General features: G+C 44.5%; 1 protein-coding gene across 1 annotated transcript; it reads right to left on the bottom strand.

The window, feature by feature from the left end:
* Nucleotides 1-52434: 52434 nt before the first annotated feature.
* Nucleotides 52435-198782, bottom strand: LOC138261752 (elastase-1-like). The gene is made up of 8 exons (XM_069211075.1): nucleotides 198686-198782; nucleotides 140304-140407; nucleotides 139494-139603; nucleotides 99715-99843; nucleotides 93808-93944; nucleotides 70118-70263; nucleotides 55232-55381; nucleotides 52435-52613 (listed from the first exon to the last, which is right to left on the bottom strand). The coding sequence occupies exons 1-8, from the start codon at nucleotides 198717-198719 to the stop codon at nucleotides 52590-52592; spliced, it is 834 nt and encodes a 277-aa protein (XP_069067176.1). The 5' UTR covers nucleotides 198720-198782; the 3' UTR covers nucleotides 52435-52589.
* Between the last annotated feature and the right edge of the window lie 89576 nt (nucleotides 198783-288358).

Below are 288358 nucleotides of genomic sequence, written 5' to 3'. Positions count from 1 at the left end.
GCTACATTTTAAGCACTTACTTGAACGTCAGATAGCTAGAGGTCAAATGCATTTCCAAGGAGAGATAATTTCAGCTCTTAGGGCCATATGTACTAACACATTTTCCCATAGACACAGAATGGGTAAAAAGCTTTGCTACATCTGGCCCTTAGTGACATTGAAGAAAGGTGTTCATCCTTCACAGTGTTATAAAAATATAATGGCACACTAAGATCATTAACAGAAATATTGTGAAGACAATAATACCATGGGGCATTGTGAGCTAGTTGTTTATTAGGTGGTTTAGATTGGGCTCCATCGCAAGTAAGAAAGTCGCTGTCTTGTTAGGTCCAGTTATAGATTTCAGGAATTTAAACTGCAGCTCAAACCCTGGTATCTATGGCACAGAGTAGACAGGCTTAACAAGAGTGTGTCAAGCATTTAGACTTATAGCATTTAGAGTTACCAAAACAGTGATATTTTTTAAAACACACAGTAAAAATCCTACTCCAATTTATAAAAATAAAGTACCCTTTAAATAGCGAAATGACATGAAAGCAAGAACAACCCAATACTAGGAACCAGAGATATGAATTTTTAGAAGTTTTAGAAAAATGTACCACCAAAAAGCACAAAGCGCCAGCTGGAGTCAATGATCATGTTAGGCAAGAACCAGGGTGTGATTTGAGGACTACTGTGATGGAACTTTAGTCAAATATACCAAGTAGCTTGGTCCCTCTGAGCCTGGAAGTTGACAAAGTTTGAAAATGTTTCAAAGTTCTAATCCAAAATAAACTTTGTAATTTGTTTAATTAAAAAGTTGCCTACCCACAGGGCAAATCTGAAATTGTAGCCGCTACTGTGGAACTGTTGGTTGGATATCAGCTGCAGGATGGCCCCACTAAGGCTCTGGAGTTTTTTAGATTTTTTGCTTGAAAAAGATTCCAAGTGCTAGATCAGAAAGGGACTGTGTTCTTTCTTCGGATGTGCTAGAATCTTTCAGGGGGATGAACCTGAAATTCAAACCAATGCTGTGGAACTGAAGGTGATATCATTTTCACAGTAGGTCCAGTGTGCTCTGGAGCAGCAGGTTTCAAACTTTTTCAATCTTTTTTCTGTTACCCAAGCTACCACAGAGTACAATTCTGTGCCCACCAGAACCTTAATGGGGCACTCATAGACTCTCAGAGTGCCAAGTAGAGGCCACCTGAAAAGTCCATTCCAAGTTCCTTTTGCCATTGGTCAGCTGGGAATTGTAGGGAAAAATGCATTATGCAGCTTTATGTGTCCCTGTACCCACAGATGCTCAGCCAACTGGTCTTGGAGACCACTTCTTTGTCCTGGGTACAAAGGAAAGTAGTTCCAGTCTCTCAGAGCTCCTCACATGACATGACAGCAGGTCCAGCCCTCTTCTGTCCTTCAGCAGGTACAGAAATTATTCTGATGGGGAGCCTTTGGGTGTGACATTTTTGCCTGGCACTAGCTAGTAGGTGGGGAGGACACCCGAGCACTCCATTACCAATGGAGCTAAAGTTCCTGAGGGCAACCCACCTAGTTTTTCCGTAGTTTCTGTTTGCCTTACTGCAAAAAGGCCAAAAGCGCCATGTCCCAATGCATTTTCAAGATGGTGAAAGGCATCAGCCAAACATAGGCTCTGAGGGTTATGGGTATGTAGGGGAGTCCACTATGGCAATCCCCAGTGTTCTCCCACATCTAACACTAAAGTCCATTTTGAAGCAGTCTGTGTAACCACAACAAACTAGGAGACTGAGGTCCTGTAGAACAATGTCACGGTCCTTCAAAACTCTGACAGGGGATATATACAAGAATTGTTCTGGCATCCTCCCCTCTCCCTTTTAAGTGTTAGATGTGGCTCAAACAAACCTTCCAGGCAGGAATTGACACTTTGGTGTAAAAAATATGGCCACAGCCCCCGAACCCACCTATTCTGCTGAGTTGAGAGGAACCATCTCTCTCCCGTCAGACAACCCGATTGGGTTTTCATACCTCCTGTTAGGAATTTGTCACTACTTTCCCCCCTGAAACCCAGTTATCAAGGCTAATTTGCCTCCTGAAGGCTCAGGCAGGACACATGTAACTTTCTAAAATGTACTTGTCTTTAATGTTTAATAAAAATCCAACTAAATATGATTTATAGTAACTATCTAAAATAGTGGTCTCATTATTTTTCTAGATGGTCCCTTTCCCAGGAACAGTATTAGTATTTTAATCTGTCTCTGATTTGCTACATAGGCCAGCTAGGACTGCCACAATGAAGATCATTTTTACAGCTTTGTCACTGTAGAGAAATGGTAGCATTAATTTTTCCACTTTTAAATACCATTCACTCTACATGAGGGCTGCAAAGCATACATATTAGTGAATTACTAATATTTAAAAGGGAGGTTTTATCTGCCAAAAAGGGTTATTTTGGCTGGCCGCTCCGAAAATCCTACACTGCCCAGTTAGTCTACAATGGTAGGTAAGAAGCTGTTTTCCATTGTCACACTAGTGGACGGCCCAGCAAGTGCTGCAGTCCACCGCTGGCATTTAACTTTTCATGCCATTGGTGTATTTCTACGTAATACACTATGCCTTGTAGAAAAGTTCAATATGCCAATAAGGGATTAACCAATTTTTACAAGTTTTAGAGGGCAGAGCACACACTGTGGGCACTTGACAGCAGCAACCTAGGTTTCAGCATGTAAAAAGTAGTTATAAAGTTCAGCAAAAAATGGAACTGACCATACAATAAGGGGGAACCTTCCTAGAGACATAACATCATGGTACCTTGACAACTTAGATTGACGTCCAATGGGTGCTACCAAGTGTCATGTGCTGGTCCAAGTAGAGTCTCCCCAATGTACATATGGCAAATACAAATATAGAAACAATGGTGCAATTACCCAACTTACCCAACTAGAGAATCTACCTTAGCTCCAGCATGCCCAGAGGATAGTTGCAGATTGGACGGGAACAAAGCTGTGGAGAGACACTTGACGCAGGGTACAGTCCCTTAACCTAGGGTTATCTCGCAGATTAACACAGATGATCAATATTTCAGAGTGATCTCATGGAATGTTGCTGGATTGAAGTCCAAACTGAACTATCCAGAATGGGGTGAGTTCATAGAAGGTGTCATATATGTTTATTTCAAGAAACTTCGACAACTCAACCAACCTTCAGGGTGGGTTTCACAAATTTCAGTGATCAGGCTAGAACGTTGCCAGCAGGTCACCCAGCGGGATGCTTACTCATCTGAGTAAAGACAAGATTGTTTTTCAAAATTCGGAGGTTGAACATCGATTCTGCTGATATTTTGGGACTTGAAGTTGAACATCGGGGAGGGAAGTTTGCAGTGAAGCTGATGAATATTTACAATCGCTTTAATAGTTTACTAGTTTAAGTTTAGTTTATTAGTCAATTGAAATCAGAAAACATTACATAGTATACTCAAATATACCGCTAATAAAATCAAATTACAAACATGCTTTAGACAATTTAAAGCCTGACAACTTATAAAAGATCTACGCTTCTTGTCCATACTACCTCCATTGTTATGAACTGAAGCTTCTAGGCACTTATCACAGTTAAAGGGCTCAGGTATTTCCCTTTGCTGGTAAAATCGAGCTATAGGCACACTTACTGTTCCCTTGCAACTCAACCAGTTGAACCAGATTATTAACTTGCAGTGCTAATACTCATAGACGTGCTTCCAGTTAGATCAATTTAAAAACACTCTGACTTAGGCCATGTAATACATGATTATAGGAGCCATATGCCTAGCTTAAATACTGTAAGGTGTCAGCTAGCTGATCAAGTGGATGCATAAAGTGCTAGAATGCTAGTAAAATATGTAAGATGCAAGTGGTACCTCTCAATTTAGAATTTTACTAAGGGCCCCACGGCAGCAAGACGTGATAGGGGCTAGTTGATGCTCATAGCCCCTAGTAACCCGTCACATCTGTAGGCCCTTCGGGAGGTATGTTTTTTTCTAGCTGATCCTAATACAGAGAAGGAGGGCATGGGGTTGAATGAATTTTGCTTAGGGCCCCAAGACAGCGAGACAGGATAGGGGTTAGATGACGCTCATTGCCCCTAGCAACCCCTAGGAGCCCTTTGGGTGGTAAGTCTTATCTTGCTGACCCTGACACAGAGGGGGAGGACTCAGAGTTGAATAAGCCTGCTACTCCCTAGTCACTGAACCCTTTTGTAAGTCTTTCAGGTACCCACACATTTATTACTTAAGAGTCATAACGGCTGGCTTAAAAATATCCAGAAATTACACCAATCGGATATTAAGAATTAAGTTCTGAGAGTTGAACGCTTTTATTACTGCTAATCTGATGATCTAATCCCCAGTGACTTGAACTCTTTCTTTAGCAGGGTCTTTCGTGAGTGGTCTAATCGGGAACAAATGCATAAAATATGCAGCAACGATTTATTTGCCTGATAGCACAAATTGCATAACGTCCCCCCAATGATCTTTTTCATGCCATTTTGGTAAGACGTCCAATGTAAGGCTCTTTCCCAACCTTAAAAACTGAAATTTCAGTTTGGCTTTCAGAGAGTAGATGGCTTGAAGGGGACAGGAAGCCTTTTGTTCACTGTACGAGTTCAACACCAACCATCTATGTGAGTGTTTAGCAAGTACTCTTTTGTCCTCTATCCAACTTTGCAGCTTTACAGTTTTATTTACAACCCTTGATGAAGCAGAAATGAAGGTTTTACATTTATTGGCGCTTAAACGTAGTACTGAAATAATCATGTGTGACTCTAACCGAACTAATAAAGATTGTACGGGGACAAAATGTGCCCTTAGAGTAGTTTGCCAACATTTATAAGCGTGCTTTATATAACGTGATGTATTAGAATTGCACTAATCCGACATAATCATAAACGTGTGCTACGATTTGCTTGTTTGAAATGTTTTAGCTTAGCATTACTTTAGCGCAGGCTTCGGCCTAGTTGCCTGGTCTCACGGGTTTAGATGCTCGTATTTTTCCAATGTGCTATTAAACGTGTATTTTTGCTTGAAGCTGTACTTTTCCACTGAGATCGTTCACATGCTTATCTTAAAGTTTCGTGCCAGCTTTGCATATTTTCTCTTTACTCCAAGGTCGATCTGCAGGTGCGGACAATGGAGGCTCTGAAAGTGAGCTAATTGGTATAAAATGTTGCAACTTGCGTACCCATGTCCAAGGATAATGTATGCTTAAGTAAAAGCTTGAGAACTGTCGTTTTTGATTGGACAATTTGAAGCTAACCTATGAACCCTCCAATGGAAGACCCTACTGGATTTGAACTGTTGTCTATAAAAACCAGGTGCACGAGAAGAAATTAGATCATTACGGCCATTATTGGACATCCCGCCATTTTGTAGACTTCGTAGCTATTATGGCCCACTTTGCTGCGACGCCATTTTGAAAGATATTTTGATGCTTTCTCTAATCGAGAGAAAGAGACTTTAAATGATTCTTGCCCTAGAGACTTTAACTTGGATCCCTTTGCATGAAGTAGTAGTTTTACCTTGCCACCGTGAGGCAATTGCCCCGTCCACCCCTGCCCCTTTGCCCGTCCCATGCCGATCGAAACGGTACCCATGCTGATCGAGAAATGGTACCTGTGAGACGAAGACTTCCTTGTATGCTGATCGTAATTGGTAAATATGAAAGGAAATTGTACAATTGCATTGTGTTTCTTTTAGGTAACCAACTGCTGATTTTTGACAAGATCCCTAGTTAGGAGTTTTCCTAAATTAATGTTGCTAAATTGTTTTTGCATGAAGTCCCACATGCCGATGCTAATTTGAGGTTAGATGAGGATTCCTTTTGTTGCACGATGCAATTTGAGACCTTGTTATGCTGACTAAATGTATGCAATTAGTTCATTACAGATTATCGTATTAGTGATTTGCATAGCTATTATTGAATGCCTTGTGATTCAAATGCTGCATAGATTACACTTGTTTCGCCGCTATGGACAGCTATTAATGTTCATTTATGTTTATCATTTGGTGTTGAGACACATTTATATTGTGCTAGCTTTGTTAATATAGGGAAATAAATTCACTAACTTTGCAATAAACTGGTGTGGTTATTCCTGACTGAAAGGTCAGGGTTCGCCGAAATGTATTCTGGATTAATTGTTAAGTGTTATGTTGATCAGGGTATTGCTTATGTTCGTTATTGATTATTGATTTGATGCAATTGATCGATATAAGAGTACGGAGAGTTCCCACTTAGCCAAAAGATTCATCGGCCTAAAGAGCGTCCGAATACAGGTAAATTATTAGTACGGACCGCTCTATCAGTAGATGGTAGCAGAGGACGGTTTCGTCTTTTGGGACCCTGTACTCTTAAAGTACATGGTGTTGAAATAACGGTTTCGACTTTTGAGACCCCATTCGAGAAGTTGAATTAGATTTTTCTTGGATAAAACTGATTGACAGAATGATGATGGGCTAGGTCCACCGCGACTTTCCCGGGATCTCGGAGCTTGCGAATGAAGAGAATGGAGGTGTGGAATCAGCGTTGGCGGTACTAGTGATGGTTTGAGTGAAGTTAGGGTCTTGCGCTTGCACAGCTTATTGCCGCAGGGTGTGTGAAAAGGTTGCGAGGATTTTTTTTCTTTATAGAGGATAGCGGAGGTGCGACTCCGAGTGTAGAAGTAGAGAAGTCGTCGAACTTCATAGAAATAGCGGAGGTGCGACTCCGAGTGTGAGAGTAGGGAAGTCGTCGAACTTCATGTGCGTGTGGCGCTTTGTGCATAAAAAGGTCCACGTGATTGTTGTTGTTGAGACGGGCCCTGCGAGGTCAAGAGACTCCGGAGTATGTTGATCTATGTTGTGGTCTGGGCGGTTTAGTAGGTTGATCGGGCGTGGTCAACAAGTCGGTACGTGTGTTAAGGGAGTGAAAGGAACTTCGACTTCGGGCTTTGACAAGATTCTAAGTGCACTAGAATAGATCACTGACAAGTTGAGAGTAGGTCTGCGGGTCAGATTTGCTTGCGAACGTGGGGACCGAGAAAGACGGAATAGCGGCCGAGGCTAGTGAAAAGTCCCTAAGGTCCTGAAGCGACTGTGCTACCCTTCCTGTAGTAAACCGACAGATCTGTTTTATTTTTTTGGTAGCTCGCGATACATGCAAGAAGTTGTTACGAGAGGAGCTGAGTGAAGGAGGACAAGCCGCAAGGCTTTGTCAGCCGCAGTGTGTGTGAGTGTGACTTCACTAGGAGCCGCGCTGGGATAGGTTGGTTGCAGAGAAGGGTCGCACACGGATTGGACGCAGTCCGTGGGGCTCGATTGGAAGGGGAAAGGCAAGCGAAGAGTATTCCGGGATAACCTATTGATTACAAATTTTGTGAAATAAAAGACGAGAAAATGAAATTCTTTAAAGCATTAAGGAGTGCGATGAAGGGGGAGTCTTACATTAAAGCGAGCGTAGGAGAGGAGACGCCGCCCGAAGGTACACCAGCTTACATTGTAATGGAGGAAAAAGGGGTAGCTCTGTGCCTTTGGTTAAAGCAATGGCACAAGCTGACAGAGAAACATGGGAGCGTAGCGTTCCCGATTCACGGGACATTCAATATAAGGATTCTGGAGAATTTGAGATTCACGATGTACGACATGAAGGTACCTCCAAGGCCAGCACAGTTTGAGGCTCTAGCAATTTGGGAACTGATGGCTAGAAAGCAACAGCAAAATAAGTTCGAGAACAGGATAAGAAAAGTAGAAAAGACACTAGCGGACGCTAGGTGGGATAATGCACAGAAGGTGTGGAGGTCAGATATATTGCAGGGGATAAAATTGTTTCCCGCAATTACTAAGGAAGAAGAGGAGACAGGTAAGAAAGCTACCTGTAAGACAAACAGGAAGTGTTCCAAGGATAGAGAGGACGAGGAAAAGTTGAGAAGAGAAGAGGAGTTAGAGGATGAGGAGTTAATCATGCAATTGCTGAACGACCGTCCACCACCCTATGCAGAGAGTGGACAAGGTCCAAGTACCAGTTCTGCCCCTCCGGCATCGGTACAGAACGGTGAAACTCAGAGTTCAGGATCATCATCGGGATCTAAGGACCCGAGTTTACTGTTCACCCCGCAGATACCGCAAGTTAGGAGAATATATCCAGATGTGCCCATGTTGAAACCAGCAGAAAATTATCAGCCGCAGATCCCAGGGTACTACAGCAGTGACAACGGTGCAGGAGTGATTCTAGATCCAACCGCAAGGGGAGTACAGAACGGTCACAACCCAACAACGGCACAAGCTGAATCAACTCAGTTTTTGATGCCTCAAAAGCAGATGCAGGGGGGAAACGCACATGCTCAGATGACGGGGAGTCAGATGGGCATGCCGGCAATGATGACCCATGGTGTGGGAATGAACATGCCTCAGAGCATGGGGAATGGACAGAACCCAGATGCGATATCCCTACCCATTACTGTAGGTCCACCGGTACCTCTGTACAGTCAGCCTAATTTAGGTATGAGCGGTCAAGGATCAATGCTGCAGAGTGGGACCGAAAGGAGGTGCATAGAAAACACTCCAGGGATAACTCCGATAGCGGCTCAGCCAACAGGATCTGGGACACTGATGGAGTTTAGTCCCATATGTGCTCAGTCAACACTGGTGAGGTCGAGTCCCCCACTGATAATACCTCTGTCATCGAATACTGAAAAGTTGCCGCAACCATCAATGGCAGTCGATGTGAACGCTACACTGATGGGGTTGAATGCGCAACAGCTGACACAATGGTTCAACAGTCTAAATTCCACACAAAGCTCGGACAGTGGGAAGGGAGAATTGTGAATAGAATGAGGTTGAACATGGAAGCACAAGAATGGGTGGAAGGGACTATGGGTGTGAATAGGTTGGAGTCCTACTCGGAAGAAGAGCTGAGGTATCTATGTCCCAGGATTACGAAGGAAGTGAATAAGGTACATAAAAGCTTGCAGGAAGTAGCTGACAAAACCGGGGTTGATATAGACAAGACGAAACACTTGAGCAGGAGCTATAGGTTGGATTTTGGGACCACAGATTTTGAACACATGAGGTCAGCAGGCATGAAGGCGCACCTTAGAGAATTTCTACAGAGTGCACAAGTGTGGAGGTGCTTAGACAAGTGGGAAAGCAGGTGGGTAAAGAGGAAGGAAAAGAGGAGGGACAGTGCTACAGAGCTCAACGAGAAAAGACCACAGAGTAGCGAGGCAGTAACCATGTTACCAATGAGGGAGACAGCAGGGGGAAAATTAATACATGTACCATGGCACAGAAGCGACATTCAGTCTTTTACGGATGACTTTCCCAAACTGAGAGAGAAGCCGATTGAATGGTATCAACAGACTGATAGGTTTGTGAAGCTTGCAAAATGTCTTTGGGAAGACTTGAACACTCTCTTTGAGATTGTGGTTCCAGCAGATTTGTGGGAGGATTGCAAAAGAGCTGTAGGTTGGCCGACAAGTGAACCAGAGAGAGACAGGGAGACGGGTGCACCATCACCTATGGTGATGAGCTTGTACTATAAGGTAATTGAGCATTTGAAGACGAAGGTTGCCGCGAAAAATGTGGATTGGCAGAAGATCGATCGAACGGCCCAAGAGGCTAAAGAGTCGATTCATAGTTACTATGAGAGGTTGTTGAAGGCGTTTAAGAACTACAGTGGCACAGAGACAATAGAGGCGAAGGACATGCTTCATTTTGTGTTCAGATTTGTGGAAGGGCTGAGACCAGAAATAAGTCAGATGATAAAGTCGCATTTGATTTGTTGGCAGTCGAAACCGATTGATGAGGTGTTGAATTATGCGAAATACTGTAGCGACGAAATTGAAGTGAAACAGAAAAAGTTGAAAGAGAAGGTGATGATGATGCAATTTAAAGCAGCTCAGACAGGTCTGCAAGGTTTGCAAGGGATGCAAGGGTTCCAACAGCAGGTACCGCAACCGCAGCCGCAGGGAAATATGGTGTTTCAGCCACAGGCGAGAGGCAGAGGCAGAGGAGGTTTTGTGAATAATGGTCCGGATTTGAACACTGTTGTGACTGGTGTGCAGGCAATGAAGAAGGTGATGCCGTGTCACGTGTGCGGAATTGTCGGTCATTGGAAAGGCGAGTGCCCGATGGTGGTGCAGGAAGGTGCAGGTGCAGGTGCAGGTGTTGGTCAGCAAAACAATGATGTCAATGCATTTCAGACAATGAGGGGACCGAAAATGAGAGGTCCAAGCCCAAATTTTCAAACCGTAAATCAGTTGCAGGGACTACAACCTATGCAGCCGCAGCAGATGCAGATGCCTCGTATGCAGATGACGCAAATGCAGCCGATGCAACAGCAGTTACCCATGGTACCTAATCAGCAAATGCAAATACCTTTGGCACCAATGAGTCAGCAGCAAGTGATGGTTCCTCCACAGGTCTCGGGTCAGGTAATGAGTACAAATGGCACCGTACAACAGTTCCCACTACACAGTGAGAGTGGAATAAACAATGTATGGGAGAGTGAAAGTTCAGAAGAAGAAGGAGATTGTGTGCTTGCAGCATCCTTGGAGGTTGATCAAAAGGGTCCGTACGTAGAGGGAAGAGTAATGGGTCATCGTGTTTCATTCTTGGTTGACACAGGAGCCACACGTTCAACTGTTAAGAGCAGTGAAGTACCAAATTTGCCACTCTCAGGGAGGACAGTTCAAGTGGTGGGAGTAGCAAACAGGCACCTGACGAACCCAATAACAGATCCGGTACCAGTCAGCATCGGTAACTATCAAGGGGTGCATCAGTTTGTGGTATGTGACTCAAGCCCGATAGCACTATTAGGGAGAGACCTATTGTGCAAATTGGGTTGTTCGATCATGTGTTCGAACGAAGGAATAACAATCCAGACGAGCAGTGATGGGGAAGAAGAGGACAGTGTAGAGGGGGATGAGATGGAGACTGTCGATGAAGAGTATCCTCTGATTTGCCTTTTCCCGATGATAACTGAAGAAGATATTCCAGCTGAATTACGGGAAACAGTCGGAAAGGAAGTGTGGGATATGACAGGGAAAGAGGTGGGATTGATGAAAGGAGTGGAACCAGTGAAAGTGACTGTAAAGCCCAATGCAATCTTTCCCCAGACCCCACAATACCACATGGCACAAGATACCCTCATGAAAGTTGCCCAACTTATTGACGAATTTGTAAAACAGGGGGTACTGAAAGAAGTGTTAAGCAGTCCATGTAATTCACCAATAATGGGACTAATAAAGCCAAGTGGAAAGGTCCGACTTGTGCAGGACTTGAGGAAAATAAATGACATCATAGTCAAGTGTTGCCCTGTCGTACCAAATCCAGCTGTGATAATGTTTCAAGTCCCTTGCGATGCCGAATGGTTCTCAGTCATCGATTTGTCACAAGCATTCTTTTCTGTGCCTCTTCATGAGGACAGCCAATTCCTCTTTTGTTTCAAATTCTTAGACAGAGTGTACAGTTGGTGTCGAATTCCTCAAGGGTTTTCTGAGTCACCGTCAATCTTCAATCAGATTCTAAAGAAAGATTTGGAAGCATTAGAATTGCCATTTGAGTCAACCCTAGTACAGTACATTGATGACTTACTGGTTGCATCAAAGACAGAAAGTGGCTGCACAGCCGATACCATTGCTCTGTTGAACCATTTGGGAAGGAATGGACACAAGGTGTCTCCTTCCAAATTGCAATTTTGTCAGAAGAAAGTGAAATACTTGGGTCACCAAATAGAGAAAGGGTCACGGAGAATAATGAAGGAAAGAATAACAAGTGTACTTCAAATGAGTCCACCAAAGACAAGGAGGGAGGTGAGGAAGTTTTTGGGAATGGTGGGCTACTGTCGCCAGTGGATTCCCAACTTCTCAACTCTAGCAAAGCCTTTACTGAAACTGACCCAGAAGGATGCCTTGGATCAAATTGAACTGAAAGGAGATGAGATGGATGCTTTTGTTGAATTGAAAGAGTGCATGTGCAGGGCTCCAGCTTTAGGTATGCCTGATTACACGAAGCCTTTCACATTGTTTTGTCATGAACGTGATGCATGTTCTTTGTCTGTCTTGACTCAAGCCCATGGTGGCGTAAACAGACCAGTAGCGTATTTTTCAGCTACTTTGGATCCGGTCGCAGCAGCACTCCCAGGGTGTTTGCGCGCCGTAGCAGCAGTTGGTATCAGCCTCACTCAGAGTGAAGGAATAGTGATGGGACACCCAGTAACAGTCATGGTCCCTCACTCGGTTGAGATACTTTTGACTCGCTCCCGAACGCAACACATGACCGGAGCAAGACTCACAAGGTATGAAACGATAATTCTGGGCTCACCGAACGTGCAGCTGAAAAGGTGCACTACGTTGAATCGAGCAACCTTGCTTCCTGGTGAAAATGCTGAAATTGAGATCGCTGAAGACGTCGAGCATGACTGCCTTCAGGTGACTGAATTTTGCACAAAACCTCGACCTGACATTAAGGATACTAAACTTGATGAAAATGACCAAATTGTTTTTGTTGATGGTTCATGTCTAAGAGATGGGATGGGAATTTTGAAAGCAGGATATGCTGTATGTACTGTAACAGGTGTCTTGGAAGCGGGCTGGCTCCAAGGAGTCTATTCTGCACAAGTAGCAGAACTTGTAGCCCTTACAAGAGCATGTCAACTGTCTGCACTGATGAAAGTCACCATTTACACTGATAGTCAGTACGGGTTCGGAATTGTGCATGACTTTGGACAACTATGGTCACAGAGAGGTTTCCTGACTTCTTCAGGATCCCCAGTGAAAAACGGGGAGAGAATAAGGGAATTGTTACACGCCATTCAAATGCCAGCCGAAGTTGCAGTGGTAAAGTGTAGTGCTCATACGAAAATGACAGGACTATGTTTCTCTGGGAAATGCATATGCGGATCAAGTCGCAAGATTTTGTGCCTTCAACTGTATATTACTCAGGGATGAATGGAATTCGATAAGGGAGCCAGAACTCGAACAAGCTGAAGCATTTGCCTTGAAGGTGGTAGATACAATAGATGAACTAAAAGCATTGCAGAATAACGTCAGGGAGGATGAAAGAGATTCCTGGATTAAATCACAATGTATAAAGAGACCAGACGAGTTATGGGTTTCAAATGAGGGAAAATTTGTTTTGCCAAACAGTCTCTTATCACAGCTTGCGCGGTTCTATCATGGGCAAGCTCACCTAGGGAGAGATGCCATGATAAGATTGTTCAAAACTGATTGGTTTAACCCCAGATTTCGTCAAGCTGCAGAAGCAGTTTGCCATCGATGTGTCACTTGCCAGCAGATGAACCCAGGAAAGGGAACAGTTGTGAACGCGAGCCACATTGGTAGAGCAAGTGGCCCGTTTAGTCGTATGCAGATAGATTTCATTGAGATGCCTGTGCATGGAGGTTTGAAGTATGTGTTGGTGATTGTGTGCATTTTTAGTCACTGGATTGAGGCATACCCCACACGTAGAAATGACAGCCTTACAGTTGCAAAGCTATTGTTGAGGGAGTTAATACCACGTTTCGGATTCCCGATCTCTTTAGAATCAGATAGGGGAAGTCACTTCAATAACGAGGTGATAAAGTTACTTTGCGAAGCGCTGAACATTGAGCAAAAACTGCATTGTAGCTATCGCCCTGAAGCATCAGGACTGGTGGAGCAGATGAATGGTACACTGAAATCAAGAATGGCGAAAATATGTGCATCGACAAATTTGAAATGGCCTGACGCATTGCCCTTGGCGCTAATGTCAATGAGAAACACCCCTGATAGAAAGACTGGATTGTCTCCGCACGAAATTCTCATGGGCAGGGCTATGAGACTTCCTGCAGTTCCCGCAAATGCGCTTTTGAATATTACAGATGATATGGTGTTAGACTACTGCAAGGGTCTAGCTGACGTGGTTCGCTCTTTCTCTCACCAGGTGGAAGCAACCACCTTGCCACCGATCCAAGGTCCAGGACACGCACTGAAAGCAGGTGACTGGGTCATGGTAAAGAAGCACGTGAGGAAGTCGTGTCTGGAACCCCGTTGGAAAGGCCCTTTCCAAGTGATCCTGACGACAACTACCGCCGTGAAGTGTGCGGGGGTTCCCAACTGGATTCACGCCAGTCACACAAAGAAAGTGTTGTGTCCCACAGATGAGGAAGTTGAAGCGCTGAAACTGCCAGTGCCTGATAAAACAGTGCTGAGTGCTGAGACAGAACAAAACCGAACTGAAAGAGAACAGGCAGAAGCAGGAGAGAGAGGGATATTATTGGAGGGCGAAGAGTCCGACTCACTTGGGGAAGACCAAGGAGGAAGTTCAGACAGCGACGAAGAAGCTGAAGGTGACAAAGAGCCTGAAGCAGCTGAGGGTAGCAAAGAGCCTGAAGCAGCTGAAGGTGACAAGGAACCTGAAGCAGCTGAAAGTGATACAGAGCCTGACGAAAGTAACGGTGACGAAGGGCTCGAAAAAGGTGAAAAAGCAGGAGAGCCTGATCAGAGGAGGGCTTTCCCAGAAGCAGACGATACAGAAAAAGAAAAGGAGAACGTGATCGATTCCCCAGAAGAAGGGGACAAGGCAGAACAGAACGAAAAGGTTCAAGCTTCTACAGAAAAGGTCGCAGGTCCGTCAAATGGACACGGTGCAAAGAGGAGACTAAGTATATCACCAGTTAAACAAAGGACTGGAGAAGGTTTGAACGACGGAGAAAGGCCAAAAGTGAAAGAGAAAAGAAAGGAAGTGTCTGTCGTGGTACCAACCTCAAGTGAAGAAAAAGACTTGACAAAAGAGGAAAGTACCAGCGAGGCAGAATCGAAAAGAGAAGCAAAATTGAAAAGGAAAAGGATACCGAACAGAAGATATTCCGGTCCTGAATGGGCATATGCAGTCAATGACGATTGGACTGACGAGTTTGTATCTCTAAGCATCGAGAACGAAGAAGAGGAGATACCGATAGAAAAGAAAAGTTTTATGGACAGTGTTGATTGAAAGGGTGATAAATGACATTGCCTGCTACAATCTAAAGTGAAACAAACAACAAGCTGAGACATTGCTAAACCGGATGAGACATTTGCTAAACCGATAAAGACTGAGTTATTGCCGAATTGAGACAAATGCTGCTAACCGATAAGTGACTTGGCCTCTTGAAGAAGACGGTGTGAACATTGCACTCGTTCAGCTTTGTAACTGAATTGCTAAATAGTTTCTTTATAGGTGCTTCTAGCTCTCTGATTCTATACAGATCATGACGCAAAACAGTAGAAAGAAATATTGTAAATATGTGTGTATAGGCTTGATAATTGCATGTGTACTAATAATAATGGCAATAGTGCTTGCAATGCATGGAAAGGGTGAGAATGAGAGAATCGATGCTTCTACTTTTGCTCCTGTTACTGTCACCGAACTAACCGCACTGAAAAGACTAGAAATAGATGAGAGACTCTTGCATGATAAGAAGGAGCTTTCGTATAATGTTTTCTATCGCTTGCTAACAGAATATGTTGAGACTATGGATGCGAAAGATTGTTATGTGTGTACACAGATACCGACATCAGTAAAGGAAGGGGTGACTTATCACCACATGCCTCTTACATACGGGATTACATGTAGTATAGTAATGTCTAGATTTTATGGTCAAACTAACATACAGTATTTTTACTCGAATTATGATGTTACCTTTGCATATGTTCCTATAATAGCGCAGCTAAGCCAGATTGCTAAAGATTGGGATGCTAAAATAATGAGGGAATTTTTCGAGCCAATGCTACCTTTTGAAACGGCTCACGCTCATAGGGAAAATCTTACCTGCTCGCTCTCTGCAGTAGAAATAAGCTTTTTAGATCGTACAGATGATAGAAGGGCACAAATGAATGCGAAATTAGAAAGAGAGCTACATAAGAGGACTTCAGTAGATAATTATGATTTTTCTGCAATAAAAACACAAGGGAGAATAGCTTTAGATGCTTGGCATGTAGGGAAATTTTGTATATATCGAGGTGAATCTTATTATGACAACATTTTTGTAGGAGCGAGTGAGTGTAAACATACGTTTATCTTTAAGGCCAAATGGACATTCATGATGAACGGACTTGACCCTGTCATTCCAGGTGTATATTACATTTGTGGGTATAATGCCTATTATCGTCTTCCAAAGGGATGGTGGGGGAGATGTTATTTGGGTATAGTGTTCCCAAAGGTTTATCAACTGGATGACCTATCGATGATTCAAAAGACATCTGGATCCCATCGTATCCAGAAAAGAGAGACCGCAGCTGCTGTGGTAGGAGATATATTTGGAGCCATGATTCCTTCATTGGGAGTGGTGCTGAATTCCATCAAAATAAGAAAGTTGTCTACTATAGTGGATAACATGTTGACAAAGTTTTCAGGTGCTATAATCCTGATAGATGCTGAACTTGCAGCGGAAAGAGCTATGACTCTTCAAAATAGGCTTGCTTTAGACATTCTTTTAGCAAAGGATGGTGGCGTTTGCAAAATGCTTGGTGCACGACACTGTTGTACTTATATTCCCGACAATAGTGTGAAAATTAAAACTATGCTTGCTAATCTAACAAAAGAAAGTGCAGATTTGAAGGAATTGAAAGAACCAGGAGTGTGGGAGAAGGTTGGAAAAGGACTTGCTTCAGTGGGACATTGGATTGGGGGAATTTGGAATGGAATATTGCTAAAAATAATAGAGGGAATTATGATAGTTATAATTTGCGTATTTGGAATTTGGGGAATAAAAAGGGGAATAATAATGATTATGGAAAGAATTAAAAGAAGGAAGGAGGAGAAAATAATGAAAAGAATGGCAGAAGAATACAAAGCGACAACTAGGGGAATTAAAAGGAAAAGAGAACTGACAGAATTTTAATGGAATAAAATTTGTGGGCATGGTTTGGTGTGATGACAAGTAGTCATCAGAGGAGGGATTGAGGAAGCAGACATGAAGGTTTTACATTTATTGGCGCTTAAACGTAGTACTGAAATAATCATGTGTGACTCTAACCGAACTAATAAAGATTGTACGGGGACAAAATGGGCCCTTAGAGTAGTTTGCCAACATTTATAAGCGTGCTTTATATAACGTGATGTATTAGAATTGCACTAATCCGACATAATCATAAACGTGTGCTACGATTTGCTTGTTTGAAATGTTTTAGCTTAGCATTACTTTAGCGCAGGCTTCGGCCTAGTTGCCTGGTCTCACGGGTTTAGATGCTCGTATTTTTCCAATGTGCTATTAAACGTGTATTTTTGCTTGAAGCTGTACTTTTCCACTGAGATCGTTCACATGCTTATCTTAAAGTTTCGTGCCAGCTTTGCATATTTTCTCTTTACTCCAAGGTCGATCTGCAGGTGCGGACAATGGAGGCTCTGAAAGTGAGCTAATTGGTATAAAATGTTGCAACTTGCGTACCCATCTCCAAGGATAATGTATGCTTAAGTAAAAGCTTGAGAACTGTTGTTTTTGATTGGACAATTTGAAGCTAACCTATGAACCCTCCAATGGAAGACCCTACTGGATTTGAACTGTTGTCTATAAAAACCAGGTGCACGAGAAGAAATTAGATCATTACGGCCATTATTGGACATCCCGCCATTTTGTAGACTTCGTAGCTATTATGGCCCACTTTGCTGCGACGCCATTTTGAAAGATATTTTGATGCTTTCTCTAATCGAGAGAAAGAGACTTTAAATGATTCTTGCCCTAGAGACTTTAACTTTGATCCCTTTGCATGAAGTAGTAGTTTTACCTTGCCGCCGTGAGGCAATTGCCCCGTCCACCCCTGCCCCTTTGCCCGTCCCATGCCGATTGAAACGGTACCCATGCTGATCGAGAAACGGTACCTGTGAGACGAAGACTTCCTTGTATGCTGATCGTAATTGGTAAATATGAAAGGAAATTGTACAATTGCATTGTGTTTCTTTTAGGTAACCAACTGCTGATTTTTGACAAGATCCCTAGTTAGGAGTTTTCCTAAATTAATGTTGCTAAATTGTTTTTGCATGAAGTCCCACATGCCGATGCTAATTTGAGGTTAGATGAGGATTCCTTTTGTTGCACGATGCAATTTGAGACCTTGTTATGCTGACTAAATGTATGCAATTAGTTCATTACAGATTATCGTATTAGTGATTTGCATAGCTATTATTGAATGCCTTGTGATTCAAATGCTGCATAGATTACACTTGTTTCGCCGCTATGGACAGCTATTAATGTTCATTTATGTTTATCATTTGGTGTTGAGACACATTTATATTGTGCTAGCTTTGTTAATATAGGGAAATAAATTCACTAACTTTGCAATAAACTGGTGTGGTTATTCCTGACTGAAAGGTCAGGGTTCGCCGAAATGTATTCTGGATTAATTGTTAAGTGTTATGTTGATCAGGGTATTGCTTATGTTCGTTATTGATTATTGATTTGATGCAATTGATCGATATAAGAGTACGGAGAGTTCCCACTTAGCCAAAAGATTCATCGGCCTAAAGAGCGTCCGAATACAGGTAAATTATTAGTACGGACCGCTCTATCACCCTTTTAAATTCTTTGGGGGTTGTGTCCAAAGCCTATAATGTTTAATAGTGTGAATTTGGACTCTGTTACACTCTCAGCCTTGACTAATTTCCTGGAAAATATGGATAGAGGGCATTACCTCATCTTAGCTGGTGACTTTGATGTGTTGTATGAGCCGATAGATTTTATAGAAGATCTTGTTCAAGAGGAAAAGGCAGCAAGGGGCATAAATAAATTGTAGATTCCTCCTCTTAGGAGATGCTCAAAGGTTGCCCAGTATGTAATGTCTCTCACCCTAGCCTATGGTTCACATGCTTGTAGTCGGTGGACAATTTCAGATTTATATGCATCCCTAATTAAAAAAATGCAAACACCCGGTGGCAGATTTATGAAAAGTGGCGCTGCACCTTTGCTACTTGGCGCCACTTTTCTTGCACCCCTAATGCCACCATGTGTGACCCATGGCGGTAGTTAGGGAAGTCTCATCAAAGATGTTGACCCTCGTTCGACGACTTGCAGGATTAGCATAAAAAATGTTGAGGCTGATCCTGCAAACACCCTGAGGCCCATTGAAACCAATTGGGGGCCTCCTTTTAATGCCTGCTGTGAGCAGGCGTTAAAAATCCCCTAAAAAAGGACACAAAGAAATCTGTTATATTTCTTGGCACCATTTTTTATAGCCCCCCTAATGGGGGAACGCCCCCTTCGCATACATTAAGCCTGGTGCAGGCATAATGTTGCGCAAAGGGTTACAAAGTGGCGCAATGCTTGCATTGCGCCACTTTGTAAATAGGGTGTGGCATTTTTAGCTTCCTTATGCCACATTAGTGTAAAAAAATGATGCCATTGTGGTGTTGGAATAGCACTAGGCCCGCTTAGGTCCTCAGTTTTTAATGCTATTGCCCGTTGTGGAGAAATACCAGACACATGGCAGATTGTTGAAATTATCCAAATCTATAAGAAAAGGGATAAAAGGGATTCTATCACTTAGAGGCCAATCAACCTGATGGATACTGCAGGAAAAGTTTTTTATAAACTGATCTTGGCACAGATGTATATATGGATCGAGGATAACTGTTGCTTCAGGGCATATACCAGCACCTTAGATCAGGTTTTCCATTTTTTACTGATTATTTGGAAGGCTGTTGAGATTGGGAAGGGGCACCTTTCTGTTGTGTTTGTGGCTCTTAAATCTACCTTTGATTCAATTCTGCGGGGCAAATTATGGGTTGCTCTGAAGGACGCTGGGATGCCCCCAGGCCTGTTGCAATTTATAGTTCGCTGCATCAAGGTAACTATGCACAAGTTAGGTGGGGTAAAGGTATTGACCTTACAGGGAAAATGAATGTTTCTAGAGGTGTTTGCCAAGGCTGCGCTCTAGCCCCAACACTGTTTACCCTATATATGAATGGCTTAATTGATGCACTTTATGACAGTGGAGGTGACCTCCTAAATCAGCGGTCCGACTAATACCAGATACAAAAATATATATATATCACTGCAACATGCAGAAGCGGCGATTGTTAAAAAATGTAATCAATCTGTATTGCGCCCCATTCCCCTTGTACTTGCAATCTCTCGAAGCAGAGGGCTGCATGAAGCCCTATGTGGGGCCAAATTGTAGGATTTGGAACAGTCTAAGGGATTGGAGTTGGCTGAAAACAAATTTGTAAGAGCTATACTAAACTTACCACTAATCACACCATTGGTCCGGGTACGCCGTCGCAATGGATTGAGAAGTATTACCTATATTGCTGTCTTAAAAGCCTTAGGGCCTCGTTTACAAGCCCTAAGCGCCACCGCAGCATCATTCTTTTTTGACACAGTGGTGGTGCTAGCAGTGCGTTACACTTCTCCATATTTACAAAATGACGCAATGGGCCCTATGCGTCAGTTTGTAAAGTCCTGCATCACATTATACCTGCGTCAGGTATAATGTATGCAGGGTAGGAGTGCTCAATGGAAAAGTCACGCAGAAATGATGCAGTGAAATGTACAACACTTCACTGCGTCATTCTGCGATTTCAATGCGTCACAATTTTACCACCTGCTCAGAGCAGGCGTAAAATTGACGCAGGACTTTTTCCTATGGGAGACTCCTTGCATTGCTGGAGTTTAGCACCAACAGATGCGTCAGAATTTCTGACGCATCTGTGAAAACGTGCACCATGGAGCTCTGTATTGTAGATATAATGCATCCATTGTGTCATTACAGGATGTGCGGGAAGCGAAAAGAATCTGACGCATCGATGGCGATGTGTCAGATTCTTGTATATGAGGCCCTTAGTGTTCTAGGTGAGGCTATAGACAGGCAAGACACTGATTCCTGTTAAAGAAGCTGTCGCTGAGGAACAGACATTGGATAAGGTGGCATGGCATATCCTCTGGTTTAAGAAAATCAAACAATGGTTGTATAAAATATATCTGAGGGAACTGTGGGAGGAACAAAAGACCATGACTAAAGATACAGTACTTTTGTTAAAGGTGAGGTTTTGGGACAATTTCCAGGGCACTATTTTTAACTCTCTAACACTTGGCAATATAACTAAGCCGTTCTTGGATGCTAAATGTACTTTCACATTTGAGACATTTATGGATCAGATAGAACCGCCGTTTGCATGTACACTTTATTTACAATTCAGGAGGGATAGTTCTGGCATGTCGGTTGATGTCTATTTCTTGATCTGTAGAAACTATGCGAATTTTAGGATCAGATAATACGAAATGACTTGCGTTTGCTGTATCAAGGCACTAAGAACAAAATATTAGCTAATAATTAGAATTATTTACCTCACAGCGATTATGTAGCTCTGAAAAAATTTCAGTGGACGTCATCTTATTCTGTATCTCTGTTTCACACACTTTGCGTATGTTGTAAATGTAGCTCTTTTATTCTTTTAAAATGTATTTATATATGTATTTGTATGTGAGGATGCATTTTATGTAAATTATCATGCATTGACTGAATAAACTAATACTAAATCAAGGTAAGAATATTGTTTTTTCACTTTGTGAAAAAATTATTTAACATTGTTTTATGTTATATAACTGTATATAATATATGTTTTTGAGTTTTTTTGTAGTGTTAATTAGTTTTGGTGCCATAAATTATTCATTGTTAATCTTATTTATTTATAATGAGTCTTCAATACATTTGTTTTTGGTGTGTTAATATATTTATAGAATTATATTTTAGTCACTTTTTCACTTATTAGTGGGTTTTGGGGTTTTTAGGGAAATTGGGTGGGATTATTTTTCAATATATTTATTTTTAATGTTTTAAATTCGGCTTAGGTTCAGCATATTTATTTGTTTATTGACTGTGCCAATTATTTACATTTGGTTGTTTTGTAAAATTGCTAAATATATTTTTTATTATTTATGTAATTTATTATTTTTTTATAATTTTCTAGTACGTATTATGTTTGATAAATTCTAATATTTATTTGTACACTTTTTATTTGTGGTAGGTAGTTTGGCTTGTAAGGAAGAGGGGTGCAAGTGTTTCATATATGTGTATATATACTAAATTAATTATACGTTTTATTTATTATTTAATATCTGGGAATATAATTGGGTAGTTATGCAAATTAAATTTTTTTATAATGCATATTGATATATACATTTTTGTTTAAATAATTTCTAATTTACAATGTTTACATATGTTTTTAACTATGTTGCACTTTTAATTAACTTTATTTTTTGCTTTGTATAGTTACTTATATTTTTAAAAACATTTTATGTATGTTTTATTATCAGATTTTACTGTTTTGATGTAATAGTTTAAATTATATTTACATTTAAATATATTTATTTTAATTACATAAGGTACTAGGCTTGATTTGTTTTAGAGATAATTTATTACTATTTTTATTTGAATACATTTTTGCTGAAATTCTACTTCATGATGTATTATTAAGGTTTGGAAATAGTAATGCATTTTTGGAGGTGCAAACCTTTCCTACAGTTATAAGTCTGACCTCTTCAAAGTCCATCATTTTCCTTACGTTTGTTTACTTTGATGTGAAGAAAATAAATTTGAGCCCTTCAAAGCCCATCAACTTCTTTCCTGTTGTTCAGTCTGGAAAGAACATAGTAAATTTGACCCCTCCAAAGTCCACCATTTTCCTTACTTTTGATCAGCTTGAAGTGGGAATAGTAAATGTGACCCATCCAAAGTTCACCTGTTGCTTACTCGGAGTGTGCATTTTAACTCTAACCCATCCAAAGTCTCACACTTTCTCTTCTATTACTCAGACTGGAGTGGGAATAGTACATTTCTCTTCGATAACACCAATGTGAAATGACTTGATTTTAAAATGCAAAAACCTGTCTACTTTACTAGTGGATGGTGTTTTGTATCAAAACCATGCATAGTTGCATGAGAACACCCATGTACCACCCAAGGAATGCCCCTTTGATGCTAAGTAATGGAAAGGTCTACGTTACTTTATGTTCTGGTGACTTTCCAGGGCAAAGTGAATTTCAAGAAAATATTTTGTGCGAATGTGCAGCACTTTGTTTGTGACCCAAACACAATGCAAAATGTTAGTGTCCATAAGAGATTGCCCTGCAATGTCTAGATATAAAATCTGTACTTGATACAGTCCTACAGTACAGATTTCCATGTGATGGAATCTGCAAAGGGCAAGCTGTGTAATTCTGCTGAAACATGGGATGTGGAATAGCACGTCATGGTCTGCTTGTCCTTATTTGCCCTTGGTTTTATTTGTTGTTACCATTTGATGCAAAGTCAGCTGTCATTAGCTTAATAGAGCTGTATTTGTAATTGATTGTGTGGGTAATTGTTCTCTTGTCGTCCCATTATGCCCCTTTGAATACATTGAGGGCCATATTTATAAACGGCTTGCATCACATTTGCACCACACAACAGGGTGCAAGTACGATGCACCCCTTAAGTGCAATTTATCAAGCCACACAAGGCCACTTGTGTGGTTGTGTGGTTCTGAATAGTTTGATAAATCTGCAAATCATTGTGCTGCATTACTTTGCCCCAGGGAGGCTTTCCAAGGGTGGTGTGTGGGTGTTCCCATCCAATATTCCTGGATTATGATGCATTCCCAGATTTACCGTAAGTGGTAGACTGCACCAAAACTGCTATGCCTCCTCAGGTGAGACGTAATAAGGAGAAATATGTGTATTTCTCCTCCTTTTTACCTCTTGCTATTTGAGCTGCATTCTGCAGCAAACACAGAAACACAGAAAGAGTGAAATGCCTTAGGGGGTTTTGTGCAGAAAGGTGACCCTTCCCACATGAAAACAACCCTGCTTACAGCAGAGTCACCCTTGCACCATGGAGCAAGAGGTCCTGAATTGACACTAGGCGGCACATTGTGCGCCAGAGGTGGGAAACGGCAGGAATGCACAGTATTATTTAAAATACAGTGCATTCCTGCCATTTCCCTGGGATGCAGCCCTAGTGCAGCAAGTTGACTTTCACATGATGATAAATCTGCCCTTACTGGGCATTGGATCTCCGTGTCTCAAAAGCTTTTTGGTGCTGCATTATTGTCACCTTTCTCTATTAAAGTAGTTTTGCACCATAAAGCTCACTGACGCTTCGTTTGTGCTGAGAGCCAACTCTGAGGGGCATATTTATACTCCGTTTGCGCCGAATTTGCGTCTTTTTTTTTACGCAAATTCGACGCAAAACTAACTCCATATTTATACTTTGGCGTTAGACGCATCTAGCGCCAAAGTTCATGGAGTTTGCGTCATTTTTTGGCGTGGACACCTACCTTGCGTTAATGAGATGCAAGGTAGGCATTCCCGTCTAAAAAAATGACTCCCAGGCCTGTGTGCCGTATTTACACTCCCGTGCAAAAATGGCACACAGGAGTGGGCGGGTCAAAAAAAATTACGTCTACCCGCGTTAGCGTCATTTTTTAACGCCTGCTCAGGGCAGGCGTTAAGGGACCTGTGGGTTCGGAATGAGCCCACAGGTGCCCTCCCATGCCCCCAGGGACACCCCCTGCCAACCTTGCCCACCCCAGGAGGACGCCCAAGGATGGAGGTACCCACCCCAGGGACATTAAGGTAAGTTCAGGTAAGTATATATATATTTTTTTTTTAGTGGCATATTGGGGCCTGATTTGTGCCCCCCTACATGCCACTATGCCCAATGACCATGCCCAGGGGACATAAGTCCCCTGGGCATGGCCATTGGGCAAGGGGGCATGACTCCTGTCTTTGCTAAGACAGGAGTCATGTTAATGGCGTCTGGGCGCCAAAAAAAAATGGCGCAAAACGGGTTAAGGCGAAAAATTTGCCTCAGCCTGACTTGCCCCATTTTTTGGCACCCAAGCTCCATATTCCCCTAACCAGCGCTGCCTGGTGTACGTCATTTTTTTTCACGCACACCAGTAGGCGCCGGCGGCTAACACCGGCTAACGTCATTGACTAAATACGGCGCCCGCATGGCGCTTCAGAATGGCGTTAGCCGGCGCTAATGTTTTTGACGCAAAACTGCGTTAGCGCAGTTTTGCGTCAAAAAGTATAAATATAGCCCTTAGTGTTTTGTGGGGCCCTGTGCAAAAAAATTAATAAAGGTTGGCCATCATCTCAATAGAAATATAATGTATCAGTTTAGCCCAGAGTGTTAGCAAAACAGCGCATTTGAAAACAAACTTGAAACTTGAAAAGGATTCACGAGTTATCTCTGGGTCAGCCTATATTCTAAAGTCTGTCTAAAACCACACAGTGGCAGTTGGTGGTAAAAAAAAATTAGAGAGGCGCAAAAAACACACAGGAAACTACACATAAACATAATATATACAATAATATATACAACTAATATAAACATTTAAAAAATCACTTTGCTTACTCGATGTTCTGCAGCATGTCTTCGTTCTGCAATGAAGTCCACAGCCAGCTCTCTCATCCAATTGAGATTTTTTTTTCAAGAGTCTTGATTGGCTGGAGTGGGCCAGCTCCTTTCTCCAAAAGGCACTGTAGGCCTGTGCCTGCTCTCCAACCCGGCTATCCAAGACAGCCGGGTTGGAGAGGTTTGAATTGTGCACGTCAGTTTGACCGTTGTAAGGTAGCCGGCCAAACCAACATGCGCACTTCAAACTTAAGTTGCCACTCCTCACTGCTTCCAATCATAAATCATTTTATGACCATTTTATTTTTGACACTCCTCCTCTCCCCCGGAGAAACCGCCACTGCAAAAACAGCTCAAATATCTGCTGCGTCACATAACTCGTTCTAAATCACAATTTACGGGATCTTCAGTCACACAATGTGGCAACATCTAATGTAGAAAATTGCTGTACTCCTTGAAAACACTGTCAACAATTGGGATCATGTAATCTTTATGATTTATATTTTTAAGAAAACAGTGATAATTGTAAACGTCTATCCATAGAAAAAGGCATTCATCTTGCAAAGTAGCTACTATGATACACTATACAAAAACTGGAGCTTATTTAGAGTCTGATGAGGTGGGAACCCTTTTGTAAATTAAGAGTAATCCAGCCCTGCAAAACCTGTGGATCTCCCACCTCATTAGAGATGTGAAACCTGCTTTTTGACATTCGGTGAGGCTTCAGATGGCTCCAATGGTGGTCAGTCTTTGCCTTAGGTCCATTTCTCACAGTGCCATTACCATTATAGCATCAGGAAGCGCATCCTATAGGGTGGGTCTCCATTGGATAATTTTGCCTGTCAAATCATGGTGGACGTATCCAGGGAATATAAAAATGGTGCCTTTGACCAGGGTGACAACTACTAGTGTGTCAGGGACATTGTTTTTTGTTTCTGAGAAACAAAATCCCCATTTTGTGGGTTTGTTTCTGAGAAACCAACAAAGCAGGGGTTGTCTTGTGCGATGGGAACCATTTCCTTCATAAATGAACTTCTGAAGTGATAGTTATCTCAAATTACGGTGCGTGGTGTGCTGCTGTGTAGGCAGACGTAGGTCTGCTGGGCCTTGGGGCTTTGTGGGCTGCCCAGCGGGGTTTAAATGATTTGATTTCATGCAAAATACACTTTTATATTGGGAAGGCTCGCAATTGAAAACGTACCTCTTTTTATTTAAAAAAAGAGCCCATTCACTGAAATTGCCCAACCAGTGCAGCTCTAAGTCTAGCTTTGTGTAAAAGTGTTACCTTTGAGCCCATTGCTCGTTGTGCTGGAATACATCGTAGCTCACATTAAACAGGTGTACATTCTCGCCTGCATCGAAATGGCCAGCGTCGATGTCCTAAGAAATCAATGAAAGCATGCTCCCCAGCTAGGGGGGAGTGCATTTGTGGTCTTTGCTTATTTGGGGCATACTTATTAGTAGTTCATGGAATCAAGCACAGCAAGGCAAGTTACTGCACTGCGTTATGCGGACGAGAGAGAGCTGAACAGCGCCATATTTACCAAGATATTGAGCTGTTCAGCTCCTATGAACTGGCTAATTTGGGGATGCCTTACACTAATGCAGGCACCTTTGCACCATGGCGCAAATGATGTAGTGGTGCCCCAGCAACTTCTGGTTTGTCTAAGGCTGTATCCTTCTCCAGGTGGTGTGTGCATTTGTCAGTGTTTTTTTTTTTGGTCTAGGGCCTTTTTTACTGGTCATTTACCACTCTGCATGTGGAAGGCTTGAATCAGCGTTGTGCTTTTTGATTGGGCTGTATAAGTATGTCTGTGTGAGTTCATTTTTGCAAAGCTATAGTTGTTGAATGTTTCATTGGTCATTGACCTTTGTTCAAGCTGTGCATGTGTGTGGGGTTTTGCTTCACATAGTCATGTAGAATAAACTCACTTCTAATTATCTGATTTCTTTCCGCCTCTCAGGTGTGCATATGAGTGACATTACTTTTATGGTGACATTCCTACAGGATGTGCTCAACTGGATTGCACTTGAGGTTCTTTTCAGCCCATGACATGAGAGCTTTGCTGTTATTCAGATGGCCAATTCGTGATGGTGGAAGGATGGAGGGATGCTTGATGATAGTGTTTGATGGCTTCCCAGGTTCAGTTTGCACTCCTTTGATTTTCAGTAGACAATGAGCATTCAGACGTCCATTGCAAGAGACAAGTAAATTGCTGCCATTCCACTATGTTACTTGTGAGGATTTTTACTGTGATATCCTATGACTGTTGCAAAGTGGCAGCCTGGGCATTCGGTACGATGGTCGTTGTCTCATGTGCGCAAAATTCACATGTCTGTCATTTCTGAGGAATTTAGGCCCATATTTAAAAGAAAATGACAGAGCGCGACGCTGTGCCAAATTTGGCTTCGCCACGCTCCGTCATTTCCACAACGCGGGGATGTGCCATATTTAATTGAATATTGTGCAACTCTTAGTTGTCCCCTGTGCTGGTGCTAAATTAGGCTGCCTGCGTCAATGCAGGCATCCCTGCACCATCGAGCAAAGATGTCTGCGTTTAGGGGTTTGATTGTTTATTTGTGGGAAGGTGTCCCTTCCTGTACATAAACAATCTCTAATGGCGATTTGGCACTTCTGTGTGTACTGCATAATGCAGCACACACAGAAGTGCCAAAGCGTTATTTTGAAATGATTGTTTATGTGCAGGAAGGGACACCTTCCCTCACATGAACAATCATTTCTGCCATTTTGCTCTTTCTATGACGCTTAGAAAAAGCAATAAATGAGGAGGAATAAAAGTATTCCTCCTCGTTGCGCCTTGCTAATGCCACCCCTGGGGTGCCATTAGATTTTGTGCTGCCTCAGGTTTACAAAATCTCGTAAATCTAAGGCAGCGTCAAAATGCAATGGTGTTGCTGTGGTACACCCACAGCAACACCCATTGCACTCACCATCCACGTAAAAGGCTGTGTGTGAAGGGGCTGTATATAGAAGGTGGCGTTAAGCCACAAAAAGTGGCTTAACACCACCTTATAAATACGGCGCAGGGCAGAGTGCCACCGGAGCGTCACTGTAAGTGATGCTCCACTGGCAGTAGGGGCTCTTAAATATGCCCCTTATACCCTTCCCTGTAAATGAAGCGTTGCCTTTAAAGCTATGTTTGGCATAGCATCTACTTTGTTCTTGGTGACAGTCACCTTAACATTCACTGTCATCACTTCACGTGGGATGGATAACCCTGATGTAAGGTACTATGAGTGCAGTGTTTAGGCCAGTGCTTTATTTGCATTCTGCCATATTATCACATGGGAAAGCCTCAGTCTGCATTTGTAAGGGGTCTACTGTCGGCCAGCTGGTGGCACTCTTTGAATGTTACCCTTCATGAGGCAAGGAATAGAGTTTCCCAAGGGTCTTGTAAGATGTGAGCAATGCAGTTGGGAAATAAATCCTCCTTGCCTGTCCTCTAGCAAAAAGTGTCCCAGGCCTCTGCTCATGCTTAGCACCCACACGTATGATGCTCTGTAGGTTTGTGCCACTCCCCATTAGCTGAGCATCACAAAGACACAGTAAATGGTGTGAGGATGTGAAGATGGTGAATTGGAGAGAGAGCTGAGGTGTAAGACCTGCAGAAGGACCAGGTCTGGAGGGAAAAGGGCATAAATATCTTGCATAGAACATAACGAGTGATTGGGACGCTTCTGAAAACCGCTACCCCTTTCACAGACCTCAAAGATTTAATTCACACTTTCACAAATTATTGAAATATTTTTAATATTAATTATTTACAACAAAATCATTGTTGTTGCTCATTTATGATAAACAGCTAACAACCACTGACAAAGCCAGTAGTTCTGGCTGGTTCAAGGTGTATTTTAGTTGTGATGATATTTATCGGGATGCAGTAACAGAAAGCTCAGAGAGGAACCAAAATACCAGTTGAGTTGTTACATATTAAAGCCAAGCCCTAATTACATAGGCCACACCACTTTTAGAGACCACCCTTTATTCATCCACTTAAAACCGTGGTGGAAGGGTTGCTAGTATAAAGTATAAAGATTCAAAGATAACCCAATGAAGATCTCTCACAAATAGTTCGGATACTGCCAGGTTACAAAAAGAGTGGAGCATATTTAAGAAAAGTGGTGCTGCAAACAGTGCATCGCCACTTTTCTTGCATCCCTTAGCGCCCCCCTTCCTGCACCATCCGTGTGTGTCGTATTTAAAACACAGCGCAGCATGGAGCAGGGTAGGGGGCAATCGCGTCTTTTTTTATGCTATTGATATACTCTGCAGGAGTAGAACCAAAATTTTGCACCATGTTTTCGGCCCCCCTAACGGGGGAACATCTCCCCTTGCATACATTATGCCTGGTGCAGGCATAATGTGGCGCAAGGGTTTACAAAGTGGTACAATGTATTCATTGTGCCGCATTGTAAATATGGTACTGGTAAAATGCCACTTTAGCGCCGCCTTAGCGTAAAAAAATTATGCTATGGCGGCCCTAAGGTGGTGCTAGTGGCTTTTAGATATGTCCCAGTGTTTGCAAATGCAAGCGGCTGCAGTACTGGGACACAATGCGAAACCACTCGGCCTTCTTGGGCCTAAGGTTAGGGGATCAAGTCCCTTCTAAATCAATAGTGTGGGAGAGGCTCCTTACACCTGCGTCATACCCTGACTCGTGCCCTGGCTTTGAGTGAATTGAGGCCAAAGTGTAATATTTAGTAATGCTCACATTTTGCAACATTTGCTTCTCAGCAGGACTATGCTGAGACTTAACCTTTTTCCGTGTCCCTTTCCAGTCCAGTAGACAGTACCCTGTGCTGCCACTGCTGTCTCTAAAATCCTTCACCCCCGCTCCTTACAGGTTTGTGATTTATTTCAGCATATAAACATTTCTTTGCATTTGAATTGATGACATGTAATTGTCTCCTTGTCCTTTCAATGTTGCAGAAAAGCTATCCCTCTATAACCTGCCTAAAAAGTGGTAGACAGTGTGGCATCCTGAAATGGTTGTTTTTACTTCAAAACCATGTGGAAACTGACAAATTATGCCACTTGTACCTAGCCCTTGACAGGTATATCGACTGTGTGATAGATAAAGTTCTTAACATGCCCTGGTGCAGCCTCATACGTCAAGGTTAAGACATCATATAAAAGATAAAGCATCTCATACCTATACTCTGAGATCAAACAGTAGGTGGAGCCTCATGGGCTAGGTACAGCCTAATATGGCCACATGAAGGCTCATATGTCAACCGTCTGGTCTACAACCTCACATGGTCAAATACAGCATCTTTTGTTAAGTCCAGGGGGGCGTGGCTTGGCCGCCCAGGATGGCGGTCGCAAGCTAAACGGGTTCCCCGGCGAAGCCCTGTAAATCCGCTGATTGTCTGCCATCGGACAGGTAATCGGGCACTGCGGAGCTGTAGGCAGATGCGGCAAGACCCCGGGAACAGGGCCAGTGTTAACCATGGAATCAGCAGATGGCCCACAGCGATTTCCACACATTCAAGCAGAATGGCCTGGGCCTATGTGTGGGCCGAGGAACGCACTGCAGGCCGCACCGTTGGCCTGCACGAGGAGGTGGCTGCCCTTGGACCCGGGTTCCCCTTGGCCGGGGTCCGACATCGAGAGGAGAGCTGCAGCGGCCGGTGGACCAGAAGGCAGCAGTAAGCGGTCCATCTGAGGAGGGGGTGGTGGTGAGGGGCGGGTGGCCTGGGGGGACTCAAATCCTGGGCATCTCCCGGCGTTGAGAGGGGCCCCCTGGTCCCTGTGCTGCCCCTGCATCCCCCTCCCTCCGCTTTAGATTCCTGGGGTGAAGAGGGATCCCCATGGCTGAAGTGGTGAGGCCCACACTCGATTTTAGGCCTGGTCGGGGTGACATGCGTGTGCTTGGGGCCTGGAGTCGGCCCTGCCTGATCTTTTTCCCCCTGGTTGTCTGCTTTTCAGTCGACGGATGACAGAGGTGCGTGAGAGGGCCCGTGAGGCTCCTGCCTGTGGCCCACCAGGTCGGAGAGGCCCTGGCTGGCATACAACACCCCACAGAAGGCTATAATTGCTGCTGTGGGGGGCTGCTCGTGCTGCTGCACTTTACTGAGACCACAACGTGTATGCAAGTGGGCCCCCGACCTGCGGACTCAGTGGATGACTGAGGCCTGGCCTTGGTTGGTGGCCCCAGCGTTCGACTGTTCCCGCGCCCTGCGCCCTGCCGGGGACTATAGAGGACATAGCGGGGCTGCCGTCCTGGGGCCTTCTGGACGGGGCAAGTTGGCACAAGGCAGGTAGAGTGGGCCTGAAAAGGGGGCTGCGAGAAGAGGGGGACTGCTCATGCTGCTGCACCCACTGGAGACCACGACGTGCATGGAAGCACGCCCCCCGTGCCCCTGATCCTCCGAGCCACTGGACCCAACTTGGAGCTGGAAAGTACATGCAGGTGAGAATCTGTGTACAGTAACGCTCATAACTAGACAGAGCACACTGACCACAGGTCTGGTGGTGCGGGGTCGTCAGACCCACAGTCATGGTGAACTAAGAACATAGAGACATACTAATGATAACCAGACTACGGGGCTGGAGCAGCCAGTACCTTGCGGTTGAGGAGATGAACCAACTCCACTCTGGGACAGGGATCTGCTTGCAGATGTCAAGAACTGAAGCCTCAACTCTAAATAGCCACAAATTGGATGCAGTGCTGGCTGCAGTGGGGCATATAGGCACCTCTCTTTACCAGACGAGGTCCTCATTAGAGGGCAAAATTGACAAGGTGGCTAGTGATCTCACTCTACTCCACTCTGATCACCGCAAACTAGCGGACAGGACCCACCTGCTGGAGGACACCTTGAGAGATATTGTCCCTAAAGCCAGCCATTAGGACAATTTGTTGCAGCAGCTGACCGACAGGGTCATGGAGCTGGACCGCAGGGCAGAGGATGTGGAGGGACGCACCAGGAGGAATAAGATATGTGTGGTAGGCTTTTTGGAAGGAACAGAAGGAGCTGATGCTGTTGCTTATGTGGAGAAATCGATCCGAGAGCTGGTGGCTGAAGGGTCACTCACACCATTCTTCTCAGTGGAGTGCACTCACTGTGTCCCGATGAGGCCCAGGCCACCAGGTGCGGATCCGGGACCCTTTCTGTTTCGTTTACTGCATTTCGCAGACAAAGATGCCATTTTACCAGTGGTGAGATCGTTCCCAGCCCTCCAGGTCGATAGCGCTATGTAATGATGTTCCCGGAGTATACTATTGCGGTAAAGTGGCAGACGAGCTCCTTCTTATCAGTAAAACACAAATTGAGAGCCCTTGATTTGAAATCTTCCCTCCTATTCCCCGCCAGTTTCTGGTTGGTAGCCTAAGGAAAGACAAGATTTTTTTAAACCCCGGCGGCCGCTTGGGAATGGATGGAGTCGGAGGGTCTGGCCACCCAGCAGGAGGTGTCAGCACCACAGAAAGAACAGTGGAACCCAAGGCCTCGTTGCTGTAGGGGTTGCCAGCGCCAGAGGGGGGGTCTCGTGTGAGATTAGACCAGGCCCCTACCTGGAGCAGATTATACAGGAGCAGCGCCGCGCATTACAGACTGCGGTGGTCATCAGAGAACCAATAACTACCTCTGACACTGAAAAAGAACTTAATGACTCTGATGCTAATGATGACTCATTGGCTGAAAGCTTTCAGACACTGGATCTGAGGTTCTTCCTGCTGTGACACCGCAGACGGCAGACAATGTGATTTAAACTAGCCGCAATGTTACTTGTCCATTTCTCTGATATTCACTGACATAGTCATAGAGAGCTGCCTGCTAAGGCTGCGCCGTGCGCTTGAGGCTACACTGCGCCCAATGGTCCCACGGATTAATTGTCCCCTGACTGGTGCCTGCCCTCCTACCTCCCCAGGGTTGTGTGTGTATGGGGTTGTGGATGGGTTGGTGAGCTGTGGGGCGGCTGTGAAGCATTTTAAACCACGTGCCCGGCCCCTGTCCACTGATGAGCAGTACCAGGGGTGCTGCCGTAGGGCGTCTTGGATATTGAAGAAGCCACTCCTCTTCTTTTCTTTTGTCCTATTTTCTCAGTCTCCTTTCTTGAGGGTGCCTTCAATCCCCACGCTTGTAGTGGTGGAGAGGCGAGTTTGATGGTTTGGGCAGATACCTGTTATTCCTCTGCTCTGATGGTATTCTATGGTTTTGTATTGTGGTTGTTGGCTCTTTTAGGCCACATTGGTTTTTTGTGGACTGGAGTCCGGGTACCGCTTCCCACCCCCCCTTCGGTGCCTCATTGGCCTGTCCTGCAGCACTTAGCATTTTAGGGAGTGACGAATTGAATGTTGCTTCTCCAGCTTATGCCCCTTAATTCTATTAACATTCTCTCATGGAATGTGAGGGGTATACACACACTCATGCACAGATATTCCATTTACTCCTATTTTAGGTGACACATGATCCACGTAGCAATGCTGCAGGAAACTCACCTGGCGCCATCGGGGAGCTCCAGGTTACATCGGCGCTGGCGTGGACAACTATTTGCAGGTATTTTTATGTGTATGCTAGAGGGGCCTTTATTTGGATAAGATCAGGTACTCCGTTTATAGCGGAGCAAAGCGAGGTAGACACTGAGGGTAAATGCATGTTTGCGCGTGGGAGCTTAGTTGGGCGGGTGATATTGTTGGGGTCATGTCAACATCAGGACAGTGCACGCTCAACGGGCGACAAAAATGCAAAAACCCAGCCTTTATGCAAGAACATAATTCATGCATTGTGTTTATATGCTATATGTTAACCTTTTGGATTGAAGGCTTTAACCTTGAAAAACACTATTACTGATGTTTACAATACCTGTTCATTTGCAACGTATTGCTGCAGACTTACTGAGTGTGTTAGTGTGTGGTCCCTTTCTAGGACCTTCTAGAAGCTTTCTCTGCAGCATGACTGGGTGGGGTTTGTGGCCTGGGCCAGACTCTATATAAAGGAGCCAGCCCAGCTCCACATGCTCACTATTCAGAGGTCCCGGTGCAGAAGAGCAGCCATTTTCTGAGCTCCTGTTGAGGAGGCCTACCTTGACGTTCCAGGCCTTATTTTTGGTGATCCTTGAGCAGGGTGGTAAGGCGGAGGTCGGGCTGGGCCCCTTCCCCTTTCTAAAAGACTCTTGAGTTTTGGGCCTACTCGTGAAACTTTCAGAGTACGCGAATCATTGCTCTAATGTAAATCTTGGTATTCAGATCGGCAACAGCTTGCGCAATAATTTCATGGCATTTGCATATTCTTGTTCAAATCGGCAGTGTGCGTGACTCATTTCCCGCATGTAAAACTTGGTGTTCAGATCGTCAATGGCTTGGCGATCATTTCATGGCATTTGCATACTCTTGTTAGTATCGCCAGTGTGCGCGATTCATTTACCACGTGTAAAAATTGGTGTTCAGATCGGCAACGGCTTGCCCGATCATTTCATGGCATTTGCATATTCTTGTTCAAATCAGCAGTGTGCACGGTTCATTTCCCGCAGGTAAAACTTGGTGTTCAGATCGGCAACTGCTTGCGTGATCATTTCATGGCATTTGAATATTCTTGTTCGAATCTGCAGTGTGCGTGATTTATTTCCCGCAAGTAAAACTTGGTGTTCAGGTTGGCAACAGCTTGCGTGATCATTTCATGGCATTTACATATTCTTGTTAGAATCGGCAGTGTGCGCGATTCATTTCCCGCATGTAAAACTTGGTGTTCAGATCGGCAACGGCTTGCGCGATCATTTCATGGCATTTACATATTCTTGTTAGAATCGGCAGTGTGCGCGATTCATTTCCCACATGTAAAACTTGGTGTTCAGATCGGCAACAGCTTGCGCGATCATTTCATGGCATTTACATATTCTTTTTAGTAACGGCAGTGTGCGCAATTAATTTCCCGCATGTAAAACCTGGTTTTCAGATCGGCAACAGCTTGCGCAATCATTTCATGGCATTTGCATATTCTTGTTAGAATCGGCAGTGTGCGCGATTCATTTCCCGCATGTAAAACTTTGATGTGTAATGTTTGTTGAAGTGCACACATTTATCCTGGACCTTTGGATTTTCTGTGAAGATGCTAAATTCAAAATGTGATTTTCTTTGTGCATATTAAGACCCTAGTACAATTCCTATTGTTTTCCAGAGAATGTTTCAGATTGTAATTTGTCCTCATGTTAAAGATGCAATGTTTGTTCTGAAACATTATTCTAGAAGGTTCTTGTATTTCTAGACATTATGGGGGTCATTACGACCCTGGTGGTCGGAGACCGCCAGGGGTAATGTGGCGTCCGTACCGCCAACAGGCTGGTGGTACGGAGACCCGTATTACGACCACGGTGGTAGCGTCGTGATCGCACCGCCGGGGCCGGCGGTTTCCCGCCGTTTTAGCCCCGGCGGTGATAATCCGCCAGGGCAGCGCGGCAAGCAGCGCTGCCCTGGGGATTATGACCTCCCTACCGCCAGCCTGTTTCTGGCGGTTTGCACCGCCAGGAAGAGGCTGGCGGTAAGGGGAGTCCTGGTGCCCCTGGGGGCCCCTGCACTGCCCATGCCACTGGCATGGGCAGTGCAGGGGCCCCCTAACAGGGCCCCGGGCAGCTTTTCACTGTCTGCATAGCAGACAGTGAAAAGCGCGACAGGTGCTACTGCACCTGTCGCATGGCCGCAACACCGCCGGCTCCATTAGGAGCCGGCTCCTATGTTGCGGCCTCTTCCCCGCTGGTCCGGCGGGCATAAACTTGGTTTGCGCCCGCAGGCCCAGCGGGGATGTCGTAATGGGGTCTGCTGGAGTGCCGTAATGGGTAATGGGTAATGGGTAGCCGCCCGCCAAGCTTGTAATGACCCCCTATGTGACATTTTTAGGAAAGGCTCCTGTGAAACATTGTGTTAATCATTCTTGATTTTTTCCAGGTACCCAGAGGTACCTTGAGATCTAGTTAAAGTCTCTTCTTAGGTTATCCATGGTTACAGTAAGACAACGCTTAGAACCATAGTCTAGTGAAAATCAATGTGATTACATTTTGATATTGTGTTGTTTAACCTTTTGCTTCCTACAGGTCTCCTTCCCAGTTGTTCCCTACCTAATCCCCTTTTCCCCACTTGGACTCTCTTAGGCTCTGTGATATTGCTATCAGAGTTTTGGAGCTGTCTTGTGGTGGACATGTTGGGAACGTGCGCAGGCCCCAAGGATCTGGTCTCCCTGACGGGTCAATAATTACCTAACACTGGTACCTGGTACCTAACACGGGTACCTAACACTGACCAGCCCTCCTTCTTTCACAAGCTCTCTCGATTTCTCTCATGCTGGAGTGGGCTCCCCTAGTCCATGGGAGGCGATTTTAACAGTGTCCTCAACCCGGACCTTGATCGGTCCTACCTGCCATTGCCCACCGCACCCACGGTGGCTGCTGCATGCTTGTTGCAAGAATGGCTCCTACACTGGCAACTGTTAGACCCGTGGCGACATTGCAACACTGCAACCAGAGTCTATTAATTTTTATCACCCCGCACTAACTGTATGTGAGACTGGACACAATACTTTGCACGAACAACATGGCCACAATGGTGCTGCAGATTGATTACCTTGGCCGGACTCACTCAGCCCACAACCCACAATTCTAGCATCTGAGATGGGATGTCCCCCCCCTCCAGGCTATTCCCACTTGGCAGCTAAGACCAGGGATGCTGGAGGATGCGTCTTTTAAGGTATCGCTGGGAATGTCTATTGCAGAGTTTTTTTAGCACAATGAAGGCACTGCATCATCCGGGCTTCTTGAATGGGAGGCTTTCAAGGTATACATATGAGGGCACAGTCTGGACATGCAATGGAATATGCACAAGTCCACTGAGTGTGACTTAACATGAGTGGAGAGTGTTCTAATGCAACACGAGCAGTGCCCTGGGGGAGAGCAAACTCGTTGCCAAGAAAGCGGAATAGGAATCCCTGGTAGAGAGGTTGTGCTGTCTCAACTATGTGGCCCACTCAGCTAGCACCCGTGCTGCGGCAGACAGGTCGGGCAAACTACTGGCCTGGCTGATCCACCAAGAACAGGAACTCACTCCTATACTAGAGCTGCGCTCAGTGACTGGTGGTGTGCTCTACACACAAGGTGAGATACACAGTGAGCTTACGTATTATTACACAATGCTGTGCCAGCCACAAACAATGGCTTGGCCTGCTAATTACAAGGAGTTTTTCTCCTCGCTTCCTCTGCCCTGCTTCACAGAGGACCAGCATGAGCAACTGGATGAACCGTTAACTCTGGTAGAGATGCAGGACAGTATGCGTACATTGGCTACTGGCAGAACCCCAGGTCCAGACAACCTCTCATCAGAGTTTTATAAGGCATACTCCACCCTGATCATGCCGCGTTTGTTGTGGTTGTTTGACTCTGACAGTGGCAACTCTGACTGCATCGCAACAGGAGGCAAAGCTAATATCCATCCTTAAGCCTGGAAAGCACCCAGTGGAAACAGGCTCCTACAGGGCCCTGGCGATGCTTAATATGGATTATAAAATGTTGGCTAAGCTGTTGGCCACCCGGCTGGTGCCTCTGGTGCTGCAACAAATACACTCAGATCAAAATAGCTTCGTGCCACCATGCAACACCCCCCTGAACATCAGATGCCTGTTCCGAATTATTAAGTATTCTACACAGGGCATGCCGGGAGCAGGAAGCCTGGTATTAGATTTAGAAAAAGCCTTTGACTTGCTTGAATGGCCCTTTCTATTTGAGGTGCTACGCTGAACGGGCGTGTGCCCTGGATTTGTGCACCTAGTGAAAATTGTTATACACATCCACAGCTTCGGGTCAAGACGGGTGCATCTATTTTGGAACCCGTTGGGGTGGGTAGGGGGACTCGGCAGGGTTGTCCGCTGGTCGACATACTGTGTCCCTTTCTGCAGATGACCTTCTCCTGTATTTTTTAAATATCTCTGATATTCTCAAGGAATTTGCAGATATACTGCAGCGCTTTGCAATGCTATCAGGTTTGCAGGTTAACTGGATGAAGTCACGCTTATTTCCTTTTGCCCCTGACTGGCCGGACCCTGGTCTTACCCTAACGGGCATATCCATACCATGGCAACCCAGAACGTTCAGGTACTTTGGCATTAACGTATACAGAGCTGTGGAAGACTTGGCGATGGAAACCTCAAACGGGCAGTGACATCTATTTGGGCCCAGATGAGTTTCTGGCAGACATTGCCGCTCTTGGTGATGGGAAGGATAGCGTTGCTGGTCCTTCCTCGACTACTGTACTAATTTTCCACCCTACACTTGTATTTTTTTTACGGAATTTGAATCTAGAACTCAGGAATTTATCTGGAACAAAAAATGCTGTAGGGTGGCATTATCAAAACTGTTCTGAGCCATTGGATAAAGGTGGCCTGGCGGTGCATAATATCGAGCATTACTATCTGGCCTTCCAGCTGCAGTGGGTGTCCCGGTGGCTTGCCGGGCTCCATCCAGCTGACTCAGCAGCGGTGACGCCGCCCTGTTCAATGTCTGAGGTGATGTGCCTGTTCCATCCGAATACACGGTCAGGTGTTCCAGAGTTGCTTCCGGTGAGTGCAGCACATCACTGTCACCGTAGGAGTATGTGCCTCACGCACACAGTCATTCCTTATGCACCGGCTCTGGCCCTGTTGGGTACGCCACATGGAATACAATGCCCAACTCTGGCAGGGCTGGAACCCTGGACTCTATTGGGCTGCTCTCACTGGGCGATATATATGATGAGGGCAAGATCCTCCGGTGTGAGGGACTGGTGAAGGAGGCAGGCTTGTCACCCGGGCAATTCCTGATATATAACTCCCTGATTACATCGCTGCCCTGGCGTTGGGGAGATATTACTGCTAAACCACTGATGCACCTGCTAGTGCAGTATATGCACATGATGGGGCAGGGCAGGCACTTAGTACGTTGGCTCACAGACTCCTTCCGGGTGCACACAGCCCATGCTTGTGCCACGCTGAGAGCCTTCTGGGAAGAAGATTTAGCTAGGCCCTGTAACACACGGTTCCGCCTCATCCAGTTCTATATATTCCATAGAGCCTATCTCAATCCGGGAAAGATTAATCAGTTCTTTCTTCGTATGGATGCGGCCTGACCCCGTTGTGCACCAGTGGAGGCTGACTTGCTGCATATGTTATGGTCCTGTCCCTCAATATGCCCATACTGGCGGGAGGTGAAGGCACAGCTATCAGCCTGTATGGCACGCCCACAAATGCGCACGTGGGAAGCATGCATTTTGGGTCTCTTTCTCAGAGCTAAGAAACACAGAGCTTCCACAAGATTTCTAGATTTGGGCCTTCTGGCGGCCAAGCGCTCATCACCAGGAGATGGAGGTCCATGGAGCCCCCGTGCCAGAAGCTTGGAAATGGTCATTCTTGGTGTGGTAGGAGGCAGAGGGGGTGTCGATGTGGAGGGAAGACTGCTTGGGATTGTGTAATGGGATTGCGTAAATACAGTTTGGCCTCTGCGTGGGATAAGATGTTGCTGGAGCTGCGTGATTGGGGGGGTTAGGACGTGGAGGATGCACAGACAGAGGTCTTGGTGCAGGCAGACAGTTATGCGAGCTGAGTGCGGCGGATTGTTCTTGCTGCTCTGAGTGATGCACCCGGCTCGCCGACATAGGAGGGGAGGACCATCTGGTGGGGACAGCTGAAATAGAACCTGAGGCAGCGCGCTAGTGCAATCTGATTTTAAGAGCAGATGGCATTGTTGGGGTTTGGGGGAGGAGGGGTGCTGGGGGGCAGAGTCCGGACAAGGTTATGGTTTAGTTTTATGTTAATGTATGTAATGTTTACACTGAGGTTCAGCTTCATTATCCTGGGACAATTTAAAACTGTCAGCCATGAAGATGCACTGATGTATCATGCACTTCCACCTGCCGAAATAGCCCATAGGAGGGAAGCCTGCGAGAACTTACAACATCAATGTACTAGTCGTTAAACTCTGCTGGCGCAACACAATCATCAACAGCTGTAGGATTTATTGCAAGGAAGCATGGTTATGTTAAATATCTTGTCAAGGTAGTGTTGTCTCAGCTATCCATATTGCTGCATCTGTGCATAATCTGTAACTATTTCCCTTTCTTTCCACTTCTAAGGGAAAATAAAAAGATTCATGTAATCATGTGTTAAGTCCAGCATCATATGATCAGAAACTATAATCTCAGCTTCAGATGCCCAAGAATTTCCTCCATATGCCAGTTTAAGGCAGACTGACCAGCCCATGCCCTAATATTGCATACTCAATACAGCCTCCTGTGCCATGGTGTGGTAGCACCATATGCAAGATACTGAGGCCCAGATTTATATTCTGTTTGTGCTGAATTAGCGTCATTTGTTAATGCTAATTCAGCGCAAACTTAACTCCATATTTATATTTTAATGCTAGACTGTTCTAGCGCCAAAATATTGGAGTTAAAGTCATTTTTTGGATGCGTCAAACCACCTTGCCTCAATGAGATGCAAGGTGGGTGTTCCCATCCAAAAAATTACTCTAAGGCCCTGGTGCCCTATTTATCCTCCTTTGCAAAAATGGTGTATGGGTGGGAGGCGGGCCTAAATAATGGCGCTAAGCATGCTTATTTAATGCCTAGGTCTGGGCAGGTGTTAGGGGACCTGTGGACCCAGTTCCATGGTCAAGCACCATGTAAAGAGCCCACAGGTGCCCTTTCCCAAGTCCCAGGAACACCTCCACCCACCTCATCCCAGGTAAATAGGGTAAGTGTAGGTAATTTGTTTTTTCAAATTGACATTGGGGGCCCTGAAATGCTCCCCCCCCACATGGCACTGGGTGCAATGGCTGTGCCCAGGGGACACTTGTCCCCTGTGCTGGCCATTGGGGTGGTGGGCATGACTCCTGTCTTTTATAAGGCAGGAGTCATGTGGTATGGATGGTTTTGCGTCATGAAATGACACTAGGCTGGTTATAGTAATCTTTTTTGACTAACCTGCCTAACGTCATTTTTGGTGCAAAACACCATTCTCCCATTCTGCAACCCCTACCTGGCTAACGTAATTTTCCATGACGTTAGCCCACCCTTTGCGCCGGATTGTGCCATTCCATTAATATGGCGCACGGCTGGTGTCCTGGAATGGCACAAGCCGGCGCTATACTTTTAAATGCAAATCTGCGCAAACGCAGTTTTGCGTCAAAAAGTATAAACCTAGGCGTTATTCTGTATATTCCGGACTGCCTCATAAGCCAAGGTACTTCTTCCACATGCTAGGTGTAGCTTTATTTGCAGGTGTAAACTCCCCTGCCCCGTTGTTACCTCATGTGTTCTGATACACTTCTATCAAGCCTCACTTTCTCACATATCTAGATACTGCCCTCATATGCTAGGCCTGAACTCATGTACTAGGTACAACTTCGTATATGTCTGTAGAGCCTCAGATGTTGCTCCATATGCCAAACTGGAATTATTTCATTGTTAGGCACATCCTTGTATGCCACTAAACACGATCACTCACAAGGTATAACCTTTGATGCTAATATACTGCTGTCACATGCTAGGTGAAGCTTCACTTGCTAGTACAAAGTCACATGCACATCTGAAGCCTCAAATACCAAAGTATAGATTCATATTCCCAGATAGTTTGACTCTCTCATTGGAAGTCCTGCGACTAGTGCCATCATGATAACACCAGGTAGCATCAGCACATTTTGGAAAGGACACAAGGCCACACTAGGTGGTGATGTGAGTCATGGTAGTCAGAGTAAGACACTGGAATGCTGATATGGAGCGGCATAGAGGTTGCGTTTGTTGAGGAGACACATTAGGTTACATCCTCTCCATTAGGACTGGGTCTGGTCCAAAAAGGCAGAAAGTATAGTGCGTGCAAATGCTGCCTTCCTATTGTAAGATGCCTTCCATCACAATTATCACTTACAGAGCACTGTAAGAATGATCTGAATTTTCAGAACACTGCCTGGCAACTGTTCACATTGGAGGACGTTTTGATTCACCTCAGTTCACACACAGCTCCTACTAAGTTTGTCATTTTTTGTTTTTATTCACTTCCTTTTTCTTATAACGTGTTTTATTGCATGTCCACCATATTCCAGTCAAATAGCACATTTTCACACAGCCATGCAAAGGTTTAACTTTTTAAAACTGCAATTGCATGTTACACCATTCCCCCCACCAACCCCACCCCCACACTTCTCCAGCACATCTTGTACATAATACAATTGGTCGTTACATAGACAAAAGATATATCTACTACACATCAACATTCAGTATTTCAATTTCAGCTTGGTGGGACTGCACCTGGGGTAAGGGAATGCCCCTATAATCTGCCCATTTTTGCCATATCTTTGAATGCTTGCGTGGGCACCCCTGCGTCTGATATATGGGTATTTCTAAAGCCATACAGTGGTCCACGCTTCGTTTCCAAACACTCAATACAGGGGATAACCCTACTTTCCACACTCTGGCAATGACTTTCTTTGTTATAGTGAACCCCAGCAGTAATAGTGTTTGCTTATCTCTAGATCCCTCTGTTCCCTCAACCACTTGTAGAAGTACTAATTTGGGGTTGAATGGTATATGTAGTGATAATACTGTACTAAGGCATCCTATAACCCCTTCCCAGAATGATTTCAGAGTGGAACACTCCCTCACAGTGTGTATGAATGTGCTTTCCGACCCTTGACACGGAAGGCAATGTGGTGAGGCTATCACCCCCATGCGCCACAAGTGGTGCCGTGTATAGTACGACCTATAAAGATATTTCAATGTATCATGGGCAAGCGTGAGGAAACAGCCACCTCACGGGGTGACCGCAAAGCCTTTGCCCAGTCATCGTCATCTAAGTTCAGAGTGTCCTTCTCTCAGGACCGTTTTAGAGCTTCCAGTCTTTGTGGGCTGTTAATTATTAATGAGTGATAAATCCTGAATATCTTGTGAGCTCCCATATCTCCCTGCAGGAGCTTGCACTCCAAGGGGGTGACTTCTGATAGTGTCATCAAGGACTTAACATAGGGCAATAGGGCATGTTGTAGCTGCAGATATTTATGAAACTGGGTGCGGTGCAGATGATATTCACTCTTCAGGTCCTGAAAAGATTTTAAGTTACAATGTAACCCCTATCATGTCCTATCTCCCAGAGTCCACTGGTTTGGCCACCTGCTGAAGAATCGACCCTTTGCCACAAAGGTGTAATTTCTGTAAGAGTGTCCCACAGTCCCATTCGCCGGTGAGCCTCACGCCAGAGTCTGATTACTACCTGTGTAGCTTGGGAGAATGTACGGAGCCTCTGGTTACTGTATAACCAACCAAGTCGGGAGGTTTCACCCATCGCCCATTTTTGGGTTGCATATGCAGGGTCATTATGATGGCCGCTCCACCATTCATTAATAACTAGCAGGTTGAATGCTACATAGTACAAGTACAGATCTGTTGGGGCTATTTCACCCTCATATGTAGATAAAAAGCATGTGGCCAAGGATATACAAGGTGTTTCGCCATCCCTCATAAATCTTGATAATGTGGAATTGAATTGGTTGAACCACCGGCGTGGAATTACGAATGGGAAATTCTGAAGTCTATATTGCAGCCTGGGAAGGGAAACCATCTTAAAAATCAAAGACCTCCCATAAGGGACAGGGGAAGAAGCAACCACGTTTTGACCTCTTCTTGGGTTCTGCCCAGTGTTGGTTCAATATTTTTTCTCCATGACCAATCTTTGTCTGCTGATAGGTACACCCCAGGTATTTAAGACCCTTATCTTCTACTCGAATGCCTGGTGCCCAATTAATGGGACCCTCATGTACAATGAGAGAGAGGACGGAGGACTTAAATAAATTTATAAATAGGCCACACGTTTCCCCAGAAAATATGAGATATCTCAAGAATGCGCAGCCCTGTGCTGTTGGAGTCCAACAGAAAGATTAACATATCATCCGCATATAAAGCCATTCTATCCGAGCTATCCGGGGACCATTCAAAGCCTCTAACCAGTAGATCAAAGCAAACCCATTCAGCCAAGGGCTCTATCGCCAACGTGAATAATAAGGGTAAGTGTGGGCACTCTTGGTGTGTACCTCTTTGTATCTGATAGGTCTTGGAGTGTGACCAGCGATTCTAATGGAGTCAGTAATATCTGTATATAGTAACCTAATTTATGAGATAAATCTGGGACCAAAATTCAGCCTACGTAATAGAGTGAACAAATATGTCCAATTGACAGAGTTGAATGCTCTGTAGAGATCTGCCAATAAAATGGCAGCTGGATCTCAGAGGCGGCCTGCCAGGGCCAGAGCATTAGAGACACTTCGTATATTATGGCGTGTTGCCTGACCCCGGCATAAACCCAGGCTGGTCCAGATAAAATAACTCTAGGATGTATGGTTGCAATCTATTTGTAAGTGCCCTTGCAAAGAGTTTGACTTCAATGTTCAACAACGAAATTGGGCGATATAAGGAAGGGTCTTTAGTGGGCTGCCTGGCTTCTGAAACACCACAATTTCCATGTGACGCCAGTACGATGGCAACAGCCCCTCTTCTATAGCAGTATGAATTGTGTTTACTAGATGTTTCTCCAATTTAGAAATATATGCCTTCAGAAATTCGCAGGGAAATCCATTGAGGCCTGGGACCTTGCCCGTAGAAAGGTTAGCCACCTCTAGAGCAAGTTTGTTCTCCATCAAGGCCTTTTTAAGGCTCAAACGGGCCTCTGCAGATAATGTACACATAGGTAGGTCCGTCACAAAATCTAGAATCAATTCATGTGCGAGTACCTCCTGACGTGTATAGGCCGACTTGAAGAAGGTGGCAAATTTTTGGCCCAGCATGTGTGGATCAGTTATCAGGATGTTACGCTTGTCCCTTAACTGAGGTTGGTTTTGTGCATTTGATTGATGATGGCAAAACCTATATAATAATTTACTCGATTTATCTCCCCACTGGTAAATTATACTCTGCCTGGCACGCCAAATAACTTTGGCTTCATCCATAAGAAGCTGGCCTAAGCGCTGTTGCGCCAAGGCGAGTTGGCTGCCATCTTCTTGGCTGGGTTGTGTTGTCCCACCCTCCACTAATGTAATGATGTGTGCCTCTAAGGCCTTAACTTCTCATGTTTGATATCTCCATTCTTCTGCACAGAAGCTAATATCAATGCCCCACAACACAGACTCAAGCGCCTCCCACAGTGTAACTGCACTCATCACAGATCCCTCGTTATGAGTAAAATACTCTAAAATTCCCTTGGCAATAATTTGGCGGTATTCAGAAACTGTAAATGCTAAGGTGACATACGCTACCGGAAGGGGGGTCTAGCTGGTCCATTGAGCAGGGTCATTAACAATGGAGAATGATCAGATAATCCCCTTGCTATTACCGTTATGGTTGCAATTCTATGTGTGTGATTTATGGGGATGAAGAAATAATCAATCCTGGCCAGTGAGTCGTGTACTGTTGATAAATATGTAAAGCCTGGCTGAGTGGGATCAAACATCCGTTAGTCTTAGCGCAATCGCCAGCACGGGCAGCCCCGTTCTGTCAGGCCCACTCGATGACAGCTGTCCATGGCTCCTATCTACCCTGAGCTACATAACATTATTCCAGTCACCCCAAACAGCATGAGTCCCTCAGGGAAGGACCCCCTCAGGCACGTCAGGCTATCAAACAAAGCCTGGCCCAACAAGGGAGGAGAGTAGACACAGAACAATGGAAGAGTCTCCAAATATAGTGTGCCTGTTACAGTATTATAGCGGCCCAACCGGCCCATCCAGACCTGTCCCACCTGATACTGCAGGGCACAATGAATTAGTATGCAAATGCCCCTAGAGCCCCTCGAAAAGCCAGAATGGTAAACCTGGTGGTACAGGTATCTAGCCTGGCACGGGGCCTTGGCCACAAGAAGGTGGGTCTCATGTAACATTAAGATGTGTGCCCCAGCCTGCTTTGCACATTTCGGGATCTCACTGCGCTTAACTATTTCTAGCACCCCGTACGCTCCAAGACAGGATCCTGATGTCTCCAGATGCTACATTAGGTTTTCCTATAGTCTCTGTGTGGATGTAAATAAATATCTGTCTGAATTTTGAAAGGATAAGCCTTGGTGTAGAATGCGAGAACATGCCTTAGTGCAAACCAACAAAACATACAAACAAACCCATCAAACCCTCCCACCCCTATAGTCTAAGAACTCTGAAGCATCTGTCGACGGCATGCATTTCGTGGAACCCCGACTGGGGGTATTCACGTACAGTAACCAATGGATCCCTAACACTCATTTATGGTCATCAAAGTGGCAAAGTTACACATCTTTCCTCCGCTGTCTGACACCGGAAAAAGATGTGCTGCTTCAATCTGGCACCTCTGTATAAGCTACATCTCCACTCTTACTGCACCGTCCACCTCAAGTTTTTGCTTCTGGCCCCCAGCCTCACCATGCAAGGAGATCTAGTCCTTTTCTTCTTAAAGGATATGGCCTGTCGAGGCCCTTCAAGACTCTGCACCACCGTCTCATCAGTCCAACTGAGCACTTCTTCTGAACCATCAAAAAAGTGTGTCTGTGATTCTTATACAACCGTCATACGAGCTGGATATAACAGCATAAACAATAAGTTGAGCTCTCGCAATCTTTATTTGGCTTTAGTGAACGTTTGACTCTGCTTCTGCACCATCTTTGTGTAATCCAAGATCATGATGGTGGAGTTTTGATAGGTAAGTTTGGACTGTGATCAGGCAAATTTAAGGATTGTATCTCTGTCTGTATAATCAGCAAGGGGGCGATTAAAGGGTGTGGACATGCTCCAGGCGGTGGTTTCTGTGACAATGCCCTGTGTGCGCTCTCCACTACAAAGCAAGTGAAAAGGGAATCTTCAGGCATCAGTGAGTGGATCAATTTGGCAAGAAAGGAGTCAGCTGATGTTCCCTCGCAGCCTTCAAACTATCCCACAAATTGCAGATTGGTTCTCTGTGCTCTCTCCTCAGCATCCTTGACCCATGTCGCCAGTTCTTTGGTGATTGACTCCAAACTCTGAACCCGTCACTGTAAGGTTTGTACTGAGTCTTCTACCCCAGAAAGTCTAATCTTGGTCTCAGTGATTCCTTCTACCGCATTCTGCAAGTCTTGTCATAGAAAGGTAACTTCAGAGACAACGGATCCGATTTTTGCATTGAGCATATCTCTTGATTGTGTAATGGCAGCCAGTAGTGCCGCTGTGTCTGAGTGTACCACTGGCTGTCCCCGGGGCCCGCCATCTGCACTGCTTCACTCGGCTGCGCATATCGATCCAGAGTGCTCTGTTTTGGGCCTAGCGGTGGCTTATCTGTGGTTATGACCAGTGAGCATGCCACCCTTCTCTTATTACTTGAATGCAACTGTCCAGCCCAATGATTATCCCAAGGTCAGGGCAGTCACCTCCACAAAAGTCCACCTATTCGCCCCAGTAGTGCAGCAGACCGGCAATCGACTAACGCCGCCCGCCATGGCCCGGAGCACCCTGCTCCTCCTAGCTGTACTGCGCGCAAGTCCAGTGGTGAACCCACGATGTCCCCAAAACTGACTGGGCCTCCAAGGACCAGGGAGGTAGGATCACACTCCATGCCTGACCAGCGCAGGCCCACCCCGGGGCCACCGATACAGTCCTAGGCCGCCTGGGCCTTCCCCTCCAGGTCATTGTCTGACCAAGGGAGACCACCCCAAGGACTACAAGCACCAGCCAGGCTTCTCCAAGGGTATCTCAGGGAGGAACACCTACTTCTAGAGGGGCCTCACCTCCATGCCCGAGGCCTTCTCCACCAACTTCCTTTCTTTCCCTCCGGATGCAGTCGTCCACTCTACTTCACTTCCCTGGCCTCCCTGAGAGGACCCCAAGCTGCGATTCTGCATCATGAGGATCGCAGGAGGGGAAGGTCGTCTCCCTCCCACCTCAGGTGTTCTTACCCGCACTGCACGTCAGTGTCAGCCCAGCGCCGCCGCCATCAACTTGTGTCACGGACACCATCCGCACAACTCCGACTCTCGACATCACGATGCCAGAGTGCCTTGGCACCGCGCTGGATCACCAGGGTAATTTTCTCCTGTTAGGGAGTCGATGACATGGGAATTGTGTAGGATCAATGCAGGCCACTGGGAGTGTCTTCAGAAGGTGGCTGCCATGTTTGCCCACTAAGCCACGCTCCTCTTCACTTCCATTTTGTTTCCTTGCTTCTTCTCTCCATCTATAGAAGAAATTGTATTGTGCTAGTGTTTCTCCTTCCATTTGTGGAAGGAATTCTGTTGTGCTTGTGTTCTTAGGGGATTTCAGCTCGAGTTCTGGATTTATACCTGATGGTGAAGCTGACCCATAGGCTTAATGTTGTTCTTATTATCTTACTGTTTTAAATACTTATGATGCTCTGTTGCCTTCTATGTTAACTTTGTTTTAGGTTGTCTAGGTGATTCACCTGTCTTGCAGCTCTGAGTTGCTTTCATACCTTCTGATTCTTTCCTGCAGCAATCAAATGTAATACTAAGTTCTTACAGTTTGAGCTTAGTAGTGTGTTTTATAGAAGGTGCAGTCACATTGGTAGATTCTGCTTGCATTATCCTCTTATCAAGATGATCTTGACATACATACAGCCTCAAATACCAGATTCCATTCATAATAAGACTGGTACATCCTCAGATACCCAAGTAATGCTATCACAACCTTGGAGCAGCATCATAGAAACACTCATACTAAAGCACATTTTTACATGCCAAAAGTCCCGGCTGTAGCCTCAGATGCCAATGTATAACTTTGGTATTCTAGATTATGTCTCTTCTGCACATGAAGTATCAATGCACTCTCTCATTCCCAGGCACTTCCATCATATGCTGGGGTCATGTTCAGTTTCACCTGCCCTTGGAGCAGGCATAGTTTGCTTTAGTGTTCAGAACCAACAGCAGAGAGGAGATCCACAATTTGGTTAAGATGGGTATTGGCTGCTGACAGTTAAACTGACCACAGATGATAGTTCTAATGCTACTGTGCACTCCTTAGGACGATGCAATGCTAGATGAGGCAGAATAGTAAGTTATAGTGCTGGAATGTTCTGACCACAAGTCTGATGTCGTTGTCAAATTTTATTTTTGAGCCCATTGGTCATTGCTAAGCTTTTAATCTTGGTGCTGAAGTGAATAAATTACTTGAGACAATCGGCAGTGTTTTAAGTAACAAAGGCTCAGTGTTTTTTCAATGTGAACTTAAAGCAGCAATGCTTTACATGATGCCACGTACAGTGGAACAAAATCAAGAGTACTTGGAAAGCCCTATCCCCACCCCATTCAGTGGAACGACATCAAGCGTACTTGGAAAGCCCAACGCAACTAACCCTTCCTCCCCTTGCGCAATTTGAGGAAAAGCTCCTTAGATAAGGAAAATAAAACAACCTGTGTAGTCCTTGGTCTTCTGCCAACTACAACACTTTTGAATATACAATCCTGCTGGAAAGGCTTGAGCATTGGACACATAAGTCCAGACCTGCATTACAATACTTTCTCACCAACTGATGCCACTAAAACAGGCTCAGATTATTTGAATCACCCACAATCTCAGTGCTTAGCAGTGTTCCTCAAATGTCTTTTTTTCAATATTTATGCATGTCACTTTGCTCAAGAACTTGGGCAGAACAGGGTAAAAGTCCACCAAATGTATGCTGACAATACACAAACATATTTCTGCTTTCAATACTGGATAGGGATTTTTTAAAAACCTCCTGTGTATTTAGACCATTTGTTCCACTAGCTGAAGAAGAGCTTTCAGTGATGAATGGTGTGAAAACCAAGATCCTAATAATCAGAGATTCGTAGTCTAATTCAGTACCCTTTAACTGACACTTAGGCCGTGGAGCACCTCGTTCTTCCTCATCAAAAGTAGGAAATATGGGAATCCTTTCTGATGCTGTTCCCACTGTTGCCCTCAAACTGAGGCAGTGGCAACGTGTGTGAGCATGCAATTCTCTAGCCTTCAAAAAAATTATTCAACCTTTCCACAGTGATCACACAGCCCTTATTCTGGCATACATCAGTTACTGTAATATCATCTATTTTGGTCAGACCAGTCAAACATTGCCACTCTCCAAAGACTTAAGAACCAGACTGCCAACTTGTGCTTTACCTTCGCAAGCAGAATCACATCAAACCTACCCTTAAATACTCCATTGTCTCTCAGTAGAGGCTACAGTTTAACTAAGATCTTGTGTACTATATATGAAGCACTGAGGGCAAAGATTATGCATGCCTGCAAAAACTGACATCACAGTAATTCTGAAATAAAGCCTACTGCTGCAATGTGTGCAAGTCTAATCAACCAGGATTACCTTTGAGGCATTTGATTGAGTGAAGAACTTAGACTCTGGAACACCCTGACCCCATCTAGAGATCTGAGCCCAGTTGCAAGCACTTCAGAAAACCATTGAAAACTGAACTATTTAGACTTGCCTTCAATTTATGTCAATACAAAGAGAGATCACAGAACATTGAGCAGGGTCACATACCCTCATCAAATGGATTCCAACCTTCACTCCTATTATCAAGCTGTAGTTATTATTACTTCTGACACATAGGCCCTGATTTTGATCCTGGCGGTTTTTTGACTGCCAGGGTTAATGTGGCAGTATCACTGCCAAAAGGCTGGCGCTGTATACCGCCACATTATGAGTGTGGCACGTTGGCCGCTGCCAACCTGCCACATCACCACTCATACTGCCATGGCGGTATGAACCGCCAGAGATATTCATCTCCGACCCGGCAGCCCACAGAGTACCACTGCCGATATTATGAGCTGGCCTACCGCCTTGGTTTCTGCGGTGGTAGCAACACCACAAAAACCATGGTGGTAAGGCCTACTGGTGATAGGGCCTACCGGTGACAGGGAAATCCTTCCCTGTCACCGGTAGACGGCTCCCTCACACACCCCCAGCAGGCACCTAACCACCCCACCCACTCCCCATCCAAACTCATCCATACACCCACCCCGATCCAAACTCACCCCGATGCAAACACTCCCCACCCTCTCCGATGCAAACACACCCCCACCCCCTCTGATGAAAACACCCATCACCCCCTCTGATCATTCACACACACCCCCACTCCCATTCACGCACACACTCGTAGATACGCGCACACTCACACTGACGACTCCCATTCATACACACGTACACACCCCACTACACAACTGCTTTACCCCCCACAGCCATACATGCACATAGCCACACACACTCACCCCTCCCCAACCTCCCACAGTCCCAGCACCCCCTTCGAGCATACATGCACACAGACACCCACAAGCACCATGCATACACCCATTCACCTACACTTCCAGACACGCATCCACTCACACTCATCCATACACGCATTCACTCATACATAATCACACGCATTCAGGCACGCATACACACTGACATACTCACACGCATTCAGGCATGCATACACACAGACATCCAAACATGCATACTCACATGGATACACACTGACATGCAGACATGCACTCACTTCAACATTCATACATGCATTGACACACGTATACAACTACGCATACACCACAACACTCACATTCACACACGCACACACACATTCATGCACACACTCAGTCACAACATCCCCCACCCTCCCTCCACTCCTACCCTGTCGGACGATCACCTTACGTGTTCCAGAGAGAAGGTTATCCGGCAGGGAACGGGAAGGGGCGCTGGTACTGCCAGCAGGACACCGCCAGGCCATATTAAAGTTCTTAATATGGCTGTCGGCATTCTACTGGCAGGGCGGTGCAGGTGGTAGCACCACCAGGACACCATCGTCCACCAGCATGGCTACTGCTGGGCTTCCGCCCCAAGTGTGTCAGAAGTCTGGCAGTGTCGATAATCTGGCAGACAGATGGTCACCTCCGCGGCGGTATTTTTTTGCCTGTGGCATCGGCGGTATTCAAAGAATACCGCCGATACCATAATGACCCCCATAGTATTTTATAAAACTCCTTAACAAGTACATAAATACAAACATCCTCTAATGTACTATAAATGCTCCATATAAACACCAGGCTTCTAAGTGGCACATTATGGAAAAAAAAAAAATGACATCACTTAAAATGTTAATACTTGTACTACCTAACTCAAGTGATCATTCAAGCTGTCCAGTCTCTTGCTTTCAATGTTTTTTTATTGAACAGGTCTACACATGATTACAAAAGTCCATTTATTGCATTTTGGTGACTTGACCATGAAGGACTTATAGTGAATAATTTCTTATTTATTTGTTAATATAAATATGCTTCCTGAGGAGGTTCCTTCTTCACGCTATTCACCGTGCACCCGAAAGATCTGAAAGAGAAAGAATGGCAGAACTCAATGTTTCGCATTGCAATGAAGGTTTGATTACCGCAAAGTAAAGTGCACATTGAAGTAAGCAGTCAGTGTGCTGTTATGCTATAGGTTATTTATTGTGGTCCACATTGTAAAGTCAGCAGAGCCTAAGGATAACAGCAAAGGTTTTACGTCCGGCTTTTGTGCAATGTGTGGAACAAATCTAAACAGTTGTTTTTAAACATAAGAGGGCTGTCAACGTGGTATTCCAAAATTTCCCATGGTCACTTTCTATTTTAATGATTCCTATTATTGTTATTTGTAAGTAAATTTATCTTGTGTGGCTATTGTGAAAACTTGGCATGGACAAATAAATATATGTTATATGTGGTTTATAAGTAGTTAACAATAAATGACCGGGGATTGATCATAATGTTAATGCAGATTTAGTCATGGCCATGGACAAATGTTGGGCACCATTTACCACAGAGGTAACAAGATTAGTTCCCTCTTTACATAATGTATTTGTCCTAGCATGGAAGTGGCAAGTTTTGTAAAACACTGTGGTCCTCACTTACAAGAATCTGATACATCAACTCCGATGCGTCAGATTTCTTGCATTGCGTATGACCATCTAACATTTTCACAGAAGCGTCAGAAATTCTGACACATCTGTGGCGCTAAACTTGCATACTGCTGGACTAGCATCAAAAAGTTTATGCTACTCTAGCAATCCCATGAGGTCCCCATTGAGAAAATCCCTGCATCAGTTTTATGCCTGTTCTGAGCAGGTTGTAAAATTCTGAGACAGTGAAGTCACAGAATGACACAGTGAAATGTTGTAAATTTAACTGCATCAGTTCTGCATGGCTTTTCCTGTGGGAATGCCTTCCTTACATACATTACACCTGGCACAGGTATAATCGGATGCAAGGCTTTACAAGCTGATGCACATGGCCCAATGCGTCGATTTGTAAAGGTGGAGCAGTGTAGAGCACTGGTTGCGCCAGCGTTGCGTGAAAAAAAAAGATGCAACAGTGGTGCGATGACCTTATAAATGAGGCCCTGGGTGTGTTAAAGTACATAGAGACGTTGGTGGCTTTAACAGGATTATTGAACATGTCCACACTTTGTGGCCCTGACATATGAGAAGTCATGGTAACCCTGTCCCAAAATGAATCAGCCCCAAGCTTTATTTTCTCATTTGACTGTTACTTCTAAAGAGCTGACCTGTTGTGCTAGTGACAAATGTTAACATGTAAATGGCAGGTTGGTAGTGCTAGGTTAAGTTTATTCTAGCTCCTTATGCTATCTAATAGAAATTAAACAAAAAAGTTCCAAGCTTTTCACTCACTTTGTCTACATTACAGTTATTAATATGATGTCTTTGAAAGATCATACAAAGGAAATGCAGAAAAGAAGAGTGAATATCAAGTAATTTGGGTGGTTTGCCGTCACATGTGCTTGAAGGCATGATGGAGCACTTTATTTTTGAACCTCGGGACCTAGGCTTGAATGCTGACCTTGGCAATTCTAAAATATATGAAATGTAATTCAAGGATTTAGGTCCTTAAAATGATGTCCCCCATACCACATAGAATGTGATGAGGGGGCCTCTGACTCTCTCATACATCACAGATATCCATTGGCTTCGGGCTATTTAGGAGCCCCTCTAAAGGGCGGGGGCCCTCTGAAGGATTGCCTCCCCACACCACAGAGGCCGCAGGGACTAGTGTTATGCTCCTGCTCCTATAGCTTCCTATACGTGCAACACTCTAGGACTCATTTACAAGGCCCTAGCGACACTCCGCCTGAGTGCCCTTTTTTTGATGCTCCAGTGGCGCAGTGTGCTGGCCCATATATAGAAGGCCACACAAAGCCACCTCGCGTGGCTTTTCGTGGCCTTGTAAGTATGCCCCCCTTTCACACATAACTCTGCATGAAAGGAGCATTCCATGGGTGTTGCTGTGGGTGTTTCAAAGCAACACCCAAGGAACCGGATGGAATCTGATGCATTTCCAGATTTACAAGGCTGGGAATGCATCACATTCCTACTGCACCTTTGGGTTGGCATTAAAGTGGCACAACGTTTTTTTCTCTTTCTATGTGTGCTGAGTTCTGCAGTACACATAAAAGGAGGAAAATGCCATTATTGATTGTTTATGCACAGGAAGGTGTCCCTTCCAGCGCATAGACAAAGCAGGCACCCTTGGACCATGACGCAAGGGTGTCTGTGTTGGGGGTAGGCACAAGTTTGTGCACCAGCGGTGAGGAAAGTACAGGGATGCATTGTAATTCTGCAAATAGATGCATCCCTGCTCTTTTAAAATGACGTGGTGCAGGCAGCAAGTTGGCTTGCAGCACCACGCTCTGTCATTTCCTAGTAAATGAGGCCCTCTGTTGCTACCTAGCTAGGTTTGCACGCTATAAAACGTATACAATACCAGATATTGGAAATCCTTAACTAGGTGACTTTCAACTTACTTAACATGTTTTTTTATTATTTGAAACTTAGAACAGTGCATAGAAGTTTAATACTTTCCAGAGGTTCCTAATAAATTGCTTCTTTGGTACATCCTTGTAGTAGGAACAAGACACAGGCCATGACATTAAGAATAAATCGTCTTTGCACTTACTTCGTAAATCCAGTCTGTGAAGGCAGACACCCTGGTGAAAACGGTTGGCTTCTGATAAGTGTTGCAATAGGGCACTATTCCGTAGCTCACAACCCCGTGAACTTGCCATGCACCGCCCACAAAGCAGTTCAGAGGTCCGCCTGAATCACCCTGAAGTAATAAAAGAGAAGCTGATAACTCCTTATTACAGTATAACAAAAAGAAGCGTCATCTTAATTCTGGGAACTTGATTGCCGGTGATGTCATACATTGAATAAACCCTCAATTGTTGATGCTGCATGTTTCAGCAGATAGTACCTCAAAGCATCAATATGGGAAAGCTTCACACATTTAAGTTTAAACTTTTGAAGGAAGATTCAACCCAATCCTGTTTAGGTCTGGTCTCTCACCTGTTTCATGTCATTCAAAAATGCATTCATACATTTATAGACTTTTTGTCAGCCCTTTTTACCCACTGGTCTGTTCAAGTCTTATTCACATTTGGGGCCTCATTTACAAGAGTTTGGCTCGGGGCAGTGCTGCAAGGATTCTTGCAGCGCATCCCTGTGTCAAAAGAAAAGCACAGGATTGCAACATATCTATGAGAACCGGCGCATTCCTGCCCTTTCCAATTTACCTGGCGCACAATTGGCTGCCATGGGCTAACGCAGGCACAACTGCACCATGGTACAAGGGTGTCTGTGTTGTAGAAATTATTGTTTTTGTGCAGGAATGGGAACCTGACTGCACAAAAAAATCACCGGAGGCCATTCCCTCTTGCTATATGTGCTGCAAAATGCAGCACACATAGAAAGAGGGGAAAATGGGGAGTAATAATATTATTTCTCCTTGTTGTGCCTCCTTTACACCTTTTCTGTGTAGGCTGTTGACGCTTTCCTAGGTTTACAAAATCTAGTTATTCTGGGAATGCTTCAAAATCCATGGTTGTTGTGTGGGACATCCACCACAACACCCATGGAATGCCTCTTTGGCGTAAAGTAAGGCAGGTCAATGACTTGCGCTGTGTTGCCTTAATTCATATCTACAAGGCCATGAAAACCCACACAAAGTGGCTTTGCATGGCATTCTAAATATAGCCCTGCAGTGTGCGCTGCCAGACCATCACTAAAAGTGACATTCTGTTGACGCAAAGGGGCTTGTAAATAACCTCCTCGGTTTCAACCCACAACAGCATTTGCATTGGTCGGTGGGTCAACCCACTTCAGCTTTTCATTTAGACTGCTCACATAAGCACATACACAGAAAAAAATAGTAGGTTTCAGTACAGAACTGCTGGGCCAAACGCTACAATGGTCATGTTTTATTTCTTTTTCTTTTGAACATGTATGCCACCTTGAGACTGGTGCTTTTTACTTTTACATTTTAACTTTTTTGCATGGGTGTTAAAAACATTGTATGCTTGTTAAGGCTTTTCCCTTGCCTGTTTTCAGAATGGGGTTGTTTTCACGTTTCTTAAGTCATTTTGCATCAAAAGGCAATGTTTTTTAAACTAATGCACCTTTGCTTTTTGAGTGAGAGTCAGTCAGCTCTTACAATGTACTCTTTAAGACTAAGATGAACTAGCTACTTAACTTTGATAGTGATCATTGGGATGGATACTCAGTCTACCAGCAGATTACTCACCTCTAGAGTCTCTTCCAAGCACCAGACTGGATCCAGAAAATGTAAATAGCTCTACTGCACCAACAAGTGATGCCATAAGGCTGACTGAACTCTGGAATCCTCGCTAACCATGACAAGGTATGCAGCCACCCTTCACACTGATGTCAATTTTCTGCCCTTTGTTCCTGGACTGCAAAGACATTGCTTACCAGACAGGAAGAAAATAAAGTGTGCAAAAACTAACTTGAGCCAAGTATTGCACCACCCCAGCACTCTGATATCAATTTCCTGGCCATTTTTCCAGGCGCTATGAGAGGAAGACGTGGTTTACCAGAAGAACAGAAAATGCAGTAGGCAAAAGCTAATTAGACACCTTATTAAAATTCATTAGACTACTCCTCAAAACAGATAGGTGTGAAAATTTGTTTAGGAATCCCTCACAAGATAGAGTATCTACCAAGATGGTCATTGATTGTTTTTTCTAGTACATACGTCTACCTTCAGATACCTCACCTCTTCAATCAATACTTGCAACACAAATCTGGCAAAATGTTGAACTCAATGAACTTCAAAGGTCAGTAAGTAATGCCTGGTGAAGGTATGAACTGACGCCCATGTGGCAGTTGGGCAGGCGTCCAACAAGGGACCAAGAGACAATACCAAAGAAGCAGCCTTCACCCTGTTGCATTTGGCCCTGAATGGCATGGGAGACTCGTTTTTGACAAGTGCTTAGCAGAGATTGATTAATAGGATGACCAGAAGGAAAATGTCCACTTCTGAAACACTGTGCCTTTCTTAGAGGCAATGCATCCTAAAAAAAGTTGGACTCTACCTTAAATTTTGTGGCTCTAATTAATGTAGAAACCAAGGGCTCTGTGAGGGTTCACACAGTGCCTCCACTCTTCCTTGGTATAATTGAGGAGGCAGATAGAACGTCAACACATGATGGATTGTCCACCTGACATGAAGTAACCACTTTAAAAAAGAAGGAAGTCTTACTCCACAGGACCAGCTTGTCATGAAGTGAAAGGAGGGCAAACAGATAGAGCCTCCAGCTCGCTAACGTGCCAAACCAAGGTAATGATGTTGAGAAAAACTAGCTTTAGAGTAATCACCCTCGAGAGGCAGCTGTCTATGGGTTTAAAGTATGAACTCATCAGAATGGTTAGCATTATATGTAGGTCCCACTGTGGCATGACAAACTACGAAGTGGAAATAGATATGTCATCCTCTTAAAAACAATGCATATCAGCAAATCAGTACAAGACTTGACAGTAGCTGATAGAGCAAACAAAAGCTCAATGGGCTGATGAAGAACACTTAATTGTGCCCAGAACAAAGCCTTGATGGGCAAAAGATAGCCCAAAGCTCAACATATCCTAAAGTTCTGCACATAAGGGAGTCAAAATTATCTTCAGTGCTCCAAGAAACAAAGTATGACCTTCATCCAGAATAAATAGTTCATGTCAAGGGCAACAAACTGCCATGATAAAATTTACCACCTCTGCAGGCAGACCTGTAGAGCACTGAGATGAAGACAATAAGTGTTCCCATGAATAGTAAATAGGTGTACCCCAGAGGGTGAAAATGGACTAAACTACCCCTCAAGGGAAATGCTACTCTTGATAATCAAGGTCTCACTAACTGATATCATCTGCCCAAATATTCAAGGATATTGGCATGGTGAGCAAAATAATTGATGGATTAAACCCAGATCTGTGACGGGGTGAATGTTTGATTGGTTCTGCATTCCGTCCATCATTTGTGTTTGTTTGCTTTTGTTGCCATAAGTGCACCGGGTATGCCCAGACTCAAGCTAGCCTGGCTGATGAAGGGTGATACCCTGAAACCGGTCCCAGGATGCTTGTTTTCCAGTCCAGGGAGGACCTGGCCTGGCAGTTCGGGCTAGACTGTTCCCATGGGGAACAGGGTCAAGACTGATTTGCACATGGCTGGGTCCAAACTGGGGTGGCATAGTGAGCAAAAGAATTGATGGATTAAACCCAGATCTGTGGCTGGGGGTGAATGTTTGATTGGTTCCGCATTCTGTCCATCATTTGTGTTTGTTTGCTTTTGTCGCCATAAGTGAGCTGGGTATGCCCAGACGTGGGTCCTGGGCTCACTGTGCCACTGGATTCAACCTAGCCTGGCTGATGAAGGGTGATACTCTGAAACCGGTCCCAGGATGTTTGTTTCTGGTCGAGGGATGACCTCGTCTGGCAGTTTGGGCTGGACTGTTCCCATGTGGAACAGGGTCAAGACTGATTTGCAGATGGCTGGGTCCAAACTGGGATGGCGTGGTGAGCAAAATAATTGATGGATTAAACCCAGATCTGTGAGGGGGGTGGATGTTTGATTGGTTCCGCATTCCATCCATCATTTGTTTTTGTTTGCTTTTGTCGCCATAAGTGTGCCAGGTATGCCCAGACATGGGCCCCGGGCTCACTGTGCCACTGGATTCAAGTTAGCCTGGCTGATGAAGGGTGATACTCCGAAAACGGTCACAGGATGCTTGTTTCTGGTCCAGGCAGTTCGGGCTGGGCTGTTCCCATGGGGAACAGGGTCAAGACTGATTTGCATATGGCTGGGTTCAAACTGGGGAGGCATGGTGGGCAAAAGAATTGATGGATTCAACTCAGATCTGTGACTGGGGGTGACTGATTGGTTCCGCATTACGTCCATCATTTCTGTTTGTTTGCAAATATTCAAGGAGTCAATCAGATAATCTACAAATAATCTATGGCCTCAGACACAGGGTTCGTGAGCCTAAGCAACCCTATTGTCGATGGACTGCATCAATGTTGGGTCATTCCTCAGGACCTGAAGTGATGACTGTAGGTGCAGGGAAGGCACGCCTTGAGGGCCATCAGAACACAGAAAGTTTGAGTGGGTTAATTTGGAACATTTATGGAAGATCACCAGTCCTCCAAGGCTTCAAGATGACCTCCCCAGCTGAGAGAGAAAGAGGTGGTCACTACTTTGGCCCCTGTTAGATGGGTTTTCTACAAGTGAGACATTCCATTACCATCAAGTAACACAGGTTCTGTGCTGCCTCTGAGAAGATCCAAATATTGCCTGACAGGACCTCCCAGTGCTGGACCCACTGAAAACAGAGGCTCCACTCAACTGCTTGCATGTGCCCCTATATGTCGGGACCAGCAAAGCACTAGCAGACTGAGAAGGCGCAGGGCTGTCAAGGCCAGAAGTAGAGCTCCCTTCTGAAACATCATTATCATTCCATCAATGTCCCAAAACTCACTAGTGAGGCAGGGGGGCTTTGAAGAAGGTCAAGTCCACCTCCATTTCAATAAAAAGGAGATACGGAATGGGCTAGAGATGTGACTTGGGGAGGTTAATGTAAAACCCCAGGTAGAAGAGCATGGAGGTCATGGCTTGAAGATGGTCTAACAAGCTGCAGAGAGCTGTTCTTTACCATTAAGGCATTAAAATACGTCAGTGCAGCAAACCCTGACCTGTGAAGATCTGCCACAGTCACCAGAATGAAGTTCATGAAAACACAAGGAGAAGATGTTAGCACAAAATGGAAAGATTGCAAATTGATAGAGCCCACAATAAAACACAGATAACTATTGCACAACTGCAAGATCGTTATATGGAGACATGCATTCTGTAAGCATCTAGAAATTTTCCTTACAAAGAAAGGTGTTCAGGATATAAAGATGCAGAATGGGACAAAGAGCCATTTTTTCAGTTCAAGAAAATAATGAGAAAATAATCAGTGTACATCTCTGCTTGATCTTGTTTCTTGGAACCAATTATATGAAACCTTTGCTCAACAAAGAGACAGCCTCCTGCTGCACAATGTCGGCATGGTCTGCAAAGGTTACTAAGGGAAACAGGAAAAAGGGGGGGGAGACAACCCTTGGAAACGGAGGGCATAGCCTCCTTTAACAATCTGGCACACCCAATGATCCATTTTGATGGAATACAAATTTGCCACTCAAAAGGATACACAGATCCCTACAGACTACAGATGCCCCCCTGAGGGTGAATTAAAGGATGTTGGTGGGAGGATCAAACAAAAAGGAAGAAGGATGTTGTTGTTGTCCTCAGTGAACTCTGGAACTTCTATGTGCCTCCTGTAGCTCCAGAAAATTCAACCAGCCCATCACATACTACTTCAAAAACATTGTCACGCAGGTAGTCAAGAAGATTTACAACAACAAATTAGACCATTTCCTGCAGAGCATGGAAATAATAAGCCAGAAGATGCATTGCATTAGTAGACCAAAGGGTTAGTATCCCCGAAGAGAAGACCTTCTTCACCATAGCCTTAACCTGTTTCAACTCTTTAGAGTGAGGAGTGGAAGAAAAACAGCCTGGGTTTTGGTTAAAGAAGGAAGGAGCCTGCAGAATGGACAGATTTTCTTTATTTCGGCAGTCCCATATAATTTCTGGCATTTCATGTTGTAGTGTGGTTAATTTTACGTATAGATTGCGCATTAGCTTCAGGCTTTAGGCCTTTGTGCACTTCGCCCTGAATGTATTTTATTCATTAGCTGACAGCTTAGAGCTTCTATGCACTTTGCTCTAAATGCTTTTCATTACCCTTCGTACTGTTATTTTACAAAATAGCCAGTTCTACGGTGTTGTTTTTTATTTATATCACACTGTTTTGCCTACTTCTGCACTGGAGTTCTTCATAACATATTCACTCTGTACTTCAGTCAAGGATACAGTCTGGTACATTGCCGATAGACGTGGTAGAAGTTTAGTCTTCAGGGTTCGTAGAAAGTATACATTACGTAGGGACGTTTCTTAAAACACAGGCGTGTTAATTATAAAAACACTTCCTAGTCCTAGTACACGGAAGAGGGAGATTCCGACCAGGGAACCACAACTAGACGCCGACTGCCTCGTTGCAGATGCTGAACCAGATCACAGGCCTTTGCTCAGGTATGAGGGCTTATGTCTCCCCGGTGATTCGGAAAGGCAAGCTAGAAGCTTAACATGCTGTGCTCTAAATAGAACAAGCAGAGGGAGAGTAGAAACTGTTAGGAAATATGATAGCTTTGTTCTTATGTTTTACTCTCCTGGTGACTATTTCAATCCTACTAAGTTGTATTGTTCTGGTTATTGCGGCTCACGCCTTATTATCTAAAATACAGTTGTTTTATTAAAACATTAGATAAAACTTATACTGTCTTTTGTCATTTGTATATGAGACCATATTGTAAATGAGAGAGTTGGTTTGGATCTGAGTGACCACGACTTCCCTGAGAAGTTCCAAAGATGTCATGCGCTCGGCTGCCCAATCATCTCTTCCCCGTGGGAGAAATGAGGCACTGCTAGTTAGCCGGAGCAAAAAACGGATTTAGGGTGACAGAATTCTTTACACGTGGGTCAGACTGAGTCCCCCACACCGTTATCGATCCTGCTGCCTAGAAATCCAGTAGTCTCATTTAGGATAATGAGAGCCCACGCGACATGGCGCCGCCAACGTTTGGTCTGGCTCTAATGTTTAGGTCCGACTGACTCTCTCGGTCTCATATATATTTTGACTCCTCGGTTCCATATGCGGAGACGTCCGTGGGGCTGAGGGTTTCCGCCACCACGGGATAGGTACGTCCTATTGCTTAGTGGTTGGTTGTTCAAGCTTGAACTTTGAAAGGAAAAAACCCCGATATTGGTGTGCCTTCTCTGACCTAGGGCTATTTTTTACAAATGGCGAATCCTATTGTAGTGAATATAGCGATCAATATGCGTCACCCGCTCACAGGACATTTGATAGCACATGAACTGACAGTCCATGGGGGTCCAATCACTTTTGTGGTGGACGCCCATGCAGCCTATAGGACAGAACTTTTTTATTCTTGGGTCGTATTTCCAGCAGCTGATGGGGGTACGAATACTTTTCACGAATATACTGTTGCGAATGTCCCTGGACAATACAGGGCTTATGCATACTTAGAGATACCTTTATCTTATCAAGAACACCATAATTGGCTTGATGGCGCCCTCCCACACACAGTAGCACAAGTAAGGTTAGGTCCGATGAGTAATGATTGTCCGACCTGGCCCTTGTTGGCTACTTACACACCATATCCTGCAGTTGCAAATTTGGCAGTGGCTGAAGTGCGTCGTTTATATATAGACTTAACTACGACATACAGAAGACTAGTTCAGTTTGTGATGCAGACATTAAATACCAATGCAGCGCGTGCTGCTCCGGCGCACCCACAAGCTGTGGTTCCGGGAATAAATCCGGCCACAGTACACTCAGTTATGGGCAAGGTACCGGCTAAACGTGAGGAGACTCCATTTTGGCTGGCGCAAAAGATTAATACGCTGGAAGCAGTATTTCCCCATACAGGACCTCAGGATAAACATAGAATTTTGATGATATGTTTGCCGTATGGGATGGTTCCTCCAGTGGACCTTTGTAATACCTGGGGCACGGTGTTTGCCGCGCTCTACACTACAGCACACAGTACGCCGACTTTAGCTAATTTACCGGAAGTGCTTAAACAAATTCAAGATGAAAATGGGGCTGCCCCTGCCTTAGATTTGGGCATAATCAACAGGATGCTAAGTCTTACTATTTTAAAGTTACACCGTATTCTAATAAGCAACTGTTATTGACCGATACTAAATTATTGTATTCAAATTTGTTTGTATCTAAACTTTCGGTCGAGGGGTATGAATACTGGTTTGAAACTGTTGACTTGAAAAGTGTTTGGGGTACAAAACATTGGCAAATGCAAGGCAGGGATACATTATTTAGAGCATGTCTTATCCCTGTACAGATGATTTTCCTCAATGACACAGTGCAACAGACTAGCTGTTTGGGCTTGGCGACGATTAGAGAGTTGAATTTACCTAGTATCCCTGTCCCTTCCAAATTAAATAACTGGCAGCACTATGTGAATGCTACTTTTAGTGAATTTACGCATTGGGTCCAGAATGGTACGCTTAACACTTCATCGTTACATCCGGGCGGGTGGTTATTGTGGCCTGTAGACACTAATCAGTGTCATCAACGTTTTGTCACCTCTTCAGGGGGGTTCAGGACTAGGAGGGCAGACCCTCGTTACATTTCACCAGAACATGCTGATATTATAACTACGTACAGCGTGGGGAAGCTTTGTCAACAATGGTTGAGGTACTCCACGCTGGATGCAGTTAAGTCACATCTCAAGTTACTGTCTAATGGTACTGATTTACAAGATTTTTTGTCGGGTCCCAAGGTACCACGGAGGAAAAGGTTTTTATACGAAGTATATAATGAGATTTGGAAACTTTCACAACAGGAGGCTGCAGCCCGTTTGAGGCAGATTGATCAGGATAATCTGCTACAGACTTTGTCTGTTGTTGATAATGGCATGCAGACCCTTTCTGACCGTGTTTACACGATTGACAGCATTGTTTCCTCTGCTATTGACATTATTAAATCAGACATGTCTTCTTTATATCATGGGCAGAGTCAAACACGGTCCATCATGCAGCTGGGTTGGACTCTTCAGACCTTGAAGGCGGGTCGCGTTCCATGGCAGCACATTCGTTCCAAGGAGATCTTTATCTCCTTTAATTTAACTCGTCAACAACAGTTGATGGCAAAAAAGGAAGCGACGTATGTTATGTTGAATATTGAGAAATTGGAGAAACTGCCTTTTACGGTGGCTGAGATTCCATCAGCTGAATGGTTGATTAATGGGGTTATTAATTTGCCTATCTACACTCTGCAATTTACTTCTTGTTTGAAGCACATTCCGGTGGGTAGATATGAACTATTGGGAGACAGTTACATACACGAGGTGTGGGAGCTTCCCTTTCAATACAGATGTGTTAATGGTTTGAGGGAGGTTTTTCTTAGCGGTAGCGAATGCGAAGCTTCTGTCAGCCATTCCATGGTTTGTAAACAGCTGTCCTTGCACGGGGCGTGTAACGCTTCGATTGCTAACTTAGCTTGTTATTTGAAGGGTGTTCCAGTCCCGGTTATTAAAAACACTTTCCAGGTGCTTTCTAACGGCAGTTACAGTGTTCTTAACAGCGAACGCTGCTGTGGCATGCATGCAGGAATAGTTTACGTTGTCGTTGTCAACAAGGCCGTTACGTGCTGCGGGAATGTGTTGTTTCCCCCCACTCAAATTAGGGAGGTAGCGGACATCTGGCCTCATATTGCTACTTCCAAGGTTGATTTCGACAAGTTGAGTCGGCTGAAAGCTTTATTGTTTCAAAAGCATGTGGCCCTTACATCTGCTAGCAAGACCTACGCACTTCAAGTGGCAAGGTCATCGGCGGAGATACAGTCCCTTTTGAATACTAACTTTCCAAGTCACTTCGGTGAACTTGTGGGACGTATATTTAATGCATCCAGCACTGCTGGTATTGCTCATTTTTTCAAAGCCATTGGTGTTGGTTTTGCTCACACCTTCTCTTCCATATTCGGTTTGATACCTTCGGCTATACACTCTATTTTCGGAAGCATTTTGGGGGGTTTCCCAATTACTTTGGCTTTATTGGCTGGAGTCTTGCTATTGTTGCTATTTTTTCGCAATGGCTGTCCCGCCACGACGAGATCCTATATTGCTGCTCCCGTCAGCGCAGCTGTGTCGTGAACTCATGATGCAGCGTTTTGGAGCTACACTCCTGGGCCATTTGGAGTGTGACTGGTCTCTGTCATTCAGACCGGTTTTGGATTGTGTGCAACCCGTGTTTCGGTGCCTTTGGTGCTTGTTTGAACATGCACTGGCTTTCTGTCTCTCACTGCAGCGCCCTCCAGTGGTCGATCCTGATCTGTTGATGTTCCCGATTAGGGCTCATTCCCAGACTTGTGCACTACGGTTGCGTTTGCTTCGTGAGGCGGTTTATGAGATTCCCTTCCTGGAGGAAGATGGTATTGTCTCTTTCATTTACCCTGCACGGGGTGCCGCCCTGAATGGTTTTGGGGCTTTGGAACACACCTGCTCCATGGTACTTTGTGGCGTGGATCTTCCGGTATTAACATATATCGAAGTGGAGGAGCTCCTACGTTCTGTTGCTTCTGTCTGACAATTGTTTTTTTTTTCTCATCGGCGAAATTGACACTATATTGAATTTGGTTTTATCGTCACATGTTTCCTAAATTTAGGACTTTGTTGTCTTCTTACCTTGTCGAAATCTATTGTTTATGTTTAGGGCATGTTTTTATGTTATTGGAACCACTTGCTACCGACAAGGGGAGGGTGTAGTGTGGTTAATTTTATGTATAGATTGCGCATTAGCTTCAGGCTTCAGGCCTTTGTGCACTTTGCCCTGACTGTCTTTTATTCATTAGGTGACAGCTTAGAGCTTCTATGCACTTTGCTCTAAATGCTTTTCATTACGCTTCGTACTGTTATTTTACAAAATAGCCAGTTCTACGGTGTTGTTTTTTATTCATATCACACTGTTTTGCCTACTTCAGCACTGGAGTTCTTCATAACATATTCACTCTGTACTTCAGTCAAGGATACAGTCTGGTACATTGCCGATAGACGTGGTAGAAGTTTAGTCTTCAGGGTTCGTAGAAAGTATACATTACGTAGGGACGTTTCTTAGAACACCAGCGTGTTAATTATAAAAACACTTCCTAGTCCTAGTACACGGAAGAGGGAGATTCCGACCAGGGAACCACAACTAGACGCCGACTGCCTCGTTGCAGATGCTGAACCAGATCACAGGCCTTTGCTCAGGTATGAGGGCTTATATCTCCCCGGTGATTCGGAAAGGCAAGCTAGAAGCTTAACATGCTGTGCTCTAAATAGAACAAGCAGAGGGAGAGTAGAAACTGTTAGGAAATATGATAGCTTTGTTCTTATGTTTTACTCTCCTGGTGACTATTTCAATCCTACTATGTTGTATTGTTCTGGTTATTGCGGCTCACGCCTTTTTATCTAAAATACAGTGTTTTTATTAAAACATTAGATAAAACTTATACTGTCTTTTGTCATTTGTATATGAGACCATATTGTAAATGAGAGAGTTGGTTTGGATCTGAGTGACCACGACTTCCCTGAGAAGTTCCAAAGATGTCATGCGCTCGGCTGCCCAATCATCTCTTCCCCGTGGGAGAAATGAGGCACTGCTAGTTAGCCGGAGCAAAAAACGGATTCAGGGTGACAGAATTCTTTACACGTGGGTCAGACTCAGTCCCCCACACCGTTATCGATCCTGCTGCCTAGAAATCCAGTAGTCTCATTTAGGATAATGAGAGCCCATGCGACAATGTTATGATTACGATGAAAAATGCCTGAGACTATGCCTTTATGCCACAGTGCGTAATTGAGATTTTGTTTTGGTAAAAAGTCTATTGTGGGATTACGAGAACAACGAGAATGGTGCAAATAAAAGTCATTAAGTTCATGTCATACATGATTTTGCTGTATATTTCTAGTTCGAAATGAATTGTTGCATCCAGTATGAACCAGTGGTACATGGTGCATTGTGTGCTAAATAACAGAGCAAATGGCATGCTTGCATTTCACATTCTAAAACAAATTGTGTGACATTTTTTGACATTTCACATCATTTCGAGTACAGAATTATGCCAGTTTTACCCGCCTTAAACAACACTCTCAAGGGAAGGGTTAGCCGCCGTCAACAACTTTGGGTCACCCAGTGCAGAACAACAGCAATGGCCAATTTGGTGATTTACAGCAGCAGCTAGTTTGCTCCATGGAACCAGGATGAGGTTTGTCAATGCTGATTTTAACTATGAATATTCGTGTATTTTGAGTGTTGGATTTGCACAGAAATTGTATTAATTTAGACCCACCAGAATGGCCATCAATGTTCAAGAAATGTACTTATTAATGGCTTATTAATATGAAATGTTGAGCTTATGTTTGATTATGTATTATGTTTTAACTTTAATAATTGTAGGCCTTAACTTAGCGAGGCTTCAGCCTAGTTGCACAGTCTCATGTCAAGCTGCATTTCTTAACCGACGTAAAATGGATGCTTAGAGAATACATTTGTGATTTTCCACTGTACTGTCCATGTGCGCCTAGCTGAAGTTCTTTCTCATGGGAAACTGCTTGCTAGAAGATGATGTACTATCCAAGATACAATGTTTAATGTAATGTGTGTAAGACTGGCCTTCCCAGGAGAAGACAATGAACATACTGACTGGAGTATAAAGCTGCAACAATATTGACACCTGACAAGCCACGCAATGGGAACAGGAGACGAGGAGCCAATCATCAACATGTTAACCATGTACTAGGAAAATGATAGATTTGAAGTTTTAGTTTCATTGGACTAAATGTAAACAGGTGATCCAATGACCAATGGGTACATGGGAAGTAGTTTTAGGAAATCCAACTTAGCCGGACTGCACCGAGGGGAGAAGCGCCATTCTCCCCATTCTTCTTGAGAGTTAGACCATTATTTTATTGACCCTCCCAAGATGAGGCATGTTTATCTTTATTACTTCAAGACTGTGCCTTTCTGAACTTTGATGCTGAACCTGATGCCTTGCTGACCAGACTGATGTCCTAAGGAGGAAGACTATCACAGCTTGCTGATCCAAACTGAGGAGAGGTATACTGACTATGACACTGTTTGCTATGTCTATTTGCTTTTGTTTCTAGGTACCAACTGTTTTTTTGATAGAGCCATAGTTAGATGTTTTCCAAATTTGTGCTGACTAAATTCTTTTGCATGAAGCCCAAACATGTTATTCTAATCTGATGTTAATTAGGGTTCTCACTAATGACACTCGCTACATGTATTAACTGTTGACGTCTTTATCTTTGATGAATCTAAATGTATGTTATATCATTTGTGCAGTTATTCTTGTTATTAATTTGTACTATAACTTTGGAATGTGTAATAGCTCAAGCTTTGATTAGATTGCGATTCTTTCACCACTTTGGACAGCCAGTAGTGTAGTTTATCAGTTGATTTTGAGGATGAGTTTTGTGACATTAACACTGTTAATATAGGGATATAAACATTCTAACTTTTACATAAAGGTGTGGTTATTCATGGCCACGAAGTCATGGCGAGTGGAAATTATTGACTCTTAATGATCATCAAAGTTATTGATTGTTGATGTCATTGATCTGTATTGGTACAGGATATATGGTGGAACAACCTCAAAGCGAGTCAAAATGTCCATCGACCTATTTGCGTCTTCCTTGTAAGTTTACTTATTAAGGTCTGACTAACTAACAGGTTTATCAAAGTTTCAATAAATTGAAGCAAGAGCTCTACATTGGAAATGGTAGGCAGCCTCTCTGTGGGTGAGTCATTAGGACACCCCAAATCAACCTTAAGTTAAGTATCCAAGAAAATGTGATTTAATCACTGCCTTCTGTGGCAGTAAGGTGAAGGAGATTGTTCACGTGACTGATGTCCTCATCATCGTCACAGCTGACAATGGCCGAGATTTAGGAGGGCCTAGCACCTCCTTAAATTGTTTTACACTAATGTGGCCCAACAAGGCCAAAATAGCTGCGCCAGATTGACGAAGTGGTGCAATACATGCATCGCGCCACTTTGTAACCCTTTGCGCTAAATTATGCCTGCGCCAAGCCTTAATGTATGCAAAAGGGGTGATCCCTCTTTAGGGTGTCTGAAAATGGTACTTTGCATCATTCTTTTGGCACTTTTAACTCCTGCTCAGAGCAGGTATTAAAAGGAGGCTCCCATTGTTAACAATGGGTCCCTAGGTGCTTTTCAGGATTAGCCATGGTGCACCGTATCTTAGATATGGTGCACACATGGTGGTGTTAGGAGGGTGGTAAGGGGCTAAAGAAGTGTAAGACAAAAGTGATCAACATCTCTACACTCCCAAAGTAAAAGCCAAAAGAGGAGGTACTTGGCAATTCAGTGAGCTCGCAATAGTACCATGTTCTCTTATTCCCATGGACAACAAACATTACTTTTCAAATGGAATATCTAACTGCCTTTGGGCCATGTAGGCTTCAGAGGAGCGACCTAACACTGCACTTAAAGGCATTCTGGTGGACTATTCAACAGGGCTTCCTGGCAGGCCAGTGCCTCTAACGGGCTTGTAGGGTTATAGCAACTCATAGCTTTATTGTCCCTTCAGATAATCAGGCCTTTAGGAAATTCTCTTGATTGTGAGGGTCAATCACGTCAGATGGGTTCTGCCCTGGTCCTGCCATCCTTTGAGAGACTCTGATCTGCCAGAGAAGTTTCCTGTACTCCATTCCCCCTTGACATCTGGGTGGCATTGGCACAAATGCTACGCCTACTTGCAGGAGCTGCAAGCTCAGCATAGCCATAGGGCAAACTCATGTTTGGAACACCAATTCTAACATCAGTAGGTCTTACGCTGCATCCAGACGTCACCCCGTCTCCTCCGGCACACACCATGGTATCCAGAGCAGAACTACCCCACCAGTGGGGCTGAGCACAGATGGAATGTTCAACCACTGGAAGCAAAGCCACTTGCAGCTTGTCAGGATAGTCTCCATACGCTGAAAGAGAAAATTAACAGTGGCCATTGACAAAAGGAAATATCAAGCATTTTCAGTGATGTGAAAACTAAAACTCAACAAGTCCAAACGGTCTGACTTTGGGTTTATAGTTAAAAGCTGTTATGTGTCCAGTACGAATATATGTAAGAAGGACATTTTGTGAAGGGATTATTTAGAAAGAATAGTGTGTGTAACAGCTTTGCTGGAATAGGAGCCTGTGTTTCATTAATAGTTGAGCTGAGAGATATTTTATAATTCTAATGAAGACAATGGTTTCACAAAAAAGTTACTCTAATTATAGTGTGAGAGAAAAGTATTTAGAGTTTGGTGGCTGGTCGGACAGATCAAGTAAGGGATTTACTTTGCTACCTATGCTGTACATATGCTTTCAAGGTGCGCAGATGTGGAGTTAGGAGGATTAAATCCATGCTTCCCTACATGCACTTACCTTGCGATGTTTTGTCCCTCAATATTATGTCCTCAATATTATTTTATCACATTATTGTTGGTGTTGATATTTAAAAGTACTACCATTGCATGGACAACGAAACTCAGAGGATCTTTCCCAGGATGCACCCCTGCATTATGCAAAGCATCAACTTCCAAAGAGGTACTCATGATCTCCATCTCTGCACATCTGCATGGTTCACTGTCACAGAATATTCTGGGCCAGACAGACTTCAGGCATGCCCCCCACACCACTGGCCCATCATGCGCTCTGTCTTTGCTGACTGGCATCCAGGACCTTCCAGTGTAGCCAATCAACCTACCTTCTTGTTCAGGAGCCAAACCTGTAGTTATCCTGTCCCAAAATACTGTAATAACACTGTCACATCAGTGGATGTATAGGTGCATGCACATAAATCTCTTTCCTAATAGTGACATTCATTACCATCATTGAGGCAGAATACTTCTATTTCCATTACCTCAATAAGAAGGGACAACCACATCAGCTAATGCTGGCTGACAAACACAAGAGTATGGTTTGAGGTGTACTGCTTGATCTTCATTTGCCATTCGGCAAATGACAGAGGACCTTGGCAGATATATTTTGTAATACTAAAAGACAATGGAGGTAGCACATGGGCAAACCTAACAATCAAAAAGCTGAAGTATGTGGACGCCATGCAGTATTGTTTTTTGTTAAGTTGGCATCAAGTCGGGCAATACATTCTCATGGTCTATTTTGGATTTCAACAAGGCCCCAACCTCTGAACAGTGCAGAGTGGAGTACTTGCAATCTGCATGGCAGGCTAGAGCAGGGTTAGTAGGGTAGTGCCCTTTAGTTGTGTAAGTGAATGTCAGGATGTTGAAGCAGGTTTGCCACTCAGGAGGGTACAAGCTCAGGACAGATCAACGCTTCTCAGTTCACATATTTAGTGCTGCTTAGTTACTGAGCTTAGCATTGTATTGCCACACCAGCTACTACTGATGAAGCAGAAAAAGAAAGACTAACAAACATTTATATATCATGTAACAAAATCATATAAGACAATGTGATTTTAGCAAAGAAAAATAATGTATGTAGAAAATGTGCTCACGAAGTAGATCGATATTAGTATAAACAAGCTTAATTAATCATGAAAACTGACAAATGTATTGGTATGTCATAATTGCAGCTATATTCTATGCTTTTCTTGTTAAAATTGTTATATGCTTAGCTTAAATTTAGCAGAGGCTTTGGCCTAGTTGCCTGGTCTCAATTTTAACTGCGTAGGTTTTCACTTGTATTAACAAAGATGTGTTTAAACCTTTAAAAGCTGAATTTTTCCAGTAGAATGACTAATACACTTATCTCAAGGTTGCGTGTTAGGCAACTTTCATCCCCTTTGAAGCAAGGTCAGTTTCTGCAGGTGCAGACAATAAAGACACTGATACAGAATTAATTGGCAACTTTGTTGCTACTTGTGTTCCAAAACTCCAAGGACACCTTATGCGTAGATGAGTATTAAGAGAAAAGACACTATTCATTGGTCAAAAAGAAATCACCCCATGGACCCTCCAATGGAAGAACCTGAAGAATTTGGAACTTTTCTTACTTAATCCCATCGGACAGAGAGAAGCCAGCAATTTATTTTCCTTGATGCCATTTTGAAGCCAGATTCAAGAATCCATTTTGATGACACTTTGATGATTTTTCTCTATCCCAGAGAGAGAGACTTTAAAGAATTCTCACCCTGGAGACTTTAACTTTACTTTGCCTTGCCCATTCAATAACTTTTGTTCCCCCATTTTCCTTGTAGCTGCAAGGAAACCTTGCCTTAAACTTTGCCCCCTTGATGTTTGCCCCATGCTGATCGAACTGGTACCTGAAGGACGAAGACTTTCCTTGAATGCTGATTGTATTTGGTAATTATGAAAGGATAAATGTATTATTCATTGTATTTTCCTTCTTAGGTACCAACTGCTTATTTTGACAGAGCCCAAGCTAGAAGTTTTCTAAATTTATGTTGACTAAATTAGTTTTGCATGAAGCCCCACATGCCAATGCTAATCAGAGGTTAGTTAAGGTATTCATTTGATGCACCATGCTGAATTGAAATCTTGTTATGCTGACCAATGTATGCAATTAGTCAAATTCAGTTACTTTTATTAGTGATTTGCATTGCTATAGCCGAGTGCATTATAATCCAAGTTTTGAGTAGATTTCGTTTCTTCCGTCGCTATGGACAGCCAGTAATGTTCGTATATGTGTATCATTTGATTTTGAGACTTACCTATATTGTGTTAGCTTTGTTAATATAGGGAAATAAACTTGTTAGCTTTTAATAAACAGGTGTGGTTATTCATGACTGAAAGGTCATGGTGTGTCTCATTACTGATTTTCTGTTTAACTAATTTGTTGATTGATTACTAATCGAGTATTGGTTCTTGATTATAAATGATTATTGATTATTGATTTGAGGAATCCGACAATTCTTTGGATGAGAAGAACTCAACCTGGTTAAAAGGTTCACTGACCTCTGGTGTGTCCAAGCCTAAGTAATTTATAAGGACTGGACGCTCTAACAGTAGATGGTAGCAGAGCTTGATGGTTTGGCCCTTTGGGACCCCATCCGAACAATAGACGGATTCAAGTTAGAATTTTCTTTAATAAAACAAGTTGGAGAGATGATGATGCCCTAAATCCCCAATGACTTTCCTGGAATCTCGGAGCTTGCGAATGGAGGAAATAGAGGTGTGAGAATGTTTTCGGCGTTTCTAGTGACGGTATGAGTGAAGTTAGGGTTTTGCCCTTGCATAGCTTATGCCGCAGACAAATGTGAAGTTTGTGAGGATTTTTAGGGGGTTACGAACTCCAATTAAACCTTTAGAGGAGTGGTACTCCAAAGTGTGAAAGTAGGGAAGTCGTCAAACTTCATATGTGTGTAGCGCTTTGTGCAGGAAAAATTGTCCACGTGGTTGTTGATGTGGAGACGGGCCCTGCGAGGTCAAGAGACTCCGGAGTATGTTGAAAAGTGTTCGAGACACTTGATTGAAGTTGTAATTTGTTCGGTTTAAGAGGTTGATCGGGCGTTGTCAACAAGTCAGTACGAATGTTGAGGAATAAAAGAAAATTTTCGACTTTGAGATTTGACGAATTCTAAGGTGCACTAGAATAGTTCATTGATCAGTTGAGAGTAAAGTTTGCAGGTCAAATTTTGCTTGCGAAAGTGGGAAACCGAGAAAGATGGAATAACTGCTGAGGCTAGTGAAAAATCCCTAAGGTTTCTGAAGCCATTGTATTACCTTTTTCCTGTAGTAAACCGACAGATTTGTTTTCTTTTTTTTATTAGTGCTTGCAATACATTGCAGAGATTAGTTTTGAGTGAAGCTGAATGAAGGAGGACAAGCTGGAAGACTTTGTCAGCCGCAGTGTGTGAGTGTGACGTCACTGGAGCCGCGCTGGGATAGGTTGGTTGGTGAGAAGGGTCACGCACGGATTGGACGCAGTCCGCGAAGCGCAATTGGTGGTGAAAGGCAAGCGAAGAGTATTCTGGGAATTAAAGTCACTTATTGATTACAGTTTGAGAAAATAAAAGACGGAAAGATGAAATTTTTCAAAGCCTTTAAGAGTGCCTTGAGGGGAGATGTATATATTAAAGCACATGTAGGAGAAGAAACACTGCCCAAGGGTACACCAGCTTATATCTTAATTGAAGAAAAGGGTGTCACACCATGTCTTTGGTTAAAACAATGGTGTAAATTAACAGAAAAGCATGGAAGCGTAGCGTTTCCTATCCATGGAACATTTAATTTGAAAGTTTTGGAGAATTTAAGATTTGCGCTATATGACATGAAAATACCTCCAAGACCAGCACAGTTTGAAGCATTAGCAATTTGGGAACAAATGGCTAGAAGGCAACTACAAAAGAAATTTGAGACAAGAGTGAGAAAAGTAGAAAAGACACTAGCGGATGCTAGATGGGATAGTGCTCAAAAGGTTTGGAGATCAGATATATTGCAGGGAGTCAAATTGTTTCCAGCAATTACTGATGAAGCAGAGATGGAAGGAAAAAAAGCTACCCATAAAACAAACAGGAGTCAGTCCAAAGATAGAGAAAATAAGAGAACCTCGAAAAGGTCAGACGAATCAGATGATGAGGAGTTCATTCTGAAATTGTTAAATGACCGTCCACCACCATATGTGGAATACGAAAATGGCCCAAGCACTAGTACTGCCCCTCCAGAACCGATATAGGGTACTGTAACACTGAATTTGAGAAAATTGCAGAGGCAAAGTAGTCCTGATGTGCCTTTTACACAAGAAATACCACAAGTTCAGAGAATATATCCTGACATGACTAAACTGGAACCTGTTAATGATTATCAGCCACAGGTCCAAAGACGCTATTATGATGAACATAATTTGGAAATAACTTCTAATTTAGAGGTGCAGAGAGGTCAGAATTACCAAAGACCGACATTGATTCAAACCGAACCAACACAAGTTTTGATGCCTCAAAAGCAGATACAAGAAATGCCAAAGTACATTCAAACAGCAGAAACACAGTTATACATGTCAGCAATGATGAACCATAATGTGGGAATTACCATGCCACAGAATTTGGGTAACAGACAGAATCTGGACGCAATATCTTTGCCTATCACTGTAGGTCCGCCAGTACCATTATATATACAAGCAAAGCCAAGTGTATGTGATCAAGGGGTAATGACAAAGAATGAGACAGGAAGGAGATACATAGAAAATATTCAAGAAATGACTCCCGTAGGAACACTGTCAAATCGATCTGGTTCTTTGTTGGAATTTTGTCCAATTCCAATTTGTGTTCCGTCAACTGTGGTAATAATACTGCAAACCTCAAAAACAGAAACAGAAACAGAATGAAACCTCAAAAACAGAAACAGAATGTTTGCAGTATTATTACCACAGTTGACGGAACACAAATTGGAATTGGACAAAATTCCAACAAAGAACCAGATCGATTTGACAGTGTTCCTACGGGAGTCATTTCTTGAATATTTTCTATGTATCTCCTTCCTGTCTCATTCTTTGTCATTACCCCTTGATCACATACACTTGGCTTTGCTTGTATATATAATGGTACTGGCGGACCTACAGTGATAGGCAAAGATATTGCGTCCAGATTCTGGCCCTCATTCTGACCCTGGCGGTCGGCGGAGAGACGGCGGTCGGACCGCGAACAGACCGGCGGTATTAAAAATGGCATTCTGACCGCGGCGGTCCCCGCCGCGACCGACCGCTACTTCTCCACTCCGACCGCCACGGCGGTCATGACCGCGGGGCTGGAGTTTGCGCACTCCGGCCCGGCGGTCGTCCCAAGACCGCCAAGGGTATTATGACCCTGCCTACCGCCGCGGTTTCTTGCGGGCGGGAACCGCCGTGCGAACCATGGCGGTAAGCACTATCGGGGTCAGGGAATTCCTTCCCTGGCACTGATAGGGGTCTCCCCCACCCCCCACTACCCACCCGAGTCCTCCCCCCACACCCTCCACCCCCCTGCCACCCCCCAGAGGTGGTACGAACCCCCTCCCCACCCCCACCCCGACATGCACATACATGTACCCCGACATGCACACACCCCCAACATGCACATATACACACCCCCTACACACACATACACAACGGGGACACATACCCGCACACATACATGCCGACATGCGCACCTGCCGAACAGCACACATTACCCATAGACACAGCAGCACCCCCCGCCCGCATACACGCACTCACACACCCCCTCTACACACTCACACGCACACCCCATGCACGCACACATCACACAACACCCCCCCACCCCCTCCCCTCACGGACGATCAACTTACCTTGTGCGTTGGTCCTCCGGGAGGCGACGGGAGCCATAGGGACGTGACCGCCAACAGAAGACCGCCAACAGAAGACCGCCACACAGAAATGTGGCTCGTAATTCTGTGGGCGGTGTTCTGCTGGCGTGGCGGTGGAGGTTGACCAGTCTCCACTTTCCCGCCGACCGCCAGTGTGGCTGCTGGCGGTTTTCCAGCGGAACGCTCCCAGCGGTCAGAATGCGCACAGCGGCACACCGCCACGGTCGGCGGTCTTCACCGCGGCGGTAACTCAGCGGTCTTGCGAAAAGACCGCCAAGGTCAGAATGAGGGCCTCTGTCTGTTACCCAAATTCTGTGGCATGGTAATTCCCACATTATGGTTCATCATTGCTGACATGTATAACTGTGTTTCTGCTGTTTGATTGTACTTTGGCATTTCTTGTATCTGCTTTTGAGGCATCAAAACTTGTGTTGGTTCGGTTTCAATCAATGTCGGTCTTTGGTAATTCTGTCCTCTCTGCACCTTTAAATTAGAAGTTATTTCCAAATTATGTTCATCATAATAGCGTCTTTGGACCTGTGGCTGATAATCATTAACAGGTTCCAGTTTAGTCATGTCAGAAACCATCAGTAGCAGTAGACGTAGATGCTACATTATTGGGACTAAACGCACAGCAGTTAACACAATGGTTGAACAGTCTGAATACCCCACAGAGTACACCCAAGGGGAAAGGAGAAGAATATTTGAATCAAATAAGATTGGGCATGGAAGCAGGTGAACTCGTAGATGGAACGATGGGTCTGAACAGGTTAGAATCATACACAGAAGAAGAGCTGAGATACGTTTGCCCTAGAATTACAAAAGAAGTAAGCAGCATACATAAGAGGTTACAAGAAATCACAGACAGACACAAAATAGACATAAATAAAACCAAGCACTTGAGCAGCAGTTACAGGTTAGACTTTGAGGCAAAAGACTTTGAACACATGAGATCTGCAGGAATGAAAACACACCTTAAAGAAATATTGCAAAGCGCTTGTTTGGAGATGTTTAGACAAGTGGGAGAGTGGGTGGGTTAAGAAAAAGGATAAAAAAGAAAGAAAGTACCCCAGATCAGAATGATAAAATACAACAGAATGGTTATCTTATAACCATGTTACCAATGAGAGAAACAGCAGGAGGAAATCTTATCCATGTACCATGGCACAGGTGTGACATTCAATCTTTTACGGATAATGACCCTAAATTAAGAGAGAAACCGATCGAATGGTATCAACAAACAGATAGATTCGTGAAACTCGCAAAGTGTCTTTGGGAAGACCTCAATACTTTGTTCGAAATTGTAGTTTGTGGGAAGATTGTAAAAGGGCTGTAGATTGGCCAACAAGTGAACCGGAAAGAGATAAGGACACAGGTGCACCATCGCCTAGGGTAATGAGCATATACCATAAAGTGATTGAGTATTTGAAAACAAAAGTTGCGTCGAAAAATGTAGATTGGCAGAAAATTGACAGAACAGCACAGGAAGTTAAAGAGTCGATACATGCATACTATGAGAGATTGTTGAAAGCATTTAAACATTATAGTGGAACGGAAACGATTGAAGCAAAAGACATGCTCCATTTTGTATTCAGATTTGTGGAAGGATTGAGACCAGAAATTAGCCAGATGATTAAAATGCATTTGATTGTTGGCAGTCAAAATCGATCGATGAAGTGTTGAACTATGCAAAATACGGCAGTGATGAGATTGAGACAAAGCAGAAAAGGTTAAAAGAAAAAGTGATGGTGATGCAGATTAGAGCAGCTCAGACAGGTTTGCGAGGTTTCCAACAACAGGTGCTGCAGCAGCAACAGCAGGGAAATGCTATGTTTCAGTCACAGATGAGAGGCAGAGGCCGAGGAGGTTTTGTGAATAATGGTCCTGATGTGAATATTGTTGTGATTCCTAATGGTATACAGGCAATGAAGAAAGTGATGCCATGTCACACGTGCGGAATCGTCGGACATTGGAAACGGGAGTGCCCGATGTTGGTGCAGGAAGGTGTAGGTCAGCAAAACAATGATGTCAATACATTTCAGAATATGAGAGGACCAAAATTGAGAGGTCCAAACCCAAATTTCCCAAATAATGTAAATCAGATGCAAGGTCTGCAACCTATACAACAACAGCAGGTGCAAATGCCTTGTGTACAAACAGTACAATCACAGCCAATGCAACAGCAGTTTCCTATGGTACCTAATCAGCAAATGCAAGTACCCTTAGCACCAATGAATCAGCAAAAAGTAATGCTTCCTCAACAGGTCACAGGTGAAGGAATGAATCAAAGTAACACAGTACACCAATTCCCGCTGCACAGTGAGAATGGAATAAACAATGAATGGGAGAGTGAGAGTTCAGATGAAGAGGGAATTTGTATGCTTGCAGCATCTTTGGAAGTTGATCAAAAGGGACCATATGTGGAAGGAAGAGTTATGAGTCACAGCGTTTCATTTGTGGTTGACACAGGAGCTACACGCTCTACAGTTAGAAGTATCGAAGTACCAAATTTGCCACTCTCAGGGAGAACAGTTCAAGTGTTGGGAGTAGCAAATCGGTATCTGACAAACCCAATTACAGATCCAGTGCAAATTGGTAACTTTCAAGGGTTACATAAATTTGTGGTGTGTGACTCAAATCCAGTATCCCTATTAGGAAGAGACTTATTATGCAAACTAGGATGCTCGATTATGTGCTCACATAATGGAATCAAAATTCAGACAAACAGTGATGAGGAAGAAGAGGACAGTTTAGAAGAAGAAGAAATGGAAACTGTTGATGAAGAGTATCTCCTGATTACTCTTTATCCTATGCTCACTGAAGCAGATATTCCAGCTGATTTACAAGAAACTGTTAGAAAGGAAGTGTGGGATGTGACAGGGAAAGAAGTAGGATTGATCAAAGGAGCAGAACCAGTGAAAGTGACTGTAAAACCTAATGTAAATTTTCCTCAGACTCCACAATACCATATGCCACAAGATACTCTCATGAAAGTCGCCCAACTCATTGACGGATTTGTGAAACAGGGAGTACTGAAAGAAGTACTAAGTAGTCCATGTAATTCACCAATCCTGGGACTAATGAAACCAAGTGGAAAAGTCTGAATTGTTCAAGATTTGAGAAAAATAAATGACATAATAGTCAAATGTTGTCCCATAGTACCAAATCCAGCTGTAATAATGTTTCAAATTCCCTGTGATGCAGAGTGGTTCACAGTCATCAATTTGTCACAAGCATTCTTTTCTGTGCCTCTTCATGAGGACAGCCAATTTCTCTTTTGTTTCAAATTCCTGGACAGAGTCTACAGTTGGTGTTGAATTCCTCAAGGGTTTTCGTAGTCACCATCAGTTTTCATCAGATTCTAAAGAAAAATCTGGAATCATTGGAATTACCTTTTGAATCAACCTTAGTACAGTATATTGATGATTTACTGATTGCATCCAAAACAGAAAATGACTGTACAGTTGACACTATTGCCTTAATGAACCATTTGGGAAGGAATGGACACAAAGTGTCTCCTTCAAAATTGCAATACTGCCAAAAGAAAGTGAAATATTTGGGTCACCAAATAGAAAAAGGGTCGAGAAAAATCATGAAAGAAAGAATAATGAGTGTACTTCAAATGAGTCCACCCAAAACAAGAAAAGAGGTGAAAAAGCTTTTGGGAATGGTGGGCTACTGTCGCCAATGGATTCCCAATTTCTCAACTCTAGCCAAACCTTTACTGAAACTGACCCAGAAAGATGTGCAGGATGAAATAATGTTGAAAAGAGATGAAATGGATGCCTTTATTGAATTAAAGGAATGCATGTGCAGAGCTCCAGCTTTAGGTATGCCTGAATACACAAAGCCTTTCACCTTGTTTTGTCATGAACGTGATGCATGTTCCTTGTCTGTCTTGACTCAAGCCCATGGTGGTGTAAACAGACCAGTAGCATATTTTTCAGCTACTTTGGATCCAGTCGCAGCAGCCTTACCAGGATGCTTGCGTACAGTAGCAGCAGTTGGTATGAGCCTGAATCAGAGTGAAGTAATAGTGATGGGACATCCTTTAACAGTTATGGTCCCTCACTCAGTCGAAACACTTTTGACACGTTCCCGAACACAGCACATGACTGGTGCTAGGCTTACAAGGTACGAGACAATCATTTTGGGATCACCTAATGTGCAATTAAAAAGGTGCACTACATCGAATCCAGAAACTTTGTTTCCCAGTGAAAATGTTGACATTAAAAATGCAGATGATATAGAACATGACTGTCTTCAAGTGACTGGATTTTGTACTAAACCAAGACCTGATATCAAAGATACTCGATTGGAAGAAAATAATCAGATTATTTTTGTTGATGGTTCATGTTTGAGAGATGCACTAGGAATATTGAAAGCAGGATATGCTGTATGTACAATAACTGGAGTTCTAGAAGCATCTTGGCTTCAAGGAATTTACTCTGCACAAGTAGCGGAACTAGTAGCCCTTACTAGAGCTTGCCAACTTTCGGCATTAAAGAAAGTCACCATTTACACTGACAGTCAGTACGGATTTGGAATAGTGCATGATTTTGGACAATTGTGGTCACTAAGAGGCTTTATGCCCTCTTCAGGATCACCAGTGAAAAATGGTGAAAGAATAAGAGAATTGTTACATGCTATCCAGTTACCAGGAGAAGTAGTAGTGGTAAAATGCAGTGCACACTCGAAATCACAAGACTTCGTTTCTTTGGGAAATGGATATGCAGATCAAGTCGCAAGGTTTTGCGCATTGAACTGTATATTGCTCAGAGACAAATGGAATTTGATAAGTGAGCCAGAATTTGATCCAAATGAAGCCTTTGCTCTAAAAGTTGTAGATACAATAGAAGAATTGAAATTCCTACAAAATAATGTTAGTAAGGATGAAAAACTCTCATGGAGTAAATTACAATGCGTAAAAAAACAGATGATTTGTGGGTTTCAAGTGAAGGGAGATTGGTTTTGCCAGACAGTCTTTTGACACAAATAGCTAGGCTATATCACGGACAAGCACACATTGGAAGAGATGCCATGATTAGATTATTCAAAATTGATTGGTTTAATCCCAAATTTCGCCAAGTTGCTTAAGCAGTTTGCCATTGTTGCGTCATTTGCCAACAAATGAACGCAGGGAAGGGAACCGTAGTAAATTTGAGCCACTTTGGAAGAGCAGGTGGTCCGTTCAGCAGGATGCAAATGGATTTCATAGAGATGCCTATGCATGCAGGCTTGAAATATGTGTTGGTGATTGTGTGTATTTTTAGTCACTGGATTGAAGCATACCCTAGATGCAGAAATGACAGTCTCACAGTTGCAAAACTACTCTTGAGAGAACTAATACCACGTTTCGGATTTCTGATCTCTTTAGAATCAGATAGGGGAAGTCACTTCAATAACGAAGTAATCAAATTACTATGTGCAGCATTGAACATTGAACAAAAATTGCATTGTAGCTACCGCCCTGAAGCATCAGGACTAGTGGAGCAAATGAATGGCACGCTGAAATCGAGAATGGCGAAAATATGCGCATCCACAAACTTGAAATGGCCTGACGCATTGCCTTTGGTGTTAATGTCAATGAGAAACACACCTGATAGAAAAATTGGACTATCACCACATGAAATTCTCATGGGCAGAGCCATGAGACTTCCAGCAGTTCCTGTGAATGCCCTTGTAAATATTACAGATGATATGGTATTGGACTATTGCAAAGGTCTGGCTGATGTGGTCCGCTCTTTTTCTCACCAGGTAGAGGCAACCACCTTGCCACAGATCCAAGGTCCAGGACATGCCCTGAAAGCAGGTGACTGGGTTGTGGTAAAGAAGCACGTGAGAAAGTTGTGTTTGGAACCCCGTTGGAACGGACCTTTTCAAGTGATTCTGACAACTACCACAGCTGTGAAGTGTGCGGGAGTTCCCAATTGGCTTCACTCCAGTCACACGAAAAGGGTGACGTGTCCCACAGAAGAGGAAATTGAAGCAGTGAAATTACCAACAGCTAACAGAAAAGTACCAGGCACTGAGACAGAACGAAGAGAGCCTGAAAGCGAACAAGAAGAAATTGAGACAGAAGAAATATTCTCTGAGGGAGACACAGTCGATCCTTTTGAGGACAACCGAGAAGAAGCCTCAGGAGGTGACAAAGATCCTATCTCAGGTGAAGAAGCAGGAGAGCCTAATAAGAGGAGGGCTTTCCAAGAAGCAGACGATACAGGAAAAGAAGGAGAAAACTTGACTGACCTCCCAGGTGAAGGAGACAAGACAGAGCAAAGTGAAATTGTTCCAATTCTTCCAAAACCGGTTGCAGGTCCATCAGTTGAAAACAACGCGAAACGGAGACAAAGCATATCACAAGTGAAATCAAAGACTAAAGAAACATTAAACGAAAACAAATGCCCCAAATTGAAGGAGAAAAGAAAGGAAGTGTCTATCATAACCACATCGAATGAAGAAAAAGACACAGCCAAAGAACAAGACATAAGCGAAAGTGAATCGAAAGGAGATGCAAAATTGAAAAGGAAAAGAACAGCGAGCAGAAGATATTCTGGTCCAGAATGGGCATACACAGCCACTAATGATTGGTCAGACGAATTTCTGTCTCTTAGTCTTGAAAATGAAGAAGCAGAACAACACAAATCTAACTCCACAATTATGTATTTTAGGGATATATATATATATATATATATATATATATATATATATATATATATATATATATATATAAATATATATAAAAATCCCAAAATACATATTGTGGAGTTAGATATAGAAAATGTATACATATCTTCAAGGTATGTAGAAGTGAATGTGGGAATAGTAAGGGGTATATTTAAGAGCCCCTATCGCCACTTTAGCACCACCATAGCGTCATTTTTTTACGCTAAGGCAGCTCTAAAGTGGCACTTTCCCTGCTAACTCAACAATATGTATTTTGGGGATATATATATATAGAATATAAGTATAGAAAATGCATACTTACTTACCTTTCAACATTTTGGATTTTATATTTTGTCCTTTGTATTTAGATGCCTTGCAGTTTTGGATTCAATATTTAGGGTGTCCACCGTTTGCAGCAATTTATCAAGCAGATGGCTCTGCAGAATTACAGTAATTCCATGCAATCAAGCTTCTGGTAAATGTACTTCACTGAGACTGTGCATGCATGCTGTGGTGGAAGATTACGCTAGACTCATTAGAAATATACAGTTCATAATCCTTTTTGATCTTTGGGTCTTTTATCATATTTTTTCTGTTTCTGCTTTACTCTGCTTGTTACTTTTTTATATTTCACTTCTATTTATTCTTACTTTTGGCGCTTTTTCAATATTTTCTATTTCCTATAAGCACTGGATTTTGGCCTCTCCCACTTTCCTTTGGTCTATTTTTTCGTCTTTACCCCGTTCTGTCATTATGGCCACCATTAACGACCTCATGTACTCCTTTTTTTTGGTACGCTTGTTTTTTTAGTCCGTTGTCTCTGTTCACAGTGTTTTATGAGCGGACGGCGGGATTTTAAATATCGGATACTCCTCACCGTACGAGGTTTGATATCCGGACACCCGTTTTCAAATAACTGACGGACGGCTGACACGCACGTCCCCCCCCCGAGTCTCTTGAACTTAGAGGACTTCGTGAATCAACTTACTTTGGCTGTTCTGGTATGATGGCGAGCTTTTACCTATATACGCATGTAATTACCGGAATGCCCTTTAAATTACTTTTGCTGGCACATGGGATTTTTATCAGCTTATTGTAATATGAATTTCCTTATTCAAATTTTGCCCGTGGTTCCCATTATATTTACTCCATATATCACCTTTTCAGTTTATTTACAATTTGACAATCTCAACATTTCATTTATTTTTTGCATATATATCACCATGAGTTCTATTCTTTTTTCTTCTTCACTGTTGTAGAATCATCCTTCATTTGTGCATATATGCACATTGGAAATACCTATACTCGTTTGTTCAATATATTACTTCTGCCCTGAAGAAGCCCATGATGTAGGGCGAAACGCGTTGGCTGTTCATCTTTATGAACTGTTTCATGTATTAAAGTCGTGTGGAAGAAACCAAGGGATATTATACTTCTTTATTTTGATTGGACTGGTTACACTTATTGTATTATATTTGACCAATTGGAGTGGTGCACCCCCTCGTTGTGTTTGATTATTGGGGTTTTCTCTTTACCCCATAGGCTTTTCTTGTAGCAAGAGCCTTGGTGGAGTTGCACACTGCATCAGCATGATTTATACATCATTGTATGTACTGTTAATTACTGGACACTCATAGGGATTGGTGCGTTTCTTTTTGGGCTTTGCTGCATTCATCTCATTTTATATGTAATCCTTGGTGCGTAGACGTTCTGGTGCTGTTAGTGAACAATAGCCTGGAATCATGGTTCACAGCTCTCTAGTGGAATTCTGTATACTGTGCTCAAGTTGAGTCAGAGGTTGCTAGTAGGATCCACTGGCACTCATTTCTGGGAAGACATTTAGCGAGAGCAAGAGAGGGAAAAACACCCAAAATGCGAAAAACGAAAGAAGAGAAAGATGAAAAAACTGTAATTAACGGACAAAGTGGGAACCTGCAGGAGTGAGATAAAGGGGCAGCAGTGTGCGGTGGGGAATTGAAGAGGCATGAGGTGGATTTAATGCTAAGCAGCCTTTAATATTCATTGAGCCCACCTTCAATTTCACAGAACACGGGCTTATGAGCAGAGCTTTGGGCACCAGCAGTAATTCTTTACAAATTATGCACTGGCTGTACATCAGAACACCAAACCAAGTGCTAGGCCCCTGGTGAACATACATTTTCAAAGGTGGACATGCAATACAGCCCATCACCATGAGGTGTGTGTGTGTGTATGCCCACAATAGTGTGCTGTGCCCACCCTGTACTGATGTCCTGACATAATGGTGGTAATTCTTGACACACTGCGCCTATCCATAGCATGATGATTCCTACCCATGGCATAATACTATTTATGGCATAACTGTAGTAATTATTGCTATTTTCTGGGCATTGATGGATTGATGGTATCCACTCCTTCATTAAATTCTGTCCATTGGCATAATTGCAATAATTCCTGGTGTATTGTGGACATTCACAGAATGATGCTAACCCTTTGTATAATAGTTATAATTATTTGCCTTTTGGGGTCATCCATCATATGAGACAGAGATACATGGGAACACATGACAGGCAGAATCTACTGTATATACGTGTGGAAGTAATACAAGTGAGTGCTTAATGAAAACAACAAACAGATTTGTAAGCAAAAAGAAAAGTTGATCCATCAGGGAATGGAAATATATTTTGATGAAAATGACAAGCTTTTGTTTCAGGGAAATGGTTTATTTCCCCAAAACTAAAAGGTTCAATAGATATCAAATGTGTGCATTTCCACAATCTGAAAGGCTGATTTTTATGAACAAAATTATTCTTTTTCATATCATCATTATTGCATTCAGAAAACAACAGCCTGTATGGTTGGTGTTACCTGTTTGCTGTCAGTACCTGTCTGTAAGTTTTCCATAACCTGAGTCACATCACTATTGTAATGAGCATGACATATGACAGATAATATTCTTTGAGGGGCAAGATGGAAAAAATAGAAGGACATTGTGAGAGAACAGGGCTGATTGCAGAGGCCTCCTAACTTTTTGCCCCCATTTTCCACTTTGGCATCACCACATGAAGGACTTTGCCTGACTTCAACTGGTTCAAGGAGGGACTCCCTGTTTGCTACAGGTGAAAAATTGCTAACCAGAGTCCCCTGCACCAACTCCTAAAGGAACCAACCAACTGACGACTGTCCAGTGGAAAAAAAGGAGTTTGCACCAGGTGCATTCTAGGAGTTGTAGTCCACACCTCCCAAGGAGCATCTCAGAGCTTCTGGAACCTTGGGGTGAGCTGTGGACCCCAGAAGAACCTCAAAGGAACGTCTGGAAGAAGATACAGAAGTTTGGAGAAGTTTGGAGAACTTTTGAAAGAAAAGCTCCATAGAGGGACTGACCCGCCGCAGCAACTCTAGTCGGCTTGCCTCAACCGCGACCCGGCCTGACTTGGTTCATCCCGGTGAAGAAAATCTCCAAAAAAGAGACTAAGTCTGAACGTAGGAAGTTGACCGGAACCTCCCAGCCAGCGTATCTGAGGAGGGCTCCAAGGACGTTGGATCAAGATCCTGGTTTGCCCCGGTAGAAGGATTTTCACCTTGAAAAAACGACTATGTCCGATGGCAAGAATCTCCACAGAGGGCTCCCGCGACACGTATCTGGAGAAGAGTTCCAGGAGGTCAGATTGGACTGGCAGGTTCGTCCTGCTGAAGAAAATCTTCAGAAAAACAACTAAGTCCGAAGGTAAGCTTTTGACCGGGACCACCAGCGGGCTGTAGCCGAGCCGGGCTCCATTGCGGTCGGCCTTAAACTTTGACTTTGCCCCGGTCGAGGTGCGACTAGATGACCAGATTGGCACTTTTTGATCTTTGGCATTAGAAAACAATAATTCTTTAAAAATTCATATCTCCGGTTCCCCTTATCTGATTTTATTCGTTTTGGTGTTATTTTAAAGATAAAAATATAATTGATTTTGGATTTTTAAACAGTTTCCTGTGTTTTATTTAACTGTTTTGTGATATTTGAATGCTTTACACTCTGGCTCCTAAGTTAAGCCTTGTCGCTCATTGCCAAGCTACCAAGGGTTGAGCTGGGTTTAATTTACTGAGACCTAACTGCACCTGTCCCTGGAGGTTAGTGGCCTATTGCTAAGTGTAGGTACTTACCTGCCCTTACCAATAAACCCATTTTCTAATGTTTGTGGTGCCCAGGGGTGGGATCCCCTACTTGTGTTCGGTATCACATTACAGTTTTGAGTAAAACAAATTAAAAATCCTTTAAATTGTCCTAGTGCAAAAAAAAAAAAAAATTTTAATTTGGATTAATTTAAATTATTGAATTTTTGTGACTTTTCTAAATTCTCATTTCCAATTTTTGCAAAAAGTTTTTGTTGACACAAAACTAAGGAACCATGGAGCTTGATCTGGCTAGCCTACCCACACTGACAATAGTTCAGTTTAGGGGTTGTGTACTGCAATGGGGTTGCCTGCAACCACTGACCTCAGGAAGCATGTCCTGATTAAATCCCTGACAGCATGGGCTGAGGCCCAAGAAGTAGGCTCAGAGGAAGCTCCAGAGGAGGAAGAAGTTGGGGGGGGATGCTAGCTCCAACCACTCAGGGGAGGGAGGGCATCTGAGCCTAAGTGAGGAGGAGGAAGACATGTCCTCACTGCACACAGTCACTAGGGGCATACCCAAAGCAAGTTGGGGGAAGGGGGTCCCTTTCGGAAGACAGAACCTGTCCCTCAGGGAAAGAGGGCTGGAGGCCCAGCTAGCATTTATAGCTTTGGAAGCACAGAAGATGGCCCTAGAAGACAAAAAGTGGGCAAAGAAAGAGAAAGGAGATGGTGGCAGCGACAGAGAACCTGAGGTGTCCATGGGTGTTTTTTTTGCCCCAGATTACCCTATGGGTGGTTCCTGCCTATGTACAGGGGGGTGGCATAGATAAGTGGCTTGGGGACTTTGAGAGGGCCCTCCAGATGAGGAGAGTTAATTCTCAGTACTGGGGTTCACTTCTTTTGGAGTTGGTCCCCAGCTCTGGGAGGGATAGGCTCCTAACCTTGAGGGGGGAAGAGGCAGATTCATACCCCAGTATGAAGAGATGCTTAACTAAACAATTTGGTCTGATCCCAGAGCAGTATAGGATGAAGTTCAGGGACACCCAGAAGGTCAATACCCAGTCTTGGGTTGACTTTGTAGACACCTCACTGAAGGCACTAGAGGGCTGGATTCATGGTAACAAAGTAAATACTCATGGGGGGTTATACAATCTGATCATGAGAGAGCACATCTTGACCAATTGTATCCAAGAAAGGTTACGCCAGCATCTAGTGGGCTCCAAGCTGAGCAACCCTAGAGAGCTGGGGGGGGCATCTGATGAGTGGTTGAGAACCAGGGTGGTTGTCAAGTCCCAGGGGAGACTCCAAGAAGGGGAGGTCAGGTCCCCAAAAACCTAAGGGGGGAGGTGGTAAGACCACCACAGAGACTCCCTCTGTACCTCAGAACCCTAAGAAGGAGGAGAGTACATCCCACTACCACTCTGACAAGCAGAGACAGGGAGACCCAGGGTTAAAGAAGCTCTTGGACAGTAGGGCTTGCTTTGACTGTCAGCAGACAGGTCACTTCAGAGGAGATGCAGCCTGTCCAAAGAAGGTGGTTAGCACTGGGCTGTCCAGTGTAGCCATGGAGGAGGACTCCTCAGATGATGAAGTCCTCCTAGCATTGGGCTGGGAGACAGGACCAGATGGTAAGCTGGTGATCCCTGAGGGTGGGAGTAGGGCCCTTTCACCCCATTCAGGTGAATGGGATCCTTACCACTGGCCTGAGAGACACCTGTGCCAGTCACACTATAGTGAGGGACCGGTTAGTGAACCCAGACATGTATGTCCCAGGAGAGACCAGGAAAGTCAGGATAGCCACAGGGGAGGTCACCTCCAAACCTGTAGCCATAGTGCCCCTAGAGAGGGAGGGTATCGTTGGCTGGTTTAGGGTGGTAGTCAGTGCTGACCTCCCCCTAGATTGTATCCTGGGTAATGACCTCCCAGAGGTGAGTCTGGTCCGAGATGGGGCAATCGCCCAGGGCGCCCCCCCAACCCAAAGTCCTGGGGAGTCAGTCCCTACAGTTAGGAGACAGGGGTCCCCAAGAAAAGGAAAGAAGAAAAAGAAGGGTGAGCCACTCTTAAAGAGAGTTCCAGGGAGCCAAAGGCCTTCTGCCCCAGTAGGGGGGAGCCCAGAGTTGGCACTGGTGAGGACTCACCTGACCCCAAGGAAGTCCTGAGTAGTCAGGCAGCTGTCCAGATGCAGGGTGTCACCCACGCACTGACAGAAAGGAGTGTGGAAGGAGGGTGTCTGCCACAGGAGGTGGTAGCTCCCCACTCTAGACAGCAAGAGGGATGCCAGGACCCCACAGTTGCCCCTAAAGCAGCTCAGCCACTGGTCAGTGGAGAGCTTAGGGTGTGGTTCTTGGTGCTGACAACTGTCAGTAGCCTCTGCTGGATGCTAGCCTTCCTGGCAGCACTTCACGTGGCCTGGGAGGCAGACCCCAGGGCCAAAAGCAAAGTAGGCCCCCTGACCCTGTTGGTCATGGTGGGGTTGCTCAAGTGTTGGGTGACCTCTTTGGGTAAGCTAGGAGTTGCCCTGGCAATTTTTGGGATGGGGAGGAGGGCACCTCACTACCCAAGGTGGCCGAGAGAGAGGCAGAAGACCCCCCTAGAGGGAAGTTTCAGTTTGAGATGGGTCCTTTCACTCTTGTGATGGATTCACTACCCAGAGGGTGTGACCATGGCAGGAGGATGTAAGGCAGAGTAGGCCCTGCAAAGGGGCAGCCTGTTCTCTTCACTGTCTACCTCGCTTGACAAGCCAGGAAGACTCTCCCAGGGTTGGGCTGAGTCTCCTGGGGTGTGGGCTTGGGGGGCTGGTGTGAGAGAACAGGGCTGATTGCAGAGGCCTCCTAACTTTCCCCCCCCATTTCCCACTTTTTGCTGGTGTTTTCCTGACTCTGATGGTGCCTTGGGCACTGCTAACTAGTCCCAGGGCCTGTGCTCTGTGTAAAATCAGTATGCAAATTAGGCTAATTATAATTGGCTAAGTCAACCTACCTATAAGTCCCTAGTATATGGTAAGGCATGTAGGTTTAGGGACCCCAGAATAGGTAGTGCACTGTTGAGGTGCCCAGTGTCATTTTAAAGGCAGACCTGCCTTGATGGCTGCTTTTAAATTAAAGCCATATACAAATTCAACTTTGGAATTAAAAGTAGTTCCAAAGTCTTAAACTACCTTATTTGTACATATAAGTCACCACTAAGGTGTGCCCTATGTGCACCTAGGGCTGGGTGCCATGTAACTATAAGCAGGGACCTTATAAAAATAGTTTTATAAGACCTGGTGAGGTAAAACAGCCAAATTTGTTTTTCCCTCATTGTAGTGAATGGCCTCCATAGGCTAGAATTGGGAGACTTTATTTTAATTTTAAAAGTCCCCTTAAGTAACAGATACCAAGAGTTTGATATCAAATTAATTGTTATAATAAATCCCACAACTTCCAGTTGTGCGATTTAATATAACTTGTTCAGGTAAAGAGTTTTAAACTTTACCTGAAAAGTTGCCAACTTCAGCCCTACAGTATTTTTGCTGCTGTGCTCTGATTGGCCAGGCTGCCTTGATGAGGTGTGAAGTGGCCTGGCTTCACACAAAGAGATATGCCTGTGGGAGGAGATCACCCCTCAGCAAATGGTGAGGCAGAAAGGGGAAGGGCTGCCACACTGGTCTTCAAAGGCAGAGAAGGACATTTGGAGCAACCAAGCAACATCCCCACATTCTGCAAACCCAGACAATTAGGTGCCCCCTTGATTAGATTAAGAGAGGGCAGGAGAGGGGTGTGTCTAGGATTTTTAGCCACACCAGTGGGTGGGCTCAGCCAGATGTAACCTCCAAACATCACTTTCAGCCATGATGGATTTTTTAGGAATGTTGCTCCCTGGGATTGATTTTTGCCACACTTCCCAGGAAGTGGTCATCACAGGGGGAAGGACCCTGCACCTGATTGGAGAACCAGGACCCCCCTGTTTTTCACCCAGGAGCAGGGATAAAACTGGCAGGCCTGCACCCACACCACACATCCCTATCAACAAGGAAGAACTACAGGAGAAGAAGGACTGCCCTGCTGGACCCCTGGCCTGCACCTGGACCCTGCACTCAGAAGGACTGCACCAGCTGCACACTTGGGCTTCACCACAAGAAGGGCTTTGCCTGGCTTCAACTGGTTCAAGGAGGGACTCCCTGTTTGCTACAGGTGAAAATTTGCTAACCAGAGTCCCCTGCACCAACTCCTGAAGAAACCAACCAGCTGACCACTGTCCAGTGGCCAAAAACGAGTTTGCACCAGGTGCATTCTGGGAGTTGTAGTCCACACCCCCAAGGAGCATCTCAGAGTTTCTGGAACCTTGGGGTGAGCTTTGGACCCCAAAAGAACCTTAAAGGATCATCTGGAAGAAGATCCAGAAGTTTGGAGAAGTTTGGAGACCTTTTGAAAAAAAAGCTCCATAGCGGGACCAACCCGCTGCGGCAACTCTAGCCGGCTTGCCTCAACTGCGACCCGGCCTGACTTGCAGGTTCGTCCCGGTGAATAAAATCTCCAAAAAAGAGACTAAGTCCGAACGTAGGAAGATGACCGGGACCTCCCAGCCAGCGTATCTGAGGAGGGCTCCAGGGACGTCAGATCAAGATCCAGGTTTTCCTCGGTTGAAGGATTTTCACCTCGAAAAAACGACTACGTCCGAAGGTAAAAATCTCGACCGAGGGCTCCTGCGACGCGTGTCCGGAGAAGGTTCGTCCCGCTGAAGAAAATCTTCAGAAAAACAACTAAGTCCAAAGGTAAACTTTTGACCCGGGCCTCCCTCGGGCTGTAGCCAAGCCAGGCTCCATCGCGGTTGGCCTTAAACTTTGACTTTGCCCCGGTTGAGGTGCGACTGGATGACCAGATTGGCACTTTTTGTTTCTAGGCGTTAGAAAACAATAATTCTTTAAAAATGCATATCTCCGGTTCACCTTATCCGATTTTATTAGTTTTAGTGTCATTTTAAAGATAAAAATATAATCTATTTTTTATAAATTAATTGACTTTGGATTTTTAAACCGTTTCCTGTGTTTTATTTAATTGCTGTTTTGTGATATTTGAATGCTTTACACTCTGTCTCCTAAGTTAAGCCTTGTCGCTCGTTTCCAAGCTACCAAGGTTTGAGCTGGGTTTAATTTACTGACACCTAACTGGACCTAAGTGGAGGTTAGTGGCCTATTGCTAAGTATAGATACTTACCTGCCCTTACCAATAACCCATTTTTTTCAACAGAAATCAGATGTTTGAAGTGAAGAAAGATACTATGTAAATGATAGGGGTTGTGAAAATACATAGTTTGTAGTATTTTGTTTGACATTTGTTTAGGAAATCGGGCTCCACGTTTTTCAAAGTGGTGAGGTGGTGTGGTGAGTGGACCTCCAACATCACAGGAATGGCTTTGGAGGTGTCTGCATATCAGTAAAGAATTTGAACATTTCAACAGTTACCTTCAGGAACTATGGCTTTTGCTTAGTCAATCGATGTGCAAACTGTGTCCCATGTTTTCTAAATGTTCTCAGTGTAGGAGAGGATGGTCTTAAATTCTTCTAGTGAAAGTTGGACCAACCACCTTCTTTCACTTGCTTGGTGTAACATGAGAATAAGTACTTACACTTGCACCACTTTGAAAGCCCACCCTCTGTCAAGTTATCTAACTCACCATTCCTTCTCCCACGCTATTGTCACCTGACCGCTGTCTACCCTATTAGCCACACATTTGAGATTCAGTTCCTTGGTAAAATGCAACTTTACCTCTTTGGCACCTCAGGCACCACCTCCTTATACTATTACCAGGTCTGCATCTACAAAATCATTCAACCAACCTTCAACTCTGTACAAAATGGTTAATGCACTAGCTTTTCCTCTCTACTTTTTCCAACCTTCAAGAAACTTTCATCTGCACAATCTACACTGTGCTTAGCTTTCCCATGGTCACCTTTATTTGTCATTACCAACATCGGATACGTAGTCTATGATGGACAAAAGATCCTTGTGCAAGCTCTTTGTAACAGCCATCAGATTTACGAATTCCAGTGCCACCTAACAACCTTGCTCATACTAAAACCAGCCACAACCCTACTCACACCCTCTGGTCTGGAGACAACAGAGCCATACAATTTCCATCTCTTCCTGCGCCACCCTCACAGTTGACATCACTTTCCTCCTGGCTCCTCTCCATTGGACTTTCTTCCCTCTTGATCTGCAATCTCTACTTCCTAAGCACCCTGAAACCCCCCATCCAAAAACACATTCTTACAGCGGAGGGTCTCCTTGGCACCAGTGCCATCGAAGACGACTTAACATTGGCAAGCTAAAGCGTGATCACTCAAAGGGCTTCCAGGAAACAGGTGCATCGTCTTGCGCTGTTTTACAATCCACCTGTCTCGTCAGTTTCTGATATTTGTTACCGAGCACTTTACCTACATAAGTTATCACATGTGTGTTTCTGTTTGGGATACTCACATTCTTTACCAAAGAGCAAATATTTTATAACACTTACGACTGACCGCTCCCCATCCAGTGACATAGCAGGGAAAACCGTTGGGCAACTTGGCGTTCTCAGCTGGTAACTGAGCCATGTCAACGAAACCGTTATTATAGGCAGAGGAGCTCATACGCAGCATGGCAATGTCATACCTGAAAAAAGCAGAGTAATGTTATCAACAGATTCATTGTGGTATGCTGGCAGGTGCTCATCATAACTAGGAAAAGAAAGAAGAATGACAGTATTCTCTGTTTTCTTGAAAATGTGGAACCAATAGTAGTCAAAAGTCAGTGTTGATTCGATGACAAACGGAGTATATATTGACAAAGCCAATAAGACTTGTATTATATGGTGAAATCATTTGATGCTAATGTGCAAGGTGATACAATTAAGTTTTCCTTATAATCTATACAAGAATACACATTTGTTTAACATAGGAACATGAAGGTTCTTGGAATTTGTCGGGGCAAATTTGAGAAGAAATGCAATGAACGTTTATTTTCAGTTTATGGGTTTTTGACAGGCATGAGTAGGAACCGGTAGGCTGCTTTTTTAATAGTGGACGAATTCTGGTTGGTAGTCGGTAGGTTCTCCTTACAGGCTGTGGGAGAAAGGGCATAGGTGGCAGTAGGGGCAGTCTTGTTTTTTTGTGCATTTGTCCAGCTGAGGGGAACAGTACAACTTAGTAGTTAGTTCCTACAGTGCTGGTCATGCTACAAACCTCGTATTCTCTTATCAGCTTCAAAGAGCTTTCCCGCAAGTCCAGCAACGTATTTTCAAACCGTCAGCCTTAAAGACACATTGCTAGAAAACAACTCAAATAACTCCGCCGGCTAGCAACCTACACTCCTAGCCCTTTCTCACGGACTCCAATTGCAAGTAGATGAGTAGAACATCATGTAGGTCAGAGAGATGTGTACCACCACCTTGAAATACATGCTCATAGGCTGGGGATTTAACATTATGCGATGTTTAAATATTACCGGCAAAACGTTTACAGACAGTAAACATGGGGCCTCATTCACAAGGCCTTTGCGCCACTGGAGTGTCACTTTTAGCGATGCTCTGGTGGCACTGTGCCCTGCTCCATATCTACAAGATGGTGATAAGCCACTTTAAGTGGCTTAACGCATCCTTGTAAATATGGGTCGCCCCAGCGCAGTTTTCTGTGGCAAAGGGTAGTGCAATACATTTTGCTGTGGGCTTATCATACAACAACCATTGCTTTTTGATGCTGCCCCACATTTACAAGAAATCGAAAACCTGAGGATGAGCCAAAAACTAACGCCACCCCAGGAGTGGCGTTAGAGTGGTGCAACGAGGAGAAATGCTTTTATTTCTCCTCTTTTTTTGCTTTTTTATAAGTGTGCTGCATTCTGCAGCACACCTAGAAGGAGCAAATCGCCAATAATGATTGTTTATGTACAGGGAGGTGTGTCTTCCTGCACATAAACAATCACCCCTGCAATGCAGACATCGTTGCTCCATGGCACAAGGGTGGCTGCGTTGGGACTATGCAGCTGATTTAGCGCCAGCTCAGGGGAAAACACAGGTATTCACTGTATTCTTGTAAGAATAGCGCATCCCCGCATCTTGGAAATGATGCAGCTTGGCGCACCAGTATTGCTTGTGGCACTGCGCTGCACCATTTCCTACTAAATGAGGTCCATAATGTTCAAAAGCTTTTTGTGGTCATAGCGTCCTGACAAAGGGCCTGATTTACACGTTGGCGGATGGGTTCCTCTGCTACAAATGTGAAGGATATCCCGTCTAACATATTACGATTTCCATAGGATATAATGGATCGCAATATGGAGGATGGCTGTCTGTCACATTTATGGCAGAGTAACCCCATCTGTCAATCTCTAAGTCAGCCCAAATCTTCAAAACTTACTGTGTGAGTCAGAAATGTATTTTCAACACACCAAGTGAGTTTTGCCACTCATTCCAAATTACAAGAAGGGGGAACGATCCTTTCTTTTTGAGTCACAATTAAATATATCAGTGCTTTGAGACTGAAACCCATTGATCAGGTATTACTGACACCGGAATTGGGTTGGTAACTAATTTGTAATGAGAACCTGTCATTATGGGATAGTTTCATCTTTGGAAATCAAGGTAAAGGGCTCCAGGGGAAGGAGGCAGTGGTCTAAAGGACCACTGCTTGTTCACACACATGCCATTCCTTCCAAACAAAGTCAATTTCCAAGGAATGTGAATGCAGGAATGGAAGTATGCTGTGCCTGGACGCCTCCATCCCCATATTCACAGGCATTAACAGGGGATTGCAAAATGCCAGCTGCTTCATTGCTAATCATGAGGCAGGAGATTTTGGAATGTCTCAGAATGTAGATTTTGCAATTAGAAGAATTAGCATATCAATTGCATTGCAAAATAAAGCCCTATTCGTAAACCAGCTGATGTGAAATTGCCACACAATGCTTTACAATCAGGGCTTAGTACATCAAGTGTAGGATTCATTAAAAGTGAAACCAGAACTGGAAACCATGGGACTTACGTCACTTTTTGTGATGCTCCATCAGTGCAAATCTCTCAACCATATCTATGAGGCCACGCAAAGCCACTTTGCATAGCTTTGACTAGCCTCATGAATATGGAGTAAGGCAAACCAGTGCAAGTTGCTGCGTTGCCTTACTCTGCACCAGGGAGGCATTCCATGAGCGATGCTGTGGGTGTACACATGCAACACCCTTGGAATTTAATGCTGCCCCAGATTTACTTAATCACATAAACCTGAGGAAGCGTCAAAACCTTACGCCTTTCAAGGTGAGGGGTAACGAGGAGAAATATTTTTATTTCTCCTTGTTTTTTCCTCTTTCCATGTGTGCTGTATTACACATGGAAAGAGGAAACTGCCTCTTGAGGTTGTTTTTGCACAGGAAGGTGCCTTTTCCCGTACAAAAACAACCCTGCATGCTACCCAGGCACACTTGGTGCAAGATAGCCACCATGGTGAAAGGGTGTGTGTTGGCACTAGGTTGTCAAAAATGCACCATTGCAGGGGGAAAGAACAGGAATGCACTATAATGCATAAATACAGTGCATTCCTGCCCTTCACTTTGACATAGGGCAGTTCTGCATAATGACCTGTAGCGCTGCCCTACGCCCCAACCCCATGAATAAGGGGCCTGTGTGTCAATTACACTTATGTGTTTAAATGTCATGGAAGGTAACATACTACATTTGTCAATGCTTGAATAGCATGAAGGAGCACATATGGCATGAACTACCTTCATGTAATTCAATGTATGGTATAATAAGGTACATCTAGCAAGCCAATCAAAGGTAGGAACGTAATTGACTGCACAGAATGGCTTATAGGGCACCAAAGACTCTCACCTCCTCCTTATTTATCCACGTCATCACCCAAAATATATACACTTTCCACTTCCACAAACCACACCCTATGAATTGCTTTTACCTCCTCTAAATCATACCTGTCCTGTTCCACCTAAACCTAATCAAACTAACCAATTATACTTGCTGTCTGCAACCCTACAGAGATCACGTTTGGCCTATAGATTATTCGTTCTCAGTGTACCATCTATATGGCAGATTGTGTGAAGCACATCTAAGAGTACTTAACCATAATTACCCATTGGCGATTCTTTAAACCCATTTACTGAGTGCTGAATACCAACATAAAGGTGCTAAAACACCTTTTAATCTCAAACATTAATTTCTGATCTATTAATTTATTTAGAACCCCTAAAAAAAGATGATTAAAAACAGCCAACCTTAATCTAGAGTTCTACATTCTCATAATCTACTCAAGATTCTGTTTCAAACCTTACACAATGTTACTGCTTCTATATTTTCCATTTGTATTTTATGACACCTTTGTCCAATTGTTGGTATGTTCACTTGATGAACCAAAAAAACAATGTTGTGTAAATATACAATTTATTTACAGTATAGTAGTAATGTAAATAGGTAAAACATTTCACAAAAACAACTCACATGTAACATAACAAGTAGCAAATGGATATAACACAAGCATATATATATATATATATATTACAATTTTATCAGACCATCTCCCAAGCATCTCATCACATAAATACGTAATTACATCATATAGGTACCCTAAGGTAGGTCCTTGTCTTCTCAACAGTATGTATACAGCAGAAGCCCTTAAAAGCTATACCACATGGTTGAGTATTAAAAAGTCATGTTACTTCACCCCACATCCTGAGATCTTACCCCGACACTAGATGCAGTAATCCTGTGTCTAAACCCCGTTTCAGGGTTGTCACATTTTAAATTCCGTGGTGCTACTATGAGTCCCAGGGTCCTCAGACTGCATCACACAGCACTTAACTCCCGTGAAAGAGGGCATAAACCCCATCAGGTTTGATACCAGTAGCCAGAATATTGTCTGGCATAAATTTTGTGTTGTAAATCTCCTTTAGAAAAATGTTTCAGTATTGCAGTTCAGAGTAGAAAACCTACACCACTTAGGATGATATTTTTGTAAACCATATTAAGCCACAATATTTATTTCTATACATGATCTTCTGAAATGCAGCCCCATCAGGGAGCACATTTACCCAATGCAGTGGGAATAATGTGCTCAAACGTGATTTCAAAGTGAAGTCTAATTCAAGACTGCTTGAGATCCAACACAGATTATGACCTTGTCGTCCAAGGAGAGATAGGAGAGTCTGTGGGAGCTCATATGGATGGGCTCTCAGGGAAAACTCAAAATGAGATTGCCAAGGTAAATGGATTTTTCAGAGTATACACTTAAGATGACGACAGGTGTAGGGGAATTCACTAGGCAGCCTAGTTCATGAGGGAATCAACACAGGGGAGGCAGGAGATGGAGTAGAAGGGAGAACATTTAACAAAATGTATTTAAAGGAAATCAGGAAATGGATGAAGATCCTGAGTATATGTAATGGCCTTGTTGAGCTTACGTCATACCCTCTAGCATTGACTTTGGGGCACAGTGCATGGATGATGTAGGCTTTGGATATGTGGAAGGCTATAAAGAGTGATGGTGGTGTTGGAGTAATCTGTGCTTTTGTATTAGAAATAACATCTTAGCCACAAGGACCGTGTCACATCTATTAGGGTTTGCAATAATCCTTTGCCAACAATAGGCAGTTTTTAGACAAGCTATGGCATTATCAGGAATATCATAATATATGTAAGACAGATTTGGGCATCTTAATTCGTTCGGTGTTTTTTCAGATTTTTATTATTTATTGAGTTCAGTTGCAATAATTGTACCACGGTATAGGTGTTCCCATCCACAAATCGATTGAAACATTCCTCACAGATTCGATCTCCTTTGGTAGATGTGACATCTGGTGGAAAGGGTGTGGCCCTATCTGCTACAACTAGGTGAAAGAATGTAAAATATGTTTGTATGATTTTACAACCTACCACAAGTTAAAACAAGAACACTTTTACTTCTCTTACCTGTGTCTAAGGACAAACATCTGTTGGAAAAAGGACATCAGATTTACACAGTAACAAATGAAACAGTTGTCCAAGCCAAACCTAAAACATGTCTGGGGGGTGCAGTTGTGCCACTTTCGATATCTGTGAGTGTTTGATATTGTTAGAGAAGCCAAAGAAACATGAGCATTTTCAGATGGATCACCTGGACACATTGCAAGCCTTGGTCATGAAATCAACCCAGTCTTACATTTTGTTCTGCCGTTGACACCTTCTTTATGTTCATCCAAACTCATGTGAACAAATCCTCAATTACCAAAAATGAGGGGGCTCACGATTGAAACTGGGATTCCACAGAGTGTAAACAATTAGGGAGAAGAATAGGGCTTTATGACTCCATCATGAACCAGCACTATCAAATCCAGACATGGCATCCAGGTTTCATATCCTATTTGAATTTCGTTAATGTTAACAAACATATTGGGCATACATTACCCATTTGCGAAGGCGTTGGGATTCCAGCGTGAATGAGTAATTATAGTTTTAATTTTGATGAAATATTCCGTGCCATCCGGTTTGGAAAGACTATGCTCACCCAGTGCCACACGATACATGACTCCTTGGCTGAAAGTGAATGAAGACATCATTACAATGTTATTTTACAGATGTTTATCTGAGAACATTTCATATGATGATGCAGCATAACCAACCCCTATTTCCGCTTAATGGAAATGTTAAAATGCATACAAATATCTTCCATAAATGAACATTATATTTTAGATTTAGAGTGACTATAATAAATTAGTTTACATTGTTGATTAACAATGTTTAAAGTGTTCTCTTTAACTTGCCCGGAGTTGGTGTAGGCCTTAGATATTGAGAGTCTAATTTATTTGAACTGTTGTATTTCTGCTTTCTGTGCTAATCTTTCTTTCTGTTCTAGGCACTAAGAGCCACTGTGATCTTCTTAACTGTTTTATTTTTGTTAGCTTAATGTGTGAAGGTCATTCTTGTTGCAATTTAATGAGTTGGAGGCTAATTCTCAGCATCTGCGTGATAAAGGACTCACAGGAGTTGAATACTCTCTTGTTAGATATAGTGAAAGCCATGATGATGGAAGAGTCTGATATTGTACCAACCTTGAGAAGGAAGATGACACCAGGAACCTTGTGAACATTGATTGGTTTCTACCTCTGTGGGAACTGTGGGAGTTGACACTCTTTTCTGAGTTTTAGGGTTTAATTGCATGCTCTGGTATTAGTTATGATTTCCCTTGTCCACCTTTACAGATTAACATCTCTTTCCTTCTCTTGAGACCCAATGTTCCTTATGTTTCTGCTGCTAGTGTTACTTTCTAGAGCAAGCACATTTGTCCTTGCCTTTATTATAACCGTCATCTGGTTCTATTTGAGATCCTTTATTCACTGACACCGGATGCTTGTGAATTCCCCAACTTTGCCCACAAGTTTAGATTAGCAGTAGGGAATTTCCTTTCAGGGGAAGTATTCCTTATATGACTTGTTTATTCTGCCTCTAAATAAATTAATTTTGGATTTGCTGTTTGATTTGTCTGGGCTATATTCAACTATGCTGTAACCATGTGATTATCCATTTATGACTGAATAAACTGATTTGAGTTTGTAACTTTACTGCGTTAATACAACTTCATGGTTTGCAAATGTACTCCTTTATGTCGTTACTATAGGGCAATCAAAGCTTCACTGTGATTGAAATGTTATTGAACTGATACCTTTAAGCCTCAGATTGAGGCAGCATTCATCGGAATAAGTATAACGGAGCTTTGAAATTGCACTAATTTTGCCACTGATGCAGTTCTTTGTGATACCTCCTCTATGACAGAATTCTTACCCTGGGGTAATGTTAGAGTTTAATATATCTGTTTCATCATTTAGAATTAAAACTAACACTTGAAACGTTCCAACCATCTTTTTCATGATAAATTGTAGATTTTTGAGTTTTTTTGTTTGTAAACTAAATATTTCATAATTTGAACAAGTGTTTGGTTTATACTTGTTCATGTATTTTTATGCATTGTTTTGTGGTATAAAATGTAGAAATTGCTTAGACTTGGGGTCTTGACTTTCAGTTGGGGTTCAGTCGGGGTTCACAGAGGTCAAAAGGTTGAGAACTGATGGTCTATTACACTTCTTGGGACATATGCATAACAAGCACACTGGTCCAGCAAAGATATGAGCGCCTGTTCTATGCATTTGGACTGTCTAAAGTGCATACCTATAACTCTGAATTTCTTGGAGATAATGCATGGAATGCAAATAACAGTGGTTGGAAACAGTAATCAGGGATTGTCACTCTCTGTTTTGTGGGCTGTGCTGTCTGCAGTTCATGCATTAATTTATAGAAAATCCAAGTTATATAAACGCACTGTAGACTGCACACAAGCAAATATGGAGGCACTGGAACTGTTCATGATATGGTCCCTCGGCCTTTACATTTACCATAGGCAAATACTGATAACCTGCACATAGTTTAGTTACGTGATAAGGCCCATATTACAAAATGTTCTTGATTGCCTGAACACTGGCACAGCCATAACCCAGAAGCATTGTTTCAGAGTTCATTTACCAAATACAAGTACAGTCTTCTTTCATTCGAAAGAGATAGGGGACAAACTACCACTACCATGCATTACAAGGATACTAAAAGTCGGCCAAGTCACCAAGGAGTTCATAACTATGATGAGTAACAAGTCCAAAGGCTGAGTCCCTTATAAGGTCACAGAACACGGGCGTGGCTTGTAAGAACCTTAAAATGCATGGGAGAGTGCAAGCGCTGTATAAAAGCCCATCTCTAATTTTCCTTTTACAGGTGCCTTGTGACCTCTCCAGTCACCTGTAATATTGAAATGATATAATAAGTTTTTACAGTTGACATCTGACTCCACAATGTTTGCTGCAGGAGTGGCAGCTAGTGTGTGAAGCAGGTAAAATCATAAGGAATAAATACCCTCTGCCATTGTTACAGCGGCAGTTTAAACAAGGAAAATGGGAAATGGCCTTTCATTCTATCTTTTTATAAAACTAAAACGTGATCAGCAAAAAGGATACATTTATGGTGACATAGGTATTTTTCTAGGCCATAGATTATTACAGAACAATAGAATCTCTGCATGTTTCGTCTTATTTCGAGGTACAACATTTTTTAATCTGACCTGCATCAAAATGATTATATTGTTTTGCAAAAATTACTAACTACTTTTTGGAGTGAATTATTTCATACTACAGATTCTGCTTTTATTTTTCTTGCCTGCAATGAACATACAGTATATGAGGCAGACATAAGACACCAAGGGCCTCATTTACATGAATCTGATGCATCGGCTCCGATGTGTCTGATTGCTTGCGCTGCCCTACAACCCTCCTAACGATGCCATGGATGCGCTGTATTTACAACACAGAGCTCCATGGTGCATGTTTTCACAGACGCGTCAGAAATTCTGACGCATCTGTGGTGCTAAACTGACACTTTCCTGGACTAGCATCTAAAAAATTAAACTACTCCAGGAATGCGAGGAAGGCTCCCATAGAGAAAAGCCCTGCATCAGTTTAAGGCTTTAAATTATGTGACGTCACAATATGACGTAGTTAAATGGTGTAAATTTCACTGTATCAGTTCTGCACAGCTTTTCCCGATGAAACACCTACCTGGCATACATTATACCTGGTGCAGGTATAATATGACGCAAGGATTTACAAACTGATGCATTGCACCTAATGTGTCAGTTTGTAAATGTGAAAAAGTGGGAAGCACTGCTTGCGCCCCTGTTGCGTGGAAATAAATGACGCTATGGTGGAGCAAAGGCTTTACAAATGAGGCCCTAAAAATTTAAGTAGTTTGTAGGAAGGGAGATGGAGTGACCATATATCATAGGAAAGAAAATACCCTCTGCTGAACATTAAAAGGACATTGCAAGTCATCTTTCAATATCCTTGAAGTGTATGGCAGGGGGGTACTTTATCTCACATTTAATTTCAGGAAGCGGTGGGCAGGTATTTCCTGCAATACACAGTCATGGCATTGCACCTTATGCAAATAACTTTTATATCTTTGATCTCTTGCACCTTCTGATACTTCAATTCTTCTTTACCCTTTAATGTGGTGGCAAATATGTGATTTGCGTTCAAATTAAATAAGCAGGTATGATCACATCACTTTCATAAGAACGTGTTGTTCGAAATGTTTTGTGACAAGCAGAAAGAGCGTGGTTTCATATAATGAACTCCAGCCTTACAATAAGTAATTATACTGCAATAAGTTTTTCCTTATCATTTAATGACAGTTGGGTTTCAAGGGAAAATTGTGGCTATCCCTATATTGCTGTCTAGAAAGCTGCAGCAATTCTGCTGGTGAACATCTGCTCAGTGACCAGCCTTTTACACAGTCTGTTGGCTCTGAAAGCACAACTAAAGTGACCAAAGCATTTCAGACACTGTCGCATGTCATGAACCTTTCACTGACAAATGTTGATTTCAGGAGGTGGTCACCATAAAGTCAACTCAACTGCAATTGTTTATTACGGAAGGGCAGTAATTTATTAATTTCATTCAGTTCATTTACTAAATGTATTTTGTATATATCTTCATAAAACAATTTATACAAAAGAAACATAGTACATAAAAAATAACACATGTATATAAATGTGAGTAACAATTTTAAGTATAAATGTGTTAATAGTTCAAAGGAAATAGAGATTTTAAACCAAAGGAGGTAAAAATTGCTACTAGGGTCTATGCTATATGTTTTTTTCCTTGCCTTTCTGGCTCGTTTTTTTTGCCGTTTAGATGGACGTTTGGGTATTGGTGCTAAATGTTCGTTTGTACAGTCTGAATTTGTCACTGCTGTTTTTCCCATCTGTGTAAATTTATCTGTACAAATTGAGTTTATCGACGTTGATTTTTCCGTCTGTGTCCCCATTGCATTGGCATGAACAACATCTGGAGGGCCTAAGGCTGTAGATTGGCAGCTAAAAACTCTTTATGGTCAGTTCTGCCTCTACTTCCACCAATATAGAAGAGATTGGACGTAATGGGCAAGCAATTGGTAGAGGCAATAGAGCATTTGAGCATGAGGGTTTTATATGGCAGGACCAAAGATGATGTGCCGCCTAGCTACACCCATTATAGCACAAAGGCTGCAACCATAATAGATTATACGGCTGTGTCTCTTCCCTTGCTATCTCGTGTGAGGAAATTTAAAATTAAAACTACTCTCCACAACGATCACTCATACCAACATATAGAACTGGACTTGAATGCCCCACACTTCTGGCCTGTTGTTGCTGAACTAGGAAGTTTTGCATCTACCAACTTAAAATGTCTGATTTGGTCAGAGTCTTCATTACTGCGGCTGTGTGAAAAGATAAAAACTCTGTTTCAATTGGCAACACTCCAGGACTCGCCTGCAGTGAAAGTGTGGGACACATTTCTAATTTCATTATCTTCGCTCAGCTTTGCTAAGCGCCAATCACCAACACAAAATCGGCTGATGTCTTCAAGTCTATCAAAGAAAATTCTAAAATTAAGACAGGAACTGATGCACGAGCTCATAGTAATAAAAAATAGACCTTCCACAGAATCTATGTGTCCAAATAAAGGCCCTTTGAAAATACCATAAAAGTCAGGTATGGTGTTAGCGCATCAAGAGAGAGCACAACGTCTGGCTCAAATTACTTTATAGCTCAAAAATGGCTAATTCCAGGGCTTTTTGGGCAACAGTCATCAGCATTGACCGGCAGTCGAGAGGAATTAATTGTTCATCAATTCCTGAAAATAAATGGGCGGATTACCTGGACAACATCTTTTTTAAACAAGACTCATCTGAAACAAATTCACATCTAAGGGAGCCTGCAATTTCTAAGGTACTCTGTCAGATCGACGTTGGATACAGCGCTAAGGCAGTCTCCCAAGTGATTAGGAGGAGGCATGCGGATGGTGCCCCTGCCCCCAATGGCCTTCCACAGGCAATATTTAAGGCCGATCCGGATACTGGTCAACTACACTGGCAATCCTTTACACTGAAGTAGAGCACAACTTCACCATCCCTGACAGTTGGAGAGGATCTATCATCAATCCGATATTTAAAGGGGGTGACAGAACAAATCCGGCCAACTACAGACTGATTGCTTTAATTGACAGTGAGGCCAAATATTTTGCCACGCTAATTTTGGATGATCTGCTCCACTGGTCCAATTCAAACATCCTCGTCCCCCTGAATCAAACTGGTTTCTGGAAGGGTTACGGCACAATGATCAATATTCTGGCACTAAGTGACATTGCCGACAAAGCAAAATGCCCAAAGAAAAAGCTACATCTATGCTTTGTGGACTTCAAAAGCGCCTTTGAAAGGGTGGACAAAGAAATTCTTTGGTGCATATTGCGAAGCTGGGGACTGCAGGAACGGCTTCTCCCCGGCATCCTAATGCTATACGATAAAACTTGGGTGCAGATCAAGGTAGCAGATGGTTCAAAAATTTCAAAGAGGATTCCAACAAACATAGGTTTAAAACAAGGATGTGTTCTGGCCCGCACCTTTTTATCCTTTTTATGGCTGACCTCTCCCCAAAGCTAGACATGACCAATTCACACTCTCCGAGGATGGGGAATCTACTTATATCACACCTCTCAGATGCTGATGACATTGTTTTATTGAGCCACACGAAAATAGGGCTACAGCGGCTAGTAAGCACCCTGGGTGAATTTTGCAATGTAAAACGAATTAGAAATCAATACTACAAAGACAAAAACCATGTCTATAGGATACCCTTCTAACTCTGTAAATAGAATTAAGTTGGGCGGCATTAGCCTTGAAGTGAATCGCTGCTATAAATATCTGAATTTTACTATAGACAACAAGGCTAACCTTGCGCCGCAAAAGCAGCACATCGCTCAGAAATGCAAAGCACTGACATTCGCTTTTTGCACCCTAACCAAAAGGTTAAAAGGGCCTTCGTATAAACCATCATGTTGGCCAAATTCCTTCCAGCTACCACATATGGAAGCGCAGCACTATACGGGAAAGATGCCTTGCTCTTGGATCGGCAACAAATAAAAATCTACAAACAAGTTTTCAACCTTCCCCACACTGCTTCCCCTGCTCAGGTTAGGCTAGAATTTGGCCTGAAACACCAACTGCTGGACAGGAAAGTACATACGATAAAGACCTGGTATAAAATAAGAAGAAACAACACCAGCCGTTTAGTCGTGGCTTTATGGAAATCAGTAAGCAATGATTCAAAGTCAGTATACAACAGGTACTTGCCGTACTCGCTGCAAGAGACACAAATGACATACCTATGGGACTCTAATATGTCAAATCCCCTTCTGTGCTGTGTGTTAAAAAAAAGAAATAGGTCTGCAATCTTTGCTAGATGATCAACGCAAATTTGCAAGACGCTTGCATGCCTGGTTTTTCATGCATACTTACACCACCCTGGCACCATTGCAATATCTGAGCTCAACATTTTCAGTACATGTCAAACGCCACCTGCTCGCAATACGGCTAGGATCCCTTCCATCTAGAGCGGATCAACCACTGTGGAAAAATGGGGGAGAGACATCATGCATGCTGTGCAATGCTGCCAGGGAGGACATGGTCCATTTGATCTGTATCTGCCCGGCCCTAAGAGAAGAGCGTCGCCAACTGCTGAGACCAGTTTTTAGTACAAACGGGCTATGCTCTTGTCAACCAGCAGTAATGAAAATGTTTGATTCAACTGATCCGCAGATAAACTGTAGACTTGTTAAATTTCTGTCTGCACAGACCAAATGCTTAAACTTGCGGCCTGGGACTGTTAGTACACCATAAAGATGTAGATTATGTTCTTGAAATACGCAGAACCAGGCATATTGAAAGGTTTGCGCTTTTAATAATTGTTTAGTTGCTCTTATTATAGTTTTAGCATAAATTCAAGAATTTTATAGTGTATATTGAATCTTAATTGTGTTTAGTTTTATTAAATATCACTACCCCTATATGTTGTTAGGCTTTTAATTATCCAGCTGTAATATTCGTGTAATTAGTTAACTATTTTGCTAAGATTTTAATTAATCATGCAAATAAATAAATAAATAGAGTAACAAAAACAATACTGGAGGAAGCACAAAAGCAGCAGATGTAGATGTAGCTCTTGGACCGAAGTAAGCACATAAGATGCATATGTAGAATCAACCACAAATCTTTATTAACAAAAGGCATTATTTAGAACATAAAGTAGTACCCCAGTAGTACTAACTCATTCACTAGAAAATACAATTCACAAACCTACATCCAGAGATTCCCAACTCTATTCCTCCTTTTAAGGTTGAGGGGTTGGAAAATGGGAAATAATTAGCACAAAGTGGGTGGGGTTAAATGAAGTATAAGGAGGGGGTTTAGGCTGGCGCATGCCAATACCAAACACAACACCTCAAGAATAAGATACTTTCCAAACACAAAATACACTTCTAAATCTACTACCGACCTAATAGTGACAAGACAGGCTTAAATTTACTCCAGTCCCTTCTTGGAGTAAGTCATCCACCACTCATAGTAAATAACTGGTACTACAACACACTTCCATATAAAGCATTGATGGCAGGCTACAACGCTAACACACCATAGGATTTTTTTTTAAATAAATTAAATTACATTTTTAACATGGTCGTCCATTGTCGTCCTATGTTGTCAAACAGTATAAGTGTAGCTCCTTTTTTCTGTGTTAGATACTCCCACTATGACCCACTCTGGCACTGGGAAGCCCCTTAATATGTTCATGTGGGCATCTGCAATGTCCCTGGATCCTCAGGACCTACTTCACTTCCATTTTGGGCGCACTGCTCATCTTTTGTGGCTTCACCTTACTGTTCACTATATGTTGCTATGTAGTGATGGAGAGAGACTAGTCCCAAAAAATATTAGAATTTGTTTTAGCAAAATGAGTTCCACCCGTTTTATCTTTACAGATTTTTCATTTTTTGTTCACCCATTTTTTGGTTTATCGTGGGTGGGTCTATCGGAGTCTCACCCACGATAAACACACAGCCCAATTATGTGTATTCCTCCAACACAATTCGTCCACTACGGGAGTGCCAAACTGGGGATCAGAGATCCCTCATAGCAAATGGGGAGTGCTTTCATATAATTTATTCCGGCAAATCAACATTGTAATAAAAAAACGAGTGCAAATTACAACGTCTATGACTGACGCGTTTGGGCATAACGCCTTCTACCGGGCCTCCTTCTTCCATTGCAGCCAAACCATATGTGCATAATGTCCTTTCTCTGTTTTTTTGACCTTACAATAGCTAGACTGAATACCGAATATCTCCATTACAATTTGGGAAATAACGATATCCATGTAAGCACATATTTACAACAGTTTGTTATTCCTGCTATACTTTTTCACTCCTTTAGAAAAAAAAGTTTACTTTTTCTACTTTTTTTACTCTCTTTTGCTCACGTCAACAATCACCAAAGTAAAGTATTTTTTCCTAATTAACAGGGTTCATTATTCATAGTACAAAAAGTAATTAAAAAGTAGTGGCACCAATCTCATGTTTAAATGTCAAATGTATCCATTCCTCTCCCACCATGGCATATGAACATCATACTAACTCTATTTAAGTTCTCTTTTTCCAAATGCAATTCAGTATCATAACTTCACAGATGACTAGGCAAAGGGGTAACAGTTTTCACATTTACCATAATCAGAGCTGCCCTTTAGCATATTGAACTTATAAAACAGCCGGCCAGGGCAAAAATGGTCCCACCAAAGACAAAAATATATTTTGACTACAACGTTTTGGCTTCTGCCTTCCTTAGGTAGTACAAGATTGTTTGCTCAGTGGCTGAAGACAAGGAAGGAGACCCCATCCCCTGGCGCAAAGTAATTAAATGAAGGCAGAGGAGAATGTGGCCCCACATCCCCCAGGGCCAAAATGTAAATAAAAGGGGAGGAGGGCTGCGCAGCCCCCCGTTCGAGCCTTAAAAAGGCCCCGGGACCACATCCCAGGGGCCATCACAGGAATTTAAAGAGTGTGGGCCTGCCTGAACCAGTGCAGGCAGGGAAACTAATATTTGCTCCCACCTGGTGTGAGCATTTTTAAATCTTCTGCCTAACGGGAGCAAACATGCAAGCCTGCTCGCAGCCAGCTGGAGCATTAAACATGCTACCACTAGGTGGGAGCAGACTTCTGTTCTGTTTCCCTGGTCGCACTCGTGCCCTAAGGTAACTATAACTCATGCCATTGCTAGGCACTGTTAATCACTCCACATATTTTGTCACTCATGACATCTGCTATGACATTACAGATAATATCACTGCAATATTTGCAATGAAATTATTGATGAGAAAACTGTGCCTAGCGGAGGCACAAGTTATAGTTACCTTAGGGCATGAGTTATAGTTACTTGAGATAACTATAACTGGAGAATTTCTGTGGGTGTTTGGAGTTTAAAACAATACATTGTCACTGAGCATTCCACCTAACTATAAAGTTTCTTCTGTCTGTGAGTGGGTGTGTGAGTGGCTGTATGTGTGTGTGACTGGGGGTGTGTGGTTGTGTGGGTGTGTAAGTGGGTATGTGAGTATATGAGTGGCTGTGTGAGTGGCTGTGTGGTCTGTGAGTGGTTTTGTGGGTCTGTGAGTGGATGTATGAGTGTCTGTATGGATGAGTGGGTGTGTGAGGGGATGTGTGGGTGTGAAAGTGGGTGTGCGAGTGAGTGTGTGGGTATGTGAGTGGGTGTGGTAGTGGTTTTGTGGATCAGTGAGTTGGTTTGTGAGTGGGTGTATGAGTGTATGAGGGGATGTGTGTGTGTGAATGGGTGTGTGAGCGGGGAGTGAGTTGATGTGTGGGGCTGTGAGTGGGTGTGGTAGTGGTTTTGTGGGTATGTGAGTGAGTGTGTTAGAGGGTCTGTGAGTGGGTGTCTTATTTTTTAAAATTATCGTCTGCATCCGCAGATCCATCGCAGATTCACATGGGGGGGGCAAGAAAGTATAACTCATAGCCTAAAGTTACTTAACAGCTTGAGTTACAGTTTCTTCAGATAAGTATAACTATAAGTATCCGAATTTCTGTGTTGTATGGGTAAAACAGCAACTTAACTATAACATCCCTGTAACCTTTGGTTTTCTTAGTGAATTTCTATGTTTATTTTAATGTACAGTATTATATAATTACCATACGTTAATACAACCACCACTACACATAGCCACAGCTTTGGTCATGCATGGCGGAGGTTGGCCGCAGGGCCTGGTCTACAGTCAGGCAATGCAGCCAACACATTCCGAATGCAACCACACACTACGCAGTCTGCTTGGGATCCACCGATCCACTGCATATTTACACTGTTGGTCGCGTTGAGGCCCAGGTTGGATTTGTGGTTCGGCTGAAAAACAAATTGGGCAATATGGGGTCAGGATACCTGTCGCTTGAACCCTTATGTGTTTTTCCCTTTTCAATTTCCCTCCCTCAGCCCAAACAAGAAAGAAAATGGCAGCCACATCTTTCCTGTCAGGTTGCAGACAATCAATCAGAGCTTGCTTTTGCCCGGGATCAGCTGATCCCCCCACGAGTGAATTCCTAGATATCTATATTTCTTTTCCCTTCTCAAAAACTACTGAACAGCTTTACACCAAATCACAAACAGAACCAAGAGCTAGGTTTCTGCCAAATTTGGTGAAAATCCGTTCAGCGATTGGGGTTGTAGTCGTGTTCAAAATTCCTATGGGATATTGCATGGGCAAAACTGATTTTGGGTCTCCCTTTTTTTCTCAGCAACCACTTCTACTTGACGTATCATCCCGAAACTTTTAAAACAGCAGCTGAAGCAGTTAGCGTACTAGTTTTAAAGTTATCTCAAGTAACTGTAACTGATATCTTAAGATAACTATAACTTGCGCCCTCACCATGCTTGGGTAATTACCCACAAATTATGCCACTTATGACATCTTTGAAAACATCATTGACAATATCAATGTCATATTTGCAGTAAAATTATTGCAAAAAAAAAACTGTGCATGACGAGGGCACGAGTTATAGTTACTTAAGGCACAGGGTTCTGGGGGTGGCCATCTGACCTACCTTTGGCCAGGAGCTCGCTCCCCACGATCGCAGCATCACCTTGCAGCCTCCGTGTCCCTGACCCCCGCCCACGCTGCTGTTCGCGTGTTTGAGGCCCATCCCTGGTGTCTAGTGGACTCCAGGTAAGCTTCGCTAGACTTTGCCTAGTCTATTTTTCTGTTTTCGTGCTCTGTTTATTTTGCGCCGTATCCCCCGTTCCGCTCCGCTCATTGTGCCTGTATTTTGCCCCTTGTACTGTTCTGTGTCATTTCCTCTGTTCTTGCCCCTGTCCTCTGGTGCTGTTTTCTCCACCGTTTCTGAGCCCGTATCTTGCCCCTTGTTTTATTGTGCCTCTTTTGCCTCTATCTCTGTTCCTCTCTTTGTGCCCGTATCTTGTCCCTTGCTTTATTGTGTCTTTTTGCCTCTGTCTCTGCTCCAGCTCCCTCTGAGCTGCTCTCCACTCCACTGCCGCTGCGTCCCTGCGGCCCGCCCCCTCACACCCTCATTCGCCACTCCTTCCCGCCTCCCAGCTGCCCCTCCCTCCCCCCTCCCTTCTTCATGGCGGTCGCTGCGCTTCGAGGGTGAGTGACCTCTGACCTACCTTTAGCCAGGAGCCCGCTCCCCCACGATCGCAGCACCACCTTACTGCCTCCGTGTCCCTGACCCCCGCCCACGCTGCTGTTCGCGTGTACGAGGCCCATCCCTGGTGTCTAGTGGGCTCCAGGTAAGCTTCGTTAGACTTTGCCTTGTCTATTTTTCTGTTTTCGTGCTCTGTTTATTTTGCGCTGTATCCCCCTGTTCCGCTGGTTGTGCCTGTATTTTTCCCCTTGTACTGTTCTGTGCCATTTTCTCTGTTCTTGCCCTGTATGTTGCCCCTGTCCTTTGGTGCAGTTTTCTCCAACGTTTCTGTGCCCGTATCTTGCCCCTTGTTTTATTATGCCTCTTTTGTCTCTGTTCCTCTCTCTGTGCCCGTATCTTGCCCCTTGTTTTATTGTGCCTTTTTGCCTCTGTTTTATTGTGCCTTTTTGCCTCTGTCTCTGCTCTGGGTCCCTCTGAGCCGCTCTCCACACCCCTGCCACTGCGTGCCTGCGGCCCCACCCCCCTCGCACCCCCATTCGCCACTCCCTCCCACCTCCCAGCTGCTCCTCCCTCCCTCCTCCCTTCTTAATGGCGGTCGCTGCGCATCGAGGGTGAGCGATCTCTGACCTACCTTTGGCCAGGAGCTCGGTCCCCCACGATCGCAACACCACCTTGCTGCCTCCATGTCCCTAAACCCCCCCCACGCTGCTGTTCGCGTGTTCGAGGCCCATCCCTGGTGTCTAGTGGGCTCCAGGTAGGCTTCGCTAGACTTTGCCTTGCCTATTTTTGTTTTCCTGCTCTGTTTATTTTGCATCGTATCCCCCTGTTCTGCTCCGCTCGTTGTGCCTGTATTTTGCCCCTTGTACTGTTCTGTGCCATTTCCTCTGTTCTTGCCCGTACGTTGCCCCTGTGTTTTGGTGCCATTTTCTCTGCCGTTTCTGTGCCTGTATCTTGCCCCTTGTTTTATTGTGCCTCTTTTGCCTCTGTCTCTGTTCCTCTCTCTGTGCCCGTATCTTGCCCCTTGTTTTATTGTGCCTTTTTGCCTCTGTTTTATTGTGCCTTTTTGCCTCTGTTTTATTGTGCCGTTTTGCCTCTGTCTCTGCTCCGGCTCCCTCTGAGCTGCTCTCCACTCCCCTGCCGCGTTGCGTCCCTGCGGCCCTGCCCCCCTCGCACCCCCATTCGACACTCCCTCCCGCCTCCCAGCTGCTCCTCCCTCCCTTCTTAATGGCGGGCGCTGCGCGTCGAGGGTGAGTGACCTCTGACCTACCTTTGGCCAGATGCTTGCTCCCCCACGATCGCAGCACCACCTTGCTGCCTCCGTGTCCCTGACCCCCGCCCACGCTGCTGTTCGCGTGTTCGATTCCCATCCCTGGTGTCTAGTAGGCTCCAGGTAAGCTTCGCTAGACTTTGCTTTGTCTAGTTTTCTGTTTTCGTGCTCTGTTTATTTTGCGCTGTATCCCCCTGTTCCGCTCCGCTGGTTGTGCCTGTATTTTGCCCCTTGTACTGTTCTGTGCCATTTCCTCTGTTTTTGCCCCGTATGCTGCCCCTGTCCTTTGATGCCATTTTTCCGCCGTTTCTGTGCCCGTATCTTGCCCCTTGTTTTATTGTGCCTCTTTTGCCTCTGTTCCTCTCTCTGTGCCCGTACTTTGCCCCTTGTTTTATTGTGCCTTTTTGCCTCTGTTTTATTGTGCCTTTTTGCCTCTGTCTCTGCTCCGGCTCCCTCTGAGCCGCTCTCTACTCCCCTGCCGCTGCGTTCCTGTGGCCCCACCCCCCTCACACCCCCATTCGCCACTCCCTCCCGCCTCCCAGCTGCTCCTCCCTCCCTCCTCCCTTCTTAATGGCGGTCGCTGCGTGCCGAAGGTGAGCAACCTCTGTCCTACCTTTGGCCAGGAGCTCGCTCCCCCACAATCGCAGCACCACCTTGCTGCCTCCGTGTCCCTGACCCCCGCCCATGCTGCTGTTCGTGTGTTCGAGGCCCATTCCTGGTGTCTAGTGTGCTCCAGGTAAGCTTCGCTAGACTTTGCCTTGTCTAGTTTTCTGTTTTCGTGCTCTGTTTATTTTGCGCCGTATCCCCCTGTTCCGCTCCGCTGGTTGTGCCTGTATTTTGCCCCTTGTACTGTTCTGTGCCATTTCCCCTGTTCTTGCCCCGTACGTTGCCCCTGTCCTTTGGTGCCGTTTTCTCCGCCGTTTCTGTGCCTGTATCTTGCCCCTTGTTTTATTGTGCCTCTTTTGCCTCTGTCTCTGTTCCTCTCTCTGTGCCCGTACCTTGCCCCTTGTTTTATTGTGCCTTTTTGCCTCTGTTTTATTGTGCCTTTTTGCCTCTGTTTTATTGTGCCTTTTTGACTCTGTCTCTGCTCCGGCTCCCTCTGAGCCGCTCTAAACCCCCCTCCCGCTGCGTCCCAGCGGCCCGCCCCTCTCGTGCCCCCATTCGCCACTCCCTCCCGCCTCCCAGCTGTTCCTCCCTCCCTCCTCCCTTCTTATGGCGGTCGCTGCACGTCCGCGCAGCGGACGCGCCGGTGCGTCTGCGCCCGTCCGCCCCTGGACCGCGACCAGCACCACCCACCCCGGTCCTCGGGACCACCGCACCCCCAAACACTGCTACACGACCAGCGACCTCAACGCCCTCAACCCTGGCCACAACACTGATTGCTTCCAATCCGTCCCAAGGAACACCTTTGGTCCCTTCTCCTGCCTCTCCTGCAAATTCACTTGCGACAAATCAACGAAACCCCCAGAGCCAGAACCAACCACCTCCACTGCATACTCCTCAACACCCGCTCCGCGCGCAAGCACACCATCGCACTCTGGGGCCTGCTCAACACCACCGCCCCAGTTATAGCCTTCCTGACCGAAACCTGGTGGAACGACTCCTCGTCACCCGCCATCGCCATAGCCATCCCGGATGGGTACAAGATCACCCAAAGAGACCGCACCAACGGCATCGGAGGAGGAGTAGCCATCGCCCACAAATCCACCCTCAAAGTTTCCGCCTACACGGACAACACCCTCAAGATCGCCGAGCACCTACATTTCCAGGTCCACACCGACCCCAACATCACCCTCAGAGGAACGCTCATATACAGACCACCTGGCCAACGAGCACCCTTCATTGACACCATCGCTGAACTCGCCAGCACCCACGCACTCCCTCCACGGACTACATTCTCCACGGAGACCTCAACTACCACCTAGAGAACAACAACGACCTCAACTCCACCACGCTGATAGACAACCTCGCCAACCTTGGACTCTGACAACTCGTCACCGCACCCACCCACATTGCAGGACACACACTTGACCCAGTCTTCACCACCAGCGCCCACGTCACCTTCAACCACACCACCGAACTCTACTGGACCGACCACCACTGCATCCACTTCACCTTCAAGAAACAAACCAAGCACCACCGCCCCTAACAACCGCCTCGCCGCTGCTGGAGCAAAATCACCAAAGAACAACTAACCTTCACCCTCTACCAGAAATCCACCCACCGACCCCCCCGACCCAGACACCGCCGCCCTCGACCTCAAACAGTGGATCACCACCTGCGCCAACTCCCTAGCGCCTCTCAGGAACCCACACAACAACCAAGCCCGCAAGAAAAGTACCTGGTTCACCGATGAGCTCCAAGCCTCCAAACGCGACTGCCGGAAACTAAAAAAGAAATGGCTCCATGAGCGCACCCCCGACAACCACTCAGCCCTCAAGGACGCCTCCTGCAGACACCACCAACTCATCAGAACAACCAAGAGATCCTCCTTCAAAGACCGCCTGTATAACAACGCACATGACAGCAAAGAGCTCTTCAACATCGTGAAAGAACTCTCCAATCCCAGCACCAATGTCAACGACATCCCACCATCCCAAGAACTCTGCGACTCCCTATCCACCTACTTCCTCCAGAAAATCACCAACATCCACAACAGCTTTTCTACCACCACCATGCCAGACCCCATCCCCGCCAGCCCCATCTACACCAACCTCCTGGGCAAACGTCAACGACACAGAGACACTCAAGGTCATGAACTCCATCCACTCAGGGTCACCGTCGGACCCATGCACACACCACGTGTACAACAAAGCCCACGAAACCACTGACCCCCAACTACGGAATTTCATCAATATCTCCTTCGAAACAGCAATCTTCCCGGAAAGTTGGAAACATGCCGAAATCCACGCCCTCCTGAAGAAGCCCAAAGCTGACACCCTCGATCTCAAGAAGTTCCGCCCCATCTCCCTGCTCCCCTTCCCGGCAAAGGTCATCGAAAAAAATCGCCAACACGCAACTGACTCGCCACCTCGGAAAAAACAACATCCTGGGCCCCTCCCAATCAGGGTTCAGACAGAACCACAGAACTGAGACCGCCCTCCTAACCGCCACAGACGACATCAGACGCCAACTGGACAACGGAAAAACATCAGCCCTCATCCTCCTGGACCTCTCTGCCGCATTCGACACAGTCTGCCACTGCACCCTGTTAGTCCGCCTCTTTAAAGCCGGAATACAAGACAAAACCCTCGACTGGATCGATTCCTTCCTCCACGGCCGAATCCAAAGTGTACGCCTCCCACCTTTCTGATCCACAGCCACCGACATCATCTGCGGCGTACCCCAAGGTTCATCCCTCAGCCCTACACTGTTCAATATCTACATGGCCCCCCTCGTACAAACGGCCCGCCAATACGACCTCAACATCATCTCCTACGCCGACGACACACAGCTCATCCTCTCCCTCACCAAAGACACGCACACCGCCAAAACCAACCTCCATGAGGGCATGAAGGCCATCGCCCAATGGATGAGGAACAGCCGGCTAAAGCTGAACTTGGACAAGACGAAAGTCCTCATCCTTGGAACCACCCCCTCAGCCTGGGACAACTCATGGTGGCCGACCACACTGGGAACCCCTCCAACTCCCAACAACCATGCACCAAATCTAGGATTCATACTCGACTCCTCCCTCTCCATGGCCAAACAGGTCAACGCAGTCTCCTCCTGCTACAACACCCTCTGCATGCTCCGCAGGATCTACAAGTGGATCCTGACTGAAACAAGAAGAACCGTGACACAAGCCCTCGACAGCAGCAAGCTAGACTACGGCAACGCACTCTACACAGGCATCCCTGCCAAACACCTACGACGCCTCCAGTGCATCCAAAATGCCTCCGCCCGACTGATCCTCAATGTACTCCGCCACAACCACATCTCCCACCATCTGAGAGACCTCCACTCGCTCCCTGTGGACAAGAGGATCACTTTTAAACTACTCATCTACACACACAAGTCCCTCCACAACACCGGACCTGCCTACCCAAACAGCAGACTCAACTTCTACACCCCCGCACGCCAGCTCCGCTCCACCAACCTCGCCCTGGCCGCCGTCCCCCGCATCCAGCGAAAGACCTCCGGTGGCAGATCCTTCTCCTACCTCGCCACCAAGACCTGGAACTCCCTCCCGACCAACCTACGCCAGACCCAAGACCTCCCCGCATTCAGAAGGCTCCTCAAAACCTGGCTCTTCGATCAGTGAACAGCACCACCCCCTTGTTCCCCCCAGCGCCTTGAAACCCTCACGGGTACGTAGTGCGCTATATAAATCTTATGATTGATATAATTGATTGATCAGACCTCCCGCACTTACTTTAAAACATTTTTGCCCCAGGGGGTGGTGGTCCCCAGGGCACGGGGGGCCGGGGCCCCCAGCACTTATTTGCACATTCTCCCCAGTGAGGTGGCGGACCCTGGGGCTTACTAAGGTGCCTCCACTCCTCTATGATGCCCCCAGGACTTGGCCTGCCCAGGGGCAAATAAAAAAGTGCGGGAAACAATCTTTTATTTTTTAAGTCTCTGAAAAATCTGTGGATCCATCCGCTGATTTTCTGATGTTTTTTAGCCCTGGCGGTGTCCCTCAGGGACCACAGCACCAGGGCTAAGCAGCCAGGGTGTCCCTACCCTGATTCCTTTTCTTTTTTTTTGGTCTTTTTTTTCTGAGACCGTCCTTGCTGAAGTGTTGGCAGCCAATCAGATATCAGCAAGGGAATGGTTGGATCCATGGAGGATCCACGTCTCTCTCTCTCTCTCTCTCTATATATATATATATATATATATATATATTGGCCTTTAATTTTCCTGAAACCCTGAAACTACTGAGCAGATTCACACCAAATCACAAAAAGCGTAATCTGTGGCACAGAGTCTAGCTTTGTGTCAAATTTGGTGTAATGCCGTTCAGTGGTTCGGGCTGTTGGCATGTCTAAAGGTACTATAGCAAAATGAATAGGGAAAACCGATTTTGGGACCCCCCATTTTTCTCGGCCCCCACTTGACAGATCATCTGGAAACTTTCAAGACAGAAGCTGAACCTAGCAAAGTATATATTTTAAACATTTAGTGAAGATCCATCAAACGGTGCCAAAGTTATCAGCAAAAAACAAGGTCCTAATTATAATTACCTAGTGGCAATATATGATATCATGATCGGTAAAAGAAATTGGGTTGTTGGTTGAGGTAGATGTGAGCCATTTACAAGCAACAGCCCCAATCCCTGTCACAAAATTAACTCATGCTTAACTTTCTCATAGCTTTGCTCAAAAGCAGTCAGGCCTAACTTAGAGGAAATGTGCAAAGTATTAATGATGATCCCTATATACAAACTAATGTCCCAACAGCAACAGAACCAATTCCAGCTCCTAATAAATAGAAACCCTGACACCCTTTCAAATGTTAGTGTGTGGCAGTCTATGCACCTCTGTCATGCGTGTATCTGTCACTGTACGCAGTCATGAGATTTAGTAAAACAATATTTGGGCAGCAACACACTACTATTTAACCAGAGTAAGGTTTAGTAACACTTGAATGGTAATATCACTGCATTACTTTATAACATCCAACCCCTTTCATTCATTTTATTTGATCTATGTCAGTATTAAGCAATTGATCAACTTGCCCCGCTTAGAACCCCTGTCTTTTTAAAAAAGAAAAAAGTTAGCTGCCCCTGGTTTACTAAGGATCTCAAGAAGTTAAAGAGGAAATAACGCCAACAAGAACGGAGATGGAAGTTAGATCCAAACTCTGAAGAGAAAAAGAAACTTAGAGCTGTCCTCATGGCCTATAAAGATGCAAGTACTAAAGCTAAATTAGATTTTTTTACTTGAAAAATTAAGGAGGCATCAAATGCCCCTACAGAACTTTTCAAAGTGGTACACTCCCTTACGGTCCCCTCTACAACCCCTGAACTGGAGAATTCGCAAGAATTTTGCAATAAGGTGGCGACCTTCTTTGAAAATAAAGGCCTCATTTTGAACATGGCGGGCCAACCTGCTGCATTATAAACATGGTATGGGGCCGCCATCAGCAGTCCTCACTCACCGCCAGGCTTCCGCCCTCAGGCTGGCGGTGAGTGGAAACACTATCCGACAGGGTAGCTGCGCTACCCTTCGGATAATGTTTCCATTTCCACCAGCCTTTCCTTGGCGGGTTGACCCACCAAGGAAAGGCTGTCGAAGGGGGTGCCCCTGCACTGCCCCTCCACTTTGCATGGGCAGCGCAGGGGCCCCGGTGCAGTGCCCCGTTGCGCAGATAAATTGGGCAGTGATCTGCGCGACGGGTGCAGCTGCACCTGCCGCACAGAGGCATTGACGGCAGCTCATGCAAATTGCCTGCCCCCATTACCGCCACCAGAAGTTTGGGAGTTATATTCAACAACTGCCTATCTTTTAAGTCTCAAGTAAATTCTATCACCAAATCTAGCTTTTGGACTTTGAAAATTCTGAAGAAAATTCTTCCTTATTTGCAAAAGGAGCTTAGAATCACAGTGATCTTGGCACTAGTGATTTCTAGATTAGATTACTGTAATGCTCTTATGCACAATCTTGACAACTCCTCGCTTAGGAAACTCCAGCTGATTCAAAATACAGCTGACCGCTTAATATTAGATCTTCCCCGTTCAGCGTCGGCTAGCAGTAGTTTGAAACAATTACATTGGCTACCCATTATAAAGCGCATTATTTTTAAAACTTTATGTTTGACTCATAAGTCTTTGGATATGCGCGGATTTGAATATCTTTCTTTAAGGCTACGATGGTATATGCTGAGCCGTCAACTCAGATCAACAGGGCCCCACCTGGTTTATGTCCCTTGGACTCGCAAGGCTAGATGGGGGGATAAAGTATTTATTGTAGCAGCTGCCAAACATTGGAATTTGGGGCCAGATGCAGGAAACACTTTGCGACTCGCAAACGGCAAAATTTGCCGTTTGCGACTCGCAAATGCGTGTTTCCAATGCCGAAATGCATTTTGCGAGTCGGGACCGACTCGCAAAATGCATTTCCAAATCGCAAATAGGAAGGGGTGTTCCCTTCCTATTTGCGATTCGCTGTGGTATGCAATACCATTTGCGACCGCATATGCGGTCGCAAATGGTGTCGCAGTTACCATCCACTTGAAGTGGATGGTAACCCACTCGCAAATTGGAAGGGGTCACCATGGGACCCCTTCCTCTTTGTGAATGGACCCCAAATTATTTTTTCAGGGCAGGTAGTGGTCCAAGGGACCACTACCTGCCCTGAAAAAATACCGAAACTAAAGGTTTCGGATTTTTTTTTAAGTGCAGCTCGTTTTCGTTTAAGGAAAACGGGCTACACTTAAAAAAAAAAAAAATGCTTTATTTATAAGCAGTCACGAACATGGAGGTCTGCTGACTACAGCAGGCCTCCATGTTTGCGAGTGCCCATACTCGGTATGGGGCCGCAATTTGCGACCCACCTCATTAATATTAATGAGGTGGGTCTTTGCGACCCCATACCGACTCGCAGACGGTGTCTGAGACACCGTTCTGCATTCCAATTTGCGAGTTGCAAATTGCGAGTCGGAAGGACTCGCAATTTGCAACTCGCAAATTGGATTTTTGCTACATCTGGCCCTTGCTTCCCCTGATTATTAGGAAGGAACAACATTTTATGGCCTTCAGGAAACAATTAAAAACTTGTCTCTTTCCCCAGTAGTTGTTTTTCTTACCTTTGTTTCTTGGACAGTTGCTCCTCTAATACTTAGAATGCGCCTTTTAAATACAAAATACAAATACAAATAAAGTTGTGGATCTAGAGTTCACTGTGCCAATTTTACCTTGAAAATGTAATAAAAGTAAATCAGTTTGTTTGAACTTGCATTTTGATTGGATTCTTATTTTTTCATTAGAACGCAGGCAGACTGTAATCTGAGATTGCATCCACTCACCTTTGTCGCTGTTTTATTCTTCACTTGAGCCTAGTCTTCATTGTGATGCAATGGAATTTTAAAGTCCCAGAGTAAGTAAATTATCTAGATTGGGACGCGTTAACAGCATCTCAGGGTCTAGTTAGTGGTGGTCTGATACACTGATGCAGTAAGAAAGCTCTAGACATTACCCATGCTGCAGAGTTCGTTTTTACGTGTTACAGCATCACTACAGGGTTTGTGCCTCGAAAAGATAAATAACTGAGACAACCGGACTTTGTGTATCGATTTCTGCTGAATTTCCCTCACTCTCCGGGTTATCACTTAGATAAATGTAATCAGAGTTTCACTGATGTATTGTGGGGGGTGAATTCCGGCAGTGCAGGTGTCTCCACTAAACGCTTAATCTTGATTCAACTGATATCACCTGCTTAGGGCTTAAATCGGGGTTTTTGACAAAATTACAGCTATAGGCATGCCTCTTGGCTACTATGTGAATTATCTCATGGGTAGCAAACATTGAGCAGAATCAAGATCACAGTAGTGGTGAACAGAATGATACACTACTAATTCACTATACTTGGATAATGGGGAAGTGAAAGAAACAGGGTGACCTAGAATATCCAGAGATAAGGCTGGCTGTTGCCCTATTAATTACACACTCTGGGATGGCAAACAAGCCAAGGAAAGGGACTGGGTTGCATGTAATAACCAGAAAAAGGAAGACAATGTGGCTTGCTTTGTAGAGGAATTGGCGAGACAAGACAGAAAAAGTGAAGGGGAAGACAAAACACAAAATGGCATTATGCACAGTTCCCACACTTAGATAGAAAGCAGTCATAATAAGATACAACAGTAATCTAATTACTGGTTCTATTGTCAAGGATCTCCCAGGGTACATCTGAACAGGTAGATAAGTTGATAGAGAAGTTTGCATTGTGGGCTACTGTGGGATTCAGTGGTAACATTAACAGCATCTACAAAGTTTTTATATGTCCTGGAGAAACTTGTACTGACGTTTAGGGACATCACAAAATGGCACCTTTGAGGTCAGCGTAGGTGAACGCTAGGTATTTACCAAGTAATACCCAGAAATCTTTTCAATCCAAGATGGTGGTGAGCGGTGGTTTCCCTGATGCAGGTAAGCCCTATTCCAAGATGGTGTCTGAGATATGTGCTCCTGGGATAGTACAAGGAGTCACGGTCTGCCGTTGCACATTGCCTGTTAACTTTACATGTTTTAAGCTTCTTGCTACCTGCTCCAGATCGTACCTGGCTCCCTCTTTGTCCATGTTTTTGATTGCCTGATGACCTTTCAGGCAGCTTTCATTAATTACATTTCATCTGGTTTTTTTTGGGGGGGGTGGGGGTAGTACAGCCAAAAGTCCAGTGTTTTCAATTCTTTCCTCTTCGTGTCCCTGTTTATCGAAAGTCTGGGTCTGAGTGCTTATGCCTATGTATCCTGAATAGTATCTACAAACCTGAGGCTCCAGAGAGTGTGGGACAATCTGCTTGAGGTCATCCATCACTAGGCATTGACTTGTATGTAACACAAGGAAATATATTACCCAAAATGAAAATGCTTACAATGAAATTCAAGCATTTCCCATAAAGCACTAAAATAGAAAAAAGTAACTCTTTGTATAATTTCAATGAAAACAAACACATTTTAAAAGCCATTTTAGATGTATTGATTAATTGGAGATAAACCAATTCTCAAAATAACATATTTCCAAGAAAAAATAATACTTTTGACTGAACCTACTTCTTTATATGTGTACTTTACAAATAGAAGATTGTTAAAAGCTTTTCAACTTTTTTTCTCACTCTATTTCTTTTTTGTAACTATGAGCTTGATTTAAATGCTGATGGTTTGTACACTCCATCACAACAGCCCAACCTAAATTAGGGTGAACCTTTGATTTGGCTATTATGGTGACTACTCTGTCACTGCCATAGCCAAACCTCTATGACAGCCTGAAGGAGAAAGGGCCACGGTAGAAATTACGTCATGTCCGACCACCCAATAAGGATGGGCAGACATGTGGCCTTTTTTTTACTGTCTGTCACTACCAGGCAAACCCTGGAGATGACGGACAGTAAAAATCAAATAATGCACACTCCACCATGGACGATGTCTTCCATTGCAAGTGGAGAAAAAAGTCCCGTTTTGGGATCCCTATACCAAACAGCAATATGCATTTGCTGGAACCGGCGGTTCCTGCCTATGTATTATAACTGACCCCCTGCTTAGCGCCCTCTTCTTAATTTGACTGGCAGTCCCTCCGTAATCGGGATGGAGGTATTTACTCCATCTCACGGTGGAACAGTGGGCCGTTTGTCAAAACATATATCAGGCCCTATGTTGTAATTCATGTTTCAGTCAGGTTCGCTGATGCTGTGTTTTCTGATGATGTAGCTGTGAGACCAGAAGACCAACTGGCTTCGAACATGATGTCGGGCAAGGATGGAACTTCCAATTAATAGTTAACTTAGTTAATAAATACAGACCTATCTGGCCAGTCATTAAGTTTTGAGGGCAGACCATCTTGACCTTCAGCCATGCCTGATGTCTGCATTATTATTGACTCCCTCAATTTTTTTCTCAGCTATATCTTTCTCTGAGGTTAAAGTCTGGAGACACACATCTGTCAACCAACTACACAGAGACAGGATCTTATAAATTAACTCATTTTTGCATCTAGCGTAGAAAAAGTACACTAAAGATTCTGCTATCTCTCCCACTTATTCTGTCAATGTACTACTGGCCTCTGATGGAGCAATTTGACATGCTCTAAAATGAGGTCGACAAATCTTTTCACCCTAGCAGGGGGTAAAAATCAATTAAGCATGGAATCAATTAATATTTAATTTATAGTATGACCAGTATGGCTACACAATGAAAACCCAAATTGGAAATAAAGTTAAAGGGTTTTATTACAAATTAATACTCAGGTTAATAAAGACAATTCTCAAAATCAGAGTGTAAAGGTACAGTAACACCATTTGGTGTCCGAACCTCTGAAAGAAACCCAATCTAATCAACATTAAGCAGATTAAACACTGGATTACAGCTATACAAAATAATAACAACAACACTTCTGCCAAACCACGGACAGGACCATCCCGCCGGACCTATTAGGAGGTTCCCACTAGGTCGGCAGGTGGAAACCTCAGTTTCCGCCCACCCGCCTAGCGAGAAACAGGATACAGCATTGTCTCTGGCTCATAATAGAGCCGCAGGGCTCACCAGCACACTCTCAATGTTCACTGTCTGCAACGCAGACAGTGAACATTGAGAGGGTGCTGGGCAGGGGCATCTGTAACATGCTTGAAAGTTCCCAAGACCATCCTGGGAAGGTATCCACTCTTGGTGTCCTGTACGATTTTCCAACAATATGACTAGGGGTAGTCTTCGCATTCTTAATCTCTCTGTGTACCGTACTCAAGGTTGCTTTCTCAGGCTTTCTATGAGTAAAACAATAGCACATCTATTTCCAAGCTAACACCCCGTGAAAGAAATGACATGTTAGCATAAAAAAACAATTTCCAACATTTTATGAGGCTGGGGCCTATCAGCTCTAGCATGGGTAAACTAAATAGTATCCAAATTGCACACTTTATTCAGATTGATCAGACCATTTAAACTTTCAGTTATAAATGTGTCAATAATAACTCAAGTTAAAACTTCATGTTGCAGTAAATGCAGAGCGAAATGACTTGTTAACACATTTAAAAAAAAATATATTTTATTAGTTTACAAGTAGAAAAAGAACATACATCTCCAAGAGGTGACAAACATTACCCTTCCCCGGTTCTCTCCCCCCATGTTCGTCCCAGCATACAATAGGTCATTCCTTGATCAGCATGGTCCTTTCAGATGAGAAACCTGAGTAGAGTCGGTTATATGTACACTTATGAATTAGGGTCTTCATCAGGATCTGTTCCAGAGACTGACCGCGATTTGTTCGATATTGTATCACTTGGATGCTTGAGGCTATCTAACAAGGTGTCCCATTGTCTTGCTATGTCCCGAGACCCACATCCCCGTGCTGCCTCTCGGTGAAATATGCTTCCCTCTGCCTCTGCCCGTTTTATCACTGCATTCTGCCATATTTGTGTATGAGGGCCCCTGGTGTCCTTCCAGTGTGTCATGATCTCTCTTTTAGCCAGAATTAATGCTAGGTCAATATATCTATTGGTTGTTTTTTTCGCTTGAGGGCGGGGAAAATCCCCCAGTAGTGCTACTAAGGGGGACCGTTCTAGACTTCTATCTGTAACCACAGTCAGACTCCGGAACACCTCCTCCCAGAAAGGCATGATTTTTGGACAGCTCCAGAACTTGTGCTCTATTCCTGCCTCCGGTTCTGAGCAGCGGCGACAACCTCCACCTCCAGATACGCACATTTTTGCTACTTTATGGCGGTAAGATACGCTCTGTGATAAATATAAAGGTTAATCAATTTGAAGCGAGCATTCCTAGTTACTGTGTGTAGTAATTCTGGCCCATCTCTGCTCATCTATAGGTGCCCCCAATTCTGTCTGCCATGTCAGACGAAGTTTATCAAAAGGAAAGGAAGTGTCTTTATGTAAGGCCCTATAAAGGGCTGATATCGCTCCTCTCTCTCCCCCCGTGTGCAAATAATCCGGCAACCGTCATGTATAGTCGGCTCATGGGATCCTGCCTTCCATGATCTCTGTATAATCCTAATAATTGCATTATATAAGAGAAACATTCCTGGGGGACATCTGATCGCTCCCTTAACTCAGCGAAGGTGCGTAATTCCCCATTATGAAACAGGTCCCCCAGTACTGCATTATTATATGTCGCTAGTTTCATGACCCCAGTTAGGGCCCGCTTCCCCGGCATGTGGATCAAACCTTTTATTGGTATTTCCGGTGCGTACGGGAGCGTGGTTCATGTGCGCTGTAGACTACGTCCCCAACACACTCGCATAGTATGCAATATTTGTGGGAGCAGCTCATGTCTCCCCCTGGGGTTCAATAATACGTTCAGGCGGGTGTGGAGAGACCGACCCGTATTACGTTGTGTGCCCCGCTCCTCTTGTTCCTCATGTAGTGATCTTGCCAGGCATTGCAGATGACATGCCCAATAATATATTTCCATGTTTGGTGAGGCCAATCCCCCTTCAGATGTTGGTCTCTGGAGTGTACTTAAAGCCAGTCTGTGTCTGCCTCACTCCCATACGAAACCAGTCACCATGGTATTAATGTCTCTGAATACTGATTTTGGGACAACCAATGGGAGGGTGGAAAAATAGTACAACAGTCTGGGCAATACTACCATTTTTATCAGCGATACTCTTCCTGTCACCGACAGTGGAAGTGTTTTCCAAAACTGAATGTTGGTTCTCATTTTCCTAACTGCCTGATGCACATTCCCCTCTAATAAGTCTTCCAACTTATGGTATATGTTGACTCCTAGATAGCGAAATGTAGAAGTGGTCAACCTCGGGCCCTTCTACTAGGGGAAAGATGTGAGATTTCTGCCAATTTATACGCAGACCGGATGCATCTCCGAATCGCTCCAGCATTGCCATCGCTCCCGGCAGACCGGCTTCCATATCTCCTAGGAAGAGCAGCATGTCATCCGCATAGAGCGCAATGTGGTGCTCCTGCGTCTCAACCCAGAGCCCTTTAAAACAGGTTCGTGATCTTGCTATTCACGCAAGCAGCTCCAACGCAATCGCAAAGAGCAGGGGTGACAGGGGGCAACCCTGTCTGGTGCCCCTGCCAATAAGCTGTGGTTCTGATACTGTTCTGCCTGTGCGTACCCGTGCTATGGGATTTGTGTAGAGCAGATGCATCCATCGGATAAAGTCTTGCCCCAGTCCCAGTCTCAGCATTACCTGCTCCACAAAATCCCACCTAATGGTATCAAAAGCTTTCGCAATATCTACTGCAATAATTTCTGCATTCTGTAAGGCTGGGGACTTACAGTGTAGGATCGAGACCAGCCGTCTTATATTCTGCGCTGTGCTGTGCTGGGGGACAAACCCAGACTGGGCCCTATGAATTAGTGTCATCATATGGGGTAAGAGTCGGGCAGCCAGTATTCGGCTAAGTATTTTATAGTCCATGTTAAGCATGGACAAGGAGCGCTATGAGCACACATCCACTGCCGGTCTGCCAGGTTTCAGGAGTGGTATCATTATGGCTTCATTCGTGGACTGAGGCAGTGATCCCCTCTCCCTCGCCTGCTTGTAGAGGGCACAGAGATGTGGGGACAACTGCTCCAAGTATGCATCATAAAACTCCACTGGGAGTCCATCCGCCCTTGGTACCTCCCCCCTAGCCATAGTTTTCACTGCAGCTTTAATATCCACAGCTGTGATTGGTTCTGCGAGGGCTGGCCGGTCCTCCTCCCCCAGCCGTGGGAGGCCAAGGTGATCTAAGTCCTTTAGCTGTGCTGGGGTCAAAGCCTCTGCAGGTGGGGGCATAAAATAGAGAATGATATCTAGTAAACCTAGCATTTATTTCACTCTGCCCATATAGAGGGCATTCTGAAGAGTCCTCATTCTCCATTACCAAGGCTTGGAGTCTCGGTGGAGCCGCAAGCCATGCCGACAGCGATCCCGCCCTATCTCCCTCTGCGTGCCATTTAGATCAATACCTTTTATAATCAAAACGGCTCAACTGCTCTGTTGCCGTTGCAACTTTTTCTCTAGCATCTGTGAGAAGGGGGGCCAGCTCTGGGTTATTTGGTCTACGATGTTCAATATCTCTAAGGGAGCCTTCATATGTCTGGATGTCTTGTTCCAGGGTCTTATGAACCCCTACTTTCTCCGCTATACATTTACCCCTAATGACCGTTTTAAATGTCTCCCACGCAATTGCGTGAGATGATGCTGTTCCCGTGTTATGACCAAAGAAATCCCCTATTGCAGCCGATATCGAGTGTTTGAAGGCGTCAATCTCAAGCATTTCCGCTCTGAAACGCCAATTTGGTATACACGTTTTTTCTCTAGTCCAAGCCAGCGACCACAACAGGGGATTATGACTTGAGATTGTGCGGCATAGGTATTCCGCTGCTTCCACTACGCTGTTTACCTCAGGGGAGGCGATAGACGTGTCTAAACGGACATGTAGGTTGTGTAAGGAGGAGTGAAAAGAGTAATCTCTGTCTGTAGGGTGGAGGTGTTTCCAACTATCAATAAAACCCCACTGTGGCTGCCCTTCAGAGAACAATCTAGCCACTTTAGTAGTTGGAGAACGGGGCGGGGGTGCGATCTATTTAACTTAGGGTCTGCAATACAGTTAAAGTCTCCCCCTATCAAGGTTGCCTACACGAGGTAGGGTCCCAGATCCCGGGAAAGTGCTGCAAGAAAAGCTCCCTGCTCCTGGTTTGGTGCATAAATGGCCCCAATCGTTATATCTCTGCCCTCTAGTCTCCCAGTCACCAGGACATACTGCCCCTCCCTATCTAAAATTTTGTGCGTCTTCTGAAAGGGCACCCCAGAGCGCACCGATATTAGGGCACCTCTAGCGAAGGCTGAATAGGTTGTTGCATATATTTGCCCGCGCCATCTCCTCGTTAGGGCTTTAACCTCCTATTCTAATAGGTGTGTTTCCTGTATTATGGCCACATGGACCCCTCTTCTTTTAAGCTGACTATAGACCTTATATCTTTTATGCATGCTGTTCAGACCTCTGACATTCCAGGTAATTATTTTGTAGGTCAAGGAGGGATCCATAGTGTATGAGTGTGGAAAGCAAAGGTACCACCACCCCCCATAGCTGTGTGGAGTGAACCATCAAGGAAGTGCGTATCATAATTTCTAATACTTCGGATGTCACATTGCTTGAAGCAAACAATCTATAAAACATGTAACTATAACCCCATACTCCAACTCCCTCTCCCCAGGACCGGCATCTAGAACTATCCCTGTCCAAAATGTTAAAGCAGTAACTAACATTAAGTAGGTAGGGTGACACACCAAGGACCAAGAGCCAACATCCTGGCATGCCATCGGGCGCCCAATCAGCCAGAGTCATGTTTCAGCAGCATTGCTATCTGGCCACACCTGTGTTTGCGACGGGCCGTTATGATGTGCGGATAGGTGGAGGACCCATGGGCCAGGGGTTCCCACAGTGAGCCCTCCTGGGTTGGTAGCAGACTCTCTTCCCCTACGACCCACAGAACGCCGACAGGTCATCCTTCACTGTTCAATAGAATAAACAGACTGTTATATTCCTTTTGTGAGATTGCACCTCAAGCTCATCAACACAAATGTGTACAGTGCTCAAATGATATCCTCTGAAGATCCCAGTGTTACCTTAGCCCTGCTGACAGAAGTTACTTGAGATGAGAAGGATGCACTACCAAAATTAGAGTCATAATCAGAGAGGGCCTTGGAGGAGTGAGTCGAAACAGGTCTTCCTCCACTCATAAGTGCTGCTACGTCCACTTCTTCTCGCATTTCTTGTAATGCCTGATTTTGCCTGGGTCTAGGAGAGCTTCATTATTAGGGTCTACCGCGGTGCTCTGCTATGATGAGTCAAGTGTTAAGGGGTGATTCCACTGAGATAGGGGTGTTATTGCCCCCCCTTTCGTCCCCAGTATCCACCTATTACTGAGGAGGAGAGGGCCGCCAATGGTAATCCCCGCTGCCGTGTCTGCTTCGTGGGGGCTGGCGTGTGGAAAAGGGCCGAGCCTCCCGCTCATACACCCCCAAGCACGGCCCCCACTTACCCCAAAGCAGTCTTCAGATGAACCTCGACTGTACTGGGAGGGGGTGCGGCCGGCTCTGCAGCACACAGCGCTAGGGCCACCTGCCCGTCGGCGCGTCCGGGTCGCACCCAATTCAGGTCTGTGCTCCCATGCACAGCGCAGTCACCGCAGCTTCCACCCTCCGCGACTTGCGGCCGCCATTTTGTCCTATGGTGGTCTGGAGTTCGGAGACTCCGCGCGGTGTCGTGGGGCTCCCCGAGCCCCTAAAAAGTATGAGTGTCTGTGCCCCAGTGCCTCAGGGCCCCTCGACGCTCCTCGGTTCTGCTTTCAGGGCAGACAAATCAACAGGATACCTAAGGTCCTCCAATGGCTGCTGGGACCACCGCTTCAGGCATGCAGCTTCATCGGTCCCAGGCCACACCCCCCCACTTGTTAACACATGTAAATAAATACGATGGGGAACTACAATTTTGACCTATGATATTTAGTGCACATCTATTATGAAATGTATTATGGTTGCAAGAGTAACTGCTCCCTATTTATATCAGGATTAATAGAAAATCATAATAAATGGTTACATTTCAATTAATATGGTTATACCACACACATTTTGTTACTCTACTCCAGTGAATGCACCTTAATAAAGATTTTTAGTGCACCATTTTACAATTAGCTTGTTATACATTCGTACATTATAATGTCATGTATAGACCAACATTGTGACGTTAAAGGTAACAGCCAAATCTCAGCTGCACCACCTCTCTATGGATTGTCTTAGTTCTGCTGCTGGTTCTCTTCGCCATACTCTTCCAAGCCAAGATGGCATATGGTCTTCCTACTTTTTAAAAATGTCTAATTTTGCTAGCCTCCAAATTTGCTGTTGTAAATGTATCTAGTGTAAAATGAGGTTCTTCTTTAAGTAACCAACATACTTTGGTGGTGTACTTTCTCATTCTATCGTTCGGTAGCCCTGCCATTTATGTTTTTATTGCCTTAACCCCTTCGCTGCCAGGCCTTTTCCCCCTCAGGTGCCAGGCCTTTTTTGGGATAATTGGGGCAGGGCGCGCTTAGACCCTCATAACTTTTTGTCCACATAAGCTACGCACGCCAAATTTGCGTCATTGTTTTGCAACATCCTAGGGATTCTAGAGGTACCCAGACTTTGTGTGTTCCCCTGAGGGAAACCAAGAAATTAGCCAAAATACAGTGACAATTTCGTTTTCTTTTTTTAAATTGGAAAAAAGGGCTGCAGAAGAAGGCTTGTGGTTTTTTTCCCTGAAATTGGTATCAACAAAGGGTTAGCAGTGCTAAAATCAGCATCTTTCCAGCTTTCAGGAACAGGCAGACTTGAATCGGAAAACACTATTTTTCAACACAATTTTGGGCATTTTACAGGGACATTCCCCATTTTTACGATTTTTAGTGCTTTCATCCTCCTCCCAGTCAGTGACAGAAATGGGTGTTAAACCAGTGCTGGATCCCAGAAACCTAAACACTTCTGTAAAGTGGACAAAATTCTGAATTCAGCAATGGGTAATTTGTGTAGATACTACAAGAGTTTCCTGCAGAAAATAACAACTGAAATACAAACATATTGAAATTGAGGTAAAAAAACAGTCATTTTTCTCTGTAACTTTTTCCAGCAATGTCAGATTTTTGAAAGCAATATACCGTTACGTCTTCTGGACTCTTCTGGTTGCGGGGATTTATAGGGCTTGTAGGTTCATCAAGAACCCTAGGTACCCAGAGCCAATAAATGAGCTGCATCTTGCAGTGGGTTTTCATTCTATACCGGGTATACAGCAATTCATTTGCTGAAATATAGAGAGTCAAACATAGGTATCAAGAAAACCTTTGTATTTCCAAAATGGGCACAAGATAAGGTGTTGAGGAGCAGTGGTTATTTGCACATCTCTGAATTCTGGGTTGCCCATACTAGCATGTGAATTACAGGGCATTTCTCAAATAGACGTCTTTTTTACACACTGTCTTATATTTGGAAGGAAAAAATGTAGAGAAAGACCAGGGGCAATAACACTTGTTTTGGTATTCTATGTTCCTCCAAGTCTCCTGATAAAAATGGTACCTCACTTGTGTGGGTAGGCCTAGTGCCCGCAACAGGAAATGCCCCAAAACACAAAGTGGACACTTCACATTTTCTCAAGGAAAACAGAGGTGTTTTTTGCAAAGTGCCTACCTGTGGATTTTGGACTCTAGCTCAGCCGCCACCTAGGGAAACCTACCAAACCTATGCATTTTTTTAAACTAGAGAACTAGGGGAATCCAAGACGGGGTGATTTGTCAGGCTCTCACAAGGTTCTGTTACCCAGAATCCTTTGCAAACCTCAAAATGTGGCTAAAAAAGCACTTTTTCCTCACATTTCTGTGACAGAAAGTTCTGGAATCTGAGAGGAACCACAAATTTCCTTCCACCCAGCTTTCCCCCAAGTCTCCCGATAAAAATGGTACCTCACTTGTGTGGGTGGGCCAAGTTTTGTGACATGGAAGAGCCAAAAACATGTCGAAATTGAGGGGGAACCAAAGTGGGTCCAAAAGGGCAGTTTGAAAAAAAACATTTTTAGGCTGACAAGTGCAGCTGAAATTTTATCAGTATGGATGAGATAATGCTGGGTGGTAGGAATTTTGTGGATTTCTGCAGATTCCGGAAGGTTCCATCAAACAAATGTGGGAAAAATGTGTGCTTTCCAGCAAAGTTGAAGGTTTGCAGGGCATTTTGGGTAAGGAAATTGTGCGGGGTGCATGTGAAGCACACCACCCTGGAATCAACTAGATGTTTAGTTTTCAGATGTGTCTAGGTCTTGTGGATTTTTCTACATGGCAGCTTCCCAAAGTAAAAAAAAAGTGCAGGCCTCACCATTCCTAGTGGGAAGATTTTGAGAGTTACCAAGCTCTCATGGCCCAAATGTAAAAGAAAAACCAAAAATAATCCAATGTCCTCTTGCTTGCCATGGGATAAGATGTTTTATTGTGCGGGGTAGAGCTGAATGACTGTTAGCCCCTTCAGTTCGGGTGGGGACATAACCAGGCCCATAGTGGTTGGTAGCCACCACCCCAATATTTTCTTTTATTGTTTTTATTCCCTGGCATCTAGTGGACTTTCTGTCCCCCCAGGGTGTGGATCGGGGGTAATTGCCCAATCTGCTCACTGTTGGGCAGAACAACTTTGGCCCCATTTATTTGGGGTGGGGGTATGGCCAAAAATCTTCCCTGGTCTCTGGTGGGCTTTCTGCCCCCCTTGGGGGCAGATGGCCCTTTCAAAAATGGGCCAATCTGCCCCCAAGGGGGGCAGTTATGGCCAACAGTAATGTGCCCCCATGGTGAGCGACCCTTGCCCAAGAGGCAGCCCCCCCTAAAACAAAACACACACATAAACACACACCAATCCATGGTGTCTAGAGGTTTCTGCCCCCTTTGGGGGCAGATTGGACCAACAAAAATAGGTCGATCTGCCCCCAGGGGGGGCAGAAATGGGCTAAAAATGATTTCCCCCCTGGGGAGCGGCCCTTGCCCAAGGGGCCACTCCCCTTATGTGCAAGTATAAAAAAAAAAAAATCCCTGGTGTCAAGTGGTTTCTGCCCCCCCTGGGGGCCGATCACAGGGCCGATCTGCCCTCGTGGGGGGCAGAAATGGCCTAATAATAATTTCCCCTCCGGGAGCAACCCTTGCCCAAGGGGTCGCTCCCCAAACATAAAAGATTAAAATAAAACAAAAAAATTGTATCCCTGGTTTCTAGTGGTTTTCTGCCCCCCCCCCCCCCCACCCTGGAGGCAGATCGGCCAAATAATTTTAGGCCAATGGCCTAAAAGTAATTTGCCCCCCTGGGGAGCGGCCCTTGCCCGAGGGGCCACTCCCCTTATGCGCAAGAACAAAAACAAAAAAGACAAATCCCTGGTGTCTTGTGGTTTCTGCCCCCCGTGGGGACAGATCGCAAGGCCGATCTGCCCCAAAGGGGGGCAGAAAGGGCCTAATTATAATTTTTCCCCCCTGGGAGTGACCCTTGCCCCAGGGGTGGCTCCCCAAACATAAAAAAATAAAAATAAACAAAAAAATATATATTCCATGTGTCTAGTGGTTTTCTGCACCCCCTGGGGGCAGATCGGCCTAATAATTGTAGGCCGATCTTCCCCCAGAACGGGCAGAAATTTCCTAAAAGTAATTTGCCCCCCTGGGGGGTGGCCCTTGCCCAAGTGGCCATTCCCCTTCTGCGCAAGTACAACAAAAAATCCCTGGTGTCTAGTGGTTTCAGAAATGGCCTAATAATAATTTGTCCCCCCCGGGAGCGACCCTTGCCCAAGGGGTCGCTCTCCAAACAAAACAATAAATAAAATGGTCCCTGGTGTCTAGTGGATTTCTCCCCCCTCCCCCCGGGGGCAGATCGGCCTAATAGTTTTAGGCCGATCTGCCCCCAGGGGGGGCAAAAATGGCCTAGAAATAATTTGCCCCCCGAGGAACGGCCCTTATTTCAAATACAAGCAAATAAAAAAATTCCCTGGTGTCTAGTGGCATTTCTGCTGCCCGATCGCATCGCGATCGGGCAGCAGAAATGCTCAGAGAGACATGAAAGGAGAGGAAAAGCATTCCCTCTCCTTTCATGCCTATCTGCCCCCTCCACGTGATCGGAGGAGAAATGCTTTTGCATTTCTCCTTCGATAGGGTGCTGGAAGCTGAGCTTCCAGCACCGAGGGGAAGGCCTCTGATGAGGTCAGCGCGCGAAAGCACGCTGATGTCATTAGATGCCACGGGGGTCACAGGGGGTGGGGGTGGAAGGGGAAGCGAGTCCCCTTCCATCTCTGCCCAGGGGAGGGGGGTGCTCGGCCATCAGGGGGAGCGCCGGAAGCCCATAGCCGGACGACGTGGTCTCAAGATCACCTCGTCCGGGGCACAGAAGCGGTTAATATCCTTCTCCAACTGCTTGAATACTTTCTACTGACTGGTGAGCCATGGATGCCACAGCAAGTAGCTTTTCCCGAGTGTAAGGTTTAAAAGCATCCAAGACACTTGTGCCAACATTGCGCTAACAAACTCTGTTTTGCAGCATCTAATATACACCCTGAAATCATGTGCTAATTGGAGTAGCTATCTATAGTCCAGAATATCCTCTTCTTTCCATCTCTTCTGACCCTGGGATACTAGACTAAAAGAACGTGATTTGACAGGTGCATTAGAAGGTTTTCAACTCCTTTCATTTGCACAACAAGGGTTGTGTCTAGAAGGACATTTTCAACCCAGCATAGAAACCACATTTCCCAGAGTAGAACATATAATTTCTCTTCATCCCCACTCTTTAACTCCCACCACCCCTAAAATCAAGATTCCAGTGAGGGTGGAGGGGGAATATGCAGGCTTCGCCTCCCTTTTGGAGGAAAAGCCTAAGAGAGGGTCTACACCTGTCCCCCCCCAAAGACAGTCTGGAGGCTTGAGAAGTGATGCCATCAAAAGCAGGACCAACTACAAAGAGCAACTCATCAGATAATGAGGGCTCAACTAAGCATTTGAAGTCCAGCATTGACAATTGTAATATCTCCTCCATGACGTTTCTTGAAGACAGCATAAGGAACAGCAGATACTCATATAAAACGTTTAAAAGCTCATTAGTGATTCAATATATCTTTCAGCATTAAAATAAACCTTTATTATGGAAAGAAGGAATGGGGGCACTGGGACTATAAATGGGCGTGGTCATATTCCCACTCCAGCTTAGGATGAGAGGTGGCTGGAATGAGAGCTAGAGTGCATGCAGGTACTGTGTGCACTTTTTTGAATTTTCTGGTAAGCTGTTAGTCATCCACTGGAGGCATTCTCATGAAAATTCAAGGTACTCTGCAAAACCTTGAAAACACTGTGGCACCTGTAATATCCTTTTTATTTTCACTCCTGAACCACTTCAGGAACAGTGAAGCTATGTTAAAGGTGGGGGTCAACACTGAGACAGAGGTCAAAATGGGACTCGAGTAGCGGATGACTTTGCGTGCCTTGATGAGGATGAGGTTTTGGTGTAGCTGGGCTTGATGCATTAAGGGGACAGACCAACAAAGAAAAGGAGGTGTTGCTTGAGGTAGCCCTAGAGAGGGCTCAGAAGGAAATATGGAGATATTATATCTAGATTTGATGGGAATGACCAACATTTAAAAGGGATCCATGTGGCATGTGTGTTTGTAGACAAGTATCTGTATGATTTATATCTAAAGACTCAAAATTTAGAGGTGTCAGCAACTAAGACACAAGCTAAAATGGAAGCACATTAGTTACTTTTGGTATAAAGATGCAAGCCAATGAGAAACCTGGTATGGCATTACAGTTTGCACATAAACATAATCCCTGAGGAAGCAGAAGGACTAGTTTTAAAAGTCTTGGTGGTAAAAGTGTTGATGAGCTCAATCCCAAATGGTGTGGGTGGGGAATAAATAGTTCATGAAAGTCAGAGAGTACAGAGGGACCCATTTATAGGAAAGCTGGGAACCTAGGAACGTCTGTGTGTGTCTTTGAGCTTTAAAGCAGATGGATTAAAATTCACAGTTTGGTCAGACCATCTACAAAACGAAGAGGTTAGGGGGTATAAACTTGGACAGAGAATGAAGGCAGTAAGAACTCTAGTGCCAAAATACAGATATGATTTATTTAGATGTTTATGATGATGTGGAGCAAGATTAAAATGGTTACAACAGAAGATGAGTTTGGAGTCAATCAAGCTGTGAATAACTGGGGGGGGGGCAGATTTATAAATCTTTAGCGCAATGGAGAGTAGCAACCAAAGTTGCTGCACTGAGTTGTACAATAGTTATAAGTCAGCGCAGAGCTCTATTTATTAAAAATACCCAACTGCTGCTGCTATCTCCTGCACTGGTACACTAACGGGCTGCCTAGTGCCCCACACAGCATTTGCACCACGGTGCAGTGGTGTGTGCTTGATGTTTAATAGTGTAGGAAAGTGGAATATTATGCAGTGAAGCTGGTTAGGTTTCATTGTGTAATACTCTCACAATATTCCAAACTGGATCCTTTGGATTCACACTAATAAATCCCTAGCTCAGTAATGGCAGAGTGGCACAGAGCAGTCAGGCTTTACTTAGAGTAATATGTGTTAAGCATTTCAGAGTACAAGCATGGATGATAAGTACATGACACAACTCAAAAGAAATCCAACACCAATTTATAAAAATAGAGTAGATTTTTATAAAATTTTAGATGCCAAAACAAAGCCAATTAGTAAGTATAATCGGAGTTATGAATTTTTTGAAACAAAAATGAATCAGTGCATTTAAATACTGCTAAAACATTATTATTGCAGTCAATGGGAAAAGGCACTTGTGGCAAACATCCACTTGCAAATCAAGTTCACAGAAACCCCTGAGAGTTGAGGTGAGGCTGGCCCTGGAACCAGGTCAGGATAGTGAGTATATTTTTAGCTGCTTGTACGGCCCAGATGCAGGGGCTCTCCTTGGTGCTGAACTGGAGTACAGTGTTTGCTGAATTTGCTACTTTGACAGTGCTGGTGAGGAAGGGGATGGCATGACTCGACTGAGGGGCTACTGAGGTGACAGGTCAAAGATGTTCTGGAGTTCCCTTGAGTCAAAGCATCGATTAAAGTATGTGGTAGCCAGGCTGGTCACCAACAAGGTTTAGTTGCAGCCTATAGAGCAGATAAATACTTCGATGTCCCAGGGTCCCTGAAAGAGTGGTAGCCATCTGAAACTTCGGGGAGGTCAAGACTACGTCTCTCACAATGCATCAGACTATCTGGTTTTCAGTGATCCTTTGGCAGGCCCAATGGTCAGTAACTCTTTGGTTCAGAGCGTGATTTTTCCTGGTGGCTACAGGGAAGTAGTACTTCTAGTTCTAGGGAGTTCTGAAACCGTCTTTGGGTTGTAGAGTGGTTTCCCTTTCTTCCGTAGTCCAGAATGAGTTGTTGCAGGGCAGTTCCTGGAGCGTTGTCACAGGTACACCTTATAGTGCCTTTGGTTTGTGAAGGGCCTATTGTTGCAAGCACTGGTCTCTTCTGTTGTCCTTTTGTAGGTTCATCAGATCTGAGGTTCTGGTGCTAGGGGTGCCCCTTACATCCTGGATTTAGGGGTGTTAGGGGTGTGAAGGCTAGTGGCCAATGGGCTACTTGTCCCAGTGGCTAACCTACCCTTGAGGTGACCACATCTGGTAGAGTGTGTCAATTTTTGCAACCCTGAAGCCTCTGTTCTGACACTCTAAAATTGGCAGAACACCTCATTGGGTGCACAGACCAGGTAGCCCCCCTCTAGGCATTGGGCTAGCCTTCTGGGGTTGTATGCCTCCTGCAAATGTAGCTGGGGGCAGGGGCATGGCTTTTTCCTCTTCTTGGTGACAGGCTGTTTGCATATCAGCCTTTGAATCAGCCCTTGATGTGCCACTTCACTAGCCATCCAGCCAAGGAGGGAGGTGGCACCTCTTTCTCAGGCAGGCCTTTGTTTCTGAATCCTGGGAGTGTTCACACCCCCTGGCAGTGGGTTAGATTCCTGTCTTGGACTCAGCAGCTGTCAGCTAGGGTACTGGAAATACTGAGGCAACCAGGTGGACAACCTCTAAGGTAGCCAACTGGGTGCATGCCACATTAAATATTACTTTGGCAGCAAGTTTAAAAAGACAAGGTGTTTGATACACAAGGTTTCAAAAGACAAGGTGTTTGATACCAAACATGATATATTTCAGTGGAACCATAATGGAGCTGGAAACCTTGAGAGGTCAAGGTGTCAGCCCATGTTATCCTATGCACCATGATCCTTACAGTAGCCTCTGATGGAAGGGGGCTACTATAAGGACACATAAGCTTACACCTATATGTCCACACCTTTAATATAATGCAGCCCACCTCCTAGGCTTAGGAGGCCTACCTTAAGGGTCACTGACTTATATTAAAAATAGTGCATTGGCTTTGCCACTCATGGTGATGGCAAAGTTGAGACTGAGCAGTTTGCACTGTCCATGCAGACTGCAATGAGAGCCCACTGTCATATACTTAAAAGGGTCACTCAGAGTGGCACAAACAATTTTTCATGCCCTGGTGACCCCTTTAAATTCTATGCCCTAGGTACCACTGGTACCATGTACCAGGGACTTATAAAAGGGTTAATGTCCTTGCCAGTTGGGGTTACCAGTTCATATGCATTATGTTTAGGGAGTGAGCACTGGCACTGCAGCTTGGTTAGCAGGTCTCAATGCACTTTCAGAGTCATAACCATCAGCTATTGGAGGAAAAGGTGTGAGGGTGACCAAACAAGAATAGCACTTTCCTACACATAGGGGGTCATTACGACCCTGGCGGCCGGCGGTAACACCGCCAACAGGCTGGTGGTGTTCCGCCAGCAATTATGACCGTGGCGCAATTGCCATGGCCATACTGCCGGCCCCTCCAATATTCCGCCAGGATTCCGCCTGGCGGTCATAATCCCCAGGGCAGCGGCGCAAGCACCGCTGCCCTGGGGATTATGAGTCCCCGACCGCCAGCCTGAGGGTGATATCTGTGATCTGCTCATTTCAGAGCCATGTAACTCCACCCCCACCAACACAGAGTGAAGCAAAGCAGCTGAGGGTGCCATTTGGGTTGTGTGAAAATGACACCTTTTCAGTGCAGCTATGCCTTTTCAATGGAAACACATACCTTTCTTAGCAACACTAATCAGCAGCAGCAATCACAAAGAATGTTTTCCAAAAATCTATTACTTACAAGCCAACACAGTGGGCAGCGGACAAGACCCAGTTTGAAGAAATGAGTGTTCCACCACACGTGTGAGACCAGAACTCAGGATCTCCATAATGGGCTATTTGGAGGGAGACCTATATTCAAAGATATACAATTATTGAAACACAAAGCAATATTGCACAGCAGCCACTTGTCAACTTAACACAATACATGAGGGTATGTCGAAACAGAGCACAATATAATCATAGGATTTGTTTGAAAGAACCTATCCTAAAACTCTGTGCTGCTTGTATCTCTAGTTGGCAACTTTCTTAACAGACATCACTGCTCATTTAAATATTATCACACTACCAAATTGGGGGTAGATGTAGGGTAATGGCCAGAGCTCCTGATCTTGGAACAAGGGAACCCAGTTCGAGTCCTGACCCTCGGCTACATCCTTTAAGTCTGAGCAAATCACTGAATCTTCTAGTGGCTAAAAAGCAATTGTGTAATGCAATCTGATGCTCTTGTAAAACGCTGTAATGCTCCTAAGTCAAGTTTGCACCACATAAAAAGACCTAGGGAAGAAAGTAGTCTACCTAGATCATTGCATGATAGCCCTCCTCATCCAAACTGAAAACACATTATGACATCCTGTTTGGACATTTCACAGGTGAACATCATCCCACCCCTTCCATGAGTCTCAAATATGGTGCCTACCAACCAGACCTTGAGCAGCTAAAAACCAATGCTTAGGCGCCTTCAAGACGGAACTCATCAACCTAATGCACCAAAAGGCAATACAAAATTTCCATATGCCCACTTGCTTTGAAATACCTCCAGTGTGCTTACCTGCCATTTATAACTGTTCCTCACGGCTTCATTTCCACCAATCACACGGTCCCCTTGGATGTCATTGTGGACGTCATGGTTGAGAATGTGACCAGAGATAAGAGCTATAGCAAAAGAAAAGGCAAGTGATTAACATCTGTTTAGTTTTATTTCGAAACCATGTCAGTAAACCTGTCTCGATCTACAGATGGGCATGCCAAAAGGACATCGTCAGATAGATGAGCCTTACCTAAAATGCAACGTGTATTTACTTTATGTTAAATAGCCACACTTTAGCTATCATTAAGAATAATAATATAAACCAGCTCAGCCATAAGTTTACAGTTTAATTATAAGTTATAAACTTGTGGAGCAACTGAGTTGTGCTGCTTGTGTCCTCTGACCCATAATAAACATCAACAAAAACTACGCTGACAGCAGAGGCCCTTTTGAACGCCTGGCCGCCTCTTGGAGAGTCTATCACTATAGCTACTGAGACTGTACTTAGAGGTCAGTCCTCTCCCTCGCTTGTACAGACTCACATGAACACCTGAGTCTCAGCTCTAGGATGGTCAATTTGTGAAGACATGAAGGTCTGTGGCTAAAAGGGAACAAGACCACTGGTGCCTTGTGAAGCATCAGCTTTGACCAACATTTTTTAATTATATTTTTTTAACAGATTTCAAATGGCTGGGCAGTAACACAAAAATATAGTTTACACTTCAATCACCAAATCAGCAAGTGCAGCTTTACTTTCTCAAAAAAACAAAGTTGAGGCCCGGGGTAGCTTTTCAGGTGTAAATCCCAATAATCCATTAAACCACAAGGTCCATGCATGTATCCTTAATAAGAGCCTTCAGAACCCTCAGTGTACCTAGATACTTCCACAATTCTCTCCAACACTCCAAGTCGTCTTCTAGCTTGAGGTCCAATTGGGCAACCAACATTCACATTTTTATGGATCAAATCTGTTTATTATTATTTTCAATTATAAACATCACATATGCAGTGCATCAAAATAGTACAGTTGTCGTGGTATAAGGCATGCTCCATGTATAGTGACAATAAACATGAACAAAACTTTAACTTTGTTTCCCTGCTACTGGCACGTGATACAGTCATTACTCGATCCCAAGCCTTGTTCCCATGTGATATTGGTCCTCCGTTTAAATCTCTACTGCTCACTCACTCCCTTTCGCTCAATTCAACTCCAGCACCCTCAAGTAGGCCAGACATGTCAATTCTGTGAATTCCGTGGATAGTATTTGTAAGAATGGTTGCCAAAGTTCCTTAAAGTCGCCAGTGCGCTGCTGTGAAGCCAAAGTAAGCTTTTCCATAGCGAGAATGAACCACAGCTTATGGAGCCATGATGTTACTGTCGGGATCTTGTCAGTCCCCCACATGGCCAACAGCAGCTGCAGTGCCGCATTCAAGGCCAAGGCCATCTGCCGTCCCTTCAGTGGTCTCAGGGGGAAAGTAAGTGGGTTAGGCAGGCCCAGCAAAGTATACGCAGGAAATCTGGGGATCTGAGTATCAAACGCCGCGTCAATAGTGTCTATAATATTCTCCCAGTAACGATGAAGCTTAGGGCAATGCCATAGTAAATGCACAAGCGACCCTCTGCCCCCGCACCCCCTCCAACAAAGGCTAGACTTAGTGGGATCCCAAGCATGAATCCTTGCTGGAGTGTAGTACCAATAGGAGGCCACCTTATAGGCTATCTCTGTGCCTGCCGCATTGTAAGCCGTGTGGTGAGTCCTGTAAAAGATGCCCTCCCATTCCTCATCAGAAAGCTCCCTCTCCAGTTCCCTCTCCCACCTCAGCTGACCCTTAGTCTTAGGCGAACGGGCTGCCCCCCTTAGGAGACCGTAAAGCTCCGAAATCACCCGCTTATCATCCTTTTTCACTAAGATCCATTTTTCAAACGGTGTTAACGGCCCATCTATTAATGCTCTATTGGCTGGCAACATGGCCCAATGTCGTATTTGGTAATACATCATCTTGTCTGCCTCCATTAAGCCATATGCCTCCCTCATCTGTTCAAAGGAGATCACCCCCTGCTCATCGAAAAGGTATCCTACCCTTTTGCAGCCCCCATCATACTAGCGGCGTAGTGCCTCCCGTTTCAGGCCCGGGCCAAAATCAGGGTTCGCATCTAAGGAAGTCATTGGGGACGGGAATGTCGTCAAGCCCAATCTGCTAGCTACCACATCCCACATCCTCATTGACACTTCTGTGATCGGGGACGCATACAACCCCCGCGCTCTGTGACGGCGCCAGAGCCAGGGCTCCTTCCATATATGGGAACCCACAACCGATTTGTCCATGAAACACCAATGCTTCTCGGAAGACGGGCGACTCCATTCTAATAAAAAAAATGCAATTGTGATGCCTGAAAGTATTGTAGAAGGCAGGGGACCGACAATCCTCCCTCATGCTTAGGGCTATACAACACCCGACGTGGTAACCGCGTCGCCTTTCCCTCCCAAATAAATTTTAGAACCGCTGTTTAGAGGGTTGCTATCGTCCGTGGGGCGGGCGCCACCGGAAGTGCCTGGAAAATACAGAACGCGTGGTAGGATGGTCATCTTCAACGCCGCCACCCTACCCAGCCAAGACAGTTTAAGTCTCCCCCAGGTCTCTAGGTCGCGCTGCACCTCCCGAATCATTTTCGTGTAATTCAACGTCGCCGTACGAGCAACAGTGGACCCTAAATCAATCCCCAAGTACGGGAGTTTTGAGGAAGACCATATAAAGTTAAATCGGGCCTTCAGATCTCTTTCATGCTCGGCACTAGTAAACCTGCTCATGGCCTGCGACTTTAACATATTCATCCGGAATCCCGAGACCCGTACAAATTCATCTAATATCTCCATTAGTGCAGGCAGATAGGTCGCGGGTTCCACCATGGTAAGAATCACATCATCCGCGTACAATTAAATGATATCCTCAACTCACCCAAACTTCACTCCCATGATCTGAGGGTTATCACGAAGACGCTGCGCAATGGGCTCCATATAGAGCGCAAACAAAAGAGCGACAGCGGGCACCCCTGCCGGGTCCCTCTTTGAATTGAGAACGGCAACGAGAGCGTCGCGTTGACCCGGACCGCCGCCTAAGGCGTCTGATAGATACAATGGATCCATGCCATGAAACCCGGGCCCAGCCCAAATCGCTCAAGCACCCTGAACAGGTATGGCCAATGGACCATATTGAACGCCTTTTCGGCATCAATAGAGAGAAAGAGCACCTCCCTGTGTGAGCGATCAGTTTTATCCAATAGATGAAGCAGTCGCTTGGTGTTATCACTACACTGCCTATGCGGTATAAATCCTGCTTGGTCGGGATCCACAAGGCCCGGCATGTAATAATTGAGACCGTGTGCCAGTATGCCAGTAAACAATTTGGCATCGATATTCAAGAGGGAAATCGGCCTGTAGGAGGTGCACTCCTCGGGATCCACAATAGTGGCATCCAGCATGCTGGCCGTGAGAGCCCCCGTCTGTCGAAAGGAACTGAAGAGTCGCACTAATATCGGTACAAGTTCCACACAGAAGGTCTTGTAAAAAAGTGCGGAAAAAGTCATCAGTCATTGTGCAGTTTTTTTATTATTTGTAACGTATCCGGAAACTATTTGTTTATGTTTATAAGTGAAGACAATAACCTTTTGTTTAAATCAAATAAGTGGACTAACGTGGGCTTCTTTCTGTAGCAAAGGGAATGGCTAAAAGGATGTGGTGGCATTGGGTGCACTGAGAAGGTAAGTGAGCAAAATGATTTATCTTACGGTCTGGCATTGACACTGGTGTTATTAAATAGAACATGGACACAAGAGAACTTGGACTGGCCGGTGCCTTAATGCTGGGATCCTGGGAAACTGGACTAGAACTGCCAACCCTGAGAAAAGAGCTGGCTGTGGGGCACAAGAACAAACGAGTTTCTACAACCATTTCTGGAGACTGGATCGCAGAGGCATTATATGCACCCATAACATTTCTCAAAGGAAGGATCGGCGTGTCCAAAAATCAGCTGTGGTGTCAACTGTGGTGGGCAGGGGTCATCAAGGTAGGTGCTTTTTCTGTGGTGTGTTTTCTGTACCCAAGACAGAAATACTAGACTCATTGGAACTGAAGTCTGAGATCACCTGAGGGGTTCCTGTCACATTCTGGCCAGGCACTGCCTGTGAAAGTATATAGTGATGCTGTTCAAGAAATTTGATAATGTATTTGCATGCAGATTCCCAGTTCTCTATATGTTCAGTCATGTGCAAAAAATCCTTGTACATTGAAGAACTGGCGTTTTATGCATTACTAGCTATGTGATAATCAACAAGTTACTTGCCAGAGGTCCAGATAGCAGAGCTCAATTAGTACTCTAGAACCTAATTGGTTTGGGGGGTCTTAAAATAATGGGTCTCACAAGTAAGGGGCATATTTGGGAGCCCCTAGCGTCATTCCAATGCCACATTAGCGTAATTCTTTTTTACACTAATGTGGCGTTAGAAGCCAAAAAACGCTGTGCCATATTTACAAAGTGGTGCAAAGCATGCGTAGCACCACTTTGTAACCCTTTGCACTACATTATTCCTGCGCCAGGCATAATGTATGCAGAGGGGGCACTCCCCTGTTAGGGGGGCCCAAAAAAAAGGCACAAGGAAATCTAAGAGTTTTCCTTGCGCCATTTTTTCAGTAATTTTCACGGCTGCTCAGAACAGGCGTTAAAAGGAGGTTTCCATTGTTTACATTGGGCCTCTGGGTGCTTTGCAGGATTAGCATCAACATCAGCATCATTATCCCAGGCAAGTAGGTAAGTAGAGGTAAGTATTTTTAAAACTTTTTTAAAGTGCAATTGGGGGCCCTGAAATGCCCCCCCCCCACATGGCACTGGGTGTAATGGCCATGCCCAGGGGACTCTTGTCCCCTGTGCTGGCCATTGTAGTGGTGGGCATGACTTCTGTCTTTTATAAGACAGGAGTCATGTGGTATGGATGGTTTTGCGTCAGAAAATGACGCTAGGCTGGATAAAGGCATTTTTTTGCCTCTAATCAGCCTAGTGTCATTTTTTGGTGCAAATCCCCCTTCTCCCATACCGCCACCCCCACCCTGCTAATGTCATTTTGTTTTTTTACGCTAGCCCACCCTTTGTGCTGGCTTGTAGGATTCCATTAATTTAGTTCCCGTCTGGCGTTCTGGAATGACGCAAGCTGGTGCTATACTTTTTAACACAAAACTGCGTTTGCTCAGTTTGCGTCAAAAAGTATAAATATGGGCCTAAGTGTTTTGTAACATACAAAATATGGCTTTTGTTGGGGCTAAATTATTAAAAACAATAGATGATGAAGTGAATTTAATTGATAAGGTCATTTTGACGATAAGGCAGCTATATACCTTTATCTTTCAATACATTCAAATGGGGGAGTTGGGCACTACCTGTTCTTAATCAAAATGGACCCATGTAATAAAAGTATTTGCAAACCTAAATTCTAATTCGTGCTGCAGATTTCATGAGTTCTGATCAAATGTCCACAATCACAAATTTATGAATTGTGTGGGTTCTTCACAGGTACAACCTGCAAAAGCAGGCCAGCACCCACAAATTCCTTAGAATTGGGGAATTCAAGTAGCTCTTAGAGCTAGTTTGCCACCCTGGAACACTTCCGACTTTAATGAAAATGTTTGCAGGCTGGGATTGAGGAAGATGTGTAGCAGAAATATTTTTTTCCAAGGAGAAAATATCTTTGCTTGTGGAGAAACAAAAATGTTAAATGTGATGCTGCACATTTGTATCATATTTTTAATGCAGAAATTTGCATTAGTACTCACGAAAATGTATGACTTGCATTGATTTTCAAACATATAGATTCTTTTGTGAATCCCTGAAAAATCATACCTTTGTCTTTAATCTATAACTAATTCTACAGGAGCAAATGTTTTACTTCTCCTGACCTTTGTAAATAGTGCAGTTTTCATTATTTGTAATGTATCCTGGAAACTATTTGTTTATGTTTATAAGTGAAGACAATAACCTTTTGTTTAAATAAAAAAAGTGAACTAACGTGGGCTGGTTGTGAATGACAGCAGGTTAACAAAAATAGGAGCAAAGTTTAAACACCAGGAGAAGGTTAGTCGTCAGTTTCACTTCAATGAAGCAGCAGAAAATGGTTAGTGGTAGAACTGAGATTGTGAAAGCGGTTGCAGAGTGAAGATCGAACAAACTGGAGATGGACAATCGAATAGGTGAAAAGTGGCCACGAAGAAGCGGTAGGTAAATGTGCATGGTGCAACACCACAAACTGAATCATCATTGGATATTTTCTGACCTACGAGAAGGTGGCACAACATTCTAAAACAACGGGCCAGATGTCAAAAGACATTTAGGAGTCGCAAAACCTATGATTTGCAACTGCTATATGGCTTTTTTCAAATGCACTAGACCCATTTTGCGAAACGGCAAGTGCATAACAATTGTCAAAATGGGAAATGCACTTTTGCAATTTTGAAGGTGCGTGTCTATGGTGTCCCTTCCGAAATGTGATTCACAATGCTATGTATCAATGCTTGGCAACTACAATTTTGGTAGCAAATCATTTACAGTTTACTGAATCCTCAAAGGAGGTGGGTGACCTATTCACAAAGGGTAAGGGGTAGCAATGGGACCTCTTAATCTTTGTGAAAGTAAAATATAGGTTTGTTTGGGAGTTGACCGCGATCTAAGGGGAGCACTGCCAGCTCTTAAACAAACTTGTTCTTTCTTAAATGACCAGTTTCACTTAAGGAAAATGGACTGCATTTAAAACAAAAATGCACTTTATATGGATACAATCACAGACATGGTGCTCTGCTGGCCCCTGCAGACCAACATCACTCTGATGGCATCCATCAGAGTGAATTGCAGTTTGCATGAATATTGATGAAGTAGGTTGAATTGTGACAAATTCTGAAAGGTGATTTTGAAAACAGACCTTACAGTACATACCTTGGCTCACAACATCAGAATTGATTTGCAAAATACCAGTGCACAATTTGCGAATCAATACCTGGTACAGCAGGCCCCACGTTTTTAATTCTTCCTAAAGGCCTGGTTCTTTGCTTTAGAGCCGGTGTGGGCATGGGAGAGGGTACTGCAAGCACTAGGGGCCAGATGTAGCAAAGGATTTTACCCACTCTGGGGGTCATTCAGACCTTGGCGGACGGCGGAGGCCGTCCGCCAAGGTACCGCCGACAAATGACCGCGGCGGCCATTCAAACATTTCCGCTGGGCCGGCGGGCGCGCTCCAAAAGAGCGCCCGCCGGCCCAGCGGAAATGCCCCTGCAACGTGGACGCCGGCTCAGAATTGAGCCGGCGTAGTTGCAGGGGTGCGACGGGTGCAGTTGCACCCGTCGCGTATTTCAGTGTCTGCAGAGCAGACACTGAAATACTTTGTGGGGCCCTCTTACGGGGGCCCCTGCAGTGCCCATGCCATTGGCATGGGCACTGCAGGGGCCCCCAGGGGCCCGGCGGCACCCCTACCGCCATCCTGTTCATGGCGGGTTTCCCGCCATGAACAGGATGGCGGTAGGGGGTGTCTGAATCCCCATGGCAGCGGAGCGCGCTCCGCCGCCATGGAGGATTCAATGGGGCAGCGGTAAACCGGCGGGAGACCGCCGGTTTACCCTTTCTGACCGCGGCTGAACCGCCGCGGTCAGAATGCCCTTGGGAGCACCGCCAGCCTGTTGGCGGTGCTCCCGTGGTCGGTGACCCTGGCGGTCACCGGCCGCCAGGGTCAGAATGACCCCCTCTATGTCTATGGGAAAATGTCTTCGTACATATGGCCCTAGGTTCCTACAAAATAAACCAGTGCTTACTAAATGTTGGTTACATGTGAAAACATGGACTTGAAGAACAGTTTTTGAAAAACATACACACCAAGGTATAATTGAAAAAATCTCGACTACACCTAAAATATTCCTACAGTTTGAATCATATTTAATTTCTAAACACATCCAAACTCACTTCATATAATGTGAGTATATTTACAATTGTATCTCCTGGAGCAGCGTAATCAAGGCTCTCTATAAGTTACAAATATACATTTACATACTCATATAGGACGTTTATATTTGTTGTCTGACTTAAATCAATGAATATGTGTAATGCATTCAAACCATATTTAACTATTGTATAACTATTGTAGCCATTAAGGATTCAAATACATATATGCAAAGATGAATAGATGGATAGATTGATAGATAGGTAGATAGATATTCACATTCAACGTTTATTTTATTTCATCTATATATGTATATTTATATATGTCTATATACATCTATCTATATACATGTATATATTTAGATTTATGATTCTCAAGTTAAATTAGCATGTGTTCAGGCCTCAACTAAAATGTGTTTCTTAACCTTACTAGTAGGCTGTTTTCTCTTTTCTGCACGTGTGTTAACATGGTTCTTGTTAGTTAGTGAAAGGCTCATTGTTTGTAGTAGAAAAACAAAAGTGAGGCCTCTGGAGAGGAGGCTCACAACTTCAGTGAAAGTGCTCCTCTGCAGGACTTGACACAAGGACAGTTTTTATAATACGAGCACTCTTTGTACAGCACTGTGTCAATCAATCAATCAGGAATTTGTAAAGCGCACTACTCACCCGTGAGGGTCTCAAGGCGCTGAGGTGGGGGGAAAGTGAGGGGAGGTGCTGCTACTGCTCGAACAGCCCGGTCTTGAGAAGTTTTCTGATGGTAAGGAGGTCTTTGGCCTGACGCAGGTGGGTGGGAAGAGTGTTCCACGTCTTGGCGGCAAGATGCAAGAATGATTTGCTGCCGGTTGTGGTTCTGCGGATGCATGGGATGGTTGCGGGGGCAAGGTCGGCGGAGTGGTGATGCCGGGTCAGTGTGTAGAAGGAGAGCCATCTGTTGAGGTATTCCGGTCCGGTGTTGTGCAGTGCTTTGTGAGCGTGGGTCTCTTGTTGACTGGGAGCCAGTGCAGGTCTCTCAGATGGCCTGTGATGTGGCAGTGGTGGGGGATGTCCAGGATGAGGCATGCGGAGGCGTTCTGGATGCGTTTTAGCCTCTTCTGGAGTTTGGCTGGGGTTCCTGCATAGAGGGCATTGCCGTAGTCCAGTCTGCTGCTTCCGAGGGCTTGAGTGACTGTTCTTCTGATTTCGTTGGGGATCCATTTGTAGATTTTTCGGAGCATGCGGAGGATGTTGAAGCAGGAGGAGGAGATGGCGTTGATTTGCTAAGTCATGGATAATGAGGAATCCAAGATGAATCCTAGGTTGCGTGCGTGGTCGGTGGGAGTCGGAGCAGCTCCAAGAGTGGCAGGCCACCAGGAGTCATCCCAGGCGGAGGGAGTGGAGCCGAAGATGAGAACTTCTGTCTTGTCGGAATTGAGTTTGTGGCAGCTGTTCTTCATCCATTCGGCAATGGCCTTCATTCCTTTGTGGAGATTGGTCTTGGCAGAGTCCTTGGTGAGGGAGAGGATCAGTTGGGTGTCGTCGGCGTATGTGATAATGTTGAGGTTGTGAGATCGGGCAATGTTAGCGAGTTGGGCCATGTAGACGTTGAAGAGGGTCGGGCTGAGGGATGAACCCTGGGGTACGCCGCAGGTGATTTTGGTGGCTTCGGAGCGGAATGGGGGGGAGGCAGACTCTCTGGGTTCTGCCGGTGAGAAAGTGGTGACCCAGTCCAGGGCTTTGTCACAAATTCCTGCATTGCTGAGGCGTGTGCGTAGGGTGTGGTGGTAGACGGTGTCAACCGCGGCTGAGAGGTCCAGGAGGATGAGGGCTGCAGTTTCGCAATTGTTCAGTATGGTTCTGATGTCGTCAGTGGCTGAGATGAGGGAAGTTTCAGTACTGTGGTTCCTGCGGAATCCAGATTTGGAAGGGTCCAGGGTGCAGTTCTCCTCGAGGAAGCGGGTTAGTTGTCTGTTGACAGCCTTCTTGATGACTTTTGCCAGGAAGGGGAGCAGGAAGGAAGGGGAGCATAGGCCGGAAGTTCTTGAGGTCCTTTGGGCCCGCCTTAGGTTTTTTGAGGAGGGCGTTGATTTCAGCGTGTTTCCAGCTCTCCGGGAAGGTTGCGGACTCGAAGGAGCTGTTGATGATCTTCCGTAGTTGGGGTGCGATGACGGAGCTTGCTTTATTGAGGATGTGGTGAGGGCAGGGGTCAGATGGAGAGCCAGAGTGGATGGTGTTCATGATTTTGATGGTGTTGTTGAAGGGGGTCCAGGAGAGCAGGATGTTGGTGGGAGGTGAATCTGTGGTGTTGGTCATTGTTGGGGGGTCTGGGTGCTGAAGCTGTCATGGATGTCTGCAATCTTGCGGTGGAAGTAGGAGGCTAGGGAGTCGCAGAGGTCTTGGGATGGCGGGATGTCATTGGAGCTGGGGCTGGAGAGTTCCTTCACGATATAAATGAGCTCCTTGTAGCTGTGTGCGTTGTTGTTGATTCAGTCTTTGAAGGTGGTTCTCTTGGCGGTTCGGATGAGTTGGTGGTGTCTGCAGATGGTGTTTTTTTGGAGGCTGTGTGGTTGTCTGGAGTCTGATCTTGGCGCAACTTTCTTTCGAGTCTATGGCAGGTTTGCTTAGATTTGTGGAGGTCGGCGGTAAACCAGAAGGCCCTTATGTCGGTGCGTCTGTTGGAGGGATTCTTGATCAGGTGAGAGTATTGGCACAGGAGAGGTCCAGGCTCAACACTATGATATGTCTGCAAAGGCAGAGCTATCTTCATAGACAATCAATGCTGAGGACTTTGTATTCTTTGTGCTCAGCCTTAAACGAAGTGTACAGACTAGATGGCATCAACGTTTACTAGAAACAAGTAAGGTGTACAGTGATTTCTCTGTATAGTATTGTATAAATGAAATGCCATGTAAAAGGTTACCAACAGAAAAGAAAAGCAAAGTTAAAATGTGCATTTTTAAAATGGAGTCACTAAACAGGCCCTAAAGTGCTTTATCACACAAACTCAGAGAAATAATGGTCAATGGAGGCCTTCTGTTTATCATGCATCAGGGTGACAAGGAGCTTATGGTTGATCACAGCAGCCTCAGTTTCAGTAAGATGGGAACTTAAGGGAGTGTGCTGATTCCCTTCACAGTCAGCAATTTGGTTGGTTCCCGGTGGCGGAGCGGAGATAGGAATGCTTTTAAAGCTGCTGTTCTATCAAATTGGTGTTTCCATTTTTAGTTAGGCAGACTTTTCCCTGACTCTGAGAGGGAACAGATCTCTCTTGGTGGGTTTTTCTCTAAGTGTACAACTTCATGCTGAGCACTTTAATTATTTCCTGAACGTCTACAGAAGTTCTATGCTGTGCTGATACCTTCTATGCTCCTGACTAGAAAACGTCTTTATCTGATCCTGTTCTCAATCTAGTTTTAGAACAGAAGCGTCCCCAGCAGGCATAGCAGGTCATTATATGGCTGAAATGTGGTGCTCCACACATGCTTGTGGCTTAGGCAGCAGCATAAAATTACAGAAAATGAAAGTGTGTTGAGATTTCCTCACTATGGCACATTTAATTTGAGAATTATTGAAAAATCTGAGAAGAGTATTGTATGAAATGAAGCCACCCCCTAAACCTGCACAATACGAGGAACGTAATGCTTGGGAACATGTGGCACAGACTAAAGGTAAAGAGAAGTGTCAGGGTAATGTTAGGAAAGCAGTGCGTAGTTGTGTAGAATCTAAATGGGATGCTGAATGTGAGAAAGCAGCCTCTTTCTAGCATGGTTACCCCCATTTTTGGCCTGTTTGTCAGTGTGGTTTGACTGTGTCACTGGGATCCTGCTAGCCAGGACCCCAGTGCTTTAGGTATGTGGCCTACTTTTCCGTATGTTTCACTGTTTTTGTCAGTATGCTTGACTGCGTCACTGGAGTCTTGCTAACCAGGACCCCAGTGCTCATGCTCTCTCTGTCCCCAGATTTGTCCTTACATACTGGTAACTCAGTATTTCACTCCAAATTGGCACTCTGGTCCTCTCTTATAAATACCTAGTATCTGTGCCTAGGTACCCAGGGCATCGGGGTTCCAGGGGATCCCAATGGGCTGCAGCATTTCTTTTGCCACCCATAGGGAGCCCATGCAAAGGCTTCTACAGGACTGCCATTGCATGCACTATTTCACAGCCATTTTCACTGCACCAGGTCACTTATAAGTCGCCTATATGTCAGGCCTTCCAACCCTGAAGGCTGGGTGCAAAGTACCTGTGTGTAAGGGCACACCTGCACTAGCAGAAGTGCCCCCATGTTGTCCAGGCCCATTTTCCCAGACGTCGTGAGTTCGGGGACACCAATTTACGCGTGCACTGGACATAGGTCAATACCTATGTCCAGCTTCACAATGGTAACCCCGAATATGGCCATGTAAGGTGTCTAACAACTGGGAATTGTACCCCAATACTGATTCCAGAATTGGTTGCACTATCCCATGCACTCCGGGGGCTCAACAGTGCACCCCCAGTACTGCCATACCAACCTTCTGAGGTTTTCCATGCAGCCCCAGCTGCTGCCACCTCACAGACAGGTTTCTGCCTCCCTTGAGCAGCTCAATCCCAGGAAGGCAGAACAAAGGATTTTCTTTGGGAGAGGGGTGTTGCACCCTCTCCCTTTGGAAATAGGTGTTACAGGCATGGGAGAGGTAGCCTCCCAGAGCCTCTGGAAATGCTTTGAAGGGCACAGGTGGTGCCCTCCTTGCATAACCCAGTCTACACTGGTTCAGGGATCCCCAGTCCTTGCCCTGGCGTGAAACTGGACAAAGAAAAGGGGAGTGACCACTTCCCTGTCCATCACCACCCCAGGGGTGGTGCCCAGAGCTCCTCCAGGGTGTCCCTGGGTTTTGCAATCTTTGATTCCAAGGTGGTGGGGCACTCTGGGAGCATCTGAGTGGCCAGTGCCAGCAGGTGATGTCAGAGACCCCTCCTGATAGGTGCTTACTTGGTTAGGTGACCAATCCCCCTTTCAGGGCTATTTGGTGTCTCTCCTCTGGGTGTTTCCTCAGATTTGGATGGCAAGACTCCAACAGGAATCCTCTGCATCCTTTACTTCATCTTCTACCAACAGAACCACAGCTGAACCCTCCAGGAACTCTACAAACTGCAACAAAGAAGCAAAGGCGGCTTCTGCAACATTGTAACTTCAGCTCCTGCCTGCAACTGAAACAGTTACCAGGTCATGCATCCTTCAAGGACTGCCTGTCTTCAGTCTGCACCAGAAGTACCAAAGGAATCTCCAGTGGAGTGACAGAGTCACTTCCTTGCTTCAACAGGCACCTCTTTGAAGTGATGACTGGTGGCGTGGGTCCCCTCTCCAGATGATGAGCGTGGATCCAGCAACGCAGGTGGTGGACTAAAGTGACCCCGATACTCCCAACGTCCAGCTGTCCAACTTTGGTCGAGGTAAGGGCTTGCCTTCCCATGCAAAACAGTACCCCCATGCACAGCAGTACTTGCAGTACTTGCCAAGGTATGCGACATTCCAAGAAGTTTTTCAATCACAGCATAGCTTAGGCCCCCTGCACTCCATCCTGTGATGAACAGCTTCCTGAGTGATTCTCCTGGCGGCGTGGGATCCCTTTGTGTCGTGCTGCGTGGGCCTCCATTTGAACCTTCTTTGTCCCCGTGCTGTGGGACTCATGTGCACACTGCCTGGTCATCTGAGGGCTCTCTGAGTCGCTGAGAGCCCCCTCTGTCTCCCCCTCCTGGGTAGAGGCCACCATGTCCCTCCTGGTCCCGGCAGTGCCATTCTCCGCTAACCGCGAGCTTTGCGTGTGCCAAGGCTTGTTGGCAGAATCCAGCGACGCAAACCAGACTGCATTCATTCATCCAGCGTGGGACATCTTGTGAACCAACCAGGAACGCACATCTGTCTTCTTTGGTGCATTACTGACTTTGTCTTCTCACCAGTGGTTCTTCTTTTGCACCTTCATCCAGCGTTATCAGGGGCTCCTGTTCTCCCTGGACTCTTCAGTGCTTCTTGGACTTGGTTCTCTTCTTCCACAGGTCTTCAGGTCCAGGGATCCATCTTTGGTGCCTTGCAGTCTCTTCTGGTTCTTGCATATTCTTCTATCACAACTTGTTGTGTGTTTCAGGAAACCTACTGTGATTTACTCCTGTTTTCCTGGGCTCTGGGGTGGGGTCTATTACTTAACTTTGGTGTTTTCTTACACTCACAGCACCCCTCTACACACTACACCTGCCTAGGTGGGAGACCGACCTTCGCATTCCACTAGTTTAGTATATGGTTTGTGTTTCCCCTAGGCCCACTGCAACCTATTGTGATTTTCACCATTTGCACTGTTTTCTGACTATGTACTTACCTGTTTTTGGTTACTAGTGTATATATTGTGTATATTACTTAACTCCTAAGGGAGTACAGGCTCTAAGGTATTTTTGGCATTGTGTCATTAAAATAAAGTACCTTTATTTTTGTAACACTGAATATTGTCTTTCATGTGTGTGGGTACTGTGTGTCTACAGTAGTATTGCAAGAGCTTTGAATGTCTCTTAGTTCAGCCTTGGCTGCTTTTCCTACAGTTACCTCTAGACAGCATGGCTTCTAGACACTGACTACATTTCACTAATAAGGGATAACTGGACCTGGTATAAGGTGTAAGTACCTTTGGTACCCACTACAAACAAGGCCAGCCTCTTACACAGAACAACAAAAGTGGTGAGCAGAAATAATTGATGGATCTAGGTTGTACCCCGTATTGATGAATGAGGAACACCATAGAAGGAAAAAGAAGAAAGGAGAGGACAAAACATAGAATACAAATAATATTTGTGAATGTAGTGGTAGTTTATGCCAGTGATGACATTTTGCATGTGTTACCATCAACCGCCCACCACCTTATAATGTGGCCCTGTCTGAAGGGTAATTATTGTCACAGGTGGAAAGTCTGAAGGAGCCACCATCCCTGTAGATTTAAATCAGATCCTTATGGGGACTTGTGCTCCTGTTAATCCCCCAGTTTCTAATGCCCAGATGCAATAACTGCAATAATTGTTCCTGTTACTATTGGTTCTGTGGTTCCTTTATATAAACCTCAGTCTTCTGGAGGTACAAAATATACTTTGACAGTTTCTGCAGCAGAAAATACATCAGCCACAGTCACTATGGCCCTGGGTGGAGGAGGGACTGTAAGGCCTCCTATGATCCCAAATAAGGTAACTCTACTGTATGCTGCCCTGTATCTTCATTGCTTAATAGAACAGGGCTCACTCTCATAGAGAATCCTGCCCCAATACCTCAAAACCTTCATATGTCTATTTGAATTCACCCCAGTGTATTTGGAGTAGCAGTCCCGGAGGGAAGGTGACGTTCAATACCCTAGAACCCAAAATGGTGTTAATTCAAAGGAGGTAGACGATTTGGTTAGATTTCTTAATGGGTCCCCTAAAGGTTGTGAAGGTTCAGAGTTAAGCAGGGTAGTCCAGTGTTCTCTGAAAGAAACACCTGTGGGCAGGATTAAATTGAAGTTAGAAGAGATGAACTGATAGATGTGTGTAAGGATGTTACACGCCGTGCAGGGTAAGTTCATGACAAGCTTTCCAAGTTGGCCTGAGTGTATGATATAGAACTTAATTGAACAAAGTCTTTAGAAAATTTACTGTGTGTATTTTGATGAAGAAGATAAAATATGTATGAGGACATCAGGAATTAAATTACAAATTAAGGGCTGATTGGCAATATATAAAAGTGGAGTGAGTCAGATAGATGAGAATGCAGATGGGCTGAAAAGAAAGATCAGAAGAAACTGAAGGTGGTATCTCCTACAGGGAGTAAGGGTGAGTCACCTCCTCCTTCGTTAGATGAAGAGGTGTCTCAAAGTTTCTCTATAAAGGAGGTGCCTGGTGGAGGTTACATTCATGTACCTTGGAGAAGAGGGGCTCTTGCTGCTTTTACACATGATTTCTATAAATTGAGAGAAAATCCTGGACTGTGGTAAACTCAGGTTTGTTGTGTAGCCATTTTAATTATAGCTTCATGCATGTTAGTTTAATATTTTAGGCCACTGTGCATCTTGACCTAGATACATTTTATTCAGCTTTGCATTTTTATTTTTACAATTACCAGTTTTATGGTCTTGTTTTATTTTCTTCTATCTAAATGTTTTTGCTTAGTCTAGAACAGTGTTCTCAAACAACACATTCTTGATCACTCTGTGCTTCAGTCAAGGCTACAGTCTGGTACATTGCCGGTAAACGTGGTAGAAGTTTAGTCTCTAAGATTCGTAAAAAATACACATCCTTACGTAGGGACATTTTCTTAGAACATCAGCTGTGTTAATTATAAAAACACTTTCTAGTCCCATTACACGTCAAGAGGGAGATTCCAGCCAGGAAACCACAACTGTATGCTGAATGCTTCGCTGCAGATGCTGACGCAGATTAGAAGCCTTTGCTCAGGTATGAGGGTTGATGTCCTCCCAGGGGGAACCTGAAAGGCAGGATTAGAGCTTAACATGCCGTGCTCGAAATATGATTAGATATAAAATAGTCCATCAATTCTAGTGGCAGTATGAGAGCATTATTCTTATGCTTCACTCTCATCGTCACCATTTTAATATTGTTGTGTTGTGTCATTCTGGTTGTTGCAGCTCACGCTTTGCTATCTAAAATGCAGTAGTTTTATTAAACCAATATTTAAAAAGTATACTGCTCTTATTGTCATTTATTTATGATACCGAATTGTGAATGAGAGAACCGGATGCGACCTGAGTGACCACGACTTCCCTGAGAAGTACGATATGTCATGCGCTCGGCTGCCCAATCATCTCTACTTTTCGGTATAGATGAGGCACTGCTCGTTAGCCGGAGCAAAGCCCAGATTTGGAGCAACAGGTGTCACCCACCGTGGGTCAGACTCAGTCTCCCACATTGTGGATGACCTTGCTGCTCAAAATCCAGTAGTCTCATTAGAATAATGAGAGCCAACGCGACAGGTTGATCAGGTTGTTGAAATTTCTCAGGTGTTGTGGGTGGATTTGACTACCCTTTTCAATATTGTGATATCAAATGATTTCTGGGCAGAATGTACAGTGGCTATGCAGTGGCCACAAAAGGACCCCCAAAGGAACCTAATAATTTATGCCCCATCAACAGTGGTGATGAAAATGTATCAACAGGTGATTACATTTTTGAAAGGGAAGTGCTCTCAAAGCACATTGATTGGGTTCAGATTGACAGAACTACTCAAGAACCCGAAGAACTGTGCATGCTTTTTGTGAACATTTTGTCAGCATCAGGGCAGTGCGCGCTCTACGGGCGACTAGTATGCAAAAACCTAGCAATTTCAAGCTAACACAATTTATGCATTGTGCTGATATGATGTTGTTTAACCTTTTGCATTGCAGAGTTTAATCTTGAAGACTTATGATCAACATGCATATAAATACTGTTCTCATGTAATGTACTGCTGCAGGCTTTCAGACTGTGTCAGGGTGTTGTACCTTTCCGGAGCCTTCTAGAAGTTTTCCCTGCAGCATGCCTGGGTGTGATTTGTGGTCTGGGCCAAGACTCTATATAAGGGAGCCAGCCCAGCTCCACATGCTCACTATTCAGAGGTACCAGTGCAGAGCAGCAGCAACTTCCTGAGCTCCTGTTCTGGCGGCCTACTTTGATCTTCCAGGCCTCGCCCTTTTTCACTTCATTTGGTGATCCTAGACCAGGGTGGTAAGATGGAGGTCGGGCTGGGCCCCTGACTCCGTTATCGAAGACGATCGAGTTCTTGGGCCTAATCTTTGCATGATTAATGATTTGAGTCTTGTGTGTGTGAGTGTGCGCTTGGAAGTTTAATGGCATTTGCATGTGGAAACTCGAATCAGCAAGACGTGCAATTATTTTCTCATGCTTAATTCGTGTTATTCATTGTGCGCTACCATTCCTTGGCAGTTACATGGTGGCGTTCGAATCGGCAAGACGCGCAATTCTTTTCTCCTCCTTAATTCATGTTATTCATTGTGCGCTACCATTCCTTGGCAGTTACATAGTGGCCTACGAATCGGCAAGACTCGTGATTCGTTTTCTTGTAATTTAACCCTTGATATTCATTGTGCGCTACCATTCCTAGGCAGTTACATGTTGCAATTCGAATCAGCAAGACGCGCAATTTGTTTCCCGTGCTCAATTCATGTTATTCATTGTGCGTTACCATTCCTTGGCATTTATATGGTGGTACTTGAATCAGCAAGATGCGCTATTCTTTCCCTGTGTGTAATTCATGTTATTCATTGTGCTCTATCATTTACTGACATTCATTTGGTGACCTTCGAATCAGCAAGCCGCGCAATTCCTTTTCTGTGTTAAAAAATCACGGTGTTCATTATGCGCTACCATTTTTAAGGCATTTATTTGGTGGCTTTTGAGTTGGCAAGTCGCGTGATTTATTTCCCAAGTCTAATTTGTGTTATTCATTGTGCACAAATCATTCAATGGTATTTTCTCCCTTTGTGAAAATCTGCAATGTGCGCAATTCATGTTCCAGCAATTTGAGGGAACAAAAAGCCAGAGTTTCAAGATGTAATGTTGTATGTTCCTAATATGTCTCTCAAAACTTGATTCATATGATGCTTTAGAAATCATTCAGATTGTTTCCTGATCCTCAGGCAAAGAATGGTACTTGAATTTGAAAGTTGCATTTGACTTTTCTTGATTCCCTCACAGGTACCCAGTCATCTTGAAGCCTAGTCATTTTAAGACTATGCTTAGGTTGTCTATGCTTTTAGAATGACAATGTTTAGAGTTATAGTCTAGTATTGATTTATATGATAGAATACTGATATTGTGTCATTCTTGATTGATCTGAGTGCTACCAGATTCACTGTAAGAAAAGTGAAAGCTCCCAAACCCATCCCTCTAGAGAAAAATAATCCAAGTTTTAGGAGTCACTTATAAAGAATTGACAAGCCCTGTTACAAACGAAGTGCCTCTTAAAATTGGGTCCTTTGAGGAAAGACACCAGTTTGTGGTGTGTGACTCCAGTCCTGTAAATCTTCTAGGGTGCTGTGTAAGCTCAATTGCACTATTTATTGCACCCTGAAGGGTGTGAAGTTTCATACTCATGATAAAGGTGTTGATTTCAAAGTCAAGGCCAGCCATTGGACTATACCCTTTAAAGATCACTGATGATTTACCATTGCATCTTAAGGATGTGGTAAAGCCTGAAGTTTGGGATTTTTGGGGAAAAGAACATAGGTATCTTAAAAAGAGTTGAGACTGTCCACTAAAATGTAACACCAAATGCTGAATGTCCAAGAACACCTCAATACAATTTGATACCTGAAGCGATATCTGGGTTTACCCCACTGACTGAGTCAATGATAAAACAAGCCATTTTGAAGGAGATAATGGGGATTCAATGTAACTCATTCATTATGGGCCTGGTGAAACCCATAGGTATTGTATTGTACAGGACCTTAGAAAGGTTAACAATATAGTTGTCCCTTGTTGTTCTGTGGTACTGAATCCAGCTGCAATATTATTTCGAATTCCATGTGAAACTGAGTGGTTCATGGTGACTGATCTGAGTCAAGCTTTCTTCTCTCTTTGATTGCATGAGGAAAGTCAGTACCTTTTCACCTTCCATTTCCAAAACTGTGTTTTGGCATGGTGTAGCGGCCTATGGGGGGGATTTTCAACCAGATCCTCAAATAGAATCTGGAGTCCTTGGCAATTCCCTTTAACCCCGTTCTGATTCAATATATTGACGACATGTGAGTGGTGTTGGATATTCAGGAAGCCTATAAACAAGAGACCATTGCATGGCTCAACCACTTGGCTGAGAATGGACATAAGGTATCCCTGAGCAAGTTGCAATAATGTCATAGAGAATTCCTATATCCAGGACACCACATTGGTGAAGGAGTGAGAAAGGTGTTGCAGGAGAGAATATCTGCTATCCTAAAGATGAATCCTCCCACTCCACAAAGAGAAGTCAGTGGGAATGGTGAGGTACTGTTGCCAGTGGATACCCAATTTCCCCCTAGTAGCCAAGCCTTTGCAAAGACTGATGCACTAGGATCTTTCTGATCCAATACTATGGGACAACAATTGTTTGGTTGCCTTTCTAGAGCTGAGAGAGTCTTTGTCATACCCAGACACTGGGATTGTATGATTACAATAAAGCTCTTAAACGTTTCTGCAATGAGAGGGGTAGATGCACTCTCTCAGTGCTTACACAGATGCATTGCGATGCACAAAGATCTGTGACTTATTTTTCTGCCACTCTTGATCCTGTAGCTGCACAACTGCCCAGATGCCTTAACGCTGTAGTAGCAGCAGGTGTCAGCATTGAAAGATGTGAGAGTATATTCATGGGGCATCCTCTTACTGTCATTGTGCTCCATTCCGTTGATGTGTACTCACACTGCACTTGATGAACAGAAGGCTTGACCAAATTCGAACAGACTCTGCTTGCAGATGAAATATAACTTTCAAGTAGGTGCTTTACTGAATCCAGCTACTTTGTAACAGGTGCCTTAAGATGAAAATGATAATTGGGAAGCAGAACATGATTGTCTGGATGGCACAGAACTGTGCACAAAGCTGAAACCAGATATTCAATATGAGTCCCTGACAGAGTCTGATTACATTGTTTATGTATGGCTCTTGTCTAAAAGATGACCCAGAACTATAGGAGCTGCGTACACAGTCTGTACAGCTAAGGGGGTAGTGTTAGCCTTCTTGTTCCAAGGTGAATCCTCTGCACAAGTGGCTGTGCTGATTACTCTAACTAAAGCTTGCTGTGTCTCAGAGCAGAAGAAAGAGACAATTTTTACTAAAAGTGAATACGGCTCTGGTGTGGTCCATGGCTTTGAGCAGTTATTGTCAGAAAGAGGATTTATGACATCATTTGCCTCCCTCATTTGTAATGGGGAGAACGTCATGAAACTGTCGGAAGCATTGTAGCAGCTTACTTAAATTACAGATGCAAATTGTTCAGCAAACAGATGGAAAATATTAAGTAACAGTTGGCAATTATTATGCTGATAAGGTATGTGCTCATGGGTCCCGAACATTTAAAGGAAGATATGTAAAAGAATCTGAAAATGTGATCAACTACCACCTTCTATTGGCAGTAGTTGATACTTGGGATGTAGTGAAGAGACATTAGGAAGACGTCCCAAAGCAGAATAACAGGGTTGAGTCAGAGGAAGTTGTGTCAGGATATAGTTAGAGTTATTTCAAGTAACTATAACTTACGCCCTAAGGTAACTACAAATCACACCTTCGCCATGCACAGTTTTTTCATCAATAATTTTATTGCAAATGTTGCAGTGATAATATCAGAATGTGTCATCAATGATATATTATATAGAGTAATTAGCTGTGCATGTTATAGTTCTTGAAATAATTCTAACTCTGACTGCTGAATTTTTATGTTTCTGTACAAGTAAATTCAGAACCTAACTATAACATCCCTGTAACCTTTGCTTTTTTCAGTGAATTTCTATGTTTTTTTAACATAAAGTATGTTAATTACTATAGGTTAACCACTGCCAAGTGCATGGGGCCCTGCATGCAAAGCCCTAATAACCACCCAACCCTGCACTTTGGCCCTGCACAGTGGGGGTTGGACACAGGGCCTGCCTCTGTAATTGGATCTGTGAGTGGGTGCATGAGTGGGTCTAAAAGTGGGTGTGTACGTCTCTGAGTGGGTCGGAGTGTCTGAGTGGGTGTGTGAGTGGACACATGAATCTCTGAGTTCATGTATGAGTGAATTAATTAGTATATGAATAAGTCTGTGAATGTTTTTTTTTTTGCTAATTCATGATTATTTTTGATTAATCTTGATTATTCTTGATTAGTCTTGAATATCCTGCAGAGTGAAGAAAAAACATTTAAAACCCCAAATTTGACCCCCAAGCACCCCTATATCACACTCCGGGGGTCCGGGTACCTCCACCCTGACCCCATATGTTACTTTTTGTTTTGTTTTTCAGCCTGGGCACCTAGTCCCGGAACATTAAAATGGTGGCCTCAACTTTCTGTTCAGGTTGTGGCCAGCCAATTACAGCGCTTCTAATTGCACACACATTCTCAAAAACTCACGATATTCGTGAATTATTTGTGACCTCAGAGTTACAAATTTGGATTTTCTTTAATTTCTCATAATCTACTGAACAGATTTACACCAAATAACCAAAAGCACAATCTGCGGAATAAAATCTAGCTTTCTGCCAAATTTTATGTAATTCCTTCCGGCGGTCCGGGCTGTAGTTGTGCTCAAAATCCCTATGGGAGTTAACATGGGAAACATATGTTTTTCTTGGCCCCCACTTGACAGATCACTCCAAAACCTCTTATGCACAACAAGAACCAACGGCACACTTTCTATGGAGATTTTTGTCAAGATCAGTCAAACTACGCAAAAGATGTAAGGAAGTTAAACATGCTTTTTCTATGAAAACATGGTCCTAACTATAACTAAATACTGGCAACTGGCAGTAGGTTTTATATATTCATATGTATATCTATATATATATACAGATATATATATAGATATATATATATATATATATGTATATATATATATATATATATATATATATATATATATATATATATATATATATATATATATATATATATATATAAATATTAAACTCCAAACAAATGCCAGAAATCCGAGGCTGCTAAATATAATAGCGGTCCGAGCGTGGATCTGGCTATCCACTAATTATTATGCAACTCTTCTAAAACCATATAGAAGATTAACCGGACACAAATGGAAGTCCAAATTACTTTAATCACCAATGCTTCCTCCCCGTACAACGCGTTTCAGCCGTAGCCTTGCTCACGTACAACATGGGATCGAGCTACACACAATTTAAACACCCCTACCTGCCAAAATACAAAGAAAGGACTACAAGGAAGAATGGTTACATTGCACTGTGCAAAATAAATGCCATCTTAAAATGTCCAAGTACATATTAATATAGTATTATAATAAATCGATCTCATAATCATTAGCCCATCAATGATCTTTTTTCAATAAATATTATATAAATATTGTTGTAAAAACTATATATCCATCTAATATAATATATTGATATCTAAAACACACATGATGTAAAACCATTGTGCAGCCTGATTATCCTTATACTTTGGAACATTTGATTAGCACTACAGTGTACATATTACTTAATCAATGTGTTCCTGCAGAAAAGTATCTTCCTACCGGCTACGGCTGAAACGCGTTGTACTGGGAGGAAGCATTGGTGATTAAAGTAATTTGGACTTCCATTTGTGTCCGGGTAATCTTCTATACGGTTTTAGAAGAAATGCATATTATATATATATATATATATATATATATATATTTCGATTCTTAAGTTAACTTAGACTGACTTCAGGCCTCAACTGAAATCTGTTTTTTAACATTGCTAGTAGGCTGTTTTCTCTTCTCTGCTGGTGCGTTATCATGGTTCTTGCTAGTCAGAGAAGGCTCGTTGTTTGTATTAGACGACTGATTGTGAGCACTGCAGGAAGGAGGCTGGCAACAAATGTGGAGAAATAATGATCAAAAGAGGCCTTCTATTTATCACAAACCAGGATGACGGAGAGCTCGACGTTGACCACTACAGTCTCAGTTTCAATAAGATTGGAACCTAAAGGAGTGGGCTGACTCCCTTTGCATTCTGCAATTGGTTTGTTCCCTGGTGGTGTGAGGAGAGGATTTTTGGAGCTACTGATATATCTAATTGATGTTTCCATAGTTTGTTAGGCAGACTTTCCCTTGAGTCTTACAGGTAATAAATATCTCTTGCTGAGTTTCCCTAAGTGTAGCTTCATGTTGAGCACTTATATGATCTCCTGAACTTCTATAGAAGATCTATGCTATGTTGAAACCTTCTATGCTTCTGACTAGAAATGCCCATTAGCTAATCCTGTTCTCAATCTATGTTTTACATAGAATGGGAACTTTTTTTGTGGAACACCTATTTTCAACAATTTGCTTTATTATCATAGTGTTTGCTACCATTCTGTATCTCATATTATTATGGCTCAATTTATTGGCACATTTCAGCCTTCAACTGGTATTGTTGTATCTTTTGAATTTATTATTATTCTGCAAATAATCTGGATGGATAAATATTCCAAAGGAAAAACACCAAATTAAGATTATTGATTCTTGGTCCTTATTGTGGAGTCACATTGGCTTCAGAGCTTGGAAATTTATTTCTGACGTTATCTCACTTACAGCTCTTCTGGTCAACTAAAGTCCATAGAACTACTGGGAAATATATTTGAGGATTTTACGAAGAGACTATGGTGAAAGTACCAGCGTGCCTTCACTCCAGTTCTAAAATATTTGAGGCTAAAAGCTTTGAAGAAGCATTATCTACCATTAAATGCTAGGGGATAATATTTAAGGCTGGGAGTTTCTATACTTCTGAGTCTACATTTTTGCATGCTAAGTTTTTGCAGTCTATGTTTTCACATCCTATCAGAAGTTGCTACTCCTGAATATGGAGTAGGTATAAATGTATACAATAATATTATAGGGAAAATATCTAGGACAAAAATATCGCTGGGAAAGTATGTCCAGATTTATATTTGTACACATACTGGTATATATATATATATATATATATATATATATATATACATATATATATATATATATATATAAAATATATATGTGTGTACATGTATCTATGCATATATATACAACTATATATATCTTTGTATCTATCTATCTATCTATCTATCTATCTATCTATCTATCTATCTATCTATATATATATATATATATATATATATATATATATATATATATATATAAAACTTAGTGCCTGGTGGCAGTTACCACTAGGTAGTTATAGTTAGGACCTAGTTTCCATGGAAAAAGTGTTTTTTTTCTTGTTTATATCTCTGGCACCAGTTGCCGAATCTTGACTAACCTTCCCCCAAAAAAATTACAACGCTCATGTCAGCTGCTGTTTCGGGGTCATCCGTCAAGCAGGGGCTGAGAAAAAGGGGAGGTCCCAAAACATGTTTTCTCCATGATAATTCCCATAGGGATTTTAAACAGGAATAGTGGTGGAACCACTGGACGGATTGAAACCAAATTTGTCAGAAAGCTAGCTCTTGTTCCAGCAAGCACCATTTTTGTTACTTGGTGTAAATCTGTTCATTAGTTTTGATATATGTAAGAAAATTCAAATTTGGATATACAGGGACACAAAGGCTCCGCAAACCCTCCTGATCTCGTGCTGAGATCTGATTGGCTGTGAGCACTTTGAATATTTATGTACTGGGGACTGCCACCTCGCTGGGCAAAAATTAGTAAAATAAGTAGATGGGGTCCTGCAGACCCCCCACCTGCTGCCCGAGGACAGCCATCTCACTGGGACTAATATTTTATGATATGTGGGGGCTGCGGGCCCCCCCCCACAGCCTCAGGGACCACTACCTCTCCAGGGCAAAGTGTGCAAACTTAATAACCCTAGGAACCAGTCCCTCCCCGTGGCAATTTTAACAAGTAAGGGCGAGCCACATGGCTCCTCCACAGCCCTGGGGACTGCCACCTCCCTGGGCAATTTAAAAATTAAAGGGAGGCTGGTAGCCCCCTTCCGCTTCCCCAGGGACCAGAACCTCCCCAGGCTGACATAAAAAACAGAAGGGGGTCGTTTTAGACCCCTTGCCTCGGGGACCATCACCTCTCCAGGGCAAATATAAAATTGGAGGGGGCCGCGTGGTCCCCCTGGAAAAGCCATAGATGGCCCTGGGGGCTGCCACCCTCCAGTGCCGGCTCCTGCTTTGTCCCAGGGTGTCTTGAGTTTCTTGAGATAACTATTAGTATAAGAGCTGAATTTCTCTGATTTTATGTGTGTAAAATCTGAATCTAACTATAACGTCCCTGTAACCTTTGACTTTTTAGTGAATTTCTAAGGTTTTTTTAATTTTATTTCCTAACTATAACGTCCCTGTAACCTTTGTTTTCTCAGTGTATTTCTAGGTTTTTTAAAGTAAAGTAATATTTAATTACCATGCATTAATCCAACAACTGTTGTGCGTGGCTTTTGGCGATGGGTAGTGGGGATGGCCGCATGCATCCAACCCCATGCTTTGCATGGCTTCTGGGCATGCACAGAGGTGGGTTGGATGCCCCCTCCCCCCATGCAGCCAACCCCACTCTGCGAACAGCTTTTGCTCAGATAAAGGTGGACATATAGGGTTACAGGATGTGAAGAACTACATCCATGAGGTGGAGAGACAGTTACACAGATCAGGAGATTACGAATTTACTACACATGAGGCATCATTGACAATCAATTTCTAGTTATCACATTTGTTGGAGGAATGGAAGGATAAAAGTTGTTGAGTGATGAAGAATTTCAGTTTCTGTTTGTGAGAAAACCAGTGGCCCCTTGTTTTTACTTATTGACAAAAAATCATAAGAATAAAATTCATCCAACGGGTAGACCAATAGTGTCTACGAACAACAGTTTATTGGTGTCGACATCCATGTGCTTGGATTTCTATTTATTACCATACGTTCTTAGTTTATCTTCCTATTGTCGAGATAGTTCAGACTTTATCTCAAAGATTATAGATATACCCTGGCATGGTACTTATTTTATGATCATAAGGGATGTGGCCTCTCTTTACACTTGTGTTAATCATGATCAGGGTATTGCTGCATGCAGACACTTCTTTAGGGATAAAGCTATCTGTTATTATGACCATTCCATGATGTTACTGGATATGTTAAGATTCTGCTTAGAGAATAATATTTTTCTTTTTAATGATAGATGGTACAGACAGTGCACCTGGACTGCGATGAGCAGTTGCTTTGCTCCCAGTTTTTCTGGGATATTTATGAGTTGGTGGGAACAACAGGTAGTATGGACTGATGATAATGAAAAGTGGACCAAGCATATTGATCTTTGGGACCAGGTATTATTGATAATCCTTTTATTATTTTGGACGGAAGCAGACTCCTTCTATGATTACTTTCAGGATATCGCAAAGAATGACCTAAATTTGTCTTTCACTTATAATATTGAGAAAAATGAAATAGAATTTTTGGATGTGTTGGTCCAAATTAAAGAAGGATCAGTCCACACTTCCTTATACCGAAAACCCATGGCAGAAAATAGTCTTTTACATGGACAGAGTTATCACCCAAGCAAGCTGAAATGGAGCATCCCATATAGGGAATTACTTAGACGACATAATTGCAGCAGTACTGAGTCTTATGAGCTAGAGGAAACAAGGATGAATGAATGCTTTAAAATCAGGGTATATCCTCATAGAGTTTTGCAGACTGCAATGGAGAAGGTTAGACTAAAATCTAGAGATGAGTTGTTGGTGATGAGATACAAAAAGAATGACAATTTGAAACAGGTGAGACTGATCATAACTTATAATGCAGAATCTGAAACAATCAGAAAAGTGATTTGTAGACATTGGCATCTGGTTAAAACTGATTCTACGATTGGCTCAGAGTTATCACATTATCCATTAATAACTTATAGAAAACCACCATCCTTAGGGGATAAATTAGTACATAGCCATTTTACTACAGAGAAGGATGGGAGTTGGTTGAAAGACCAGAAATGTTTATACAAATGTGGACACTGTAAAGCTTGTAAGCATGGCAAAAATATAAAAGGCTTTTGTCTCCCTAATGGTAAAACTAGGAACACAAACAAATTCATTACCTGTAGTAGTGACCATTGTGTTTATGTACTAAGTTGTCGTTGTGGATTACTTTATGAAGCGAGTACTATTTTTCCGGTTAAGAAAAGGGTCTTACAACATATGAAAGCCATTACAAATGTTGACATTAGTTATCCAGTAGCAGGACATTGGTCTCAAATATATGATCAGAATATTGATATGTTATCTTTTTATGGAATTGACAGGGTCACTCTAAGCAAGAGAGGTGGTGACAGAGAGAAGAAACTTAGAATCATGGAATCCAAATACATTATTCATTTAAATAGTCGCGTACCAGGAGGTTTGAATTTGGATGAAGATATTTTTGTGCATATTTGAATTCGTGCTAGTTGTCATTCTTTGAACATTACTAGGACATTGAGAGATTTGATCAATTTAGGATAATTAATGTAAATTTATGATGATTGCTATGATATAGTTTCTCCATTTGCTTTTTTTCTTTTTCTTTTCGTTTTGATATGTTTTGTGCTCAGGACTAATGATCAGTTTATGGTATTAAGGACAGAGCTGAAAAAAGATATTTTGCATTTATCATGTAAAAAGTGTAAATTGTTTGAGATATAAAAATGAAGTGTGGAGAAATTTGTGCATTTTATCATGTATTAGCGACATTTATCTGAATAATGAAATTTCTTTTATTTGTAGCCATTTGGCTTTTATGTTACAAATTTTCCTGAAAAGAGATATTTTCCATTTATTATGAAAAAAGTGGGAAGTGATTGATATATGAAAATGATGGAAAGTCAAAAAAAGTTTTTTGCACTTTATCGTGCATTGACAACATTTATTTGGAATAATTACATTTCTTTGTCACACTTTCAGTATTATATACATATATTCGTAATGACTTTTGTTGGCAGATTTAGGGGCTAATGTATTATTTGTTTCTGAATATGTGAAAAGTCTGTCTTTTATTATGGAATTTGTTAGTTTGTCCTCATTTTCCTTCCTGGGTGCAAGGGAGTGATTTTTAAAGAAAGTTGGGCACGAATGTCAATATGGCTTTGAAGAAGATCGTAGATTGAAAGGCATTGCCAATAAAGCGTTTTCTGGAACCCTGTGGAGGAGTGAGATTCTTTGGCATTTACTCATAATTTACAAATCAGCGGGCTCCCCTTTCCCACGTATCGCACTGGCCACGCGTGGTAGAAGTGACCAGCTTTAGGGAATTTGTGTTTGATATATATATCAAGGTATGTAGATGTGGAGTTAAGAATAGTAAATCCTTATACTTTGGCTTCGATATGCTGTCATGATTTTTGCTACTTGCTAGGTATTTCAGACTACATCCCACCTGAAGTTTGAGGCGAGGTCAAGTAAATGTAGATTGTTTGAGAAGAATGTACTTGCAGCTCAAGATTTTACTCATGTCTCTAGAGACCACAAAAATGGAAGTTGACGAAGACAAAATCAGCTGAGAAGCCCCCCGGCTATGGGTAGAATCAAATTAAAAGAAACCCAGCGAAAAGTTGCAGGGGGAGCAAAATTCACTAGAGTGTGGTGTAAAACTAACAGCACTATCTGTGTGATGTCTCATATTCTAATAATTGTTATTTTTATATTTTTTTAATTCTGTCTGCGAATGTCTGTGTTAAACCTTGAGACTTGCCTCTTCTTCAAAATGAATTTGTGGTGCCAGTGCCAAGCCAGAACCATACACACAAAATGCCTAGACAGCTTATGGCAATATACTGTAAATCCGGAATACCTCTGACATACTATGAATGTGGAACAAATATGTAGTATAAAAGTCGATGCAATATGCTATGTATTACTATTGTTGAGTGTAGGGACCGGCTGTGACTCGAGAGGCACATTTTCTTTTAACTGTAATATGAAGTGTTATATAAACAAAATTATAATAAAAAATGGCTAAATAATACATAATTCTACACAAAGAACTGTCCTTCAGGGTGACACCTAGATGAAAATTGGGATGCCTTTTGCTGCGCATGGTTGGACACCAGGTATGGTGATGAGTGAGCCATGGTAGGACACTAATTATTGGACAGTGAAATTTAGGGGTGAGAGCTGCATGTCAGGGTGCATTGTATGGGCCTGTGGTTGATGCAGGATATGGGATCATGGCATGTATGAAGTTGTGTTATTTGGAGTGGATGATGGAATGCCAGATATAGTGCTGCGGCATTTGCAGGTAAAGTCGGTTGTCATCTTCTGAAGATCTTGCGCTTCTTGAATTAGATATGGGACTGCAGGGTAAAGGGGGATGGCAAGCCAACCAGGAAAGGGAAATTGTGGAGGGAGGTGGGAAGTTGTCTGACATCTAGTGCAGGGCTGCATTTGGGATTATAAGGATTTGGAGCAGGAAGGAATTGGTGTTAAAACGTCTGCTAATTGAGGTGTGCATACTGCCTGACACACTTTGCAATGGAGGAAAGAAGTTGCAGGACAGTGGTTGTTGGATACTCTGGGGTAAATAGTGGGGGAGAGGCTGCAGGCTGCTTGTTACAGCTGGTGTGGGTGAAGAAAAGAGTCAGGTAGTATTGTGCTCATCTTGGTCTAGGCTTTGCATGTAACTACAAAGCAATGCATTATAAACGATATCCCTATTTTAGCATACAAACAGGTGTGTGAAGGTACAGTATCTCAGACAAAACAAGTCACTGCGAAACTAATGTGAATAAAACAAAGTGCCACAAAAACTGCATAATTTTGAGAAGTGGAACTAGCCAGGCCCAAAGAAGGCTGATTTCTTTCAATGCGTTTGACAGTGGCTCACTTTGGAAATGTGTAGGCCACATCAGGTTACTGGTTCTGCTGCGCAGATGGAGATCGGTGGGCTGCACCTTGGAGACCATGCACTTACAGTTGTGAGTTTTGGAGACTGGAGAACACCAGGATCTAGGGTCAGGTGATATAGCTCCTCTCTCATCCTATCCAGGCCAACTCTTAAAGTAACAGCACTCCAAAGGCGGAGCTGGAACACTTTCCTAAGGTTGTGGTTAGCTTATGAGGTGAAATGAGATCCCCTACAGGGTTGCTTAGTGGAGGCAAAACAGTGCAGTGGAACGATCTGGGAATGGCATGGGTACTGGGAAGCATGCACAACCCATGTGATGATGAGAGAGGTGCAGACGCAGGTGGAGACAGCATGCAGTATGCTTCTGAACACAAGGACGTGCTCCGGCCTTGGAAGAGTATGCATTTTTAAGCTACAGAAGTATAGTCGAGTTATGTGCAAACAGTTTATGTATTAGTCCGATGTGAAATGTAGTTCAGTCTGTTTCCAGCAAGGAACGTCGACTTCAAGAACCTCAGACTTCGGTTCAGTCTGGTGCTAGAGACAGAAAATAAACATCAGCATGCCAGGGGAGACAACAAACATCCAAAATGTGCAGGAAGGGAAGGCTCATGGATCATGGACAGAGAACCCTCGGGCACCTCAAGTGCTGTGTATTGTGTCACTTTGTATGTGTTGAATAGAAGGGTGGATAATGACATTTATAAGGGACACTACGTTGCTGGAGGTCTTGTGGTGCTGGTGTTAGATATGGTCTATAATAGATGGGAGTTCAAGTCTGCCTAAAACTTGGAGAGACTGAGTAAGCTTTAAGTCATTATAAAAGTGAACTCAACAGAACTGGCCACCCCACAGAAAAACCCTTATCATCTTTGGAATTAAGACTGCACGTAGGGAAAATTAATAAGACATAAACTTGACTGTGGAGGCACAGAGTAGTTATGAAGTCCCTGGACAACTTGAGGGCATCTTATCCCTATTTTTACATAAAAAACTATTGGGCTCAGTTACAAGCCCCTTGCCCCACCGTAGTTTATTTTTTTTCTGACGCCATGGCAGTGCATAACAGTCCCACACCCCTCGCTGTATTTACAAACTGGCGCATTGGTACCATTGTGCCAGTTTGTAAACCCTTGTAAACCCTTGCACCACATTATATCTGTGCCACTTATAATGTATGCAGTGGAGTCGCTCCCCCGCAAGGAGGCCATTAGGAATGGCACAGTGAAATCTACAACATTTCACTGCATCAGTCTAGCATCATTCTTTAACGCCGGCTCATAGCAAGCTTCAAAGTGATGTTGTGCTTTGTTCTATGGGTCTCCTCATGCTTTGCTGGACTAGCATCAAAATTGTTGACGGTGGTCTAGCAAAGCGCCACAACTGACGCAACTGTGCTAATGGGTGCCATGGTGCACTGTATTGTAAATACAGAACTACCATGGTGTTGTTACGGGGGTTCAGGGCACTGCAAGCAAACTGAGGCATCATGAGCGATTAGCCATTTGATAGTTAGTGAGACCCTATATGTAGTAGTAAAACCAATTAAGGTAGTGAGTGTACAGTTATATCAAGCATAATGTGTATTATATTATCATATCTATTTAACCATGTCTCCCTTTAAGTTATGTTTGAAATGTTAGGGACCTTGGGACATCTATTATTGGGTAAAAGGTATTTTTGTTTGTCAGAATAGAAACTTTGAGTAACGTCATGTTATAAGAATCCAATATGCTGTCAAAAGACAGGTGCTGTGACTCAGTGGACTAATGCATCCACTGGAGGAATCAGTGTTTAAATGGTCGTTCTGACACTGAATACTTAAATAACAGGTAGAAGTCCATAGCTGTGGCCAATATGATTCGTTGTGACCCACCACTCAAAGGTTAAAATTAGAAGGGTTATGAAATGCCTGGAAGAGATCTAAACGTTTAATTGAAGGAATTTAGGAAAGATATACTAATGTTTGTAGCTGTAATGATTCATACAATAAAATTGTGAGAAAATGGCGATTCTTAAAGGTTTACTGTATGAAGAATCAGGATTTTATTAAGGACAAGGAGGCTAGCATTATGCATTAACCTTTTATTCAGTTCTTCTGAGCAGCAAATCCATTAAAAGTATCCAATAGAACCTTAACAACATCATAATACAAAAACAGTGTGTTCAACTTCATATAAACTGTCTGTCCTCCATTTTGTTCCTCTTTTGTTTGCTGCTTCTGAGCAGATTAGTATATGTTATTAATAGTTATGTTCTTTTACTGGTTGGTATATGTGATTATATTTTAGTGTATGTTTTACCCAATTTATGGGTAGAATTAGTTTTAGTAAGCTATTTTTCAGGATTTAAGGATAATATAAAAAAGGGCAGTCTTCTATATTTAGTTGTCGTTTAATTAGGACTTATTTCATTATGAGTTAGTTTTTTATGCATAGCATAAAAGCCTCCTGTCTTGACATAAAATTGAAGCATCCAGATGACAAGAACCACACATTCTACCTGCCAGCATGCAGCATCTGTCCTAGAATAAACAACTTCCTAATTACCCATTCTTCATGACTTGAGCAGTGCAGTGATCTGGGTGAAAACTGGTGTAAATCTGTTGAATTTCTAATGTTCCTGGTCCATCTTGAAAACAATGGGAATTGAATACCTTACTTCCACATGATGAGACATTCATAGATTGTTTTAATGTAGAAAATACACAATATCTTGATCTCACAATGGCCTCAGGGTGGTCTGTGTCCATGGTATAGAAAACTGAAGGTATTTCTTTGCAGAAAGCTATTAGTTTTCTTGAGGGTTTTATGCTAGAATATTGAGGTCAAACATATCAACTCCAGAATATTGACTGTAGAACAGCGTATCCTGAACCAAGAGCCAATTTTTGGTGGGTTGTGAAAGTTCAAGCAATAAGTAAAGTTTACTTTAAATTCTATTTTCATCCTTTCACATTTCTGCATCTCATAAACAGAGGTCAAATGCCAGGCTATGTCTTCTGACATATTGCTACTTATTTTTTGACACTGTGGGATTGATGCTACAAACTTTGCTCACTTAGCAGTCATAGAAAAAAAACCAAAGTGAATTATGTAACACTCTTGCAGGGGTGCAATGAGTGTTAAAGGAAAAGCTGCAGAAAGTCATTTTTAACAGACAACAAAATGTATATACTTGTAAAATGTGAACTGTATATATTCAGCAACTAGAAAAGCAGAAATGAAGCATATTTTTTGTAATTCTGAAGTGTGATGGAACCAAAGATTTTACTAGGATCAAAACAACTCATGGAACTTTACTTGGTGATGTAAAAAGTATAACCCGATTTTCACATATTATCATTTGTGTACAATATAGTTTTATCAGTAACACTGAATGTCTGTGTAAACTTAGAGACCATTTCGATGACAAATGTGCTGCCTGTAAATTACAGTACACTACAGAACAATACTTTAGTTACATTAAAATTGCTCACCTCATGACCTTAAAGCTAGATGAGTTGCGAACATTTTGTATCCTAAAAATTGGATTGTGATTGTAAAAAGTTTGGCAGGCATTTTTCTAAGACATCCACCACCATAGTATTGCTGAGGCAAGTATATATAAGTTAGAGTAGATTTACTATGTGTTTACCTTGAAGATATATCTATTGCCAAGATATGTAGATGTGGAGTTCAGAATAGTACATTTTTACATCTATAAATATACTTAACTTTGTGGTACATTGGTAAGTGGAGATATTTTTAGGCTTATATTTAAAACTTATTGCTGTGGCAGAACATCTTCTTCAGCAAAGAGGAAAGCATGGAAAACTCTAAAAAACAGCTTAAGGAGCAGGAAATAAAACTTGCCAACTTTCCTTACACTTGTACAAGTACGACAGGCCATCTATCACAACTTCTACTGTCTTTAAGCAAGTTTCTTAACTAGGCCTGAGGAAACTTACTTCACTGGAATAATTTTGCCACTGTCATCTCAAGATTCACTATCAAAAATTGTAATTTGGAATCTTACTGTAGGTAAAACTCCAGGCTAAAAAAGATTGCTAATGAAATTTAAAGCTAATTCTCTGAAGTTCAAAATAACTGTACTAGTCACTGTGCACTGAGAAATGCCAAAAGAGAAAGATTAACTGAAACATGTGTAATCTACATCAATTACTGTCACTCCCTAACCAGGAAATATTCTAACTTCAACAGAGGCTATTGACCCATTTCCTTATTTAACATGGATCATAAAATCTTAACTAGATCTAAACTTTGGATCTGTAATACACTCTACTTAAAATAAGATACTGTAGTTAATCTGTTATCAAATTTAGTTAGTACCGATTTACTATCCTAAGTCTCCAAGATATGGATCTTCAGGGTATGTTGAGATAGGAATATCTGTGTACTGAGAATGAAATGATGTAGCTGCTCAACTATAATATGTTATTACAGTTAAGCAGCATACAACATAATTCCTGCTGCCAAACCCAGCAGCCAAGGTGCAAGGAAGTTCACAGAGCATCATTGCAGCTCGAATTTAAACAATGAAAATGAGAAGTGTTTTTCCTTCTTCTGCTCTGTTTTTTAAAGTGAACAGTGATCAGCAGACATTAGTTATTTATGGTGACACTTTTCTGCACGTTATACTTAATTGCAGGAAAGATAGAATCTCTCTACATATTTTACACATTTTAAGGTGCAACGTGTTTGTAATCTGATTTACATTAAACTGATTCTAATATCTTTTTTGCAACAAATTACTAAATGTGTTTTGATGTGTTTAATTTCACACTGCAGAGTTTATTTTTATTCTTCAGGTTGGCAACCACACAATGGCTTCCATCTGAAAGGGCAAGGCACCAAGGATTTAAGCAGTTTGTGGGAAGAGTGATTGTGTGAGTGATGTGACCATGTATCAAAAGAAATAAAATTCCCCCTGCCATACATTAAAATATTTCATATCACCTCAGAGTTCCTTGACCTTGTAAAGGAATGTCTCTGTACCCTACAAAATCCTTGTATGGCAGGGTTCACTTCATTTCATTTATAATATGTATAGCAATGGCAGCAACAGTGTATGTTTTCTAACAAGGCTATTTACAATACTGTGACACTGTGTCATGCTTTCTCAAACAGAACATGTACAACACGGTCAGACAATGTGCAACAGTTCTTGTGTGAATGGAATAAGCATGTTGTCTATTTATTTAGGTGTTTTCTACAGCACTAGGTATCGTCTTGTGATGACTTTGTAGAGCTTTTATACATCAGGGGTGTCAAAAACATACAATCTATGGTAGACAGGGGATCCTTGGAGTGTAGGAGGGGGAAGTGAAACAGTCAGCTGATATTTTCAATTATGATACTTAGAAGAAAGGATGAAGGGAAATGATCTCTTCAAATGATCGGTTTTAGAGCAGAAAGTCTAATGAATCTGAAGTAGTTTGGCTAATCTTTCACTGAGGTCCTGCGCATTTGTGGCATCAGAGTTTGTGAGGCAGATTGGAGATTTGTGGTACTGTAATGCGGGGGTAGTTTTTGTTGCTATATCAGACATTTGCTCTTGTGGGCTTTGTGGATAATGCAGAGTATCTTGAGTTTTGTTTGGTGGCTAGTGGGGACTCTTTAGGGAGGTTTGGTATAGTTATTCATCCACAAAATGAGGCACATCATAGAGGCTTGGGTTTGGATTCTTTGAAAAATGTTAGGTAGCTTCCTGGGGAGGCTCTGTAAAGATCATGTTACAATAGTCTATTTGTCCCTTGATCAGGCATGTAAATACTGTAGTTCAATTCTATGAGCAGCCTGAAGTAGAGGGGAGGATGTTCCAACGCACTGAGAGTTGTAAGTTGGTGCCTTGAACACCATCATGAATTTGAGGAATAAAAAAGAGGTTTAAGTCAAAGTTTTTGGCTTTTACAGTAGTGGAGGTTCAAAGCCAAGACTATTAAGTCAGTTACAGGGGAATTAAGTGGCTTCATATTTTTCCAGGACAAAAACATTTGTTTGTTTTCTCCTTTAATGCAATGGAAGTTTTCATAGTGATCTACGCTACTGTCGATACTGAACATGAACTGAATTATTTTCAATGGGATAGAGTTCAGTGATATCTACATTTCTCCTTTAATGCACAGGAAGTTTTCAAAGTGATCTACACTGTTGTTGATACTGGAAAAGAAATTAATTATTTTCGATGTGGGATAGAGTTCAGTGACTTCTGCATGTATAGGAAAATGTATCTTACAGTAGACTAGCAAATGTGCCATGGGTCATATGTAAAAGTTAAACCATAGAGGGGAGAGTGCAGAGCCTTGAGGAACACTACACTTGGGGGCAGATTTATGAAAAGTGGTGCTGCACCTAGTGCAGCGCCACAGGCGCCCCCTAGTGCCCCCTAATGCCACCATGTGTGAGCTGTATTTAAAATATGGCGCACCATGGCAGTAGTTAGGGGGCTAGCGTCAGAATTTACGGCAATTTTCTGCAATTCGGCGCTTTGCAGGATTAGCATCAAAAACATTTGAAGCCAATCCTGTAAAGCACCCAGAGGCCCATTGAAAACAAGTGGAGCCTCCCTTTAATGCCTGCTCTTAGCTGGCATTAAAAATGGCAAAATAATTGATGCTAATAAATCTCTTAGATTTTTTTGCGCCATTTTTTCAGCCCCCCTAGCGCTGGAACACCCCCCCCTGGTGCAGGCATAATGTGCTGCAAGGGGTTACAAAGTGACGCAAAGCAAGCATTATGTCAGTTTGTAAATATGGCGCAGCATTTTTGCCCACCTAACACCACATTAGTGTTGGAAAATGGGTTATTGTTAAGGCCAGGTAAGTACCTACACTTAGCAATAGGCCGCTAACCTCCACTTAGGTCCAGGTAGGTCTCTATAAATAAAACCTAGCTCAACCCTTGGTAGCTTGGCAACGAGCGACAAGGCTTAATTTATGAGACAAAGTGTAAAGCATTCAAAATCACAAAACAGTAATTAAATAAAACACAGGAAGCAATTTAAAAATCCATAACCAATTTATAAAAATAGGACATATCTTTAGCTTTTAAATGACACCAAAACGAATAAAATCGGATAAAGGGAACCGGATATATGAACTTTTAAAGAATTAATGCTTTTTAACGCTTAGAAACCAATAACGGCAATCTGGTCATCTGGTCGCACCTCGACCGGGGCAAAGTCAAAGTTTAAGACCGACCACGATGGGGCCCTGCTCGGCTGCAGCCCGCGGGAGGCCTCGGTCAAAAGTTTACCTTCAGACTTAGTTATTTTCCTGAAGATTTTCTTCAGCAGGACCGAGTCGCCAGTCCAATCCGACCTCTTGGAACTCTTCCTCGGATACGCGTCGCGGGAGCCCTCAGTGGAGATTTTTACCTGTGGACTTATTCATTTTTTTGGAGATGAAAATCCTTCGACTGGGGCAAACCTGAATCTTGATCCGAAGTCCTTAGATACACTGCCTGGGAGGTCCTGGTCAACTTTCTACATTTAGACTTAGCACTTTTTCTGGGATTTTCTTCACCGGGACAAACCTGCAAGTCAGGCTGGGTCGCAGATAAGGCAAGCCAGCTAGAGTTGCATGGCTGGTCGGTCCCTTTATGGAGCTTTTTTCTAAAAGTTCTCAGAACTTCTCCAAACTTCTGGATCTTCTTCCAGATGTTCTTTTAAGGTTCTTTTGAGGTCCACAGCTCCCCCTAAGGTTTCAGAAGCTCTGAGATGCTCCTTGAGGGTGCGGACTACAACTCACAGAATGCACCTGGTGCAGACTCCAAATTGGCCACTGGGCAGTGGTCAGCTGGTCAGTTCCTTCAGGAGTTGGTGCAGGGGACTCTGGTTAGCAATTTTTCACCTGTAGCAAACAAGGAGTCCCTCCTTGAAACAGTTGAAGCTAGGCAAAGTCCTTCTTGTGGTGAAGCCCAAGTGTGCAGCTGCTGCAGTCCTCCAGAGTGCAGTGTCCAGGTGCAGGTCAGAGGCCCAGCAGGGCAGTCCTTCTTCTCCTGTAGTTCTTCCTTGTAGGGATCTGAGGTGCGGGTGCAGGTCTGCCAGTTTTATCCTTGCTCCTAGGTGAAAAACAGGAGGGTCCTGGTTTTCCAATCAGGTGCAGGGTCCTTTCCCCTGTGATGACTACTTCCTGGGAAGTGTGGCAAAAACTCAGTCCAAGGGAGAAACATTCCTCAAAAATCCATCATGGCTGAAAATTATTTTTAGAGGTTACGTTTGGCTGAGCCAACCCACTGGTGTGGCTAAAAATCCTAATCTAATCAAGGTGGCACCTAATTGTCTGAGTTTGCAGGGTGTGAGGGAGGTGCTGGGTTGCTTCAAATGTCCTTCCCTGCCTTTGAAGGCCAGTTTGGCAGCCCTACTCTCCCCCCTTTCCTGCTTCTACATCTGCTGAGTGAAGTTCTCCTCCCCCAGGCACATCTATTTGTGAGCATCGAACTACAGGGCGGAAGTTGGCAACTTTTTAAGTAGAGTTTAAAAGTCTTTACCTGAACAAGTTATATTAAATCCAACAATTGTAAGTTGTGGGATGTATTATAACAATTAATTAGATACCAAACTTGAGGTATCTGACACGTAAGGGGACTTTACAAATTAAAATAAAGTCTCCCCATGCTAGCCTATGGAGGCCATTCACTACAATGAGGGAAAAACGAATTTGACTGTTTTATCTCACCAGGGCTTATAAAACTACTTTTATAAGGTCCCTGCTTATAGTTATATGGCACCAAACCCTAGGGGAACATAGGGCACACCTTAGGGTGACTTATATGTAAAAAAAGGTAGTTTAAGACTTTGGAGGTACTTTTAATTCCATAGTCGAATTTGCATATAACTTTAGTTTAAAAGCAGCCAGCAAAGCAGGCCTGCCTTTAAAATGACACCGGGCACCTCAGAAGTGCACCTATGGGTGCACTACCTATGCTGGAGTCCATATTCCTACATGCCCTACCATATACCAGGGACTTATAGGTAGGTTAATATTGCAAATTATAATTAGCCTAATTTGTATATCCACTTTACACAGAGCACTGGCCCTGGGACTGGTAAGCAGTACCCAGGGCACAGCCAAGAGTCAGTAACCACCAGTATCTGTCCAAAAAGTTTGCGAGTGACCAGGGCAAAAAGGAGGATTTTCCTACAATCAGAATTAAAAAATATTGCTAATGTGTCCTAAGGACGGTGCTAGGCCCTCTTAAATCTGGACCTTAGTCCATGAAAGGAACCTTATGAGATCCTGGCTATACCTACTTAGTTCAGTCATTACGGAATAAACCGATCCACTGTAGAGCACTTTCAGAAATTTGAAAACATTCTACAGTTTTGTCAGCAGGATATTGTAGTCTTGTATGCTGCAGAAAGTTTAAGAAGAACCAAGGCAGGTTGCTAGCCCTCATCAAGGGTGATGAGGAGTCCTTCTCTGACATCCACCAGATCTGATACTGTTCCTGCAGTGGTTAGTGTGGTCCCACATATTCTTGCAGGTAGATGTAACAATTGTTTCAATAATTTTGCAAGAATATCAAAGGTTGGAGATTTGAAAATAGTTCACCAAAACTTGGGTTTTCTTCAGAAGTAGGCTTATTATTCTGTGTCCCAAATGGCTTGGGACTATGCCTATTGAAGGAAAAGGTAATTAAGGTGGTCATTTAATTGGATATGGACAGTATAATTTTCTTCAGGCTGAAAAGAGGACATGGCTCTACTAATAGATTAGGTGTTTTGATCCTTGAGCCTAACTTGGAATTATCTTCCTCAGAAACGGGGTTGAAGAAGGTCAAAGTCAAAAGCAGTGGAGCAGTGTGTTCAAGAGCAGGAGGTGATTTATGGTTATCCAGAAATACATCATCTTGTTTTTCAATAAAATAATTGAAATAGGTCTTCCCACATTTGTGCAGTGGATTCTGGAATATTTTAGGGCTTCTGGGTCGACCAATTATAGATGCAGAAACTTTCCCTTGATTTGTTTCATTATTATTTATGTGATAGCTCAAGCAGGTTTTTTGTTCTCCAAATTTTCTTTCGAAAACACTTTTGCTGATCTTGCCAGTAGTTTTGTTCCTTTCAGACTGAGATCTACACCACTGCCATTCAAGATTTTGGCATTTTGTTTTGAGCACTGACCTATTTGTTGTTTACTTCAAGAATTAGGGGCATATTTATTATTATTTCATGCAATGCAGTGCAGGAAGTGAACTTAGGTGCTGTGTTGCATAAAAGGGAGAAAGCAGAAATGTTCCATATGTACACAGATACTGATCATTTCTGCTCCATCCTTGCACTTGTGCACTGTGAGCAGCCTAGTGCCAAAGCAGGCACCACTGCACTAGAGTTCAGGGGTGCCGGTGTTACGGGCAGGATTGGTTTGGTACAAGAAGGAACACCATTTTGCACAAGAACAATCCTTAGAGGTGTTTTAGGTATCTACGTGTGCTGCAGAATGCAGCCCATACGGAGAGTGGAAGCAACAAGAAGAAATAAAGATATGTCTCCTTGTTACACCTCTGTCTGGTAGGTGCAACATTTTGAACTATACTCTGATTTACACCCATGCTCCACCCGTGTAAGACTTCCAGAAGCAAAGTATTGCAAGGCAGCACTATGCGCTGCCATCCATTACTTTGCATTTACTAAACCAGGCAACGCCACACAGGGTAGCTTGGTGTGGCTTAGTAAATGGCAAAAATAATTTTGTGTCTGGGCTGTGAGGCAAAAGTGATGCAATCCTGATGCAAAATCATAGTAATTCTTGGCCCTACGTGTTTACTCACTGTCCTTGGCACCAAAGTGTTAAACAGTGTGGTTTTATGTTAGATGTTCTCAATTGGGGACCAGGGATCATTGGTTAGGAAGGCATTGAATCCAATTGTTCTACATAGTTGAATACCACTTAAAATATGTTTGCAAGATCTCTTCTGTGTTAACAAACGGTTCCTTCCAATATGCGGCTGTGGTTGGTACTACAGCAACAGAAGATGTAAGGAAATGAAGGCGTGGTCTCCCAGTATCAGAGGTTGGATCTCCTGTTTGATATTGTGGATGAATTTTAGGTTGTGTGTGTTGTATTCTATGTTTGGGGGAATTTGCCACTCGAACGAATACAGCTGCAGCTATGTTTAAAATTATGCATATTGCCGTTGTGTTATGGTGGCCCTTGATATGTTGAGTTAAACCATAATTTTCAATACTATAGTTTGCAAATGTAGGATCATCAAGGACTTAAATATATTACAGTGACAATGAAGGAGTTATTTGAGTGGTAGGTACAATTTCCCCACTAAAATTTCAAACATTAATAAGGTGAAGTAGGATGTTCAACACAAGGGTTTTATTTATGTTTTTGTTGACCATTTTGCATCCTATATGGATGAGTGTTGGGATCTCTGCACGGGAAAAGGAATGTACCCAGCGCCGGCTTTAGAGCTAGGGGCGACTGGTGCCTTAAGCCTGATCTACGTGGCCTCCCTGACATTTCCTGTTGTTTAGAGGCGACAGTTTGGACTTGAGTGTTCTGCTCCCCCATTTTTCACGTGCACAGGTAAATAAAGGGTGGGTGTGGGTCACATGGGTAGCATAGGATGGGTGCCAGCCAGCGCTTATGGATGCATTGCCAGTGTATAACCCAAGAGGGAAAACTTCATTTCAACAACACACAGAACTCAAAACGCTTGGCATTGCCAATAAGTGTTTGAGATTGTCATTCATGGTATTTGGACTAAATATAACGACTGTGATTTCAAAACGCGTGGGACACTCAGTTAAGAAGCCACAAACTATAGGACTGTTTATTGACCTGCTCACACGGAGCTTGTGGCAATCGCAACATCACTGGGGGCTTTTCTGGTTGCTTTTCGGCCTCCCATCACGGGCAAAATATGTATTATTATTTTCATTGCACAAGTTGGGGTTTTCCATACAGTCGAAAAAAAGCGATTGTTGGGCCAAAGAGTGGCGTGAGCTCGCCACCTCGTGGCTGAGAGGGCAAAACACAGCTGACATTCACTTACACAACGGCTTACTTCTTTCTCTTATTGGCCATTACCTAATTGGCGCCGAATTTACGTCATTTTTCTCTTTTAGGTAAAAGTGGCGCACATTTAGAAATTACAATTACAATTTGTAAGTTTGCGCCGCTTTTGGTCAAAAGATGGCAAATGTACATTTTGTAAGTTTGCGCCGCTTTTGCGTCAAAAGATGGCAAATGCAGCACAAAAAAAGTAAGCGTGGGCCTAAACCTCATGTGAAAACTTTCATTGACAAACTGATGGGAAAGACGAGGATATTTTAGAAGTGAGAGAGTCGTCCTGTGAGAGGGTTTGAGAGGGGTGTCCCACTTTAAAATAAGCAGGTAGAATATATGCGCATTACTTTTTTAGCTTACATTTCAAACTGATTAGCAAACAAACATCTAGTCACCAACGTATTCGACTTAGGAGTTAGTAAGAATAGACATTAAAAAGCATAGTTTGAATTGTGTTTGCATAATATGTAAAAACATGTTAAGTACAAGTATGTAATGTTATATTTTAATATATCATACAATTGTTAATTTTATATTTTAGCATGCTTTCTAGGTTACCGTAGATTACTTGTACTGTGTTCTATTTCTTTTCTTCGTCTTAAATAGAGATAAATGGCGTTTGTCCCGTTCATACCAAAAACCTCATGCAAGTCTCTCTACACTGTGCTTCTCTCTTAAGCACACTTTCTTCGTAAATTAATTTAAGTTTGGAAATCCTATATACAATGATGGATTCTCAGTTGTGTGGAAAATCACAGTGTATGACTTTGCTATCTCTCTCTATTGTCCAGGGATTGAATTATGTCCCACACAATAAACAACTGTTTGATTTCTAGTTTCTCGATTCTGAGGATTCCTGGAGAAATACATAGGAGAGGTTCTCTTAGAACTATATATACTCCTATAATGAAGTGCTTTTCTTGGTTTAATTACCTTGTGTTTAAAAAACTATGGAGGTAATTAAATAGAGAAAAATTTTAAGTTAAAAAAGACTTATTGGAGGATGGCAGTTATAAGGTACGGCCATTTAATATCTAAAGTACTTAAAAGTAGAGAACAATTTAATGTGGCTCGAGGGTCTTCCCTGTTAACTAATAAAATATATATTCACACAGAGAAATTAGAATGTAGACATGCATATACATAACAAGCATTTCCAAAGCAACGGGTCTTGCATTTGTTCGAGTTAGAGCTATTAGCGTTGTAAAGCAAAACAAAAACGCAGTGCAATCGCGCTATGTAAAATGCAGGGCAATCGCGCTGTGTGGAAAATAAACAGATAAAGTAGTCCGGACTTCAGGCTGAAAACATCGAGCCTCGTATGTTTTTGGTACTTTACTGGTGCTGTGTAGGTGGGCTAAACACCGGAAAAGCCATGACGTATGCGTGCCTTTCACAAATGAAAGCAAGCGTATTTTAAAAGACAAGCCCACGAACCAATGACGTGGCATGGGCGTGGTTTCAAGCCCAAAGAGAGATTACAGAATGGTCGGAGCACTTTGTGCTCGCCCATAAAAAGTACATAATAACGTGGTCAGTAAATGTTTGTAGATGGAGTAATGCTACTATCTAGCGGCTTAGAAAGGAAAACAGATTTACACTACAATTCCTGCTAAAGTGAATACATATAGAATTATGGATAGGTAACAGTGAATTACAAAGATATTTGTCACTAAGGGGTTCTGAGTAACATCAAATAGACAACAAAATCAAAGTTGAAGGTTGAAGGTGTCAATGATGTCAATCAGAAGCCCCAGATTAAAACAATCTCAGTAATTCACTTTTTACCCAACTAAAATTGTATTTTACGTATGGCTCCCAAAATCATCTTCCCATGTTTTCAACTTCAGTGCTAAGGCAGAGGAGTAATCAGAAGCCATAAGTAACATGGGTTCTCCTCTTTGACCAAAATTTGAAAAATAAATACCTTACTTGCCAACCTTAACCAACCTCGACCACCTTCCCTGTTTTCCATCCCCCTCCTGCAGCTGTGCTTTCTGCTTTCAACCAAAGCAGAGCTCTCCCAGAGAGCCCTATTAAGCTGCCCTGAAAGGTCTTTCTGACATAGCAACAGTAGGTAACAAGTTTTGTTATCAACTCTTCCTACTTCATAACAGTGAGTTATCAGATTCCGAAACTGAAGTAAATATAGAGTCACTCTATGAGAGCCATACAAAGCATAAACAATTAAATGCAGCTCAGAAATTAATGAATCCAAAATCAGTCTCCTGAGATTGAACCCAGAAGTAACTAATGGATCCAAGGTAAACACATGGAATTGCTCCTATATCATGGTAAAACAAGAAGAATATATTGTGTGGGATTATATGTTGTTATGTTACGTTTATTTGTAAAGTGCACTATCACCCATGAGGATATCTTGGAGCTGAGTAGGTGTGTGCGCCTAGCCCTGCCTGTGGTAGGTCAGTTAATTAAAAAGCCAGGTCTTCAGCGCTACTTGTGGTATTCAAGAAGAGAGGAGGAGGAGGCTCTGATGTGTAGTGGGAAGCTGTTCCATGATTCAGGAGTGATGTAAGAGAGCAGTCATTCTCCTGATCCGGTTCTGTATATGTGTCAGATGTGCACAAGTAGGATTTCTGTGGAGCAGAGGTGTCTGAGTCATTGGCGGAATGAGATGTGACTGTTCAGGTAGATGAGGCCTGAGTTGGGGAGTGCCTTGATTGTGTATGTTAAGAGTTTCACTTGTGGTTGTTTGTGTATAAGGAGTCAGTGGAGTTTACTGAGGTGTTTTCTGATGTGAATTCTGTGTGGGAGGTTGAGGATGAGTCTGGCCGCAGAGTTCTGTGTGGTTTCTAGTTTTCTAGTGAGTTCCTTGAAATTTCCAGCATAAAGGGTGTTCCCATAGTCCAACATTCTGGTGACTAGGGTCTGACTCACAGTTTTTGTAATGTTGATTGAGAGCTTTTTCACAGCACCTTCAGGGTGTGGAACCAGGATGCAGTGACAGTGTTGATTTGTGTGGTCATGTCAAGTTGGTGTCAAATGATTATTCCAATGTTCCTGGTGTGGGTTCTGGGTATAGTGTTAAATTCAAATTCACAATGATGTATGTATAAAAGTTCTTTATTGATTGCAGCACAGCACCATAGGACTAGCAGCTAGAAAGTCCATTGGAACACTCAATCCCTCTCATAGGTCCTAGAACATGCTTAATGACAGCAGAATAAGAACTACGTTTGAATACAAACATTTACAATCAGAAATGGCCTATGTAAAAATAATACAGTAGTCTATGGAAATCTAATATATGGGTCCCAGCTTAGCTGCCACCAGTTGGAGTTACATAGTGAGTTGTATTTGCCCAAGGTCGCTACGTCTGTCTTGTCGATGTTTAGCTTGAGGCAGTTGGCATTCATCCAGTCAGTGACTTCAGTCATGCAGGCAGTCTTGGGGTCTTGTTTGAGAAAGAGAGTAGGAGTTACATGTCACCAGTGTAGGAGACAATGTTGATGTTGTGTGCGTGGATGACGTTGGTCAGAGGGATCATGTATGCATTGAAAAGGGAGGGGCGGATTGATGAAATTTGAGGCACTCTGCAGATGGGTTTGCAGGGCTTCCGAAGGTGCCAGGCTGACAGCTTGTATTCTATCTGAGAAGGAGAAGCAGATCCAGCGGAGAGCGGGTCCTCAAATGCCAATCTCATAGAGACGGCTGAAGGGAATGGGTGGGTGACCATGTCAAATGCTGGAGAGAAGTCCAGGAGATTGAGGGTTGCTGTGTCGTCTCATCTGTGAAGTATCATTCAGATGTCATCTGTGGTGGAGATGAGTGTGGTTTCTGTACTGTGGTTTGACTTGAATCCAGACTGCATGGTGTGGATTAGCTGGTGATTTCTGAGATGGTTAATGAGATGCCAGTTGATTAGTTTCTCTATGGCCTTTTTGGGTATGTTAGGAGGGAAATGTGTCTGTATTTGGAAAGTGTAGCTGGGTCAACAGATGGTTTCTTGAGCAGGGGCATAACGGTTGCCTGTTTCCAGGTGTTTGGAAGTGTGACTGAATCGATGGAGGCGTACAAAACATTAATTCATGTTAAGTTAGGTTTTCCATTCCATAATTGTATTTCTCTATTGTGGTAGTGCAGACCTTGAAAATACAGGTGATTCCTATGGCACTTTGAGATTCCTGGGTTGATATGTGTCATCAAAGAACAGTAGCACAAAAGCAACATTTCTGCTCAAGTTTAATTTTTTTTCTATTACATCTGTTTTTTTAAGTTTCATACCAGGAGACAAACAGTAAAAACTCTAACAATGAGGCCCACTGTCACAATTTTGTTACTCTATTCACCCATATGACCTCTATAAGAGCATGTATTAGACTAATCTTGTTTCCCCCAACATTTGCCCGTGCCAGTCTAGCAAATCGATCATAGTGATTCCTTCCCAAGCAGTGTATCTTTGTCCTGAGTGGGCCTTAAATCTTGTCTCACTCCTCGTTTCCATCAACATTTGTTCAGGGGCCCCACAGTTTTTCAAAAGTAATTGTGAGCAACTGTGGGCCTGACAGACCAGCTCCTCGTTCTGGTGCACCAATTTAAGTTTGATTCCTATTCAGCCACTGTTGGGTTGAAGCTGTACCCCCAGTAACAAATAATATCTCGCCTTGCCACCATCAATGCCACATTACAAAAAAACAGTGTATATCTATCTAGGTGTGTTCTCCACAGATACCCAGAAGTTCCAACTAAGTGATCAGATCTACTGAATGTTCTATGACTGCAGATATTGTGTCATTAATCTTCTCCCAGTATTCCCTTATCCAAGGGCAACCCCACATAGTGTAAAGTATTGTGCCCCTTTGCTCCTACCCCCAGTGACATTGGTCATCATCAGTTCTGCTCATCTTGAATTGCCTCGTCCATGTGAACTAGGCCTTGCAAACTATTTTCAGAGGAACCAACCGTAACTCTGCACGTATGACCAATCAATCAATCAGTAATTTCTAAAGGGCGGCTAATCACCCGTAGGGTCTCAAGGGGCTGTTTGTGGGTGTGCTGCTCAAACGAAAAAGCCAGGTTATTAGGTCCTTCCTGAACTGCTTCAGTGATGCGGTCTGTCTGAGTTTGAGAGGTAGTGGGTTCCATGTCCGGGCTGCAAGGTAGGAGAAGAATCTTCCTTCTGCTGTGCTTTTTCGGATCTTAGAACGGCTGCAAGGGGGAGCTGGAAAGAACAGAGTTGTCTGTGGTGGTTGAGGTATGCCAGTTCTATGTTATGTAGTGCCTTGAAGTTGTGGATCAGGAGTTTGTATGTGATGCACTTGTTGACTTGGAGCCAGTGTAAGTCTCTGAGGTGGGAGGAGATGTGGCTGTGTCGAGGCATGTACAGGATGAATCTGGCTGCTGCATTCTGGATTCTTTGTAATCTTGATTGTAGTTTCTTGGTGATGCCAGAATAGAGTGCTTTGTTTTAGTCCAGTTAGCTAGTGACAACTGCGTGGGCGACTGTTTTCCTTGTGTCAGAGGGGATCCACTTGAAGATCTTTCGAAGGATTCGGAGGGTGTGAAGCATGTTTGATGATCTTGGCTAGTGGGGCCATGTAGATGTTGAAAAGCTTCAGGCTGAATGATGATCCTTGGAGCACTCTGCAGCAAGTATCTTTGGGTTCTGATGTGAACGGTGGTAGTCTGACACTCTGTATTCCAGTGCTTCATTGCGGATGCCGGCGTTGTAGAGTATGGCACAGAGGTTGGAGTGGGAAATGGTGTTGAATGCGGCCCCCTCTTTGGGATATCACCATGCTTCGCCCGTGTCTCATCCTCCAGGCTCCACACGTCCTGCTCCTAGTTGCTCCTTGGTGTGTTGAGGGGTGGCTGACTATTGGCAAGCAGTGTGGTGTAGATTTGTGGAACTGCATGGTTTTGGAGTGGGTCTCCCAGAATTTTGAATTCCAACAGCATTTCCTCTGCAACTCATGCAGTTGGTCCCCATAGTCCTGAAAAATGAGTTTCACTTGAGGAATTGACTCCCCATTATCTCAAACTGGTCCTGTAGCACTAAGAATGGTATCATCCCATTGTCTCGCCAAACATCCCCTAGTTTACAGACGCCAAATAGCTCCCACTTACCATGCCCTTTTACTGCTTCTAGCCCTTCTAAAGCCTCAGCCTCCTCGAATGGTGCACCAAGCATTACTTTACCCTTCATCCTAGCACGCTTGTTGCCCTTCACCAGACTTGGCTGTCAGGGTCAGCAATTTGATATTTCTACCCGTCCCATGAAGCTGACTCAGGTAACCTATAGGATCCATGGCCCTTCTGTCCACTATGAGACTGGGCTTCTGTTCAGTAATGTAGGACCAGTCACTGAATACCAAGAACTGGAGTTCCCAGTAGTACAGTTAAAAGTGTGGAATAGGCATCCCCCATCAAAGTTCGTATTTGTCAGGGCAGAGAGCTTATTCTTCGCATGTCCCCTGTTCCACAGCAGTAGTCTCATTACCGCTTCCACGTCTCAGAAGAACCTATGTGGAAACTCAGATAGAGTGTTCTGAAGGATGTAGAGAAACCTGGGGCGATATATCATTTCATATATATATATATATGGTGGCTCTGCCCTACATGGGCAGGGAGAGCTTTTGCCAGTGCCCCACATCTCTCCTATACCCATCCAGTTTTTCCTCTAGATTTTCCCAGAGAAACAGATCTTGATTGTGGTTATATAGATACCCAAATATGTAAAGCCCCTAGTCTCCTATTTCAGGGGGCATCCCTAGTCCCTCTGTTGTACCCTGTCGGTCAGTGGGAAAGCAGTGAATTTGCTCCAGTTTAAAGGGATCCCAGCATATGTACAGATTTCCTCTAGAATTCACAGGATTCTCTCAACCAACCTCCCCGGGTCTGCCAGGTATAGAAGTATGTTGTCCATGTACAGCAAAATCACATCCTCTCAGTAGGGCCCCATTTCAGGCCACGGGTCAGTGCACCCTCCTTATTCACAATGCCAGTGGTTCTATGGCTATGGAGAACAGCAAGGGGACAGGGGGAAACACTGTTGTATGCCCCTATTCACTCCGATTTCACTTGATACCATGCCATTGACCATGGCTTGGGCCAGTGGGGCCCTACATAGTACACCGACATAGGCCAGATCAGGTTTTTTTTTAGGTCAAGTCCTGTCTGGTTGCAAAGGACATAATGTGGCTTTACCAAAAACATACAAGGAGTTGGAGACCACTCACTGCATACAATTGGGTTGCTTTCCTGTCATGCTCATTTGCCTAATTCTTAATCATGTCTCATCTTGTCAATCTTGCCTTTTCAAGCATGCTTCTTTATTTCTGTTTGAGCACTCTTGAAGAGTGCAGATCTCTGCCTTGTCTACTTCTCTCACCCTGCACTCTGTGTTTCTCCCTGTCACCTGTATGCATCTCTTCACCCCTCTCCATGTTGAGCTTGTTATCATATCCTACACACAGTTGCTTTATTGCCCATTTGCTTCTGCTTAATCCACTTCGCGTTGTTCTCTCGCCTATTGCTTCTTTTCCCAATCTTGCCTTCAGTGTTACTTATGTCCCTCCTGTCCTCTGTGATGCTTCCCGAATCTTTGCCCTTCTTCTCTGTTGCCCGTTGCTTCTCCTCCACAGACTTTGCATTGTTCCCCCACCGGCGCTCTCCTTTTCTGTTGCCTGTTGCTTCTCCTTTGCATCCCCTATGTTGCTTCTCCCCCACCCACAGTCCATGTTGCCCACCAACCACCTGCACTTCAGAAAAACACTTTTGCACATTGTTTTTGCATTTTATTTGATGATCTAACTCAAATCAGCAAATAAAAAGAAAAAAAAACAGTTGTGCCATTAGGTACAAAATTACACTGGCGCCGTCATAGTCTATTTTTTCTTATTTAGCTATGCTGCATAGCATTGAGAATGCTGTAAAACATGGTTAAACAGTATTGACAAAGCCAATACGTCTCAAAGGCCATATCTATTGGCTTTATCAACGCTTGTTAAAATTTGCCTCCTGTTTAGTGTTTCTTGGCACCAAAACCTAATCCAAAACGTATACATGACTGTGCCTAAATACCAAGAATCCGGAAGCCTTGAGGTATATACTTGATATTTGCTGTAAACAAGCTACAATGGAAGGGAGATGGAAGAGAACAGGGCTATTAAAAGGCGTCAGCAGCCGGAGCTGTTTGTCACCTACCCCGCTCTTTACAGGTCCTCGGGATGCCACAGCTACATTTACACAGCATAAAAGCAGGCTTAGCATGGTTTTATGATACATTCATGGTGAGGCAGGTATGCCATCCACCAATAGATGGACTCATCCACTGGCTCTGCCTGGAAATATGTCCACGGACATTTTTTCTCTATTGAATGAGGTCCTCATGCACCTGGGAGAAACCTCACCCTGCAAAGGCATGACGATGGGGACCCAGGCCCCACAAAAATGTCTGCAATGTCTGGAAGAGACTATGACACTTAGTGACATTTTATGTTACATTTTGCTTACTATTCTACCAAGTATCAGCTTAGGGCTGTCTGGCTGTCAGTAATACATTCATGAGTGAGCATATTTTTTAATGGAACATTTTTTCCAGTTCCTAATAGATATATGCCACCAAATGACTCAGCGGTACATTTTCATTTCAGCTTGAGCCCATTGCAGAATAATCAGCTATCACCTGTAAACTGCACAAAACACTTTTGATATCCCCACACTACAAACTGTTGGAATATATCATAAGGTCCACAGACTTGTCGCATGAATTATATGGTCATTTCAGAGTCTGCATAAACCACTCTGCCAGTGGGCTTGTTATTTTTGTGCCACTGCACTTCTTTGTCACAAATAAGACCTTTATAATACTTTCATTATAATCTTATATTTTCTTATTGTATAGGGGTTTTGACGTCAGAAAGAGCTTACAATAAGAACATCGTGTCACTATTCGCTTGCAATTATTTGTTGTAGCAAACAGTGATGCCATTGTGCCCTGTCCTGCACAGTTGCACTAAGTTGACCGCCTTCTTTCCTCAGAATCAGTGAAAGGCAGTGGTGCTGGGAAAAATTTCAGAGTTGAGGTGCTGCTATCACTTTTATATTACTGAAGTCGAAAGGATTGTAAAAAGTCATGCAAGTTCAGCAATTGTGCCCCACCCATTCAGCAGGACAGTGGTAATGGTGTGGTATGTAGCTGGTAGTGCATTTTAGTGCACTAATGTGGTAGTTCACGGTCATTTACAGACAACACATTTTCCATTGAAATGGCCTCTAAAGTTGCAAAGAGATGCAATTTTATTGAAAAAAACGACATAGTGCACAAACAATAATGTGTACAAATTAGGTTTCAGTGAATATTTATGATTTGCACATCACCAAGTAAAGTATCTTGATTTGTGTTGATCGTTTTCATCACACTTCATAGTTACCAAAAATGTGCTTCCTTTGTGCTTTCTTAATTGCTGATATATTCTGAAATCTGTATAGTTCATTTACAGGTATTTCATTGTGTTGTGTGTTCTTAAAACATGACATCGCACAGCCTTTCTTTCATTCTATGTATCCCAGTATGATCGCCCCCCCCGTTTCCTCTTTCACAAAATCCAATTTCTGCAGTCAGAGAAGGAAAAGTAAACACTAGTTTCCTTGTTTAAAAAAAAGCTGCAATTTTTGACAAAGACATAGCCTGACATGTGACCTTTGATTTTGAACGCACAGCAAATGGGACAAGTTAAACACAAAATAAATGTACAGGCATCTTCATTCTTAATTCACTTTCTGAACTCCTGCCTGGTTATTTGGCGGGGTGCTGCAGCACCACCCTCCCACGCACCCTATTTCCAGCACCTGTGGAAAAAGGTGTGTGGCAGCTTGAACACACTCTCCTTGACCAGAAGTCGAGAAACATGCAGACCTGTAGCTGGTCTGGAACAGAGAGACGGTGCTGGGCCATCTTAGTAACCCCAACCCCATCATTAAATTTGAAAGGCAGAGTGTGCTGTGTCAGCACTGTAACTACGTGTTTCAAAAGGCACACCTTCCTTTCCTAAAAAAGATTGTCATATGACAGCCCCACCTCCCATGGAGAGACAGAAGCAGCAGAAACAAGGCTTACTCTAAATCAGTGGTTCCCAACCTGCCCTCCGGGGACCCCTGGGGGACCACGAAGCCTCCTCAGGGGGTCTGTGATTGCTTAGAAAATTAGCTGATATTAACAGATTAATAAAGTGCATATAAATAAAGTGGCCAAATGTACAAATGAAAAATGTGAAACGTACTGTAAATATAAAGGAATTTGAAATTGGAAGCTAAAAATTAAACTATTATCCTCAGATTGATTTGTGGGTGCAGTGCAGATGCATCAAACAGAGATTAGCATGGACGATGTGTGGCTTCAAGTGAATTTAGAAAAGCTGCAACCTCTCTATTAAAATTAAAATTTGTATTCTTTTTATTTTATTGTGTTATCTTTTGTGTGTGTTTGCTGGAATGCTTGTTTCTGTATTTTTTTGTATTGTTTTGCGATTCAAATCATTGACAATATTTAGGCCTGGGTCCCCGACTTCCAGTAATGACTTAGTGGGGGGTCCCCAGATTCCAATAATGATTCAGTGGGGGTCCCGGGTTCCAGTAATGATAAAGTAGGGTGCCACAGAAGGCAAAAGGTTGGGAACCATTGCTCTAAACATACAGAAAAGATATGCAAAGACAAAGTATCCTTTACAAACAGGTATTTTAGAATATGTTGTTTTATGTAGCCATTAATTATTTTTAACACTGAATAAGCATTTTCCGTGGCAAAGACAGATGTTTCCTTTCTTCCAGAACTGATGTTCCCCAGGGGCGTAGATTCAGAGGGGTATTTGGGGTGTTATGTCCCCCTAATAAATGTATATAATGTGATAAATAGTTGGGTACTGGTGCTTTTAGTCGGGTGGGTGAGGTGTCTGTTGGATTTCACCAGGAATTGTTCCACACAAAGACTCAAAACCGACATGCACACTCTCCCTCTCTCTGTTTAGAGAAAGAATGGAGAAAATGTTATTTCACAAAATAATGTGTTTTCTCTTAATTAGTCCCATGGATGTCAATTCATTAAAATGCCAGCGGTAGTGGAAGTGACATCATAAGCCCTTTGACCTCCACTTTCACTCACACACATATATACACACAAATTCACACTTACATACAATCTCTCTCACATAAGCACATTCTCACCCACAAGCATGCACACAACATACATTTAAAAGCATTTTTACTTGCCTCAGCTGCCATGGAGGATAATTGTAAACCCTTTTTATTACACTAATAGTGAATAATATATTATTATTCATTACTATAAGTGTAATAAAAATTTGACAGAAACAAAGAGTAGAACCCCAACTGACCTCCATAAGGATGAGCTGCCACTGTGTTCCTAGCACTGAATTTGCCACCTCTGAGGCCAGGGGTCACAACGACAGTGCCATGGGTAGCAAAGGGCAAGCCAGGGGTCACAACTGCGACCCCTGGTGATCCCTAAATCACGTCCATGTACCCCTACCAATCTGCATTAGTCTCTCTTTTAACTACCCCTTAAGCCCCTTGTTTGCCCCCTGTTCGTCGTATAATGTATTTCAACATTATGGGGTACATTTACTAAGATCTTGCGCCGTGTGTGCATCACAAAGGTGACAAAAATGGACCAACTTTTTTTTTTCTAATTTACTTTCCAGCGCAAAACTTGTTTTGCACTGGAAATTCGATTGAAAGTAACACAAAATAGTGCATAGCACTCCTTTGCATCACTTAGCGCCAACGGGGCGTTCCATAGGTGGAGCATGGGCATTCCCATACAACCATCCATGATTTTTGATGCAGAAGCATAAAAAACAGCAGACAGAGTTTTGTGTGAAAAACTAACAGCCATTTCAAATAGGCAACATCAAGGAGAAAAGCTTTTATTTCTCCTTTCTTTTCAGACTTTGCATGTGTGCTGTACTGTACAGCACACATACAAAGTGGGAAAAGTTTTAAAGTTAGTCTTAGCATTGTATTTTGTACTGGAAGGATACACTTACACTCCAAAACCTATGCTAGACTCATGCAGCCATCCTTGCACTATGGTGCAAAGGGGTGTGTGTGGTGCACAGCTACCTGACTTTGCAATGGCGCTAGAGAGAGTAAGGAGAGTGCCATATCTCTATAAATATGGTGCTCCCCTGCTCTCTCCTTCTCACATAGTGCAGCATTTTTGACAAATAGACCCCTATATGCCCACGTGATTGCTGGGAAATCTCAAGCTCACATCCCACCAATGTTACTGACCAAGCTATGCCCTGCTCTTCCTTAACTGCCAAGAGGCACTATGTATATATGATATCTACAACCAGTCATGTTTTTTGCCAACATTATGGATCATTCTGAGACTTTTAATTTGTTTTTTCAAAATTGATATCTTTGCTTTAAAAACGGCACAATCCAAAGTGATGTTGGTTAAAAAGTCAGCCTGGCAAAAAGTATCTAGCATGATGGATACCCACTTGGTCACTACAGCAACCATAAACGTGAAACAAAACGAACAGCACATGAGGCAACCAGGCCCATAAATTGTAAGAATTTGAATGCCGCTATCCATATATTAAAATGATATTGCAAGCCACCTCATATTTCTCAGACTATTTAAGAGCATTTAGCCTCAGGCCTCGAGTCTCTATAAAGTCATTGAACTCTTCAGTGAATTGCAATACCCCTGTAATGTACAGTTAGGGGTAGTTCATCAACTCTGTAATGCATAGTTTGTCAATACCCCTGTAATGTACAGTTAGGGATAGTTTATCAACTCTGTGTTTTTGATCTCTGTGTGGTTTCTCCATTGTACATGAGAGCATGCAATACCTATTAAAACTCGCCTCTTATGTCCTTATTATAGTCAACCTGTGACACACCTAGTCACATGTAATAAGGAACTGTGGTAGCTGCATAATTGCAATAACTTATTACAGTTGAGTTCTGACATCACAATGCCTGCTGCCATTATCCTAGGGAAAAGGTAGCTCACAAAGCATTATTAAAGCTGCAGTTTCAAAAACTAAAATAGCTTTTTGCTCTTATGCTTCATTTGTTCTGTTGCCAGTGATAAGGATAAAGGAGATATGTTTATTTGCCCACGTGCTCGGTAATTATAGAAAATATATTTCCTCTGCATGTTTCTACACATTCTGAGTGATAGCCTTATTAAATCAGGCTAGTGATAAACTGAGTTTAGTCTCTTTCTGCAACACATATCTTTTTTTAAACTTTATTTTTGCATTTTAGGTTAAGCCGTACATTATGAATGACTGTTAAGATGAATGGCACAGGAACCAACATGTTCTTTGAGAAGCACTTTATTGGTGCAAAGTAGGAGTCATCGTCCAGCAGGTCCTCGTCCTGCTAGTTCCAACTACAACTGTCTTGGCTGTGTGTATTGGAACTCACAGCCCGAGAGACTGGGACATGGAACATACAGTAAAACATAAATATGTATGCAGTCAGGAAAGTTTGCATGAGCTGAAACAGATATAGGGCTAAGTACTAAACACCACAATGACAAATCAGATGCTTCATTTTGAACTAGGTTGTAATTTTATTGTTCATGTTTAGAAACATCCTACCTCTTTCATATGAAAGAGCAACACGTCAAGGATGTAAGCATTTTGCGGGAAGTGGGGTTGTATGTCCTTGTACGATAAGGAAAAAAGTTCCCCCTTCGGTTTCATTCCTTTGTATGGTTACCGAATTTCTCAGTTACTTGCAATAGCCATTAATGTATGGCAAGGGATAATTTATCCCATTTATTCTAAAGATGGGTACAAGAAGTCATCCAACCAATTAATTTCCATAATTCACAGGAATGCCACAATTCCCATAAATGAAGTCTTTCAACGAATGAACCAAACCAATGGGAGGTCAAGAAAACAACTTGTTTCTCATTCTGAATCATTTTCTACCAGAATGGGTTAGGCTGATTTTATGGAACGTCTGCCTGCCATTGTGGCAGACCTACATCCTCCGCCACGCTGGTAGAGGAAATTTCAACACATTTGGAACTTTTTTTAGGGCAGCAGAGTTTTCACAACTAAAGTAACAGACACTTGTAGTTGTAGGAAGCAACTGCTGGCAGAAATTCCACGAATGCCCATGTTGCATTGGAGAGTTTCCATGATCCATGTGAGGACTGGAAGTGGGCCATTAAAGTGGGTCTGCATTGTGTTTACAGTCCCTACTTGCTGGGGATGTTGTAGTTAACCTTCAGTTAAAGTCTCCCTGGCTTTTCATTGCTGCATTTCAGAGGACCAACTCCATCAAACATAGTAGTACAAAAGACACCCTAGATCAGACAGTGCCTCAGACATCTTAACTGGCAAAGCAGACATTGCAACTTTGTTGACTCAATGTTGGAGACAGAGGATTTTCCATCAGCAGATCAATAACCTCCCATACCCCCAACACACACACACCACTGCCAAGGCAAGGGCCTTTAACAAGGGGCTATAAGGCTATAATATTTACCTGCTCAGCTTAAGAGCCCACAAAGACTGCAACTATGCACCACATAGTTTCTTTTGATAATAAAGCCTTATACATTTCCGTAAAAGGCACCAGAACTGGTATTGCAACTTTGATGACCCAATGGTGGAGACAGAGGATTTTCCATCATCAGGTCACCACCCCACCAACACACACACACATACACACACACCACTGCCCTAAATGGTAGCAACATTTAACTGGGTGGTTCAACTGCCAAATACACAGAGGGGATTGTTTTTTTTTGATGGACTCTACATTACTGCCCTTTTTTAAAACAAGCTTTTAGGGTCTGATTACGCGTCTGGCTGTCTCAAGACTTGTGGTGCCTGCCAGACGTGTGGTGGGGGTTGGACCGCCGTGGTTGTGGCAGTCCCACTGCCACATTACGATTTTGGCGGTCTGACCTCAAGGGGCCGCTATAACCACCACGATCTCAGATCCCAACAGAATGACGGCGGTCTTGGTTGTGATCAGCCAGGGCGGCACTGAAGTCAGCACCACCCTGCTGATTACAACTTTATTCTCCGCCAGCCTTTTCATGGTGGTCTGACTGCTGTGGAAAGGCTGGTGAAGAACAAGTACAGGGGCCATAGGGGCGTCCCTGCACTGCCCTTGCCCACCCTTGAAATGCGCACTGTCTGCTGTGCCATGTCTGCTGTGCAGATAGTGCTAATTTCAAGGGTGCTGATGCACCCTGCGTATGGCAGCATTGCCCTAGGTCAATTATGAGCCGGAAACAATGCTGCCACACCTTCCCTCTGGGCTGACAGGGGGGAACCTTGGTTCCCACTCGTCAGCCCAGTGGAAAAGTTGTAATGGGGCCGGTGGGGAGCCCTCCAGCACCATGACGGTCTCCCCGTCTGGAGTTTGGCAGTCAGATGTTTCCGACCGCCAAACTCGTAATGACCCCCTTAGTCTCTAAGCATGACTGTGTCTTTGAATAATCAAAAGTCAAAACACACAATCCAACTTAATCAGTGTCCATTCCTACAACAGAATTTACACAATGAAAGGCAAATAACAACCAAAACATGTCATGGTACAATTTAGCGTGCTTTAGTGGCTGAACAGTGCATAGAGGAACTGCAAATGCCTTCACTCCTAAAGACAAAATATGCTTTTAAAACCATAAAAACATTTATAGGAAAACATCACTGATTCACTAATGTACATGAACATGTTTTGGAATTCTTTTTACTCAAGACAATCTGTTGTACTTGTTCTGGTTGGCTGGAGGATGAACTACGTGGTCGTTATACAGTATAGTGTTAGGCAAGCTCTTATTTAGTTGTATATTACAGATTCTCTCATTTTTAAAAGTATGATCACTGTGTGTATTTGACATGTGTGGTTCCTCCATTGTACAACTACAAGATAGGGCAATCTGCCTTTAAGCATGAAATTCAGAAATGGAAATGTAACTCACCAATGAAGCCCAAAAGGAACAGGCACGGCAACATTTTTGCAAGGCTAGAACTGAAGGAATGTCAGAGGAGCTTTTATAGAGAGGGACTTGATAAGGGTTTCTAACTACAACGGCCCAATAATATAATTGATCAGCTGATATCAAGGTTAACCACCCCACTGTTATCAGGATTTAAAAATACCTTGTGGAAAAGCTGCTGGCATGGCAGCTCTCTATTTCTTTACACCTGCTTATTTCTCATGGAACAGACACTCTATCAAGGATCTAAAAGCAAAGAGAAAACATAGGACAACGCCATGAAGTCAAGTAACTATACATTTCCATCGCTTATGATTAGTTATGAAATGCCAGAGAATGCAGCTACTGCCTATCAAGGCAATTTGACACACACTCACACTCACATTTTTGTCACGTTTTGTTTGGAAGCAGTTTGCATTATAGTTAGTTGGGGTCCAAATGGAGTTGAATATTGTTTTCAGCAGTTGAATGTAATTGATTTGAAAGCCTACATAATTAATTGACACTGCAACAATAAATAATATTTGTCACCTCTATTTTTCTCTCTGCAGCAATAATAAAAACCTTGGCTATGTATAAGTCAGATCAATTCCAGCTGGATTTGGGTGGGTAGGTGGGGGGAAAATACCAGGGAATTATGATGTGTACTTGAAAAATGTAATCAGGAAGGAATCCTCATACTGGGAATTATTGACCCTTGTGAATTTCCCGGGGCAAGTTAATTTGATAGATCTTTTACCAAAATGTATAAGGCTTTATTATCAAAAGAAACAATATGGTGCATAGTTGCGGTCTTGGCTGGCTCCCAAGCTGAGCAGGTAAATATTATAGCCTTAAGCCCGCATAGCAGGCTGTACCAGCCATTAAAGGCCTGCTCAAGCTTTAAAGGCCTGAGCCAAAGGTGAAGGCCTTTAACAAGGGAGTGGTATTTTAATGTCGGTACAGCCCAGCTACAGAGGCCGATCAGACTATTACAATTTTCTGCCACTAGGGGGCAGAATGTTTAATAAATAAAGCAACGGCCTCACGGAGCCCCTTAGCAACAGCTGTGAACAAAAACATTGAAATGTTGGAGCTCTGGGCTTCTACAGGCCATTAGAAGTCCGTTTTTAATGGAGCTCTGAACATTCCAATGTTCTAATAAGAATTAGAACATTGAAATGTTGAGGGCTTCATGAAGACAATGGAGTAGCTCATTGCTAATAATGGCTGCTGTAAATCTTCTGCTCCAACATTCCAATGATTGTCTTTCTGTTTCTCCTTTTTAATTCAGAACATTCTAGCGTCAGTGGGTGGAATGTCCTAATAGCCTTATAGTTCTTTTGCCTCCTGCCTGTAGTGTAGGCCTATAACTCAGGTTCAGGGCGTTTAACAATCAGCATAGCCCTCAACAGCGGGCTCTAAGGCTGTATTAGAGCGCTTTCTTGTTAGCAAGCTGTGACCTTCAATGAAGGAAAAAGCACACAGAGCATGCAAACCCCTACTGTTCATACACACCTAGAGTCCATTCTGAAGCTTAAGAGGAACAATGATGTCGATCCACCAGAGGTCCACCAGGCTCTAGCCTTCTTAGGCGGTTGCCATGACACCAACCACTGACAGTACCACTGAGTATAAGAACCTGCCAACCACTCTGCTGGTCCACCTCCTTAAAGAGGAGGATCTGATGATGGTCTCTCCGGCGCAGCATTTGGGATCTAAGGATACCAGCCCAGTTGAAGTTACATGTATATTGAGGACACAGCCTCCAAAGATTAACCCCTGGAGGGCTACCACCTACACAATGGGTTATTTCCTCACCAACAAGAGCATCTCAGCCTCATGGTTCCAGAGACTTCTGCGCCTTCAACAATACTGCACAGGAGCAGTACCCCATGCCAATTTACACATGAACATCTTTCAACTCCACCTAGCAAAGTACGGGGGCCTGCTGTGAAATCTCAGCACAGTAAAACCATCTTTGATAAAGTCTCTAGGTCTGCCTGCCACAAACGTAGCTTGCCATCACCACCAGGTCATCAGACTGTGGGTGGGAAGCACATTGCAGAGATTAGCTGTTAGTGCCTTGTGTAGACAAATCGCATATATGCCTGCACATATATCTCTTTTGAAATTAAAGGTAGCATACTTGACTTCCAGGTCCTTCAAAGCCAAGAATGTTACCTAGTAGTCAGTGTTAATGTTCAGGGTAATGGTAGTCCACACAGAATACACCTTGGCACTCAATTACATCAAGGAAAAAGGGAACATCCACTCTCCACAGTTCTGCTGGCAGACTGTAACTCTCTGGGAATGGGCACTATAAGAAAGCAAATTCCTTCTAGTCCCCCTCTTTGCAATGATCAACAACACCAGAGCAAACAGTCTAAACAGGCATCTCTGTGTGTCAGACTTAAGGGAGATCCTGCAACAAATTCTCTGCCCCATCTTTGAGGCCTGGAATCAATCTCCTGTAGATAAATGTGTGACCTTTTTCTATTTACAGTGTGATCGAAATATTCCTTGGAAAATATATAGCCTTAAGATAGATTAGATGGGGGGACTGTCTGCAAACTATACAATGATCCTTTTGATTCCAAAGGTTCTTCAGAAGATCAGGAATAATTCTGAGATTGGAGTAAGTCTTGTTCATCCATTCAAAAAACTACACATCAGTGCTTGACCAACAAATCAAACTGATTTTTGCTGTTTTTTAAATCTCTTTATTAGCCTGGTATCTTCCAGTGTCTGCACTACAGCACATCCCCTCAGTTCCTCAGTGTATAGTGGTTAGAGTTCTAGTGCAGCCAGGGAGAGGCCAGCCTCATTCATCAAACTTAAGCACTGCTGCACACAAACCATTAATTCTGGAGACTATCACCGGTAATACAGTTGGCCTCCTGCACAGGTTCGGCTGAGTTGCAGAAAGGTAACACTTTTTTCATTTCCTAGCACTTCCTTTTTCATTTCTTCTACTGTACCTTTTGCTATTATTTCTTATAACCATTGCGTTAGCCTGGAACTTAGATGGTCTTCACTAAAGCATGCCAGCACGATTTATCACATGTAGTAGTGAGCCTTTTAGAGCACCCAGGCCAAAGTCATGTAAAAAACACGGGACAACCTAACTAATCAGCCAACAGCAGGTTCTTTGCAGAGCTACAGTGCTAAAGGCAAACCCATCTGCATCCTTCCATGTTGAGTCCATGGAGTTGGTGAGACATGCTGTCTGTTTTCACACAGGATTCCAGCAGGTATGTGGCACGTATGTTCAATGCTACATGGCCAGGCACCTGTAACTTTGGAGAGACCATTCCTTTATATGAAAGGAAGCAGCTAGAAATTAGCTTTCAATTAGCTCCATCTTTACACAGACCATCCACCTTATGTTAAAGTGATTGAGTATTCAAACTGTCAAACTACTCATGAAATACTCATACTGAGCCTATATCTGGGCACTTCTCATGTGCACTTCTGAATATTAGGACTCTTCCTGTTTACCGCCTGGAAAGTGTTTTATATAATTTGCACATGTAACTGAGATGTTACATTCTTGACTGAAGCATGGCGTCAGCCCCACTCTAACCCTGACCTTTATCACTGTCCTATTTGTATATAAGATTATACCCAGAGAAAAGGGCAGGGAGTTGGAATAGCAGTTCTTCATAAGAATTGCCTTAGCTGTACCTGTGATGATTCTTGGAATTCTCTCAGTCCTGAATTATTAGTCTGACGCTGCATGACCTTTTCAGAAACCACTTTAATCTTTGCCATGATAAGAGGTGGGGACTAGGCAGAAGGCCATGTGACACATAATGCTTCAGTCAGCTAAGGTCTTCATTATTGGTGAAGTCACACAACATGTTACTTTGCATTATAACTTCTGGGTCGGGGGTTATAATAATACACTTCAGTCTTTTAACTTATTCCTACAGTTTATAGGAGCAACCCGCATAAAAGGCCACAAATAAATGTGATAAAAGTAAAAATAGCAGATGATGGACAGAATACTGAACAATACAAACATTCACTCCTAGTCACAGAGCTGGGTTTGATCCATAGTTTTTCTGCTCACCATGTCACTCCAATTTGGACTCGGCCATATGCAAACCAGTCTTGATCCTGCTCCCCTTGGGAACAGTGTAGACTGAACTGTCAGGCCGGGTTCTCCTTGGAACAGAAACAAGCATGCTGGGACCGGTTTCGGGGTATTATCCCTCATCAGCCAAGCTAGCTTGCATCCAGTGGCACAGTGAGCATGGGATCCACATCTGGGCATACCCTTTCCACTTAGGGTGACAAAAGCACAAAGAACAGATGATGGACAGAATGCTGAACAATGCAAACATTCACCCCCGGTCACAAATCTGGGTTTAACCCATTGTTTTTTGTTCACCATGCCACTCCAGTTTGGACCCAGCCATGAGCAAATCAGTCTTGATCCTGCTCCCCATGGGAACAGCCCATTCCGAACTGCCAGCCCAGGATCTCCCTGGACCTCAAACAAGCATCCTTAGACCAGTTTCAGTAGTATCACCTCTCATCAGTCGGGCAAGATTGAATTTAGTAGCACAGTGAGCACGGGACCCACGTCTGGGCATACCCTTTTCACTTAGGGCATCAAAAGTAAAAAGAACAGATGATGGACGGAATGCTGAACAATGCAAATATTCATCTCCAGTAACTGATCTGGGTTTAATCAATTGTTTTTTCCCTCACCCCACAATCCCAGTTTGGACCCAGCCATATGCAAATCAGATTTGATCTTGCTCCCCATGGGAACAGTCTAGCCCAAACTGCAAGGCCAGGGCCTCACTGAACTGGAAACCAGCATCCTGGGACCGGTTTTGAGATATCACCCCTCATCAGCCAGGCTAACTTGAACTCAGTGGCACAGTGAACATGGGACCCACATCTGGGCATAACCTTACAACTTAGGGTGACAAAAGCAAAAAGAACAGATAATGGACGGAATGCTGAACAATGCAAACATTCACCCCCTAGTCACAGATCTGGGTTTGATCTATAGATGTTTGCTCATCATGTCACTCCAATTTGGACCCAGCCATATGCAAACCAGTCTTGATCCTGCTCCCCATGGGAACATTGTAGCACAAACTTTCAGGCGGGCTTCTTTTCGGAACAGATACAAGCATTCTGGGATAGGATTTATGGTATCACCCCTCTTTAGCCAGGTTAGCTTGAATCCAGTGGCAAAGTGATCGAGGAACCCATGTCATGTGCATACTCTTCCCACTTAGGGTGACAAAAGCAAAAGAAAAGACATTGGGCGGAATGCTGAACAATGTAAACATTTAACCCAGTCATAGGTCTGGGTTTAATCCATCATATTTTTGCTCACCATGCCCCCCCAGTTTGGACCCAACAATGTGTTAATCAATCTTGATCCTGCTCCCATGGGAACTGTCCAGCCTAAACTACCAGGCCATGCCCTCCTTGGACTGGAAACAAGCATCCTGGGACCAGTTTCGGGATATCACCCCTCACCAGCCAGGCTAGCTTGAATTCAGTGGCACAGTGAGCACGGAAGACATGTCTGGGCATATCCTCCCCACTTAAAGCAAAAAAACAAAAAGAACAGAAAATGGACGGAATTCTGAACAATGCAAACATTCACCACCAGTAACAGATCTGGGTTTAATCCATCATTTTTTTGCTCACCACACTATCCCAGTTTGGACCCAGCCATATGCAATCAGTCATGATTCTGTTCCCCATAGGAACAGTCCAACCCAAACTGCAGACCGGGTCCTTCCTGGACTGGAACAAGCATCCTGGGACCAGCTTTGTGGTACTACCCCTCATCAGCCGGGCTAGCTTAAATCCAGTGGCACAGTGAGCACAGGACTAACATCTAAGTATACCCGGCACACTTAGGACAGCAAAAGCAGGGTCAAGACTGACTTGCATATGGCTAGGTCCAAACTGGGATGGTATGGTGGGCAAAAAAATGATGCATTGGTATGTGGCCCATCGATGTCAGTGGCTGAGGTTAATTCACGCATTCCAACCATCACCTTGTTATTTCACACATAAAGGTGAAGCAAGAACTGCAATAGAAAATTTACCACAAACCATGAATGTTCACCACTGTTAGACCTGGCATCCTTGGTGTGATCTCTCCTGTCTTTTTCGCCTCTGCTTCTCATGTTTTGACTGTGTGTTTTTGCTGTTTTTGGTACTCTGAGCACTTTATCACTGCTGATCAGTGCTAAAGTGCAAGTGCTCCTGTGTAAAGTGTATGAGTAATTAGCTTTTCCTTATTGGCATATTTGATTTACTAGTAAGTCTCTAGTAAAGTGCACTAGATGTGCAAGGGCCTGTAAATCAAATGCTGCTAGTGGGCCTGCAGCACTGGTTGTGCCACCCACATTAGTAGCCCTGTAAACATGGCTCAAACTTTCCACTGCAGTGTCTATGTGTGCAGTTATAAACTGCCAGTTCGACCTGGCAAGTGTACCCACTTGCAAGGCCTAAACCTTACCTTTTTATACTTGTGAGGCACCCATAAGGTAGGCCCTAGGTAGCCCCATGGGTAGGGTGCAGTGTATGTTAAAGGTGGGACATGTACTGGGCTGTTTTACATGTCCTAACAGTGAAATATTGCCAAATTCAGCTTTCACTGTTGCAAGGCCTATCTCTGTCATAGGTTACATGGGGGCAGCCTTTAAATATCCTTAAAGTGCAGTTTCTATTTGAGAGCAGATAGAAATGTGGAGTTTGGGGGTCTCCAAACTCACAATGTAAAAATACATCTGTTAGTGAATTTGGATTTTAGATTGTTAGTTTGTAAATGCCACTTTTAGAAAGTAGGCATTTTCTTGCTTTAACCATTCTATGACTCTGTCTGTTTGTGGATTCCCTCTCTGGGTCAGACTGACAGTTGGGCTGTTTGTGAATCTCCTCAAGACAGTGACACAAAGGGAGCTGGGGTGTAACCTGCATATCCTGATGAGACATCTGAGCTAGACTGGAGGGAGGAGTGGTCACTTACACCCGAATGGGCTGTGCCTGCCCTCACACAATGCAATCTCCAACCCCATGGTATGTATCTGGGGCCTGGCCTGGGCAAGGCAGGATTTTGTGAACAACAGAGACTTTCCTTTGAAGATTGCCTACTTCAAAGGCAGAAAGGGGTATAAGTAGTGGACTGAAAACCCCAGACTTTAGATCACTTCTGGGACCAAGAGGAACCTCTGCCAAGTAGAAGAGCTGAAGAGCTGAGGAGAAGGGCTTCCCCTGCCTGTGACTATGCTTTGTTGGGCTATCCTGCAGTTGCTGCTTCTGCCTGTGAAAGAGGACAAAGACTGGACTTTGTTGTGCATTCCTGCTTGAAGAAGAGTCTCAAAGGGCTTGAACTGAGTTTGCCTCCTCTTTTGAAGTCTCAGGGCCATAAAAGACTTCCTCTGCCAGCACCTGGACTCTCTGCTGAGACTCCTGCCCTGCCAAGTGGTGCCTTATCCAGTCCCTGGGCCCTTGAAAGGTGAAGTTGGCAGAAGAAAAGCTGAAATCCATGCACGGAACGCCGTGCAGGGAAATTTTCGATGCACCATCTGCAATGCAGCTGATAAATGACACCGCACCCGCTTCACGGCTAAAATCGAAGCTCCACCTGTATCGCGGCTGGGAGATCGACGTGTCGCAGCTGGAGAACATAACACCGCTTGCGACTGCTGATAACGACGCATACCCCATGCAGTGCAGTTTTCTAACACTGTGCGACTGGATTTCTCACACATCGTCCCTGGGCATCAAAGTCATCATGAACCTTCACGGAACCGAGGTGCCCTGTCCGGAAATCGACACATCATTCTCTTGCGGGAGAGAAAAACGACGCATCGCCAACCCGACCGGAGAAGAAACAATGCATGGCCTCATTTGCGAGTAAGGAATCGACGTATCGCTGACTTTCCCGACGCACGCTCACGAACGGGTGGCTTTATTTTTGACGCGAAGCAGGTACTTTGTGCGAAATCAACGTTTCCATTGTTTTCTATGGAATAAGACTCTTATTCTTTTGAAATTCATATCTTAACTTGTGTGTTGGATTTTTCTAAACTGGTGTTGTGTCCATTTTGTAGTGTTTTCACTGTATTACTGTGTGTGTTGGTAGAAATACTTTACACATTGCTTCTGAAATAAGCCTGGCTGCTTGTGCCAAGCTACCAAGGGGGGTGAGCAGGGATTATCCTAGGTGTGTATCTCTATTACCCTGACTAGAGTGAGGGTTCCCTGCTTGGACAGATCGCAAACTGACTGCCAACCAGAGACCCTATTTCTAGCATTGGTGATCAGTGGTGAGGACTGGACTTATATTTGTACTTGACATACAATGATTAAGTGTACACTACTGTTTTCAGTGCAGACCATTACGTGACCATACTACTTGCTTTTGTTTTTTTGTCTTTTTGGACATTTTCCTGCTTCCATAATTTTGGTGATCTTTTTGTTGCTTTTTTTGAAACTTCTTATTGGGAACTCTTTTTTCTGCCTTGGAACTTTGCACTTTTGACTTGCCATCATGTCTCAATCTGGAGGTGCACCAGCTGGAGCTGTTTTTGAGTTAGGGAAACTGGAAAGTTACACAGTTGCTCAACAGGACAAGTTCTGTAAGGATCTTGCCTGTCCCATTAAGAGTTCCACCAGGAAGGAGGAGCTGCAAAAGGCAATGAGGGCCTGGATGACAGCCAAGGAGTCTGGGTGGCACACAGAGGAGGAGGATTAGGATAAGGAGGTGCAGAGTGTTCACAGTGGTGTAGTGGGTGTACCTGTTATGATTGGGGGAGGGTCTCCAGGGCAGGTAGCAGTGTGTCATCCAAGGGTCTGACTCTTGAATAGTTGCAAGACAGATAGGCAGAGAGGGCACACCTACTTGAATTAGAGAAGCTTAAGATGGAAGAGAGGAGGATGGCCATTGAAGAGAGAAAGATGCTCTTGGCTCATGAGCTCAACCAAAGGAGCTGGACCAGAGGGGCCAGTCTAGCTGAGATGGTGGCAGCAGTACCAGAGTGCAGCCTCAGAGGAGGGTGCACATTCCTAAAGACCTAGTGAAGGATTATAAGAGGGAGGATGACATATACTTGTGGTTTAAGGTGTATGACTCTGCTCTCCATATGAACATGGTCCCTGAAGCACATTTGGGGGGGCGGGTCTGTGGAAGCACTTCGAGGTAGAGGGGAGGGGTACTCTGACATCCTTATGGGATCCTCAGTGGCTCACTTACTCTATCATGAAGGACGCCCTGTTCACAAGGTATGGTCTCACCCCTGAGCAGTATAAGGACAAGTTTAGGTCCTACAAAAAGAAGGAATCCCAAACATGGTTGGAATGTGTTGACTCTTTTTGTAGGTCACTGGATGGTTGGGTGAAGGGCAGAAAGGAAAAAACTTTTGATGGGCTGTACAATCTGATTGCTTGGGAGCATTTGTATAGTCTGTCTTTGTTTTCCAGACCTGCACCAGCACCTGATTGACAGCAAGCTGACTGACCGCAGGAAGCTTGCATAGGAAGCGGAACGTTGGGAAAGCATCAGGGTCCAGAGGAGGTATGGGGGAGATCACGCCAAGGGTGGGCAGGGTCCCTCTCAGAAGAATAAGGGAGGTAAGGACAAACAGGGGGAGTTTTTAAATGGCCCCAACCTAGTTCCTAGGGTACAGATTCCCTGCCCCCAGTTGAAAAGAAGCCTTGGTCTTCTAAAGGGATACCTGCAGAGGGGGGTTCCCGCAAATGCTATGCATGTGAACAGGTGGGTTATGTGGGTTGGGACCCCAAATGTCCCAAGTGTACACCGGCACCCACTGGTGCTCAGTTACGGGTTTGGCCAGTGTAGTGCTTGGGGAGGAGTTCCTTCCAGGTGGGTGGGAACCAGCTGAGATGACCCATGTCTCACTAGGGGCCAGCGAGTTGGTCCTGAGAACCCTTGTGCCTGAGAACACTAAGAAGTACAGGCAGTGGGTGACCATCAATGGACAGAGGGTGGAGGCTCTGGGAGACACAGAAGCCAGTGTGACTACTGTGAGCAGTCATCTGATGGCTGAAGAGCAGTTACTTCACCATGTAGTTGCGGTTGATAACTCAGAGCACCTGTGGAGAGTGGTCTGGTTCCCTTTGAATGGGGGGCGGGGATCTGAGGTGCCTTGAGAATAGCTGTGAGTACAACCATTCGTGTAGATTGCTTGGCCAATGACTAGAGGATTCCCCTTGGAAGGAGGTGGGACACAAGTCTCACTTGGAGATGTTGGGTCTGCCTGTGTGTGTGTGTGTGTCCACCCGGTCGATGGCAGCTCGTCAAGGTGATCAGGAGACCCTGGAGCCTCAAAGAGTGGCACAGGTGTCTGTCAGAAGGAGGAAGGGTATGGGGGTGCGGGAAACCTGTTCCAGAAGTTTCAACTGTCCAGGAGGAGTCTAAACCTGAGGGGGATGCCCTGGAGCCTACAGGGGAACAAATGCCTGAACTGGGGGAAGTCCCTGAGATAACTCGGTGGCAGCAGAAAGTGGGACCCACCAGGGAAGCATTCTGTGAGGTTACAGAAGACATGCCCTACTCTGACGAGTTTGCGGCAGCAGACTGCAGACCAGGTGTCTGGCAAGGAGTCTCGATCACACTTGATCTACAGGGAGGACGGCCTCCTATATAGTGAGCCTAAGGTTGCTGAGCCTGGGTCAGCCTGTGTGCTGGTTGTACCCCAGTGCTTCAGAGCCTTCCTACTGGGTCTTGCTCATGATGTGCCTTCAGCTGGACATTTGGGCCAGGAGAAGACCTTTGAACGACTTGTCACGCACTTCTACTGGCCCCAAATGCGCAGGCACTCAGATGCATACTGTAAATCTTGCCATACTTGTCGGCAAAGTAGCAAGAGTGGGGGGAAATGTAAGGCTCCCCTCCAACCTTTTCCTGTGGTCAGCACCTCCTTTGAAAGGGTTGGTATTGACATTGTGGGGCCTCTGGATCCCAAGACAGCCATGGGCAACAGGTTCATCCTGGTCTCTGTGGACCATGCCACCCGGTACCCAGAAGCCATTCCTTTGAATCAGTCACATCCCCTGTGGTGGGACGTGCTTTGATGGAGGGTTTTACTTGCATGGGGTTCCCCAAGGAGATGGTATCTGATAGGGGTACCAACTTCATATCAACTTATATGAAGTCTCTGTGGAAGGAGTGTGGGGTGACATATAAGTTCACCACTCCTTACCACCCCCAAAGTAATGGTCTGGTTGAGCGATTCAACCGCACCTTGAAGGGCATGATCATGTCCTTGTCAGAGCCCTTGAGGCATAAGTGGGACATCCTCTTGCCATGCCTTCTGTTCGCCTACAGGGAGGTGCCTCAAAGGGCCTTGGATTTAGCCCTTTTGAGTTACTGTATGGCCACCCTGTCAGGCGACCTTTGAGTCTCGTTAGGGAAGGCTTGAAGAAGGCCTCCAGTAAGCCCCCCCCCTCAGGATGTTTTCAGTTACATGCTGGCTTTTAGGAACCAGATAGCCCGCTTCAGGAAGCTCGCCGAAGAGAACCTGGAAGCAAGTCAAGAAGATATGAAGAGCTGGTACGACCAGAATGCCACTCTGGTTGAGTTCCAACCTGGCCGAAAGGTTTGGGTGATGGCCCCAGTGGAGCCTAGGGCTCTCCAAGATAAGTGGACTGGGCCATTTGAGATAGTGGAGCGCAAAAGTGATGTCACCTGTCTGGTGAAGTTGCGGGCTCCCAGGAACCCTTTGAGGGTCCTACATGTCAATCGCCTCAAGCCTCATTTTGAGATGACAGAGGTAACAATGCTCTTGGCAACAGATGATGGGGTGGAGGAAGAGAGTGAGCAGCTTCCTGATCTCCTGTCGGCCAAAGAGAAAGATGGTTCAGTGGAGGGTGTGACCTGATGATTTCAGTGCAGCCTACCTGGATGACATTGCTGTGTTCAGCTCCACTTGGGAGGAACACTTGCAGCACCTCTACAAAGTGTTAGAGGCCCTGCAGAAGGCATGCCTCACTATTAAGGCTAGCAATGTCCAAATAGGGCAGTGTTCTGGGGTGTACCCGGGACACCAAGTGGGGAGTGGCCAGGTGGCACCCCTACATCCAAAAATTTGCACCATTTTGCCTTGGGAGCCTCCCAAGACCCGGACTGAGGTGAGAGCCTTTTTAGGTCTCACCAGATGCTATAGGAGGTTTGTCAAGGGGTATGGCACTATTGTTGCTCCCTTAACTGAGTTAACCTCTAAAAAGCAGCCCAGAAAGGTGATTTGGACTGAGTCTTGGCAGACAGCTTTTGAGGCCCTGAAGGCAGCCATGTGCACCACACCCGTGCTAAAAGTACCTTACTTCTCCAAATAATTTGTTGTGCAGACTGATGCTTCAGAGCATGGTGTAGGAGTAGTGTTCTCATAGCTAAATGAAGAGAGCCTAGACCAGCCTGTAGCCTTCATTAGTAGGAGGTTACTTCCCCGGGAATGTAGGTGGAGTGCAATTGAGCATGAAGCTTTTGCTGTGGTCTGGGCACTGAAGAAGCTAAGACCCTACCTGTTTGGGGCTCACGTCCGGGTTCAGACTGACCACAGGCCCCTCAGATGGTTAATGCAGATGAGGGGTGAGAATCCAAAACTGTTGAGGTGGTCCATTTCCCTAAAGGGGGTGGACTTTACGGTGGAACACGGCCCTAGAACAGAACACGCCACTGCTGTTGGTCTGTCCAGATTCTTCCGCCGTAGTGAAGAGAACTTCCATAAGGTTGGATAGATCTCCCCACTTTCAGCTGGGGGGACACGTGTTAAACCTGGCATTCTTGGCGTGTACTCACCTGTCTTTTTGCCTCTGCTTCCCATGTTTTGACTGTGTGCTGGACTCTGTTTTTGCTGTTTTTAGTACTCTGGGCACTTTACCACTGCTGACCAGTGCTAAAGTGCAAGTGCTCCTGTGTAACGTGTATATGTAATTGGTTTTACCTGAGTGGCATATTTGATTTACTTGTAAGTCCCTAGTAAAATGCACTAGAGGTGCCGAGGGCCTGTAAATCAAATGCTACTAGTGGGCCTGCAGCACTGGTTGTGCCATCCACATGAGTAGCCCTGTAAACAAGGCTCATACCTGCCACTGCAGTGTCTATGTGTGCAGTTTTAAAATACCAGTTCGACCTGGCAAGTGTACCCACTTGCCAGGTCTAACCCTTCCCTTTTTGTACTTGCAAGTCACCCCTAAGTTAGGCCCTAGGTAGCCCCATGGGCAGGGTGTAGTGTATGGTAAAGGTGGGACATGTACTGATGTGTTTTACGTGTCCTAACAGTGAAATACTGCCAAATTTGTTTTTCACTGTTACAAGGCATATCTCTCTCATAGGTTAACATGGGTATTGCCTTTAAATATCCTTAAAGTGCAGTTTCCCTTTGAGAGCAGATAGAAATATCGAGTTTGGGGTCTCTGAACTCACAATTTAAAAATACATCTGTTAGTGAAGTTGTTTTTTAGATTGTTAGTTTGAAAATTCCACTTTTAGAAAGTAGCCATTTTCTTGCTTTAACCATTCTGTGACTCTGCCTGTTTGTGGATTCCCTGCCTGGGTCAGACTGACAGTTGGGCTGTTTGTGAATCTCCTCTAGACAGTGACACAAAGGGAGCTGGTGTGTAGCCTGCATATCCTGATGAGCCATCTGAGCTACAGTGGAGGGAGGAGTGGTCACTTATTCCTGAATGGGCTGTGCCTGCCCTCATACAATGCAATCTCCAACCCCATGGTATGTATCTGGGGCCTGGCCTGGGCAAGGCAGGATCTTGTGAACAACAGAGGCTTTCTTTTGAAGTTTGCCTACTTCAAAGGCAGAAAGGAGTATACGTAGTGGACCCAAAACCCCATACTTTAGATCGCTTCTAGAACCAAGAGGAACGTCTGCGATGGAGAAGAGCTGAAGAGCTGAGAAGTGCTGCCCCTGCCTGTGACTATGCTTTGTTTGGCTATTTTGCAGTTGCTGCTTCTGCTTGTGAAAGGGGACAGACTGGACTATGTTGTGCATTCCTGCTTGAAGAAGAATCTCCAAGGGCTTGAACTGAGCTTGCCTCCTCTTTTGAAGTCTCAAGGCCATCAAAGACTTCCTCTGCTAGCACTGGACTCTCTGCTGAGACTCCTGCCCTGCCAAGTGGTGCCCTATCCAGTCCCTGGGCCCTTGAAAGGTGAGGTTGGAAGAACGAGAGTTGAAATCCACTCACAGAACGCAGTGCTGGAAAAGTTTCAATGCACCATCAGGAACGCTGCTGATATACGACGTGCCACCTGCTTTGTGGCTGAAATCAACGCTCCACCTGTATTGCGGCTGGGAGATCGATGCATGGCGGCTGGAGAAACCATATACACAAAAGAGTATGGGGTGTGGTGGGGGGGCCAGTGGCAAGGAAGTTGCCCTTAGTCCAGTAATCCGGAATTTTGAGATTTGGTGGTGTTTCAGGAGTGACTGTGATGAAGAAGGGACATTTTTCTTTACGGATTAGGTGGTCTCACACACTTAATAGTGTCTCGCTTCATCATATGACCACCTAGGCCCATCCAGTTAGGACAATGCCACCTGACAGTTAAAACAACTAGGGGGGGGGAGTGCTGAAATTATACTTATCTGGATAAACAAGGGATCCAGTTGTGCTAGGGAAGATATCAAAATACCTAATCAGTCACCTGTGTAGTGGTACACCTTAAATCGTGGTGACTGCTGGTATGGATAAAAAAGTGAGGGGACCCCTACTGAGGATAATGACTCGAAGGGTCACCTAATTGTTGATGCATGGCCAACATTTTTCTGCCCACTACGGAGAGCCAAAGGAGGTCTGGGGGCATTCGTCAGGGCCTAGGATCCCTAAATATCTACATTAAGTAATCTAGTAAGAAGTGATCACCTCCTACAGAGGTGCTCAAGTAAGGAAACGAAAGGAGGCCTACCTGTGGGCTGCTTGACCACGGCAGTCTAGGATAAGAACGATAATCATTATATAGCGTTTCATCATAGTGTGACACAGCAAACCACAACGCACGAGTGAGTGACTCAGCATGCTTAGATGAGTCACAAGTGCATGCACTGACATGGTGAAGACCTGACGCCTTAACTAACGGTAGCAGGTCTCGTATAAAGGAACTGGGGAAGACACTCTCTTACCCTATTCCTGGTAAGCTATTTGCCTCTGGTCTAAGGGAGGGGGGGAGTCCCCTTATAGTCACACACTAGAAACAGGGAGAAAAGGAAGGCACGAAATGCTAAAGGTAACTGGTAGGGTTAAACGCAAAAGCACCATGGGTGCGCACTGATCATAAGTGCAACATGTAGGCAATCCCTGAGGGGTGTTGGTTGTAAAGGCAGGTTTCGAGGAAAAAATCATAATCAGTAAACACATGCTCAAATCAAAGTTGTAACCAAGGATTCGCGGCTATCCTAGGATCGTTGGAGGGGATGCAGTGTAAGTGAGAAAGTATATAAATGCACTCATACACACACATGATAGCAGCGTGATCTTGAAGGTAAAGACTCACACACAGACACAAAATGAAATAATTATTAAGGGAAAGTTAGCACTCGTCATCCAAACAGCCACTACAGTATTATCTGCACGGAGGTCCTCTGCATAGGTGCAGCACGAGTAGGGTTCCAGAAGAGAATCACTACTCCAAAGGGAGGCGCCCGCCTTGAACACCTAACCCGATCCCCTGCCCGAACGCTTGTCTGTTGAGGTCGGGGAGGGACTGGAATTTAAATGGCACAGCGGAGTGGAAATGGCATCAGAGTGGATGGTACATGGAGCACGACGCTCCACCGGATCCGGAGGATTGCAGGTTCATCCGGTTTGCGCCAGGCAGAATGGGAAGGGTAGTCCCATGGCTGCCTGGTGAGCGTAACGTCGGAAGGAAGGCACAGACTCAGATGAGTGTCAAAGTCCGGTGGCCTCTGGGAATCATGGGAATTGTAGTCCCAGGATTCCCCGAAGATCGCGACTCATATTCCCAGTGTTCGGGGTGGGGGAAAAGATGAGGGGGCGGTGTGTGGGGGGGTGGGGGTGGGGTAGGGGGTGTGAAGAGAGGGAGGGGAGAAGGAAAAAGGAAAAAAATAAAAAAGGGGGGTGAGGGGGGTTGTAGGGGTTGGGGAACAGTAGGGGGGGTGTAGTGTTTGGGGTCCGAAATAAGGGGGCAGGAAGTGAAGAGGGGAAGAAAAAATGGTTGGTGTGGGGGAATAAAACAGGGGGTGAAGGGGGAAAAGAAAAAGACAGGTTGGGGAGAGGAAAGGGGGATGTATAAAGAAGAGACGAGAGGGAGAAAGTGAGGAAGATGGAGGCGGAGTGGGAAGAAAATTGGGTGAAGGAGGAGGTGAGTGTAGGGAAAAGAAAAAAGAGGGAAACAATGGGGGAACAAACGTAGAAGAAGGGGTGTGTTGTGTGTGGGGTTGTATTTAGTGTGTGGATGTGGACAACAGGAGAAAACAAGGAGAAAACAAAAGGACAAGGAGGGCGTGGAGGAACTGGAAGAAAGGTGAGGGGATGGGAGGAACTGGAAGAAAGGTGAGGGGATGGAGGGCAAGTGAACGGACAGGAAAAGGAAAGGACGAGAAAGTACCTAAGAGCAGGAGAACAAACAAGAGCAGGAACACAGGCGGAAAAAAAGGGGAAAGAAAGAACAGACGAGAAGAAGAGGCGGAGCAGAGGGAACCAGAAGGGGGGGGCCCAGTGCCCAGGATCAAGGGCGAATGTACTGAGCAGTGTTGAAGTGGAGAAGTATAGATGATGTCCATGTGGCATCTCACTTGGTTAGTGATGACCATTGTATTTCATCGTTCAATCCAAAGGTGTCTGTATGCAGTCTCCATACCCATCTCTGTTCGTAATACAGAAGTTTCTGGTTCATCTTATTTGTAGAGGGAGATGGCTTGTCTAGTACTATCCATTCAAGGTCGTCTGGGGAGTGGTTACTCCTAATGAAGTGACTTGTGAGTTTTGTTGCGTCCCGTTTGCTTCGGGGGGTGCTTCTATGTTCGCAGATGCGGGTTCCCACTCTCCTCATTGCCATGCCAATGAAACCACACAATACCCACTTGCAGCTGCTGATAACGATGCAACCCCCATGCAGTGCGGTTTTCTAACACTGTGCGACCGGATTTCTCACGCATTGTCTCTGAGCATCAAAGTCATTGTGAACCTGCGCGGATGCGAGGTGCCCTGACCGGAAATCAACGCAGCGCTCTCTTGCTGGAGAGAAAAATTATGCATTACCAACCGGAGAAGAAACTACATACGGCAGCGCTTGTAAGTAAGGAATCAACGCATCACTGACTTTTCCGACGCACGCTCGCCTGTGCGGCTTTATTTTTAATGCAAAGCAGGTACTGTGTGTAAAATCAACGTTTCCATTGTTTTCTATGGAGTAAGACACTTAGGCCCTCATTACGACTTCAGCGATCTTTTTCAAAGACCGACGAAGCCACGGGCGCAAACATAGCGCCCTAATATAACTTTTCCGGTGGGCCAGCGGGTGAAAACAGCATTTCTGTCCCATAGCCCAGTGGAAAGCTCACCACAACATTGGAGCCGGCTCATAATCAAGCTGGCGGCAATGTTGAGGTGCGTTGGGTGCAGCAGCACCCGTCACGCATTCCACTGCCCGTAATTGCACTATGGGGCTGTGCATGGGGGCCCCTGCAGTGCCCATGCCAAATGCATGGGCACTGTAAGGGCCCCCAGGGGCCTCCCGAGTCTCCCATACCGCCAGCCTTTCCATGGCGGTGTTTACTGCCATGGACAGGCTGGCGGATGGGGACTCGTAATCCCCAGGGCAGCGCTGAAACAACCGCCGGGACCACCAGACTGCAGGCTGACGGCAGTCTGGTGATATTACTGTTGCAGCTCCACAATGGACATAATGTGGCGGTAAATACAGCCAGCCTGTTGGTGGTACTACCGCCACATTATTGCCTCCCGCCGGGGTCATAATTGTGACATTCTGTAATGAATGCCTGGCAAAAGAAAACAAACACACACGCTAGGTATGGTGCCGCACTGGAGTTGGGGGTAATATACATCAACTCCCGCGCTCCGATTTTTATTTAACTCCTGCCCACCCCGGAAGTCCTTTTTCCTTCCGGGTCGGTGTTCTGTGGCCAGTCTCAAAGCAACTAGACCGTCACGGAACATTACATCCCTCCCAAAGTTGGATGAAAAGTTGTTCTGCACACAAAGGGGGTAATTTCAACCCTGGCGGTCGGTGTTAAAGCGGCGGCCAAACCGCCAACAGACTGGCAGTAAAAAAAATGCAATTCCGACCCTGGCGGAAACCGCCAGCAGAGACCGCCACTTTAACACTCCGACCGCCACGGCGGGACAAACAAACAGAGCGGCGGTCTCCGCCAACAGACAGGCGGGAGACAATGTACCGCCCACCCTATCACAACCCACCAATCCGCCACCTTTTCCGGGGCGGTAGCCCCGCCGATAAAAACACGGCGGAAACAGACATTTCAAACGGAAAACGCTCACCTCCATACACCCCACGAGGAATCAGGACAGCATGGAACCCGAACTCCACATCCTACCAGCCATTGTCTTCCTGCTCCTCTACCAGGAGCACGAACGCCGACGCAGAAGACAATGGTGAGTACTGCACCTACAACACAGGGGAGGGGGGAGGAGAAAATATTACGGGCACACACATACGCAATACACCCACCCCCACCCTCACCCACTACAACACACACATCAATGCATAGAAATACATCACAGTTACCCCCCCAAACCCCCTGGAAGAATGCAAAGGCAAAAGGAAATGATTATAAATATAGAATTATATTGTAAGACTGAGTATAAAATATATCACACATCTATAACTTTATATACATAAATTGTCCAGTCCGATATGTCTATCAGCCATTGTTCGTGGGCCACTGGGCCAAAACACATGGGCAAAGCCCACACAGGATACCTGCCTCCAACGGAGAGAACACTGCAGGGGCATCAGATAGGAAAACTACAGGCACCTCAGGGGGAAGGGAAGGGGGGGCACCTCAGCCAGATGAGTCCACGACGCCAGATCCACGAGGGGCCTCCATGGCCACTGTACCATCCTGGGGAGTGAAAAGCCACAGTCTCACAAGTCTCTACATTGGGTGGGTTGCCCACTGTGCCATCCTGGGGAGTGCAAAGCCAGTCTCTCAGGTCTCTACAATGGGTGGGTTGCCCACTGTGCCATCCTGGGGAGTGCAAAGCCACAGTCTCTCAAGTCTCTACAGTGGGTGGGTTGCCCACTGTGCCATCCTGGGGAGTGCAAAGCCACAGTCTTACAAGTCTCTACAGTGGGTGGGTTGCCCACTGTGCCATCCTGGGGAGTGCAAAGCCACAGTCTCTCAAGTCTCTACAGTGGTTGGGTTGCCCACTGTGCCATGCTGGGGAGTGCAAAGCCACAGTCTCTCAAGTCTCTACAGTGGGTGGTTTGCCCACTGTGCCATCCTGGGGAGTGCAAAGCCACAGTCTCTCAAGTCTCTACAGTGGGTGGGTTGCCCACTGTGCCATCCTGGGGAGTGCAAAGCCACAGTCTCTCAAGTCAATATCAGTCTCCACTGGTACTGGAGGGGGACTAGTGCCCAGAGTGCTTCGTGCATCCCCTGCCCGACACAGATGCGGGCCGGCCCCTTCCCCCAATGGGCCAGCGGTTCTTGAGATGAAGGGCCCTGTTCAGCGGTGCTTGAGACGGCGGTGCCCTGTTCAGCGGTGTTTGAGATGAAGGGCCCAGTTCAGCGGTGCTTGAGATGAAGGGCCCAGTTCAGCGGTGCTTGAGACGGCGGTGCCCAGTGCAGCGGTGCTTGAGATGAAGGGCCCAGTTCAGCGGTGCTTGAGACGGCGGTGCCCTGTTCAGCGGTGCTTGAGATGAAGGGCCCTGTTCAGCGGTGCTTGAGACGGCGGTGCCCAGCGGAGCAGTGCTTGAGATGAAGGGCCCTGTTCAGCGGTGCTTGAGACGGGGGTGCCCTGTTCAGCGGTGCTTGAGATGAAGGGCCCAGTTCAGCGGTGCTTGAGACGGCGGTGCCCAGTGCAGCGGTGTTTGAGATGAAGGGCCCAGTTCAGCGGTGCTTGAGACGGCGGTGCTCTGTTCAGCGGTGCTTGAGATGAAGGGCCCTGTTCAGCGGTGCTTGAGACGGCGGTGCCCAGCGGAGCAGTGCTTGAGATGAAGGGCCCTGTTCAGCGGTGCTTGAGACGGCGGTGCCCTGTTCAGCGGTGCTTGATATGAAGGGCCCTGTTCAGCGGTGCTTGAGACGGCGGTGCCCTGTTCAGCGGTGCTTGAGATGAAGGGCCCAGTTCAGCGGTGCTTGAGATGAAGGGCCCAGTTCAGCGGTGCTTGAGACGGCGGTGCCCAGTGCAGCAGTGCTTGAGATGAAGGGCCCAGTTCAGCGGTGCTTGAGACGGCGGTGCCCTGTTCAGCGGTGCTTGAGATGAAGGGCCCTGTTCAGCAGTGCTTGAGACGGCGGTGCTCAGCGGAGCAGTGCTTGAGATGAAGGGCCCTGTTCAGCGGTGCTTGAAATGAAGGGCCCAGTTCAGCAGTGCTTGAGATGAAGGGCCCAGTTCAGCGGTGCTTGAGATGAAGGGCCCAGTACAGCAGTGCTTGAGATGAAGGGCCCAGTTCAGCGGTGCTTGAGACGACGGTGCCCAGCGGAGCGGTGCTTGAGATGAGTGTCCTGGTCAGCGGTTCCGGCCCAGGCATGGATGTCACTCGCCACCTGACATGTGGCTGGCGGGGCCTTCCTGGCCATCTGTCTGGTGGCTTGCGGGGCCCTCCTGGGCTGCAGTACCCGGCCTGTGGGTGTCCTCCTGCCCACCTGAGACGTGGCCCTTTCCCACCTTTGGTGGTGTGCCAGGTGGCACCCGACTTCCTGCCGGAGCCAATGTAGGGATTTTGGTCCCTGGGTTCTTTGGTCTCTTGCGCCGGGCACTGGCAATCTTCGGATGCTTTTCCGGGGGTGGGCTGGGCGTGCCTTGGCTCCTAGCTGAACTGGATGCCCTTGAGGGTGGGTGACTCCACAGTCCATGGACAACAGTCTTTACAGGTCCCGGTTTTGTGGTGGCTGAGGTGCTGATTGGAGTCTTATGAGATGGACGGGGTGGGGGAGTTGTTGGAAAGAGGTTAAGGTTGGCAAGGAAAAGCAATTTGGAAAGAGAGTGACGGGTAGGTGTAGTGGGTATGGGAGTGGAGGAAGAGGATGTGGTTGTAGGAGTGTGAAGTCTGGTGTCCTTGGGTGCAGGTGCTTGGACTGGAGGCTGTCGTGAGGTGGATGGCTGTTGGGTGGGTGGCTGCCTGCGTTTGTGTAGTTTGGAAGAGGGGGTGGCAGACACACTGGGAGAGGACACAGGGGACGTGTAAATGGTAGTGGGGGTGGTGACTGCACGTGTGCGGAGTGTTCTGGTGGGTGTGCTGGTGATGGACGTAGTGGCTGAAGATGTTGTGCATGCAAGTGTGAGTGGATACGTCACAGGGAGGGAGGAGGGAGACGAGGAGGAGGGGGACACAGTGGAGGCAGTGGCTGTTGGTATGTCTGCATGTGGATGTTGCTTGTGTGAATGCTTGTGTGATGTGTGGTGCTTATGTCTGGATGAGCTTCCCTTGGGTGTTGAGGTGTGTGCAGGCTGGTCTGATGGTGTGTCTGGGATAGGCAGAGGTACAGGGGATTGGGTCTGGGTGGAGGAAGTTGGAGGGGGGAGGCTAGAGATAGGGACAATTGCTGCCATCAGTGCTGAGGCCAGAGCGTTGAACGATCGCTGATGGGCAGCCTGACCCGAATGAATGCCCTCCAGGTATGCATTACTCTGGTACACCTCCCTTTGTACACCCTGGATGGCATTCAAAAGGGTAGACTACCCAACAATGATGGTCCTCAGGAGGTCAATGACCTCCTCACTGAGGGCAGCAGGGGTGACAGGGGCAGGGCTTGAGGTGCCTGGGGCGATGGAGATGCCCACCTTCCTGGGTGAGCGGGCACGGGGCAAACGCTGAGGGGCTGCTGGGAGGGCGGTGCTCGTGCGCTGGGTGGCGGCTGTACCTGTTGTTGCGGGGGGCACGGATGTTGCCGCCACCACAATGGAGCTTCCTTCAGAGGACGAGTCGCTGTCACTGACATCAGCACGAGTCCCCGCTGTGGAGCTCCCCACTGGTGTATTCAGACTCCGTTGCATGGCCCTCCATGCCCATGTGGGATGCAGCTCCCTCGTGCTCCGATGCCACTTCTCCTCCGCCTGATGATGCTAATGCACACATGAACAGGAAGACCACAAAAAAGGGGGGGGGGAGAAATAAAGACAAGTTGAGTGCATGGATTACCGCTACCGTTGGCGGACAAGACAGACACAGAAGCCCCCTGCACTACGCCGCGCACTTGGGGTCCACTACGCAATCCGTGGGACATGGCCTACAAAACCTATGGACGACAACTGCACACATAGATGACACAGGGCCATGGATATCTGTACTTGGCACCCTACAGAGGTGGGGGCCGGGGGCACAGGGCCATGCCTTACGGAGGGGCCTAGCCTACAGAAATCGCCCTGGCCTAGGGATACCCACAGCCCTCCTCCCCCACCCAGACACCTCCACTGCGCTCAAAGTCAGCAGAATGTATTTGTACTCACCCCCTTGTGTCTGCTGTGATGTCCTCACGCGCCCATCCAAATCGGGGTAGGCCACCACCAGGATCCGGGACATCAGGGGGGTCAAATGACGACTGGCACCCCTCCTACGTTGGGAGGCCATCCCCAGCTGAGCCTACGCCGTCTTCCTGCTCCAGCGTCGGATGTCCTCCCACCTCTTCCGGCAGTGGGTGCCCCGTCTGTTGTGGACCCCCAGGGTCCGGACGTCCTTGGCGATGGCACACCAAATCGCGACTTTCTGGTGGGCGCTGACCTATGTGACATGTACAGGGAGAGAAAAATTGTCATCACCTTCTGCATGCTCGATGTGAGTGGCCCCCCATCCCCACCCTTGCCATGTGGCACATGCTCTCATCTGTCGTTTGATGCATGCCTCAATCGCTCCCCTCCGCACCATCTTTCATCCACCCCACTCAACCCAGGCATTGCCCACTAAGCATGGTCCCAGTGTACTTACCTGTTGGTCTGGAGGACCGTAGAGTAGCGCATACTGGGGGAGGACCCCATCCACAAGTTTCTCCAACTCCTCCGCAGTGAAGGCAGGGGCCCTTTCCCCAGTCGCATGAGCCATTGTTTCTTCCAGACCGAGGTCACAGCAGCACTTGCAGTGTAGGTCCTCTCCTGTCGAAGATCAGGTATCGAGTGATTAAGCAGATAGAAAATGGCGGTCAGGCCCGTGGCGGTGCGTACCGCGGCGGTGCGTACCGCGATCGCCGGCGCACATCGTCATTGGCTCCTGAAACCCATAGGGTTCAATGTTAACCAATGCGGCTTTGCGCCGCGGTCTTCGACCGCCTACCGCCGCGGTGTGCCACGCCAGCGCATTGACCTAACATCCCACTGTCGCACTTCACAGGTCAGGCAACCGCCATTTCAAGGGCCCACATGGCCTAATTACCAACTGCGTCACACATACCTAGGCCTTGCACCAACACTCATACAAGCCATTCAATGCATTGGGAATCGTGTCATGTGCAAGCTGTGGTTACGTAACAGTGGGTTGATTGACTCTGTGCTCGCTGTTGTCCTTCATAGGCACCGTCCGCTGGGACATGCAAGGAGATGGAGGAATCTTCCCGTGTACAGACCGCTGGTGGACCTGTCGACAATGGAGGAACGACATGTCATACTGACATACAGGCTTGACCGTGCCACTATACAGGAACTGTGTGCCCAGCTGGAGCCAGACCTGATGTCACCCATCCGCCAACCCACAGGGATCCCCCCTCTAGTGCAGGTGCTGTCAGTACTCCATTTCTTAGCAAGTGGGTCATTTCAAACAACAGTGGCCATATCATCAGGGATGTCCCAGCCTATGTTTTCCAAGGTGTTGTCCAGAGTGTTGTCTGCCCTGCTCAAACACATGCGGAGCTACATCGTTTTCCCTGAGGTGGGGGATTTGCCTACAGTGAAGGCTGATTTCTATGCCCTTGGACATATCCCCAACATCATAGGTGCCATTGATGGGACACATGTTGCTTTGGTCCCCCCCAGCAGGAGTGAACAGGTGTACAGGAACCAGAAGAGTTATCATTCCATGAATGTACAGATGGTGTGTTTGGCAGACCAGTACATCTCCCATGTTAATGCCAAGTTCCCTGGGTCAGTGCATGACGCGTACATCCTGCGGAATAGCAGCATCCCGTATGTGATGGGTCAACTCCAGAGGCACCGGGTGTGGCTATTAGGGGACTCTGGTTACCCCAACCTGTCATGGCTACTGACACCAGTGAGAAATCCCAGGACAAGGGCAGAGGAACGGTACAATGAGGCCCATGGGCGGACTAGGAGGGTGATCGAGCGAACCTTTGGCCTCCTGAAGGTCAGGTTCAGGTGCCTCCATATGACAGGTGGATCCCTAATGTACTCACCAAAGAAGGTGTGCCAGATCATCGTGGCCTGCTGTATGCTTCACAACCAGGCTTTGCGCCGCCAGGTGCCTTTTCTGCAGGAGGATGGTCCAGATGGTGGCGTTGTAGCAGCTGTGGAGCCTGTGGAGAGTGAAGAGGAGGAAGCCGAAGAGGACGACATAGAGAACAGGAACACAGTAATACAGCAGTATTTTCAGTGACACACAGGTAAGAGTACACACCGGCATATTACATTTACTTAAAAACTCCTACCTCTCTACTGTCTGACTTTTTCCCCCAGTGTATGGTAACTGTGTTGTGACTTTCCCTTCCGTTTTCAGAGATGTGGGCCCCACTGCGTGACATATGCTTTGTTTCCCCATGGACTACAGCTGTGTGACAGCGGTTTGTTGGCATCACAATGTGAATGTACATTTTGGCACGGTCATGTCTAATACATTTGTTCTAAATCACAGCCAGACTCCAGATTGTTTTGTGCAATAAGTGTTTTTATTCAAGTGCTCTAAATTGGATGGGTGGTTGCAAATTGGTGAGGGGTGATGGTGGAGGATTGTCCATGGCAGAGTCCAGACTATCAGTTTCACAGGTGCATTGTCCAAATGCCTGTGGGAAGTGGAGCAGGGGCAGTTTAAGGTTGGACAAGGTGACAATGTGGGACAGTGGGATGTCAATCAGGGCGGTATCCTTTGCTGGCGGGGGTCTTGACATCTTACTCTATCTTCTTCCTGGTTCTCAGGGCCCGCTTGCGGGGTGGTTCTCCTTCTGCAGGGGGTGGGGTGCTGGTGGCCTGTTGGTCTTGTGTCAGGGCCTCCTGTCCACTAGCGCCGGCGGAGGTGGTAGGCAGTTCTTGGTGCATGCTAGTGTCAGGGGCCCTTTGAGGTGCCACAGTGACCCGCAATGTGGTGACTACCTGATTCAGGGCCACTACGATGGTACCCATGGCGGAACTTATGTTTCTTAGTTCCTCCCTGAACCCCATATACTGTTCCTCCTGCAGAAGCTGGATCTCCTGAAACCTGGCCAGGACCGTCGCCATTGTCTCCTGGGAGCGGTGGTATGCTCCCATGATGGAGGAGAGGGCCTCGTGGAGAGTGGGTTCCCTGAGCCTGTCCCCCCCGTGTCGCACAGCAGCCCTCCCAGTTCCCCTGTTTCCCTGGGCCTCTGTCCCCTGGACCGTGTGCCCACTACCACTGCCCCCAGGTCCCTGTTGTTGTTGGGGTGTTGGGTTAGCCTGGGTTCCCTGTAGTGGTGGACACACCGCTGATTGACGTGTCCTGGGGACAGAGGTATGGGCCCGCTGGGTGGGTGCTGTGCTTGTGTTCCCAGAGGGGGGAAGGTCTGCTGTGGCCTGTGGCTGTGTGAGGGGAACCGACTGTCCTGAGGTCCCCGATGGACCGGGCTGGTCATCTAGATCCAGGGAGACAGAGCTGCTGTCCTCACTGTGGGCCTCTTCTGGGGGTGGAGTGGACATATGTGGACCCTCCTGCGCGGTGATGTGGCATTCGGGTCCTGCAGGGGTATAAAAGTATGGTTATTGCTTCTGTGTGTGCCATAGCGTGCAATGGGTGGGTGCCCGTGTACCCCAGTGCTGGCATTCCTTTGTGGGGGCTGTTGTGACGGGGGTTGGGGGGGGGTTGTATGTGTATGTGCAGTGGGAATGCTTAGGTGATGGGTGCCCATGCTTTGTGGACGCATGCAGTGCTAGGTGTTGGGATGCGTGGGTTGTGATGGTGAGACATTTGCAAGGAGTAGGTGTGATGGGGGTGGGGGTGAGGGTGGGGGTATGAGTTGGCATGCAGGTGGGGTGGGGGGTAGAAGTAGTTAAGATTTGACTTACCAGAGTCCATTCCTACTCCTGCGAGGCCCTCAGGATGCAGGATGTTCAAGACTTGCTCCTCCCATGTTGTAAATTCTGGGGGAGGAGGTGGGGGTCCGCGGTCAGTCTTCTGCACCGCGATGTTGTGCCTGGATACCATGGAACGCACCTTCCCCCATAGGTCGTTCCACCTCTTCCTGATGTCGTCCCGATTTCTTGGGTGCTGTCCCACAGCGTTGACCCTGTCGACTATTCTGCTCCATAGCTCCATCTTCCTGGCAATGGTGGTGTGCTGCACCTGTGCCCCGAACAGCTGGGGCTCTACTCGTACAATTTCCTCCACCATGGCCCTGAGTTCATCATCAGAGAACCTGGGGTGTCTTTGCGGTGCCATGGGGTGGTGTGGGTGATGTGTAGGGTGGATTGTGTGGTGCTAAGTGTGGTGATGTGTATTGTTGTGTTGTGTGAAGTGCGTGCAAATATTGCTGGGTGACAGTGAATTGGGTGCTCGGATGTCTTTTCTCGGTGCGTGTTCACGAATCTCTAGGAGTGGAGGTTTGTGGGTGATGTGGGTGTGTATTTTATATTGTAATGGGTGTGTGGGAGTGGTGTGTGTATGTGTATCAGGTGTGTGTATTTTGAATTGTCCAATGTGGTTGTATTTTGTAGGTGTGTGTGTATTTTGAGCGCGGCGGTGTGTACCGCCAATGGAATACCGCGGTTGAAAGACCGAAGCGTGGATTCGTGTGTCGTGATAGTGTGGGCGTATTTCTGTTGGCGTGACGGTGGAGGTTTGGTCATCGCCAGTTTCTCGCTGCCCTTTGGTGTGGCGGACTTTTGTGGATGTCAGTATTTTGGCGGCTTGACTGTTGTGGGTCAGAATGACCGCGGTGGTTTACCGCGGCCGCGGCGGTGTTATGGCGGTCTTCTGAACGGCGGTAAGCACCTTTTACCGCCGAGGTTGGAATGACCCCCAAAGTCTTTTAGCTTCTGGCTGGGTGGCGGATTGGGTCTCAAATTGTACCTCCCCATCTGGGATCTGGCCTTCCCTCCCTGTGTCGCTGGGGCGGCACTCACCGGTTGTCTCAAACCGCTTTATCCAGGCACCGGTGACAGTTCACTCTCATGATCTTGTTCAGGGCTCTCGGTGGCTGAACAGTCAGGGAATTGATCCTCCACTTCCTCATCACCGGAAATCTCCCCAAATGTTGCTTTCTTAAACCACGAGATGTTTTGTGTCACCTGATCACTCCCTTTCTCTGCTGTCACCATGGTCCCGGACACCCTCATCACTGTCCATACCCCAGGTTCATAGGGTGTGCGGAATTTCCATCCAGGCTTCCGATCTGAAACGATCACCTGGTCACCGATTCGAATGTCTCTTGTCCTGGCCTGCCTTCTTCTGCTCACTTTATCATTGACTTCTTTCCTCTTGGCTTGTGTCTGTTTCGGTGGCAGTAGAGATGGTATCTCGCCTCTGCCCGGCAAGCATCAGCGACCAAGGAGTCTGGCCAGTTGTACAGTGAGGGGTTCCTCTGTATTCCCGTAAAAACTGAGGAAGGCTGAGTTCCGGGTCAGCGGTTTCTAACACGGCAATTCTAAGGGCCTTGTTGAGCGTGCGCATGAACCGCTCAACCTCTCCGTTGGCTTGAGGCCATAGTGGTGTGATTCTTCTGTGCCTGATGCCCAAACGCATCATCATGTCCTGGAATTCATTCCCGTGGAAGGGTGGCCATTGTCTGTCTTAATTTCCTCCGGGTGACCGAACATGGCAAAAATCCTTTCAAGAGCTGGGCCCACCTGTGTGAAAGCAGTGGACGAGATGACCTCGACGATGGGATACTTAGAATACCCATCTATGAGCGCCCGGGTGGTCCTGCCGTCTGGAAAACTTCAGAAGTCCAGACTGACCTGGGCCCAGGGTTTGGTACAGGCTTCTTCTGTCAGGATTGGGGCTGGTGCTTCCGGGCTAGCGGTTAACTGACATGCTGGGCAATGTCGCACGCATTGGTCCACTCCCTCTTCGAGTCCAGGGAACCACACCTTTTCTTGCATACGCGCCTTCATTTTTGTCATTCCTTGATGTCCTCCATGGGCTAATAGGATCACACGATGTTGTAGTTGGCTGGGTATTACGAGCCAGTGCCCCAGAAGAAGAAAGCCATCTGCTGTTGAGCTTAGCTCATTCCGGACTCGCCATAATTTTGTTAGACGCTCCCGCTCAGCTGGGGTCCACTGATCCGTGTTCTGGAGGAATTGGTGCCATGACCCGCCTTCCAGCACCTGCTTCACGCGCAGCAGCACCGCATCTTCAAGGATCGCTTCTGAGATCTCCTGGCTGCCTCGTCTTGATTCGGGACTTGAGTCTGGTCTGGAGGGTGCCGAGACAGGAAGTCTGTGAGGTTCTTGGCCCCTGGTTGGTACACCACCTCCATGCCATAGTGTTGCAACTGGATGGCCCATCTTTCGATCCACGGAGGCGGATGTGGTGCACTCCCCTTGAACAGGGGGACAAGTGGTTGATGGTCTGTGACCACTCGGAAAGGTCTTCCTTGGAGGTATAGGTGGAAATGCCTGCACACCCACTTGATTGCCAGGGCTTCCCTCTCGGTCTGGGAGTAACGTTGCTCTGTTGGCATCAAGGCTTTACTGGTGTACGCTAAAGGAGCCCACCGACCTGGTTCGCTTTCTTGGGCCAGCACTGCCCGAGGCCTACTGGTCTCGCATCAACAGTCAGTTCGGACTTCTTCACTGGGTCAAAATATGCCATTGTAGTGTCACACAGGAGAGCCTTTTTGAGTTCTTGGAACGCTTCTTCTTCTCGGTTCCCCCATGCCCACGGTGCATCCGCTTTCGTGAGGGCTCGGAGTGGCTCTGACAGCGTGGCCAGTCTTGGGATGAATCTGCCACAATATGTTACCATTCCCAAGAAACTCCTCACTTCAGTCACAGTTTTTGGGGCACAGGCTTTTCTGATGGCCCTAGATTTTCGGGGATCTATTTGGATGCCTTCCTGGTTGAAGACATATCCGAAAAATTCTATTTCTGTCTGGAAGAAAACGCACTTGTCTCAATGGAGAATAAGACCATGTTCCGACAATCTTTTGAGAGTGTCTCTCACCTGCCGATGGTGGTCTTCGGCCGTTGCGGAGTATATCAGTATATCATCGCTTACATTCATTACGCCTTGTAAGCCTGACAAGGTTTGTCAAATGGCATCCTGGAATTCCTCCGCCGCTGATGACACCCCAAAACTTAGGCGCTTGTACCTTCTCAGCCCAAGGTGTGTCGAAAACGTGGTGATGTACCTGCTTTCCTCCGCCAGTCTGAGTTGGTGATAGCCGGCGTTTAGGTCTAATTTGGAAATCCACCTAGATCCATTTAAATCGGCTATTATATCGTCTATAGTTGGTGTAATATGCCTTTCATGCTTAATGGCCTGGTTGGGCAACCTCATGTCGATGCAGAGGCAAATTTTTCCTGGTTGCTTCGGCTTCTCCGCGATCACCATGGGGGATACCCAGGGAGTGGGGACGGATACCTTTTCGATGACTCCCTGTTCTTCAAGGTTAGCCAGTTCTTGTTCTACTAGTTGTCTTAAATGAAACGGTATTCGCCGGTGTTGTAGTGCAACCGGCATCACAGCCTTGTCAATATGTAGCTTATCGGGCGGCTTTAAGGCAGCCAAGGCCTTCAAATAGTTCTGGGAATTCTTTTAGCATGTCGTCGATTTGGCACAACCGTATACTTCTTGCAAACGTCACCAGACCCAGCTCCTCTGCTGTTTGACTGCCAAGCATAAGTGTCCGCCTCTCTATCGACCACATGGAATGTAGTGTCTATCGTTCTTCCCTCCGCCTGCACTGTTACTGCCATGCGTCCTTTTAGCGGTAGAGGCGTGCGACTCCCGTAGGTGAATATTTTGGTGCTTGATGGTGCCAAGGGTGGACGGGGTTGGAGGCGACGATATTGTTGCACTCCCATTACATTGACTGAGGCCCCTGTGTCTATGAGGGCTTTGACCGGGGATCCTGCTAATTCAATCATACACGTGGGCTGAGGTCGCCGGTGCCTCTTTAAATCATTTGTAAATGATATTAGAAATAATTTTTCCTCTTCGTCTTCTCCTCGGAATGAGTCCTCTAATGCATGGCGCGAAGATGGGTAATTTGCCCCCGTGTCAGATTGTCATCTAGTGATAGTTGTTTGACTGCTCTGGTAGGTGGAGGCCTCCCTCTTGATCCTCTTCCTCTCACTCCTCCTTTGCATACAGCTGCAAAGTGATTAAATTTTCCGCAGTTGGAACATGTCCTCCCTTACGCCGGACAGTCTCTTGGGTTGTGTTCATCTCTCCCCCAGTGTTCACATCGTACCCCTGACTTGGTGGGGGCATATGTCCTAGTTTTCCTCCTTGTTTGCAACGATTGTACTGCGTCAGCATGTTCTGTTTTGACCACCGTGGTCCTCTCTGGCGTGTGTGATATTGTCATGTCCATCTCGGCTGCACTCGCCACCGAGAGATCATGGGACCGTGCCATGATCAATATCTCCTCCAGAGTGATGTTTGGTTGTCTCAGTATTAGCCCTCTTAGAGTCTTGTTTCTGCGTCCCTGTATTATTTGTGCCCGTACCTCTTTCTGTTGATCATCGTCAGGGCACGTACTGGTCAGTTCCCAGAGGCGAGCGTAAAACTGGTCGATGGACTCACCTTCTCTCTGTCTTGCTTGCCATAGTTTGAATCTTTCGAAATCTGGGTTTTGTTGAGGATCGAAGTGTGCATTCTAGGCCCTCACCGCCACCTCAAAGTCGTCGTGGGCACATGTGTTTGGTATGTGTCTCATGAGATTATGTATTTCGTCACCCACAAATGGTAGGAGCAACGACCTCTTGACTTCTCCATCCTTCTCACGGGTGGCCACAAAATAGTTCTCCAGGCGCCCAACCCACACCTTCCATCTAGATGATCCTGTGGCGGGATCCGCAAGCTCACTGAAGGGCGGTAGTGCGCCTGTCATTGTGTGTTGTGGCAGTCGATGGGTGGCGGGTGCTGGTTCATCGGCCATAATGAATGCGTTGTGCGTGCTCGTCGTCTCAGGCTCACCTTTCTCAGTCTGATGTGTCGTTGGGCACCCTTTCTGCGCTCACGTCGTGGTTTGTCACAAGCTGTTGACGCTTTGGTTGGCACAGTATCACTTTGTGATGTGCTGGAGTGTTTCCTTACTTCTCCCTCCTAGGTTTGGTGTCGGTGTATCCCTCTGACTTAGGTCTTGACACGCTCATCTGCCTCTTCCTAGCAGGTATTCCTGCGCAGTACGTGGTCCCGAATCTGGGCATCCTGCGTCTTATCTGGCCACTTGGCTGGGCAGCTGGCTCACCATCTCACTATCTGTAGCCCAAATAGCAGCAGCAGGTATCCTCGTGGGTGGTCTGGCATGCATATGCCACAGCGCGCGTCCAGCGCGTGTCAACAGATGTGCCAAAGACCACCCTCGTCGCCAGTGTGATATTCTGTAATGAATGCCTCACGTCGCATGCAGCAAAAGAAAACAAACACATACGCTAGGTATGGTGCCGCACTGGAGTCGCGAGTAACATACATCAACTCCTGCGCTCCGATTTTTATTTAACTCCTGCTGTTCTGCTTTCCTTCCCTTATCTTATGACCGAGCTTACAAAACCTCCCTGGAATGCACTTCTGAGTTTAAAGAAGACATTTATTGTTATTATTACTTCACCACGAGGTTCCTGAGAGACGAAATTAGTAGATTGGAAGCACATGTTCAAAAGTAGTTGCAGCAATGAAAGCAAAATATATCAAAGTACTTCTCAGTTGCAATGTACACAGCAAATACATGTGATTATATTATAGCATAACATCAAAGCAAAGCATAAAAGTAAAAATTGCATCACCGTAGGGCAGGGCTGTAGGGCCTATAACTCAGCTTAATCTTTCTGGGGCTTCAAGTTGATGACTCCGGTTCAATGGCGAGAAAGAGATTTTCTACCCAAACGGGGACAGGCAACTGACGTCGGTTCCTGTCTGAAGTCAAGATAGTTTCTAACTAACTCTGCCGTTGCCCAGAGCCATCGTTCCAAAAACGTGCCCCCTCCTCTCAGACTCGGGAAAACTAAGCAAGCCTTTGGAGACTGGCCAGATCTCCTAAACCCCTCCTCTTCCCAAGGCTGAGCAGAAAGGAAAACACCAAATGTACTCTCTCTTATCAGCTAAGGTCTGGTGTGAAAAACACAGCTTGGTCTATCGTGGAAAAACACAGCTTGGAAAAACACAGCTCATCTGCAATGTCTCAACTGCAATGTCTAACTCCACGTTAAAGCCAATAGGCGGCTAACCTAAATACCAAATGAAATGTCTAATGCCATGTCAAAGCCAATAGGCAGCTAAACTGAATACAACATGTAATGTGCTACTGGTGAACATTGAGCAACTAATATGCGCAGTGGTGAAACACAAAGTCATTGGTCAAACACAATTAATAGCATCACACTCCACCCTATGACCAATGAATTTTTGTTTACATACCTCTTATTTCAAACAAAAACAAAAAAACAAAAACATCAACAACAAAAAACATTATAAGCAAATCAGATTTGAATGATAAAAGCAATCACTGTAAAGCAATGGAAGGGGATTAGCATATTGATCTCATAACCTTTCACATCAGATACATCTACACAGAAAAGACTGAAACTTATATACTCTGATTGGGATAATAACTGATTGAACAGTGTCTCTAAAATAACAAGTTGATGTAGCATGAATTCTACTCTTGTAAAGGTACATGGTCCACCTGAAAGGTTTGCTGGAATGTAAGCGAAAGTCAGAGTTCCAAACGAAAAAACACAGACAGTTAACTGGTAAGATTGCTTAGTTCCAGTGGAAGAATGGAATCAAACAAGATGAACCTGAACTGAAGGCCCCAGTTGCGCAAAATGGATCCATGAGGTTTGTACTTTAATCAATCAGGTTCAGGTTGGGGGTTCGGTCCCTCCCCCGACCCCACACGCACACACCCAAAGGAGACCACACAGCACACTCATGGTCAGTGGCGAGTCGTGGTAGGATCTGCAAAAGAAAAAAGTATGACTTTTCTTGCAAATAACATTTGTCATCTGAAATGTGCCCTTCCTCTTCCTTTCCATGTTTTATAATCTTGGGTCCCTTTGTTATAATTTCTGCAGGTTCTGGAGGGTCATTTGGGCATTCAACTCACACCTTAGCACTGAGGTTTTTATCTGCTGCACCAAAGCTTCCCTTTCCTTGCACTGTCAGAAGGGCTGGGGCAAACTCCTTCTTTTCCAAACCTACATTCACTGCACTTGTGACAAGTTGGGCAATTCTGTCTCCAATCTGTATGAATGAATCAGATTATTTTCTGGTTATCAGCATAATTGTGATTTCTCCTTGGTAATCTGCAGCAATCACTCCCCCTAAAACCTGATCAATTTGCCATATCTGTCCTGGTAACTTTCCTCTCCCCAACTGATCTTTGACTGTTTGTGGGACAGATTGCTGTTGTGCGTGCTAACAAATAGGACATTGCAAAATCACAGTTTTTATCCAATCTAGGGGAATGTGCATCTCTCTAATCTCTGCCCACCTGTAAGTGGCTTTTTCTCCCAGCTGTCCACATTTCTGGTGCACCCACTTAGCCATCCCCACTAAGTCAGAATTCTGGGTGGACACTTCTGCCTCTGAATGTTTCTCTTTAACATCTGCAAGGGGATTGAACCAGTTATGTACAAGCCATGTGGAAAACCAGATGGCTAAACCATTGGCAGTGAACCAAGAATCAGTGTAAAAATGACACATCTCAAGCAGCTCTTGCTTTAAAGTCTGACACACATTGTACAAATCTGAATCAATAGTCAAAGATGCTTTTTATCCTCAGGGGACACAAATTCAAATGGTGCACCCAATTTCATTGGTGACTCTTTTACCTGTGGTACTCCCTGCACCCTCTCCTCATCGTGAAAAGGGGTTTGTGACACCTGTTCATGTAGGGCTGCAGTGACTCTATCCCTGTCTTGCATGTACCATATTCAGTGTATGATACTAGCATCCTTTGCCTGTCCTATACTGTGAGAGTTAGGTGAACTCATCACCCAATGCATGCTTGATATTTCAGGTTTCAGAATTACATTATCATTTAATGTCCAAAGTTCCGGGGGCACTCTTGTCTTGCCCTGTTCCTTATTTACATGTAAATCAGTATTTCCCTCTTGCACTGCGCAGAAACCTAAAGTCTGAATTATTTCATTTGCCAAATCAAAAGCGCACAGCTGCTCATGTTTTTTCCTAGTTACTTTGTACCAAAGTGTTAAGATTTCACTCAGATGAGGGCTATACTGTTTCCAAAAATCAAACAAGTTCATGAAACTCGGTGTCTCTTGCTTAGTACAAATAGTAAGAAACTCTAAAATCTTTTGTTTTACTTGTGACAACATCTGTCTATTTTCTGGGTTCCACTGAATTCCCAGTAACTGCACATTTTGCGACAGTACTTCTGCCTTGTCCGAATTAATTTTACTTTGCAAAAGCGGTCTGTAGATCACATTCCGAGCTCTGTTCTCAGTGTTATATGTTAATGAATCCACTTCAACTGTCAAAAACTGTGGGCTGCTCTGCGCTATGCTCTGCTCACACTGACGCTCAGACTGGCCCACAGCTGTTTTAACCCCCTCATTACTGGAATGGGAAAAGCAAGATTCTTTGAAAACAGCAGTTTCATAGATTTCAGCATTATCTTGCATTAATGTGTTCTGGCTAATTTGCTCACGTAAATTCTTATTTTCATGTTATAACTGCCTACATCTCTCCTGCATTTTTCTGTAAGCAGACAAAAGTATCCAAACCCTTCTGTCAAAAACAAAAGGAACATCATTTCTTTCAAAAGGCACATTTTCTAAATCTGCTTTATCACAGCACTCATCCCAAGACTCACACAGCCCTGATAAACAAGAAAACATGTTTCTCACAGCACCATAAGGCAGCTTAACTTCACATGCATTTTCAAACATGGTCTGCAGTGCTTCTTTAATTCTCTAAACAACAAAAAACTATTACACTTTTATGTAGTGCACTTCCAATCTCAAACTTCGACTCTCAAGACTGACAATGAAGGTTAAAATGTTTTGCTTTCCTTCTCTTATCTTATGACCGAGCTTACAAAACCTCTCTGGAATGCACTTCTGAGTTTAAAGAAGACATTTATTGTTATTATTACTTCACCACGAGGTTCCTGAGAGACGAAATTAGTAGATTGGAAGCACACGTTCAAAAATAGTTGCAGCAATGAAAGCAAAATATATCAAAGTACTTCTCAGTTGCAATGCACACAGCAAATACATGTGATTATATTATAGCATAACTTCAAAGCAAAGCATAAAAGTCAAAATTGCATCACCGTAGGGCAGGGCTGTAGGGCCTATAACTCAGCTTCATCTTTCTGGGGCTTCAAGTTGATGACTCCGGTTCAACTGCGAGAAAGAGATTTTCTACCCAAACGGGAACAGGCAACTGACGTCGGTTCCTGTCTGAAGTCAAGATAGTTTCTAACTAACTCTGCCATTGCCCAGAGCCATCATTCCAAAAACGTGCCCCCTCCTCTCAGACTCGGGAAAACTAAGCAAGCCTTTGGAGACTGGCCAGATCTCCTAGGCCCCTCCTCTTCCCATGGCTGAGCAGAAAGGAAAACACCAAATGTACTCTCTCTTATCAGCTAGGGTCTGTTGTGAAAAACACAGCTTGGTCTATCGTGGAAAAACACAGCTTGGAAAAACACAGCTCATCTGCAATGTCTCAACTGCAATGTCTAACTCCACTTTAAAGCCAATAGGCAGCTAACCTAAATACCAAATGTAATGTCTAATGCCATGTCAGAGCCAATAGGCAGCTAAACTGAATACAACATGTAATGTGCTACTGGTGAACATTGAGCAACCAATATGCACAGTGGTGAAACACAAAGTCATTGGTCAAACACAATTAATAGCATCACACCTGCCCGTCCCGGAAGTCCCTTTTCCTTCCGGGTGGGTGTCGTGGCCGGTCTCAAAGCAACTAGACCGTCACGGAACATTACAATATTGACCCCCTTATTCTTGCGAAAATTCATATCTTGACTTGAGTATGTTGGATTTTTGTTGTTTTTGTCTTGTTTGATTTAGATAAATATTACCTATTGTTCTAAACTGGTTTGGTGTCCATCTTGTAGTGTTTCCACTGTATTACTGTGTGTGTTGGTACAAATAAGCCAGACTACTTGTGCCAACTACCAAGGGGATGAGCAGGGGTCATCCTAGGTGTGTATCTCCATTACTCTGACTAGAGTGAGGGTCCCTGCTTGGAGAGAGTGCAAACTGACTGCTAAACGGAGACACCATTTGGAACAACCACCCTATCTGCATCCAGGTCGATATTCCACATAACAGAAACTCCACCATAAATTAGCTGCTAGTACTTCTAAAATCTGGTCTACAATCAACACACTAGAAGTGTCCACCTTCATAGGGCAATTAAACCCCTTCTCCAAATGTTTTAAATATATAAAACTCAATGCGCCCCTACTGAGGTATAAGGTGCTTGGATTTCGGGCAACACTAACAGCTCACCCATTCAAGTTGAGGAGACCTTTTTCTATAAGCGACCGCTTTGTGACAAAGGATTCAGCATACCGTGCCCTTCCTACGTTTGTAAAACCGTTGGTGGGTCTGGGCGATTCTCCTTGCTGGACAATCTGCCCTCAGTATGTGCGGGCGATAATGAAAACAATTTTCTTTTCTTTTTTTCTTAGAAAGAAGGCTTCTTCGTAGGGAAGAAACATAGGTTGCTGAGCCCATTATAAAACATATGCCTATTTAAAAACGTGTTTTGGCTTAGCTCCCTATTTATTAATGACTCTTGGTGAATGGCCTGGGAAAGGTTGTTATTGCTCTGTTTTAGAATATGGGCGGTCAGATATTTTCTCTGCTTCCCGCTGGGTCATCAAACCGGCCCATCTATACTCACATGTCCATGTGACGATGTGTCTGAGCAGTCTGTACAGTACTTTTATTTCTTTGGCAAATTTTACTCTATTTCTACTATGTGGTTCTGAAATTTCTTTTCAAGAAAATGCAGAATAGCACACTGCAAAGTAGCCCTCAGTTTTTTACAACTTATAAATGATGAAGAGGCATATTTTAGTCTAGGGTCCTTCTTGAAGCCATCAGTCGCATTGCAGGACATCCATGTTTTTGTAATTTCCTATATTTGTCTGTTTTAAATGACTGATTATTTAGGTATGTATATATTATGTATGTTATTGATGTTGTTTTTATATTTCTATCTACGTTTATGTGTATCTGTGACACACAAATAAATAATGATCTGATCTCACATCATAAAACCTGTCATCAATCACGGTTGCAAAAGCAAGTAAGTCAGTAAATTAAAGAGTTTTTGTGACAAACTTACACTATCATTTATTTCCAACATGCAAGACGTATAGCAAAGTATAAATTGTGAAAAATCAGGTAACACTGTGGAGTTAAAATGTATCTGCCCTACCACCGCCACTGCTACATGAGCCTTCCAAACTGTCTCACATGATGGGACTCTCAGGAGTCTCAACTGCATCCAGTCAGGTTCTCTACATGTTTTCTGTCCGCTGCCAGTACTTGAAACCCTTGCACCCATTCGGCAGGATAAAAAATATAAGATAGCTACCCCCTTATGCTGCAACTCTCTACTACTCATACAGATGCCTAGGGTCAGACTTGCAAGGAGGAGTGGTGGAGCAATACCTAAGTTATTTGTTTCCTAGCTGTCAAAAAATCTTCCTCTAGCCATTCGAATTACACACAGTCAATCTCGTGGAGCTCCCGTCATGATCCGTGACTGAGAGCCCGCACGGAGCAGCATAATGGTGGACGGGACGCGCTGGCGATCACGCCGCTTGGTTATGTAGCAGCTTCGATTTTTTTTGTACTCCCCCCCATCCTAGGAGCCGCCCGGAGGTTGGGGCATAGCTCCGATTTAATTTCCAAGTCAAGGTCCGAAAATATATATGCTCCGGTGTCGGGCGGTTCTGCCGCGCGTCGATAACACCGACAACGCGTGCTGCTGAACGCAGACCAAGTAGAAGGAGGAGCACAGCGTACTTTGAGGGAGCTGGGGCACATTGGAGCGGCTCCCTGCAGAGACTTCAAGATCGTGGCCATTTACTTCTTTTTTTGTAAGGCAGTCCCCCCGCTTGGATAATAGCTACACGTGCTTTTGGTACAGGGGTACTCAAGGAGAAAGGAGGAAAGGAGATGAGGAGAGACATAGAGAACCACAGACACCAAAGACCACAGATAAGTGACGGATCAGTAACTGTGAAAATGTGACAATGTGTGTTGTGAGGCTGTGGGTGGCAGTGGAGGAGCTTTTCCTAGTTTGGGGTATTTTTGGAAACCAGTGCGAGGGGACGACATTGAGAAGATAACTTTTGCCTTGCACTTATTTAAGGACATAAATTGAAGGAAGAAGAGAAGCGGAGGAAAAAAAGGAAAATGTTTGTCGTGCACAGGGGGGGCATTACACAGACAGCTATCAATGCCCTTTGATTTCAGGACTGCTCTAATAAAGCTGTAAATCTAGCTGTGTATTTAGCCTGCCCACAGAAGAAGGTACTGAATTGCTGAAGTAGAGAAGTTTGCCAAAGACTTTTGCTGCCCCAAAAACTTATGTTATCACTTGGGATTTGTAAGGACCTAACAGTTTGGTACCTAGCTAGGTTCACCTATAGCTCACTTATGGGGCTTGGGGTGCGACGGAAGCGGTTAGCGCGCATGCAGATGCGGCTTGTTGGCCCTTTTCGACCCCCTGCTCTTTGTTTTTGTTTCTGTCCCCCAAGCTTAGCATATTTAAATTAATTGTTCTGGCTGCCACCCCCTCTAGTCTTCTTTGGCCTCCTCCTGTCCTCCTCTTGGCCTCACCTCCGCTACAGGGTCCTTTTTTTTCTTTAGCCCACAATGAAACGCATGGCAAGAGATGCAGGGTATAAAGCACGGACAATGGGAAAAGTCCCGAAAGGATCTAAATCTAAGACCCTGACCCCTGCTCCAGGCAGGCTTAGACATAGCTCTAACCAACAAGACTTAGCGGCTTCTTCAACAGAGTCTGCCGGGATTCAAGATCTTTCACCTTCTTCTTCAGGTCTTTCAGCTATGTTTGAGTCTAGTATGGTGGAAAGTTTGGAGCAGCCATCATTGAGGCCATTGCAACCCGCTGAACCATGCCTCCAACTATGCTCTCAACCCTCCACCTCTCTTTTGATCTGCTCGGCCAGTGAGTCTCCTTCTCTATCACCAACTCTAGTGTCACTAGGCAATCTCCCTCTCATCTGCTCTACAACATCCCCTCAACATAAGGAGAAACACATGGAGAAACATGCCTATCACTTGTTTTCAAATATTAGTAGCAACGTTAAAGGATCACTGAAAACGATCAAGAGGGGCTTATTAAAAGAGGGAGAGCTCGAGAGAACAATTTTTTCAAGTGAAGAAACTGAACGAATAAAGTATCTCCCGCTACGGCTTCAAATTGTGTGTCAGTGGGTTTTGTTAAGGGGTATCCGACTCAATCTCAGTCAATTATAAAACCAGTACTATGTCTCAAAACTCTGGCTCTTCTTCTAACCCCCTCATTCTGGCTAGCACAGCATGCGGGACAAATGACAACTTCAACAATGGAGGAGCTGATGGGGCAGATCTTAGCTGAGCTTCGAGCTATAAAACTATCTCAGGAGGAGACTCGCAGGGAGACAAAGGACCAGCTAAGCCAATTGAACACCCATCTAACTCTTCTCTCTACTCGAGTTTTACAGGTGGAGCAGAGGGTCTCTGACCTAGAGGATGTTGAAAACCAAGTGGAATCAACAATGTCTTGGATCCAATCTGAACTTGAGGATCTCCAATTAAAACTGGACGAGATAGAAAATAGATCTTGGCGCTCAAACCTCAGATTTGTGGGGTCCCAGAGGAGATTGAAGCAGCCTCATCTGTGGCCAAGGTGGTCTCGGAACTCATCTATAGAGCTATCCTTCCGGATAGGGCAAGAACAGAAGGGGATCTTTCAATCATGAGAGCTCATAGGGTTCCATTTACTTGTCCTGTTAACTCAAAGTATCCTCGTACCATTTTGGTTAATTTTGGAGACTACAGAATCAAGGAGCAAATTGTCTCTCAAGCTAGAAAAGTGAGGGAATTCAAGTCAGTGGAAGCAGCCCACCGGCGCTGTGAGTTTGTTGGACTAATAGATGATTTAAAAAGATTGGGGGCTCAGGCTGATATCATGCAACTTGCCAAACTCAAAGTACTTCATAAAGGAGATGCAAAAGTTTTCCAGAGCGTTCAGGAAGCAAGGAACTTTTTGAAGCTCTTAAAAAAACAAAGAGGCGGTTCTTGAGGTAAGGGATTAAAAAAATAAAAATAAAAAGGGGGCCAAACAAGATGAGGAAAAGTATATATGTGCAGCACAGCAGACCGCTTTATGGGATCTTTTTCGCATATCGCATATTACATATTGATGTAATGGTGTTCTGACATTGTATGTTTTAGTGTCTCTGTCTATGGTCTTGCAGTTTTCCTTATTCTGCTGCCTACTTGGAAAATTAGGCTTTAGATGATAATAGGCCTTGGCAGGTGGAACAGGGGATGAGAGAGGTGGGGGGGGGGGGGTAGGTGAAGGGGAGAGGAAAGAGATAACGCCATTTAGGGTATCTCATTAGCAGGGTTTGTTTTATGTAGGTGCAGTGTTTGGCTTCTTTGGGCTTTGTTTCAGTCTCTGTTTCGCTGCCTTGCTGCTCTCTCTTAAGATCAGAGCTCTAGGGGTGCCATGTCAAGGCACTCTTGTGTTGGGTATGTGGGTGAGGGCTTGGGATTGGGAGCGGTTCACTCTTTGGTGAGGTCATGATGGGTTGGACTCACCGGGGAAGGGGGAGCGGAGATCCTGCCTCTGGTCAGGGGGGGTCTGCACTAGGGTGGGGGAAAAGAGAAGAGGACAAAGCAGATTACAATTGGAAAAATGTATCTGTACAAAGAGTCCACATGGGAGGTACCCATGATTGTGACACAGGATGACTGCTTTTGGTAAAAGGGGGCCAGGGGATGAATTAAGAGTCATTTCTTGTAATATTAATGGCACTAATAACCAAGTTAAGTTTGCTGCTATACTAAATTGGCTTAGGATTTCACAATCACAGATTTGTTTTCTGCAAGAAACACATTTAAAACGCCAGAAGAAGCTCCCAAAGCTTCCCATATTTATCGCTCAGGCTTATTACGCCTCAGATAACGTCGCCATTTGGGGTGTCCCTATTTTAGTGTCTAGAGAATTCCCTGAGAAGGTATATCAGATCCATCGAGATCCGCAGGCATGTTGGGTTGTAATCAGTACTCTAATTTTGAACAAGCATATCCATTTCGCAAGCTTTTATGGTTCACTAGAGGACGACCCAACCCCTCTTCAGAGTCTTTATAAAGTATTGAGTCCACTCCCTGGCTTCTTTATCATTGGCGGAGATTTTAATGTTATTTTAGATTTACAGATGGATTCCACTCACAAAAATAAAAAGCAGAATAAAACTAGAGTCTCCCAGTGGTTGGGTAAAATCATCTTGGATCTTGCTTTAGTTGACGATTGGAGGGACGATCATCCACAGGACTACGATTATACGTATTTTTCAAAAAAATATTATATGGCTTCTAGAATAGATTTCATTTTATCTTTGTTTCATCTCCCTCGTAAGAATTCTTATATAAATGCTAATAATTTTTCGGACCACGCAGTACCGCAGGTCAACATTAATGTATATTGCGAGATGGGTGCCCGTCCAAGTTGGAGCTTTGATAAATCTCTGTTAGTGGATGAAGGATGGGTACAGAGTATTAAAACTTCTGTTACCAGCTTCCTGGAGATTAATAAAGATTCAGCCTCTCCATTCTATATCTGGGAAGCACTCAAAGCGTACTTAAGAGGTGAAACTATATCCTATAAGGTTTTTACGATAAAATCTAACAAACAAAAGGTCAAGGAGCTCCAGCTGGAGATTAATCAAGCACAAAGTGCCCTTCTGACTTCACAAAGCCCAGAAGGGCTTTCAAGATTGAGCGGGGCACAGGCCAAGTTAAGCGACTATTTTTGATCTCAAGAGATAGTCAACCAATAGACAAGTCTGCAGACCTGGTATGAAGAAAGTGAACATGGAGGTAGCTTCTTGGTCAGGTCAGTAATTAAAAAATCTAAAAATGACACTATTAAATCTATTTTCGATAAGATGTCGGATACGCTGGTAAGCCATGCAGAAGATATTGAAAGAGTTTTTCTTTCTCATTATTCAAAAATCTATTCTTACTCTATTCCAACTAATGTCAAGCAGATTAACCAGTATCTGGATTCAGTAACTTTTCCCAGTCTAGATGCATCCTCAAGGGTAAAACTCACTTCTCCTATCTCACTTCTTGAGGTAAAGGAGACAATCTTGACCTCCTCAAATGAGAAGGCTTGTGGGGAGGATGGTATTCCGGCAGAAGTATATAAAACCCTCGCAGATCAAGTTGCTGGACATCTAGTCATTCTCTTTAGTAGTATTCTTCAGGGGGCGGATGTACCGGTTTCCTTTACAAGAGCCATTGTTATCAGTTTTTTTTAAAAAGATAGGCCATCTCAGAATCCGGACTCATATCATTCGATCAGTTTGTTAAATTTTGATTATAAGCTTTTTACAAAGATATTGGCTCAAAGATTGACTTCAGTTTCAGTGGCACAAGATCTAATTCATGAGGATCAGAGCGGCTTTCTTCCGGGTAGACTACTAGCAACAAAAATCCCAATTTCTTAATTCAAGCAATAGATTATTATTCTCATAATAACAAACCAGCAGCTATTATAATGTTGGAAACTGAGAAGGCTTTCAAATTAGTTCAATGGGAGGTGCTTTCTCAGATCTTAGCAAAATTTAAGCTTCCTAGTCAATTTATTCAGACTTTGCGAAGTCTCGATTCCAAAGCTCAAGCAAAAATTCTTGTTAATTCACATATAGCAGGAACCCTTCAAGTTCAGCTTGGCACGCGCCAAGGATGCCTCATCTCCCCTGTGCTTTTTGCGTTGTTTATCGAACGTCTACCAGAGACACTTCTCCAAGACACTTCTATTCTTCCTCCTATAAATCAGGCCCCTAACTCAAATTGTTTGCTGATGACATGATTCTCTATCTCGCAGCAGAATCTTCAAATATTGCTAGGGCTTTTGCCAAGATATCTGTCTTTTCAGAATTGGGGGGATATAGGATCAATCACTCTAAATCAGGAGCCCTTTTGTTTAATACCACGATAATGTTCTTCCATTGGAGATGCAAGTCCAGTATCGTCTTTCTCGCCACATTAGATATTTGGGTATCTATGTTTCACACAATATCTCAGATCTGTTTGGCCTAAACTATGTCCCCACTTTCAAGAAGGTGCAACACCTACTTCAGAAATGGCAAACTTCTCCGTTATCTATTATTGGACGTGTGGATTTGGTCAAAATGATGATTTTTCCTCTTCTTTTGTTCATCTTCTCTAATGTGATTATCAAAATCCATAAAAAATTCATTAAAGAACTCGATGCGGTGCTACAACAATTTATGTGGGGCAATAAAAAAACAAAGACTCAGCTGGAGATCCTATATCTTTCAGTTGAAGATGGAGGACTAGCTTTTCCAAATTTTAGGAAATACTATGATTCAGTGTTTATGGACTGGATCTCTACAGTAACTATATTCCCCAACTCTAGTTTCTATCTTAAAACCATGCCAGCTGAGAATGGATGCCAGCTAGCACCATTTCTCCAGTTTCCGCGGCAGCCAAACGTACTAGATATAATGTCCCTTCTTTAATCTATACTAGACTTCTTCAATTTCGGGAGAAATATCAAATTCCCAGGTTTCATTCCGAAATGCCATTGATCTACTCAACAATAATGGGTCTAAAGCTGATGCATGTGCATCTAAATCAATGGCTGAATTCAGGATTTACGAGATTCTCTGACTTTTTAGTAGGAGATCAAGTCAAGACTTGGGATCAATGTCAGGCTGGGGCGCCTATTCCAGAGTCTCTAAAATTATCCTATCTTCTGATTCGGCATTTTTTGCTTCCTTATGCCTCCTTAGTCAATTTACCGTTCTCTTCTATCGTCCAGGCATTTTTTGGGAATCAGAAGCGGGTGTGTAATTGGTATCGGATCCTCAACCCCCAGAAAACATGGCAGATTCTACCTTGTTTCTTATCGAAGATCGAGCGCGCCACTGGGTGTAAAATCGAGCTGAAAATGTGGAGGACTTTTAATAGCTTGTCTCATAAGGCAATCAGGGGGGTAATTTTAGTGGAAAAGGGCTTTCTTCACTAAATGGATTCTATATCTTACTCCAGCTCATATTAAGGAAGCATTCCCGACTACCTCAGGTTCTTGTCCGCGATGCAAGGGTGACCCAGGGGACTGGTTACATATGTGTTTTACTTGTCCCAAGCTTATGGCTTTTTGGGATAAAGTTTTTCAGTGGAATAGCTTTAAGTTAAAGTGTGTACTTGTTCCAGATACCCTTGGGGTTATGTTTGGAATTTCGGAACACCCTGCCTTAGGAATAAGGGCAAAGAAGTTCTTATTTATAGCTTCATTGATAGCGAAATCTCTTATTTTATAAGCTTGGAAATCATTCCTCCCACCTACATTTAAAGCTAGGGAGGCAAAAATGAATCTGTGACGTTCAAAGGAAAAGTTATATGCACAAAGAATGGGCGCAGGCCGCAAGTTTAAGGCTATTTGGGGACCAACTTCTGAAGGAGAGGATGTATTTAAGACTTAATGAGATAGCTTTTTATCTATCACAACTGCCATTCATAGTGAATTAGTTAAGTATTAATTAAGCTATTTGAATATGAGGGGTAATTTTATGTTTTGCTTTGCTTTCTGTAAATGTTTCAAGCTTTGTATCTGCTCAATAAAAAAAAATAAAAAAAATAATTACACACAGTCACCTTGCATTCAGAACAACACCCAAAACTGTTTATTTTGTAATTTTTTTTAGTTCAAGTTATTTTTGCCGTGCCAAGAAGCTTATGAGTGGATGAGCACTCTACCTATCCCTTAAAATTGACAGCAGTATTCTTGGCCTTAGAGTTCTTCCTACCAGTGCGCAAACGCAGTGTGAGGATAGTCCACATAAACAACACTACAATCTTCTACATCAGGGAAACAGAGGACATTGATTCCTCAGGTCTGTGTTGGCTTGCTGTAACTCTCTGGAAATGTGAAATACGAGAAGGCATGTTCCTGTTAGCTTCCCACATTGCAGACATTGACAACATGAAAGCAGACACTCTAAACCGGCATCTCTACTGGTCACACTTTCGGGAGAGCCTCCAAAAAGTCCTTGACAACATCTTCGATTCCAATCTTCGGTAGTCACAGTTGTGACGCATTTCAGTTCCATGATTGATCAAATAATTTCTTGAATGGACAGGAGACCTGCCTGCCTTGTGGACTGCCTAGCTATGAAATAGTTAAAAATGTTTTGAAAACCTATTCCATGAGCCTTCTGATTGCAAGAGGTCTGACATGATCATACATAGTTTGGGATTTGCATTGACCCTGGCTGACCAGGCCTGGCATCACCAGGTTTGGTACTCAGGTTTTCTCCATCTCCTGTAAAGAGACAATAACTACCTCCCCAAGGGGAGGAACCACCTATCCATGGAAGAAGGGAGAGTTTTGCACTCCTCTCCACCATACTCAGCTTAAGCACATGGTTCAAAGAAGGACCTTTCAGCACCTGGCTCTCAGCGCAGAGCACTTGGAGGTACTGGTGGCTACCCATAAAAAACATCCACTAGAGTCCCAGAGAAGGAAAAAGTTGAGGTATGTCAATGGGCATCTAGTAAAGAACATCATTCAGCTCTTATCTTCAATTGATGATATCATGTCTATTACACTTCACTCTGCTGAGACAGGAGCTACTTTACACCTACAGGAGCTCATGAACAGGGCTGAAGAGTCCTTTAGAGCCAACTAGGTCACCAAGAGACACCTAATGCATACAATGCCTCTGATACTAAATCCTGCAAACCCCAGCTGGTATTCATCTGGTGCTAGTCACAAGATGAATCACAGCTCTTTCGAACCACTGGCATCATGCAATCCAACACTCCTTTCATGAGGTTAGTGATCATAACAGACAAGCAAAGAAGCAGCCTTCAAGCCCGTTGTGCTTAAAAGTCCTCCATAATGTTTTAAAGGGTCCGGGTAATTCTTTAAATTAATCTTTCCTTATTCTCTAAAATGCTGCCAAAATGTGATCTGGATTCGGATATTGTTGTTCTACTTTTTTCCCACATCTGCAGGCGTCTTTTTCTGGGGAGCCTAAGCATAACTAGTGCGTTTATCTTGATCAAACGAGGCATACACGTTTGTCAGACGTACTATACCTGAACTTTTGGGACAATTATGGTAGCATGGTTAGTGATAAGGACACCATTACTAGCAGGATAGCATCACACATCACCCATGCTACATTCTACAAGTACCTGGGTCTCCATTGAGTGTCGAGCTACATTACACCATGGGAAGGCAGCATAAGTGGCATTCTTCAGACATCTGCCTGTCAGGGATACATGCAGGCGTGGCTTACTGCACTACTCCACATCCATTTGCCAAAATTATGCTATAGAGGCTTCCTGCCAGAGTGAAGATAAAATCTGGCTCCCATTTGTGATGTGGAATGCCACCATTCTTTGCAACTCAACCTCTGTCACAGAAATCTGGTACGGTCAGGGTTATGACACCCTTTTTTCCTATTTGTATTTAGCCCAATACATCTGACTAAACGCAGGCAGGTTAAGGTTATTTCAGCATTTTTACACTGGCACATTATTTAGCTCTGGTCCTGAGGCCTGTGCCCTTTTACCCAGTTACATTTCACTTTTATTCCTTTTATTATTTTAGCAATGCTTCATTTTAGTGGAGATGTTTTTTATTCCTTTTATCAGTTATCCTTCCTAACAGAAACAATTATTCATTTCTTTGCATGACATTTCTCATTTTGTGCTGAACCCAGGACTGCCCTTGATGGTTACCTGGTATTGTCGATCAAAAGGGAACACTGCCTACCCTACACAGAAAATATGTATTTTCACGTCAGGGCAAGTTCTTAGAATAACAGATATGTTACTATGAAAGCATCACACTGCCCACAACATCTTAGAGGGGACATTCCAGCCAGTTTGCCAACCTGTGATGCACGTCATCGCAGTTTCTGCTGAAACCTTTTGGTTCCTCTTCATCTACATGGAAGGACTTCCAGCAGACTAACAGACCTCTTCTATACTCTGCTAAGGTATGGGGATTAAGCTTCCTTCCCGGGACTAGAAGGGTGAATTCGGCTAACAATGCTACTTGCTCTCATGTAGGAACTAGGGTAGGTAGGAATACCTGGTGCACTAATATGACAGCATGTTGGGACGTTTCTTGTGTTCACTCTTGTGATTACTGCCGTCATGAAACTGTGTTTCATTATCCTTATAATTGCCATTTATGCCCTCCTACATATAATGCAGTTGCTTCAATAAAACCTATTGAACCAAAACCCTGCTTCTGTTCTGTCCTTGTATGTGTGAAACTCGTATGTATGAGAGAAAGGGATGGGATCCGCTCCACGACTCCCCTGAGGAGTCTGAGGCCCATATTTATACTTTTTTAGCGCCACATTTGCGTCATTTTTTGATGCAAAAGCGGCAGAATCTTTTGCGTTAAAAAGCAACGCAAATGCGGCGCTAAAAAAGTATAAATATGGGCCTGAGTGTCATACAGTATGCTGCCACAAATCACTTCTGCCCTCTGGTACTTGTGAGGTGCTGCTAGCTAGCTGGAACGGGTTAGGCCAACAGCTGTCACACGGACTGGGATTAGACTCAGTCCCTCACTTTTGGTGCTGCTGTCGCCCAAAATCCAGCAGCCTCATTACCAAAGCGAGAGTCTACAACACAAGTGACCAGATTGGGTTTAAAAACTTGAAAGCTGTCACATCACTGCTAGGGGGGGGCTGGCTTTGTATCGATACCAGAAGTGATGTCAGGTCATGTCATCGAAAATCATACAGTGCCTACTTTGGTGTAACAGCGTCAGTTTCCACCCTCTTTTTGCCAGCCTTTGAGGAGAATGGGCAGACCTAAATCAAAGAGTAGCGCAGGACAAACCAGATTTTGGAATCTTATCAGCTTTTCCCTCAACATAACTATCAAACAGTGAAGCAGAGGGGTTGGTGAGGAATCTGCAGGTAGACATCACAAAGATCACTACCACAGATAAGTAACCTTTTCTTCTAATAGATTCTTCACCTGTAGAATAGATTCTTAAGCAATAGCTGCTCAGGATAAGGGTTGATGGATTTTAGACAAGGAAATCCTTTAAGACAGATCTTGCAAAGTGGCCATCTCTACATGCCTCAAAGTCCAGGCAGTAATGCATGGTGAAAGTGTGTAGGGATATCCATGCCTTGAAAGTGTCTGCTATGGGGACACCTTTTGTCAAAGGTAGAAGTAGTGAGTTTAGCCCAGGTGGAATGGGTTCTGATCCCTTCCAGAAGATCCTTCCTGGCTAAAGTGCAGCACGTTTTGATGCAGAGTATGATCTCCATTGAGAGAGTGCTCTAATGCAGTGCTTTCTCCTTCTTGGCAGCACAGTTACATACTTACTTACTGCCTGTTATGCCGACTGGCATCTAGCACAGCAATGAAGAACCTCCCCTTCTGTCTATCTAGGGCAGCTTTCTGTACAGTGTCCAGCTGTGGTCCAGGGTTTTCATTTTGTTCCCACCGTTCACCTCCAGGTGTTCTTTGATCTGCCTCTCTTCCATTTTCCTTCTGGGGTCCACTGTAGAGCTGTGCTTGTCATGGTGCCTTGTTCACTTCTGATGGTATGTTCTATCCACCTCCTTCCTTTTCTCATAAAGAAGGTGTTTATGTTCTCTTGCTTGCATCTGTTGAGCAGTTCTCAGTTGGAGATGGTTTGTGGCAAGACAATCCACAAGATTCATTTCAGGTTACTGGTGTGGAAGGTTGAAAGTTTGGTGATGTCACTTTTCATCATCTGCCACCATTCTAATCCATACAAGAGTTTGAACAGAATGCTGCTCCGATAAAATCTCAACTTGGTATCAGGGTTGTACTGAGATAACCTCCACACATTGTTCAGTATCCTGAAGGCAATCCTGTCCTTGTTGACTCTGTTCTGGATGTCACAGCCTGCCATAATGTTTGATAGTACTGCCTGGGTAGGTGAACTCTTTAGTCATTACTATTTCCTCTTCATCCACGTTGACGTTTGGGATGTTGACTGGCATGACTTCTGACTTCTTCATGTTGATCTTCATGCCCACCTGCTGGGCATAGATGTTGAGGGCCAATGTCTTTTCCCACATATGTTTGTGTGTGTTTGAGAGCGCAAAGCTAGGTCATATATACAGTCAAGGTCTACCAGTGTAGAAATAAGACCATCTGATACCTCTGGCTTGGTCTTAAGTTGTGCGTTGCATCAGCTAGTCGATGACTATGCTGAAGCCCAATGCTGATGTCATGCATCCCTGTTTCACACTGGTCTTGAGTTCAAAGCTGTTCACTGTCTCCCACCTTGCAGGTAAAATTATGATAGAAGCTCTTGATGAGGAGAACTGTCTGCTGCTGTATGCCATAGACTCTCAGCATATGCCAGGGACTGTCATGGTGGATACTGTCAAAGGCTTTCTCGGAATCTATGAAGTTGAAGTATAGTTGTCTCTGCCACTTCTTGCACTGCTCTATGATGTCGTGTAGAGTAAGGATCTGATCAATTCAACACACCATCAGCCCCTGTAGAACCCAGCCTCTTCTTTTCTTAACTGCTTGTCTATGGCATGAGAATTGCACTGTATAATGATTGTTGCCAGATTTTACTTGGGATTGACAGAAGGGTGATTCCATGCCAGTTGTTACAGTTGGTTATTGGTCCTTTCTTTGGAATCGTATTGATAATGACTTGGTTCCAGTCCTCTGATACTTTCTTCCCCTCCCAAATTGATGTGAACAGTGGTTGGAGGATCTTGGCTGATGTTTCAGGGCCTGTCTTGGACAGCTCTGCATTCAGGTCATCTTGGCCAGTAGCTTTTCTGTTTTTGAGAAATCAGATGATAGTAAGGATGTCTACTTTCTGTGATGGGGTGGTGTTCACCTCCAGGTCTGTCTCTGCTTCTAAGATGTCTATTTTGCTTGTTGGTACTGGTCTGTTCAAGACGTCTTTGAAGTGATTGGCCCACCATGCTGCCTGTTCTTAGTCTGTTGTAAGTAGTCCGCCTTGCTTGTCCATGATAGGGGTATTTTATGTTATAGGAGATTTACCACTGACTATCTCTGTGCTCTTGAAGACCATCCCCTGTTCTTCTCTACTGTCTGCCTCCTCTGCTTGGCTGGCAAGGCCATGTACACCCACTTATCTGCTTGTATCAGTCTTTTGGCTGCTTTGATTGCTCCTATGTACTGTTGCTTGAATGTCTCCTGCAGCCTCTCAGATTTGTCGTCTATGAGTTTCTTCTATGCTGTCCTCCTGTTTTCAATTGCTTGCTATGGTGGTCATTCTGACCCTGGCGGTCTTTGACCGCCAGGGCGGAGGACCGCGGGAGCACCGCCGACAGGCCGGCGGTGCTCCAATGGGGATTCCGACCGCGGCGGTAAAGCCGCGGTCGGACCGGCACCACTGGCGGGCTCCCGCCAGTGTACCGCCGCCCCATTGAATCCTCCACGGCGGCGCAGCTTGCTGCACCGCCGCGGGGATTCCGACCCCCCCTACCGCCATCCAGATCCCGGCGGTCGGACCGCCGGGATCCGGATGGCGGTAGGGGGGGTCGCGGGGCCCCTGGGGGCCCCTGCAGTGCCCATGCCACTGGCATGGGCATTGCAGGGGCCCCCGTAAGAGGGCCCCTACATGTATTTCACTGTCTGCTGCGCAGACAGTGAAATACGCGACGGGTGCAACTGCACCCGTCGCACAGCTTCCACTCCGCCGGCTCGATTCCGAGCCGGCTTCATCGTGGAAGCCTCTTTCCCGCTGGGCTGGCGGGCGGTCTGAAGGCGACCGCCCGCCAGCCCAGCGGGAAAGTCAGAATGACCGCCGCGGTCTTTCCACCGCGGAACGGTAATCTGACGGCGGGACTTTGGCGGGCGGCCTCCGCCGCCCGCCAAGGTCAGAATGAGGGCCTATGTGTCTTTCCTTATGGATTCTTTTCTTGTCCATGTCTTCACCCCCAGGGATGTTTCACTGCTCTTCATATAAATTTAACATACTTGTTCCCAATTCTTGTTGCCTCCGTCTGCATTTGGTTCAGACTGATATTCATTGTCTGTCAGGAGTTCGAACCTGTTTTCGATTTGTAAGACAAATGGGTTCTCGGTCTTGGGGTCCTGTAATTTAGCCACATTGAAGTGCGATCATCCTGGTGTTTTGCGCTCTGTTTTTCTGAGCTTCAATTTCACAAGAGCGATCCCTAGATGGTGATCACTGCCAATGTCTGCACCCCTTCTCACTCTAACATCTTAAAGTGAGCGTCTCCAGGTGGTACTATCATCATGGGAGCAATCTCGTTTCTATCTCTGCCATTGGATGAGCACCAAGTTAGTTTGTGAATATCACATCGGGGGAAGAGAGACCTTCTTATGACCAGATCATTTGGGGGGCAAAGTACCAACAGTCTTCCATCTACTATCGTTCATTATTCCACAACCTTCCTTTTCCGTTGTTCTGTCATGGTTTGTGTTGCATTTCACAGTTTAACATTTAAGTCTTCCATCACAGTCTTCGGGTTCTAGGTTAGCACAGCTTCAAACTCAGCTTGCATCTGTTGGTAGAATATGTTCTTGATTGTTTCCTCTGTGTCATTTGTTGGACCATAGCACTGGATAATTGTAGTGTTGGTGTGTCTGGCTTTTAACCTGGCTGTCAAGTGTCTGCTGTTGACTGGATTTCACTCAAGTAGGCATTTCTCTGTCCCCTTGCACAGGATGATGGCCGCTTCTTCGTGATATTGGTTGTTCTCCCTCCCTGAGTAAAGTACCTTCTCTCCTGAGGTGATGTTCATCAGGTCTCTACCCTTTGACCTGTTCAGCTTGGGCGACCCTGCCAGGAGACTAAGCTCTCAGGAACATACCTTTCCAGGTCACTGAGACACGCAAGCCCCTCGACTACTTCCAGGTGGAGATCCTCTGAGAAGTTGGCACAGTAGTACCCAATGAAAAGTTGGTCATCCAATCGTATGCCATTGGTGCAGTCCAGGTAGTAGTTGACCACCAGGCTAGGATCCAACCTATGCAACTGCTCCTCAATGGAATGGAACAGGGATAAAAAGTGAGAAAGGTGCTCGACTGATCCAGATAGAAAGGATTCACCACTTTTCGCAACATCAGCTTGTCAGGAAAGAAGGAAGTAAAGGAAGGATGACAACAAATAGTTTGTAATTTGCTCACCAGCTTGCCGAAGTAATGACAACTAAAAATTCAGTTTTTTAGTGTCAGCATCCCTAAGGGACAACTATGCAGTGCTCAAATGGAGTCCCCATTAGAAAAGTTAAAACGGAATTAAGATTCTATAGGGGTACATCAGAAGGGGCTTTGGACACATGTTTGTCAAACCCTTCAAGAAATGCATTAAAATGAGGAATTTAAAAAGGGATGACTGGTCTGGCAGACAGAGAAACACTGACAGAGCTGCTAAATACCTCTTGTCAGTGCCAATTGCAAAACCCCTCTGGGCAAAGGGAAAACACACATTGCAGGACATGTGATAGTTTGGCCTGAAAGGGGTCTGCACTGATGTCCGTGCACCAGTCAATAACGTTGCACCATCTGCCAGAGTAAGTTGTTTATGTGGAGTGGCACAGATAAAATGATGTACACCACCTCCGGTGGCAGCTTAGAGTGTAACTGTCCAGGAATATAGGTGGAGACATCAGAGATTGTGGTGCAAAACATTACTCCTCAAATGAGAGAGAAGGCCTACTGTGATGGGCAGCTTGAGTGTAGGACAAGTAGAGAAGTGTGGAAGGTCTGTTCACCACACCATCCTTGTGCAATCAGGGTTAACGAGAATAACTTGGGCCCATTTTGTTGCTTTTTCCTCAGAACCAGAGGAATAAAGGGCATGGGGGAAATGTGTAGTGTAGCAGAAAAGTCTAGTTCAACTGGAATGTGTGCTCCAAGCTCCCCTCAATGGATAATAGAGGGCTCAGACCTGCTGACATTGAGCATTGTCCAATGAGGCAAACAGGTCCACCTGAGGAGTGGATTTCCTGGACTACCCCTGGCAGGAGTTGACACTCATAATCTGCAAGATCACTGTGGCTCAGGCTTTGAGCCCTGGCATTCAGAGACCCTGCCAGGTTATTGGTGGTTAGCTAGATGCTTTGATGGTGTGCCCAAGACCACAGTCTCAGTGACTCCAGGCAAAGAAGATGAGACCCTGCTCTTGCTTGCTTGTTGACGTCCCACATTGTTGTCATCTTTTCCATCAGGATATGGATGTACTGACCCTGGATGGAGGAGAGGATGGACTTGAGCACCAGTCAATTCACCCACACTTCCAACAGTGTGATTGGAAGAACCTGTTCTTCTGGAGACTAGTGGCTTCTAATCTCTGGATCCTTTACAAAAGCTCCTCATCCTAAATTGGAGACCCCCGCCATTACCATAGCTATGGTCAAAGGTGGAATGAAGGCCATCCCTCAGCAAAGGTTTGCCATGTTCCTCCACCAAGCCACGTCTGCTTCATCACTTTGGGAGATCACAATGGAGGCTGACAGGTTTCCCCTGTACTGTAACCACTGCCCGCAGAGACAGTACTGAGACACTACTGCATTTAACTCATGTGCCAACGTGTATGTGTGACAAAGAGACAGGAAGTTAGAAGACCTAAAAATTTCTAACCCTTCAGAACTGGATTCCACATGGCTTGGTGGGAAGATGGAACTATCTCCTTTGTGACAAAAGTCACAAAGTGTAATAAACGAAATACCCGCACATGTTCTATACAGATCAGTTTGAAAAACCTTAACTCAACGGTAGGTAGCTGTGGCTCTGAGCAGTTAGGCTTTATCAAAGGAACAAGTGCAAAGCATTAAGAAGTACTAAAACAGTACAGTAAGAAACAAACAGGACATGAAAACAATCTAACACCGATTTAAAAACATAAGTTATATTTTTTTAAATCCACCTCAATGACAAAAATCCAACAGAAGGTTCCAGAGATATGCATTTTAAAAGGAACAATAAACCACTGCTTTTTCATTGACCGCAATAAATCATTGTAATTGTTTGCGCTCGGGGTCAAACTTTGCAAAGGTTGGAAAACTTTTATAAACTTGTAAACTACTACTCTGGCCCACTTTGGTCAACCAATTCCAGCAGGGAGCAAATCACAGGGGTCAAGAGGCTTCGTTGAACTGTTACCTCACAGTCAAAGCAATCAACACCTCAGTTCCAAGCTCAATGGAAGAACTGCCATAGACTGTCAGAAAACACATGTACAACATTTAAATGCATTGCGCCTTGCCTTCACGGCTCAGTAGGCCAGCCTTGGGCTGACTTATAAATATCAAAAAGGAAGGTTTGGGATTTGCCATTACTTTAAATGGCAAAGTCAAGTTCTCACTCAATAACTGTTCTGCCAGCCAGCAATGGCAGACTCGTAGTCATACTTTGCTTTGCCTCACTCGTGGTGGCAAAAAGAAGTGCTCCAGTCCCCAAGAGATGCGTTAACTTGCAGGCCCTAGGTATACTTGGTACCATAAATTAGGGACTTATGAGCAAGTTACCTTATGCCAATTGTGGGTGAGCCAAGCAGACATTCATTCTTTTAATGGTCAGAGCATTGGAACTGGGGTATGTTTAGCAGGTCCCAGTGCACCTTCAAAATCGAAAAGAAACCAGCAGTATCCGTCCAAAACTTGGTGGGTGATCATGCAAAAGAGACATTTCCTTACATCCTTGATGTTGACAATCCTCTGAGTGGAAGGAAAGGTATGGAGCAGAGTTGTTTCCAGTATGGACTCTGTGAACTGGATTTGTTGGGAGTTCCACAGTTGAGATTTAGGCTTGTTGATCAAAAAGCCAAAGTTAAACAGCAGGGACACTGTTAACTGCAGATGGCATGATAGCACCAGCCTGATTTACCCTCTACACAAAATCAAATTTTTCATCTTCGGTGTAAGCCACATTGCCAGGCTAACTGGACTGAAACAGGTAAAGGCCTTCACTGCTGTGTGTTAACTGTTATGAGAATGACTGAATATAGGGTTTGGGCTGTGACCAACACACAAATGCCATGCAGACCCGTGGGCCAGCAGCAGGACCTGTTAACTGTAGCAGTTTCTGTTGTTAAGATGCAGTCTTCAGGTGATTGATCTCGTGCTGTGCTGAAATTCTGATAATACCACCGCCACAGAAGTCTCACATTCCAGCACTGACTCAAATAATCCTCTTCAGGACACAGCTGCATGGCTGTTAACCAAAGGTACTTAACTCTTTTCCGTTAGTCCAGAAGGCATAAAAATTCATCATTCATCCACTTAGAGAATAATATAGGAAGTCACAGTTGTGCAAAGCATAAAAAGGTTCCAGGGAGAGGTGAAATTGCATAAATCGCAGGAGGGTGCCACATGCTCTTTCCTGTGAAAATCCCATATCTCTATTTTGACTGTATGTCTTAAATGCAGAAGCAAATCTTCTTTGGTAAGAACTGGGAATTTAATTTTAAACATTGAGGGCCTCATTACGAGTTTGGCAGAGGGGATTACTCTGTCACAAACATGATGGATATCACGCCCGCCTTATTACAAGTTCCAATATATCCTATGGAACATGTAATATGACAGGCTTGATATCCGTCACGTTTGTGACAGAGTAATCCCCTCCATCAAAAGTGTAATGAGGCCCTGAGTCTTCATCTTCAGGTTAAATTACAACACCATCCGGTGTGCAGTAAATCATACGGTTTATTTTGCAAAGCAAATTAGCATGACTCGGATAACACAATGTGAACTGATGATTATTCTTTATTGATCCTATTTAAACAGGAACATCTGCTGTAACATGGTTAATAATCTGTTTATTATGAAAACCTATAACGTGGACTTCTCTTCCTGAGAGGGGTAGGTTTGATAGGTTTGGAATCTCCACAGAACAAACTCTAGAGTGCGTAGCTCGTGTATCTATAAAAAAAGAGACTGGTGGCCATTATCCTCACCACATCCATAGGAGCCAATCTTGTCTACCTCCAGGACTGTACAAAAGCACACAATTCTCCTCTCCTTTCAGACACAGTCATTGGAAAACAGTCTGTGGGAGAAACTGAGGAAAATCATTATTTAGAATCAACGGATCCCGTTGATATCCTGGACAGTAAAGCATTTTGCTTCTCATGGTTTACCGCATTACCAGAGATATGGGCATACTCATATAGAACTGTCCTCAATTTTGCAATTCTGCTCAGAAGATGGTTAAGCTGGGGCTACTGACAGTGTCTGCACTTTATTCACATTCTGCTGAATCTGGGTAACAAAATCATTCTGAAATCAATCTGGATTCTGCCTACATTTCCAGTTTCAGTGGTCACTTTTACCTCAGAAATGAAAAATAGTGCTCTTCTTCAGCAAATCAATATTTTCATTTATTCTGGAATTGTTCACAACTCCTCTTCCATGACCTTGCATCTCTACCATCTTATTTACCATTCTCACCTGCATCGGATGCACTCCATTCATTCCCGAATCGTCAGGCACACAAAGCACAAATCAGAACCCATCTGATTCTTGCTGTTTCTCTAAAACTAATTTGTCTGGGCAACGATCATCTTCTCTTTGATCCTTGTCATCTTTGCATCAACTCTATCACAATTGTTCTTGGCATACCTCGGGATCTCATTGATACTCTTAATCTGTCAATACATCACACTGTGCTAAATATGCACACTAAGCTCAGGGCACAAACCCATAACAAAGGCAGATACAAAACCACTACCACCTTCTTTCTCAAGATCTTCGACTCTGATGTAGTTGGTGGTTGGTGAGGAGCTGAAAGTGGAAGGGCGGGATGTTTCTCCATTAGATTTTTATTAGAAAATAAACCATAGCTCACTGATGACATAGGCAAAACTGAACTGCAAAACTGTAATGCAGCATCCATAATCTGTTGAAAGATATACACGTTGTAGGAAGCTGGGCTGGTGTGTGGTGAGAACCTATGGTGTTATCACCTTCTTCCAGGTCCAGGTATCTGCTATTAGTGAAGTGTAGGCAGTGCCTAGGAAGCCAATGCTCTCTAGAGGTAGCTGTGGATGAGCAGCAAAGACTTATCTAGGAGACATGCAAAGCTTATGCAATACCACTATAGTCACACAGCACTATCACACATGAAAGAACCACACAGTGTTACAAAAATAAAGGTACTTTGCTATGGTAACACAAACAATAGAATACTATTAGGCAGTCCCCCCAACTGGAGGTAAGTAAACACACTATTATATACACATCAGCAATCAGTAAAGAGCATAGAAAGCAATAGGCATCGGCCAAAGCAATTGGAATTAGTGTAGGCCCTAGGGGAGGGCCAAACCATATACTAAGTAAGTGGAATGCGAGATACAGTCCCCCACCCAAGGATGTGGAAATATTAGAGGGGAGCTGGAGGAACTAGGAACCCCAAGAGATGAGTATCAGAGTAACACCCAGCAAATAGGAGAGCAGGGGTAAGTACCTGGTTTTCCCCAAACCCAACAGGAGGACTTTGGAAAAGGATTGTGCAAGACCCAAACAAGACTGGAGGAACCCAAAGGTGGATTCTGGCAGAAGAGGACCTGCAAAGGAAGGGGACCAAGTCAAGTGTATGATGAAGTGTCCGGTTGTGGCAGGAGCCGCTACCCACCCTTCTGTGGATGCAGGAACAGATTGATGGTGGAAGAAGAAAGCCAGCAGTGCAGCACCGGAGAAGAAGAGAAGTCCCAGAAGTGATGCAAGTGGTTTCCCACGTCGACGGTCATGATACAGTCAGTTAGTGGTGCTGGAAAACCACCAACAAGCCTTGGCAAATGCAAGAGATGGAGAAGAAGTTTTGCAAGGATGAAGAGGACCCACAAGGCCCAGGGGACTCGACCCAAGAAGGGGCGTTGGGGTTGACCCTCAGCAGTCAGGAAAGTCACAAGAAGAGGAGGCAGCCCCCACAGGCAACTCACTGGCAGCAGGCACAGCAGATGCAGTGAGGCACACTCAGCACACCCGGAAAGGAGTCCCACATCGCTGGAGCAGCAGAGAGGAGACTGTACTTGGTAGGAAGAAGTGCTGGAGGCTGGGGCTACACAAAGGCTGAAGATCCTTTGGAGGAGGAGCAAACAAGCCTTGGTAGCTGCAAGAGTCGTGGTGCACAAGGGTACTGTCCTGCAAGGAGAGGCAAGGACTTACCATCTCCCTAGTTGGACAGCTGACAGAGAGGACCAAGGGGACCACTCCAGACCACAACCTCAGATGCAGGATCCATGCAGCTCCGGAGGAGAGAAGATCCATGCAGCTTGTTGTCGTTGCAGTTGGTGCCTGCAGATGCAGAGGAGTGACTCGTTCAAACCAAGGGAAATTCCTTCTTACTTTTTATGCAGGCTGGAGTCTTGTTGACCTCAGAGAATGCACAGCCAGGGAAATGTTGCAGTTGCTGGAAGGAGCCAGAGAAACAATGTTGCAAAGTGGAGTCATCGCTGAAGTTGCAGATTGTTGGTTCCTGAAGAGTACAGTAGCGGTTCCGGTGGCCAGAAGATGAAGTAAACAATGCAAATTAATCCTTCTGGAATCTTGCATGTTGAATCTGAGGCCCCATCCAAGCGGGAGACATTAAAAAGCCAAGGAAGGGGGATTGGCCACTTAGAAGGGTGACCATCTATCAGGAGAGTGCTATGACGTCACCTACCTGACCTGGCCACTCAGATGCTCCCAGGGGCCTCTGCCCACCTTGGATTCAAGATGGCAGTACCAAGGTGCCACCTGAAGGTGCTCTGGGCACCTCCCCTTCCTTTGTCCAGTTTTTCACCAGAGCAGGGACTGGAATCCCTGGACTGGTGCAAACCGGTTTCTGCAAGGAGGGCACCAAATGTGCCCTTCAAAGCATACCAGTAGCCTGGGGAGGCTACCCCTCCCAAGCCATGTAACACCCATTTCCGGGGGAGAGGGTGTTACCTCCCTCTCCAACAGGAACTCCTTTGTTCTGCCTTCCTCTGCCTGAGCTGGTCAAGCAGCAGGAGGGCAGAAACATTTCTGTGGGGTGGCAGCAGAGCAAGCTTCCCGGAGAACCCCAGCAGAATGGTTGGAGCAATGCCGGGGGTCCTCTAAGCAGCCCCTAGAGGGCATGGAATCATAAACCAATACTGGCAACAGTATTGGGGTATGATTCTGTCAGGTTTCATACCAAACATGCCCAGGTTCGGAGTTACCATTATGTGGCTGGACACAGGTGGTGGTGACCTGTGCCCAGTACACAGGTAAAATGGCTTCTCCGCACTTACAAAGTCCAGTGCAGTAGAGCTGGAATTTGAAAAGGCACCTCTGCTCATAAAGGGGTACCCTCACACTGGTACCTGCTCCCTGCCCCTCTGGGCTGGGAGGGCCTACCATAGGGGAGACTTATAGTGACCTGGTGCAGTGACCTGTAGTGAAAGGGTGCATGCACCTTTTCATGTTGGCTGCAATGGCAGACCAGCAGACACATTGGATGGGCTCCCATGATTGGCATAATATGTACTGCAGCCCATGGGGAACTACTGGTGCCCCAATGCCCTCTGTACCTAAGTATCATATACTAGGGACTTATAGGGGGCACCAGTATGCCAATTGTGGGGTGTGCAAAGTCCTAGGCAACCAAATTTAGAGAGAACACAATCACTGGGGTCCTGGTTAGCAGGATCCCAGTGAAAACAGTCAAAACATACTGATAGTAGGCAAAAAGTGGGGATAACCATGCCACAAAAGGGTATGTTCCTACACACGTGGTCCGTGGAGTGTTGTTTATTCAAAAGCTTAACCTTATCAGTAGCCAAGTGGCATATAAAACAATAGCAGCACTAAAAGGCATATATGCAGGAAGGTGAATAAGGTCAATAAATAAGAATTGAAAGAAAATCCATATTTTACATGTTGTTAATAATGCACAATCTTTATAAATGTACAAAAACTCCCATAATGCATAATAGAAAATGCAGAATAAAATAATGTATAACTAAAGAAAAATACAAAGCAAAAAACTAGGGATCCTGTCTTTCTTCAATGATTTCTGATTGCAACTGTCTTGCAAGTCCCAGTGTAACTTCTGGCTGTCGGCCTGACTCTAGTTTTCAGAGCATTCCTGTCAGTACAAAGGCCAGCATGCCCATCGATCATGGGCCTGCTTAAATGACCCTTGTGGGCACTTGTGTCGATATCCACAGGGATCCATTTTAACAAATGCTTCCATTGTCTTTGATCAAATGGTTTAGGCTGTTGTTATTGGTTCTCTCTTCGGTTTTCACCCCAAACCTTTGTGTGGTTCTTTGTCAATCAATGGTCATTGTTTATTTATCAAAAAGATCCCTTGATTGGACCTTAATTATTTGATTAGCCGACTCCTTTGCAAATTCAGTTGTAACTTTGGGATCCTCCTGTTCTTCTAGTGGAGTTTAGACTTGCATTAGGTCTGTACAATTTAAAGATGAGCATAGTGTACTTTAAAGCTACCTTTGACCTACTTCCATATACAAGAAGATGGATTATCACACTTTGGGAACTAAGCATTAAATTACCACACATCGACTCCTTCATTTCCAATCAACATCTTACCTTTGCATATGGTCAGCAAAGTAATAATCATGAAAATTGAGATTATAAAATCTCCAAACAGAAGTTTGAGTTGAAAGTGTGCATAATCACCATTACTCTCAAAGATTTCACTATTGAAACATACATGGAAGAGGCGATTGCACATACATTGACAAAACAAATGGATGGCTAAGGCTGATAACTAGGCTGATGTGTCGGCTGGTTGACCAGACCTACAACTACAGGCGGTTACACCAACAAAGCAAATGGACTATCACACGCACACCAGCACAAGCACCTGAATCGTGCTCACACACATGTTATGTTAGTTGAATGTAATGTAGCATGATGAGTCACCCCAAGTGGTGTCTCAGCACTGAAGCACAAACCAGGTAAGGTGAAAAGAAAAGAACCAAAAATTAGAATAGCCAATTTTTTTAACGTTTTTGCAAGTTGGCGAATTCAGAACTGTTGCAGACGTGCTGGGGGAGTTTGTTCCAATATTGGGGTCCAAGATAGGAGAAAGAACGTCTGCCATATTTAACTGTACGAATTCAACAGAGCCAGAGCATGTGCTGAACTTTGGGTCTCAAATTTCTTGTAGGGCAATAATGGTGAAGTTTGTTATGGAAGTATGTAGAAACTTTTCCTGAGTGAGACTTGTGTACCAGGCATCGAAGCTTGAAAATGATGCGCTTCCTGATTGGCAGCCAATGAAGAGCTCTGAGGGTGGGCTCTGAGGGAGTGGAGGAGGAAATGTACAAACAAGGTGTGCTGCAGTAGTCTGAACTACCTGAAATTTCATAGTAAAGTTTCATTAGCTCCAGCAAATAGAGAGTTTCCATAGTCTAGGCGTCTAACTACCAAGGCCTGCATAAGGGATTTTTTAGTATGGAGAGGTAGCCATTGAAAAGCCTTCCTGAACATTCACATAATACTGAAACAAGACCCACATGTAAACCCAACCTGTTCTTTCTTCTTGAGGTTGTCTATCAAGATACCTAGGTTCTCTGCAACCTCTTTAGGTTGAGGCACAGCACTCGATTTGAGTGGCAACAGGTCATCTGTCTTGCTGTTCAGCTGCAGGCAATTTCGAGATATCCAAAAGGCAATTTTCCTCATGCAAACTCTGAATTTAGGTTTTATAAATTCTGAGTTAGGACTCATAGATATTATCAACTGTGTGTCATCTGCGTGTGAGATGATCTCCAGACCAGAGGATCTTACATATATATGAAAAAGTGTGGGGCTCAAGGATGAGCCCTGTGGTACTGCCTTGTCTATAGGCATGAAAAGTTCTTTAAAAGATCCGTCTACGTTCGATCGTTGAGGAAGCTCTATAACCATGCTAATGCTTTCCTAGTGACACCAATCTCAGAAAGTCTCTGGACCAGGATGGGATGTGAGATGGTTTCAAAGGCAGCAGATAGATCAAGTAATACCAGCATTGCTGGATAGCCGTCATTCAGGGAAAGCCTGATGTCGTCTAATACTGCCATTAGAGTGGTATCTGCACTATGTGAGTCGCTAAAGCCGGACTGGGAGATGTCTAGGATGGAACTGGATTCTTGATCATTCAATAGTTGTTGATTCACTAGACTGTTTAGATTTTTGCTAAAAAAAAGAAGGAAGAGAAATGGGCCCATAATCAGCAGCCTTTAGTGGACCTGCCTTAGGTTTTTTCAAAATTGGCATCATCTGACCAGTGTACCAGGCATGAGGTACTGTTGCAGTGTCCAAAGAGAGATTGAACACTGCTGTGATGTCTGGTAGCAGGGCGTTAGCTGGAGTCATCATAATGTGAGGGGGGTTTCAGGATCCGAAGGAGGTCCTGCTCTATTTCTGCTCATGGTTTTCAGAGCAAGTTCAGGGGTGATGTGTTCAAAGTGTTCCAAACTTAAAGAGAGGTGTGAAGTGGAGGTAATGACAATAGAAGAATCAACAGAAAAGGAAGGGGGAGGGCAAAGGGTAATATTCTTATAGTTGGTTACTATTTTTTCTTCAAAGTGGTCTCCTAACGTATTGCAGTTCATGGGTGGCAAGTAGGATGAGGAACAGGCCATGGGCCTCATAACCTCATCTAGAACTTTAAATAGTTCTTTAGATGAGTTGCCTGCATTATCTATTCTATTGAGAAGGTGTAATTTCCAGGTAGCTTTGAGTTTTTATGCTAAAGCTGTGAGGCTGCTTTGTAGGAGGTTTTGTGGAGAGATTTGGAGATGTGACACCTTCTCTCCAGTTTCCTACATAACGCTTTTTCTCGTTTCAGTTCTTCTGAGACCTAAGGAGAATGAGGCCGCATGTGGTTGCAACAACTAATTTTAAAAGGGGCAATTTGATCCAAAGTCTGCAAGTAAGATTCTTGAAAAATTGTAAGAGCACTTAAAACTTCAGATGAGTTTGAGATATTCAGGACGGGGAAGATAGATGAGAAAGAAGATTCGGAGACTTTTTATCCAGGGCCTAATTTTTTTATGGAGGTCATTCTTCTGGCTAATCTATTTCCCTTCCTTGGGGAGCCTAAAGGTTATCATGGAGTGGTTCGACCAAAAAAGGGGAGAAGGGGAATCTGCCTCTAATATGGGGATGTTTGTCAATAAAAGATCTAAAGTGTACCTGGCAATGTGAGTGGGGCCAGTGATTTTCTGGGGGAGCACCAGTGTCTCTAAATCGGAGAGAAGTAGTTGTATTTAGAGGTCAGAGCCCAGTTCTGCTGAAAGTTAAAATCGCCTACTAATAGATTTTTGTGGAAGCTGGCATGTGGGGGGGTGGTGATAGGGGGGAGTTCCGTTAGCTGAATTATTTAGGCCAGGAGGGCGATATAATAGAGCAGATAGCGCCTGTAGGCTAAATATGAAGAACACGAAAAAAGTAAAATATATACAGTCTGAAAACATAATTACTGCACCACACACAGAATCAAACACTTATATGAGGTTAACAATGTGTTCAACAAACATATGTAATGAGGGTATCAAGAAAATTCAAAACAAAATTAGAGGGAACAGCAAATTATTGTCTCATGCATATAAAACAACTAAAATAGTAAACAAGCATAGGCAAAGCTGATAGGTCTCACCTATGTGAAAGCTATTGGCTTTGCGAATGTCTTTCAGCCATGGCACTGTGCAGCATGGCTAAAAGTGGTAACGGGAAGTTTAAAAAAGTGCTATGATGCGTTCAGCGCTTGCTGCGTCATACCATTTTTAGGGTCGAGCCTGCGTCGCATGCGCGCACGCGTGCGTATCGCTAGCGAGACGCTTTAGGTATTAGAAAAGGGCTCGGAACCCCGTCGACGTCAAGTCAGTGTCTTTCTTTGGCAAGTTGGCTTGCCTGTTAGAATCCACTTCTTTTGATTAGTGGAAGGCACGAGTACGTCATGCCTTTTCCGGTGGTTAGCCCTCCTCCAGCGCAGCGACCAAGTACAGAAAACATGCGAGGCTCACTGGGTTTGTGGACTACTTTTTCTCTGTTTTCGCAGTGCGATCTCGCTGGGCAGAAGTCCAGCGCTTCGCATACTATCGCCCTTGTTCATCTGCAATGATAGCTCCAAAGAAGGAATGCAAAGCAACGCTAGCCGTGTTCTTTTAATGTAAGAAATAGTGCTTTCCTCGCTGAAAATCAACTTTTCAAATACCTACAAATGTTTCTAGTTGTACGTTTATATTTCAGACTGTGCCCTGGCCCACGCTATATCGGTTACCTTGTCTGTTGTGATGTCAATGTATTTATTGACTGTTGTGTACATTGTGACAGAAATATATTTGCAGCGCACAGAGCACTTCGAAAATTACAGACCGTTCTGTGAGAGCCCGATGCCAAGCATTCCACACATTGGGATTGCTGTCTCAAATAAAGCCTCTATGAGCAGATATGGTGCTCTCGTTTCGCTTTAATCAATACAGATTAGTGAGTTCTTATATAAATATATATTTATATATAACACATATTTAAACCATAAAACGTCTAATTTGAGCACTTTTTCAACTCACAAGCCAACAAACCTTTAATTTATACGTGCTTCTACATATACATATGCTTGTTTTTTGGAGAAGACCCTCATTTAGATAGGCTGTGCAAGGTGTCTCATTAAGAGGACGAGCCCATATGTGGCTGCTCTCAATTCTTCACATAGGTCTAATTTCCATGATTTTCTTCTCGCACACACTGATTTGTTTTGTAAACTAATACGCTTATTGGTAATGTAAATTGCAGTTTTGCCAATTGCTCATGTAAGTACATTCATTTCAGAACTGCATATGTAAATACATTTAAACCATAGATCTGTTTATAATGCTGTCATAGAGTTTCATTGTCACTCTCTTAGATGGAACAAACGCACTTCTTAGTATAACATTCAGAAGTGCAAAAACGAGGGTTGTGCAAAATGGCACAGACTCCTCAAAGAATATATATATATATATATATATATATATATATATATATATATATATATATATATATATATATATATATAATTAAGAACAGAACATCCATCCTTTACAGTGGCAGAACGAAACCCCTTGCAAACTAGCAAACTACACGAAGGGCCTCCTCTGAACTCCATCGGGAACTGTCAGGCCAGGGTACTGTGCTGAGGCACCCCCCGGAGCTCCCCCCCACACTTCGGGGGATGTGGGGGCCTTTGTTACACCACTGCATACTTACCTAGATTTTCTTAGCTTCAAAACACTGTCGATATAGTTGATATCCTGGCTATGACACTTTTAATAGGGCAAATCATTTCCACCTTATTTTCTAATGTAAGACCATCTGTAGTGGTGCATTTGCCCTAGAAGATTGTCTGCTTGGTTGAGTGACCTAGAAAGTCCATCTCTCGGTGTCTACTTTGCAGGCCCTATGAACAGGTAATTCAGGCTCAGAATGTTCTTCTGAACCCTGATGTATCCTCACCAGGGCTCATAAATTAATTTAAAGTGATTGCTTAGGTGAATATTTTCTATAAAGGTAGAATAAAGGATTAGGTAAGCAATATAATGGGAAGGACAATAGAGCAGACTGTAGGCTAGAGCTAAGACGAAATGTGGGCAAGGAAAGGGAGGGGGGCAAATTTGATCCTGTCCTGAGTGTCACTGGAGAAAAGGCTAGCTCTGTTTCTGGCATACCTCTGTAAATGTGTGTGCATCCTGATAAAGTTATGACTCTGCACCCGCAAGTAGACGGGCGCAGATTTAATATTTCTTTGTGAATCAGGCCACATAAAATTAGAGTAGCTGCACATACTTTTGCCACGTTTTCTCAAATTGTTGTATGAAGATCATGTGCTTGCATGTTCCATTCCTTGTATCTTATGAATCCCTGCTATGTCCTTCTGTAGCAGTGCTGTAACAGGTCCATATTTTTCAAAGAACAAGTCTGCTTTTCTCACGTCAATACCACCAGGAGTACACAGGGGAGCAGTGATAGATGGAACGTACAGATTCAGTATGCAATCTCTGAAAGCAAGGCAGAACATGCTGTTCATCGCTCCTGCTGCTTGGGGTGGTTTTATTTGTGTGAAGCAGGTATGCTAACAGACTGCACTGCAGGCCTAATGCACCAAACAGTGGCTGTGCCCTGCTGGTATTAGGAGTCATGCACAGCTATTTTTGGTCAAGTACGCAAGCACTCTGGCTCGTTGTAATCTATCTGGGGGCTTTAAACCACACCCACCACACACCCATCACTATCACTCCTTCATGGGCTTGCCTTTCAAAAATCCTATTTATCATTGGTAAATGCTTTAGGTTTGTCCCTCCTTGGGGCGGTTTTGTTACCACCTTGGCCATTGACCCTGTTACATGGATAATTGCACGCTTGCAGATACGTTTGACTGCGAGCAAAATTATTTTTTCCTTTTGTGTCTCTCCTTCTCACTCACGCTTATGGCGGCCATGGCGCTTTGAATTGGCTCACTTATGTCAACTGTTTTACTTTTCATTTTCAATTTATATGGCAAGAAATGTCCAGTTAGGAATTTACAATGCTAATATCTCTAACTTGAGCAAATGCGAGACCCATTGTATTGCAAATGCTTTTTGTTTATGGTGGGTGGTGCAGGAAACATAGACAAGAGAAGAGTGGGGGTAGGAGGGAAGAGGCAACACGGAGATCGGGATGGTATGTGGAAGGGAAGAGGCCACGTGGGTATAGGGAGGGTGCACTGTGGGAGAGAAGCTGCCATACAGTCAAAGGGGGGGGAGAAGAAACAACACAGACAACAAGTGGGTTGGGGTTGGTGGGAAGAAGCAACACTGGCAACAGGAGGTAGGTTGGGAGGAAAGAAGCAACATGGACAAGGAGAGAGAGAGAGGGTAGGGGATGGGAGCAAAGATGCAACACGGGTAACAGGAGGTAGGTTGGAAGGAAAGAAGCAACATGGACAAGGAGAGAGAGAGAGGGTAGGGGATGGGAGCAAAGATGCAACAAGGACATAATCACATCATCAGCAGCAAAAATACTCCAATCAAGATGAAGCCATCAGTACTTGGTTCATGCTCCAAACGAAAGAAGGGGACGTAAAGCCAGCATGCCGCACTACCCAATTAGCAAATTAAAGTAACAATGACGCCTATGAATGGTAAGCAATGCGTGGGATTCAATCCCCTCATAGTAAACAATATCTCTTGCAAGCAATAGCGCATGCACTAGCAGCGCAAGTGCTGTCATAGGCAAGAACTAAAAACACATCCTAAACCACAAGGATCTATGCAACCTCAAGGAAGCACACCATAAACCCATGCAAAACGGGACAATGCCACCTCACCAGTTCCCATGAAACATCATACTTTGTGCACTCATCAACCATATCATACAATGCACAACTGCACCACAACATAAACTCAAGACAGTTCCTCTGTGACAGCAGCTGTGTTACATGAAAACCCAACTACAACCAGCACACCTTAATACCAGAGAAGCTAAGAGGAAGTCACACCATTGATGCAAAATCACAATTTCACTGACAGGGAATGCTTACAGAATTATTGCTTCACACATGACCTTATCGATAACATATCAACCACCACATAAAACTTAAAAAGAGAACACAGGAAGCCATGTCTGCTAAGTTAAAATTATTACGTGCAATCTGATATTATTGCAGAGCATTGCTTCAGAGACATATTTAAAATTTCTTAATCATTTTTCTACCATGCAATATGACGTGTAGCAAACTCACTCAAACAGCATGTTGCACTCAATGTCAATTTTCAACATACACCACAATAAAATAAGCAATGGAAGACTTCTATGGCATCAGTCAATTTCAACTTTCCATAACCACAAAGGTCACCTCAATGTCTATCCTCAAGAAATCTATAACTCTCTTCTTCTTCTTCCACCACGAACATCAACCGTTAAGAATACACAGGTTCAGCATAAAGTCTATAGAGCTGATTCAAAAAAGCATGTATGGGTACAGGACATGGTGCAACATGATCTTTTACGTAATCTTACACGCAAAAACGTCAGGATCCCAGTAAAAGTGCACAAAGGGGATAAATAATCCTTTCTATTTGTACTAATTGTGTGTGAATAATCCCCCGAATTTTCCATTTTGTTCCCAGTTTAGTTGTTTTGGGCCCAATTCACAAAGGCAGGTGAGAGTATGTAAAGGGGTACTACAGGAGTACTAATTTACATATTGAAAAATGCCCTTGTAAATAGGCCTCGCCGTGTGATACTCACCTACACATTACTGTACATACTCAAAATGCTTCCGTGGATCCAGGCATGATACTGCAGTCTTGGATACAAGCCAAATAAGCAGACCGATGTGAAAATTTTAATACCGACATACTGTTCCTCTGGGCGAATTACCCAAGGCTTGGCACATCAAACTAAACACACCTTGTAGCCTCACACAACTGCTTCAACAGGTCACAGACGTTACTAAGAAACATACTAAATACAATAAGACACATGTGAACAGAGTGAGGCACTGAAAATGCCATGAAAGTACCTAAACAAATATTCGCGGGTCTTTATCAAGGCACATCCAGTGGCAAAATACATCTTCTCAAGGAAGGGCTGACTCATGCTCCACAATGGGGGTATCAACAGAAAACGTTCAGTCCTGAATGAGCATGGCCTCTCTGGGGTCTTACAAGTGCCACAGTTTGTGAGGCTGCGTCCCATCTCTAGCCCTTTTTTATGCGAATGCAGGTGTTACTGTGATACCTGAGATACTACGAGGCAAGGTGGATGCTAGAAGGAGACGGTGACCCTGGACAAATCCATTCTGCTAGACACAGTGTCTGTGCTTTGGGGATGCTCTTCAGGTTCAGGCGGAGGAAGGTGGCAGCACCTTTTAAACCAGACATTAAATGGGTGACAAACATGGTACTGAATATACTAATGGTTACTGCAGTGCGTCTATAGTAATCACCTTGTCATAATTTAAGTTAGTAGCTGTTTACAAGGAGTTTTCATAATATATTGTTGAATATATTGTTTATGGTGCATATAATTTGCATAGACTCCATTACTTTATAGTATAGTATTTAATATAGTGTGGTGGCACCAACCATCTCTGTGATGTCATTAGAGCCCTCGAAATCAGTGAAAACTTCACAAGGGGAGGGGCTGCAGTATTTGGCAGGGTACCCAGAGGAATGCACACATTTGATGCAGAAATAGCAATGCCTCGGAGTGGAGAGAGGTGGGGCTACATCATTCTATAGGTTCTCTACTACTGCAGAGAATTGTCACACTGACTGCACAGGTCTACCACTGGCGATGATGATGGTGGGTAGAATTATAAATGACCAGTGAGATACAGTTGCTAAGAAGGACAGGCTGTACTATGCCAAAAGCAGCGCCGACGGTGTGAGGGCATGACTCACCACTATGAAGGGAACATTTCTGTGAAGGTTGAAATTCTAGCAAACTGGCTTCGAGAATGGTATCCCAACCCTCATGACCTATGTTGGAAGCTATCATGCACCTCTACCAGTGCTACGTGGCCCTCTTAAAACCTCCAGTTTAGACGGACCTTATGTTAAACACGAGGCCCGCACTTATAGATCAACGGCCTCTGTGTATACCTCTTAGAATCCTCTAGTGCTGGCCCCTCCCATCGCGTTGTGTCAGCAGCAGACTCGCATTGACTGTCCTGGTCATGTTGTACCGCCGTAGTGCACTGTGCTTTCACTCACCTATAACGTAATTTAGCTCAAAAACCGAACACTGCCCACTGCGGTGGCAAGTCTCTCCCACTTTCACAATCAACGTCCAGGACTCAATGGTATCTTTAACACCCTAGCGTGTTCAGCGACCCTATGCTCCCTTGAGCCACTCACTCCACAGTAAATCCCTGGCACCCCTGCCATTGTCATGCCCAGAACTTTTGAGTTCCTCCACTATAGCAGTTTCAGTGTCATCCTCCCCACAGCATGTGTCATCCTCAAGCAGCAGTCCGATAATCTGGACCCAGGTGTGCCTGCTCTCCACAGCAGCGAGACACGGGAGAAACCTCTCGTGTTTTGCACACCAAGCATAATCCCGTTGTGGGCGAATAATGGGGTGTGTGCTCAAAACAATGTTCGCAGCCCTATCGTGGCCAGGCCTCCAAAATATTCACTGAGAGGACAGTTGGGGAAACACTTAGGTGCAGGTCGCCCTCAGGTCACCTTAGACGCGTCATGGCCATTCCTCTTCTTCCACTTCAGTTACCTCCCAGTATGTGTGTCCGGTTGGCAGAGTACATAGGAGAGATTTTCACAAGTGACTAAACGTGGGAGAATGCCTAGAGCCTGCGCGAGCTCCACAGAATGAAGAATCATACCTTGCAATTTAGCACATTAAACGCCCAGCAATAAGGTTATTTTGCCACATAAGTGCCTATCCATCCTAATAACCGTGTCACATTAAAATACTGCACAACTTTCCTCCCCCTGGTCATACCCACACGTTTCCCTGAGTCCATTTAGCCATGAAGGGAGGTGGGGTGGGCTTCCAGCTGTGGACCTCCTAAAACGGATGTCTTTTAGAGCAGTACATGCCCAGGGGCAAACAATTCTTTCTCACAAGCAGAGAACAGCAGGGATTACATGCGGCCACTATTATACAAAACCTGCTGAGCAAGTGTGGGAGAGGGGGGAAGCTGAGCGAGTGCAGTACGGTTCTGCGTGTGATAGGTTCTTAGTCTCACAAATCCTAATTCGAAATGACAGAGCAGTGACTGGGAGATCAGGAGTTTCCCAAGAACTGGCGACCATGTCACAAAACACAGAACATATCAGGGGTGTAATGCAGGCCTACCCAGCCCCTGCAGTACATTGGAGTCCCACCACCTTCAGCAGGGTGGGCCCATCATCTTACGTAACACCAATGGCACATAAAAGCATGCAAACATTTTTGGTACACATAACAAGCATTGACAGAGCCAATAGGTCTAGTGTTGGCTGCTAGCCTTCAGTGGCCAATGCTTGTTTTATTTTGTTATGGCATATGTAAATCTGTGTTATGGGGGAAGCTATATATTTCACTGAAAAAAACAAAGGTTACGGAAACTTTATAGTTAGGAATTAGCATTAAGAAGATCTTAGAAATTCAACGAAAAAAAACAAAAGTTACAGGTGTGTTATAGTTCTGAATTTATACGCACAAAAAATTCAGCTATTATAGTTAGTTCAATGAACTATAACTCATGCCCTAAGGTGACTATAACTTGAACCCCCACCATGCACAGTTTTCTCATCAAGAATTTTATTGCACATGTTGCAGTGACAATATCTATGATGCCACAGAAGATGTCATGAATGTTGTAATATCTGGGAAAATTAGCAGTGCATGGCAAGGGCATGACTATAATGGAAAATCAAGGCACACTCACAAGTGAAAGTTTCCTCCCTGTTTTAATTTATTTCAGAGAGTCAGCAAGCAGTTAAAACGCACCAAATGTGTTTCTATCCCCCTGGACCTTGTTCACGGGTTCGTAACTGCATATATGTTTTACAGAGTGGTGGAATCCACTCTGTAGTTATAGTTAGGACTCTGAGAGATAGGAATTCTTTAGCTACTTGCTTGCTAATAACTTTGTCACCATTTGATGAATCTCCACAAAACTTTGGACACCTTTTCTTTTTTTACATTGGTTGATGATCCAAGTTTTGTGGTTATTAGTTAAGGGGCTGCAAAGAAAAAAGGTTTTTACCACCAATCCATTTTCCATAGGGCTTTTAGACAGATTTAGGCCCTCATTACGACCCTGGCGGTTGATGATAAAGTGTCGGTAATGCCGCAAACAGGCTGGCGGTAACTACAGCCCAATTATGACCATGGCGGAAAGATCTCCGATAGACAGCCAATGTACCACACCAACCACCAGGGTGGAAACAACAGTCACCGCGGCGATAGCCGCCTACAGCCAAATGGAAGTCAATGTACCTTCCACCATATTAAGACCCTGCAAACCGCAATCTTTTCCGGGGTGGTACCAACAACATCAAAAGCCTGGCGGAAACTGAGCTCAGAAGTGAAAGGACTCACCATTGAAGACACAGGGAAGAACCATGCCGGCATGGAACTCGAACTGAATGTTTTTCTGGTGATATTCTAAGTTCTGCTCCACCACGAACACCAATGCTGGCGAAGACGTCGACGGTGAGTACAGCCGCCTAGCACACAGGGAGGAGGGGAGGAAAATGAGAGTGACACACACACGCACCACACACACACCATACACACACAACATACACACAACCAAGTGCACAAGAAAAACAATTAATCCCCGTAAATCGGCTGGATAATGCAAGGACAAAATGATTTGGCAAAAGTGTATGTAATAAGATCAACACAGTAGAAATAATAAGTTAGGCAATATAACAGATATAAACAAATTTATAGGAAAAGGGACACAGCCCAGTCCTCAATTTGCGTGGGCCACATGGCTACAGGCCAAAGTCCAAAGCCCCACTTGTCACCTGCTTCAACACAGAGAGAACACTGCAGGGGCATCAGTTGGTATATAGGCAGGCACCTCAGGGGGGAGGGGAGGCACCTGAGCCGGGAGATTAAACAAGACCACTGGTTTTGGAGGGGGCAACATGCTCTCTGCTTTGTCCTGGGGAGTGGAAGGCCACAGTCTCTCAGGTGGGTGTCTTGCCCACTGGTTCTGGTGGGGGCAACCTGCCCTGTGATTGATCCTGGGGAGTGATGGGCCACAGTATGTCGAGTGGGTGTCTTGCCCACTGGTTCTGGAGGAGGCAACCTGCCCTGCGCTTGATCCTGGGGAGTGCAAGGCCACAGTCTCTCAGGTGGGTGTCTTGCCTACTGGTTCTGGAGGAGGCTACCTGCCCTGTGCTTGATCCTGGGGATTGATGGGCCACAGTCTGTCGAGTGGGTGTCTTGCCCACTGGTTCTGGAGGGGGCAACCTGCCCTGTGCATGATCTTGGGGAGTGCAAGGCCACAGTCTGTCGAATGGGTGTCTTGCCCACTGGTTCTGGAGGGGGCAGGCTGCATAGCAGCCCATGGAGGCATGATTACATTGCGTCTGCCGGCAGTGACGGCTGCAGAGTGGTGGTGCTGCTAGTGGGGGGAGGCTCCTGCACATCCCCTGCACCCTCAGACGGATGCACAGTGGTGGTGCTGCTGGTGGGGAGAGGCCCCTGCTCATCCCCTGCACCCTCGGATGGATGCACAACCATGGTTGTTGGTGAGGGCTCTGTCACAGCTGCTGGTGCAGGCTCTTTGCCCTTCCTGCCAGCTGGTGCAGGCTCCTTGCTCGTCCTGCCTGCTGGGGCAGGCTTCTTCCCCTTTAGGCTGGCAGGTGCAGGCTCCTTGCCCTTCTTCCCTGCTGGGGCAGGCTCCTTCCCCTTTAGGCTGGCTGGTGCAGGCTCCTTCCGCTTCACTATATGTGGCCTGGATCCCTTTCCACCACAAGTGGGTGCGGTTAGGACTGGGCCTGTGGACTGTATGGCTGAGGTGCTTGGCTGGGTTCCTGATACCCTTGCCATACGTGCAGGACAGGGGGGAGGGGTAGGGAAGAGGTCAATGGTGGATAGGAACAGTTTTTTTAGGGACATTGGGGTGGGAAGAGGGAGAAGGAATGGGAGTGGGGGATGAGGGAGTGGTTGTTGGAGGTGTCTGTCTGCTGGATTTGGGTGTAGGTGCATGGGCTGTATGCTGTTGTGAGGTGGATAGCTGTTGGGTGTCTTAGTGCTTGTGTTTGTGTGGAACACAGGGAACGTGTGCATGGATGTTGTGGAGGTGTCTGCCTGTGAGGTGTGTTTTCTGCTTGGTGTGGTGTTGATGCTGGTAGTGTTTATAGTCCTCTTTGCATTATTAATCAATCACATAATAACATACTTCTTAATGTAATGCTTATCTACTATTCTATTAGTTTTCATTGTCAATGCCTTTCTAATACTTGTTAAATGTCACCACTGCAGACTAGTTTATTTTCTTACCTCATTTTGTTTTTCAGTAGTATTATGCTACATTAGTAGGCTAAATTGTATTCAAGCCAATAATTTACCTACGTTCAAAATTGAGTTGTTGGTATGATGTAATTTCCTAATGGTCAGCCATTTAACTCATTATATATTTGTTTGTATACCTCTGTGTTCCTTATTCTTGTCAGTATATGTGCAAGATAGTTAGGATTTGGATGGTTGAACACAATTTAATTTATTTTGGACCAGACAACATGCTAAGACAGTAGGCATTGAAAATTATTAAGGTTTGATAGGAATTGTACTAACATGGATTGCTGAAAGAGGTTTGAACTAGAATCAGTTACTCCCTCTACTTTTCTCTGTTAGCAATTGTGACCATCCCCACTTTATGGATAGCTACAATGGGGGCAATGATATAGGACACTTAATTGAAGTTAGATTGGAAATTGAGATGAAGGAAACATTTTCCATATTGATGTCTGTTTCCGAGCACACATTTTGTGTTTTCAAATATTTTTCAGAGACAACAGTTGAAGCGATCTACTGTAAATGCTGTTGAGTTTGAAAAGACTGGAAGACGTGAACAAGACAGTGCCAGCATTTCTTCTCGATCATAAAATGTCTTCCATTTTCCATTTAAATATAAAATATGGCAATGTATCACCGTATCACCCTGATGGTGTACATTTTTTAACCTAGGGAAACCATATATTCCTTTCAAACCTAAAAACTAGGCTTCACAAACATATATATATATGTTTTGTAAAAAAATAATAATAATAATTTTATTTTATCGTATTCATTTTGTTCTTTAGAGTTTAATAACTATCACAGTACTTTCTAGTTTTGACACTGTTTAAATGCAAATGGAGAAATGGCATACACACCCATGACCAAAGTCCTGTGAGAACTGAATCACGTTGGTTGTATCACCATGAATTAAATTGATCGAAGCGCAGAAGCTGGGAGTGCCGTTTTGCTTTTCTGAAAGGAGAGGCTTTTTGGGGAATATTTATATATGCCAAAAAGAATGCACTTTTTCAAATCACTATTTCAATATGTATGTGTGTGTTTGGGGTGTGTGTGTGTGTGTGAGAGAGAGAGAGAAATACAAGACCATAGAGTCAACGCAACAGAGGCAATGGCTAAAGCACTCCGCTTACATCCATGGTAACATTCAGATATTGGTCCTACTGTCTATGAGTGGCCGATTTTTCTGATCATGAGCATATTCAGAACAAATAACCCCTGATGGCCCTAATTGGTATGGAACCTCATTATCCCCAGACTATAATGAGACTCAATGGCCGCAAGTTGTAATTAACCTCAAAGGCAAAGAGGTAATAGGCAACAATGTCGTCACACAGTCACAAATATCAGTGGGCCCAGGCAGTAACACGTATCAATCTTAGTCCCTGAATTTAATGAACAACAACAGCCTCAGCTAGTAAAGAACATCAATAGGCATAGGCAGTAAGGAGTATCAAAGGCCTATGCATAAATGAGGGCCGTTGATCTCTGGCACTAATGGCTGAGTTAGAGAGTTTTTGATAATTAGAAGCTAATGGTTAATTTAGATGTGTTCAAGTTAGCCTGACTGGCCCTCTAACAGCTTTCATGACCATCATTTCACATTTGCAGAAAGAAAGTGCACTTTTATTTTATGTGAAAGAGCATTCTTCAAGTGCATGTGTTTCCCTGTGTGCTATTCAATTTCAGAAAAGCAACAAAATAAAAGTCTCATTCTTGATGATGTTCATTTTATAAAAATACTTGTATTAATTTGTGTTCCACTGAAGAAGGTCATATCCAGGATGGTCTTTTATTTGTAAATTTCAAGGCCGTTTTCCTGGGATTGAAGGAAAAAGCATCATTGACTGAACGGCGTATTGCTTTTTTCGAATTACAAAAATGCATTTCTTCTCCTTTATTTCCTATGCACCTCGTTCATTAATATGCAGTAAGTAGTTTTTTTTAGATGTATCTTATTAAATGTATCTAATTTATTTGAATGTTCATTGATTTATGTCTTGTAAATTGTTAGCCCAACCATGTCAAATGATTAGAAGTAATGTGACATTGTGACATATTGTGCCTAAAACCCTATAGAAGATGATGTTTTTGGGACATGTGCCAGCCTTTATGTGCAATCTTTGAATGAAGACTATATGTCAGTCTTCTTGCTTAACTACACTTTGGTTCTGGCTGCTAATTGCTTTAGAACAGCCTTAAGGTAATTCTCTTGCATTATTTGACTTATTATTATTGTTTTTATTATTATTATTATTATTATTAATACTGATTCCCAGTGAATTCACTAATGGTTCTTTAACCTTCTGGAACGATCCTCATTTTTTACAACTTTTATGTTTTTTACTTAAAGTCTTGACTTGTGGAGGTTGTATTTAATGGCACATAGAGTTTAGCCTTATGAAGACTCAGACAGCGCCTGATAGAGCGGTCCGTAGTAATAATTTACCTGTGTTCGGACGCTCTTTAGGCCGATGAATCTTTTGACTAAGTGGGAACTCTCTGTACTCTTAATCAATCAATTTCATTAAAATCAACAATCAATAATGAACATAAGCAATACCTTGTTCGACATAACACTTAACAATCAATCCAGAATACATTTCGGCGAACCCTGACCTTTCAGTCAGGAATAACCACACCAGTTTATTCAAAGTTAATGAATTTTATTTCCCTATATTAGCAAAGCTAGCACAATATATATGTGTCTCAACACTAAATGATAAACGTAAATGAACATTAATAGCTGTCCATAGCGGCGAAATAGGTGCAATCTATGTAGCATTTGAATCACAAGGCATTCGATAATGGCAATGCAAATCACTAATACGATAATCTGTAATGAACTAATTGCATAAATTTAGTCAGCATAACAAGATCTCAAATTGCATCATGCGGCAAAGGAATCCTCGTCTAACCTCAAATTAGCATCGGCATGTGGGGCTTCATGCAAAAACAATTTAGCAACATTAATTTAGAAAAACTTCTAACTAGGGCTCTTATCAAAATCAGCAGTTGGTTACCTAAAGGAAACACAATGCAATTGTACAATTTCCTTTCATATTTACCAATTACGATCAGCAATCAAGGAAGTCTTCGTCTCACAGGTACCGTTCTTCGGTCAGCATGGGTACCGTTTCGATCAGCATGGGACGGGGCAAAGGGGCAAGGTGGGTGGGGCAATTGCCTCACGGTGGCAAGGTAAACTACTACTTCATGCAAAGGGATCAAATCAAAGTTAAAGTCTCTAGGGCCAGAGTCATTTAAAGTCTCTTTCTCTCGATTAGAGAAAGCATCAAAGTCTCTCAAAATGGCGTCGCAGCAAAGTGGGCCATAATAGCTACGAAGTCAAAATGGCGGGATGTCCAATAATGGCCGATGATAGCGCAATGGCTACTTTCTTCTCGTGCACCTGATTTTTATAGACAACAGTTCAAATCCAGTAGGGTCTTCCATTGGAGGGTTCATAGGTTAGCTTCAAATTGACCAATCAAAAACGACAGTTCTCAAGCTTTTACTTAAGCATACATTATCCTTGGAGATGGGTACGCAAGTTGCAACATTGTCTACCAATTAGCTCACTTTCAGAGCCTCCATTGTCCGCACCTGCAAATCGACCTTGAAGTAAAGAGAAAATATGCCAGGCTGGCACGAAACTTTAAGATAAGCATGTGAACGGTTTCTGTGGAAAAGTACAGTTTCAAGCAAAAATACACATTTATTAGCACAGTGGAAAAATACGAGCATCTAAACCGTGAGACCAGGCAACTAGGCCAAAGCCTCCGCTAAAGTAATGCTAAGCTAAAACATTTCAAGCAAGCAAATCGTAGCACACGTTTATGATTATGTCGGATTAGTGCAATTCTAATACACCACGTTATATAAAGCACGCGTATAAATGTTGGCAAACTACTCTGAGGGCACATTTTGTCCCCGTACAATCTTTATTAGTTCGGTTAAAGTCACACATGATTATTTCAGCACTACGTTTAAGCGTTAATAAATCAAAACCTTCATTTTCTGCTGCATCAATCCCTCCTCTGATGACTACTTGTCATCACACCAAACCATGCCCACAAATTTTATCCCATTAAAATTCTGTCAGTTCCCTTTTCCTTTTAGTTCCCCTAGTTTGCGCCTTGTATTCTTCTGCCATTCTTTTCATAATTTTCTCTTCTTTTCTTCTTTTAATTCTTTCCATAATCATTATTATTCCCCTTTTTATTCCCCAAATTCCAAACACACAAATTATTACTATTAATATTCCTTCTATTATTTTCAATAATATTCCATTCCAAATTCCCCCAATCCAATGTCCCACTGAAGCAAGTCCTTTTCCAACCTTCTCCCACACTCCTGGTTCTTTCAATTCCTTCAAATCTGCACTTTCTTTTGTTAGATTAGCAAGCATAGTTTTAATTTTCACACTATTGTCAGGAATATATGTACAACAGTGTCGTGCACCAAGCATTTTGCAAACGCCGCCATCCTTTGCTAAAAGAATGTCTAAAGCAAGCCTATTTTGAAGAGTCATAGCTCTTTCCGCTGCAAGTTCAGCATCTATCAGGATTATAGCACCTGAAAACTTTGTCAACATGTTATCCACTATAGTAGACAACTTTCGTATTTTGATGGAATTCAACACAACTCCCAATGAAGGAATCATGGCTCCAAATATATCTCCTACCACAGCTGCTGCGGTCTCTCTTTTCTGGATACGATGGGATCCAGATGTCTTTTGAATCATCAATAGGTCATCCAGTTGATAAACCTTTGGGAACACTATACCCAAATAACATCTCCCCCACCATCCCTTTGGAAGACGATAATAGGCATTATACCCACAAATGTAATATACACCTGGAATGACAGGGTCAAGTCCGTTCATCATGCAGTCCAATCGTCATTGACTACATATGCCCATTCAGGACCAGAATATCTCCTGTTTGGTATCCTTTTCCTTTTCAATTTTGCTTCCCTTTTCGATTCTGCTTCGCTGGTACTTTCCTCTTTTGTCAAGTCTTTTTCTTCACTTGACGATTGTTCCACAACAGTCACTTCCTTTCTTTTCTCTTTCACTTTTGGCCTTCCTCCCTCGTTCAAACTTTCTTTACCCCTTTCTTTTATTGGTGAGATACTTAGTCTTCTCTTTGCACCCTGCCCATTTGATGGACCTGCAATCTTTTCTGTGGAAGCTTGAACCTTTTCATTCTGTTCTGCCTCGTCCCCTCCTTCTGGGGAATCAATCACGTTCTCTTTTTCTTTTTCTGTATCGTCTGCTTCTGGGAAAGCCCTCCTCTGATCAGGCTCTCCTGCTTTTTCAACTTTTTCGAGCCCTTCGTCACCGTTACTTTCGTCAGGCTCTTTATCACTTTCAGCTGCTTCAGGTTCCTTGTCACCTTCAGCTGCTTCAGGCTTTTTGCTACCCTCAGCTGCTTCAGGTTGTTTGTCACCTTCAGCTTCTTCGTCGCTGTCTGAACTTTCTCCTTGGTCTCCCCCAAGCGAGTTGGTGTCTTCATCCTCAGAGAATATCTCTTTCTCTCCCGTTTCTGCCTGTTCGCTTTCAGCTCGGTTTTGCTCTGGCTCAGCACTCAGCACTGTTTTGTCAGGCACTGGCAGTTTTAGCGCTTCAACTTCCTCATCTGTGGGACACAAAACCTTCTTTGTGTGACTGGCGTGAATCCAGTTGGGAACCCCCGCACACTTCACAGCGGTAGTTGTCGTCAGGATCACTTGGAAAGGGCCTTTCCAACGGGGTTCCAGACACGACTTTCTCACGTGCTTCTTTACCACGACCCAGTCACCTGCTTTCAGTGCGTGTCCTGGACCTTGTATCGGTGGCAAGGTGGTCGCTTCCACCTGGTGAGAGAAAGAGCGAACCACGTCAGCCAGTCCTTTGCAGTAGTCTAACACCATATCATCTGTAATATTCAAAAGCGCGTTTGCGGGAACTGCAGGAAGTCTCATAGCCCTGCCCATGAGAATCTCGTGCGGAGACAGTCCAGTCTTTCTATCAGGGGTGTTTCTCATTGACATTAGCACTAAGGGCAATGCGTCAGGCCATTTCAAATTTGTCGATGCACATATTTTCGCCATTCTCGATTTCAGTGTACCATTCATCTGCTCCACCAGTCCTGAGGCTTCAGGGCGATAGCTACAATGCAGCTTTTGCTCAATGTTCAGCGCTTCGCAAAGTAACTTTATCACCTCGTTATTGAAGTGACTTCCCCTATCTGATTCTAAAGAGATCGGGAATCCGAAACGTGGTATCAACTCCCTCAACAATAGCTTCGCAACTGTAAGGCTGTCATTTCTACGTGTGGGGTATGCCTCAATCCAGTGACTAAAAATGCACACAATCACCAACACGTACTTCAGACCTCCATGCACAGGCATCTCAATGAAGTCCATCTGCATTCGACTAAATGGGCCGCTTGCCCTACCAATGTGGCTCGCGTTCACAACTGTTCCCTTTCCTGGGTTCATCTGCTGGCAAGTGACACATCGATGGCAAACTGCTTCTGCAGCTTGACGAAATCTGGGGTTAAACCAATCAGTTTTGAACAATCTTATCATGGCATCTCTCCCTAGGTGAGCTTGCCCATGATAAAACCGCGCAAGCTGTGATAAGAGACTGTTTGGCAAGACAAATTTTCCCTCATGTGAAACCCATAACTCGTCTTGTCTTTTTATACATTGTGATTTAATCCAGGAATCTCTTTCATCCTCCCTGACATTATTTTGTAATGCTTTTAATTCATCTATTGTATCTACGACCTTCAAGGCAAATGCTTCAGCTGGTTCGAGTTCTGGTTCACTTATTGAATTCCATTCGTCCCTGAGTAATATACAGTTCAAGGCACAAAATCTTGCGACTTGATCCGCATATGCATTTCCCAGAGAAACATAGTCCTGTCCTTTCGTGTGAGCACTGCACTTTACCACTGCAACTTCGGCTGGCACTTGAATGGAGTGTAACAATTCCCTTATCCTCTCCCCGTTCTTTACTGGGGATCCTGAAGAAGTCAGGAACCCTCTCTGTGACCATAGTTGTCCAAAGTCATGCACAATCCCAAACCCGTACTGACTATCAGTGTAAATGGTGACTTTCATCAATGCAGACAGTTGACATGCTCTTGTAAGGGCTACAAGTTCTGCTACTTGTGCAGAATAGACTCCTTGAAGCCATCCCGCTTCCAAGACCCCTGTTACAGTACATACAGCATATCCTGCTTTCAAAATCCCCATCCCGTCTCTTAGACATGAACCATCAACAAAAAGAATTTGGTCATTTTCATCAAGTTTAGTATCCTTAATGTCCGGTCGAGGTTTTGTGCAAAATTCAGTCACCTGAAGGCAGTCATGCTCTACGTCTTCAGCGTTCTCAATTTCGGCATTTTCTCCAGGGAGCAAGGTTGCTGGATTCAACGTAGTGCACCTTTTCAGCTGCACATTCGGTGAGCCCAGAATTATTGTTTCATACCTTGTGAGTCTTGCTCCAGTCATGTGCTGCGTTCGGGAGCGGGTCAAAAGTATCTCAACTGAGTGAGGGACCATGACTGTTACTGGGTGTCCCATCACTATTCCTTCACTCTGAGTGAGGCTGATACCAACTGCTGCTACGGCACGCAAACACCCTGGGAGTGCTGCTGCGACCGGATCCAAAGTAGCTGAAAAATACACTACTGGTCGGTTTACGCCACCATGGGCTTGAATCAAGACAGACAGAGAACATGCATCACGTTCATGACAAAACAATGTGAAAGGCTTTGTGTAATCAGGCATACCTAAAGCTGGAGCCCTACACATACATTCCTTCAATTCAACAAAAGCATCCATCTCATCTCCTTTCAGTTCAATTTGATCCAAGGCATCCTTCTGGGTCAGTTTCAGTAAAGGCTTTGCTAGAGTCGAGAAGTTGGGAATCCACTGGCCACAGTAGCCCACCGTTCCCAAAAACTTCCTCACTTCCCTCCTTGTCTTTGGTGGACTCATTTGAAGTACGCTTGTAATTCTTTCCTTCATTATTCTCCGTGACCCTTTCTCTATCTGATGACCCAAGTATTTCACCTTCTTCTGACAGAACTGTAATTTGGAAGGAGACACCTTATGTCCATTCCTTCCCAAATGATTCAACAGAGCAATGGTATCGGCTGTGCAGCCACTTTCCGTCTTTGATGCAACCAGTAAGTCATTAATGTACTGTACTAGGGTTGACTCGAATGGCAATTCTAATGCTTCCAAATCTTTCTTTAGAATCTGATTGAAGATTGACGGTGACTCAGAAAACCCTTGAGGAATTCGACACCAACTGTATACTCTGTCTAGGAATTTGAAACAAAAGAGGAATTGGCTGTCCTCATGAAGAGGCACAGAAAAGAATGCTTGTGACAAATCGATGACTGAGAACCATTCGGCATTGCAAGGGATTTGAAACATTATCACAGCCGGATTCGGTACAACAGGGCAGCACTTGACTATGATGTCATTTATTTTTCTCAAGTCCTGCACAAGTCGGACCTTTCCACTTGGCTTTATTAGTCCCATTATTGGTGAATTACATGGACTGCTTAACACTTCTTTCAGTACTCCCTGTTTTACAAATTCGTCAATAAGTTGAGCAACCTTCATGAGGGTATCTTGTGGCATGTGGTATTGTGGGGTCTGGGGAAAGATTGCATTGGGCTTTACAGTCACTTTCACTGGTTCCACTCCTTTCATCAATCCCACCTCTTTCCCTGTCATATCCCACACTTCCTTTCCGACTGTCTCCCGTAATTCGGCTGGAATATCTTCTTCAGTTATCATCGGGAAAAGACAAATCAGGGGATACTCTTCATCTACAGTTTTCATCTCGTCCCCCTCTACACTGTCCTCTTCTTCCCCATCACTGCTCGTCTGTATTGTTATTCCTTCGTTCGAACACATTATCGAACAACCCAATTTGCACAATAGGTCTTTCCCTAACAGTGCTATTGGGCTTGAGTCACATACCACAAACTGATGTACCCCTTGATAGTTACCGATGCTGACTGGTACCGGATCTGTTATTGGGTTCGTCAGGTGCCTGTTTGCTACTCCCACCACTTGAACTGTCCTCCCTGAGAGTGGCAAATTTGGTACTTCACTGCTCTTAACAGTTGAACGTGTTGCTCCTGTGTCAACCAAGAACGAGACACGATGACCCATTACTCTTCCCTCTACGTACGGACCCTTTTGATCAACTTCCAAGGATGCTGCAAGCACACAATCTCCTTCTTCTCCTGAACTTTCACTCTCCCATACATTGTTTATTCCACTCTCACTGTGTAATGGGAATTGTTGTACTGTGCCATTTGTACTCATTACCTGACCCAAGACCTGTGGAGGAACCATCACTTGCTGCTGACTCATTGGTGCCAATGGTATTTGCATTTGCTGATTAGGTACCATAGGTAACTGCTGTTGCATCGGCTGCATTTGCGTCATCTGCATACGAGGCATCTGCATCTGCTGCGGCTGCATAGGTTGTAATCCCTGCAACTGATTTACGGTCTGAAAATTTGGGCTTGGACCTCTTAATTTCGGTCCCCTCATTGTCTGAAATGCATTGACATCGTTGTTTTGCTGACCAACACCTGCACCTGCACCTGCACCTTCCTGCACCACCATCGGGCACTCGCGTTTCCAATGACCTACAATTCCGCACACGTGACACGGCATCACCTTCTTCATTGCCTGCACACCCGTCACAACAGTGTTCAAATCCGGACCATTATTCACAAAACCTCCTCTGCCTCTGCCTCTGGCCTGTGGCTGAAACATCATGTTTCCCTGCAACTGCGGCTGCGGTTGCGGTACCTGCTGTTGGAACCCTTGCATCCCTTGCAAACCCTGCAGACCTGTCTGAGCTGCCTTAAGCTGCATCGACATCACCTTCTCTTTCAACTTTTTCTGTTTCACTTCGATTTCGTCGCTACAGTATTTCGCATAATTCAACACTTCATCAATTGGTTTCGATTGCTAACAAATCAAATGCGACTTTATCATCTGACTTATCTCCGGCCTCAGCCCTTCCACAAATCTGAAGACAAAATGGAGCATGTCCTTCGCCTCGATTGTTTCCGTGCCACTGTAATTCTTGAACGCCTTCAACAACCTCTCATAGTAACTATGAATCGATTCTTTAGTCTCTTGGGCAGTTCGATCAATCTTCTGCCAATCCACGTTTTTCGCGGGTACCTTCGTTTTCAAATGCTCAATCACCTTATAGTACAAGCCCATCACCATAGGTGATGGTGCGCCCGTCTCCCTGTCTCTCTCTGGTTCACTTGTCGGCCAACCTACAGCTCTTTTGCAATCCTCCCACAAATCTGCCAGAACCACAATCTCAAAGAGAGTATTCAGATCTTCCCAGAGACATTTGGCAAGCTTCACAAACCTATCAGTCTGTTGATACCATTCAATCGGCTTCTCTCTCAGTTTGGGAAAATCATCCGTAAAAGACTGAATGTCACTTCTGTGCCATGGTACATGTATTAATTTTCCCCCTGCTGTCTCCCTCATTGGCAACATGGTTACTGCCTCGCTGCTCTGTGGTCTTTTCTCATTGTGCTCTGTAGCACTGTCCCTCCTCTTTTCCTTTCTCTTTACCCACCTGCTTTCCCACTTGTCTAAACACCTCCACACTTGTGCACTCTGCAACAATTCTCTATGGTGCGCCTTCATGCCTGCTGACCTCATGTGTTCAAAATCTGTGGTCCCAAAATCCAACCTGTAGCTTCTGCTCAAGTGTTTCATCTTGTCTATGTCAACCCCGTTTCTGTCAGCTGCTTCCTGCAGGCTCTTATGTACCTTGTTCACTTCCTTCGTAATCCTGGGACATAGATACCTCAGCTCTTCTTCCGTGTAGGACTCTAACCTGTTCACACCCATGGTCCCTTCCACCAATTCTTGTGCTTCCATGTTCAACCTGACCCTATTCATATAGTCTTCTCCTTTCCCACTGGCTGAACTTTGTGTGGAATTTAGACTGTTGAACCATTGTGTCAACTGTTGCGCATTCACCCCCATCAGCGTAGCGTTCACATCGACTGCCATTGATGGTTGCGGCAACTTTTCAGTGCTCGATGTTAGAGGTATTATCAGTGGGGGGCTCGACCTCACCAGCGTTGACTGAGCACACATGGGACTAAACTCCATCAAGGACCCAGATCCAGTTGGCTGAGCCGCTATCGGAGTTATCCCTGGAGTGTTCTCTATGCACCTCCTTTCTGTCCCATTCTGCAGCATTGATCCCTGACCGCTCATACCTATGTTAGGCTGACTATACAGAGGTACCGGTGGACCTACAGTAATGGGTAGTGATATCGCGTCTGGGTTCTGTCCATTTCCCATGTTCTGTGGCATGTTCATGCCCACACCATGGGTCATCATTGCCGGCATGCCCATCTGACTCCCCGTCATTTGAGCATGTGCGTTTCCCCCCTGCATCTGCTTCTGGGGCAGCAGAAACTGAGTTGATTCAGCTTGTCCCATTGTTTGGTTGTAACCATTCTGTCCTCCCCTTACGGTTGGGTCTATAATCATTCCTGCACTGTTATCACTGTTGTAGTACCCTGGCATCTGCGGCTGATAATTTTCTGCTGGTTTCAACACGGGCACATCTGGATATATTCTCCTAATCTGCGGGGTGAACAGTAAACTCGGGTCCTTAGATCCCGATGATGCTCCTGAACTCTGAGTTTCACTGTTCTGTACCGGTGCCGGAGGGGCAGAACTGGTACTTGGACCTTGTCCATTCTCCGCATAAGGTGGTGGACGGTCGTTCAGCAATTGCATTATTAACTCCTCATCCTCTAACTCCTCTTCTCTTCTCAACTTTTCCTCATCCTCTCTATCCCTGGAACACTTCCTGTCTGTCTTACAGGTAGCTTTCTTACCTGTCTCCTCTTCTTCTTTAGTAATTGCGGGAAACAATTTTATCCCCTGCAATACATCTGACCTCCACACCTTCTGTGCATTATCCCACCTAGCGTCCGCTAGTGTCTTTTCTACCTTTCTCATCCTGGTCTCGAACTTCTTCTGCTGTTGCTGTCTGGCCATTAGTTCCCAAATCGCTAGAGCCTCAAACTGTGCTGGCCTTGGAGGCACCTTCATGTCGTACATCGTGAATCTCAAATTCTCTAGAATCCTTATATTGAATGTCCCATGTATCGGGAACGCTACGCTCCCATGTTTCTCTGTCAGTTTGTGCCATTGCTTTAGCCAAAGGCACGGAGCTACCCCCTTCTCTTCCATTACAATGTAAGCTGGTGTACCCTCAGGCGGCGTCTCTTCTCCTACGCTCGCTTTAATGTAAGACTCCCCCTTCATCGCACTCCTGAATGCTTTAAAGAATTTAATTTTCTCATCTTTTATTTCGCAAAGTTTGTAATCAATAGGTGACTTTAATTCCCGGAATACTCTTCACTTGCCTTTCCCCTTCCAATCGGGCCCCACGGACTGCATCCAATCCGTGCGCGACCCTTCTCTGCAACCAACCTATCCCAGCGCGGCTCCTAGTGACGTCACACTCACACACACTGCGGCTGACAAAGCCTCGCGGCTAGTCCTCCTTCATTCACCTCCTCTCGTAACAACTTCTTGCATGTATCGCGAGCTACCAAAAATAAAACAGATCTGTCGGTTTACTACAGGAAGGGTAACACAGTCGCTTCAGGACCTTAGGGACCTTTCACTAGCCTCGGCCGCTATTCCGTCTTTCTCGGTCCCCACGTTCGCAAGCAAATCTGACCCGCAGACCTACTCTCAACTTGTCAATGATCTATTCTAGTGCACTTAGAATCTTGTCAAAGCCCGAAGTCGAAGTTTCTTTCACTCCCTAACACACGTACCGACTCGTTGACCCCGCCCGATCAACCTACTAAACCGCCCAGACCACAACATGGATCAACATACTCCGGAGTCTCTTGACCTCGCAGGGCCCGTCTCAACAGCAACAACCACGTGGACCTTTTTATGCACAAAGCGCCACACGCACATGAAGTTCGACGACTTCCCTACTCTCACCCTCGGAGCCGCACCTCCGCTATCTCTATGAAGTTCGACGACTTCACTACTTCTACACTCGGAGTCGCACCTCCGCTATCCTCAAAAAAAAGAAAATCCTTGCAACCTTTTCACACACCCTGCGGCAATAAGCTGTGCAAGCGCAAAACCCTAACTTCACTCATACCATCACTAGTACCGCCAACGCTGATTCCACACCTCCGTTCTCTCCATTCGCAAGCTCCGAGATCCCGGGAAAGTCGCGGTGGACCTAGCCCATCATCATTCTGTCAATCGTTTTACCCAAGAAAAATCTAATTCAACTTCTCGAGTGGGGTCTCAAAAAATGCGTAACCGTTAATTCAACACCATGTACTTTAAGAGTACGGGGTCCCAAAAGACGAAACCGTCCTCTGCTACCATCTACTGATAGAGCGGTCCGTAGTAATAATTTACCTGTGTTCGGACGCTCTTTAGGCCGATTAATCTTTTGACTAAGTGGGAACTCTCTGTACTCTTAATCAATCAATTTCATTAAAATCAACAATCAATAACGAACATAAGCAATACCTTGTTCGACATAACACTTAACAATCAATCCAGAATACATTTTGGCGAACCCTGACCTTTCAGTCAGGAATAACCACACCAGTTTATTCAAAGTTAATGAATTTTATTTCCCTATATTAGCAAAGCTAGCACAATATATATGTGTCTCAACACTAAATGATAAACGTAAATGAACATTAATAGCTGTCCATAGCGGCGAAATAGGTGCAATCTATGTAGCATTTGAATCACAAGGCATTCGATAATGGCAATGCAAATCACTAATACGATAATCTGTCATGAACTAATTGCATACATTTAGTCAGCATAACAAGATCTCAAATTGCATCATGCGGCAAAGGAATCCTCGTCTAACCTCAAATTAGCATCGGCATGTGGGGCTTCATGCAAAAACAATTTAGCAACATTAATTTAGAAAAACTTCTAACTAGGGCTCTTATCAAAATCAGCAGTTGGTTACCTAAAGGAAACACAATGCAATTGTACAATTTCCTTTCATATTTACCAATTACGATCAGCAATCAAGGAAGACTTCGTCTCACAGGTACCGTTCTTCGGTCAGCATGGGTACCGTTTCGATCAGCATGGGACGGGGCAAAGGGGCAAGGTGGACGGGGCAATTGCCTCACGGCGGCAAGGTAAACTACTACTTCATGCAAAGGGATCATATCAAAGTTAAAGTCTCTAGGGCCAGAGTCATTTAAAGTCTCTTTCTCTCGATTAGAGAAAGCATCAAAGTCTCTCAAAATGGCGTTGCAGCAAAGTGGGCCATAATAGCTACGAAGTCAAAATGGCGGGATGTCCAATAATGGCCGATGATAGCGCAATGGCTACTTTCTTCTCGTGCACCTGATTTTTATAGACAACAGTTCAAATCCAGTAGGGTCTTCCATAGGAGGGTTCATAGGTTAGCTTCAAATTGACCAATCAAAAACGACAGTTCTCAAGCTTTTACTTAAGCATACATTATCCTTGGAGATGGGTACGCAAGTTGCAACATTGTCTACCAATTAGCTCACTTTCAGAGCCTCCATTGTCCGCACCTGCAAATCGACCTTGAAGTAAAGAGAAAATATGCCAGGCTGGCACGAAACTTTAAGATAAGCATGTGAACGGTTTCTGTGGAAAAGTACAGTTTCAAGCAAAAATACACGTTTATTAGCACAGTGGAAAAATACGAGCATCTAAACCGTGAGACCAGGCAACTAGGCCAAAGCCTCCGCTAAAGTAATGCTAAGCTAAAGCATTTCAAGCAAGCAAATCGTAGCACACGTTTATGATTATGTCGGATTAGTGCAATTCTAATACACCACGTTATATAAAGCACGCGTATAAATGTTGGCAAACTACTCTGAGGGCACATTTTGTCCCCGTACAATCTTTATTA

The sequence above is a fragment of the Pleurodeles waltl genome, chromosome 10, assembly GCF_031143425.1.
Source record: "Pleurodeles waltl isolate 20211129_DDA chromosome 10, aPleWal1.hap1.20221129, whole genome shotgun sequence".
In the NCBI taxonomy this organism is placed as follows: domain Eukaryota; kingdom Metazoa; phylum Chordata; class Amphibia; order Caudata; family Salamandridae; genus Pleurodeles; species Pleurodeles waltl.
Note: the sequence above shows the minus strand (reverse complement) of the source record. Positions and strands in the feature narration are given on the sequence as shown.

What these genes read in the sequence shown, in the direction of transcription:
- LOC138261752 (XM_069211075.1), bottom strand. Translation starts at nt 198,719, where the DNA reads ATGTTGCCGTGCCTGTTCCTTTTGGGCTTCATTG. An exon ending in GTTCCTTTTGGGCTTCATTG is followed by an intron (nt 140,408 to 198,685) that starts GTGAGTTACATT and finishes CTTTTGCTATAG; the next exon opens with CTCTTATCTCTGGTCACATT. An exon ending in CCCAACGCCTTCGCAAATGG is followed by an intron (nt 93,945 to 99,714) that starts GTAATGTATGCC and finishes TGCTTTTTTCAG; the next exon opens with GTATGACATTGCCATGCTGC.